The sequence below is a fragment of the Kogia breviceps genome, chromosome X (genome assembly GCF_026419965.1).
Source record: "Kogia breviceps isolate mKogBre1 chromosome X, mKogBre1 haplotype 1, whole genome shotgun sequence".
In the NCBI taxonomy this organism is placed as follows: domain Eukaryota; kingdom Metazoa; phylum Chordata; class Mammalia; order Artiodactyla; family Physeteridae; genus Kogia; species Kogia breviceps.
The window spans coordinates 110,867,004-111,122,697 of NC_081330.1; the positions used below are offsets into that span (position 1 = coordinate 110,867,004).

Genomic DNA, 255,694 nt, shown 5'->3' on the forward strand with positions numbered 1-255,694 from the left:
ACGCTGTATTAATCCCAGCATGGGTTATTGATGTTAACTTCAGGGAATGGGGAAATTTAGGTAGGCATGACCTTAAGACAAAATGACCCCTCTGCTGCAAAGGGAATACCCTAGCAGAGCTCTTGCTTTAGGGATAATTACTGTGTAGAATAAATGATCTTGGTTTGTCCATACCTCATACTCAGCTTTCATGGACTGTACTGCCCTTTATTTAGAAAACCAGAATAACAGTAAATATCACAATTTAGGAAATGGCAATCATATGAACATTTTCAATAAACTCTGTAGAAATGACAATCATCCCTTCATCATATTTATATTGATAAAAATGAGGAGCTTTTAGAAACTTTGCTCCTTTTCATTGTTCCCTTTTTGATGGTCTCAGTGTTTTTCAGATAGTTAACTGTAAAACATTCCAGTGATTTAATACCAATAATAAACGGAATTTTCCTATCACTAACAGATTTTATAACCCCACATCTATGTAATCACACTGATTAATTAATAGTTGAATAAACATTTATTAACTATTTCTAAGTAGTTCTTTTAGAAGTTAAAGGATAGGAGCTCTTTCAGTTTATAGTTGATTTATAAAATAAATTAGTTTTTCGAGATTATTTCTATCTTTATTTTGCTCCTTTACTTCTCCTGAGATTTTGAGCTCAGATACTCCCATCACTATGTGCTTTCATTCGTTCTTATGGAAAGGTATAAAAGTGCAATGAATGGAGGCAGATGATAGATAGGTTTGTAGAATCATTATCAAACACACTGGCATTTTAAGATAGAGCTTTTATTAAAAATTTTTTTAAATTGGGAGTATAACTGATTTACAATGTTGTGTTAATTTCAGGTGTACAGCAAGGTGAATCAGTTATACATGTACATATATCCATTCATTTTTTAGATTCTTTTCCCATAGAGGTTATTACAGAATATTGACTTCCCTGTATTATACAGTAGGTCCTTATTAGTTACATATTTTATATAGAGTAGTGTGTACATGTTAATACCAATCTCCTAATATATCCCTCCCCTCCCTCCTTTCACCTTTGGTAACCATAAGTTTGTTTTCTACATCTGTAACTCTATTTCTGTTTTGTAAATAAGTTCATTTGTACCATTTTTTTAGATTCAACATATAAGCAATATCATATGAAACTTGTCTTGCTCTGACTTACTTCACTTAGTATGATAATCTCACGGTCCATCCATGTTGTTGCAAATAGCATTACTTCATTCTTTTTTTATGACTGAGTAATATTCCATTGTACATATGTACCCCATCTTTTTTCCTCTGTCGATGGATATTTAGGTTGCTTCCATGTCATGTCTATTGTAAATAGTGCTGCAGTGAACAATGGGGTGCGTGTATCTATCAAATTATGGTTTTCTCTGGATATATGCCCATGAGTGGGATTGCTGGATCATAAGGTAGTTCTAGTTTCAGTTTTTTTTTGTGTGTGTGTGTGTGTGTGTTACGCGGGCCTCTCACTGTTGTGGCCTCTCCTGTTGCGGGGCACAAGCTCCGGACGCGCAGGCTCAGCGGCCACGGCTCACGGGCCCAGCCGCTCCGTGGCATGTGGGATCTTCCCGTACCGGGGCACGAACCCATATCCCCTGCATCGGCAGGCGGATTCTCAACCACTGCGCCACCAGGGAAGCCCTAGTTTCAGTTTTTTAAGGAACCTCCATACAGGTCTCCATAGTGGCTGTATCAATTTACATTCCCACCAACAGTGCACAAGGGTTCCCTTTTCTCCATATCCTCGCCAACACTTGTTATTTTTTCACTAATATGTACAGTACTTTTACATAATTGTTATTAATGTACACATTTCGTGTCCAGCTTTTGTTTAATTGAAATATAGTTGATTTATAATATTGTGTTAGTTTTAGGTGTACAGCAAAGTGATTCAGTTATATATATATTTAGATTATTTTCAATTATATATATATATTAACATCTTCATTGGAGTATAATTGCTTTACAATGGTGTATTAGTTTCTGCTTTATAACAAAGTGAATCAGTTATATATAAACATATGTTCCCATATCTCTTTCCTCTTGCGTCTCCCTCCCTCCCACCCTCGCTATCCTACCCCTCTAGGTGGTCAGCAAGCACCGAGCTGATCTCCCTGTGCTATGTGGCTGCTTCCCACTAGCTACCTAGTTTACGTTTGGTAGTGTATATATGTCCATGCCACTCTCTCACTTTGTCACAGCTTACCCTTCCCCCTTCCCATATCCTCAAGTCCATTCTCTAGTAGGTCTGTGTCTTTATTCCTGTCTTACCCCTAGGTTCTTCATGACCTTTTTTTTTCTTAGATTCCATATATATGTTTTAGCATACGGTATTTGTTTTTCTCTTTTTGACTTACTTCACTCTGTATGACAGACTCTAGGTCCATCCACCTCACTACAAGTATCTCAATTTCGTTTCTTTTTATGGCTGAGTAATATTCCATTGTATACATGTACCACATCTTCTTTATCCATTCCTCTGTTGATGGACATTTAGGTTGCTTCCACGTCTTGGCTATTGTAAATAGTGCTGCAGTGAACACTGGGGTGCGTGCATCTTTCAAATCGTGGTTTTCTCTGGATATATGCCCATGAGTGGGATTGCTGGATCATAAGGTAGTTCTAGTTTTAGTTTTTTAAGGAACCTCCATACTGTTCTCCATAGTGGCTGTATCAATTTACATTCCCACCAACAGTGTAAAAGGGTTCCTTTTTCTCTGCACCCTCTCCAGCATTTACTGTTTGTAGATTTTTTGATGATGGCCATTCTGACCGGTGTGAGGTGATATATCATTGTAGTTTTGATTTGCATTTCTCAAATAATTAGTGATGTTGAGCATCTTTTCATGTTTTTTGGCCATCTGTATGTCTTCTTTGGAGAGATATCTGTTTAGATCTTCCACCCATTTTTTGATTTTTGTTTTTGACATTGAGCTGCATGAGCTGTTTGTATATTTTGGAGATTAATCCCTTGTCGGTTGCATCGTTTGCAAATATTTTCTCCCATTCTGTGGGTTGTCTTTTCCTTTTGTTTATGGTTTGCTTTGCTGTGCAAAAGCTTTTAAGTTTAATTAGGTCCCATTTGTTTATTTTTGTTTTTATTTTCATTACCCTAGAAGGTGGATTAAAAAAAACATTGCTGCGATTTATGTCAGAGAGTGTTCTGCCTATGTTTTGCTCTAAGAGTTTTATAGTATCCGCCCTTACATTTGTGTCTTTAATCCATTTTGAGGTTATTTTTGTGTATGGTATAGGGAATGTTCCAGTTTCATTCTTTAAGATAGAGCTTAATTCTGTGAAATTATCTTAGAAATATAACTCTATTTTTTATTGAGGCATAATTGATGTACAACAAAAACTAATGTATAACATAATGATTCAATATTCGTATATTTTGTGTAAATGATCATCACATTAAGTCTAGTTAACATCTATCACCATACATAGTTACACTTGTTTTTCTTGTGATGAGAACATTATAGATTTACTCACTTACACTTAGCAACTTTCAGATATGCAATATAGTACCTTAACTACAGTGGACAGGTGGTGCATTACATCCCCATGAATTCTTTATTTTATAACTGGAAGTTTATACCTTTTGACTCCCTTCACCCATGTTGCCCACCTTACCTCAAAATCCTACCTCTGGGAACCACCAACCTGTCCTCTGTATCTATGAGAGTGGTTTATTTTTTTTTCTTGATTACACATATAAAAGATATCATATGGTATTTGTCTTTCTCTGACTTACTTCATTTTAGCATAATGCCTTTGAGGTCTATCCATGTTGTTGCAAATGGCAAGACTTCCCTTTTGGGTGGCTGAATAATATTCCACAGTATATATAAACTACAGTTTGGTCATCGATTCATCCATCAGTGGACATCTAAGCTGTCTCCATATCTTGGCTATTGTAAATAATGCTGAAGTGAACATGAAGTGCTGGTATTCCTTCCAAATAGTTACTTTATTTCCTTTGGGTATATATCCAGAGTGGAACTGCTGGATCCTATAGTAGTTCTATTTTTAATTCTTTGAGAAACCCCCATACTGTTTGCACAATGGCTATACCAATGTACAGTACCACCAGTAGTGTACAATGGTTCCCTTTTCTCCACATCCTCACTTATGTATGCAATTTGTCTTTTTGATACTAGCCATTCTAGGAGGTGTAAGGTGATATTCCATTGTGGTTTTGATTTGCAGTTACTTGACTAGTGATGTTGAGCATCTTCTCATGTACCTCTTGGCCACCTGTCTCTCTTCTTTGGAAAAAAGTCTATCCAGATTGGTCACCCATTTTTCACATGGATTATTTTTTATCTGTTGAGTTGTATGAATTCTTTATGTATTTTGGATATTAACCCTTATCAAATATATGATTTGCAAATATCTTCTCCCATTTGGTAGGTTTCCTTTTCATTTTGTTGATGGTTTCCTTTGCTGAGCAAAAGCTATTTATTTTGATTTAGTCCCACTTGTTTATTTTTGCTTTTCTTGCCTATGCTTTTAGTATCAATTCCAAAAAATCATCGCCAAGACAGATGCCATGAAACTGACTACTTATGTTTTCTTGTAGGCATTTTATGTTTTCAGGTCTTACGTTCAAGTCGTTAATCCATTTTGAGTTATTTTTTGTGTATGGTAGAAGAGAGTGGTCTAATTTCATTCCTTTGCATGTGGCTGTCCAGTTTTCCTAACACCATCTATTGAGGAGCCTGTCTTTTCCCCACTGTATATTCTTGGTTCCTTTGTCATAAATTAATTGACCATATATGTGTGGCTTTAATTCTGGGCTCTCTATTCTGTTCCACTGACCTATGTATATGTTTTTATTCAAATACCATACTAATTTGATTACTATAGTTTGTAATATAGTTTGAAACCAGGGAGCATGATGCCTCCAGCTTTGTTCTTTGTTCTTAAGATTGCTTTGGCTGTTCAGGGCCTTCTGTGGTTCCATACAAATTTTAGGATTATTCTATTTCTGTGAAAAATGCCATTGGAATTTTGATAGGCATTGTGTTGATCTGTAGACCGCTTTGAGTAGTATGGACATTTTAACAACATTAATTCTTCCAGTCTGTGAGCATGGAATAGCTTTTCACTTATTTGTGTCTTCTTGGATTTGTTTCATCAGTGTCTCACAGTTTTCAGTGTACAGGTCTTTCACATCCTTGGTTTAATTTATTCCTAGGTATTTTATAGTTTTTTATGCAATTGTAAATGGGATTGTTAATATCAATTTCTGATAGTTTGTTTTTAGTGTATAGAAATGCAATAGATTTCTGCATGTTGATTTTGTGTCTTGCAACTTTACTGAATTCATTTATTCTAACAGGATTTTTTTTTTGGTGGAGTCTTTAGGGTTTTCTATATATAATATCATGTCATCTGCAAATAGTGATAGTTCTACTTCTTCCTTTCCAATTTGGATGCCTTTTATTTTTCTCTTGTCTAACTGTTCTGGCTAAGACTTGCAGCACTGTGTTGAATAAAACTGGCAAGAGTAGGAATCCTTATCTTCTTCCCACTCATAAAGGCAAGGCTTTCAGCTTTTCACTGTTGAGTATGATATTACTGTGGGTTTGTAACAATGGCTTTTATTATGTTGAGGTATGTTCCTTCTATACCTGCTTTGTCGGGTACCACACTGATTGATTCGTGAATGTTGAACCATCCTTCCATCCCTGGGATAAATCCCACTGCATCACGGTGTACAATCCTTTTAATGTATTGTTGAATTTGGTTTGCTAATATTTTGTTCAGGATTTCTGCATCTTTGTTCATCAAGGGTATTGGCCTGTAATTTTCTTTCCTTGGGGCATCCTTGTCTGGTTTTAGTATCACGGCAGTGCTGGCCTCCTACAATGAGTTTGGAAATGTTCCCTCCTCTTCCTCTTTTTATTAGAATTTGAGAAGGATTAGTGTTAATTCTCTTTTTTGAGTGTTTGGTAGAATTCACCAGTGAAGCTGTCAGTCCTGGACTTTTGTTTTGGGAAGTTTTTGATTACTAACTCAATATCCTTACTAGTAATTGGCCTGTTCAGATTTTCTATTTCTTTATAATTCAGTCCTGGTCAGTTGTATATTGCCAAAAATATTTATCTATTCCTTCTAGGTTTTCCAATTTGGTGATATTTATTCATAGTAGTTTCTCTGGATCCTTTGTATTTCTGTGCTATCAGTTGTAACTTCTCTTTAATTTCTGATTTTATTTCAGTTTCTTTTGTTGTTGGTGGTGAGTCTACCTGAAGACGTCTCAGTTTTATCTTTACAAAGAACAGCTTTTAGTTTCATCAGTCTTCTCAATTGTCTTTTTAGTGTCTTTATCATTTATTTCTTCTCTAATCTTTATTATTTTCTTCCTTTTACTAACTTGGACATTCATTTGTTCTTCTTTTTCTAGTTCTGTGAGGTGTAAAGTTGAGACTTTTCTTGTTTCATGAGGTAGGCATGTATCACTATGAACTCCCCTCTAACAACTGCTTTTGCTGCACCCCCCCAAATTTTATTATGTTGTATTTCCATTTTCATTTGTCTCAAGGTATTTTTCAAATTTCCCTTTGGATTTCCTCTTTGACCCATGCTTGGTCCACTGGCCTCTGTTCCCTAAGAGGAGCTCCACAGGCCCCTATTGATGTGCCAAAACAGAAGCTTGCCCCTAAGGACAGTACCATGGTACCCAGAAATGCAAGCCCCCAGGCAGCAGAGCTAGGTGATCAAGGGGGTGGGCCCTGGGTGGCATCTGCTAAACCAAGGTAACCAGATGTAAAAACCAGGGCACCAGATGTGTGTTGAAGCTCCTCTCCAAGAGATACTGGCAGAGGGACAGTATGAAGATGGCACTCACTGGCTGCAGCAAAGTACAGGGGAATTGGAAAGATGGCGCTGGTTGAAAAAAGGAAAAGAAAAAAGAAAAGGAAATAAAAGAAGGTGCCTGTAGCTTCAGCAAGGCAGAGAGCAGGAAGATGGTCCCCACCAGCATCCACCCCCAGAGTATCCCAGCAGGCTTTGCCTCTCAGACCAATGCTTTAAAATTAGCAAAGGACCTTTTTTCACATAAAATCTGGGTGCACTTCGAAGAACTGCTTCTGTGCGGTGCCCTGGGGTGGGAGAGTGTGAATTCAGGCGTTTTAAGAGTTTCTCCTCACTTTGCCCCAGCCTGGTGGGCTTACTGGGTGTGAGTCCCATTGGTCTTCAAAGCCAGATGTATTGGGGGATCAACTCTCATGTGCTGATGTTAAAAGTTGGAGTACCTAATGTGGGGTACAAAGCCAGAGCTCTTCAGGGAGAGGCTCTGGGTATTGAGTTCCCTCCCAATTGTGGGTTGCTGTACCAGGGATGAGGTTTATGGCAAGACTGTGGGGCTCAGCATTTTCTACCCACTTCAGTGTGATTTCCCTCTCTCTTGCTCAAAGTGAAGGGGTGGCTCTGCCAGATTTAGGTTTTTCCCAGAGGAAATTTTTCCATATATAGCTATAGATTTGGTGTGTCCATGGAGAATGTGAGTTCAGGATCTTCCTATGTTATCATCTTGAACAGGAACCCTCAAAATGTACTTCTTTTTACAGGTGTATTTTAGATTGTTTTTTAAGTAAAATTTGAATGTAAAGGAAGTTTAATATTTTCTCAAAGAAACTTAAAAAAATCACTTTTGAAGAGGCCAAAGAACCATATAAAGAAGCCAAAATCATGTTTCATTTTTTAATTAAAACTTTTTTCCAGTTTTATACAGAAATAATCGGTATCTATATATGTTTAATTTTAAAGTGTACAGCATGATGGTTTGATTTATATATATTGTGAAATGATTACCACAATAGGTTTCATTAACATCCATCATCTCATATAGATACAAAAAAAGAAAAAATTATTGTGATAAGAACTCTTAGTATCTACCCTCTTTAAGAACTTTAAATATCATACAGCAGTGTTAACTATAGTCATCATGTTGTAAATTACATCCCTAGTACTTATAACTGGAAGTTTGTACCTTTTGACTGCCTTCCCCTAATTCCCCCTACCCCTACCCCAAGCCTCTGGTAACCATAGTACTTTTTCTCTGAGTTTGGTGGGGTGTTTTTGTTCATTTTAGATTCCACACATAAGTGAGATCATACAGTATTTGCCTTTCTCTGATTTATTTCCCTTAGCATAATGCCTTCAAGGTCCATCCATGTTGTCGCAAATGGTAGGATTGCCTCACTTTTTTATGGCTGAATAATATTCCATTGTGTGTATGTGTATAATATATTTTTTATATATAGTAGTGTGTGTCTGTTAATCCCAAACTCCGAATTTATCCCTTCCCCCACCTTTCCCCTTTAAGTAACCATAAGTTTGTTTTCAGTCTGTGAGTCTGTTTCTGTTTTGTAAATAAGTTCATTTGTATCATTTTTTTAGATTCTATATATAAGCCATATCATATGTCTTTCGCTTTCTGACTTACTTCACTTAGTATGATAATCTCTAGGTCCATCCCTGTTCCTGCAAATGACATTATTTCATTCTTTTTTATGGCTAATATTCCACTGTATGTGTATGTATATATATGTATGTGTATATATATATATATATATATACACACACACACACACACACACATATATATATATATATATATATATATATATATATATATATATACCACAACTCCTTTATCCATTCATCTGTCATTGGACACTTAGCTTGTTTCCATGTCTTGGGTATTGTAAATAATGCTGCTATGAGCACGGGGATACAGATATCTTTTCAAGGTAGTGTTTTTGTTTCCTTTGAATATATTCCCAGAAATGGAATTGCTGGATCATGTGGTAGTTGTCTTTTATAATTTTTTGAGGAACCACCATATTGTTTTCCACAGTGACAGTACCAATTTATAATTCCACCAACAGTGCACGAGGGTTCCTTTTTCTCCACAACCCTGCCAGCATTTATCTCTTGCCTTTTTAATAACAGCCATTCAAACAGGTAGTTGGTGACACCTCATTGTAGTTTTAATTTGCATTTCCTTAGGGAGTAGTGATCTCAAGCATCTTTTCATGCATCTTTTGGCCATGTGTATATTTTCTTTGGAAAAGTGTCTATTCAGGTCCTCTGCCCATTTTTTAATTGGATTATTTGGGGTTTTTTGCTATTGAGTTTATGAGTTTTTATGTAGTTTGGATGTTAACCCCTTATCAAGTACATCATTTGCAAATTTTTTTTTCCCATTCCATACGTTGCCTTTTCACTTTCTTGATGGTTTTTCTTGTTGTGTAGCTTTTTAGTTTGATGTAGTCCCAACTTAGTTTTGGTTTTGCTGCTTGTACTTTAGATGCAATTTCCAAAAACATCGTGACCCATCAAGGAGCTTTTTTCCTATGTTTTTCTTCCAAGAGTCTTGTGGTTTTAGGTCTTCCATTTAGAAGACCTACAACTACAAAGCCTTTAATCCACTTTGAGTTATTTTTGGTGCGTGGTGTAAAACAGAGTTCTAATTTCATTGTTTTGCATGTGGACATCCCGTTTTCCCCACACCATTTATTGAAGATGCTATCTTTTCCTCACTGAGTATTGTTGGCTTCCTTGTCAAATTCTCCGGATTTTGTTCTACTGGTGTCTGTGACTGTTTTTATGCAAGTACCACACTGTTTGTTTTGATTACTATAGCTTTGTAGTATAGTATTAAATTAGGTGGTGTGATGCCTCCCACTGTGTTTTTCTTTTTCAAGATTTATTTGGCTATTAGTAGTCTTTTGTGGTTCAACATCGATTTTAGGATGTTTTTTCTATTTCTGTGAAGAATTCCACTGGGATTTTGATAGTGATTACATTAAATCTGTAGATTGATTTGGGCAGCATGAATGTTTTAACAATATTAGTTCTTTCAATCCATGAACACAAGATACCTTTCTATTTATATGTGTCTTCTGTTTCTTTCCTCAATATTTTAGTTTTCAGTGTACAGATCTTAGTTAAACTTATTCCTAAATGTCTTATTCTTTTTGATGCTATTGTAAATGGGATTACAGATTTTGATATGCCTTTTTTTAAATGGCAGGTGGACAAAAAAGCAATAATATATCTGGAAAAGTGCTAACAACAAGCTTGATCTATTGAACAGACACAGAATTCTCCATCCAACAATAAGAGAAAGCACATCCTTTTCTAGAACCCATGCAATATATACTAAACTGGTGATTTATTATGTGAAAAGAAAAGCTAAGCAAATTTCAAAGATCAGGCATCATATTTTCTGTGCATTTTGATCTCTATAATTAAAGTTAATAACAAAATGACAATAAAAGCCCACAACATTGGAAATTTAGCATAATACTAAATCATAAAATTATAATGGAAATTTTAAATAAGGCAGTGAAAAGTGCTGTATTGAGGGAAATTGAAAAACTTGGAAACTCATAAGAGAACACAGGCTCAAAACGAATGAGGTAAGTTCCAAAATCAAGAAGGTAGAAAATGGTATTATGCTAAGTGAAGTCAGTCAGACAGAGAAAGACACATACTGTACGATATCACTTATATGTGGAATCTAAAAAATACAACAAACTAGTGAATGTAAGAAAAAAAGCAGCAGACTCACAGACATAGAGAACAAACTAGTGGTTACCAGTGGGGCAATATAGGGGTTGGGGGGGTGGTGTGAGAGGTACAAACTACTGGGTGTAAGACAGGCTCCAAGGATGTATAATACTGGGTTGGGCAAAAAATTGGTTTGGGGTTTTCCGTGAGAGGTTACGGAAAAACCCCAACGAACTTTTTGGCCAACCCAATACAATACGGGGAATATGGCCAATATTTAATAATAACTGTAAATGGAGTGTAACCTTTAAAAATTGTATTAAACATTTAAAAATAAATAAAAAGGTAGATGATGAACAAGAGAATATCTTCAAAAACAGAAGGAAGCAGTTATTTATAATAAGAGAATTAAATGAAAAACAGAGAAATAAGTTTTTAAAAACCTGAAGTTCTTTAGAAAACAAAAGAACTTCTAAAAGACTGATTAAGAGAAGAGAGGACACACAAAAATATTATGATTAAAAAGAAGACAATTATAGATAGTGTAGAAATTGAAGAGAGTTCTTCTCACTGCAATATGTCAACAATTAAGAAAATGTGGACAAACTGGAAAAATCTGTACAAATTTATCACTTCTATAATAATTAAAAGTATTTCAGGAAAGATTTTACCAAACATTCAAATTTATGTCAATCTTGATAGGTAACCCACAAGGACCTACTGTATAGCACAGGGAATTTGGCTCAGTATTAGGTAATAACCTAAAGGGGAAAAGAATTTGAAAAAGAATGGATACTTGTATGGGTATAACTGAATCACTTTGCTGTACACCTGTAGCTAACACATCCTTGTTAATCAACTATGCTCCAATATAAAATAAACATTTTTAAAAAGGTATAGAGCAAAACAGACCAAAATAAATTCATGTTACTCTTAAGCAAAATCTTCCGAGAGTAAAAGGGTTATCAGTCCTTACCTAATTTTACAAAACCAGGATAATCTTCAGGCCAAAACCAAAGGTATTACAAGTAAACGAAGTTGTTTGTTAGGCCTTTTTTCACTCTTGTAAAATCCTAAAAACTATATTAACAAATCAATTCCAACAGTTCAGAAAAATATATACATACTGTGTGTGTTCCACCTGGCTTTATCTTGGATATATAATTTAATTTTGGACAACCAATTTATTGATGGATTGGAAATGAAAACAATCACTGTTTAAATAGATGCAGAAAAGTATACTTGATGGAAATCAACATAAAAAACTCAGTAAATGAAGAATTGAAAGTAATTTCTTTAACTTGATAAAGAATATCTACTTTTTAAAAAACTAGACAACAGTTACTTTAAGTGGGCTGATTTTAGAAACATGCCTTTAAAAACTCACTATTACCACTTCAATTCAATACTGTGCCAGAAGCTGTAGTCAGCAAAATACAGCAGTCAAGAGACAGTAGTGACAAAAGTCTTAGAGAGGAAGCAATACAACTGCCATTATTTAGAGGTGATATAATTATTTACAGAAAACCTTCAAAAAGTCTTCAGATGACTTAGAAATAATAGGTGAGTTTAGCAGTTAGCTTGATATAAGATTAATTTACAGAAATCGATCACACTGCATATATAAAAGACAAGGAACTCAAAAATGTATTTTTAAAAATATTTTCAAAAATATGTGCTACTTATACTAATATCATACAATATCACATATGCAGGACTAAAAATGCAAAACTTTTACAGAAAATAATTATAAAATTATTGCTAAGTGACATTAAATGAGACCTAAATAGATGGAGAAATATGCTATATTCATGGTTAGGCAGACAGTCTCATTTAAAAAAAAAAAAGTTCTTTAGTTCGATTTCTAGATTCAAGGGAATTTCTACCACATCCCAACAGCAATTTCACATAAATTCCTTCAGATTTTTTCACAGAATTAATTTAATAACCTGATTATAGTATTTATAGAAGAAGACATTTCTGAAAATGAGAAGTCAAAGCTTGCTCTAACATCTCATTAGTCATTACAAACCTATATTAATTAAATATATTCCTGGCATGGGGATAGACGTGTTCACCAGTAGAGTAAAACAGAAAGTGCAGAAACCGAACACACTTGTATGGAATTTTGGTATATCAGAGGTCTTAGAGTAGATCAGATTATAGCAGAGTGACTACTCAGTAGATGGACCTAAAAAACTGTATCCACATATGATAAAAAATAAAATTGCATTCCTACCATACACTGTTTAAAAAAAATGAACTCCACATAGACGAAGGATTTAAATGTCCAAAATAAAACTTAAAGCCCTTAGTAAAATATAGTGGTAACGATTTATTAGACCTTGGAAAAGATAAGGATTTCTCAAGAACAACAAAAGTAAGATTTTTCAGTCAGGATAAGCTAGGCTTTAAACAGCACACTCTATGTCCAGTTTTGCAAAAGAGCTGTGCTCCTTACTCAGGGACCCAGGCTGACCAAAGCTTCATCTTAATTATAAGGGCAGGGAAAAGAAAACAAGTTTAATTTCATGCTGCCTCTTAAATATTCTGCATGGAGTGACAAATGTTACCTCTGCTCCTAGCTGACTGAAATAAATCACACAACCATGAGTAAATTCACCAGGACAGTGATATATAATCCTTTCACCTGAAGGGCATCAAGTATTTGGGAAAATAATGTAGTTTTTTTTTTTTTTTTTTTTTTTTTACAAATACTAACTGTATATTTGACTATATTAAAATGATGATGTTAAAATTATGCAAAAGTAAAACAATTATAAGGGATAGCTGTAACACATTAAAATATGACATAAACCTAAGTTATCAAAGAGCATGGTACCAGTACATGAATACATAGGTTAATGAAAAAAATAGTCCAGAAATGTATGAGCAACACCTCCAAGTAGCAAAGAGCACAATACCAGATCTTGATTTCTAAATTCCATCCTTCATGAAAAGGAACCAGATCTTTTTGGAGACATGGGTTATTACAGGTCTTGGTCATGGAAGTGTAAGGTAAGCCTCAGATTCCTTTTTAGCCAAAACCAAAGAAATGCTCAAAGTCTAATGGTCTCATGTCAACAGACAGATGGTGACTTGGATGAGCTTCTACTAACCTACTTTGGAACAATTTGAAAACTGAACGGTATACTACACTAATAACAGGATCAAACTACAGAAGAATTGATAGAACTGCAAGGAAAAAAGGATGAATCCACTATCAAAGCTGGAGAATTCAACACCCCTCTATTAGAAATAGATCCAGCAGGCAGAAAACCAGTAAGCAAAAAGTTGAACTCAACAATACAATCAATTGGATATGGCTGACATCTATAGACTATTTCATCCAGCAACAGCAGAATTCACATTTTTCTCAAGCTCACTAGGAACATTCACCAAGAGAGACAACATTCTTGGCAATAAAACAACCTGAGTAGATTTAAAAGAACTGAAATTATGCAATGTCTGCTCTTGGACCACAATAGATTAAATTAGAAATCAGTAACAGTGTGACGGCTGGAAAATCCCCACATACATGGAGATTAAACAACACACATCTAAATAACACACGAGTTAAAGAATAAATCTCAAGAAATTTAAAAATATTTGAACTAAACGAAAATAAAAACAAAATGTATGGGATTCAGTGAAAGCAGTGCTTAGAGAGAAATTTATAGCATTGTATGCATTCATTAGAAAAGATCTAAAACCAATAATTAAGTATCCACCTTAGGACACTATAAAAGAAGAGCAAATTCAATTCAAAGTAAGCATAAGAAAAAATAAGAATTAGAGCAGAAATCAATGAAATTGCAAACAGGACATCAATACAGAAAACCAACAAAACCAAAAGCGAGTGTTGTGAAAAGATCAATAAAAACAATAAGACATTAGCCAGGCTACCTAAGAGAAAAAGAGAGTCACAAATGATTAAAATCAGAAATGAAGTTCAGAAATGAAGTAGGGGACGTCACAAAAGACTCCACGGACATTAAAAGGATAATAAAGGAACACTAATAACTCTATGCCCATAAATTTGATAACCTAGATGAAATGGACCAATTTCTTGAAGGACACAATCTGCCAAAATTCATGCAAGAACTAAACAATCTTAATAGGTCTGTATCTATTAAAGATATTGAATAACTAATTAATAACTTTCCAAAACAACATGAACCAGGCTCAGATGGGTTCACTGGTGAATCCTACCAAACATTTAAGAAAGATATTATTCTTATTCTCTACAATCTCTTTCAGAGGATTAAGCAGAGGGAATACTTACTAACCCATTCCAGGAGGCCAGCGTTACCCTAAGGGCAAAACAAGACAAAGACCTTAAAACAACACTACAGACCAATATCTCTCATGAACACAAATGCAAAAATCCCCAACAAAACATTAGCAATCAAATCCAAAAGAGTATGAAAAGAATTATATACAGTACAACCGAGTGGGATTTACTACAGTTATACAAGGCTGGTTCAACATTTGAAAATCAATTAATGAAATCCATCATATCAACAGACTAAAAAAGAAAAATCACATGATCATATCAATAGAAGCAGGAAAAATATCTGAAACAAATCCAACATTCATTCATGATAAAAATTCTCAACTTGATAAAGAATATCTAAAAAACACCTACAGCTAATGTGGTACTTAACAGTGGGACATGTAAAGTTTTCCCGCTACGATCAGGTACAAGGCAAGGATGTACCCTCTCGCCAATCCTTTTCATTGTCATATTGGAAGCACTTGCTAATGAAATAAGGCAAGAAAATAAAAGGTATACAGATGGGTAAGGAAGACATAAAATTATCTTTGCAAATGACATGACCACATGCAGAAACGTGAAAGAATCAACAAAAAACCTCTTGGAAACTAACAAGTGATTATAGCAAGGTTCCATAATACTGGGTTAATACACAAAAGTCAATTGCTTTCCTATATACCAACAGTGAACAAGTGGAATTTGAAATTTAAAACGATACCATTTACATTAGCACCCCAAAAAATGAATACTTAGGTATAATCTATATACAAGATCTGTATGAGAAAACTACAAAACTCTGATGAATAAAGTAGAAGAGCTCAATAAATGGAAAGAAAGACTCAGTATTGTCAAGATGTTAGTTCTTCCCAACTTGAGCTACAGAATCAATGCAATTCCAATAAAAACCCCAGCAAGTTGTTTTATGGATATCAACAAACTGATTCTGAAGTTTACATGGAGAGGCAAAAGACTCAGACTAACCAAATAATACTGAAGGAGAAGAACAAAGAGGAACAAAGTCTTAACTTTGATGTTTTGATTGATGCTTCCTGACTTCAAGACTTACAGTAATAAAGACAGTGTGGTATTGGTGAGAGAACAAACAGATCGATGACACAGAATAAACAGCCCAGAAATAGACCCTTGTAAATATAATTAACTGATATTTGCAAAGGAGCAAAGGCAATACAAGGGAGCAAAGACAGTCTCTTCAACAAATGGTGCTAGAACACTGGACGTCCATGTGCAAAAACATGAACCAAGACACAGCCCTTACACCGTTCACAAAAATTAAGTCAAAATAGATCATAGACCTAAATGCAAAACACAAAATTATAAAACTGCTACTAGAAGGGAGGCACAATAAAAATGGCAGAGTAGTAGGACGTGAAGCTCACCTTCTCCCACAAGTACATCAAAAATACATCTACATGTGGAATGATTCTCACCGAATATCTACTGAATGCTGGCATAAGACCTCAGGCTGAAAATCACCATGTAACCTGGTAGGAAAAAAGAAAAAAAAGAGTGAGAAAGGAATTGGGATGGGACCTGAGCCCCTGAGAGGGAACTGTGAAAGAAGAAATGTTCCTGCACCCTGGGAAGCCCCCTCAGGAGTGGGGAGATTGGCCCAGATAGAAGGGGAGCTTCAGAGCCTTGGAGGAGAACACAGCAGCTGGCATGCGACGGCCAGAGTGGAGGGAGAAATGCACAGACGGTCAGTGCTGCTGCCCTGCACTCTCCAGTCTGAGGTGTGGGTCCACTGGTGCAGGTGGTGGCTGGGGGCTGGAACTCGGGCTTCAGAGATCAGACCTGGGGAAAGGACTGGGGTTGGCTGTGCAGAAACAACCACCACTGCCCTCCTGGATGCCAGGATTGGTTGCCATCCACCATTGCCACCCGCCTGGACTCCAGAAGTGGTTGCGAGCTGCCTCCACTCCCATCATGTGCTCTGGGGATGTGCCTGAATTGCCACCACTGCTGAGAACCCCAGGACCGGGAACTGGCTGCTGCCTCTGTACACCCTCTATTGAAGGGATAACGACCAGCACATGCTGAAGAAACAGGCAACAGTCATCCATACTAAAAACAGGCCCTTCATCAAATATATTAAACCCACACAAGCTACACAGGGATGCCCCCCACATATAAATAGTCCTCCAGGACCACAGTAGATAATTGTTCCTCCTAAACTCACAGAGTAAGAGAAATATAAGTAAAATGAAGAAGCAGATGAACCACTCCCCGTTAAAAGACCAAGAGAAATCCCCTGAAAGAACAAACAATGAAACAGACCTCTTCAGTCTAACAGACACTGATTTCAGACAGGAGCTAATGAAAATACTGAGGGCATTAAGAAAGGCTATGGACAGAAATGGAGAGTACTATAAAAAGAAACTAGAAGTTATAAAGAGGAACCAAGAAAAGTAGAAAACTCATTGCAGAGACAAAAGCTGAGCTAAAGGCAATGAATAGCAGAATGAATAATACAGAAGAAAGAATAAGTGACCTGGAAGATAGAATAAAAGAAATCACCAAATCAGGAGAGCAGACAGAAAGCCAAATGGAAAAAAAAAAATGAAAGCAATATAAAAGACGTATGGGATAATATAAAGCATGCCAATCTATGCATAATAGGGATTCCAGAAGGGGAAGATAGAGAAAAGGGGATTGAAAATGTATTTGAAGAAATTACGGCTGAAAACTTCCCAAACCTAAAGAAGGAAACAGATATCCAGGTACAAGAAACACAGAAAGTCCCAAATAAGATAAACCCAAACAGACCTACACCAAGACATATTATAATAAAAATGGCAAAAGTTAGAGAGAGGATTCTAAAGGCAGCAAGAGAAAAACTAAGAGTTAATTAATTACAAAGGGACCCCCATAAGGCTATCAGCTGATTTCTCTCCAGAAACACTGCAGGCCAGAAGGGAGTGCAAGATATATTCAAAGTCCTGAAAGGGAAAAATCTGTAACCTAGGATACTCTACCCAGCAAGATTATCATTTAGAATAGAAGAAGAGAGAAAGAATTTCTCAGAGAAGCAAAAACTAAAAGAATACAGCAATACTAAACCTATCCTAAAGGAAATATCGAAAGGTTTTCTCAAAACAGAAAAGAAGAATCTACAAGAAAGAGAAAAATCACCATTGAAAAATCACTTAAATAAGCCAGTACACAGATTAAAAAGAAAAATCAAAAAATGTCTGTGAAAGTGATAATAACCACAATGAACAGCAAAAGTATGAACATGAAGCTGTAAAAGAGGACATCAAAATCATAAAATGTGGGGGATGAGACTACAAAAATGTAGGTTTTTTCTCTCGAGAATGTGTTTGAGCCTATATGACTACCAGTCTAAGGCAAGTAGATACAGGAAGGGGTTAACATACTTGAAAAACAGGGTAACCACAAATCAAAAACATACAATAGATTCACAAAAACCAAAAAGAAGAGAACATAAGTATAATACAAAAGAAAATCATCAAACCACAAAAGGAAAAACAAAAAAGGGACAATGAAGAAATATAAAATCAATGGGAGAACAAGGTTTAAAATGGCAATAAATACACATCTATCAATAATTACATTAAATGTCAATGGACTAAATGCTCCAATCGAAAGACACAGAGTGGCAGACTGGATAAAAAAAAACAAGAGCCTACAATATGCTGCCTACAGGAGACCCATTTTAGGGAAAAGGACACACATAGATTGAAAGTGAGGGGATGGAAAAAGATATTTCAAGGAAATGGAAATGACAAGAAAACGGGGGTTGCAATACTCATATCAGACAAAATACGCTTCAAAACAAAGGCCAGAAAGAAAGATAAAGAAGGACATTATATAATGATAAAAGGATCAATATAAGAAGAGGACATTACACTCATCAACATACATGCACCTAATACAGGAGCACCCAAATACATAAAACAAGTACTAACAGACATAAAGGGAGAAACTGACAGGACACCACACTCACATCAAAGGACAGATTTTCTAGACATAGAATCAATAAGGCAACAGAGACCCTAAATGATACAACAGAACAGTGAGACTTAACTGATAATTTCAGGACATTACATCAGAAAAAACTAGAATACACATTCTTTTCAAGTGCACATGGAACATTCTCTAGGACTGGCCACATACTAAGGCACAACACAAGCCTCAACAAATTTAAGAATACAGAAATTATCTCAAGCATCTTTTCTGACCACAATGACACGAAAGTAGAAATTAACCAGAAAAAATGAGAACAAAACAATTACATGGAGACTAAACCACATGCTACTAAAAAACCAATGGGCCAACGATGAAATCAAAGAGGAAATTTAAAAGCACCTTGAGACAATGACAATGAAAACACAACCATACAAAATCTATAGGATGCAGCACAAACAGTTCTTAGAAGTTCATAGTAATACAAGCCTTCATCAAAAAACAAGAAAAATCTCAAACAACCGAACCTACCACTTAAAAGAATTAGAAAAAGAAGAACAAACAAAACCTAAAGTCAGCAGAAGGGAGGAAAGAATAAAGATCAGAGAGGAAATAAATAAAATAGAGATTTTTTTTAAAAACTATAGAAAAAAATCAATAAAACCAAGAGCTGGTTCTTTGAAAGGATGAACAAGATTGACAAACCTCTGGCCAGGCTCACCACTTATATGTGGAATCTAAAATATGACACAAATGAACCTATCTATGAAACAGAAATAGAATCACATACATAGAGAACAGACTGGTGGTTGCCCAGGGGGAGGGGGTTGGGGGCGAGATGGAGCAGGATATTGGCGGTAGCAGATGTAAGCTTTTATATATAGAATGGATAAACAACAAGGTCCTACTGTATTGCACAGAGAACTATATTCAATATCCTATGATAAACCATAATGGAAAAGAATATTTTTGAAAAGTGTATGTGTGTGTGTGTGTGTGTGTATACATATATATATATATATATATATACTTTTTAAAAGTATTATTTTCATGATGGGGTGTGTGTGTGTGTGTGTGTGTATGTATGTGTATATATAAACAGAAACACTTTGCTATACAGCAGAAATTAACACAACATAGTAAACCAACTACACTTCAGTAAAAACAAAAACCCTAAAAAACTCCTAGAAGACAACATAGGAGAAAACCTAGATGACCTTGGGTATGGTGATGCTTTTTCAGATAGAACACCAAACACATGACCCATGAAAAAAATAACTGATCAACTGGACTTTATTTAAAATTTAAAACTTCTGTTTTACCAAAGATGATATGAAGAGAATTAGAAAACAAGGTGCAGACTGGAAGAAAATATTTGCAGGACACATCTGATAAAATACTGTTATCCAAAATATGCAAAGAACTCTTAAAACTCAATAATAAGAAAACAAACAACCCAAGTAAAAAATGGGCCAACTTTAACAGACACCTCACCATAGAAGATAGACAGATGGCTAATAAGCATATGGAAAGATATTCCACCTCATATATCATGAAAACAGTGCAACACAAAACAATGAGATTATCACTATGCACCTATTAGAAGGGCTATAATCTGAAACACAGACAACGCCAAATGCTTGCGAGGCTGTGGAGTATCAGAAACTCATACATTGCTGGTGGGAATGCATAATGGTTCAGCCCCTTAGTAAGAAACTGCCAACCTATCTTCCAAAGTTAAACAGTCTCTTACCATACAATCTAGCAACTGCACTCCTTGGTATTTACCCAAAGGAGTGGAAAACTTAAAGAGACACAAAAACCCACATGTGGATGCCTATATCAGCTTTATTTATAATTGTCAAAACTTGGAAGCAAACAAGATGTCCTTTAGTAGGTGAATGGAAAAACTAAGTGTGGTACATCCAGACGATGGATTATTCTTCATCACTAAAAAGAAATGAGCTATCCAGCCATGAAATGACAGGAAAGAACCTTAAATGCTTACTAAGTAAAAGAAGCCAATCTGAAAAGGCTATATACTGTATGATGACATTCATTTCCAGGACACGACATTCTGAAAAAGGTAAAACTATGGAGACAAGAAAGATCAGTGGTTTCTAGGGAAGGGAGAAGAGAGAACAGGGAAAGCACAAACGATTTTTAGGGCAGTGATATTATAATGATGCATGTATGTCATTACACTTTTGTCCAAACCCATAGAATGTACAACATCAAGGGTTCACCCTGAGGTGAACTATGGACTTCGGATGACTATGACATGTCAATGTAGGTACATCCTTAGTTAAAAACAAATGCTACCACTTTGGTAAGTGATATCGATAATAAATAGGAGAGGCTATGCATGTGCGGGGGCAGAGGGTATATGAGATATCTCTATATCTTCCTCATTTTTGCTGTAACTTAAACTCCTCTAAGAAATTGAGTCTTCAAATGCTAAAGGAACTTCTCTGGGCTGGAAACACAAGAGAAGGAAAAGACCTACAATAATAAACCCAAAACAATTAAGAAAATGGGAATAGGAACATACATATCGGTAATTACCGTAAATGTAAATGGATTAAATGCTCCCACCAAAAGACACAGACTGGCTGAATGGATACAAAAACAAGACCCATATATATGCTGCCTACAAGAGACCCACTTCAGACCTAGGGACACATACAGACTGAAAGTGAGGGGATGGAAAAAGATATTCCATGCCAATGGAAATCACAAGAAAGCTGGAGTAGCAATACTCATATTGGATAAGATGCTCTTTAAAATAAAGACTATTACAAGACAAAAGAAGGGACACTACATAATGTTCAAGGGATCAATCCAAGAAGAAGATATAACGATTGTAAATATTTATGTACCCAACATAGGAGCACCTCAATACATAAGGCAAATACTAACAGCCATAAAAGGGGAAATCGACAGTAACACAAACATAGTAGGGGACTTTAACACCCCACTTTCACCAATGGGCAGATCATCCAAAATGAAAATAAATAGGGAAACACAAGCTTTAAATGATACATTAAACAAGATGGACTTAATTGATATTCATAGGACATTCCATCCAAAAACAACAGAATACACATTTTTCTCAAGTGCCCATGGAACATTCTCCAGGACAGATCATATCTTGGGTCACAAATCTAGCCTTGGTAAATTTAAGAAAATTGAAATCGTATCAAGCATCTTTTCCGACCACAACGCTATGAGACTAGATATCAATTACAGGAAAAGATCTGTAAAAAATACAAACACATGGAGGCTAAACAATACACTACTTAAAAAGGAAGTGATCACTGAAGAAATCAAAGAGAAAATCAAAAAATACTTAGAAACAAAGGACAATGGAGACACGACGACCCAAAACCTATGGGATGCAGCAAAAGCAGTTCAAAGAGGGCAGTTTATAGAAATACAATCCTACCTTAAGAAACAGGAGACTAGATATCAATTACAGGAAGAAACATATGTGCCTCCGCGATTAGGTGGTATGATAAACATTTGCTGTGTGAAGCCCACATGCATTGCTATTAGCAACAGGCAGTAGGAATATGGAGATGGCACACTGGGGGTGAATTAAGTAGTTCTTTGTCTTTACTGTGTACCTCCTTAAATACTTTATTGATACTTGGTTCTTTATTAATTCCATAAGGTTCACTGAGTATCACTTTGCGTCAAACGTCTGCAAAAATCTACTGGCTGTGTGGGTTGATCTATTCCTGGGAGTAGAGTATCAGCACTCTAATAAACCTGGATGTTTTGAGCTGTTTGTAAGAGCAATTGGACATGCTTTGAAAACCCTGGAGGAGGAAAGAGCAACTTAAGTTTAGAAGGTATTAGTACCTTTTTTTTCCAAGTACAACTCCTAGACTAAGGAGGAGTCAGATACTTCATCTTCCTTCCCACTTTTCTGGGTGATGAGGAAAATTTAAAGTGTGTGTCTCCAAACAAAGCTTTTCTTTTAAAAAGTTTAGGTAATTCTCTGGGAGGTAACATACAAAGGCAGATGCATTTCTATAGAATAACAAGCATTCCTAAAACTATTCGTGAAATAAAACTATTTGTGCAATAATTATCATTGTAGATAGCAATTAGACAGGTGATTTTATTCCGGAAAATTTTCACATTTTAAAACTCAGAGAGAGAAATAAAAGACACATGCTTATATTCTTATCATCCCTCCAATCTACTTGTTGGATTATTATTCATCTTTTTGAGCGTAATGCTCACAGGTGCAAGGTCAACTGTGGGCTGGCTAGACGGCTGTGTTGAACTTACCTGTGTTTAGTCACATCTGGAATCAGCTGACTCTTCACTGGGGCGACTACGCTCATCCACGTTTCTCATCCTGCAACAGGCTGGCCAGGGCATGTTCCCATGGTGACAACAGAGGCCTAAGAGGAAAGCAGAAATACGGAAGACTCAGTGGTGGCACACCACCAGCTGGCAAGTCACGTGGCCAAATGCGGCATTAATGGAGAACAGCATTACAATGTGTAGATACAGGAAGAGGAAATAATTGGGGCTAGTTTTACAATCTACCACTGGCACTTATGTCTGTAACCTTAATCAGTGGTTTTTGAATAATAAGGCCAATTTTTGCCACCTCACAGCCCTTCCCACTTCATCATAGTAGTTTAGGTTCTCTCACCTCATCCCCATGAGGGCTGTTTCACCCTCAAGGCCTGAGGGAAAGAATTCTAGCAGTGTGTTGGCTAGTTGGTAAATACTGGCATCTATTTCTAACTTGACAAACATCACTTCATTTTTGTATTATGGGTGGTCATTATTTCAGATAAGTATGTCTTCTTCAGCAATGATATGTCTTGAGGTTAATAACATGTCTTAAACAGCTGAATTTTTCTCATAGAATTTAACCTGCTCATAGTAGGTGCTCAATAATCAGCAGTTGTTTAATGGATATGTCACTTCTGAGGTGAACAAAGAATCTTTTATTTCAAGGATAAAAGTCCAGGCTAAAGACAGAGTATTCAAATATGGACTTTCTAGAGGCAGTACAGAAACATACTGGCTAAGAAAAAAAACTAAAGCATTTAATTAAATATTAATTTCTTCTTTCCCTCGATGGAACACTTTTTTAATTGACCTAGCAGAAGCTTATTATGAAGCCTAGAAAAAGCAACTGCTGTTATTTTAAAACAGTGGTATTCTGTGCTGACTTCAAACTATACTCACCTGGGGAGATTTTTAAACAATACCAATGCCGGGGATTCACCCTAGATCAATTAAATCAGTATTTCTGGAGGTGAAGTCTAGGGATGGATATACTTAAAAGCTCCCTAGATGATTCTAACGTGAAGCCAAGGTTGAGGACAGATGCTTTAAACTCTTCTAAAAATACCAACAAGAAAGTTTGGAAATTGAGCAACACGCCTGGAAGCAACACATGGCTGTGAAGTTGGATACTGCTAAACAACCCTGGCAGATGAAACTGTATCCTAATTAATTGGTCTTCCTAAGTCCATTATGGGCCTTCACCTGGCAGCATTCTCAAAACAGATTTTGGAAATGCTGAATTTCAGTTATTATAACGTAGTTCATAGATGCTGGCCAAGCAGACTTACAATTTGACTTGTACTGTGATATACAATTGATTTGATATCACTGGGCTGTAGATCTCCTGATGAGAGCTGACAAAGACCAGCTGAGGCTTTAGCTAAATGATGTGTGAGACCACTGGAAGACAATTGGAAACTAATGAGATGATTAAAGCTTTCAGGTATGTGAGTTTATCAGCTACCTGCTGAGACCCTCTCACTGTAGAAGAGAACGCCCTGGCTCAAGGCCCTCTTTTCCATCTTAGGTGCAATCAAGGTTAGTGATATTCTGTTAAGTATCGTCTCTGCTTATTTTTGGAGGTGAAGTTGGAGAAAAGTGGGAGCCAGTAGGTATATCTTCCATCCCACGTTTATATATACTCTGGTCTAAGAAGTATTCTTATTCTCACTTGCATATAGTGGCACAGGCATGATTTATTAAGGGATTTTGGGCCATAACTTGAAACCCTGTGGCCACATGGGATTGTACTTACTGCTCCATAAACTGCTGACCCTGACTGAAATTCCCTGACCCCATCTCTGGCCAAAGCTGGCAACATTCTACCTTTTACCCAGAGCAGAGTGGCTGTGGTAGGAGAAACGAGGTATGAGGCTATACTTTAAAGTCAAGGTAAAATCAGGTTTTAAATTCTAAAAAATTCAATTGGATTTGGCAGTTCCAACTTCAGGGAATTCAAAATACCCCATGATGAGATGGTATCAGACTGGAATGGAATATATTGGCAAAATATAAGTGCGTAAATAAAACAATCAAGGGTTATTGAGCTACTGAAAAGTGTGAACAAATTAAAATTTCCACTAAGACCGGACTAGAGGAGTGATTCTCCATATCAGCCTCAAGAAATTCTCCAGAGAACAAGTGTCCCAATGTCATATACATATAGAAAATGCTGCAAACCACACCCCCTTCTTAGAGTGTCACTGTATAGATGATCAGAGTAAAGGCCCAGAGATATAATACAGTAAATAAGAAGGTTTGAGCTTGCTTATTCTGGAGTTTAAAGTGAGAGCACTTTGTCATACGCCGATTACATCTTGGGGAGCACTGAACTGGTGCTGTTCATGTAATTAATCACAGAGAGGTATATAAATTAAATGAACTACAAAGCCACACACTATGAGTAAAATTGGATAATTTACCCTTTTTTGAAATTCAGCAACAAATTTTAGGTGTGGAGATTATTTCTTTCTCTTAGTTTTCACCATCCACAAGAATATAGCTACTAAGCTACACTGCTGGATTTAAATCTATAGTTCTCAGGCAACTTAGGGCAGAAATTCAAGAGTATGATATACAGGTCACTCACCTTTGAATGTAATCCAGGTTTGCAGTGTCACTTGGCAAATATGGCACTTAGAATTTTATAATACTCTTTGTGCAATTAAGCCAGAACAGGTCATCTATAATACAACTACAGTTGTCTGGTATCCACAGGGGATTGGTTTCAGGACCAGCTGTGGATACCAGAATCCACATATGCTCAAGTCCCATAGTCGACCCTCCATCTGTGAGTTCCACATCCACGAATTAGACCAACCACAGATTGTGTATTAAGTTTGTGATCTGTGGCTAGTTGCATACATGGTTGTACAACCGTGGCTATGGAGAGCCGACTGTATATCCAAAAAAAAAAAAAAAATCCACACGTAGGTGGACCCATGCAGTTCAAACCCATGTTGTTCAAGCGTCAACTTTATTTCTTTCTATAAAATAGTTTTCTCTCTCTCTCTATCCCTTCCTTTTTTCTTTCATTCTTGTACCCCTTCTGGTTTCCTTTCTTTCATTATTCTATGTCTTCTTTCTTTCTAAAAATAACCTATTTTACAACATCCTAATTCAAATCCTTTAGGCTCAAATCCTTTAGAAATAGGTTCATTTAGATTCTGTTTTACTCGAAACCCGTTATTTCAAAATACAACTGTTGATACTAAAGTGGATTATTATAGTGTTTCTGTAACACTTAGCTTACTCCACGTGTTACCACTAGAAAGAATTACTTAATATCGATGTAGTTTCATTAACAGCATTTGAATATGAAGGTGTAGTAAATTCTTTTATCTTGCAGATAAAGAATGAGGTTCTAGCTCAAGATGGTGACTAGGAAGATCCTGAACTCACCTCCATCCCTGGACAAACTGGGTCTACAGCTACCTTTAAAACAATTTCCTCCTTCAAAAACCTCAAGGCTGGCTGAGTGATGACAATACACCAGGTAGATGAAGATGAACAACATATCGCAGTAGGTAGGAGAGGCTGGAACCCAATCTCACCATAAACCCCACCCCCTGGCATGGTGACCCACAACCAGGAGGGAACTCAAAACCCAGAGCTTCTCCCCGAGGAGGGAAAGGTTTGAATCTCACATGGGTCACCTCAGCTTTTAAGACCTGCACCTGAGAGACAAGCCCCAGAGTTTTAAAACCAATGGGACTTACGTCCCAAGACATATAAGACTAGTGATCTCAGAAGCTGCTCTTACAGTGTTCGCACGCTCAGACTCACTGACCCCAGGGCCCACCCAGCTCAGAAGCAGCTGATCATGCGCAGACCTAAAATGAAGGAGGCTCGTGTGCTCCTATTAAAGTGTCAGCCTCAGGGGCACACATCTAATTCAATAGACACAGCTAGGAGCCTGCTGGAACACTCTCCAGGACAGAGACTGGCAGGTGCCATCTTTGCACTCTCCCTTTGCTGTATCTCCTGGTAGGGAGCTTTTACACATCTGGTGTAATGATTTTTGTGGCTGCCACCAGGGGACACCTCTAGACCATCTGATCCTGGAGGTCAGGGAGCTTGCATTCCTGGTCTCATGGGATTGTAGTAATCAGTATCACAGAGAAAGGAGTTCATACCCCTGTCTGATGCCCCGATTTTTGCGGTTGCTGCCAGGGGACACCTCTACATTGCCTGGCTCTGGTGGCCAGTGGGGCTTACGCTTGTGGGTCCAGTAGGACTGCAACCAATGGAGAAAAAGTTCTTAAACAGCTACCACCCCCGGGCCACAACAAGAGGAGAGAGACCCAAGAGCTCCATCTTTCTGTGAGAAAGGCCTATTAAGTAATCATGGCTGTTGCTGGAGGGTCAGGCTTCAGTTTTGGCACACATTGGTGAAGCTGCTGTGGAAAACAGTATGGAAGTTCCTCACAGAATTAAAAATAGAACTACCATATGATCCAGAAGTTCCACTTCTGGGTATTTATCCAAAGAAAACAAAAACACTAACTCGAATAGATATCTGTACCCCATGTTCACTGTATCATTATTTATAATAGTCAAGATGTGGAAACAATCTGCGCTACCATTGATGGATAAAGTAATTGTATTACACACACACACACACACACACACGCAGTGGAATAGTATTCAGCCATAAAAATAAGAACGAAACTTGCCATTTGTGGCCACATGGATGGTCAGTGAGGGGGTTATGGCTAAGTGAAGTAGGTCAGGCAGAAATAGACAAATACCATATGATGTTTATGTGTACAATTTAGGGGAAAAAACCCCAACCTCATAGATACAGACTGGTGGTTGCCAACATCAGGGGTGGTGGGTGGGAAAAAAAAAAAGAATACTATAAGTCTCACTTATTTCATTTCTAGCACTCCATCCTAGGGAAAAAATGATGAGAAATGCTTTTACATTAGACTATCTATTATACATATCTACTTATCACCTCAACAGGGCAGTTTTGATAATAAACCACTCTTTGGATGATATTTAGAGGAAGGGGTATTATAAAAGGCCATGCGATGACTTTTTAATGTCAGACAGAGTGCCATCAGTCAACAGGCAGAGCATAAATGAGTCTTTCTAAGTGAATGTTAGGCAAAGGTAAAAATATAAGATGTGTATATAACATCACAGTAGTATACACACATCATTGATAAAAGTGATTTCTGATTTAATATGTTTCTAATAAACAGTATTCCTTTGGTAAAAAGTATATGATAACATCGAGAAGTAATACACTTGTATGAACTACAAGCCTGACACTGTTTCAGGTGCTTTGCATGTATTAGTTTAATATCCAAAATGCTTTTATGAGCTGTAAAGAATATCAGTTCCCTGGCATCGTACCACTAGTCTACGCCAGTAGTGGTAGCAAAGATTTTTGGTGTGACCCCCTAGGTGGGACCTGAATGCAGACATAATAAATCCATAGACCATAAACTCACCCACTACACTATACTAGCTTTTGCTTTCAAAGTATATGAAGGATACAGACCTACCATTAAACACCCCAGCCATTGCTTCCATAACTATACTGGTACTTGTAATCACATCTCAAATTCTGTTTCCAAAATGTCACAATATGCCAAGAAATGTTTCGCTGCCTGCAGCTTTTACTGAAAGCTATATTTATATTGGTGCTTAGTCATGGTGACGCTGCAACCAACAATTTTATGTAAGTACAAAACACTGAAATATATTTCAGCTGAAATCTCAAGAAATATAGCACTTAAATTACTTGAGTGGTAGATATGTTACATTTTATGATCAAACCCAGAAATGTTACATACACAAATTACATTCGTTTTTAGGAAAAGGGAATTTTTGATTTCTATAAATATCTAGAAACTTATAAAACTCTGGGTTGTAAAACTGCAATTTTATGAAACAAATGTGATTTAATTCATAAAGACAAAACAATAGGAAAATTCATTTTAGTTGCTTGTAAATGTGGTAATTGAGAGAAATTTTGGCATGAATGATAAAAATCCCTTGGTAGCAAGGTATTTAAGTCACTGGTACATGAAACTAAAAGATTCTCTTTGGACTTTAAGGCTCTTTAATCAGAAGGCAGGTAATATAATACAATTAATGAAAAAATTTGGTAGAAAAATGTATTTGAATCAAAATTAAAGGAATTGACTGAAACATTTCACATAAAAAAGTAGAATTCACTAGTTTGAAAATGTATATGTTAAAGAATATGTTGCTTATACTTTAAACATTCTATGATTCTAGGAATGGGAACAGTTTAAAAATCTGTGTGGTAATAAAGTTTTTAAAAATCCAAAACATGCTTTCCTACTGATAACGAGAGTTATTTAAAGAAGAATTCATGGAAATACATTTGTCCTAGCATAAAATGAAACTTAGAACTATTAATGCACAGATCATTTATAAACAAATGCCTGTAGATTTTGAAAAATCCTAATTTTCTGATTATAATGATTCTTTATTCTGCAATGACTTGACGAATTCCACTACTGAATTAGTGAAACACAAATAATTTAGGTAAGCAAAGCTTTTTGTCTCGGTATACTTTCTTATCTGTCCCAATTTCCAAATGCCCTATAAATTCAGTGCTGAAAGACTTTCCTCCAGACTCTACTTTCTTAATTTCAATTAAGATACTTTGATTTATATATAAAAACAAACATTTATATAGTGAACCTACTTTTTAAAAAAGTTTCCTAAATAGTACAGTTTTAAAAATTATAAAATGATAAATGCCATCCCTCGTTGTTTCAAAAAATGATATGAGAAAAAGAAAATCAAAGTAGTCAATAAAGTATTGACCATCATTTCTCAAATCTACCAAATTGATGAAATAATTTGAGGAAGACTGAATCATTTTATTAAATGACATATCCTTTCATAATTTAATGAAGGACTACTATAACATGAAAAATGAATACTGATGGAAATCCTGTCAATGCAGCTCCAAGAAACTATGGTTTGTATTTACAAAATACAAAATAATGCAATTATCTTTAAAAACTAGTCATGGAGGGATAAAGAAAGATAGAATTTTCCAGAAAATGGCATGGTCCCCAAACTTTTCTAAGGTCCCTAGCCTGTCAGAAAGTGACCTTTCTTACTACCTGTGAGACTGGGACCTTATAAACCAGATACCAAGTCAGTTTTCTTAGGAGGGCTTTGTAGTCATTTGGTCAACATATGAAGTCAATACTTGTTCTTTAAGAGTGGGCTTAGGGCTTCCCTGGTGGCGAAGTGGTTGAGAGTCCGCCTGCCGATGCAGGGGACACGGGTTCGTGCCCCGGTCTGGGAAGATCCCACGTGCCGCGGAGCGGCTGGGCCCGTGAGCCATGGCCGCTGAGCCTGCCCGTCCGGAGCCTGCGCTCCACAACGGGAGAGGGCACAGCAGTGAGAGGCCCAAGAGTGGGCTTATTATGCCTGATTTGATGAGAGTCACTTGCAAATATGATGTTCTAAGTATGGCCATGATTGTACAAGCAATTTGTTCAATTATATATCTGGGAATAAAGGAGGACAAATTCTTATTGAACCTGTACAAATAAGTAAATAACACTGCTATGAAAGGTAAGGGCACTCAAGTAAAAAGTACTATTTGTTTCTGAACTCTGAGAGGCCAGTGAGAATCAAATAACATTAAAACGTTTCATTTTGCTTTATAGAAGCACAGTCTACTAGATTAAGTGTTAGGAATAGCTTAAGAAAAAAATGCATGAGACTTCCTTCCATAACATTAAAAATGAAACATTAAAATAATTCCAATAATGTTCCCAACAAATAACTATAAAAAGATTGTTTTCCTCAGTCCTAAATGATGAATTTTGTTTCATCGGGACTCAAGTCAGCCATCTGATTTCACAAAGTCTGTTTGCTTCTGGACTAAAAAGGGTCCTAGAAATCCTCACTTACTCCATAGCATAAAGTCAAAGTTGTTAAGCAATGCCAACCGGGCAGCTTGTAGCCCAAAGTCTATTCTTTGACATATCAATAGTTCAGAGTACTTGTTAGAATCCTTTCCAAAAGGCTCTAAGACTGTCCTTCTTTGTTGAAGACACACATTTTAGCTTCTAAATTATACCAGAGACTTGAGGCAAACACCTAGGAGCAGAAAAGCATTTGATGAGACTGAGAGGCCGTGGTTAATTGAACACAATGCTAATAATATCATAGTTTTCTATTGGGGTACAGTAAATAACTATTTCATAAAGATTTAATCAATAGTTCCTCTAAGCCTAAGAATGCATTACGGCAGCACAGGCATCGGCAAATCTCTAAGCCTTCCCATAAAATTTAAAATCTCGGTAATATTTACATTGATAATATTTTAACTATAAAAATTTAACCTTAGGAAAACCAAGTATCTCTTCTGATTTGACAATTTTGTTCACACAATTCTTACAATAATGTTAATTAAGACGGAGTTACCAAACAAACCTATTTATAGCATCTTTTCTTTTATAAGGTAAATAATAAATCCTTGTGATTTTCCAAGGGCCTCCTGGAGAATCTGTAAGATCTCTTTAAATATGAATGTTAGACTTGAAGTTTTATTTTTTTCTCAACTTAGATCCTATCTTGGGCAAGTAAAATCAAAGGAATTGTCAAGATCTGATCAATTGTTTAAGACAGGATGATGGATGCCTGAGAAACAATACGTGGTTACCTATTCAATCAAAGTGACAGTAAAATATTTTTAAATAATTATTTAAGAAGGTAACACAGTTGTAAGGAACTTTATCTTTTTGACATTTTTGAAGAATCTGTGCTGCTTTCATTGTTAATTAAATAATAAAGCAAAACAGAAAACTATTTTGGTGAGACAGGGATTACCTACAGAAAGTAAATAATAACCTTTATCACTTCCTGTTAAGATCTCTAACACACCTTAATCATTTTAACAAAGGTAAAAGTCACAGTATACTCTTGCATTTATATTTTGGGCAGTAAAAGTTTCAATGTTCATTTTTTGTATAAATAACCTCATCTAAAATGAGCCAACTTTGGCAAAATTTTAATATATTTCATTGTTCCTTTTCATGCTGAATTATTATAAACTAAGTTGAGTAAAAACTACCTTTCTTTAAACCTTCTACAATTTTCTATAGCCGTTAAGATTTTGTCACTCACTAAACCATTTGACATTCTGGAACAGCTGGAACCTTTCAAACAAAATGACCCTCTTTTTCTCTTGATAAGCAAAACCACAACCTATTATCGTACATACTAAGTATATTTATCTTGGTACTCTTCCTCCTAATATAGTCTCAACCAACCATAATAATCGTAACTTTTAATAAAGAAAATGAACTTCTATTTCACAGAAAAATAGTGAGAGGTCTATTATTTGAGAACTCTCTATCAAATACTTTAGCAGACTAAGAAAACTCATTCCCTGCCGCCACACATAGCACTTTTACACCTTCATAAAGTACCTTAAATTAACATGTTCATTAACATTACCCAAAGATATAGCCACTGTAAGGCATATAAAAATAATAAGTAAAATAATATAAACTTAAAATTATGTTTAGTAATCAATGTTTGAGTATTCACTTTTACTTAGAAATTATCTAGGCATCTAATCATTATCTATTAATTAACTCAATTTAATGTTAATCCAAATTTGTAAATTATATTTAAACTGAAACACCACAACACATAATCACTGTCGATATCAAAAAGTGTCAGAATAATGATTCAATTTAGCCACACACAAACTAATCTCTTTCATAATTGTAAATGTTTTCTAGGAGTAATATTAACTTATTTGATCCGTAAACCAATATAAGAAGCCTAGAAGTTCAGATCAACTTGTCACTTCAAGAGAAAGCAAACCCAAACAAAAACAAAATGCTTGGATTAGAAAGCATACTGATAGACTGAAGGAAAAGACAAGAGAGTTACTATTTATTATTTTAGCCAAAACTACTAACCCAGTCTACTCTGTCTAAAGATTCATTTAATTATGTAAACTTAGATTAAAAATGTTTTTAAGCCAGCAATTTCTGTATTTTTCTGGTGTGCGTTGCACATTTAGAGTTATTAGGTCAGGTGTTTTTTTTTCCTATGATTTTAAGGAAGAATATTAGATTTATATAAGGGCTCTTTTACCTCTATAAACAAATCAGAATAGAATTGCTTTAAGTTTAAGGGACATAATAATAGAACGTATTAATTCTCTATTGAAGTAGGAAAACATTTCACACTGACTTCATGAAAGATAAAGTCCTTTTATCAAGTACAGGTGCATAGACACAGAGAGTACCTAGAGCATCTGTTTCATAACTTCAGCTACAGGGGAACATTAAGCACCAAAACTCCCCAGTTAAAATCTCAGAGAGATGTTTTTCCTTCTAATTGGCACAAAATTCTTAATTGACGTAAGCTCAAAAACAGACAAACAAAAACCACAAAAGATTAACAAACTATATTCTCCATTATCTCTCTCACATCAGAGAATAGATCTCTATCATCGATCTAACCTATATCACCAAGTGGTGAGACCATAAGAGCAAATTTCCAATCGCTGCTGTCACCAAGAGAAAATAACTTATCAGTTGAGTGCAAAACAGAAACAAATATAAAAACACAAAATCAACAGAAAGGAAAAAAAAAAAGCAACTTAGGAAAAACTGAGGTTCGGCAAAGTGGAAGTACTATTGTTATTTGGAATTCAATCCAGGAGTCAGGAGAAGACAGGCCTGGAACTAACCAGCCCACATGGTTTAGTTTACTTGTCTCCATCAGGTCAGTCCACTGGGGCATCTCAGTGAAACCTCCAACATGGTTCAGGTATAATTTTCAAAAAGATAAAATCATTACTCTAAGGCATATAGCCCAAAGATCATTTGAAAAGTTAGGGACATAGGCAGTTTACCAAAGAAATGGTAGAATTAGATTTTGGGTGAGATAAGAAGCTTGTTAATGTCTAACACAGCCATAAACCATTAGGGATTATCTGTTCCAACAGACAGAAATGACTTTCATCTCTACCAGTTAACCTCTGCTTTACAAAACTATAAAATAGCCCAGACAACAGAAAGGCAAGCCCAGTAATATCTTTTCCCCCTTGTCAAATTTCAGAGAATTTTCCTGACAGATTTCACCTATGTTTACCTCCACTGGTTGAGAAGAGAGTTAATATAATTTCAGGCAAGAAGTCGATGAAGCATGGGGCATGAGAACTTAGGGTAACTGTCTCTATCTAAAGCCAAGTTACCAAGGCTCCACCTGGATGTGAAGGAACAATTTACAGCATGTGAGGAATACCCTCACACAATTCTTAGAGCTAACTATCGGCTGAGCTAATTAAAAGAAGATTAAGACATTTTACAAACTAACTTAGTCTCTTTAAAGAAAGTTAAGGAAAAAAAAATGTCTATAAAAGTCCTAGAATATCAAGTCTACCTTCCTTAGACCTATAACAAAAATAATATACCCCCATATATTATATTTCTTCAGAAATGTTATGCATTGAAATATTAACCTCCTCACAACCCCCAACACCACTACTACTTGCTAAGGTCATCTAGAATATTATGATACACTCAAGACCTATACCAATTCCTGGAAGCTTCTGTCCCTCTTTCTCTGGCCACCACCAGATCTGAAGGGTAACTGGATTAGAAAAAAAATGTGAACATTATACTTAGTATATAGCTCTCATATAGAAACTCTGAGACAAGCAGGTCTCAGATATATTAGGAAAGAATCAAAGATCATTCATACACATTAAACTAGGGCAAACAGATGGTATTCATGGAACTTCCCACTACCTTACTTGTGAATAAGGTGAAATGAAATATATATGCAAAAATTAAAAAAATTGGAAATTCAGGAGCATAATTTGAAAAAGAGGGGAAAAAGAGAAATAAAAATTATGACATAACCAACCAGACAACCCAACAAAATCCCCAGAATAAATGATCTGCACTAAAGAATAATTTTTACCAGCTTTAACCGAGGCATAATTAACAAAAAAGGTATATATTTAAAGTGTATAACAAGATTTGACATACACAGACCTTGTGAAATATTTACTACAATCAAGTAAATTAACACATACATTACCTCACATTTCCCATTTTTGTGTGTGTGATTAGAACACTTAGGAACTACTCTTTTAGCAGGTTTCAATTAAACACTATTATTACTATAGGCACCATGCTGTACATTAGATCCTTAGAACTTATTCATATTCTAGGTTCAGGTTTGTACCATTTGATCAACATTTCCCAAGTTCCCCCAACCCTCAGCCCTTGGAAACCACCATCCACCATTCTACTGTTTCTCATACAAAAAGAGATGAGATTTGTGGTTATCAGAGGTGGGGGGTTGGAGGAGGGGGAATTGGGGGAAGGTAGTCAAAAAGTACAAACTTCCAGTTATAAGATAAAGTACTAAGGATGTACTGCAGAACATGATGACTATAGTTAATACTGCTATATGATATACAGGATAGTTGTTAAGAGAGTAGATCCCAAGAGCTCGCATCAAAAGGAGACTTTTTTTTTCTTTTTATTGTATCTATACAAGATGATGAGTGTTAACTAAACCTACTGTGATAATCATTCCACAATATATGTAACTCAAACCATCATGCTGCATACCTTAAACTTATACAGTGATGTACATCAATTACTTCTCAATATAACTAGAAAGAAAATAAAAATAAATAAAATATTTTAAAAATCAAGATCACAGTACAGAGTTTAACAAATGCTTAGTGAAGACTGAAGATAAATGAGGGATCGGGAGGCTAAGGCCTAAGGAAAATATGAAGAATAGAGAGAGAAATTTATCTCAGAAACACAAAGTACAATTAGAGTTGCATTTGTTTACGTTTTGGGAAAAGAATAAGTCCCAGTTTCTCCTAAATATTTGAGTGACTTATTTAAAACTGTAGAAACATTTTCTATGTGATATCTCAAGTTTCTAACTTAAATACTGTATTGGAAGTCACCCATATTATAATCATGATTCCTTTAATTTTTTATTTGATTTGTCTATCAATTCTCTGATTTCCACTGCTACCAATTATCTTCCATGTGATTGATCTAAAATAGTTACAGCTTAGCAGATTTTATATTGTTACTGAATATGTATATAACTTTTATTGCAATTTATTTTTTTAAAATCTTGTTTCACTGTTTTACAAAGAATTTTAACTTTTAAGCATGTCTCAATGTTTCATTTGTTTTCACTTACAGTAAGATATACTAATGTCAGGTATATCTTTTGTAGATCAAAAGCAAAGCTAGATAATTAATGCATCCATCACCTCATTCAACAATGTCTATCAAGTCATCACATTATACACTTTAAATATATACAATTATATTGGTCAATTATTCCTCAATAAAGAAAAAAGGGGGAAAAACATTCCAGACACAAAGAAGCTAATTAAAAATAACAATTTAAAAAGCATCTCACGGGACTTCCCTGGCAGTCCAGTGGTTAAGACTCCACACTTCCAATGCAGGGGACATGGGTTCGATCCCTGGTTGGGGAACTAAAGATCCCACATGCCACATGTGTGGCCAAAAAAATTTTAAAATTAAAAAAAAAATAAAATAAAAAATAAAAAGCACCTCTGACACTATAGCCTACCAAACACTGTATCTTACCATGCAGTGCTTTTTCCAAATTTGGTACCTTGGGTTTTATCTAAATTATGAGTTGCCTGTATGCATTAATAAGCACAAAAATCATGAATAGTTCCTATCTAACATTAGGCACACTTCAGATGTGTTTCTTTTAATGGTAGTGTCAAATGTATAGCAATACTAATCTTACTTTTTACCTTTATTTCTTAAATAAAGAGCTACAGAAACAAATCCCAAATAATTAATGAAATGGCAATAAGAACACACATATTGATAATTACCATAAACATAAATGTATTATATGCTCCAACCAAAACACACAGACTGGTCAAATGGATATAAAATCAAGACCCATATACATGCTGTCTACAGGAGACCCACTACAGATCTAGGGACACATCCAGACTGAAACTCAGGGGGTGGAAAAAGGTATTCCATGCAAATGGAAATCAAAACAAAGGTGGAGTAGCAACATTCATATAAGACAAAATAGATTTTAAAATAAAGACTGTTACAAGAGACAAAGAAGGACACTACATAATGATCAAGGGATCAATCCAGGAAGAAGATATAACAATTGTTAATATATATGCATCCAACATAGGAGCACCTTAATATATATGGCAACTACTAACAGCCTTAAAAGGAGAAATCGACAGTAACACAATAATAGTGGGGGACTTTAACACCCCACTTCTGTCAATGGACAGATCATCCAGACACAAAATCAACAGGAAACACAGACCTTAAATGACACAATGGACCTGTTGGACTTGATATTTATAGAACATTCCATCCAAAACCAGCAGAATACACATTCTTGTCAAGTGCACATGGAACATTCTCCAGGACTGATCTCACATGCTGGGCCACAAAGCGATCCTCGGTAAATTTAAGAAAACTGAAATCATATCAAGGATCTTTTCTGACCACAACCCTGTGAGATTAGAAATCAACTACAAGAAAAAAACCTAAAAAAACCCACAAAAATGTGGAGGCTAAACAGTATGGTACTAAACAACCGATGGATCAATGAAGAAATCAAAGCAGAAATCAAAAAATACCTAGAGACAAATGAAAATGACAGGATGATGATCCAAAACCTATGAGACAAAGCAAAAGCAGTTCTAAGAGGAAAGTTTATAGCAATACAATCTCACCTCAGGAAACAAAAAAAAAATCTCAAATAAACAACCCAACCTTATACCTAAAGCAACTAGAGAAAGAACAACAATACCCAAAGTTAGTGGAAGAAAAGAAATCACAGAGATGAGAGCACAAATAAATGAAATAGAGACAAAGAAAACAATAGAAAATATCAATGAAACTAAAAGCTGGTTCTCTGAAAAGATAAACAAAATTGATAAACCTTTAGCCAGACTCATCAAGAGGGAGAGGGCTCAAATCAATAAAATTAGAAATGAAAAAGGAGAAAGTTATAATGGACAGAAACACACAGAAATACAAAGGATCATGAGACTACTGCAAGCAACTATATGCCAATAAAATGGACAATCTAGAAGAAATGGACAAATTCTTAGAAAGGTACAATCTCCTAAGACTGAAGAAATAGAAAGTATGAACAAACCAATCACAAAAATATTGAAATTGGGGGGATGCCCTGGTGGCGCAGTGGTTGAGAATCTGCCTGCCAAAGCAGGGGACATGGGTTTGAGCCCTGGTCTGGGAAGATCCCACATGCCGCGGAGCAACGGGGCCCGTGAGCCACAACTACTGAGCCTGCGCGTCTGGAGCCTGTGCTCCACAACAACAGAGGCCGCGATAGTGAGAGGCCCACGCACCGCGATCAAGAGTGGCCCCCACTTGCCGTAACTAGAGAAAGCCCTCGTACAGAAGTGAAGACCCAACACAGCCAAAAATGAATAAATAAGTAAATAAAAATTTAAAAAAACGTATTGAAATGGAAACTGTTATTTAAAAACCTCCAACAAACAAAAGCCCAGGAACAGACAGCTTCACAGTCAAATTCTATCAAACATTTAGAGGAGAATTAACACCTATCCTTCTGAAACTATTCTAAAAAATTGCAGAGGAAGGAATATGTCCAAACACAATTCTATGAGGCCACCATCACCCTGATAGCAAAACCAGACAAAGATATAATAAAAAAAGAAAATTACAGACCAATATGACTGATGAACATAGACGCAAAAATCCTCAACAAAATACTTGCAAACAGAATCCAACAACACATTAAAAGAATCATACACCATGACCAAATGGGTTTTATCCCAGGGATGCGAGGATTTTTCAGTATCCACAAATCAATCAGTGTGATTCACCACATCAACAAATTGAAGAATAAAAACCATATGATCATCTCAATAGATTGAGAAAAAGCTTCTGACAAATTTCAACACCCATGTATGATGAAAACTCTCTAGAAAGTGGGCAAAGAGGGAACATACCTCAACATAATAAAGGCCATATATGACAAACCTACAGCTAACATCATACTGAATGGTGAAAAGCTGAAAGCATTTCCTCTAAAATCAGGAACAAGACAAGGATGTCCACTCTCACCACTCTTATTCAACATAGTTTTAGAAGTCCCAGCACCCACAATCACAGAAGAAGAAAAGGGAATCCAAATTGGAAAAGAAGGAGTAAGACTGTCACTGTTTGCAAATGACATGATACTATACATAGAAAATCCTAAAGATGCTACCAGAAAACTACTAGAACTCATCAATGAATTTGGTAAAGTTGCAGGATACAAAATAAATACAAAGAAATCTGTTGCATTTCTATACACTAACAACAAAAGATCAGAAAGAGAAATTAAAGAAACAACCCCATTTACCACTGCACCAAAAAGAATAAAATACCTAGGAATAAACCTACCTAAGGAGGCAAAAATCTGTATTCTGAAAACTATAAGACCCTGATGGAAGAAATCAAAGATGACACAAACAGATACATGTTCTTGAACTGGAAGAATCAATATTGTCACAGTGACTATACTGCCCAGGGCAATCTACAGATTCAGTGCAACCCCTATCAAATTAACAATCGCATTTTTCACAGAACTAGAACAAAAAAATCTTAAAATTTGTATGAATATACAAAAGACCCCAAATAGTCAAAGCAATCTTGAGAAAGAAAAATGGAGCCAGAGGAATCAGGCTCCCTGTCTTCAGACTATACTACAAAGCTACAGTCATCAAAACAGTATGGCACTGGGACAAAACCAGAAATATAGAGCAATGGAACAGGACAGAAAGCCAGAAGGAAACCCAAGCACCTGTGATCAATTAATCTATGACAAAGGAGGCAAGACTATACAATGGAGAAAAGACAGTCACTTCAATAAATGGTGCTTGGAAAACTGGACAGCTACATGTAAAAATATGAAATGAGAACATTCCTTAACACCATACACAAAAATAAACTCAAAATGGATTAAAGACCTAAATGTAAGGTGGGATACTATATAACACTTAGAGGAAAATACAGGCAGAACATATTTGATATAAATTGAAGCAATATCTTTTTTGATCCACCTCCTACAGTAATGAAAATAAAAACAAAAATAAACAAATGGGACCTAATTAAAGTAAAAGCTTTTGCACAGCAAAGGAATCCATAAACAAAACGAAAAGATAACCCACACAATGGGAGAAAATATTTGCAAATGAAGCAACCAACAAGGGTTTAATCTCCAAAATTTACAAACAGCTCATGCAGCTTGATATCAAAAAAACAAACAATCCAATCCAAAAATGGGCAGAAGACCTAAATAGACATTTCTCCAAAGAAGACATACAGATGCCCAAGAGGCACATGAAAACATGCTCAACATTGCTAATTATTAGAAAAATGCAAATCAAAACTACAACGAGATATCACCTCATATCAGTTAGAATGGCCATTGTCAAAAAGCCTACAAACAATAAATGCTGGAGAAGGTGTGGAAAAAAGGGCAACCTCTTACACTGTTGGTGGGAATGTAAATTGGTACAGCCCCTATGGAGAACAGTATGGAGGTTCCTTAAAAAACTAAAAATAGAGCTACCATAGGATCCAGCAATCCCACTCCTGGGCATATATCCTGAGAAACCCGTGGTTCGAAAGGACACATGCACCTCAATACTCACTGCAGCTCTGTTTACAAGAGTCAACATGGAAACCTAAATATCCATCAACAGATGAATGGATCGAGAAGATGTGGTACATATATACAATGGAATATTACTCAGCCATTAAAAAGAATGAAATAATGCCATCTGCAGCAACATGGATGGACCTGAAGACTACCATACTAAGTGAAGTAAGTTAGATAGAGAAAGACAAATATCATATGATATCACTTATATGTAGAATCTAAAAAGAATGCTACAAATGAACTTATTTACCAAACAGAAACAGACTCACAGACTTAGAGAACAAACTTAGGGTTACTGGGGGGAAGGGTGGTGGGGGGAGGGATACATTGAGAGTTTGGGATTGACATGTACACACTGCTATATTTAAAACAGATAACCAACAAGGACCTACTGTATAGCACAGGGAACTTTGCTCAATACTCCTTAATAACCTAAATGGGAAAAGAATTTGCAAAAGAATAGATACATTGATATGTATAACTGAAACACTGCTATACACCTGAAACTAACACAACATTGTTAATCAACTACTCCAATGTGAAATAAAAATTTAAAAAATAAATTTTTTAAAAAATTCCTAAAACCGACATTTGGGAACCGACATTTGGGAGATCTATTAATAAAAGCTGGACTTGACATCTGGAAGCCCTAGAGTTAAGGCAACCAAAAGACAGGCTTTTGTAGTGTCTCACTCTTAATTTAAAACAACTACCCCAAATTAGTAGGCACTTGATGAGTCTCAATCTTGAAAAAAAAAAAAAAAAAAAAGAGAAAATCAGAGGAAACAGAGACAGCATATACAGTAAAAGAAAACTGAATATATTAATATCCACAGAGCACAAGATATTTCATCCAAAAATTAAAAACAGAATTCTATTAAAATAGGAAAAAACTTAGAGAACTTGATAATTACAAAGAGTTCTTGATAATAATAAGATATTAAAAATTAAACAGAAGGGCTGAAATATAAAGTTGAGAAAAATCTCACAAAAAGTAGAATGAGACAGAGATGGAAAATAAGATACTAAAAATAAAAAAATAGGTAAACAATTGATTCATTCTAACATATGACTAATTGTAGTACCAGAAAGAGAGAATAGAGAAAACAGATGGAGGTAAATTATCAAAGAGTGAAATGTACAAAACTGAATGATAAATCTCCAGATTTAAATGGCTCTCCAAGAGACTAGAACATGAATGAAAGGGACTTGTGTCATGTCAAATCATTAGGAATGTTCAGGATTCCAGGAAAAAGAGAAAACCCTAAAAGTCTGCAGTAGAGGTGACACGTAAATTAATTGTAAATAAGTAAATATATTAAGAATATGAAACAAGAACAACCATCATGAATTCAGTAGAATTATTAGGGCATAACATCTATGATCATTGAAATATGGAACACAATAGGTGTGTTTATGAGGTAGAACAATAAATAGAATTACCTTTCCTGAAAACAGAAAGAATAGAGAGCATGTGTAAAAGAAAAGTTTAAAAATACAGAATACAGAATAGTAGCAACACATACCAGGAGAATCAGAGGAAAATTTTTAGAGAGAGAGAAAAGAGAGGAAGGGACCAGGGTAGGAGGAGGAGGGAAGTGGGAAGAAGTAAGGTAGAAAGGGAGAGAGAGATTTGAAAAAATAATAAAGATAAAATTACCAAATTAAAGGTGAAATAATCCACAGATTATAAATACTACACTTAGATTGTAAAGGTACATAAAAGGCCAAAGAAAAAAAGATAAATTCCAGGAAAAATGAAGATGAACCTCAAAGAACCAGATTGATTCTGGTTGATTCTTAGTAAATGAGTAACTGCCAATACCAGGAGTTGAAATTGGTCCATGATGCGCAAAAATGCAGTATAAGAACTGTATAGCTGTGTATATATATAAGTTCTGTATAAGAACTCTTAATAAGCCTGAATGAGGTCCTCATACATGATGTACAAGAGCCCCCAATGCACAAACTCAGAAGCATCAAAAAACAGCAAATTCCTTAATGTCTCTTGTGTCAACAAAATTGTAACTCTTAGTTAAGACTCAATCTCATCACTGTTGAGAGAAATATTCAGCCTCTGTCATTATAACTCTCTTTCTCTAAGTGAAATGTTCAATAGCCCTGGGGTCTTGTACAGCAACAAGGTATAGTCAGCCTCTTCTTTCCACATAGCTTACCTTTGAGATGCTCATTTCCCGACTCCGTAAGCTGCCTCAGGTCCAAAAGTTCTGCAGCTTTCCTGCCATGTTTGGTACACATCTTTCCCCAAGACTATATGCATAAAATGTAGAAAGCATGGTTCAACTTCTTCAACAAACATGAGAAAACCATATCAATATGATGGGGAAGAATACATTACTGTTATTTTGCATTACTGTTTCCCCTGACTCTTCATAGCAGAATCTAACTAAAATGAGTCACTGCACACTAACTTTTACAACACCATTTTTACCTGAACTCTAACCCCATGAATGCTATTTCCTCATTATCCTGATACTCTGAATATGCTGCTTTTATTTGCTAAAATAGAACACTTGGATACCTCAGGAACCTTAAGAGCCCACAAAAGGCACATCAACTTATGACTCCCGCTATCCATTTTCCATTACTCCATTCTTTCCACAGGCCAACTTTGGTCATTGGTTCACATGGAACAATCATGAGAACCAACTGAAACGTGCTAACATGTGGCAGGGCCTTACACTGGGCAAACCTGAGAAAACACTTAATCTAGCTCAGAGGAGAGGATAAGCCCTTCTAGTCTAGGCTTCTTTGACTGAGACTCCGTGTTGAGATAGGTCTATGGTAGAAGGGACTTTAAATGGATTAATTTTTCATGTCTTCCTCCTCTTCTTCCTTACTCTAACAAACTTTTTTGAACACTTATTCTTTGCCAGATACCACTGAACATGACTTTAGTTGGATTATCTGATCTCAAAATGGTATCAGATGAAGAAGAAAGGCACTGATAGGTCAAGTAGAGTATATAGGAAAAGGTGGGTCTGAGATTCACTTAAACCCCAAAGTCAAGCACAAGTTGATGTTGTCTGTCTGCACAGCTTTTAAAATTATAAATCTAATTTTATATATATATATATATATATATATATATATATACTTATTGTAAAAATCCAAACAATGTACAAAAGAGTAAAGAGACAGGTGAAAATTCCAACTCTGACAGTCCGACAGAAAACTGTTAGCACTAGGATGAATATGAATATAATTCTTGATGTGCTCATGCACACACATATATATATATATACACACACGCATAGAAATAGTTATCTAAAATGTATTTGTATAATTCATATACATATATAGTAGGTATATTGCTATCAACATCATATGATATCAAAATCATATTGTGTCCTATTATCTCCCTTTTCACTCTCTAATATGTGTAGCTGCATAGTAATTCAATGTATGGGTATACTATAATTCTTACCATATTGCATTATAATTTTATGACGTATGTGCCCTCCTCACAAGACTGAGTATTTACTGAGAACAGAGAATTCTAGAGGTATCTGTTTTTAATAGATCTGTTTTTTTAATAGATCCCCCCAAATGAACACAGCACCTAGTAGATGGAAAAATATTTGAATGGATAGATGGACAGAAAGAAAGATGAGCAGTATGGTGGATGTCTAAAGAAACAAAGAACTATTGGGTTATTATTGACACAGTTCATGTGAGAAGAGTAAAGTAATAAGAGCCTAAAGTAGGGTATCAAACATAGTAATGGAAGGAGGTGAAGGGTCAATAAAGCTATTTGAATAGCTATTTTTTGCTTTTAAAAACATTTATCTCAATTTTTTAATAACATGGCTTTCAATAACATGGCTTTAAAGTAACTAAATAGTACACTGGTTTCCTGTGTGTTGACTGTTATATTTTATCTTCAAAATTTGACTTACTGTTGCATTTTGTCAGGGTTTCATTTGTATATTGGATAATTATATTACGTATTCCTTTGACTACCTTTCCCACCATGATTCTAAGTTTGTGTGGTGACTCGCCAACATTGATTCTTGCAGGAGTTTCTGTTCATCATCCAGCACAATGTCCCTCATAGGTTCTAGAAATAATTGCTACAGGAAAATAATTTGTTTGAGCAAAACCTCTACTCCATTTCTTATTCCAAACAAATATTCTATGATTGAAGAATAATAATGATAATAATTTACTGAGTGTCTACAATGTCATACACAGCAATAAGTGATATATACAAGTATTATTTTAAAAATAATTTAATCCTCACAACTATGAGGAAGTTAACAAAGTGACAAAGTGGCCAGGTCATCGTATAAAACCGGTTCAATATGACCTCAAAGCTTATTCCTTCCTTCCCTGGGAGGAAACATTACTCTATAGCCTCTTTTTATGACCATCTTCCTCAAATCTGTAGGTTTTTGACCTTCATTTAAAACTTTAGCTTACTTCTGTTTCCCTGGTCAGGTAACTTGTAGAGTGGCAATGATCAGACAAAACATAAAAGGTCTTTCCTCTAGTTAAGTCTACTTCACTGTGTGGGTTCACTGCTCTCCTGCTTGCCGGTAAGGGGGCCTAATCCTGTCTCATTTCTTGAACAAATAGGCGCTTACTGGCCAGAGTATTGAGTCTCTATACATCCCTCACTTTTTCCTTCAGGCTGTCCTTCGGCTACTTTGGAATTGAGCCCACAGTGTTTGGTAACTGAACTAGCAAGGATGTCCCTAATTCCCTTACTTTAACAAACATCTGGAAAGTAAATCTGATTTTATCTTCCACCATACACATCAGTATTGTGTCCACTTTCTGTGGGGTGACTGAAAGGCCCACTAAAATGTGGTCACTACCAACCTCTCACCTTTTTCTCCACTCGTACAGTCCTCCTGCATAGTAGCTGAATTTCCTAATCAGACAACAGCCTTTCTGAAGTCTGATTTGCACATGTGGCTCCCCCCAACTTGATTTTCTTTTACCTACGAAGTGTCTCCTTGGTGAATGCCAACTCATTTCAAAATATTTCATCTTTGGGAATGTTGTCTGACATGTTTAGGTAGAGTTGAATACCTCAGGGAACAAACCTCTACTTGACGTTAGACTTCAGTTGACATGAGTCACATCTGAAGATTGCTACATCACCCCTTAGAATGAGTTTCCCAGCAGTCCTACCTGCTCCCCACTGTAGAGCAATGATTTTGTGCCAGCTCTATCTCTTTAAGAGAGTGACTGTCAAACCTTGCCCCAAATACTGGAAACCAACAAGGCCAGAAGACAATGGGGTTACATATTCAAAGTGCTAAAAGAAAAAGACTGTCAACTAAGAGTCCTATATTTGGCAAAATTATGCTTCAGAAATGAGAAGAAATTACAACATTCCCAGAGAAACAACAACTAAGAGAATTAGTCACTAGGAGACCTACCCTATAAGAAATACTAAAGAGAGTCCTTCAGGCTGAAATGAAAGAACACCAGAGAGTAACTCAATTCCACATGATTTGTTGATTAAAGGGTACACAGTTTTACTTATGCTCATAAAGAAAAAAAAATGACAGGGAGAAACATTTTAGAAGTGATAGTTCAGTTTATGGTATTGTATATGGTGATAGTTTCACAGGTGTATGCTTATCTTCAGACTCCTCAAGATGTATACATTAAACATGTGCAGGCTTTGTGTATGTCAATCATACCTCAATACAAAAATAAAAAGCACAAGGTAAATCCGTAAATATAAAAGACAGTATAAATGTATTTTTCTTAATAACTCTTTTCTTCTCCTATATGGTTTAAAAGACAACAGCATAAAGCAATAGTTATAAAATTGTATCAATGAGTTTGTAAGGTATCGTAAATATAGTGTATAACATATGCATAGTATATAATGCATAATAAAGGTGTAATTTGTATGACAATAACAGCGTGAAGGAGGAGGTGGGAAAGGAGCTATATTGGAGCAAAGTATACTATTGAAATTAAGTTAGTATTAATCTGAATTAGGTTGTTTTAAATTATGATGCTAATTTTAATCCCCAGGGCAACCAGCAAGAACATAACTCAAAGCAATATTGTACTGCTAAAGGCTAGATTGTACTATCTGGAGAATAAAAAAGATTATTGACTATAGCTGAAAGCAGAAAGAGAACTATTCTTTCTATATATGTAATTTCTCAATTTGTAAAAGATTGTGGTTTTAACTCTGTACATGAATTAGGTAGCATCTACACAGCAGAAAAACATCTAGGTTAATTGTTAATTTAGCCAAATAACACTTAAAAACCACAGTATAGTGCCCCAAAGTAACAGAGTCATTTTATTTCACAGACCTGTTCTGTTGTTTAAGCATATACAGTTGACCCTTGAACGACATGTATTTGAAATGTGCAGGTCCATTACATGCAGATTTTCTGCAGTAAATACAGTCAGCCCTCCATATCTGCAGGTTCTGCACCTGGGCAGATGCGGAATCCATGGATACAGAGGGCTGACTATGGAACTTGAGCATCCAGGGATTTGGTATCTGCAGTGGGTCCTGGAACCAGTAACCTGCAGACTAACAGACAACTGTAGTCACATTCCTGATCAATTATGTCCCTAATGATTTATTTTGTTTAGCATTTCCAATGGCTGCAAATTACCTCTTAGTCTAGAATATATACCTGTATTACAAAAAGACAGTACTTGACTCTGATGATGTAATCTCTTTCTGAAGTGTTTTATAAGATTAATAGAAGAGAATACTGAGCCATATGTGGGCTATATTGATAAGGTTCATGTGCAAATGAAATAATGTTAAGGCAAAAAATTAAAAAGCTGGACACACAGAGTGGCTATCATCAAAAAGTCTACAACTAGTGCTCACTTCAGCAGCACATATACTAAAATTGGAATGATACAGAGAAGATTAGCATGGCCCCTGTGCAAGGATGACACACAAATTCATGAAGCATTCTGTATTTTTAGACCTAAATTTAAGACGGGGCACTATAAACCTCTTAGAGGAAAACAAAGGAAGAACACTCTTTGACATAAATCACAGCAGAATCTTTTTTGACCCACCTTCTAGAGAAATGGAAATAAAAACAAAAATAAACAAATGGGACCTAATGGAACTTAAAAGCTTTTGCACAGCAAAGGAAACCATAAACAAGACGAAAATTCAACCCTCAAAATGGGAGAAAACATTTGCAAACGAATCAGCGGACAAAGGATTAATCTCCAAAATATACGAACAGCTCAAGCAGCACAATATCAAAAAAAACCAAACGACCCAATCAAACAATGGGCGGAAGACCTAAATAGACATTTCTCCAAAGAAGACATACAGATGGCCAAGAAGCACATGAAAAGCTGCTCAGCATCACTAATTATTAGAGAAATGCACATCAAAACTACAATGAGGTATCACCGCATACCTGTCAGAATGTCCATCATCACAAAATCTACAAACAATAAATGCTGGAGAGGGTGTGGAGAAAAGGGAACCCTCTTGTACTGTTGGTGGGAATGTAAATTGATAGAGCCGCTATGGAGAACAGTATGGAGGTTCCTTAAAAAAGTAAAAAATAGAGCTACCATATGACCCATCAATCCCTTTACTGGGCATATACCCAGAGAAAACCATAACTCAAAAAGACACATGCACCCCAATGTTCACTGCAGCACTATTTACAATAGCCAGGCCATGGAAGCAACCTAAATGTCCATCAACAGAGAAATGGATAAAGAAGATGTGGTACATGTATACAATGGAATATTACTCAGCCATAAAAAAGAACAGCAACATGGATGGACTTAGAGATTATCATACTAAGTGATGTTAAGTCAGACAAAGACAATTATTATATGATATCACTTATATATGGACTCTAAAAAATAATGCATATGAATCAATATACAAAACAGAAACAGACTCACACACATAGAAAAAAACCTTATGGTTACCAAAGGGGAAAGGAGGGGGGAGGAGGATAAATTAGAAGTAGGGGTTAACAGGTACACACTACTATATATAAAACAGATAACAAGGATTTACTGCATAATATTTTAAATATATTTTAATAAACTATAATGGAAAATAAACTGACAAAATATATATAATTGAAAATAATCTAAAAAATATATATATAACTGAATCACTTTGCTGTATACCTAAAACTAACACAATATTATATATCAACTATATTTCAATTAAACAAAAGCTGGACACAAAATGAAATGTGTACATTAATAACAATTATGTAAAAGTACTGTACCTATTAGTGAAAAAATAAATGAACTCAGAGGGTAAAAATAAACACTAAGGGAACTCTAGATTCATATGACTATCTAAAAAACTGTGAGTGAGAGTTTGATTATTAAAGAAGAAGGGACAAAGCCATTTTGGACAGAAGGAAAATGATAAGAAAGTGAGGGTAGAAAGAAGAAAACAAAAAAACGTAAAATTTCAAATAAACAACCTAAACTTCCATCTAAAGGAATTAGAAAAAGAACAAAGAAAGCCCTAATTCAGCAGAACGAAGGAAATAATAAAGGTCATAGAGGAAAGAAAGAAAATAGAGACCAAAAAAAAAAAGAAAAAGAAGTCAATGAAACCAAGAGCTGGTTCTTTGAAAAGATAAGCAAAATTGACAAACCTCTAGCCAGACTCATCAGGAAGAAAGTTTATCTTATTATAAACAAAATAAGAAATGAAAGAGGAAAAATAACAACTGATACCACAGAGATACAATTAATCAACTATGAACAGTTATACGAAGTAGATAACCTAGAAGAAAGGGACACATTTCTAGAAAAATACAACCTTCCAAGACTGAATCAGGAAGAAATACACAATCTGAACAGACTGATCACTAGTAGTGAAATTGAATTTGTAATTAAAAAAAAACTCCCAGCAAACAAAAGTCCAGGAATGTATGGCTTCAGAGGGGAATTCTACCAAACATATAAAGAATAGCTAATATGTATCCTTCTCAAACTATTCCAAAAAACTGAAGAGGATGGAATACTCCCATATTCATTCTACAAGGCCACCATTACTCTGATATCAAACCCAGACAGATACTACAAAATAATAAAATTATAAGCCAACATCTTTGATGAATGTGGATGTAAAAATCCTCAACAAAGTATCAGCAAACAGATTCCAAGAATACATAAAAAGGATCACACACCATGATCAAGTGGGATTTATTCCAGGGATACAAGGATGGTTCAATATTCATAAATCAATCAATGTGATACACCACATTAACAGATGGGATAAAAATCACATGATCATCTCAATGGATGCAGAAAAAGCATGTGACAAAATCCAACTTACCTTCATGATAAAAACTCTCATCAAGGTGAGTACAGAAGGAACATATCTCAAGATAAAGACCATTTTTGACAAACCCACAGCTAACATCATACTCAACAGTGAAAAGGTGAAAGCTTTTCCTCTAAAATCAGGAACAAGACAAGGATGCCTACTCTCGCCACTTCTATTTAACATATTACTAGAAGTCCTAGCTAAAGCAATCAAACAAGAAAAAGAAATAAAAGGTATCCAAAATGGAAGGGAAGAAGTAAAACTATCACTATTGGCAGATGACATGATACTACAGAAAGAAAACCTTAAAGTCTCCACCAAAAAACTATTAGAATAAATGAATTCAGAAAAGTTGCAGTATACAAGATTAATATACACAAATCTGCTGCTTTTCCATACACTAATAATGAACTATCAGAAAGAGAAATTAAGGAAATAATTCCATTTACAATCACATCAAAAGGAATAAAATACCTAGGAATAAACTTAAATAAGGAGGTGAAAGACCTATACTCTGAAAACTATAAAACATTAATGAAAGAATTTGAAAATGATACCAAAAAACGGGAAGATATCCCATGTTCTTGGATTGGAAGAATATTGTTAAAATGTCCACACTATCCAAAGCAATCTACAGATTTAATGCAATCCCTATCAAAATACGCATGACATTTTTCACAGAACTAGAACAAATAATCCTAAAATTTATATGCAACTATGAAAGACCCCGAACTGCCAAAACAATCTTAAGAAAAAAGAACAAAGCCAGAGGTATCATGCTTCCTGACTTCAGGTTATACTACAAAGCCACAGTAATCAAAACATCATGATACTGGAACAAAAACAGACACACAGATCAATGGAACAGTATAGAGAGCCCAGAAATAAGCCCACCTGTTTATGATCAATTAATCTTCAAAAAAGGAAGCAAGAATATACAATGGAGAAAAGACAGTCTCTTCAATAAGTGGTGCTGGAAAAACTGGACAGGTACAAGTAAAAGAATGAGATTAGAACATTTCCTCATGCCATAAACAAAAACTCAATATGGATTAAGGACCTAAATGTAAGACCTGAAACCATAAAACTCCTAGAAGAGAACATAGGCAGAACACTCTGACATAAATTGTAGCAATACTTTTTGTTGATCTGTCTTCTAAGGCAAAGGAAATGAAAGCAAAAATAAACCAATAGGATCTAATTAAACTTAAAAACAAATGTTGGTGAGGATGTGGAGAAAAGTGAACTCTAGCACACTATTGGAGGGAATGTAAACTTTTTTTTGACACACCTCCTAGAGTAATGGAAATAAAAACAAAAATAAACAAATGGGACCTAATGAAACTTCAAAGCTTTTGCACAGCAAAGGAAAGTGTAAACAAGATGAAAAGACAACCTTCAGAATGGGAGAATATATTTGCAAATGAATCATCGGACAAAGGATTAATCTCCAACATATACAAGCAGCTCATGCAGCTCAATATCAAAAAAACAAACAACCCAATCCACAAATGGGCAGAAGACCTAAATAGACATTTCTCCAAAGAAGATATACAGATTGCCAACAAACACATGAAAGAATGCTCAACATCATTTATCATTAGAGAAATACAACTCAAAACTACAATGAGATATCATCACACACCGGTCAGAATGGCTATCATCAAAAAATCTAGAAACAATAAATGCTGGAGAGCGTGTGGAGAAAAGGGAGCCCTACTGCACTGTTGGTGGGAATGTAAATTGATACAGCCACTATGGAAAACAGTATGGAGATTCCTCAAAAAACTAAAAATAGAACTACCATATGATCCAGCAATTCCAAGGCTGGGTATACATCCAAATAAAACAAGAACACTATTTCAAAAAGATACATGCACCTCAATGTTCATAGCAACATTATTTACAATAGCCAATTATGGAAGCAATCCAAGTGCCCATCAACAGTCTCCCATTGAGGTGTAGCATGAGGGCTGGGTGGACGTGTATGTTCAGTTTCTCACTGGACCCCACTGACACCACCCTGACAAAAGGGGGGCACTGACTCACACTGCCTCATGAGAGATGGGTGTAGTATAAGTTCAGCTTCACAGACCTACTAGAAAATGGACTTGAGGATATGGGGAGGGGGAAGGGTAAGCTGTGACAAAGTGAGAGAGTGGCATGGACATATATACACTACCAAACGTAAAATAGACAGCTAGTGGGAAGCAGCCGCATAGCACGGGGAGATCAGCTCGGTGCTTTCTGACCACCTAGAGGGGTGGTATAGGGTGGGGTGGGAGGGAGGGAGATGCAAGAGGGAAGAGATATGGGAACATATGTATATGTATAACTGATTCACTTTGTTATAAAGCAGAAACTAACACACCATTGTAAAGCAATTATACTCCAATAAGGATGTTAAAAAAAAAAACAAACTCTAATGACTCCTTCCTGGCTAAAGTTGGGCCACTGAGACTTTGAAGTTGTCGTCTTACCCTAGGCTATTCTGATTCTACTTGCATTACCTTATTAGATGTCAATTTCCTAAGCAAAGAAAACCAAGAGAGATACTATTTCCAATCAGGAAATGAAAAAACTAAACGAAGTAAATTTACTTTCAGCTTTCAAGAAACATTTTACCTAACAAATCTTTATTAATTATCCACTATACACAATGCAGTTTTCATTCACTGGTTTTACTCAATTTATGAGTTTATTTTTCATCGCATACAAGGAAGATGAAATTAATTTCCTAACGTCACATGGGTCCACCTCATGTGTCAGAATAAAAATTGATTAACAGAATAATATAACATGAATAATAAAACATGAGTAAAAAGAGACATTTTATCATTTCAAATGTACTGACTTGCCAAATATATGATATAGATTAGTTATTGCATGTTTCAAGTTTATCACCTACTCTTATTCATTGAACTTACTATATAGATATTTTTGAAATGAATAAACTATGTACTTATAAGAACTGAATTTTTTGATTATATTGTATACCTTTGAGCCTCTTTTTATTTATTTATTTTCTGACTTAGAGGAGAAATAATATACCTCCAATCTTAGAAAAGATTATCTTCCTTTTATATACTTCCCAATCCTAAGCAATTTGCTTTTGAAGCAGAACTGGCTAGTAAAAAAGATATTTGACTGACTCCTCCTATCTTATTCTAGGTTCATAGCTTTTTGGATGGGACTGATGTGAGTGCAGATTTCCGCAGCCCTGACATACGAGACGTTTTCCTATTGCTAAACTTTAGTCAAAAGGTACCAGTGATTTGTGGGGCTAACTGACCTACATATCTAACATTGATTTAATTAAATTCAATCCTGCTAATGACTCTGTTATGTGGATCAACCCTAGAAAAATCATTGCACGGGATCACCACATTTACTTTACTCTTCTCCTGCTTTCTATTCCTTTCCAGCACCCCTTCCTCACCCCAAGGGACCACTGTTCTCTCAATGTTTTATGACAGTATAATGGTAAAAGCACTGGCCCAGAGTGAGAAGTCTTAGGGATGAGTTCTGGACTTGTGCTTAACTAAGGTGTGTGAGTCTTAACTGAGCCTCAATTTTATCATCTGTAAAATGCACTGTTTGGACTAGATGATGTTTCATTTTCCTTCTAATCCTAAATGTCCTTCTAATATTAAGTTTCTAGAACTGTAATTTATTTAAAATGGAAAATAGACAAAACTAAATCATACTAAGTTTTTACTGTTTTAATGTACCCCTCTTTCTAAAATAATCTGCATTAAAATAGGCTTGGAAAAGGCCATGTTTATAATAAAGAAACAAACATTTCATCACAGAATTTTAGGCAGTGCTATTTAGGAAGACATTGTGGGGTTACAGGAGCTCTCATACCTCATGTAGACTGTGTCCATCATCTACATGAAAGGACAAGATTATTCAGGCCAAATGTTAGAGACACATGCGTTAGAAACACATGGGAGCCTTGCCAGTAGAGAGCGGTACTGTACCTGTTTGCCAGTAGAGAGAGGTGCTGTACCTGTTTGCCAGTAGAGAGCGGTGCTGTACCTGTTTGCCAGTAGAGAGCGGTGCTGTACCTGTTTGCCAGTAGAGAGCGGTGCTGTACCTGTTTGTGTTGATTTGAGAAAAATGGGACTCATCCCACCTTTCATCAGCCACATGCCCATTCTCCTCTCTGTCACATCCAGTCTTCCAAGCATGAGCAGGGTCTACACGTGAGCCCTTAACCACTTTATTCCCTATGGAGAAACCAGATAATTCATTTTTTAACACTTTGCCTTAGAATCCTCCACTAAGTCCCAATAATGGAATCGTGGACCCTTCCATCTTTGACAAAAAAATCAATGTGGGAAAAGAGGGCAAACACTGTATTTTCCAATGATATAAAGCTTATTTTCCACAATACTCATCCTGCACTGATAATAAAATAGATTTAAGAACAGGGAAACCCAAATAAATGTGCCTGTGAAGAAATTCTATAAAAAAATTAGGACAGTTGTGACAGACTTTGTAGAGAATTTTATAACTAATGTACATGATTCTAAGTATTATTATTGGAGGAGAAGTGAGTATATCAAAATTCATTTAATTCACATTTTATTATGCATTCTTGGATATAGATAAATTTTAAGTAGAAATTAATTCAAAATCAAGTTGTCTAACATAAATTTATCTGTTATCTAGGACTGACCTTATTTAATCTGGGAGCTATCACAGCGACTGATCTTATTTAAACTGGGATTCGTCACTGCTTAAATTCATACCTTTTAAATGTAAATATAAAATGCTAATCACAACATATAAGCAATTACTACTGTCTACTGCAGTTACTTTTTTTTAAAGTGCACTTCATTTTGCAGATGGTGAGAGTTCTACTAACACATCTATTGTTAGCATGAAAGTCAAGCGATCATCTGTGTAGGTGGTTGTGTGGGAGCAATGCTAAGATTTACAAGGATTCTCTCCCACACTGACAGTCCGCACTGAACAGAGAGCCATATGAAACAATCTTCTGTTCTCTGGCATTGTTAATCATTCACTTCGTTTGTAATAATATAAAAATTCTCAATTAAGGGTTGCCATTTTTCCACTCAGTTTTTAAAAGTATTATTTTCTTTTTGTAATTTTTTTTTTTTTTTTTTTTTTTTTTTTGCGGTACACGGGCCTACTCGCCGTTGCGGCCTCTCCCGTTGCGGAGCACAGGCTCCGGATGTGCAGGCTCAGCGGCCATGGCTCACGGGCCCAGCCGCTCCGCGGCACGTGGGATCTTCCCGGACCGGGACACGAACCCGCGTCCCCTGCATCGGCAGGCGGACTCTCAACCACTGCGCCATCAGGGAAGCCCTCGTTCTGTAATGTTTAAATTGGGTATTTATCTATTGAGAAAAAAAACTTTGAAAGTTTATCAAAGGTAGAAATTCTGGGAAGAAATCAGTAATTATGTTCAGCTTGTCAGTTCTAAGATTAAAAACATTCTTAGGCATTTACATCAATAATTATGTACTTGGACTTAAAACTTGAAGGGGAAGATTTTTAAGAGATATTGCTCATCTGTTTTATAACCCTCCTATATAAATCTGTAGAAGAAATGCACAATAATTCTAACATCTTATTTTTCATTATTAATATATTTGTCCCAATTTAGTTATTAATTATCTCAAGGGAAAGAGTCATATATTAAAGGCCCACATTAAGAAAATTCTAGTACAGGAGTCCTAGAGTATCCAGTTATTAAACCATAGCAGACAAAAATTCCATTGGATAAACTTGCCTTTTTCTTTGTAAGGCTCCTCCCACCACATTTTTTTCTCTTACTGCTTTGGTGTCACCAATATTTGGACATAGGACAAAACCATGGCTGACTTGTCTCTACTAGAACTAGAGTGTCTGTGATACAAAGTTTTAAGAAATCTTTGGGATTTATTGGCTCTAGTGGTGAAGGATGGTGGGATTGCCACATAAACATTATCAAGGTCTTCTAAAGCTACCAGGTTCTGGGACTTCCCTGGTGGCGCAGTAGGTAAGAGTCCATCTGCCAATGCAGGAAACACAAGTTCGATCCCTGATCCGAGAAGATCCCACACGCCGCGGAGCAACTAAGCCCGTGCGCCATAACTACTGAACCTGTGCTCTAGAGCCTGCAAGGCACAACTACTGAAGCCTGTGCACCTAGAGCCCATGCTCTGCCACAAGAGAAGCCACCACACTGAGAAGCCCACACACTGCAACGAAGAGGAACGCCCGTGCACAGCAACGAAGACCCAACGCAGCCAAAACAGTAAATAAATAAATAAAGCAAGCAAGCAAGCTAGCTAGCTAGCCACCAGGTTCCAGTCTGGACCACACCTGGTTCTTCGCCTTTCCCTTCAAGACACTGAATTCTTCCAGTATCCTTCCAATGCATTATACTTAGCTGATCCCACTTTTTAAAACTTCTTTCGGCAAAAAAAATCCATGGCTGGTATAGTATTAAGTAAAGGTAATCTATTTGATCTGGGGGAAGGGTCTTTAGAAATTTATCAAATCCCTTTTATTAGAGTGAAAAATATCCAGGCCTAGAATTAACATGACTTGCCCAATGAAACTAGCAGGGCTTCCCTGGTGGTGCAGTGGTTGAGAGTCCGCCGGCCGATGCAGGGGACACGGGTTCGTGCCCCGGTCGGGGAAGATGCCACATGCCGCGGAGCGGCTGGGCCCGTGAGCCATGGCTGCTGAGCCTGTGCTCCGCAACGGGAGAGGCCACAACAGTGAGAGGTCCGTGTACCACAAAAGAAACTAGCAAACATGGGATTAGAACTGAGCCTCAAAAGTCTGGTCTTTCAACATAAAATTCATTGACAGGCTAATCAGGCTAATTTGATTTATTTCTACGAACTCATGATATCTTTCTTTTGCATTCAGGTCCCTGAAAATTAGGTAAGCTTTTTTTTTTTCCTGATATCTCAATATTTTTAGAATTTTCATTGCTGCATTCCTCACGTAGCTGCACTTAACAACATTCTTGAATTAAAAAAAGAAATCTTCTGCTTAAACTTGACTTTTGTATTTTTCCTTTGTGACTTTTCCATTGTGACCTTTAGCAAATTACTTAACGACTTTTTGACTTTTTTCCCACTGTTGTGAGGATTACATGAGTTAGTGTACGTGAAACACTTAGAACAGTATAGAGCTCATGATAAATGCTACATAAATGCTACCTAATAACACTATTATTGTTGTTGTTGCTATTGTTATTTAATAGTGTAACCATACAAATCACTATTCCTCTTCCCTTTTGGTGTTATTCTCCTCTTACCGTGTTTTTTTTTTTTTTTTTAACTTAGACTATGTATCTGAAAATATTCTCTACTTTCAAAATTGAAAAAAACTATTTGTAGCCGGTAAGATAGATAATTCAGTTTTATACAAATAATTTGGAACGGGGGGGGGGGGGGAGGGAGGGACGACAAACAATCAGCTTAGCAAACAAACAAAAAATTTATCACCAAACAAAAATGATAACAATTGAAGGGTGACAAAAGCAAAATTGAAAGATTTTAAGGATGGTTTATATGCAAACACCATTCATATTATATTTTGTTTTAACTCAGATATACTAACTAGTATGATGGGAAACAGGAATTTAAGATTATAATAAAGAAAACTGAAGTCAATTTAAAAATCAAATTACTATCACCCTTTTTGTTGGACTGACTCTTCCAAGGTTAACACAGACAATAAAGCTGCCAGTTTGGGACTTCATTGAAAGATATATACAGTCTCAGTTGATTTAGAAGTGTTTGATTTTATCACTAAAAATAGTCTATAAAAGAACCTTACCTTAATTTTGTGACTTAAATCCTGAATTCACTTAGCTTTACACCTGCAAAAGTCCAAATAAAATTTCAGTATTTATTAATAAACAATTAAAATGGATTACATTAAAATAACAACAATAATAATAAATATGTAGAACAGATAAATGAATCACATTTCCTTCTTTATTTGGGCATTTAAATTACTGAAGGGGTGGCAACTTTGTGATTCCTGGCCCCCAAATATAAGACTAAATAGCTCTTAAAATAGTCAGGTACTCCGTATCAATGTAATTGAAGCTGCCGTAGCTATGTCTCCTTTCCAGGTCAGTTCGGGAGTGATCCCTCAATTCAACAGCCTGGTTTATATCATCGCTAAAAATAACAGCATAACTTTTTCTCCCAAAGTCGATTTAGGGAACAAATATACTGTAATAATTACAGCCATTATTTGTGGCAATTTTCCTGAGTCCTGAAATGAATGCAAATATTTAGGGACAGGGATCATCGAGTCATCCTGGAGAACTATCTGACACTTTGACTTTGGAATGCAGTATGCTGTTTTTCACTTTAGTTGGTGTTATGTTAGAATGGAGGACAATGTAAATAAGGATTCATCTAAAAGTTACAATTGTAAGAAAAGGATAGGAAAAGCAATCAAATATAGAAAAAACTATCCATTATCTCAGGTGAAATCATATTGCAGTGTTCATCAATGTAAACAAAAATTGGTATTTGTTTGCTAACCGCAGAAGCAGTCAAAATCCCTGGAAAACATTGTTATAAAAATACCATCTGATAATCATTCCAGAAATCCGGGGATGTAATAAAAACCGTGTAAATATTGAAACTATAGGCACAGAAGTTAAAAATATTATCGACGTACTAACTTTAGATGGAAGAATAAAATTGGAACAGATATGAGTTGTTCAGTATTCGCTCTAGCAGAGAAAGGTGCTTAATGTTTTTAAACAAATAAAAATATATATCATGATATATAAATATAAATAACATATACATGACATATAAAGCTTAAGGTAAATAAAAGACTTTTGGACTACCTCTGTGTCTTTGTGTGGAAGTTTCCATGTCTCTCACAATAAATGCCAAGGCTTTATGGTCTCAAAACAGGTACTTTTTTTTCCCCCTGAAAAACTAAGGAGTCTACTTCTAGAGAATTTGTCAGCAAGATTATCTGACATTCTTTATCATTGTGAATTAGTGTGGACCTTTTAATCGCTTCTCTTGAGTTCCTTTTCAGTCCACTACCTCTTCTCCTTTTCATTGTTTTCAGATATCACAGCATATGGAAATCTGGTTTACACCTACAGAAAATTAGTGTTTATCGAATCATTTGCCAAAATCTAGGAAGTGGCTAAGCAGGCACTTACTGAAAGTCACAATCTTTAAGAAGCAAAAAGTCCTGGATCAAAGGCAAGTTTAGAATGGGAAAGGCTTCTAAGAAAGAAATTGGAATTAATTAATGATGTGCTTTTCCTGTAGTAGGGGCTCAACCAATATTTTGGAATGTTGAGGGCATTAGGCTCAAAAATATCTTCTTTATCATTAAGGGAAACATTAGGTATTAAATAAGATAGTGACCCAAATTCTGACCTTGCCCTCACAGCGTCTCAAACAAGTTAAGTTTTTCAGAGAATCAAATGAAATGTAATAGCTGGGAAAGCTATTTTAAAAACAGATATATTAATGCCGCCTGACCAGGGTGTCATGCAATCAAATCGCCCAACTTATAATCAAATGTCTGCCTTTATAACGTTTCCCAAGCCCATCTCGTGAAGGGGCTTGCTGCTCAAACACAAGCAAACTATTAGATTTCCTGTTCCTTGTGGATAAGAATATTTAAATTGTATTAGAAATTTATTTCTCCTTGAGGCACAAAAAAATCTTTCCATGTGCCATTTCACTTTGAAGTATATGTTACTTCCTACATTCTCTCAATATGAGGAGACTTTGTTCAGTTTTAGTACTCTTCCTACTTAAAGAAGTGAGGGAATATATGCATTCTTACACTAAGATAAATATTTTGTGCATAACTGAAACGGTTATTAAACTTATAAACAAAACAGTGAAATACATCGGCCCTTTTGTATAAGTCTTTCCGTATTCTGCCAAAGTTAAAACATTTTGGTTGGAGGTTGTGAATGGAGGAGGATAGCAAAAAGGGAAGGGACTTGTGAAACAAGTTTTGAAACTTATCAAATACTAAAAATCAAGGAGTAATTAAGAAAGTGAGTGGACCACATGTTTTTAAGATTTATGGATCTGTAACATAAAAGTGGTACTAAAACTTTTGAGTCAAGGTGGACGATTGAGCACATGCATGAATTTCTCTCTCCAATTCCAAATACACAAGCAAAGACCGGAATTCTCAGAGTGGTGGAAATAAAGAAAGTTAACACAAAACAAACAGTGGAAGCTATGGTGTTAATGCCTGCTTCATGATAAAAATGGAGGCCACAAGCCCCAGTGCTGCTGGAAGTCAGAACTGAATTCCCTGCTGGAAGCCGAAGCCCAGTCTATGCTTCTTGTTCTTACGAAGTAACCCGCAAATCTCTGCCAATTAACTGAGTGGCTTATTTGCCAATCAAAAGCTACCTGCCCCGTATCACGGGTGAAACAAATTATCTTTGGATGAATGGGAATTTAAAGTTTGTGACAATGCTGTAGGTGTGGCCCAGCAAGTGCTGTCCACTTTGTGTGGCAACGCAGGCCTGAAATATAAAAAATTGTATTTCTGGGTATTTCCAGCTACTCCCATAAAAAGATTCCCACTCAGATCACACAAAGGAGAAGAGTTCTGTAGAATGATAACTTTAGTGGAAGTTGAGCTCACTGACAAGAACAGTAACAGGCGTGGGGCTCAATGCCACTAAAGAAATTCTGCAGACCCAAAAGTTGTATTAGTGTTTGTATCAATTAACAGTGCGTCTACAGCAGCACGTTTTTTAAATGGATATCACTGAAGTCATCTGTGTATTTTACTTTTGTCAGAGAATATTTATGTCATGCATATTAAAGATGCATATATATACTTACTTTGTGACTCTGGAGAAGTTATTTATCTTTTCTGGAGGTCACTTTCCTTATCTGCCAAAGGGCCTTTGTGAAGATTAAATAAATGACTGTATTTGAAGCAGTTTAATAGCTTCTGGAGCATAGTAAGCAATGTGTAATGTACAATAAATGTAAGTAATTAGATAGACAAAACCTGTTAACAATTATCTCAAGAAGACGGGCTGTGGCAGAAGGGGACTTTTAGTGCTTACTTTTTGTCCCTTATATGACTGCTTTAATTCTTTTCTTTTTGTGCAAGTTTTATTACTTTATAATTATAAACAATCTGGTTAAAAATAAAAAGAGAATCACAAAACAAAGAAAGAAAAACTCCTCCCACAGTATACTTCCGTTTCACGGTTAATTAAGGGAGAAGTTAAAGGAAGAAAAGGAAGGTAACTGCGGAGAAACAAAGAGGGTGACTGCTGACAAGTCAGACAGTGAGGCTGACAAAAAAAGAACTCAGTAGGCTCTGCAATGGTGGTAACGCTGTGGTCATGAACAGTTGTTCACTAGAGCTGTTTGTTTCCCTATTCTCACACCTGAACAGAGTACTTTGAACTAGTAGTTAGTCATAGCACATATCAGTTCTAACTCTTCCTTATCTTTAAAGTCTTGAGCTATTTGACAGAAACAGAAAAGGGATTTTTAAGTCCAAAAATATCAGAGGCAGCAGAGAAGGTACATCTCTGCATCAATTAAAAAAAAGAGGAGGTAAGTTTCTAGATGTCTCCAACAATAGCCAAAGGGGCCTGGACATTGGGATAGTTATAAGAAATACTGGAAATGTTGAAAGGGCTCAGCAGGTAAGTGCCAAGGAGGAAAGGGTGTCTGTCCGCTGTTTTGACAGGCAGCTTTGCTAATCTTTGTTGGAGATGTTGAGGACTCCAGCCTTGAAACTCATTTCTAAAACGTAAAAGCTTTCCCTGACACTATTTCCACCTTCACTGGCAGTTTCTTCTCAGTCTTACAATTTCTTCCTTCTCTTCCAGACTTCAACAGAATGGGCCTTCCTTAGGTTTAGCCCTGGATACTGCCTCAACTCTATCTGCCTTGTTTCCCAAGATTTAATGCTTTAGTCCCATGGCTTTGAATGTTGTCACTAATGTGACAACTTCCAAATATACATCAAAATCCCTGACCTCTCTCTTGAGCGCTAGCTCTATAGAGGCAACAACCCACTTCACATCTCCACTTTGTTATCTAATTGGTATGGGCTTGCCAGAAATAGCAATGTTGGGGGCACACTTAAACACTAAAAAAATTATTCATCATTTATTTGAAAGCCCAATTAAACTGGGCATCTTGTGTTTTAATTTGTTGGCAAACTTAAACAGGCATTTCAATCTTAATATACCTAAATCAAATTTCTCACCTGTATTAATAAGAGCTCTGGGTTACATGGAAGAGAAACCCAACTCAAATCATCTCAAGCATACAAAAACTAATTTTTGGAACAGATAACTGAAAGTTCCCGGAGTCAATCTCGCTTCAGGCACGGGGCTTTAGGGGATTAAAAATACCATCAGGACTTGGTTTCTCACTCTACCAGTTGACCTGGTTTGCCTCTGCACTGGCCTCATTCTCTGGCATGCTCTCCCAGTGTGATAACCTCCAGCTGTTCCAAAATGAAATCCTCCTAATTTGCCATTCACTTTGGAGAAAGAGCACCTTATCTCTTTTAGGTCAATCCAAAGTCTCAGGGTTGCATCTGACTGGACCAAATGTGGTCACTAAGTCAATCACTTTGATGGAAGATTTGAAAACAGTGACTAGCCAAACTTGCATCTCATTACCCATATCTGAGCTAGGAAGTAGAGGAATGCCCATACAAATAATATGATTCAGTAGGAGGAGGGAGAATGCCCAGTGAAAAATCAGGGTGCTATATTTAAAAGTAGGAGTGGAAGTTGAACGGGAAAAAAAGTAATGGTTATCCTCTACATTTCCCCAAAGTACATGTGTCAGTAAGAGGCACGGTTCTTTAACTAATTGCTCAAGTAAAAAATTTAGCCATCTTTTTTTATTCTTATGTTTTATTTACCCAGTAAATCAATCCATCTGCAAATGCTATCTATTCTACTTCCAGCATTTATCTCAAATGAGTCCAATTCTCTCCTAGTCTAAGTGAGCATCATCTTATTCCTGAGCTATTGCCACAACCTCTTATTGGGATTCCTGCTTCCATGCCCTACAATCCATTCTTCTTATAGCAGTATGAGAAATTTTTTGATAACATAAATTTAATTGTATCATGTTCTTGCTTAACATCCTCTTATGACTTCCCTTTACACTCTAAGACCCTATGTGATCTGGTTTTGGTCTCACCCTAGACATCCAGTTCATATACTCCTTTCCCTGAAAACCCTGCTTACTACCCCCTAGACACACTGGCCTTCTTAATGTTCCATGAATATGCCTAGGGTATCCCTTCCTTAGAGCCTCTGCATTTGCTAGTTTCCTCTACTTAAAAAAGTTCCTTTTTCTGTAGCTGACTTTTCTCATCCCTCAACTCTCAGATCAAAGACTACCTCTTCAGAAATGCCTTCCCTAAACAACCTATATAAAGAAAATGTTTAGTCACTATCACATTTCCCTGTATATGCTACACAATACATAATTGCAAGACATCTTGTCTATGCAGTTTTCCATTTTTTGTTATTTACCTTTAACTACTGGAATGTAAGTTCCAATGTGGGAAACTTGTTTTGTTTTTCTCAACACTGAATCCCCAGACTAAAACTAGAGCCTGTTCTGTAGCAAGACCTCAAAAAGTATTTGCTGAATAGGCACATTAATAACTGAGTCTAAGAACTACAGTTAAATTGATATTTTGCATTTTGTGTGTTGGCCATATATCAAAATAGGATGGGTTCCTGCAACATTAATTTGGAAGAGTGCTCTAAGAAAAACTTAAACTGACAAATCCAAATGTGTGACTTGATGATACAGGTGGCCTAGCAATGTGTTATAAAATAAAGGAAAAATTTCGCCTAAATTTCACTGTGAAATATCCAGTGTAAACCAGAGGACTGTGATTCTATTAATCTATTTACTCAGCAGAAGATAAAATGGGAGAATAGGAGTTAGGACTATAAATTAGTGAAACTGATTGCTGAAAAATATGTGACATTATATAAGTGATCTTCAGAGAAGATTTATCTCATGGTGTTGCAAAGGAGATAAAGTTATGAAGAGAATAAATTCTGTTGCAAACTACTTTATTATCCAACTAGTAGAGAATTACGTAAAGATGCAATTCATTAACTCAGTAAGGTTGGAATCCTTTTGAATATGCTCTTGTATGAGGGTCAAATGCAAGAGTTAAGTACTGGGTAATTAACCTAAGGGAAGCAACCTTAACAGAGATTAGGGATCAGTTGAGTGTGCCCCCAATTATAAACATCTTCTGATAAAATTGGGGTCAGTACTGAGGCAAGAAATCTTTCCTATTTAGAAGAGCATCCCAGACCTTAGAAAACATAATGTAGATAGTGCATCCTCCATAATTATTTCTAGGAGAGAGGGCTGTATATTTTAGAATATTAATGAGAGCAGGTCTTATGAATTTGGTTAAATTCTTCCTTATTTCAGAAAAGTAAGTAAACAAACAAATAACATGACAAAAAGATTGGGTAGAGAAGTCTAGTACACTTATTATCAATCAAATTGAAAACTATAACTATTAGACTTTAGGAGTTAGAAGCTTTACACAAAATAGAGAAGCAAAATATAAAATTCTATGTATGATAAATAAAACTAAAGCCATTTGACAGTTTCTCTTGATCTCACTGAGTAATTCACTTACTCATCTGTAGAATAAACTTTTATTGATTGCCTAGGATTTGGGGGCACCATGCTAGGGCACAGAGGAAGAAGGCTAGAAGAATGACAAAATTTCTGTACTCAGGATCATTTACACCACTGTGGAAGACATGCATAAGCAAATAATTACAATGAAATAATACATCTAGGCTCAGAATAGAGTTAAGACCTTTTTCTGGGGATTTGGGGGAAATAGTAAAGGAAACTGTGCCATTTGAATAGAACCTGTCTTCAAGGATTTTAGAAAAGAACATTATATACAAACTGAGAAACTTATGTTAAAAATCACAAGGAAAAACATAGTTTTGTGGCATGTATTGGGGAACATACTTTAATTTGATCTTTTGAAAAATTTTGACTCAACACTTACTATGTGTCAGGCACTATTAGAGGTCCCAAGGACAAAGCAGAGACTATTACAGATGTGAGGCATTCAACATTAGTCAGCCATCTCAGTGGGACGTAATGACACAGTGGAAGTGGGACGGGAGGGAAAAGACAAATGAAGGATGAGCTCAGTCACAGCAGCAAGAGTAGTTTTCTGAGAAGAAGTAAAAATGGATCACAGTTCTATTTAGCTTTGTTGCTAACCTCTACATTTGGTATATCAAAAACTCAAATTACTCTTTCTGTAATTAACTCATTCTTACTAAAATTTAAAAATTATAAATAGCACCATACTCTCATTTTTATTTTTTCTAAATATTCAAAACAAACCAAATAATATTCATTCCTTCTTGTCCATTAGCCTCTCCTGCTCCATTCATTAACTGGCTATCTTTGCTTTGGAACTGCCAAGTCCCCGACCAAGAATGTCAATCTTACCTCTTTCAATGTTCTTATTAAGATTGAATCAGTAATCAAAAAATCTCCCAAGGAAGAAAAGCCCAGGACCAGACGGCTTCACTAGTGAACTTTACCAAACATTTAAAGAAGAATTAACACCAATCCTTTTCAAACTCTTCCAAAAAAAGAAGAAGAAGAGGAGGAAGGAACACTCACAAACTCATTTTACGAGGCCAACATTAACCTGATACCAAAACCAGAAAAGGGCACTACTAGGAAAGAAAACTACAGGCCAATATCCCTGATAAATAGAGATGCAAAAATTCTCAATATAATACTAGCAAACCCAATTCAGCAGCACATTAAAGGATCACTCACCATGATCAAGTGGGATTTATCCATGGGAAGCAAGGATTGTTCAACATATGCAAATCAATGCGATACTTCATATTAACAGAATAAAAGAATCATATGATTATTTGAATAGAGCTGAAAAAGCATTTAATAAAATTTAACATCCATTCATGATAAAAACTCTTAATAATTTACACACAGAAGGAAAATATCTCAACATAATAATGGTCATATATGATAAGCCCTCAGCTAACATCATAATGATGGAAAGTTGAAAGCTTTTCCTTTAAGATCAGGAACAAGACAGGGTGCCCACTCTCACCACTCTTACTCATTTTATAATATGTAAATAAAACCATCACGCTGTATGCCTTAAACTTATATAGTGATGTATGTCAATTATTTCTCAATAAAACTGGAAAAAAATCTGAGGTTAAATTTCTTAGTTTCCTTATAGCATAGCTCTAACAAATTATGATGCTATAAACATTAAAAACCCAGTGCTTAAGTATGATATCAGACAGTACCACTGAAACTGTAGTAATCTGTGATTTTTTTTTTTTTTTTTTTTTTTTTTTTTACTAATCTACAATGAAGTAAGCACAGAAATTGAGACTAAATCTCAGGAATTTTTATAGCAATTTGACAGAGTAATTATATACTTGTTGAATCTAATAATAATTTAAGAATAGATTTGCAGTTTTTATGTTTCTTTTCAATTATTTTTATAAATTCAGTATTACTCTATTAAAAATTATCCACCTGTGAAAAATCGGTAATGATATTAAAAAAGTGAACAAACAAATAAATAAATAAAAACTACTGGTCCTCTGCTTGGAACACTTAAAAAAGCACCAGTATAGGACACTTTATTGACACTCAGAATATGGCAATTCTTCCAGAATGCCTATTAAATTCAGATTTTCTTCTGGAATTACAAATTGCAACAAATTATGGGTAAATACACACTTTATATATCTATCTTCTTAATTTATGTTGAGCTTTAGCATGTCCTCTGTGAAAGTTCATTTCTCTAAAATTACCTATAAACATACAAACATAATTAAAGCATGATATTGAAATAATTATTGCTTCAGAAAAATTTATTTTGAGGACCTGGAGCCATATTTTAGAGTACTAGTATTAATAATTATCAATAAATGTCAGATTGTACATTTGATTTTGTCTTTCTGTTGTGCATATTTATACTGTCACAAAAAAACCCCAGAAATTGAGGCATGAGTGTCATGGATACTATTTTGAAGGCACAGACTCCATCCTAAAGGCCCTGCATTCTTCATGTTTTCATGTGGTAACTAGGAAAACACCGTTAGCTTAGCTTAGCTTTTAAAAGGCATGCTCATCAGAGTGAAGTTGTAAGGTGTATGTGGTTTCAGGTGTAAAGCACGTGGGAAAGCTTGCCAACAGGAAGACAATACAGAGAGATGATGGTGAAGTGTGCATTCAGAACCCAAACAGCAACAGTTGTTCAGTGCTGCTGCAGACTGCAGTGCTGATTTCAGGGGATACTCAGTCAACACAAGGACAAATAATGAAAATAAAAGACTAAGATGTGAGAAAATCATTACTAAAGACAGTAATCACAAACATTTAACACGGATAAATATTTGATTTTTTTTGCTTTTTTAAATAAAGGTATTTTGAACCTTTAGTGTATCTAAGAATCACCTGGTCAAATCAATACTCAGATATTCTGATGCAGTGATTGTGGGGTGGATCTGGAATTCTGCATTTTTAACAAGTGCCACAGATGGGACAGGGATGGGAAACACCATGAGTCAAGCATGTGGGAACTAGAATGACCAAGGCCTCCAAGGTATTAGAAGCAGGACTGAGGCTCACTCCTAGGCCATATTGTTCCTTGTTGGGCATAATCTCAAACACCAACATCAGACTAGGTTACTCTGAGGCCAGGAATTAGTGAGATATAAACAAGTTCACTGTGTCATCCAAAGAATACTGAACATCCCCCTGTTTTGGCTAATATGAGTGACTGTTGCTTCTTTGCCTATTACAGCTTTATTCTACTCTGTTCTGCTATACCTACAGACAAGATGTTTGAGATAACCCAATCACAAAATTTCCCTGGCTTACTAACAGCACCCAATCTAGAGTGAGTCTCTACTATCTTAGACTTTGCTCCAAATTTCCTAGCCAAAACCCCAATCCTATAATAAGTCTCTTCTAACAACCTCTTACTGAGACACCACATATTTCCCATGGTGTGTATTCTCCCTCACTACAATGAATAATAAACTCAATTTGTTCCACTATAGTTATGTTCTTGGAGGTCTTTGGCTAAAGGGCATTAATGTTTGTGTCATAAGTACAAATGTGGTATGAAGTATTATTATTACCAATAAATAGGACTTAAATATAAACAAGATTGCTGTACAACCTAAAAACGATTTAAAAAAATCTTCAGAAGTCTAAAGTTCACTTTATTTTACTAATAGACATCTGGCTTCCTTACGACAGGGACAGTGCCTTCAGTATCTGCCTAGTGTCTTCGACTAGGGGCCAGGTGCCTAGTAGGTGATCAGGAAATATATGTGAAAGAAAAAAAAGAAATGAAAAGAAATGAAAAGAAGTTTTCACAGTTGATAAGTGTACTAAGAAATAACCCCACTATGGTAGGCAGAATAATGTCCTACCCCAAAGAAGCCCATGTCCCAATTCCTAGAAGCTGTGGATATGTTAACTTACATGGCAAAAGGGACTTTACAGGTGAGATTAAGTTAAGGACCTTGAGATGAGAAGATTATTTTGGATGATCCAGGTAGGCTTAATATAACCACAAGGGTCCTTATAAGAGGGTGGCAGGAGGGTCAGAGTCAGAGAAGGAGATGTTAGGACAGAAGCAGAGATTGGAGAGGGGGAGAGGGAGAAGGAAAAGGAGGAGGAGGGAGAGATTTGAAGATATTTGAAGATGGAGGAAGGGGCCATAAATCAAGGAATGCCATTGGCTTCTAGAGGCTGGAAAAGGCAAGAAAATGGATTCTTCCCTAGAGGCTCCAGAAGGAGCCCAGCCTTGCTAACATCTTGATTTTAGGACTTCTTACCACCAGAGCTGTGAGATAATAAATTTATGTTATGTTACGCTGGTACATTTGCAGTAACTTATTACAGCAGAAAGAAGAAATCAATATACTCCCAAATAGGAGAAGACACTTTTTAGATAGCATTCTACTGTGTGTATTAAGACATATCTGCCCACCATCCTTCTCATGGTGGGGCTTGGAGTCTTGGTTATAAAGGTGATGAGGTCAATCTGAGATTCTCATGTAAAAGTAATATGAAAAAACTCTCCTAGTCAGGACTTTATACTAATAATAACAAGCTTTAATAATAACAGGAGCTTAATATGATATTAAAAACTACATTTAAGAAATTAAATATCTATAATGACCTAAGTAATTAGCTGAATCGTAAATTCAGATGTACAGTAAAATGTAGATTATATACAGATATAAACGTGGTGTGGCTCTGTTTAATTTTATGTGGGTACAAGTGATGACATATTTCTACCAAAAGTTTACATGATAGTGTTAAAATTAAACACAAAACTGAGGCCAGTCTTAAGAATTCCCTGAGCAGACAAAACCATTGAAGCCATGTAAGTAAAACTAAATCTAGCTTATTTCATGAACATAAGTGAAATTTAACTTAGATTACATCTTATAAATGCCTCTGATAATCATAAAAGAAACTTAAGTCATCTTCCTAAAAATGGTATGAGAAAATCACTTTTAACCAAGCCACGGCCATCTGGAAACCCCTACAGTAATAACCAATCATTGAAAAGGTTAAAAACTTCCTAATTTCTACTTTATAAGCCATGCTGTAATTTAATGTCCATGAGCTTCATATCAGTCTTTGAGTTCAGAAGCTCCCAGTTTGTGAAGTGTTCTTATATGCACAATAAACACTTATTTAAATACTATTCATTGATTTGTTGGTTTACATTTTGCTATTTCTGGATTTTTGACAGTTTCTGGCATCAGAAGTGGGACCCAAAGACCCTCAACAACTCTGAGGTCAGTGAGCAAAAGGTGCTGGTACCCAAAGGACCCACTGAGCTCACTGCTTTATGCCAAACCTGGAGTTTGAGGGTAGAGTCTCTCTTGGATCTGAGCTTTGCTCTCTTTGCCTTTTGAGCTCTCTGATTTTATTGTGCATAGCTGTATTTTGTTTGTTGAAGTTTCTTGGTAAGTCATCCTTCTGTCTATAAAGGGAGAAACGTGTGATTCCCTGGGTTTTAGGGAGCAATAGGATCACCAGGCTCCCCATAGGTTATTTGGGGTTTAGGAGATATAAAGGCAAAGATGGGTTCCACCTGGTCTAAAATTCTCTACTTCTCTCAAAAATTCCCACTTCCTATATCTATACTCACTATGAACCAGGATCTTGTGCCTTTTTGGAAAATGGGTGAACTTTTGGATAATTTGCAATTATAGTGGCCACTTTGGGGAATGGTTAACTTAGGTAATTCCACATTATGGGGCACCCTTCAAAAGAGAGGATCTTAAACATTAAAGAGACAATGAAATGCATTCTTTGATTGGTATGCAGAAGCTCTACAAAGACAAAATGACTCCAAAGATAGTTTTCCTAAAAAATGTTTACGGCAGTCAAATACAAATCTTTAGCAAAAAACTCTGGCCATCTGAGCAGGTAACCTTAACTTAGTCTATCTGCCAGAAACATAATTTGGATCCATTTATTCTTTTTTTTTTTTTTTTTTTTTTTTTTTTGTGGTACGCGGGCCTCTCACTGTTGCGGCCTCTCCCCTTGCGGAGCACAGGCTCCGGACGCGCAGGCTCAGCGGCCATGGCTCATGGGCCCAGCCGCTCTGCAGCATGCGGGATCTTCCCGGACCGGGGCATGAACCCACGTCCCCTGCAATGGCAGGCGGACTCTCAACCACTGCGCCACCAGGGAAGCCCCCATTTATTCTTTTAAAATTTGTATTATTATACCTGAGACATGGATGAAATTTGTAAGTGAAAGCTATAAGATCTTTGTATGGGTCTGTCTATATGTTTATGTATATATACATATATATGTATGCATATTATGTATATGTGACATTTTTAAGAGTTCTACTTAGAGACAAGATGGCAGAGTAGAAGGACGTGAGCTCATCCCCTCTCACAAAAACACCAAAACCACAACAAGCTGCTGAGTAACCATTGACAAAATAACCTGCTAGAACCTACCAAAAAAGATATCCTGGGCTTCCCTGGTGGCGCAGTGGTTGGGAGTCCGCCTGCCGATGCAGGGGACGCGGGTTCATACCCCGGTCCGGGAGGATCCCACATGCCGCGGAGCGGCTGGGCCCGTGAGCCATGGCCGCTGAGCCTGCGCGTCCGGAGCCTGCGCTCCGCAGCGGGAGAGGCCACAACAGTGAGAGGCCCGCGTACCACAAAAAAAAAAAAAAAAAAAAAAAAGATATCCTGAATTCAAAGACAAAGAAGAAGCCCAAACAAGACTGTAGGAAGGGTGCAATTGAAAAAAATCAAATCCCATACACACTGGGTAGGTGACACACAAACTGGAAAATAATTATTCCATAGACAATCTCCCACAGGAGTCAAAGTTCTGAGTCCCACGTCAGGCTCCCCAGCCTAGAGGTCCAGCAATGGGAGGAGGAGTCCCCAGAGAATATGGCTTTGAAGGCAGCGAGGCTTGATTGCAGGAATTCAACAGGACAGGGGAAAAGTGAAACTCCATTCTTGGAGGGCGCACACAAGTTCTCATGTGCACCAGAACACAGGGAAAAAAGTCTGGGCCTAACCTACCTGCTAGTACTGGGGCGTCTCCTGCAGGATAAAGAGCAGCTGTGGCTCACTGTGGGGACAGAGACACTGGTGGTAGAAGTTCCTGGGAGCATGCATTGCTGTGAGCTCTCCTAGAGGCTGCCATTTTCTCACCAAAACCTGGCCCCACCCAACAGCCTGTGGGCTCCAGTGCTGAGATGCCTCAGGCCAAACATCCAACATAGTGGAGACACAGCACCACCCATCAGCAGAAACACTGCTTAAAGCCTTCCTGAGCACACAGCTGCCTGATAAAAACAAAACTTGACACGGCCCTGCTCACCACAGGGACAAGATCCAGCTCCACCCACCAGTGGGGAGGATCTAGTACCTCCCACCAAGAAGCCTACACAAGCCTCTTAGACAGCCTCATCCACCAGGGGGCAGATAGCAGAAGCAAGAAGAACTACAACCCTGCAGCCTATGGAACAGAAACCATAATCACAGAAAGTCAGACAAAATGAGAAGGCAGAGGAATATGTCCCAGATGAAGGAACCAGATAAACCCCCAGAAGAACAACTAAGTGAAGTGGAGATAGGCAATCTACCTGAAAAAGAATTCAGAGTAATAATAGTAAAGATGATCCAAGACCCTGGAAAAAGAATGGAGGCACAGATGGAGAAGATACAAGAAATGTTTGACAAGGACCTAGAAAAACTAAAGAACACATGAAGAGACATGAAAAATACAATAACTGAAATGAAAAATACACTAGAAGGAATCAATAGCAGAATAATTGAGGCAAAATAACAGATAAGTGAGCTGGAAGACAGATGGTGGAAATCACAGACATGGAACAGAATAAAGAAAAAGGAACGAAGAGAAATAAGGACAGCCTAAGAGACCTCTGGGACAGCATTAAACATACAAACATTTGCATGATAGGGGTCCCAGAAGGAGAAGAGAGAGAGAAAGGACCTGAGAAAATATTAGAAGAGATAATGGCTGAAAATTTCCCTAACATGGAAAAGGAAACAGTCACCAAAGTCCAGGAAGTGCAGAGAGTCCCAGGCAGGATAAACCCAAGGAGGAACACACAGATACACAGAGCAATCAAATTGACAAAATTAAAGACAAAGAAAAAAATTACTGAAGGCAACAAGGGAAAAGCAACAAATAACACACAAGGATATTACAATAGGTTATCAGCTGATTTCTCAGCAGAAATTCTGCAGCCCAGAAGGGAGTGGCACGATACATTTAAAGTGATGAAAAGGAAGAACCTACAACCAAGGATACTCTTCCCAGGAAGCCTCTTACTCAGATTCGAAGGAGAAATCAAAACCTAAAAGAATTCAGCACTACCAGACCAACTTTGCAAGAAATCCTACAGGAACTTCTCTAGGAGAAAAAGAAAAGGGCACAACTAGAAACAAGAAAATTACAAATGGGAAAGCTCACCTGTAAATGAAAACATACAGTAAATGTAGGAAATCATCCACACACAAATATCACAACCGGCAATTCTGAGGAAAGTACAAATGGAAGATATTGGAAGTGCATTTGAAATTAAAAGATCAGCAACTTAAAACAATCTTGTTTATATATAGACTGCTATATCAAAATCTCATGGTAACCAAAACCCAAAAATCTACAGCAGATAACACACACAAAAGAAAAAGGAATCCAAACACAGCACTAAAGTTAGTAATCAAAACACATGAGAAGAAAACAGAAGAGTAAGGGAAGAAAAAAGACCTACAAAAACAAATCCAAAACAATGAACAAAATGGCAATAAGAACATACATTATCAATATGTATTGTAAGGAATCAATAGCAGATAATTATGCTAAATGTAAATGGATTAAATGTTCCAACCAAAAGACATGGACTGGTTGAATGGATACAAAAACAAGACCCATGTATATGATATCTATAAGAGACTTACTTCAGATCTAGGGACACATACAGACTGAAACTGAGGGGATGGAAAAAGGTATTCCATGTAAGTGGAAACCAAAAGAAAGCTGGAGTAGCAATACTCATATCACACAAAATAAACTTTAAAATAAAGACTGCTACAAGACACAAAGAAGGACACTACATAATGATTAAGGGATCAATCCAAGAAGAAGATATAAAATTGTACATATATATGCACCCAACATAGGAGCACCTCAATATATAAGGCAAAGACTAACAGCCTTAAAAGGAGAAATCGACAATAACATGGGGGACCTTAACACCCGACTTTCATCAATGGACAGATCATCCAGACACAAAATCAATAGGAAACACAGATCTTAAATGACACATTAGACCAAATGGACTTGATATTTATAGAGCATTCCATCCAAGACCAGGAAAATACACATTCTTCTCAAGTACACATGGAACATTCTCTAAGATTGACCACATACTAGGCCACAAAGCGAGCCTCAGTAAATTTAAGAAAATAGAAATCATATCATGGATCTTTTCCAAACACAACACTATGAGATTAGAAATCAGCTACAAGAAAAAAAGACTGTAAAAAAACAGAAACACATGGAGGCTAAAGGGTATGGTACTAAACAACCAATGGATCACTGAAGAAATCAAAGCGGATATCAGAAAATACTTAGAGACAAATGAAAACAAAAGGAAGATGATCCAAAACCTTTGAGATGCAGCAAAAGCAGTTCAAAGAGTGAAGTTTACAGCAATACAATCTCACCTCAGGAAACAAGAAAAATCTCAAATACTCAATCTAACCTTACACCTAAAGCAACTGGAGAAAGAACAACAAACAAATCCCAAAGTTAGGAGGAAAGAAATCATAGAGATCAGGGCAGAAATAAATGAAATAGAGACAAAGAGAATAATAGAAAAGATCAATGAAACTAAAAGTGGTTCTTTGAAAGGATAAACAAAATTGATAGACCTTTAGCCAGACTCATCAAGAAAAAGAGGGAGAGGGCTCAAATCAATAAAATTCGAAATGAAAAAGGAAAACGTTATAACGGACACCACAGAAATACAAAGGATCATAAGAGACTACTACAAGCAACTATATGCCAATAAAATGGACAACCTAGAAGAAAGAGACATATTCTTAGAAAGGTACAATCTCCTAGGACTGAACCAGGAAGAAAAATAGAAAATATGACCAGACCAGTTGACAGTAATGAAATTGAATCAGTAATTTTAAAACAACAAATTTAAAACAACAAAGTAATTTTAAAACAAACAAAAGTCCAGGACCAGATGGCTTCACAGGCGAATTGTATCAAACATTTAGAGAAGAGTTAACACCTATCCTTCTGAAATTATTCCCAAAAATTGCAGACGAAGGAACACACCTCAGCTAATTTATGAGGCCACCATCACCCTAATATGAAAACCAGACGAAGATACCACAAAAAAAGAAAATTACAGGCCAACATCCCTGGTGAACATAAATGTAAAAATCCTCAACAAAACACTAGCAAATAGAATCCAACAACACATTAAAAGGATTGTACACCATGACCAAGTGAGACTTATCACAGGGATGCAAGGATTTTTCAATATCCAGAAATCAGTCAGTGTGATACATCACATCAACAAGTTGAGGAATAAAAATCATATGATCATCTCAATAGATGTAGAAAAAGCTTTTGACAAAATTCAACATCCATTTATGAAAAAAACTCTCCAGAAAGTGTGCATAAAGGGAACATATTTTAACAAAATAAAAGCCATATATGACCAGACTACAGCTAACATCATACTCAATGGTGAAAAGCTGAAAGCATTTCCTCTAAGATCAGGAACAAGACAAGGAGCTCCCCTCTCACCACTCTTATTCAACATAGTTTTGAAAGTCTTAGCCATCGCAATCAAAGAAGAAAAAGAAATAAAGGGAATCCAAATTAGAAAAGAAGTAAAACTGTCACTGTTTGTAGATGACATCATACTAAACAGAGAAAATCCTAAGGATGCTACCAGAAAACCACTAGAGCTCATCAACAAATTTGCTAAAGTTCTAGGAAATATAATAAATACATAGAAATTTATTGTATTTCTATACACTAACAACAAAATATCAGAAAGAGAAATTAAAGAAACAACCCCATTTACCACTGCATCGAAAAGAATAAAATAGGGCTTCCCTGGTGGCGCAGTGGTTAAGAGTCCGCCTGCCAGTGCAGGGGACACGGGTTTTAGCCCTGTTCTGGGGAGATCCCACATGCCGCAGAGCAACAAAGCCTGTGCGCCACAACTACTGAGCTTGCACTCTACAGCCCTCGAGCCACAACTACTGAGCCTGCATGCCACAACTACTGAAGCCCACATGCCTAGAGTCCATGCTCCACAACAAGAAAAGCCACCAAATAAGAAGCCTGCGCACTGCAATGAAGAGTAGCCCCCCACTTGCCGCAACTAGAGAAAGCCCATGTGCAGCAATGAAGACCCAATGCAGCCAAAAATAAATTAATTAAAAGAAAAACTAAATACCTAGGCAAAAACATACCTAAGGAGACAAAAGTCCTGTACTCGAAAACTATAAGACCCTGATGGAAGAAATCAAAGGTGACACAAACAGATGTAACGATACACCATGTTCTTATATTAGAAGAATCAATATTGCCAAAATGACTATACTACCCAAGGCAGTCTACAGATTCAATGCAATCACTGTTAAATTACCAATGGCATTTTTCACAGAACTAGAATTAAAAAATCTTAAAATTCGTATGGAGACATCAAAGACCCCAAATAGCCAAAGCAATTGTGAGAAAGAAAAATAAGCTGGAGGAATCAAGCTCCCTCACTTCAGACTATACTACAAAGTAATCAAGACAGTATGGTACTGGCACAAAAACAGAAATATAGATCAACTGAACAGGATAGAAAGCCAGGAAATAAACCCACGCACCTATGGTCAATCAACCTACAACAAAGGAGGCAAGAAAACACATTGGAGAAAAGACAGTCTCTTCAATAAATGGTGCTGGGAAAACTGGACAGCTACAGGTAAAAAAAAAAAAAAAATGAAATTAGAACATTCTTTAACACCATATACCAAAATAAAGTCAAAATCGATTAAACACCTAAATCAAAGACCAGATACTATAAAATTCCTAGAGGAAACATAGGCAGAGGGGAGACCTTCAGGACGGCAGAGGAGTAAGATGTGGAGATCACCTCCCTCCCCACAAATATATCAAAAATACATCTACATATGGAACAACTCCTACAGAACACCTAGTAAATGCTGGCAGAAGACATCAGACTTCCCAAAAGGCAAGAAAATCCCCACATACCTGGGTAGGGCAAAAGAAAAAAGAAAAAACAGAGACAAAAGAATAGGGATGGGACCTGCACCTTTGGCAGGGAGCTGTGAAGGAGAAAAAATTTCCACACACTAGGAAACCACTTCACTGGTAGAGACAGGGGTGGGCGGCGGGGGGGAAGCTTCAGAGCCAAGGAGGAGAGTGCAGCAACAGGGGTGCAGAGGGCAAAGCAGAGATTCCTAACCCATAGCATAGGTACTGACCAGCACTCACCAGCCCGAGAGGCTTGTCTGCTCACCTGCTGGGGCGGGTGGGGGCTGGGAGCTGAGGCTCAGCTTTGGGGGTCAGATCCCAGGGAGAGGACTAGGATTGGCTGTGTGAAAACAGCCTGAAGGGGGCTAGTGCTAGCTGGGAGGGATTCTGGGAAAAACTCTGGACCTGCCTAAGAGGCAAGAAACCATTCTTTCAGGGTGTGTGAAGAGAGGATTCCTTCTCTGTCTGCCCACAGAAGGCAAAGCACCACCTAAATGAGCTCCAGACATGGGCACGAGCCGTGGCTATCAGCTCGGACACCAGAGACGGACATGAAATGCTAACGCTACTGCTGCAGGCCCCAAGAATCCTGTGTGCAAGCACAGGTCACTATCTACACGCTCCCCCACCACCAGGAGCCTGTGCAGCCCACCACTGCCAGGGTCCCATTATTCAGGGAAACTTCCCCGGGAGAACACATGGCACGTCTCAGGCTGTTGCAGTGTCACGATGGCCTCTGCTGCAGCAGGCTCACCCCACATTCCAATTATAACTACCATACCCCTCCCTCCCCCTGGCCTGAGGGACCCAGCGCCCCCTAATCAGCCGTTGCTTTAACCCTGTCCTGTCTGGGTGAGAAGAGAAGCCTGAGGGCGACCTACGCACAGAGGTGGGGTCAAAACCAAAGCTGAACCACAGGAGCTATGTGAACAAAGAAGAGAAAGAGAAATTTCTCTGTGAGGCCTCAGGAGCGGCGGATTAATCCCCACAATCAACCTGAGGTACCCTGCATCTGTGGAATACCTGAACAGAAAACAAATCAACCAAAAATTGAGGTGGTGGACTTTAGGAGCAACTGTAGACTTGGGGTTTGCTGTCTGTGACTGACTTGTCTCTGATTTTTATGTCTATCTTAGTACAGTTTTTAGCACTTGTTATTATTGGTGGATTTGTTTATTGGTTTAGTTGCTCTCTTCTTTTTTTCTGTTACTTTATAAACATTTCATTTTAATTGTTTTATTTTATTTTATATTTTTAATTTTTTTTCTTTCTTTTTCTCTCCCTTTTCTTCTGAGGTGAGTGGCTGACAGGGTCTTGGTGCTCTAGCCTGGTGTCAGGCCTGAGCCTCTAAGATGGGAGAGCTGAATTCAGTACACTGGACCACCAGAGACCTCCTGGCCCCACATAATATCAATCAGTAAGATCTCTCCCAGAGATCTCCACCTCAACACTAAGACCATGCTCCACCCCATAGCCAGCAACCTCCACTGCTGGACGCCCCATGCCAAACAACTAGCAAGATAGGAACACAACCCCACCCATTAGCAGAGAGGCAGTCTAAAGTCATACTAAGTTCACAGTCACCCCAGAACACACCACTGGACACGGCCCTGCTCAACAGAAGGACAAGACCAGACTCATCCACCAGAACACAGGCACCAATGCCCTCCACCAGGAACCCTACACAAGCCACTGAACCAACCTTACTCACTAGGGGCAGACACCTAAAACAATGGGAACTACGAACCTGCAGCCTGTGAAAAGGAGACCCCCAAAACAGTAAGTTAAGCAAAATGGGAAGGCAGAGAAATACGCAGCAGATAAAGGAGCAAGGTAAAAACCTTCCCGACCAAACAAATGAAGAGGAAATAGGCAGTCTAACTGAAAAAGAATTCAGAGTAATGACAATAAAGATGATCCAAAATATTGGAAATACAATGGAGAAAAGACAAGAAGTGTTTACAAGGACCTAGAAGAACTAAAGAGCAAACAAACAATGATGAGCAACACAATAATTCAAATTAAAAATTCTCTAGAAGGGAGCAATAGCAGAATAACTGAGGCAGAAGAACGAATAAGTGACCTGGAATATAAAAGAGTGGAGATAACTACCACAGAGCAGAAAAAAGAAGAAAGAATGAAAAGAATTAAGGACAGTCTCAGAGACCTCTGGGACAACATTAAACACACCAACATTCGAATTATAGGGATCCCAGAAGAAGAGAAAAAGAAAGGGTCTGAGAAAATATTTGAAGAGATTATAGTTGAAAACATCCCTAACATGGGAAAGGAAACAGTCAATCAAGTCCAGGAAACTCAGAGAGTCCCATACAGGATAAATCCAAGGAAAAACACGCCAAGACACATATTACTCAAACTATCAAAAATTAAATAAAAAGAAAAAAATATTAAAAGCAGTAAGGGAAAAGCAACAAATAACATACAAGGGAATCCCCATAAGGTTAACAGCTGATCTTTCAGCAGAAACTCTGCAAGCCAGAGGGAGTGGCAGGACATATTTAAAGTGATGAAAGGGAAAAACCTACAACAAAGATTACTCTACCCAGCAGGATCTCATTCAGATTCAATGGTGAAATTAAAACCTTTACAGAGAAGCAAACCTTAAGAGAATTCAGCACTACCAAACCAGTTTTACAGCAAATGCTAAAGGAACTTCTCTAGGCAAGAAACACAAGAGAAGGAAAAGATGTACAAAAGCAAAACCAAAACAATTAAGAAAATAGTACTAGGAACATACATATTGATAATTACCTTAAATGTAAATGGATTACATGCTCCCACCAAAAGACATAGACTGGCTGAATGGATAAAAAAACAAGACCCATATATATGCTGTCTACAAGAGACCCACTGCAGACCTAGGGACACATATAGACTGAAAGTGAGGGGATGGAAAAAGATATTTCATGAAAATGGAAATCAAAAGAAAGCTGGAGTAGCAATTCTCTTATCAGACAAAATAGACTTTAAAATAAAGACTACTACAAGAGACAAAGAAGGACACTACATAATGATCAAGGGATCAATCCAAGAAGAAGATATAACGATTGTAAACATTTATGCACCCAATGTAGGATCACCTCAATACATAAGGCAGAACGCTAACAGCCATAAAAGGGAAAATCGACAGTAACACAATAAGAGTAGGGGACTTAAATACCCCACTTTCACCAATGGACAGATCATCCAAAATGAAAATAAATAAGGAAACACAAGCTTTAAATGACACATTAAACAAGATGGACTTAATTGATATTTATAGCATATTCCATCCAAAAACAACAGAATACACTTTCTTCTCAAGTGCTTATGGAACATTCTCCAGGATACATTATATTTGGGTCACATATCAAGCCTTGGTAAATGTAAGAAAATTTAAATCATATCAAGTATCTTTCCTGACCACAATGCTATGAGACTAGATATCAATTACAGGAAAAAAAAACTGTAAAAAATACAAACACATTGAGGCTAAACAATATGCTACTAAGTAACCAAGAGGTCCCTGAAGAAATCAAAGAGGAAATCAAAAAATACCTAGAAACATATGAAAATGAAAACACAACGACCCAAAACCTATGGGATGCAGCAAAAGCAGGTCTAAGAGGGAAGTTTATAGCAATACAATCCTACCTCAAGAAACAAGAAACAACTCAAATACACAACCTAACCTTACACCTAAAGCAATTAGAGAAAGAAGAACAAAAAACCCCCAAAGTTAGCAGAAGGCAAGAAATCATAAAGATCAAATCTGAAATAAATGAAAAAGAAATGCAGCAAACAACAGCAAAGATCAATAAAACTAAAAGCTGGCTCTTTGAGAAGATAAACAAAATTGATAAACCACTAGCCAGACTCATCAAGAGAAAACTCAAATCAACAGAATTAGAAATGAAAAAGGAGAAGTAACAACCGACACTGCAGAAATACAAAGGATCATGTGAGATTACTACATCAACAATATGTCAATAAAATGGACAACCTGGAAGAAATGGACAAATTCTTAGAAAAGCAAAACCTTCTGAGACGGAACCAGGAAGAAACAGAAAATATAAAGAGATGAATCACAAGCACTGAAGTTGAAACTGTGATTTAAAATCTTCCAACAAACAAAAGGCCAGGACCAGATGGTTTCACAGGCGAATTCTATCAAACATTCAGAGAAGAACTAATAGCTATCCTTCTCAAACTCTTCCAAAATATAGCAGAGGGTGGAACACTCACAAACTCATTCTATGAAGCCACCATCACCCTGATATCAAAACCAGACAAAGATGTCACAAAAAAAGAAAACTACAGATCAGTATCACCGATGAACATAGATGCGAAAGTCCTCAACAAAATACTAGCAAACAGAATCTAGCAGCACATTAAAAGGATCATACACCACGATCAAGTGGGGAATTCCCAGAAATGCAAGGTTTCTTCAATATACGCAAATCAGTCAATGTGATATACCATATTAACAAACTGAAGGATAAAAACCACACAATAATCTCAATAGATGCAGAAAAAGCTTTTGACAAAATTCAACACCCATTTATGACAAAAACTCTCCAGAAAGTAGGCATAGAGGGAACTTACTTCAACATAATAAAGGCCATATATGACAAACCCACAGCCAACATCGTTCTCAATGGTGAAAAACGGAAACCATTTCCAGTAAGGTCAGGAACAAGACAAGGTTGCTCACTCTCACCACTAGTATTCAATATAGTTTTGGAACTTTTAGCAACAGTAATCAGAGAGGAAAAAGAAATAAAAGGAGTCCAAATAGGAAAAGAGGAAATAATGCTGTCACTGTTTGCACATGGCATGATGCTATACATAGAGAATCCAAAAGATGCTACCAGAAAACTACTAGAGCTAATCAATGAATTTGGTAAAGTAGGAGACAAAATTAATGCACAGAAATTTCTTATATTCTTATACACTAAAGATGAAAAATCATTAGTGAAATCATTAGTGAAAAATCACTCCCATTTACCACTGCAATAAAAAGAATAAAATACCTAGGAATAAACCTACCTGAGGGACAAAAGACCTATATGCAGCAAACTATAAGACACTGATGAAAGAAATTAAAGATGATACAAACAAATGGAGAAATATACCATGCTCTTGGATTGGAAGAGTCACATTGTGAAAATGACTCTACTACCCAAAGTAACTACAGATTCAAAGCAATCCCTATCAAACTACCAATGGCATTTTTCACAGATTTAGAACAAAAAATTTCACAATTTGTATGGAAACACAAAAGACCTTGAATAGCCAAATTAATCTTGAGAAAGAAAAATGGAGCTGGAGGAATCAGGCTCCCTGACTTCAGACTATACTAGAAAGCTACAGTAATCAAGACAGTATGGTACTGGCACAACACAGAAACATAGATCAATGGAACAAGATAGAAAGGCCAGAGATAAAACCATGCACATACGGTCACCTTATCTTTGATAAAGGAGGCAAGAATATACAATGGAGAAAAGACAGCCTCTTCAATAAGTGGTTCTGAAAAACTGGACAGCTACATGTAGAAGAATGAAATCAGAACACTTCCTAAAACCATGTACAAAAATAAGCTCAAAATGGATTAAAGACCTAAATGTAAGGCCAGACACTATAAAACTCTTAGAGGAAAACATAGGCAGAACACTCTTTGACATAAATCACAGCAAGAGCCTTTTTTGATCCACCTCCTAGCGAAATGGAAATAAAAACAAAAATAAACAAAAGGGACCTAATGAAACTTAAAAGCTTTTGCACAGCAAAGGAAACCATAAATGAGATTGAAAAGACAACCCTGAGAATGGGAGAAAATATTTGCAAACGAAGCAAGTGACACAGGATTAATCTCCAAAATATACACGCAGCTCGTGCAGCTCAATATCAAAAAAAACCAAACAACTCAATCCAAAATGGGCAGAAGGTATGAATAGACATTTCTTCAAAGAGCATACATAGATTGCCAACAAACACATGAAAGGATGGTCAACATCACTAATCATTAGAGCAATGCAAATCAAAACTTCAGTGAGGTATCACCTCACACCGGTCAGAACTGCCATCATCAAAAAATCTACAAACAATAAATGCTGGAGAGGGTGTGGAGAAAAGGGAACCCTCTTGCACTGTTGGTGGGAATGTAAATTGATACAGCCACTATGGAGAACAGTATGGAGGTTCCTTGAAGAACTAAAAATAGAACTACCATATGACCCAGCCATCCCACTACTCGGTATATATCCAGAGAAACCCATGGTTTGAAAGTATACATGCACTCCAATACTCATTGCTGTGCTGTTTACAATAGCCAGGACATGGAAGCAACGTAAGTGTTCATCCACACATGAACAGATAAAGAAGATGTGGCACATATATATAACAGAATATTACTCAGCCATTAAAAAGAATGAAATAATGCCATTTGCAGCAACATGGATGGACGTGGAGATTATCATACTAAGTAAAGTAAGTCAGACAGAGAAGACAAATATCATATGATATCGCTTTTATGCAGAATCTTAAATAAAATGATACAAGTGAACTTATTTACACAACAGAAACAGACTCATAGACTTAGAGAACGAACTTATGGTTATGTGGGTGAAGGGTGGGGAGGCCAGATAGATTGGGAGGTTGGGATTGACATACACACACTGCTTTATTTAAAACAGATAACAAGGACCTACTGTATAGCAATGGGGAACTCTGCTTAATATTCTGTAATAACCTAAATGGGAAAAAACCTTGAAAAAAACATACACATGTATATGTCTAACTGAATCACTTTGCTGTACATCTGAAACTAACACAACATTGTTAATCAACTATATCCAATATAAAATAAATTTTTTTAAAATGAAGGGCAAATTATAAAGTCACATCAATCTAGCAGAAGAAGGAAAAAAATATTAAATTGAAGAAGTAGAAAGAAAAAAATGTGTTTAATTTCTTTACAGTACCTCTTTCATGTTTCACTGAATGAGATGCTTAATAATACTAAAGTACCAAACAGAATGATCAAAAGTCAGGGCAATTATGAGTTAAGGATTGCAGATGCCACATAGTTAACTTAGTGGTCCTATGGTCAGCATTTATCAAACCTATGTCTGCCACAAAGTTGGCTTTTCAGTCCATGGACACATGTTACCTCACTAAGAGTTTAAGACAAGAAGAAAAACGTGTTCTACTTAATTGGGATAATCACATGATTGGGATAATCTTTGATAAATAAAAGTAGTTTAAGTTTGTTGGGTTAATAAAAACAGCCATGTTTTCAGAATTGTCAATATTAAATGTAATGCAAACATACAACTTTTTCTACCTGGGTTTATTAGTCAAATAAGCTCATGCTATCTCCATGTTACAGAATTTGTCAACAAGAAAAATAACTTAAGATGATGGCTAGCTATTTGATGTCTAAGCATGATTGTTAAAAATGAGTAATTTAAATAAATGTAAATAGACGTTTATACCAAGTTAAACTACATAATGGGTATTCATGGCAAATTTAAATCCTTTCCAAATAATATACTGAGACACTGATTGCTAAGCATAAGTCTAAATTTATCTACTTTTGCCTTTTTAATTTTTACAGAGACAAAATATATTAGTCTATTAATAAATGTCTTTTGCCACATTGAAAAACTGTGCTATGAAAAAGAAGTCTCTAAAAATTTAAAATTTTATAATTATGTACTTATAAATTTGTTAACCTACTACTGATGTTAATATATGATAGACAGTTCATAACTACCTGCTTCCTAATTTTCCCTGGAAAGTAAAGGTTACTGATAATTAAATTTTATAATCAATATGTAAAAATGATAAGAGTAAAGGAAAACAACTTTGTATATACAAAGTATGAGAATAAAATGGGATGTAGTTTTATATGAAGAGTATGTAAGAAATATAGGATGTGTTTTGTTAAGGAAAAAGGCAGTAAAGTTGTCTAAATAAAATGACGGGTTGCTCCAGAATAAGAAAGGAAAAAGAATAAGATAAAACCTCAATGTATGTAGAAAGTTGCAGGTTTGGGGAAAAGAAATTTTATGTTATTATGTCATAGCCGGCTAAACTGAATAAATTTATAAGGGTTTTTTAAGTGAACTCAATAATGCACTAATACAAAAGCAGAGTTTAATTTCCTCTTTGTTAAAATCATAAAACTTCTTAGATTATCGGTCTGGTCTTAATAAAAGATTATAAAAGGTTTTTCTTTACCTTTGCTGTAAATTGCCTGGAAAACAAAGATTCTGTGACTTAGAAAATAATTCCTGTGATCCATGTCATCTTCAACAGATATTTGATTATTTAGGAAAACAGTCTTCTCAATATTAAGAGAGCAAAGGTTTTTAAAATACAACTATGTAATTTTCTGTATTTACCTTTGGAATTCTTTAGTTGTCACTGTGGTTGACTGGATAACTAAGTACTGCTTCCCAGTTACCTGTGATCCTACTTGATCCAGTGTTTTAAAACTTTTGACATTTTGAACAAAATTCCCCAAATCAAATTCTGAATGGTTTTTCTGACCTTGAACTAACTAACTTTGGGATTTTCCAGAGGGTCCCTGGGAGATCTCAAAAGAGACGCTCTTTTTCCTTATAAAAAGAGAAATGTTATTTATTTAGGCTTATTTGATATGTTACTGTGGAGGGGAAACACTGCCAAATAGTAACATTTAATATTCTTAGAGCAAGTTTATATGTGATATGTATCATTAAAATAAGTAATTCAGAAATTATATGAAATTCCTAAAAATCTTGTATGTCCTGGAATAATGTTATCAGTAATTTGATTCATTTAGCTGCTTAAATCTTGGCTCCTGTGAATATCTGCTCTGGGGAATTTTTCAATCCTTGGCTATTATTTTCCTTATAGTCATCGTATGAACCTTTCTGGTGTGTTGTATCCTCTCAAAGGTTTCTAAATGCTTTTGGCAGCCACTCACACATCAAATGACAGCCATCAAGATTAGACAACTTGAGGAACTCAATGATTTGACCGTCCATGTCCCTGGTGAGGATGCAACTGTCAGTAACAGCAATCACATGGCCCTCCATCCTGACTACTCAACTAGTAGAAGCACTGAATGTGTGATTTTTCAGCATAGCTACATCAACAGTGGTAAATGAGAGTAACACTATACTAGTTGGTTACACTCTCAGCTTGCTGAGAGAATGACCAAAAAGGGGGAATTGTTGAAAATTAAATACAAAACAGTGACCCCCAATTTGTGTTTAGCAGGACATCCACCCTCTTAAAAGTTCACCCTCCAACAAGCCTTTTATTCCTCTCCAGTGGATATCACCTAACTGGTAAAATTAAAAATTAAGTCAGGGCCAACTGACACAGCTACTGCTACTCCAGACTTGCTAAGGTTATCTGTTCCCTCCTAAGGTTCTACTCGGTGGTCCATCTCCTTCCTCCCAGGGTTGTCTCCTCTCATAATATTACAAAATCCTCAAGTTATTAAATATGATCATTGGAGTCACGTTATATTCTTTTATAATCTTCCAGAAGTGTGAAGACTGTCCATTTCCCCCCCTTTCTTCCAGAAAATGAAATTCTCATGGACAAAATCTATTACAAATAGGAGTTGGATACAGGGAGAAGGGTTCATGGCCCACTAGTTTTATAGACAGCTTGACTCTGAATCCCAGGGTGGCTCAGCTGTAGTACTCCACAGTAATTCATAACCCTTCTCTCTAGATGACTAGAGAGAAATTCTTGAGATTGTTTTAAATCTTTCTAATCAAGCATCATCCATTTATGTACTTTTGAGTCCCATGCTGATTACTACTGGGCCATGTTGGACCCCTGACTTCAATGTATCAGAAATGATCTACTCTAACTGTCTCCAGTCTCTATGTCTGCAATTTTACAAAGTTATCTTTTAACTGAAGAATGCTGTCAATATTTTCTAGTGATCTAGTTATTTCTATTTCTATTTATAACTGCTGAGATTCATTTAAATGTAGACACCATTCTTCCAGCTCATTATGCCCTCTAGTCTCATCTTTCCCCCCTCAACACACACACAGACAGATACACACACACAATTTCTTCCAATCTATTAGCTTCTTTCTAATTTAATTCTTCTTTCCTATCTATCATCTATCATGTGATCCATCATTGCCATCACTCCCTTTCCCCTTGTTCTTCCATCATATAACTTGCACAATTCCAACCTTGGACAACTTGACATTTCCCCTCTCTATATTTGGACCACTGATGGTTGCTGGAGAAGCACACTCAATTCTTTATGTTGATTATGCCATAATCCCTGTCCTCAAATTCACCTGGGCTCTCCTCTGTTCCCCAATTACAGCTTCCTTTCACTTACAGCAAATTACCTCCCCTGTTTTACAAAAATAACAGAAACCACCAGGCAGAAAAATTCCCCCGCCTCTTAAGATCTTCACCACTGACCTACAAATTCTGTGTAGACATCCACTATTATCTACATCCCCAACTCCACCCCAGTCATTTATTAAATAAACTTTCAGCTTGGTCTGCTTAGAGAAATTACTCCATCAAACATCCTTCCTCTTTCTCTTTCCTAAATCTTTGAGTTTTCCATTTTTATGCATTTGAACACTTTTCGCATCTTCCATCCATGGGCTAGAATAAGGAATCTAACTTCTTTATGCTCCTGTATATACCTGTTCATTTCTATTATAATATTTATTACATAAAATTGAATTTATCTCTTACTAGATAGTCAATAAATTTGGAACATGTGATTACTTTCCTGTTCCTCCTATAGATTGTGAGCACTGAGAAAGAGAATGCCCCAAACTCTGCATTCCCATGTTCCTAATGCCTAGGACATAATACTCTCACGAGAATGTTTACTGATAAAATATTGAATATATTACTTCACATATGAATTTAACTCTTCAAGATATGCCTACCTGCTTCAAAATACCTCCCCTGACCCCTTCTATAGGATGAATTTTACAGACCGACCTGTTGTTCAGAGGGAAAAAAACCTTCAAATTTTAGGAGTCCTTATTTATGTGTTTACTTAGTGCACTCAGTACATGAGGGTGTGTTTTCCTTAAAAATTTGAAAAATAGACAAATATGATTTTCAACATCAATATACAATTGGTCAGGCCAGTCACCTCAAAGAGAGACAACCAGCGTGCAAAACTTGACTTTAACATGATTCAATATATTAATGTGTTTGAAGAGAGTCAATCCAAATGGGATTTAGTTAGACATGAAAGTATAAAATGAGAATGAGAGACAGTGAGAGAAAGATACTGAAGAATTCATCAGTAGTACACATTCAAGCACCATGGAGGGGAAAGAAATACGCACTGAAATTAAGGAATCTAACCCATTGACAAGGTTTTAACAATTTTAAGTTGTATGCATCTGGGTATCTTAGCTTGTGCCATTAAACATCAGATATATATGAAGTTCCTCTGTTTGGTTTCAATCAATCTAGCCAATAATTTGGCTTCCCTTGGCATGTTTGAGCACTTCAATTTCTGTGGTATTTTAAGCTAATATGTTAAAATTCTGATTTTATACATCAGTATTATAACCCCTGGAAACATGAATGTATACTGCAAATTATGGAGCTTCTCCCAGTATGCTTAAAAACTTAGATTTCTTAACCTACAACTGGCCTCTTAATGGTACCAAGGAGATGCAGCCTCTTATAATATTGCCTGGCTTCTTTCACCAGGTGACATGGACCTCTCCGGGTCACCTTGTGCGTCTTCTCATTTTGTAAGCCCTAAAAATTCTTCTCTCAGTGAGAACTCACCTGCAGCTTCATCCCCTTTTTGCTTTGCTGAGTACCAGTATTTAACTCTTCCATGCCCAACTGTTTGTGTTGCTCAAATTCATCAATTTTTAAGATTGTTCTTTTAAGTTGCAGAAATCAGGATCAGAAATCAGGTCTAGAAATATAAAAAAATAGGTGAATGAATAAAATTTAGTAAAACGTAGTTTATACCAATCATTTGATAACCATAATACTAGGGTATTAAACAAAGAAAATCCAGGAATGTGACAGTTGAATTAAAATTGCCTCTTACTAGATGTACTACTTTCATAATAGAACCTTAAAAGTAAATCACTTTTTTCTTAAATATGTTGCATTCAGCCTTCATATATGTTAATGGTCATATATATTCATTTATCTTGGGTACACATTTTCAGCTTTAACACACACTGGAAAACACTTTTCTAAACTGGTTGAACCAATTTACAATCCCATCAACTATGGTCAAAAATTACAATTTCTTCACACGTTTTCTAACATTCTGTATTGCCATTTTTTCCCACACCATGGTAAGTATATAGTGGTATCTCACTGTTTTTAATTTGCATTTCACTCATGATTAATGATGCCTAGTATCTTTCTACATATGCTTATTGGCCATTTGGATATCCTCTGTATTTATCTGCTTGTTCTGCTATAACAAACTACCATAGACTGAAAGGCTTAAACAACAGAAATTTGTTTTCTTAAAGCTCTGAAAGATAGAAGTCTGAGATCAGGGTGCCTTCATGGTCAGTTTCTGATGAGGGCCCTCTTCGTGACTTGCAGATGGCTGCCTTCGTACTGTGTCCTCACGTGGTGGAGAGAGAGAGAGCTCTATGGTTTTTTTCCTCATGAGGACACTAACACTATTGGATTAGGGCCCCACGTGCATGACTTCAATTCACCTTAGTTACCAGTTACCTCCTTATAAAGCCCTACCTCCAAATATAGTCACATTGAGGGTTTGGGTTTCAACATATGAATTTTGAGGGGGACGAAAACATTCAATCCATTATATTCTCTTTTATGAAGTCCTTGTTTATATATTTTATCTAAATTTCAATTTGCAATGTCAATCCTTTCCTTGCTGATTTGTAGAAGTTCTTTATATGTCTGAATATGACTCTTGTATTGGATTGACATATTGTAAATATCTACTCCCATTCTTTAGCTTTGTTTATTTCTGAGCCAATATTATACTTCTAATCACTGAAGCTTTAATAAGAAATCTTCATCTGGTAGTGTAAGATATTTAACATTGCTCTTCTTCAAGCTAGCCATGACTCTTCTTGGGTCTTTATATTTTCATACACATTTAAAAAACCAGCTTGTTAATTTCTACACACAAAATCTAGCTGGTATGGGAACTGCATTAAATTTATTGTGTTTTTTTGGAGTGGGGGGAGAATTGGTATCTTAGCAATAGCGTGTCATCCAATCCAAGAACATTGTATGTAACATCCTTTTCTCTATGTCTTGCCTGGGTATTTGGGCAGCTTGGAATTTGGCAAATGCCTAAAATGCACACATTATGCAGAGCTCAGTTCTCAGCAGTTTCCTCCTTTCCAGCATCTTATACTCTCAGGTTCTGACTTTCTGCCAGTCCTAAGCTCCAATTATTTTCAATGAGACTGCCACAAGGTCTAAGTTCCTACTTGTATTTAGTCTCAAAGTCTACACTGAGAGTCTTTAAATTCTCCAGGGGGAAAGGAGTGGGGAATGCAGGACTCACCTAAACACACTTTCCTTCTTTTCAAGATCACTGTCCTTCAATTATTGGCCACTATTATTGTTCTCTCATGTCATATCATTGTGTGTATGACTATATTTTATCTAACTACCAGTTACTCTGTCATGGCCGGAAAAAAGTTTTGATATTTAGTTTTACATTTTTTTCTATTGTGGTCTCTACAACCTTTATTATTCCCTAATATCATTCTTCAATACAGCTTTGTTAACACCAATACTTGAGTACCAGCCTTGTTTTTGAAATTTCTTGAAAAATGAAGTAAAGAATGAACCATGATTAAGGATTTAAAAAAACTAGGAAGCACTACAGAAGCATGAAAAGTCATTGATGCCAAAACCAAAGTCAATTGGAGGTGTTTTGGAAAAGAGGTGACAAAACCCAGTAGGAAATATAGTCACTTCCTTCCAAACTAAAGTTTTTTTCAGAAATAATTAAATGCTATGCAGTCACACAAGATATGGCAATTAGAGACCTTTGCTTTGAATTAGATCCTCTCTAAAGTAAAGGTCAGTGAATAATTTTCTCTTATATGGATAGCAGGCTGGTTTTAAATTTTCCTTACTCTATTTCTTCTGAATTCCTGATAGGATTATATGATCATTATAATATACAGTGTCACTTCTTATCTCCTGAATGGCCAAAAATTATTATTAAATTTATTTAAATTACTATTTTTACCAGAAACTTTTGACTGATCCACATTCCTGGTGCTCCTTGGTATCTGGTATCCATTTAAATCTGGGTCTCTAAAAGTCAAGGATTATTTCTTATAGGATCTGAGAACTACTTATGGAGGCTTGTAGTAAATAAATAAATGCCACACCACCTTCTCGTGTTGGGTATTTTCTGTGACATACTTTACAATCATTATTTCAGTTAATATTCATAAAATAGAAACCTGATGTAGCATTATCCCCATTTCACTGGTGAAGAAACTGAGTTTCAATGAAGTAGTTATCCTCAAAAAGCTCTGTCTGATGTTAGAATTTTCCAGTACATAAAATCTGATTGACTTCTCTCCAATTATATCTGTAATTTAGGCTAAGGACCCAGTCATCTTCAAGCCCTTACCTAAAGAAGATAATGGAGAATGCATCCCTATTTTATACCAAATTATTTTCTTCTTGAAACTTCCATGTATAGATTATTTTAGGGAGAAATGATTTAAATGCTTTAAAAACTACACGTGCTCTAAAATAGATTCAGGCAATTTGACAGGATGAAACTGTCAGAAACTAATTATTATTAATTTTTATTTGTATTCTGTCTGAATAACAAACATCAGGTTTATTCACGTAAACTACTGAATCATCCATCGTAATAAATTTACTTAAGAGAAAATAAAAGTGGGAGAGATCGCTACTTCACAAAGAGTGGATTATATTAACATAATGGTCTATTATTCTCTATTGAGAATTGGCAGCTATAGTTCCATATAGCTTCAATATTGCCAATAACCTGGTGTGTGACAGTATAAATCATTTGAACTCTATCTGCCTCAGCTTATCAACTGAAAAATTAGAGGTTTGATCAAGATTATCTCTAAGGTCACTTAGAGTTTAAAAAATTATCTAGAGCTTTATGTATTTATATTTGCATATATCAGTGTGATATACAAACAGCAACACCCTGTGTATGTGTGTGTGTATTCAATTTTACCCCCAATGAAGAATTCCACAAGTAATGCAATCTAAGTACAAGATTTAATTCCTCACTGTCTGTAGGAATGCTGCATAAATAAGGAGCTCAACTACAGCACGGGAAGACACATTAAGTCTTCAAAAAGTAGGTATTAGCTAATGTTTTTGGAGTAGCAGAAATGTAGTTTTACATCATAGAACATAGATAAGACTTGGTCTAGAGATTTTATGACCTAAATGCTTAATACAAAACACTCCTAATCCAGCCAGGCAACTTCCGATGTCTTATAATCAAAACTAAGAAACATTAGATATTTTAATAGCCTTATGAATTTAATAGCCTTAGGAATGTCTATAATTACCCATGTTAGCAGCCAAGAGGCCTCTCAGCCAGAGGCACTCAGCCTTTAATAGGCAGCAAGCCACTTTGAATAGGGCTGAAAACACTTTTAAACCTTTTGGGGTTATTAGGGATAATTAAAAGTGGTTGAAAGTATATAATATCATTTATCAAAGCACTAAAAGCTGTGCCATAAGAAATATATCACAACATTAGCAAATGCAATTCATATAACTTCATTCATTGGATAAGATATAATCAAAGAAAATAATCTAAGAAACCTAAGTAAATATATAATTTTTGTATTTTATTACATATATAATTTAGGTTATATTAGATAAAACCTAAATAAAACATAGGTAAAGTATAAATATGTGGTCATATATATTTAAGCAATTATATATATGTTTAAGCAATATATTTGTATGTACAAATATATAAATTATATATTTATATGTAAATTATACAATATGAATATATATATCTAAATATATATTTTTATATATGTATAATATATAAAATTATATATATACATACTCACACACATACATATACATAATACCGAATGCTAATTGCCCAAAGTTACAAAGCTAGTTGACCTCCAGGAACACTGTCTTAACCAGCAATGTCTCACAATATAGTCACTGTCGTGCCATATATATATATATATATATATATACATATATATATATACATACACACACACACACACACACAGATAGTCATTTTACCTGTGTAACTTCCAGCTGAAGAGCTAAAAAAGCTTCTACAAATTTTACCCCCAGTCATGGCAGCATATTCCAGAAAGTAGAGCCACTATTTCACTTTGACCTAGATTGACAAGGAAAGCATGCCTTGCATTGAGTCGCTGTCATTATTTGTGCTTTAGTGCTTCTCATTGTTTTACTCAGGGGAAAATTATTATTTACAAAATAATTTTTTAAAAAACTTGAATATTGGGCTTCCCTGGTGGCGCAGTGGTTGAGAATCCGCCTGCCGATGCAGGAGACACGGGTTCGTGCCCTGGTCCGGGAAGATCCCACGTGCCGCGGAGCAACTAAGCCCGTGAGCTATGGCCGCTGAGCCTGTGCGTCCGGAGCCTGTGCTCCGCAACGGGAGAGGCCACAACAGTGAGAGGCCCGCATACCACAAAAAAAAAAATAAAAAATAAAAAAAAAAAAAAACTTGAATACTACAGGATTAAGTTGCCTGACATAACCTATAGTTTCAAGGTAACCACAATATATATTGTGGTTATATATATATAAATATATATACATACATATATATATAATATATTGAAGTGTGGCTTCAATATATTAAGCATTAACTTACAGTTGGTTCCAATCTGCAAAAAGTTAAAAATGAAAAGGATTCTAAGGTTGTCTGCAACCACATTTTTTAAAAGATTTTCATGATTTTCCTATCATAATTTATTCCAGACTTAAGAGTCCTCTTTTTTTAAATAAATTTATTTTTATTTATTTATTTTTGGCTGTGTTGGATCTTCGTTGCTGTGTACGGGCTTTCTCTTGTTGCGGCAAGCATGGGCTTCTCATTGTGGTGGTTTCTCTTGTTGCAGAGCACGGGCTCTAGGTGTGTGGGCTTCAGTAGTTGTGGCACATGGGCTCAGTAGTGTGGCTCATGAGCTCTAGAGCACAGGCTCAGTAGTTGTGGCACACGGGCTTGGGTGTTCCATGGCATGTGGGATCTTCCCGGACCAGGGCTCGAACCCCTGTCCCCTGCATTGGTAGGCAGATTATTAACCACTGCACCACCGGGGAAGTCCCTGCCACCACATTTAACATATACATTTACATTAAAGGGAATTACTAAATAATAATTACTAAATAACTTAAAACTGATATGAAAAACAGTTGCATGGTGATGAACAGCTCCAGCATTAGTCAACCAAAACAGGGTTGATGTACCTTTTCTTTTCATTATATCATCAACAAAATATTTGTTTGGTCTTCTTCCTCATGGCTTTCTAGAGCTATAAAAACTTCAGAAAGCGAAACATACAACTGAATGGGACTAAATTCCTTATAAAGTACTTGAGTATTTAGATAGCTGTCTCAGCTCTCAGCTCACAAAAGAAGTACACCCCATTATAATTTGATTTACAGTTTAAAACTCAAATTTTACATACTTAACCAAATGATAAGATTGATCAATGGTTAATCCTTAGAGTGCCAGCATCTTTCTAAACCCTCACAGGTTTAAGTAGCAATTTTCCTTTCACTACATTCCCAAAGTCAGTATTTCTACATATCCAGTCCCCATATCACACACTAAGCCTGCTCTTTATCAGAAATTAGCAGGCCAATTGTGTATGAGTAGAAATTACCTAAATAGGGCCTTTTAAGGGGCAGAGGAAATGGCCCGCTCCTCACAACCAAACTTTTAGAGATACTTTTTTCATTGTTGCCTCACAGCCCTGCATTTCACCAAGAGTTTCATGTTTTCATATGCAAATACTTAGAAGGATTAAATAAACTGTTCCCACCTTAAAGTCAACGTGTTTGATCTCATCACTAGAGCTGAGATCTACAGCTCTAAGGAACGGAAAGAGAGCCAAAGGACACAGATAGAACAATGGGGAACGGATTTTGGCGTGCTGGTGGAAGTCATGGGAAAATGAGAGTGAGAGAGTATCACAAAGAGACTGTGTACTACAGAGTCACTCTGGAGACATCCTTGTAAACAAATAACTTTTCATTTATATATTTCTAAGACATTTGCAGGAGGAGATCCAGGCACACTTATCAACAAGTTAAACAGAATGGACTTTGTCTAATACAGTAAATATGCTAGAGATACTTAGTGTTCCTACAACATCTATAGTATCCTGTGCACTGCTTATTATCTGGGCAATAAGTCTTTTGAATTATTAGAAATAATCACCCAAAAAGCTTATTTAGAAGTCTTTCTGTTGGGAGTTTTGTTATTTACATTCAGTGGCCTTAGTGAGATAGCGTTTTCTAATATGTATCTGATCCCAGGGAAATAGCTCTTTTGTAACGAAGAAACCAAGCATGTAGGGAAGCATGTGTGAGTTACAGAGATAATCTTCCAGAAAACACTCATCTCAGAAGATAATATTTTCACTTGCCTGAAGCCAGGATATTTTGTAACCTTTTGGAAACAAATGAAACACACTATACTTAGAGCAGGCAGAGTAAAAGGGCCATGTGCATTAGAAATCTAATAGTAACTGCTGTGTGTGTGTGTGTGTGTGTGTGTATTATAAAAGCAAACAGAGGGACTTCGCTGGTGGCGCGTGACGCAGCAGTTAAGACTCCATGCTCCCAATTCAGGGGGCCTGGTTTCGATCCCTGGCCAGGGAACTATATTCCACATGCATGCCGTAACTGAGAGTTCACATGCCACACCTAAGGAGTCCCCCTGCCACAAATAAGGAGGCAGCAAGCCGCAACTGAGAAGCCTGCCTGCCGCAACTAAGACCCGGCACAACCAAATAAAATAAATAAATAAATAAAACATCTTCCCAGAAGTCAATAAAAAATAAAAAGTTTAAAAAAATTAAGAAAAAAAGCAAATAGAAAAAATAATCTAACCATAACCAAACAAAAAGGGAGTATTTCTGAGACGGTCTAACAACTTCAAAGACTAAATTTTGGTCAGTGGCATAAATAATTGAGATGGTGCTCTAGATGGTGTGAGGTGCCACTCAGCTCCCCGCTTCAGGACTGAAGCACTCATTCTTCCCGCTCTTGGGAGTTACCTGATGGCAGCTTATAGTGGAGACTCTCCCTTTGCTCAAAGGGAAATACTTCACCTAAGGTTATAGCTGGGGCACTCAATGACTGATCTATACACCATTCGAACAACACTAAAGGGCCATCCCAGCTCCAGAGCTCCCCAAGGGAGAGGAGACTTCTCCAGTGACAATGCAGATTATCTTCTCCTTCTGCCCCTTGAGGATATCTGCACTCCCACTTCAGGTAGTGATTCTAAGAGCATTCCACAATCGATGTCTTGCCAGCAAAGCTCCACGTCAGAATCAATTCCAGGAAACATAACCTAAGGCATAAAGCTTGAAACTGGCCTATAGCTACCAACGTTAAGACTTGTCTGATGAACTAGCAGCGATGGATCAACAGACATCTACGTGGATGAGGATCTGAGGTTCTAAGAGAGAACTCAGCATTAGGGAAGAGACGATTGAGAAGCAGCTTGATCCCGTAAAAAACTTTAATGGAGTCAGGGGAGAGGAGCAATTCTCTGTACTCTGTAGTATCATGCACTTTCCCATCCCTTCATCAGAAGTGGGAAACATGGGAGCAGTACCCTCTTGGAGGCTAAGTAGCCTGAGACATAGACATGACTAGTGGATACACCTATGCACAGCCAAAGAAGGGAAAGACAAGAGCAGGGGGAGCAGAAATGCACCATAGGCACTGTATTGTAGAAGACCAAATATTTTTATGGGAATGTGTAAGGCACTCCCTTGGGACTCCAAGAAATTCTGAGGAATAGAGGAAACCCCTTGAGTCAGAGAACAATATCTAGCAGGGGCAATATAAAAACAGAACAGAAAAAGGATCTGGCCAAAAATGATACTTTTATCTTCCTTGATGGAGAGCCTTCTTGATATCCTCTTAAGGATTAACATAGTTTCATAGTTTACCATATAACAACACAGGATCAACCTGCATGTTCTTTATATATGTTAGCAGGGAGATAGGTAGTCAATTTATTCCTACTGTGCATGCATTTCTGTACTGAACAGAGTAGGAAGACAAGATAGTAGAGTGGTTAAAAGCATGAACTTTGAAGCCAAAATGACTGGGTTTGAATCCCAGCTCTTCTACTTACAAGCAGTTGTTAGTTCTTATGGTTGTTTGTGGACCCAAAGTATCAAAACTCTTAAGCACTCAAAATGCTGAACTTACCAATTAAGTATAGGAAGGGCTTGCTGGCAGCTGTGAGAAGTGTGGTCAGCAGGCAGCCTCCAGCTGGCAGCCCATTCAGGGTCAGCCTCAGCTGCTGTGAGCTGCCTTGTCTGAGGCCATTCTCTTCCCAGGGGCAGCATGTGCCTACTAACTGAGTCAGGCAGGGGTGTAAAGGCCCTGTGGGATGTGAAGGCCCTGCCATTTCAGCCCAGAGTGGGATACTCTAATGGGCTGTACTCACTCCAGTCCCCTCACTGGGCTGGCCAAAGCTCTGTCAGCCCCGTATCACAGATAAGCTTCTCCTTCTCTCCAGTCCTGGCTTCTTCCTCTTCCTTTAACAGGTATTGATTCCAAATAAATATTTTGTCTCCCACAAACTCTGTGTCACCATCTGCTTCAGCAGAACCTGTAAGTAAGCCTGCATCATACCAACTCATCAATTTATATTTATATATGAATGTCCTTTATAAAACTAATGTCAATATAAGGAACTGTATTATTATATAAAATATTCATAAACCGTGTTAATAATGACAAACATCTAAAGATATATATATATATATACTTTTATGAGAGCATAATAACAAATCTGAAATAAATTTGAAATACTATTAGAATACTATATATTTCAAATCTGAAAACTGTTATTTGGAAGGTTTTAGAACCGTTACCATGCCACCAAACAAATTACTCATTAATTCAAGTGACCAATATCTACTGAGTACTAATTATGTACTAGCCCTTGTGCTACACACAGTAGATAATAAAGCTGAAATGATCCCTGCCATCATGGAGCTTATGGTCCAGTGGGGAAGAAAGATACTGAAAAAACAATAGATGTACATATAATCTAATAATATCCAGGAAAGGTACTGAGTCCTATAAAAGCATACAGCAGGGTAAGCTTACTTAGTCTAGAGAGCCAAAGTATGTATTTAAGCTGAGCTGTAAAGGATGAGCAGGTATTAACCACACAAAATGGGTAGGAAACAGTGTCCCAGGTACTGAGTTAGAAGCATCTTTGCAAAAAATTCCTTTTCACGGAAGGGAATGGGGCCAGTGCTTTCCCTGTCCACTTGGGCACCAGGGAGCCTCTTGGGATCCAAGGCCTAATCCTCTGCTCTTGGAGCCTCCCTCCTGCCGTGCAGAGCACAAGCTCCGCCCCTACACCCCCACCCAGGGCCCCACCTCTACACTCAGGCACCCCCTCCAACGCACTGGGCCTAAACCCCACCCACAAACCCTCACTCAGGGCCCTACCTCCAAACTCCGGAACTCCACACTCCAGAGGCCCCCTCTAGATGTGCTGCCCCTCCCCTTCTGCACAGGTCCCAAGCAGAGGCCTTGCCCCATACTTGGATGACACCCTGCTGAAGCCCCACCCAAAAAGCCTTTTCCAGCTGCCTGTGTCCTGAGACTAGGCCCCACCCCACGCTTAAATGTCAGCCCCTGCTTAGGCCCCGCCCCACCCTAAACCCCACCCTTGCCTAAGTTCCAGCCCCCACACCTAAGATCAGCTGCCCCATAGCCAAGGCCTTTCTGGACTTTTTTTTTTTTTTTCCTTCTTTTAGGTTGGGGTTCTTTTTTATCTTGCTGTTGTTGATTCATTAATATTTTTATTTTTTCTAATAAATCTTTTATTTTTCTAATTTTATTTTTTTCTTTACACTTTGTTATTGTTCTGTTCCTTTTGGCTTCTTCCCCCGCCCCCTCTTTTTTTCTTTTTTTCTGTTGTGGTTTTACTTTGTTGCCGTTGCTTCAATTATATTTTTATTTTTCCTAATACATTTTTAATCTGATTTTATTTTATTTTTTATTCTTTGTTATTGTACTGCTCCTTTTTCTCTTTTTTTTTTTTTTGCCATGCCACACAGCTTGCAGGATCTTGGTTCCCAGACTGGAGGTCAGGCCTCAGCTCCTGTGGTGGGAGCGCTGAGTCCAAACTGCTGAACTAAAAGAGAAACTCAGACCCCAGGGAATATTAATTGGAGTGAGGCCTCCCAGAGGTCCTCATTTCAGCATCAATACCGGCTCTACCCATCTGCCAGCAAACTCCAGGGCTGGATGCCTCAGGCCAAACAACCAGTAAGACAGGAATACAGCCCCACCCATCAAAAAAAAAAGAAACGACAAAAAATATGTTATAGACAAAGGAGGGAGGTAAAAACCAACAGGACCAAATAAATGAAGATGAAATAGGCAACCTACTTGAAAAAGAATTTGGAGTAATGATAGTAAAGATGATCCAAAATCTCATAAACAGAATGGAGAAAATACAAGAAACGTTTAAAAAGGACCTAGAAGAACTAAAGAGCAAACAAACAGTGATGAACAACACAATAACTGAAATTAAAAATACTCTAAAAGGAATCAATGGCAGAATAACTGAGGCAGAAGAACGGATAAGTGAGCTGGAAGATAAAATGGTGGAAATCACTGCCATGGAGCAGAATTAAGAAAAAAGAATGAAAAGAATTGAGGACAGTCTCAGAGACCTCTGGGACAACGTTAAACGCACCAACATTCGAATTATAGGGGTACCAGAAGAAGAAGAGAAAGAGAAAGGGTCTCAGAAAATATTTGAAGAGAGTATAGTTGAAAAGCTTCTTAACATGGGAAAGGAAATAACCACTCAAGTCCAGGAAGCGCAGAGTCCCATACAGGATAAACCCTAGGAGAAACACTCCAAGAGACATATTACTCAAACTAACAAAAATTAAATTCAAAGAAAAAATATTAAAAGCAGCAAGGGAAAAGGAAAAAAAAACCAAACAAACAAGGAAATACCTATAAGGTTATCAGCTGACTTCACAGCAGAAACTATACAGGCCAGAAGGGAGTGCAGGATATATTTAAAGTGATGAAAGGGAAAAAACTACAACTAAGATTACTCTACCCAGCAAGAATCTCATTCAGATCCAACAGAGAAATCAAAAGTTTTAGTGACAAGCAAAAGCTATGAGAATTCAGCAACACCAAACCAGCTTTACAACAAATGCTAAAGGAATTTCTCTAAGCAGGAAACACAAGAGAAGAAAAAGACCATAAAACAAACCCAAATCGATTAAGAAAATGGTAATAAGAACATACATATCGATAATCACCTTGAATGTAAATGGATTAAATGCTCCAACCAAAAGACACAGACTGGCTGAATGGATGTAAAAACAAGGCCCTTATATATGCTGTCTGCAAGCAACCCACTTCAGACCTAGGGACACATACACACTGAAAGTGACAGGATGGAAAAAGATATTCCATGCAAGTGGAAATCACAAGAAAGCTGGAGTAGCAACACTCATATCAGATAGAATAGACATTAAAATAAAGATTGTTACAAGAGACAAAGAAGGACACTACATAATGATCAAGGGATCAATCCAAGAAGAAGATATAACAATTCTAAACATATATGCACTGAACATAGGAGCACTTCAATATATAAGGCAAATATAGCCTTAAAAGGAGAAATCGACAGTAACACAACAATAGTGGGGGACTTTAACACCACACTTTCGTCAATGGACAGATTGTCCAGACACAAAATCAATGAGGAAACACAGGCCTTAAATGATACATTAGACTGGATAGACTTAACTGATATTTATAGAGCATTCCATCCAAAACCAGCAGAATACACATTCTTGTCAAGTGCACATGGAACATTCTCCAGGAATGAACACATGCTGGGCCACAAGGAGAGCCTCGGTAAATTTAAGAAAACTGAAATCACATCAAGGATCTTTTCTGAACACAACGCTATGAGATTAGAAATCAACTACAAGAAATAAAAAAGACTGTAAACAACACAAACACAGGGAGGCTAAGCAATATGCCACTGAACAATCAATGAGGATATCGCTGAGGATATCAAAGAGGAAATCAAAAAATACCTAGAGACAAATGAAAATGACAGGATGAGTATGCAAAACCTTTGAGATGCAGCAAAAGCAGTTCTAAGAAGGAAGTTTACAGCAATACAATCTTACCTCAGGAAACAAGAAAAATCTCAAACAAACAACCTAACCTTACACCTAAAGCAACTAGAGAAAGAACAAACAAATCCCAAAGTTAGTAGAAGGAAACGAATCATAAAGATCAGAACAGAAATAAATGAAAATAGAGACAAAGAAAACAATAGAGAAGATCAATGAAACTAAAAGTTGGTTCTTTGAAAAGATAAACAAAATTGATATACCTTTAGCCAGACTCATCAAGAAAAAGAGGGAGAGGGCTCAAATCAATAAAATTCGAAATGAAAAAGGAGAAAGTTATAATGGGCACCACAGAAATAAAAAGGATCATAAGAGACTACTACAATCAACTATATGCCAATAAAATGGACAACCTAGAAGAAATGGACATATTCTTAGAAAGGTGCAATCTCCTAGGACTGAACCAGGAAGAAACAGAAAATATGAACAGACCAATCACCAGTACTGAAATTGAAACTGTGATTAAAATACTCCCAACAAACAAAAGTCCAGGACCAGATGGCTTCACAGGAGAATTCTATCAAACATTTAGAGAAGAGTTAACAGCTATCCTTCTGAAACTATTCCAAAAAATTGCAGAGGAAGGAACATTCCTAAATGCATTCTATGAGGCCACCTTCACCATGATACCAAAACCAAAGATACCACAAAAAAAGAAATTACAGGCCAATGCCACTGATGAACATAGACACAAAAATCAACAAAATACTAGCAAGTTGAATCCAACGATACATTAAAGGATTGTACGCCATGATCAAGTGGGATTTATCCCAGGGATGCAAGGATTTTTCAATATCCACATCAACAAATTGAAAAATAAAAACCATATGATCATCTCAATAGATTCAGAAAAAACGTTTGACAAAATTCAACACTCATGTATGATAAAAACTCTCCAGAAAGTGGTCATAGGGGGAACATACCTCAACAAAATAAAGGCTATATACAACAAAACTACAGCTAACATCATACTCAATGGTGAAAAGTTAAAAGCATTTCCTGTAAGAGGAATAAGACAAGGATGTCCACTCTCACCATTTTTATTCAACATAGTTTTGGAAGTCCTAGCCACAGCAATCAGAGAAGGAAAAGAAAAAAGGGAATCCAAATTAGAAAAGAAGAAGTAAAACTGTCACGGTTTGCAGATGAAATGATACTATACATAGAAAATCCTAAAGACACTGCCAGCAAATTACCAGAGCACATCAATGAATTTGGTAAAGTTGAAGGATACAAAATAAATACACAGAAATCTGTTGCATTTCTGTACACTAACAACAAAGATCAGAAATAGAAATTAAAGAAACAACACCATTTACCATCACATCAAAAAGAATAAAATACCTAGGAATAAACCTACATAAGGAGGCAGAAGACCTGTACTCTGAAAACTATATGACCCTGATGGAAGAAACTGAAGATGACACAAACAGATGGAAAGATATACCATATTGTTGGATTGGAAGAATAAATGTTGTCAACAACTATACTACCCAAGGCAATCTACAGATTCAATACAATCCCTATTAAACACCAATGGCACTTCTCACAAAACTAGATCAAAAAAATCTTAAAATCTGTATGGAGACACAAAAGACCCCAAATAGCCAAAGCAATCTTGAGAAAGAAAAATGAAGCTAGAGGAATCAGGCTCCCAGACTTCTGACTATACTACAAAGCTACAGTCATCAAAACAGTATGGTGCTGGGACAAAAACAGAAATATAGATCAATGGAACAGGATAGAAAGCCCAGAAATAAACCCATGCACCTATGGTCAATCAATCTACAACAAAGGAGGCAAGACTATACAATGGAGAAAACACAGATTCTTCAATAAATGGTGCTGGGAAAAGTGGACAGCTATAGTTTAGAAAATAAAAAAGTGAAATTCGAACATTCTTTAACAACAACCACAAAAATAAACTCCAAATGGATTAAAGACAAATGTAAGACCAAATACTATGAAACTCTTAGAGGAAAACATAGGCAGAACACTCTTTGACATGAAGCACAGCAGTATCTTTTCCGATCCGTCTCCTAGAGTAATAGAAATAAAAATAAACAAATGGGACCTAATTAAACTCAAAAGCAAAGGAAACCATCAACAAAACGAAAAGACAACCCACTGAATGTGAGAAAATATTTGCAAACGATGTGACTGACAAGGGATTAATGTCCAAAATTTACAATCAGCTTATGTGGCTCAATATCAAAAAAACAAACAATCCAATCAAAAAATAGGCAGAAGACCTAAATAGACATTTCTCCAAAAAAGACATACAGATGTCCAAGAGGCACATGAAAAGATGCTCAACATCACTAATTATTACAGAAATGAAAATCAGAACTGCAATGAGGTATCACCTCACACCAGTCAGAATCGCCATCATCAAAGAGTCTATAAACAAGAAATGCTGGCAAGGGTTTGGAGAAAATGGAACCCTCCTACATTGTTGATAGAATGTAAATTGGTAGAGCCTATGGAGAACAGTATGGAGGAATAGAGCTACCATGTGATCCAGCAATCCCACTCCTGGGCATATATCTGAAGAAAAATATGGTTCAAAAAGATACATGCACCCCAATATTTATTGCAGCACTGTTTACAATAGGCAAGACATGGAAGCAACCTAAACATCCAACAACAGATGAATGGATAAAGATGTGGTACATATATATAATGGAATATTACTCAGCCATTAAAAAGAATGGAATAATATCATTTGCAGCAACATGGATGGACCTGGAGATTATCATATCATGTAAGTCAGAGAAAGACAAAAATCATATTATATTTCTTATATGCGGAATCTATAAAAAATAAAAATGAACTTATTTACAAAACAGAAATAGACTCACAGACTTAGAGAATGAACTTATGGTTACTGTGGGGGAAGGATGGGGGAGGGATAGATTGGGAAACTGGGAATGACATATACACACTGCTATACTTAAAACAGATAACCAACAAGGACCTACTGTATAGCACAGGGAACTCTGCTCAATACTCTGTAATAACCTAAATGGGGAAAAAATTTGAAAAAGAATAGATATATGTATATGTATAACTGAATCACTTTGCTGTACACCTGAAACTAACACAACATTGTTAATCAAATATACTCCAAAATAAAAATTAATAAAAAACATAATCAGTGATTTTGTTGAAATGAAGAAAATGTTGTGGAATAAATGAATGGTTTATGAATTTTAAAAAAAAGCATCTCTTTTACATTATGGTCACAATTCAATAACAGAAATAGAAGTATATTGTCTGAACGTGTAGATTTTCATCAGAAGAACACAAATATTAAAAACAGCTTAACTTTTTAAGTGAGTGAGACTTAAAAGGTTAAAAGTACGGGGTTCTCATTTGATTAATTTTTTTACCTTGTTTTTATTACTCAGATGAAAAGCATAACAAAACAACCTTCCCCTCATTCTGATTTCCCCTAAATCTGTGGCTCCATCCCATTCCCATGTACTTCACTTTTAAATGTTATTAAAAGGAACATCTATCTCTTTTGTTTACACTTGCTTTCTAATTTCTAAAGAAACTACTCTCACAAAGCCAAAATTTAGGTCTAATCAGTGCACCCAAAAGTCCCCAGACAGCCTTCACATTATTTGGTATTTATCTGTACACTTTCTCATTATTCAAAGTTCTGTTTCTTTGACTTAGGGCACTTACTTTTCTTGAATTTTTTATTGCTATCGTCAGTACAATTTTTTTTCACTGCTTCCTCTTCCCATCTCCACCTCATTATCCTCCCAGGGTCCCATCATTTATCCTTCTTTTCATTGTATACCTTGGCCTCAGCTCTCTCTTTCGTTTATTACTTATACTCCATTCCCAAGTAGATATTTGTATCTGATAGAAAGGTCTGTATCCAATTCACTCAACATACCTAAAAACAAGCTACTTATTCTTTTTAAAAATTCCTGCTCTTCTCCATTTGTTTTAGCCTTATTTAAGGCATTATCATACTCTGAGTAACCAAAGCTAAAATCTTCGTGTCATCTCTCTCACCTTCCTTCACTATACACATCTGACAGTCCCCAAGTCCTTCAATCATAGTTCCGATGGCTATTTTCTCTGATACTTAAAGTTTTCTTGTTTAATGCTCCTGAGAGGAAATCTAAGATGGGGACTGAACATTTCCACTGGATTTACCCAAATGGAGATCTTCACTGACTTCAATTAGGATAATTTCATTGAAATTGTAGGGACAGGAAAATTATTGAAATATGAATGGTAGGTAAGGAAGTAAATTCAGCAAGCACAGAGAAGCAAAACAAAAACCATTTTTACTAGCCAAGAGGAAGGATCCAGTAAAAGTTATAAGACTATATATAGAAGATGATAGTTAAACATAAGGATGCTGAGAAAGCGAGATGTCAGAGCATTAAAGCAGTATTGGTGAATCTAAAATCATGTTCTAGAAATATTTTGCTGACATCTTTTATCATATTCCACTGCCTCTACTGATTAGCTATATCACAATATAGATCTTTGGTTGTAAGATAGGCCTGCAAGAGAGCACAGCTGAGTTAGGTAAATCTGTTACTGCTCTTGGAAAGTTTAACAAGTACATGCTGTATAAGATGGTGAACTACTTACACATGGCACATATCTGGCACTCAAATGCCTAAAGAACAAATTAATGAAGGCAATTTTGATGACGTCATAGAAACTTTGACTTAACCCAATGAGGATTATTGTTTCTTGAGTCTGGTTGTTCCTCACCTACAACACTTAACTGGCTAAAGGTAACAGTCTATTTCTGTTTTCCTTCTGTCCTTTCTTGCATGCCAACGTGATGCACTATTTTGACACATTTACTACCCTAAAATTTCTGTCCAGAATTATAAGCCAGAATCAATGAAAGAAACATGGATAAAAGAAAGAACATTAAATTCATTTAGGATTCTTCATTTGAGTAATGGACCAGCTTCAACCATGGCAGTACAGTATCATGAAACTGTCACACAGATTTATGGAGATTCTGAGGATGGCTTATCACCTCTTAAAGTTTGGCCACCAAGCCAAAAGGACTAAACCTCTCCTCTTAAGGTTGCCATTTAAGAAGGGAATCCTAGTCAAATGGCTTTTTCTTCCAGAGAGCAATCAATTAACATGCTGTGCTTCTTATATTCACTTTTAACTGGGCAAATCTTTGGTTTATATGCTCAAGCTTAACCTGGTTAAGAGTTGGAATAAAGCATTATTTAACATCCTTCAAAGTACACTCCAGTTATCACCACATGTATTAGGCATCTGTTCATACTTGAATTAAAGCCAATACAATAATGTATGGCTTTCATATTTTCAGAGATGTCCAATAGTTTTAACTGTTCAATAGTTTATGTACACTTGGAAACATAACTCTACAGGTAACTGATAATGCTGAAGATCAAGAAGCAGAAGGTTTGAAGGTCCTTTCTGTATTTTGTCCCATTTAGCCACAATTTCTCTTTAAAATTCAGTACCAACGATTCTCTACCTTTTTATGTTCAAAATTCAAAACTCAAAAAAACATAGAACTTGGTCTCATCTCCGAGAAGGAAAGCCATAAATAATATAAAAGCTAGATACAGCTGCTGTTATGCTTCCCCAATATTCTCTTTCCAAATACACTGCAACTGAAAGATTATGTCTCTCTGACTCAAAAGTAAATAATAGGCACAGAATGGTGATTCCCTCTCTGGACTACATGTTTATTTAAAAAATAAACAAGTCACAGGCCAGCAGTTATGTTCTATAGCTTGCTGAGTGAGTTTTCCTTCAGAAGATAAAATACAACCATTGACTCCACCAGTTGGTAGTCGACCATGACAATTGACAGCAGCCCTGATTACAGTAACAGAGAGACTTACATGAAATTTGTTGACCTGCAGAATGTGGCAATGCCTACCACTTTCCTTCCTGCCACAGGCTGGCAGCCACCTAAGTCCTTAAGAGAAATCATTCCTGGTTCTAAACTTAAAATCACAATCAAAATGCTTATACATTATTTGTTTTTTAACCACCAAAGGCACCAAAAAATTTCATATCTATGAATGACATATTGGACATATATTCATAGTTTATTAAACTCAAAAGTTTTTTATGCAATCAAAAAAGTAGCAATTGAATGTGAAACTCAGGGGAAATGGTACATAAATCCCATATGTGTACTGACTCTGTGTGTGTGCGTGTGCGTGTTTTGCTTTAACACCAAATACTGAATTTCACTACCAGTTAGATATTACCCTATATAAAAATATAGTTATTGTACTTTCTTCCTGACCATATTAAAAGTCCTGTGAGAGGATAAAAGTAATTTTGCGTTAACTAAAATAATAGTCAAACTGCGAGATACAAGGTAAAGGGAATCCAAAACTCTTAATGTGCAAATATGTTTCAACTAGTACAATTTACCTCAAAATGAAAAAAAGATACGGCACATAATTTTAAGAATGGGAAGAATGCAGTGATTCTTTTAAAGAAATGAAGATTATACATATAGTGGTGGGAAATACTACTTTTATTTTGTTGCTAATTATAAAGGAGCTATTGAAAATTTTTAAAGTTAAAATCTTATAAGTAATATATTTTCTTCAATCCATATAAAGTGTGCTTTCACCTATGTAGAATATTACTTTAGAAAATGCAGACCTCTTCATAGGAAGTAGAAAATAGAAACCGTGTCTTCCAGGATATAACAGTGTAACAACAAGACATATCAACTCTCTCTTTTCACTTATACAAACAATATAGATGCATTTATACTTATATGTAACTGTATACATTTATAAATAAACATATTCATATACAAACTCAAATTTGTTCACTCATACCCACACCCCCCACATATAGATTCATATAAAACTTACTACTGATGAAGTTTCAAGTTTAGTATACTATTCAGCAATTTCATTTATTGGCTGTTTTTTTTTTTAATAAATGTATTTATTTTTGGCTGTGTTGGGTCTTCGTTGTTTCACATGGGCTTTCTCTAGTGGTGAGCAGAGGTTAATCTTCGTAGCAATGCACAGGCTTCTCACTGCGGTGGCTTCTCTTGTTGCGGAGCACGGGCTCTAGGTGTGCAGGCTTTAGTAGTTGTGGCTTGCAGGCTCAGTAGTTGTGGCGCACGGGCTTAGTTGCTCCGTGGCATGTGGGATCTTCCTGGACCAGGGCTCAAAGCCGTGTCCCCTGCATTGGCAGGCAGATTCTTAACCACTGTGCCACCAGGGAAGTCCCCTATTGGCTCTTTCATTTAATTAAAATATCAACAAGTGTCTGCTATATGCCAGGCAAGTATACCAGTTACTGAAAAATATTCAGATAAGTAAGATATGCCTCCTACCACTACTGAGGTCAGAGTTGGCATAAGGAGTGAAATATGAAGCCAAGCACTTTATCAATTCTTGAAAATACTCATATGATAAAAGAAGCATTTTTGTTCAAGCATTTCAGGTCCTGGGCATCACGACAACTACATTTCCTGATTTGGAATTGCATGCCCATGGAGTAACCCATTGTTTTCCTTAGATTCCACTAATTTTTAATTATAGGAAACTGAATCATATTTCTACCTCACTGGAACCCATTCCCTTACTTTTTCAAGAAAAGATCCAGTCCTCTTTCCTTCCCATTTCTATAGCAATGAGGAAAAGGCTAAACTGGTATATCTGGGGGACTCTCTTACTGCTACATGAAATTGTTGTTTTAAGCACTGTCCTGATCATAGTTTATAAAATTGGAGAATAACATTATATATTTTAAAAAAACTTTATAAAACAAATTATCAGGGCTGGACTTTTCCATTTATTGATGTTCTTGCTTACTCATCATCCCTGACAGTGGGCACAGTTCTGAAATAAACTGAACAAAATATTTTACAATGAGAAGGTGTACTGCTCTGACGCTATTTCCATTCTCCTTCCTCTCTTATCAGAGTTTATTGTGCAGACCTACCTATTATTTACATTCTTTGTCTATTTGAATTGTTACAAATTTCCAGTGATTCATCCTTAATCAATTATCTGGGAGATGAAATTTGGACCTATCAATGAAAGACAAGGACTTAATACCTTTCATTAAAGAAGGAAATAGTGATTCACAGAGGGATGTCTTGCTTATGCTGACTCACACAATAGGACCCCATTATGTAAATAGAATTATGAAAGATTTCTGTTTTGCATATTTTTGAAGAGAGGAAAATGAGTGCTCTTTTAAAAAGCTAGTCAGATAATCGCCACGTTTGACATAATGGAAACTTTCCATCTGAGCTGGAAACAGCAAAATGAGGACACATACATTAGAATACTTTAGTAGTAAAATATATGCTATGAACTTGGATAGAAAAGCCAGAAAAAGGCATCCATGGAAGTTTAAGAGACTTGGCTTGGAAGATGTAGAAATAAATGCATATTAAAGATGTTTAAATACAATATAAATCATTTTATATAAACTCCAAATGTTGTTATAAACTCCAAATGTTGGAGCTCTGTTATACTTCTGCACTCAAAAATATTATACATTCCTTTGCATAGCTCTCAAATTAAATGTTTTAAAGTATGTTAAGGGACCTAAGAATGGACTTCAAGGGCTGTGGGAACCTCCGAAATTAAATGCACCATCTGCCCTTGAGTTTAGCAGAATTATATTGGATGTTGTTAGTGGTGGGAATATACGAAAATTTGAAAATTAGATTCAAGCCAGGGCATGGGGGTTGGGAGATGGTTCTTGAGCATTAGGAAAAAGAATTACAAAATCTTTCCAAATAATATTGGTGGCTAATACAAATGGACTATTTATTATATTACAGGCACTATTATAAATGTTTATTTGAATTAATTCAATTGATCTTCATAACAAACATATGATGTAGGCAGCATTATTATCTATAATTTACAGATGAGGAACAGGCACAGGGATGTTAAGTAACTTCTTCAAGGTCACAGCAGGTAAGTGGTGGCACCTACCAGGTGATGGCAAAAATGGAAGAGGGTATCCTAAAGTAGATTCAGAAAAAACAGGTTTGTTTCTGTTGTTCCATTCATTTTGTCAAAATCAGATCATAGGTTATAATCACCTTGAATTCATTTTTTAAAAAGATTTATAGGGCCTCCCTGGTAGCGCAGTGGTTGAGAATCCGCCTGCCAATGCAGGAGACAGGGGTTCAAGCCCTGGTCCGGGAAGATCCCACATGCCATGGAGCAACTGGGCCCACGCACCACAGCTGCTGAGCCCGTGCTCTAGAGCCCGCAAGCCACAACTACTGAAGACCGTGTGCCTAGAGCCCATGCTCCACAACAAGAGAAGCCACCACGATGAGAAGCCTGCACACTGCAACGAAGAGTTGCCCCCACTCTCTGCAACTAGAGAAAGCCCGTGCGCAGCAACGAAGAACCAGTGCAGCCAAAAAGAAATTAATTTTTTTTAAAGAGAAAAGAATCAAAATAAAATAATAATAATAAAAAAAAAGATTTATAAGAATTTTGTTTTATTTTTTAGTTTAACAGAAATTGCCCCAGAAGACAGGGTCTTTCGGAAAGGCGTAAAGGACTAACATTTATTGATCATCTGTTATGTGCCAAGCGTATATGGTGCCTAGTTGAATCATCAGAATATCACTGCATATTATCGGGTGTTAATCCCTTTTTACAAATGAGAACACTGAAACCAAGAAAAGATCAGTAACTTGTCAAGCGCACAAGCAAATGAAGGGCATAAGTGGAATTCAAACACAGTGTTAACTGACTCTAAAACCTGTCTTTTGGCAAACATGTCATGCTGCTACCCAAAGTACAAAGCAAATTTCCTTAGTCAAAATAATTCACAATGAAGACAAACACCTTCCAGAATTTTGAAATAGAGTTACAAGAAGAAGAAAGAATTAAAACAACACTTTAAAAATTGGCTAATAAAGTGGTCACAATTACTAGCTATTATTAAAAGACATTTTTAAGAGGTTACTCCCATTCAACACAGGCCATGCATTGTGTTAAATTCCAGCTGGTGATATTACTGAATTTTTTCCAGCTGAAGAACAGAAATAATTTTAGTAATTTAAAACATTCCATTCTTGCCTATAACTGAATATACCTCCAGGAAATATATCTACCCACAGTATGAACATGTAAAATATAGTGGGGACTTCCCTGGTGGTCCAGTGGGTAAGTCTCCACACTCCCAGCGCAGGGGGCCCGGATTTGATCTCTGGTCGGGGAACTAGATCCCACATGCGTGCCACAACTAAGAAGTCCACATGCCACAACCTCAAAAAGCCCACACGCCACAACGAAGATCCCACATGCCGCAACTAAGACCCGGCGCAGCCTAAATAAATAAATTATAGTGGATGATGATAATGCTGCTAATATCTACAGTTTTGTACACTGGCTTGAAAAATGGACTCTGCTGTTTTAAGACCTGATTAATTATAGGTCTTAAATTATAGGTCCTAAATATAGGGAATTTAGGGGCACCGGTAAACACTCGTCTCACCTGAACATAAGATGCCAATGATGACTTTTACCTTCTACTTAAAAAAAAATTACATATCAAATTAGTTCTGTTAAAGACTAAGAGTTTATCTAGAATTGTGTACAGCTGCTTCACTAAACAGATTCCTGTAAAACCTCTAAAGCAACTGAAACTTCTGAAAGTTGTTGCCATGGAGTTGGATCTTTTGTCTCCATTGTGAATGAAAAAAGAAGAGCGGCACTCATCATTTAGCAATACAAGGGTTAAACTGCCACCCACTACAGTCGCCCACACCTACCAACAGTGCCAGTGTGCCCTGAAGGAAATTCAAAAAGAAAAAAAAATGAGATGAAGCATTCTGTGCTTTGGATAAACTGGCCCCTAGATAGTTAAGATGCATATCTTAGGATGAATATCAATGACCCCAGATTCTTGCATCTTCCCATACATAGAACGGTGCTAAAATCATTAATACGAGATACCTGTTCTTTATAATTAGCAGTAATCTTTTACCAAGATGTATGCCTGACTACATGTATTTCCTAGCCAAAAATTCATATATATACCAGCTCCCCCCCTACTCCTCAGAGCAGTTCCTCAGGGCTATCTGAGAGGCTATTTCCCGGATTATAGTACTTAGTAAGTTAGTTCCCTGAATAAACCTGAAACTTAAAAAAAAAAAAAAAAAAAAAAAAAAAAGACTAAGAGTTTAGAGTAAGTGCAAAAACATTCAACAAATTCAGTTAAGGCATTAATCTGAATCACCATTATTAAGTCATTTAAATACAGAAAGAATATACACACTTTTATATGTTATAGCATCTCTCCTTTTTACTGTTTTATACAAATCTTTGAATATTAAAACAGGTCCTAGAATTTGAATATAATTTCTACTTTAATTAATTGGATAAAATGAGATGTAGTTACATGAATCTTATATATAATACAGTTTAACATCTTACTACTAATCAAAATTCATGTATATTTTATGGATACCATTATAGGACTTAATAGAATATTTGTGTTCCATCACTGTCTGCTATAAATCAATTTGTAAGTGAATTATGGTTTTCTATGTACTTCCTTTATATAATTAGAGAAAAACTTCTCTTGAAAAGACTTGAAACAGTAGATACAATTGAACTAAATTTAAAAATTCAGGGGAGTATAGAAAAGTCACATATATAACAGAAAAATGATAATGTTCAATACATATTACTACTTATTACTTATTGCTACTGTTACTGTTACTATATTAATTTCATGAGCAATACACTCATACCTGTTATGTTAACTGAGGAGTAACTTTTTTAGATTAACCACAAGCTTTAGTGTGGTGGTTTTAAAACATGATGTAAATTCTCTGACAGTCTTCCCACCAAGGTAGAATCTAATTCCTCTCCCTTTTTTTTTTTTTTTTCCCCCTCTCCCTTTTAATGTGAGATGGTATAAATAATCATGTCTAAAATATAGAATGTAGTGGCAGTGATGGGACCTCCAAGGTTAGGTCATGAAAGGCATAGCTTCTGTGTAGCTCTTTCTCTTGGATGGCTCACTCTGAGAGAAGCCAGCCTCCATGTTTTGAGAACACTCAAGCAGCTCTGTGGAGAGGCCCCTGGGAAGAGGAAATAAGTTCCCCTGCTGATAGCTAGCACCAAATTGGTGGCCATATAGTGAGCCACATTGGAAGCTGATCTTTTAGCCCTGTTAATCCTTCAGGTGACTGAGATATTAAAGATCTGGGTCGAAATATCCAGTTGGAGGAAGAACAAATGTAAGGTCTCCAAAGGGCAACATATCTTGGAATGTAAAGTGTGTTCAAGAGGCCAAAAGATAGTATGACTGGAGCATAATGAAAAGGGAGTGAACTGGATTGTGAGGTAGGCTGACGAGTTGAAATTCAGGTATTATCACTTTGAGGTAACGGTGCGCATCTCAGTTCTAATAACTTGGTGTCTCAAAAAAATACTGCTTAAGTCATGAAAGCTAAAGAAACAGCCATTTCTACTTATTTAGAACATTTCTGGAAGGCACATTCATATTGCACTTGCTTGACATTTAATCAGATTTTTAGATTGACAAAATGATAGGTTGAAGTTGCTCATGGTAAGTCATAACACCTCATTTGATAGCTTGCTGAATAACAGATGAAAGTATTATATCCATTCATTCTTTCAGTTCTTGTCCATGAGTACCAACTAAAACATGATTGCTGTTACATGCAAAAAAATGTATAACCTCTGCAATACTATCAGATCTTTATTGCTATTACTTTTCTAAGATATGAACGGAATAACTCCTTATATGTTTCTTCCTCTTTCTATCACTCATATTTATGGAGAGGAAAAAAATCATTAGTTAAACACCTAAAGATATATTCAGGTTCAAAATGAAAGATACATTAATGGTTTTATAAAAGTAAAAATGCTTTCCATTTGCATTCTCATTTTAAAATCAGGGATGATGGAAAATAAAAAGTGTTGATTCTATCCCACTTTACTACAGAGGCCCTGATTCTCCTTTCTTAAAATAGGGCCGAATGAGGGGAGAAAGCCCTTCACTTCCAGGTATGTAAGTCTTCTACATGACTCAAGTCATGAAGCCTTATATGTCATCATATTCAAGATACATTTTAATTAGGTTGTTTAACAGCTTTTTGGGAAAAGATGAAACTTGAAAATAAAGCATAAAAATGTGGCCCTGAAATTTAATCTATAAATAAGCCCATAATGAAGCTCATAGGGGATATATAAAACGAGCTTAAATATTAGTACAGCTCCTTGTCTTGATTAAAGGTATTTGCTTTTTTTTTTTAAAGGGACCTGACTGGAGGTATTGAGTTACATGAAGAAAAAAATGGGTTAGGTTGAAGTTGACTAGCAACTAAATTAAGAGTAGAGGAGTTGAAGAATGAAGTATGTGCAGAATTCACCCAAGCACTGTCTAGGTTAGAGTGAGTCTTGATCATAAATATTATTATGGTTCCATTATGAGAAAGAGTTCTTAAGCTACCTTATGGTTGAAGGACACTTCCTCAGATTATCTATCTTCTCTTATCAGATTCTGAGCTTCCTTGGCAGTGTTTTGGTTATAGTCTGGCTTCTCACTATAGATTTGCCTAAATGAAGAAAATATATTGGTCATGTCAACACATGTGCTCTGTTGCATATGAACTCTGGAATACAGATATGGATAAATAGATAGATATACAGATATATTTATATTTTAGTTTTATAATTTATTTTTTAACATCCTTATTGGAGTATAATGCTTTACAATGTTGTATTAGTTGCTGCCGTATAACAAAGTGAATCAGCCATATATATACATATATCCCCATATCCCCTCCCTTTTGTGCCTCCCTCCCACCCTCCCTATCCCACACCTCTAGGTGGTCACAAAGCACCGAGCTGATCTCCCTGTGCTGTGTGGCTACTTCCCACTAGCTATCTATTTTACATTTGGTAGTGTTTATATGTCAATTATACTCTCTCACTTTGTCCCAGCTTACTGTTTCCCCTCCCTGTGTAAATTTTTTTTCATACAATTCTAAGCTTGGTGAACATAAACCTGAGTTTGAGCAATGAATCTGTTATTGTTATGCTCTTGAGATCTATTATCTGAACCACAAAGCCCATAGACTTGAGTCTGGACAATGGTAAATTAACCAAATGAATGTCCCCTGTTCGGTATTTTTTGTAACCAAACAAAGCCCAGACCTTTGGGGAGATGGGATTTTATCACTTTTCACACATCTACATTGCTTTGTCTTTCTTTTGAATTTATAAAGAATCCTTTGACAAATAATTCTCAATGGCTCTCCTTTGGGTTTCTTTCTCCTTGGGAGAGGCTTCTCCCCCCCCACCCCAAACACTCCCTTCCCCCTTTTGCAACAGAGCAATTATGGGCAACCTACTAAATGGGAGAAAGATTTGCAAATCATATATGCAAAAAGGGTTAATATCCAAAATATATAAAGAACTCATAGAACTCAATAGCAAACAAAAACAAAAACCCACAAAAACAAGCAATCTGATTAAAAATGGGCAGAGGATCTGAATAGTCATTTTTCCAAAGAAGACATACAGATGGCCAAGAGGCACATGAAAAGATGTTCAACATCACTAATTATCAGGGAAATGCAAACCAAAACCACAATGAGATATCACCTCACACCTGTTTAGAATGGCTATAATCAAAAAGACAAGAAATAACAAGTGTTGGCAAGGATGTGGAGAAAAAGGAATCCTTGTACAGTGTTCGTGGGAATGTAAATTGGTGCAGCCGCTATGGAAACAGTACAGAGGTTCCTCAGAAAATTGAAAATAGAACTACCATATGATCCAGCAATCCCACTTCTGGGTATCTATGCAAAGAAAACGAAAATATTGACTTGAAAAGTTATCTGCATTCCCATGTTTATTGCAGCATTACTTATAATAGCCAAGATATAGAAACAATCTAAGTGTGTCCATAGAGAAATGAATGGATAAAGAAAATGTGATGTGTGTGCTATACACACACACACACACACACACACACACACACACAGAGGAACATTATTTGGCCATAAAAAAGAATGAAATCCTGCCATCTGCGACAACACAGATGGACCTTGAGGGCATTATGCTAAGTGAAATAGGTCAGAGACAGACAAACATTGTATATGATCTCACTCATATGCAGAATCTAAACAAAACAAAACAAAACAAGACAAAACCAACAACCAAAAAACCAAGCTCATAGATACACAGAACAAATTGGTGGTTGCCAGAGGTAGGGGGCCAAGGAGTGGGAGAAATGGATGAAGGGAGTCAAAAGGTACAAACTTCCAGTTACAAAGTAAGTAAGTCTTGGGGATATAACATACAGCATGGTGACTATAGTTAATTATACTGTATTTCATATTTAAAAGTTGCTAAGAGAATAAATCATAAAAGTTCTCCTCACAGGAAAAAAACAGTTCTGTAACTATGGCAACTAGACTTATTGTGGCGATCATTTTGCAGTATATACAAATATTGAATCACTATGCTGTACACCTGAAACTAATATAATTTTATATATCAATTATACCTCAAAAAAATTTTTAAAAATAAAGCAATTATGAAATTAGCAAAAGGTTGGGTGTTTTTTACTTGCTTTGGAAATTTTAGGATGATATACATCTCAATATGTTTTCATATCATTTTGCTGAACCGATTATACTTATGTTATACTTATAATCAAAAAGATGCTTCCAGGGATTTTGGTCGCCATCTTTGGAATATATTTTATCATAGGGTGTATTAAAATTAACATTACTATGTAATAAAATTCCATACCACAAGCCATGGATTATTTAGATAACTGTAACCACCTATTCTTAAACTGTTTACCTATTCAAGATTAAAAAATTAAATGTGGTAGTATAAGGCACTTTTTTCAGTGTAATGGAGGTCAATATTAAATGGCAATAATCCATAGTTTTACACATCCATTTTCCCTTCTCTAAATAATAAGGCATTTTTCCCTTTAAATATAAATATCTCTATGAGCAATTCTTCTTGGTGGTTATAACAAGGGAAAAAAGTCTCATCTTGCCTTAGTACATTTCCTTTAGGCAATAAAAATACTAAGACGCTTCAGGTGAAATTTTGAGCTTGGTTGCTATAGCTTGCATTTTCTGATATAATATTCCCATTGATCTGAATATTCTTTTCTTTGTTGCTCAGTTTTATTGTATGTGTTTAATGTAATCCTCCTCAAAATGCTTTCTGAAAGTAGCAAACAAAATATAATCATTCTCTTCCTTAGGATATAAGAGTGTTCATTTCATGACCTATTTATGATTAAAATGTGCTATAAAATATACTCTTCTACTAACAATTGTTTTAACATCATTTTATGTTGTAGAAAACAGGGTCACTATTATTTTTTGGCTTTTAAAGGCTGTTAGTATAAAGTTCTGTATTCCTTGACTCTAAAACTGCCATAATTGAATTGTGATCTATTGTTTTCTCCTCTCCAAGGGGACTTCGTATTCATTAGTTGTCTCCTTTAAGATATTCTGCAAGATCTGACACATGGATATGCTTATTAAATTAATGAAAAGAAAAGTTCCCAGGCTGAACCCTGAAACGACAGATACCTGCTAAGGGAAAAAAAACCCAAAAAAAGACACCAGCAAATAGATGCCTGAGAAAAACAAAGCTGGATACTGAAAGACATTTGGTGGCCAACATAAGTGTAAAAAAGGAAAGGGCCTGACTACCATGATAATGACCCAATCACAGCCTTAGCAGCGGAAATGGTGTTGCATGATTAAGAAACTAAATCTCCAGCCAAATCTTCATTATCAATAAAATAGTCACACCATAGAGCAAACATTTTATTTATACCTGAAGTAATACCCATCCTTCTGATGACATAGTAACCTGATATTTATTGTAAGTCAAGCTGAGAATGTATGAAATGTGCAAGGATTCCCTAACTTGTGTACAAGGAGAGGGATCATTTCCTTTCCCTGAAACCTTGAGATGAAACAGTCTGTCTGCTGTAAGGAGGGAATGAAATCCATGTGATTCCAAACAGAAAAAGGGAGATTTCGTGATCTTGATTTAAGCTCTAGTACCATCAGATTTTACCAGCCAACCAAAGAGAAGATTAAACGGCAACACAAACTGATTTAGAAATCTACCAGTTAAGGCTTTGGGAATTGGCCCAATACCTAAAGTTTGCTCCTTAAAAATACAGAAAGATTAATCATGACCCCAGAGACTGCATGAGTCCTTGAGTCATATCAGGATGCATGTGCTGGTAAATATGATGGTTCTGAACTATTCTATATGGTAATATATTAAAGAACTTGATTTTGTATCAAAATAGATTGCCCAAATCATAGACAACTGAATCATCTCATCCAAACAGCTCATCTAGGAAGGATAAAAGGAAGAGAGCTGGCATTTATTGAGCATCCACCATATCATGTTAGGCTTATCGCTATTCCTTTTCACATACTCAATTTACTTTAAAACTCACAATATCTCTAAGTGGAGGGTGCTCTTGGTTATAGAAAACAGAGCTAACGGAAGTGCATGGAAATGAAGTAAATTACCCATGCTCTGCTTTGCTGTACCTCCACCCACCTCCAACCTAAACTTCTTCTACATGTTTAAAATCATCAAAAAATTTCCTGTTCCTCTCTGCAGAATAAATGAAAGAACAGGTATGAACTAAATGAGCATGTGTAGGATTTGAACTGACACCAGATTGTATTTATAAAATGGTTTAAAATTTGGAATCTTTAAAATAGTCTTCCAATCCAATAATAAAACACATCTAAGTTTTTTTTTTTTAAAAAAAACTGTTCTTCTGTAGAGTTCAGAAAACTGCAGTAGCAAGGTATTGATTTTAACATTCTAACTTTAATTAGGCAACTTTCTGAATGCTCTAATAATTCTTAAAATTTTTGTTTTTGTCTATTCTGTAGAATTTTTCAGGTATAGAGTCATATGATGTATCAGTTGTTTGTCACCTTTTCAATATTCATAACTTCTATTGTTTCCCTTTTTTTTTTGCTAGCATTTCTAAATGTTCAAAGTAATAGTTTTAAGTAAAATGTTCAAAGCATTTCATTCCTTTTCTGAATTTAATAGAAAAGTTTCTGGTCTTTTATCATTTAGTGTGTTTCTACTGATATGTGTGCATGCATGTGTGTGTGTAAATATTGATATAAACAACACACACAGTTGTTACATTAAGGATTATGGAAGTATCCTTATATTTTCCTTTCAGTAAGGAGTTTTATTATTAGGAATAAATATTAAGGTTTATCAAATGCAATATTAACTTCTATAAAAATGATCTTATGATTATTTTTGGCATATTAAAATTCTCATATCAATGATTTTTAAGCTGTAGTATGAATACCTGTTTGTCTTGAAGTGTTAACCTTTTAATGTGATTCTGATTATATTGGCTAATATTTTATATAGAATTTATATGTGAAAATAAAGAAGCAATAGTTGTGTTGATCTGATATAGTTATTTTCTAGCTTAATATAAATATCTTTATAATGGTTATTTATTCATTATGACTTGAAAAACTAATGGTATACATTCAATCTATTCCCAAAGAGTTGAAAGAAATGATATATATAACACCTGGCCAGGTTTTGAGAGAGTAGTTTGTTTGACTACAATCTCTATTTCTTCCATAGTTAATTGGTTTAGTGTGGTTTTCTAACCGTACTTGAGTCAATTTCAGGATTTTATATAACACTAGAAAATTTATTAACCTTGAGCTGCAGAAAATAGCCTCCTATAATCCTTTCATTTTCACATGCATTTGTTATTTTCCCATCTCACATCTAATTTTGCTTAACTAGATTATTCTATTTATCAAATGACTACCTCTTAAGAGTTTTCTATCAATCACCCTCTTCTCTTTTCCTTTCATACCTTCCTTACCTTTTACAAAATATATTCATCAGTTTCAAAATATTTCATTTAAGATATTTCTAGTCTTCTCATTGTTGTCACAACGAATCAGTCAGTTTAACCAGATAAGCAGAACCAGTAAGATATAAAAATATTTATATAGAGATATATAAAAATATCTACATATCTACCTACCTACCTACTTGAGAGATTACAAGCAATTGGCCTACATAATCATGGTGGCTGGTTAGTACAATATCTATAGGGTAGGGACAATCATGAACAGCTTGGAATGCATGGACACGGGCCAAAGCTCTGTTCAGAGGCCGTTAGGAAGGAACGATTTTGAGCATGGTGAAGGCTGTCCATGGCACGGGTGGACACTACCGTGCACAGCTGGAATATCTTCTCTCAGGAAAGCCTCAGCTCTGTTTTTAGGCCTTCCAACTGAATAAGTCAGAGCAAACCTGACTGAAAGTCAGTTGATTAGAGACTTTCCTTATATCTGAAAAACCCCTTCATGGCAAAACTTAGTGTTTGAATAACTGGGGACTGTAGTCTAGCCAAGTTGACATATCAAAAAAGCCATCCAACATATCCTTTTCTGTATATCCTGTTTTCCTTCTTTTCTCTTTCCTACTGATTTCTAAAATAAAGTCTGTGTTTAGCTTGACTTGAGATCTTTACAAATATAAATATCTTATGCAAACTTATGTTTCTCAGTTAATTTGTGAAAAAAACCCCTGGTAATTAATTTTTTTCCTCTCAATCTGCATTAGAGTAATTCAGTGTTTTACTGATCCTTCAACTAACTGCCTCTGGTATTTGGGGTAAAATAAATTAATTGGCATCTAATTCCTGGTTCGGCCCTTCCTCCACTTGGATGTTCTGTTGTCTCTTGTCCCTCTCACTCTAAGCTCTGCTTTGGGCTTGACAAGTCAAACTCACCATAGATCTGGTTCCTTCACTGTCGTATAAATATAAGGCTGATGCATATAACTGAGATTTCCTAATGGTTTGGAATAATATAATACAGGGGAATAAAAGCCAGCACAGGACAGAAAAGATCTTAACAATGCTGTTCACCAAGTCCCTGAATTCATGTCATCATAAAAATGTTTATCTTCTGGATCTAATTCTTGCCAAAGTGAGCGTTTTGGCATATATAAGGTGTGTGTGTGTATATGTATACACATATATATTCAAATATATAAAATATACATATCATATACAAATATTATATACACACATAATCTACCAAAGGAAATTTTCAATCTGATCATACTTTATTGCACAGATCAATTCAGCTTGATTTATCTAAGCCATAGTCTTATCTTTCTCCATCATGAGGGAAATTAATATTTTTCAATAAAAGAATCATTTCTACTAGCAAAAATTTATGCCTGCATCCATCCCCAAAGCAGAAGCAGCTAAGGCCAGTTTGTGTTTCCCTTTTCTTCTACTATAGGAGTATACTGACTGGTATTTTTGTTTAGTCTACTGGAGTTATAAGTTAATTATGCATACATAGCTTTTGTTTCAGGAGTTACAATTTGTATATTATCTTCTAGAATAATATTAATCAAAACTATTTAAACTTCCCTGTATTTATATGGATACAATTTTCATTGCAACATTTTCTGGATACAACTTCCCCAATTGTCTTTTGTTTATTCAATAAGAGTTCTCCGTAAGAGTGCAAGAATGATAAATTTCCAAATCACTTGCTTTAAAAAAGTTTTCATCTGCATTTGTAAAAGGCAGCTTGGTTGAACTTAGAATTGTAGTGGATATATTTCTCGGTGGAAAAGTACTAGATACGAGTTCTAGCAGCAGAGAGCACCTGAGGAGCAGCCACTGAGAATTCTGGGACTCAGGGGCCCTTCCAGCCATTATTTAACCCTCATATAGTTGTAAAAATCAAGAACAAATGGAGAGCAGCCTTGAAAATTCCCTGAGCAGACAAAACCAGTTTAGTCAAACAAGCAAAGCTTAATTTAGCTTATTTTACAAGACTAAGTTAACCTGGGTTATTTCTTGTTTATGCCTCTGGAAATCATAAACAAAACTTAAACTCTTTCCCAGGATCGAAAGGAAGTAACTACTGACCAATTCCCTGTCATTTGAGAAAATTCCAATATTATAACCAACCACTGTGCAAAATAACGTCACTGTCTTCTCATTATATGAGCTGCTTTAAAACAACATACACCTGAGCTTCATTTCACGTTTTGGTTTGAATGCTCCAGTTTGCAAACTATCTTTTGGTATGTGCAAAATAAACTTTTACTAATTACTACTTTGATGATTCATTGCTTTTAATTTTGCTATTTCTGATCTTTTGATACAATGAACCCAGAAGACGACAGGCTAAAAAAAGACTCCTCATGGGCGCCAGTCTGACCACACACTAGGAGCCAGGGGTACCTTTCAACCACCTTTCAGCTCTCCAGATACAGCCTCAAAGACCCGTACGGCAACCAACCAGCCTGTCCATGAACTGGTGTCCCTTTGAACCTTAGGCTACAAATTATTGGCAAAGGAATCGAAGACCCTATCAGCAACCATCCCACGCGCATGGTAGTGCCTCCGGGACCCTTTCCGAAACCCAGGTGCTGTAAAATCCACAACTCCTACTAGGCCATCAGCAGGGCTAGCGCTTCCCGCCTAAGTCCACCTCACCCTCTCAGACCCCAGAACTCTACTGGAAACCTACCTGCCAACTCGGTGGTGCACGGGAGCACTTCCAGACGCTTTCTGCCCTGGCGATGGTACCCTAAGGGTCCTTTCTGAGACCATAGTGCACATAAACTGTGTTCCAGGGTAACCTTATGGTAGCCAGTTCCCTTGCTGTGGAACACAAGGATCTATTGGCAATCATCCTTCCAGGGCGGTAGAGCTTCGCACGCCCATTAATTACATGACGCTAGTGCAGCTGGAAATCTTCCGGCCACCAAACTTCCTACCAGCTAGGGATCTTGGATGCCTTCAACCCCAGCCTGTGTGAACGCTGAAGAACCCAAGGTTCTTCGGCAATCAGCCTGCCCCTCTGTTAAGGAAAGGAGGGCACTTTCAGTCACAACATTGGCATCCAGCAGAGGTAGCAGGAGTCCTCCAACCTTCAGTCGGCTCACAAGTTCGGGAAGCATGAGCCTTCTCGGCCACTGTCTCTTCCCCGCGCAGGTGCCCTGGAAACTTCCTGCCAGAAACCTGCCCCCTCGCCAGGGTTCCGCGAATCCTACAGGCCCCCAGATGGTCCTTATAAGGCGTAAATCCGAGCAATTCATACTAGGCCGTCAACAGGTCTTTCGGTCCGGAGACATCTTTCCCAATCAGACAGCTGGACTCATCACTTCACCGGGGTCACGGGAGAGAGGCACAGGGCTGTGGGAGGCACTTCCGCAGCTGGAGGCCCTTTTGGAGACTAGACTTAGCACGCACGGTTGTGCCAGGGGCCCGGCCCAAAATCCTTGCTGTGGAATATGGCCCTTTTGCGAACTAAACTTCCAGCTCCCTGGAGCCCTTTTGGCAGCATACTACCATCGTATTGGTGTCAGGAGGGCCCTTCCACCCCTAAGCGTTTCAGGGAGACCTTTCCGTCCACAGTTGATACTGTGCACCTGGAGATTTTGACTATAAGTTTGCCTCACTGCTTCGGACTCCTTTTTGGCTTAGTAACCTGAGCCATTTCGGCCACCATCCCTACCCACTCCACCCCCATCGGCCTTAGTACCCTGGAGAACCTTCCAACCACCAATTTAACCCCTCACTAGAATTCCAGAGCTCCTCTGGCCCAAAGTAATCAAAAAAGTATATACCCTTGAGACCACAGGCTATAGAACAGAGACCTTTGGCATCTAGGACTCCTGGAGTTCTTCCAGACACATGCGGTCCAGGGCACTGGCACCCTGAAGCACTTGCGGACACCTTCTGCCCTGACACTGGTGCCCTGCGGGTCCCTTATCAGACCATGCTACCTGCGTACTGGGTTCCAGGAGAGCCCTTATGGGCACCAGCTTGCTCCACTGCTAAGGAATATGTGGCCTTACTGACAAACACCTATCGAGACCACTGTTGCAATGGGATCCTTTTCGCCACCACACCACCTTCTGGGCAGTGCCCCCGGGAAACCTTCCGGCCACCAGACTTCGCGACAGCAGGAGATCCGAATTCCCTCCGGAATCCCTAGGCTATATATGCACTAGTGAGTCTTGGGTTCTTTACTGACCAGATAGTCTGCCTGTGGTGGAAAGGAAAGCACTTGGTTATGGCACTAGCCACTGGCTGGGGAGGGGTAGGCCTCAACCGCTCCAAGTCAGCAAAGTGATGAAGTAAGATCCCTCGGGACCACCGTCCGCCCATCCAGCTGGTGCCCCAGGGTAACCTTCCTGCCACCAACCTGCCTCCTCCATAGGGTTCTATGGATTCTTCACACCCCTCAGTGGAAGCATAGGTTCCTCCTACCAGCACTTCAGCAGGAGGCAGAATTTACACATTGGGCCCAGCAAGCCATAGCTCCTGCTCACAGCCCAGGACCCTACTGTGTACATGCCTGACACCTCAATGATGCCTTGGTGGGGTACTTCCGGACGCCATTTCCCCTGACATGGTGACCCTTTTGGCAACTAGACTGTCAGTGCACTGAGGTTCTATGAACTGAATTAAGAATCCTTGCTGAGATCAAGGATTTACTATATAGCACAGGGAATTATATACCCAGTACCTTGTAATAACCTATAAGGCAATATAAGCTGCACTGTGCTGTACAGCTGAAACTAACACAGTACTGTCAACTACAATTTAAAAAAAATCCAGTATTAGACTCATTTACCTGTAGAGTTCAGCAACATTTTTGCCCTCCTGTGTCAGAGAGGAATTTTTTTTTTTTTTTTTTTTTTTTGCGGTACGCGGGCCTCTCACTGTTGTGGCCTCTCCCGTTGCGGAGCACAGGCTCCGGACGCGCAGGCCCAGCGGCCATGGCTCACGGGCTTAGTTGCTCCGCGGCATGTGGGATCTTCCCGGACCAGGGCACGAACCCGTGTCTCCTGCATCGGCAGGCGGATTCTCAACCACTGCGCCACCAGGGAAGCCCCAGAGAGGAATTTTGATATAAATATTTGATGCCACAAAAATGCAAATAACTCTAATAAAGATAAGAAATAACCTACAGAAAAAAAAAAAAAAAGAATCCTTGCTGTGGAATATACGACCTTACTGGAAACCATACTAACAGTTTGTTGGTGCCTGGGGTCCCCTTTGGCCCCAGTACTCCCATCCTGTTAGTGTCATAAAGGCCATTCCAGCACTAAAAGTTTTCGCGAGGTCCTTCCTGCCCACAGTCCAATGGGAATCACGGGCTGTCAGGCAAGTGTGACGGCCTACGTACTGCTGAAACCGGAACACATTCGATCGAGGTACAGATCTCTGACCAAGATACCCCGGGCCCTTTCAACTAAGAAATTTGAGCCCTTTCGGCCACCATCCTTCCCCCAGCTCAGGTGCCCTGTAAAATCACGGACCACCAACAGTACACTTGCTCTAAGGTTCCAGCACTATTTCCGGCCTGCTATCATTCACGTGCCCGGGAACCAAAGGTTCTTATGCCACGAACCTGCCCCCGGCTAGCTCGTGTGCCATGGAACTTAGAACCCTTTCAGTCACCTGGCTTGCTCGCTAGTGTCCCTGGAGACTTTCTGATCACCAGCCAACCCAGCACCTAAGGTTCCTAGAGTTCTTATGGCCCCTAGTCTCACTGTTATTTGGGGGCACTGTGTACCCTTGTGACCATCACCCTCACAACAGGCTGCAGAACTTGGAGCACTCTGTGCGTCTCATTCATTTTGATCGGTAGGAACCAAGGGGATTCCTCCGGAATCATGCTGCCCTGGCCACTGGCACTCAGAAAGGACTTCTGGACACATTCTGCTCTGGTGTTGGTGACCTGTGGGTCCTTTCTGAGACCATATTACCTTTGCGTAGGGTTCTAGGAGAGCCCTTATGTACAGTAGCCTGCACCCTTGCTTTGGAATGTTGTTCTCTACTGGCAACCACCCATCCAGAAATCTGAAGCACGGGGCTCCTTTTTGCCACTTCAAATACATCTGGGTGTTGACCCAGGAAACCTTCCGGCCGTCAAACTTGATGCTATCTAGGGTGCTGGTTTTCTACAGGCCCACACTCTGTGCATGCTCTGGGGAACTAAGTGTTCTTTGGTGACCTGCCGGCTTGTCTGAGGTGGAAAGGAGAGTATTTTCAGTCACAGCACTGCCACCCTGCAGGGGAATCGTGAGCCTTTCAGGCCATCACTCAGCCCTCAATCTCAGGAGTCCTAAGCCCTCGCAGCCACCATCTGTCTCTTACACAGGTGACCAAGGAATCTTCCTGCCAAAAACCTGATCACTCACTGGGGTGCCAGTGACTATTCAGACCCCCATATTGTCTTTATACAACGCAATCATGAGTTCCTCTTACCGGGCTTTCAGAAGGACTAGCTCTTTTCGTCTGGGTCATTCTCACTTTCTCAGCACCGCCCCACCCCATGACTCCTCGGGATGCCTACTTAACATTGGACTGATGCCCAAGCGAGCACTTTTAGACACCATCTTCCATGGCTTGGCTGTCCTGGGGGTCCTTTTGTGACCAGACCGCCTGTGGACTAGAATACTATGGGCCGAAGTAAGAATTCGTGTCGAGAATATACGCCCCCTACTGGAAACCATACTTGTACTCTCATGTTAGTGTCATGAGGGCATTTATGTTCCCATAAATTTCTGGGAGTCCTTCCTACCCACAGTACATGGTCATGTCCGGGTCCCAGGGATTTCTAGCCATCAATTTGCCTATCTACTACTGAAACCGAATCATATTCAGTCACAGTTTAGGACACCTTCTGGGATACTGTGGGCCTTTTCGGATCCAGAATCTGAGCCTTTCAGACAGTGTCATCCATCCTCCTCTTTCCCTAACTCCCACTTCCCCCGGCTTCTCACTTGGTTACCCAGGGAAATCTTCCAAACACCAACATGGCCTCTCACTAAGGTTCCAGGGCTCCTTCTGGCCCCAAGTCATCACATGTACCGAGGAACCAAATGGTATTCTGATACCAAAATGCCAGTGTGGTAGAGAACCCAGAACCCTTATGGTCATTGGACAGGCCTTGAGCTGGGTAACTGATGGCCCTTTCAGTCCTCAGCTGCTCTGTTTTCAACAGAACCTATAATCCTTTTGGTTTAGGGCCTCCCACGAGATAGTGTCTCTGGGTACCTTCCCATCACCATCCGGCCCGGCCTCCGGGGTTCCATATGTCCTTATGGCCCCCAGCCAGCCTGCGAGGTGGGGAATCACATACCTTTTGACCACCATCCACCCTGCAGACTATGGAACCCAGAGTCCACTGGGGATCATTACTAACCTGGAGGTGGGTTTCCTGGCATGAGCCGTCCAGGGGCGCTGGCATGCCGAGAGCACTCCCGCACGTATCTGCCCCGGTGCTGGTGTCTTAGGGGTGCTGAGGCCAGGCTGCCCATGCACTAGGTTCCAAGAGATCCCATAAGGACATTAGGCTGCTTAATGCTGTGGAACACAGAACCCTATAAACAACCATCCATCCAGATCCCTGGGGCGAGAGAGCCCTTCTGTGTCACCGCACCTCCATCTAGCTGGTATATCTGGAAAGCTTCCGGCCTCCAGACTTCCTGGCAGCTAGAGTTCCGGGATAGCCACCGGCCCCCAACCTGAATTTGTTCTGGGGAGCCAAAGGTTCTTGGGCAACCAGCCTGCCCATCTGCAGTGAAAGGAGAGGATTTCCCCTCATGACACTAACACCCACCAGGTGGAACTGTGAGCCTTTCAGGCCTTCAATTAGCTAGCAATCTTTGGATTAAATGAGCCCTCTCGGCCACCGTCTGCCCTCTCGCGGGTGCCCCGGAAAATTTTCCTGCCGCCTAATTTCTCTCTCACCAAGGTTCCGGCGATCCTTCAGATCCACAAACCATACTCATGCGGTGGGAACATGGGCTCCTTTCACTCAGCCATCAACCTGATGAGCCCTCAGGCCCCGGGACTCTTCTGGATTCTTGCCTGCTACCACGCTGGTGCCGCAGGGGGCATTTCCGGACACCATCTGCCATGCAACTGCTGCCTGGGGGCCCTGATTTAGCCAGATTGCCAGTGAACTGGCGTCGTGTGGGCCCTCCCCAGATCCTGTGATGTGGAATATATAGCCTAATTGGAAACCACACTTCCAGTACTCTGGTGGCCTCGGTCCCAATTAGGCACCGTACTCCACATCGCATTAGGGAAGTTTCCAGGAGTTCTTACTGCTCAGAGTACACTGACATGCTCAGGAACAGGGGGATTTCTGGCTATTACTTTATGTCGGTTTTTAAAACTAGAGTGCTTTTGGTCACAGTATCAGACTTGGGATTATGTACCGTGAGCCCCACAGCTAAGGAATCTCAGCCTTTTCAGACACCGTACTTCCCACCAGCATGGATGAACCAATGAACTTTCAAGCCAATGACGTGTCTCCTCCCTTAGATTCCGGTATTCCTTAGAGTCTAGAATTGTTCGGCTTCCCTGCAGACCTAAAGTTATTAGGTCACCAGCCTGACACTGTCACCAGCCTGGCCTGGCCTTGGGGATGGTCCTCAGCTATCCCATTTGAAACAGAACCTAGAACCATTTCAAACATGGAACTCCACATGAATTAGTGTCTCTGGGCACCTTCCAAGCAGCATCTGGTCTGGCACCTAGAGTTCCACGTGTCCTTATGGCCCTAGCCTGTCCATAAACTGGAGAAACCAGATATGCTTCACATCATCACCATCTTTGTAGGCTGTGAAACTCAGAGCCTGAATTCTAGGTCCCTTAAGACTCTTCTGGACACGTTTGGTCCAGGGCACTCACAACAAGGGAGAACTTCCAGACATGTTCTGCCCTGGTGCAGGTGCCCTGTGCGTTCTTTCTGAAGCCAAACTACTTGTGCATTGGGTTCCAGGAGAGCCCATATGGGCACTATCCTGCACTGGAGTTGTGGCACACACTGCCCTACTGGCAACCATCCACCCAGAGATCTGGTGCAGGGGGCCTCTTCTCCACTGCATCTTTAAAAAAAAATATTTATTTATTTGGTTGTGCTGGGTCTTAGTTGAGGCTTGCAGCCTCCTTACTTGTAGCATGCGAACTCTTAGTTGCGGTATGCATGTGGGATCTAGTTCCCTGACCAGGGATTGAACCCGGGCCCCCTGCATTGGGAGCATGGAGTCTTAACGACTGTGCCACTAGGGAAGTCCCTCCCCACCGCATCTTGATCTATAAGTGCCCAGGGAACTTCTGGCCATCGGACTTCTTGCTAGTTAGGGTTCTAGGTTTCCTACTGGCCCCCACTTTGTGCACATTCACGAGAACCGAGGATTCTTGGCGACCTGTCTTCCCACCTAAGGTGGAGAGCATCTGGGGTCACAGCACTATCATCCTGCAGGGGAACCGAGAGCTTACTAGTTGGGGAAACATAAGTTCTCTCAGCCACTAGCTGTCCCTCTTGTTGGTGCCCCAGAGAACCTTCCTGCCAACAACCTGACGGCTCAGTAGGGTTCTGATGATAATGAAGGCTTCTACACTATCCTCATGGGATGGAAACCCGGGCTCATTCAGATTTGACAGAGAAAGACTCCAAGCTCCCAATGCAGGGGGCCCGGGTTCAATCCCTGGTCAGGGAACTAGATCCCAAGTGCATGCCACAACTAAGAGTACACACGCCACAACTAAGGAGCACATGTGCCACAGCTAAGGAGTAGGCAAGCTGCAACTTAGGAGCCTGCCTGCTGCAACTAAGACCCGGTGCAACCAAATAAATAAATATAAAATAGAATTAAATAAAACAACTAAGCTTTCAAATAACCTAGAAAATGTAACTTTCTTACTTTCTCCTTAACTATATTTAATTTAGCTATTGAGCCCCCAAGGCAGTCAGCAGTATAAAACTTACTCTTGCCAGGGGGTGGGGGAGGGAAGGATTGGGACTTTGGGATTAGCAGATGCAAACTAATATATATACAGGATGGATAAACAACAAGGTCCTACTGTATAGCACAGGGAACTATATTCAATATCCTGGAACAGACCATAATGGAAAAGAATATATATATATGTATAACTGAATCACTTTGCTATATAGCAGAAATTAACCCAACATTGTAAATCAAGTATACTTCAATAAAAAAAAAACCTACTCTTGCCAATTCACCGTAACAGCCATTTTCAGCTTGAAACTCAGACTCTTTTCAGTAATTTAGTATTCCTCATCCCTTGTTCTCCTCAGAAATAAGCTAGGTTCTTTCTGGTGACTTATTACAAATCAGGCTGTAATATGAAGAGGGTTCTAGATATACAGGTCCTGTCTTTTACCAGAATTAATTGGAATTTAGCTCACTCATGGGATCTTTGTCATTGAGTTCTGGCATTCGTTGCTGAAGTCCCTAATCGCATCGTGGCCTGTGGTCACCAGGACAAAATCTCTCTTGCATTGCTGATGGGAATGTAAATTGATACAGCCGCTATGGAGAACAGTATGGAGGTTCCTTAAAAAACTACAAATAGAACTACCATACGACTCAGCAATCCTACTACTGGGCATATACCCTGAGAAAACCATAATTCAAAAAGAGTCATGTACGAACATGTTCATTGCAGTTCTATTTACAATAGCCAGGAGATGGAAAAAACCTAAGTGTCCATCATCGAATGAATGGATAAAGAAGATTTGGCACATATATACAATGGAATATTACTCAGCCATAAAAAGAAATGAAATTGAGTTATTTCTAGTGAGGTGGATGGACCTAGAGTCTGTCATACAGAGTGAAGTAAGTCAGAAAGAGAAAAACAAATACCGTATGGTAACACATATATATGGAATCTAAAAAAAGAAAAAAAAAAAAGGTCATGAAGAACCTAGGGGTAAGAGAGGAATGGAGACACAGACCTACTAGAGAATGGACTTGAGGATGTGGGGAGGGGGAAGGGTAGGCTGTGACAAAGTGAGAGGGTGGCATGGACATATATACACTACCAAACATAGAACAGATAGCTAGTGGGAAGCAGCCGCATAGCACAGGGAGTTCAGCTTGGTGCTTTGTGACCACCTAGAGGGGTGGAATAGGGAGGGTGGGAGGGAGGGAGAGGCAAAAGGGAAGAGATATGGGAACATGTGTATATGTATAACTGATTCACTTTGTTATAAAGCAGAAACTAACACATGATTGTAAAGCAATTATACTCCAATAAAGATGTTAAAAAAATACTTACAGACAAATGAAAATGAAAACACAATATAGCAAAACACATGGGATGCAGTAAAAGCATTGCTCCCTAAAAAAATTTATACCTGTAAATGCATACATTAGAAAAGATGAAAAAGACTTCTTGTTTCTGGTATGGCATGTAAGGAACTTTGAAATCATCACTCTCATTCTTACAACCAGAAAAAACTGAACAAATTGAAAATCAGCATCTCTTTTTAGATCTATCAGAGATGAGGTAATACAGAAAACTGCTGCTCTCCAAATTTTAGTGACACTGAGAAAGATACAGAAAGCTGGCACAAGTCCAGGAGCACAAACAACCACTGGAGCAACTTTCAGTTCCTTTTATCCAGCACATAATGGTTGGCTTTCAACAGAATAATTATAAGCCATACTAAAACACAAAAAACACAACTTGAGGGGCTTCCCTGGTGGCGCAGTGGTTGAGAGTCCGCCTGCTGATGCAGGGGATATGGGTTCATGCCCCGGTCTGGGAAGATCCCACATGCCGTGGAGTGGCTAGGCCCATGAGCCATGGCCACTGAGCCTGCACATCTGTAACCTGTGCATCCGGAGCCTGTGCTCTGCAACGGGAGAGGCCACAACAGTGAGAGGCCTGTGTACCAAAAAACCCCCCAAAAAAACCCAAAAAACAAACACAACTTGAGGAGACAGAGAAAGTATGAGAATCAGATTTAGAGTGGCAAAGATTGTGGTAGTATCACACCAAGAATTTTAAACAAATATGATTCCAGATGGGTAATGTAAACAAAGAGTTGGAAATTCCAATAAAAAAACAAAAGAAAATGCTAGAAATCAAAAACACTGAAGTCAATGAAGAATGCCTTTGATGGGCTCAGCAACAGACTAGACATGTAGGAGGAATGATTGAGTAAGGTATGTCAAAAGAAACTTCCAGGACTTCCCTGGTGGCACAGTGGTTAAGAATCTTCCTGCCAATGTAGGGGATGCAGCTTTGAACTCTGGTCCGGGAAGATCCCACATGCCGCAGAGCAGCTAAGCCCATGTGCCACAACTACTGAGCCTGCATTCTACAGCCTGAGAGCCACAACTACTGAAGCCCCTGTGCCTAGAGCCTGTGCTCCACAACAAGAGAAGTGACTGCAATGAGAAGCCCGCGCACCACAACATCGAGTAGCCCCTGCTTGCCTCAACTAGAGAAAAGCCCCCACACAGCAACGAAGACCCAATGCAGCCAAAAATAAATAAATAAATTTTAAAAAAAGAAACTTCCAAAACTGAAATGCAAAGAGAAAAAAAAGAATGTGAAGACAAATTAGATTTTCAAGAACTGTAAGACAATTACAAAAGGTGTAACATACACATAATGAGAATAACAGAAGAAGAAAAAAGAAAGGAACAGAAGAGATATTTAAAGTAATAATGACTAAGGATTTTCAAATATTAACAACAGACACCAAACCACAGATGGAGGAAGCTGAGAAAACACCGATCAAGATAAATTTCAAAAAGTCTACTACTAAGCATGGCATATTCAAACTGCAGAAAATCAAAAACAAAGAGAAAATATTGAAAGAATCCAGAGTGGGGGAAAACACTTTACTGAAGAGGAGCAAGGATAAGAATTACACGGATCTTCTCTTTAGAAACCATGGAAACAAGAAGAGAGTGGAGTGAAATATTTACAGTGCTGAAAGAAACAAAAACCCATCAACCTAGAATTCTGTACCCAGAGAAATTATCCTGCAAAAGTGAAGGAGAAATAAAGACTTTCTCAGACAAACAAAAACTGAGGTAATGTGTAATCAGTACATCTGCCTTACAAGAAATGTTACAAGAAGTCCTTCAAAGAGAAGGAAAATTATATAGGTAAGAAACCCAGATCTATATAAAGAAAGGAAGGATGTTAGAGAAGGAATAATCACTTTAGACATCATGTTCTAAATACACCAACAAAAAGAAAGAGACTGGAAGAGTGGATAAAGAAGACCCAACTACATATCCTCTACAAAATCCCATTTTAAATATGAAAACACAGATTGATTAAAAATAAAGAGGTAGATATAGATATTACATGCTAAAACTAATAAAAAGAAAGCTGGAATAGCTATATCAGTTTCTGACAAAGCAGGCATAAGAGCAAGGAAACTTATCAGGGGTAAAGATAGGTGTTAAATAATGATAAAGGAGTCAATTCTCCAAGAAGACATTACAACCCTTAATGTGTAACATTAACTACCAACAGAGCATCAAACTACATAAGCCATAAACTGATAGAACTTCAAGGAGAAATGGTCGAATCTGCTCTTATAGTTGGAGACTTCAACACCCCTCTATCAGTAATTAATAAATTCAACAGGTAGGAAATCTCTAAAGACAGAATTCAACTGAACAGTAACAATCAACTGAATCTAACAGACCTTTATATAATAACTCATCCAACAATAGCAGAATACACATTTTCATTATGTTGACACTGAACATTAACAAAGATAGACCACATTCTGAACTACAAAGCACAATTTAACAAATTTAAAAGAATTAAAATAATATGTATTATGCTCTCAGATCACAATAGAATTAAGCTGGAAACCAATAACAGAAAGTTAGCTGGAAAATCCCCAAATATTTGGAGATTAAAACAACATGCTTCTAGATAAAACACAGGTCAAATAACAAGTCTCAGGAGGAATTAAGAAGTATTTTGAACCTAGAAATATTTGAAATGGAAATGAAAACATAACATCAAAATTGTGAGATACAGCAAAAGCAGTACTTAGAGGGAAAACTATAGCATTGAATGCAGCTATTAGGAAAGAAAATCTAAAATGAATAATATAAGCTTCTACCTTAGAAAACTAGAAAAATAAGAATAAATTAAATCTAACCTCAGCAGAAGAAAATAAGTAATAAAAATTAGCAGAAATCAATGATATTGAAAGCAGGATATCAACAGAGAAAATTAATGAAACCAAAAGATGGTTCTTTGAAAAGGTTAATAAAACTTACAAACCTCTAGACTAAGTAAGAAAAAGAAAGAAGAAGGAAATCACTAACACCAGAAATTTTTATTTCTGGTATTAGTGATTTATTTATTTCTGATATTTCAGGAGTCAATTACTGCTGATTCCATAGCTATTAAGAGGATATTAAAGGATTATGAGGAACAGCTGTATGTCAACAAATTTGATAACCTAAAAGGAATGGACCAATTCCTTCAAAGACATAATCTGCCAAAACTTACACAAGAAGAAATAGATCATCTAAATTAATAACAACAAGAAGAAATTTGGAACTAATAATAAGCAATTATAGCAGATTTGTAGAATACAGTGTTAATACACAAAAGTCAATTGCTTTCTTACATAACACCAATGGACAATTGGAATCTGAAATTAAAAACATAATACTATTTATATTATCACCAAAAATATTAAATACTTAGGTATAAATGTAATAAAATGTGTCTAAGAACTATATGAGGAAAATGATAAAACTCTGATGAAAGAAATAAAAAGAAGAAATAAAAAGAAATTAATGGAGACATATTCCATGTACATGAATAGGAAGACTCAATTTTGTTAAGATGTCAGTTCTGAGACTTCCCTGGTGGTGCAGTGGTTAAGAATCTGCCAGGCAATGCAGGAGACATGGGTTTGATCCCTGGTCCGGGAAGATCCCACATGCCACGGAGCAACTAAGCTCGTGTGCCACGACTACTGAGCCTGCACTCTAGAGCCCACGCACCACAACTACTGAAGCCCATGTTCTGCAGCTACTGAAGTCTGCGTGCCTAAAGCCCATGCACCTCAACAAGAGAAGCCACCGCAAGGAGAAGCCTGCGCACCACAACAAAGAGTAGCCTCCGCTGGCCGCAGCTAGAGAAAGTCCGCACACAGCAACAAAGACCCAATGCAGCCAATAAATAAATAAATAAATAAATAAATAAATCAGTTCTTCCCAACTTGATCTAGAAACTCAATGCAAACTCACCCAATATCCTAACAAGTTATTTTGTGGACACTGTCAAAACTAATTCTTAAGTTTACATAGAGAGGCAAAAGACCCATCATAGCCAACATAATATTGAAGAAGAACACAGAGGAGTGACACTATTCAACTTTAAGACTCACTGTAAAGCTACAGTTATCAAGATAGTGTGGTGTTGGGAAAAGAATAGAGGAGATAAACGTAACAGAAAAGAGAGTTCATAATAGACCCACTCAAAGTCAACTTATCTTTGATAAAGGAGCAAAGGCTATTCGATAGAGAAATAATAGTCTTTTAACAAATGGTGCAGGAAATGAGTCTAGACATAGATATTATATCCTTCACAATATTTAACTCAAAATGGATCAAAGAGCTAAATGCAAAACACAAAAATATAAACTCCTAGAAGATAACATAGGGAAGCATCTAGATAATTTTGGTATTGGTGATGACTTTCTAGATATAACACCAAAAGTATGAGCTATGAAAGAAAAAATTGGTAAGTTGGACTTCATTTAAATTAAAAACTTCTGCTCTGCAAAAGACACTATTAAGAGAATGAAAAGAAGCCACCAACTGGGAGAAAATCTTTGCAAAACACATATCTGATAAAGGATTGTCATCCAAAACATACAAAGTACTCTTAAAACTCAAGATTAAGAAAACAAACAACTCAATTAAACATGAATAAAAGATATAAACAGGCACCTTACCAAAGAAGAGATGCTGATGGCTAATAAGCATATTAAATGTGCTCAACATCATATGTCATTATGGAATTGCAAATTCAAACAACAAGAACAACTACACTCCTATTAGAATGGCTAAAATCCAAATCACTGACATTGCCAAATGCTGGGAAGGATGTAGAACAAGAGGAACCTTCTCTCATGTTGGTGGGAGTGCAAAATAGTACAGCCACATTGGAAGACAGTTTGGCAGTTTCTTACAAGACTAAACATGCTCTTACCATACAATTCAGCAATTGCACTCCTTGGTATTTACTCAAATAAGTCGAAAACTTATGTCCACACAAAAACCTGCAAACAAATATGTAGAGTTTTAGCTTTATTCACAACAAAGCATGTTTAAAACTTGAAAGCATCCAAAATGTCCTTTAATAAGTGAATGAATAAACAAACTATGGTACATCTATAGAATGGAATATTACTCAGCAGCAACAATAAATGTGCTATCAAGTCCTGAAAAGACATGGAGGAACCTTGAAAGCATGTTACTAAGTGAAAAAGCTATGACATTCTGAAAAAGGCAAAAATATGGAGAGTGTAAAAAGATCAGTGGTTTCCAGGGGTTCAGGGGAAGGGAGAGAGGAGTGTATAGGTGGAGGACAGGTGCACCTTACTAGGGCAGTGCAACTATCCTGTATGATACATAGCATTATACATTTGTGAAACTCCATATAATGTACAACACCAAGAGTGAACCCCTAATGTAAATAATGCATTTTTAGTTAATAATAACATACCAATATTGATTCATCTATGACAACAGTTATACAACACTAATGCAAAATGTTAATAATAGGGGAAACTGTGTGCTGGGGTAGGGGGAGAATAGGTATATAAGAACTCTGTATTTTCTGCTCAGTTTATCTGTAAACCTAAACCTGCTCTAAAAATAAAGTAATAATTTAAAAAAGAAGAAATATCAAATCAAAACCTAACTTTACACCTTGAGTAATTAGGGAAAAAAAGCAAACTAAAACTAGATCTAGCAGAAGGAAGGAGTAGAAATAAATGAAACAGAACAGAACAACAATAGAAAGAATCAATGAAACCAAAATTTGGCTCTTCAAAAGGATTAGCAAAATTGACAATCCTTTAGCTAGACTAAAAAATAAAAATAAGAAAAGATGCAAATAACTAAAATTGTAAATGAAAATGGGAGGATTATTAACGACTTTTGAGGGAAAAATGTATTATAAGAGAATAGTATGAACAATTGTATGCCAATAAATTAAATAACCTATTAAAAATGGACAAATTCCTAGAAACATGTAAATTGTCTAAACTAACTAAAGGAAAAAGAGAAATCTGATAGACTTAAAAGATGTAAAGAGATTGAATCAGTAATCAAAGACCTCCAACAAAGTAAAGTCTATAACCAGAAGCCTTCACTGGTGAATTCAACCAAACATTTAAAGAATTTACACTAATCCTTCTCAAACTCCTCCAAAACATACAAGGGGGAACATTTCCTAACTCATTATTTGAGGCCAGCATTGCCTTGATACCAAAGTTGAATGAAGCCATCACAAGAAAGAAAATTAGAGATCAATATCCCTTATGAATATAGATGTAAAAATCTTCAACAAAATACTACTAGCAAACAAAATACAACCAAACAAAATACAACAGGATTGAAAGCATTAAAAAATTATATACCATGATCAAGTGGCATTTAATCCAGGAATGCAAGGTTGAACATAAAATCAATCAACATAATACATCACATTAATATAACCAAGGGAAGAAAATACACAATCATCTCATTCAACACTGAAAAGGCACTTGAGAAAATCTGATACCCTTTCATCATAAGAACTCTCAGAACACTAGAAATAGAAGGGAACTACCTCAACATAATAGAAGGCGTGTATCAAAAACCCATAGCTAACAACAGACTCAATGCTAAAAGACTGAAAGCTTTCCCACTATGATTAAGAACGAGACAGGGATCCCTACTTTCACCACTGCTATTTAACATTGCACTAGAATTTTTAGCCAGAGAAATTAGACGAGAGAAATAAATAAAAGACATTCAAACTGAAAAATGAGGAAGGAAAACTATCTCTATTCACCAATGACAAGATCCTCTATGTAGAAAATCCCAAAGAATACAGAAGAAAATTATTACAGTTAATTTAAAAATTCAGCAAAGTTGCAGGGTACAGAATCAACATACAAATTCAATTATATTTTTACGTCAGAAATGAAAAATCAGAAAAGAAAATTAATATAGCAATTTCATTTATAACAGCATCTAAAAGAACAAAATACCTGGGAATAAATTTAACCAAGGAATTACACAATGAAAAGTATAAAACAATGCTGAAAAAAATTAAAGAAGGCCTATATTTTCCTAATGTAATGTAGAGTGTTCCTCTGAAATGTTTTGTAAATTGAAATGGCGTAAAGCAAAGAAGCAGCTACCTGTGGACACATCTTGCTAATGGATGCACAAAATAAATTGAGGTAAAGCATAGATATTCACAGACACAGTTCATAGCTATGGCAGCTTGATGCTGAGTGTATTTTCCAGGGAAAGAGCTTGGTGGTGCCACTCTCGCTGCTCAGGGTGCTTGCTGCCTCTATAGAAGCTCCCTGCAAAAGAAATGCTGAACACTGTTTTTGCTTTATGCCTTTTCTTGTAAAAGTGAAACTCCTCTTCAGATTTCTTTTGGTTAGTGAAAACAGGTAGTAATGTAGGTATTTCATTAAAATGAAGTGGCATAAAGTGAATTTTTGAAAAGTTGGGGATACCTGTACTACCCAAAGCAATCTACAGATTCAATGCAATCCCTATAAGTATTTGAACAGTCTTTTTTTTTACAGAAGTGCTAAAGCCAAACCTTGAATTCACATGGAAGTGCAAGGGGCCCTGGATAGCCAAAACAGTCTTGAAAAAGATAAACAAAGTTATAGGACTCACACTTCCCAATTTTAAAACAATGCAAAGCTACAGTGATTAAAACAGTGTGGTACTGATATAAGGATAGACATATCAACCCATGGAATAGAATTAAGAGTTCAAAACTAGACCCATATATCTATGGCCAATTGCTTTTTGACAAGAGTGGCAAGTCCATTAAATGGCGAAAGAATACTCTCTTCAATGGATGGTGGCTAGGAGAACTGGATTCCCACATTCAAAAGAATGAAGTTGGACTCCTACTTCACCCCATATACACAGATTAACTCAAAATGAAGCAACAACTTAAATATAAATAGATAAACCATAAAACTCTTAGAAGAAAACAAGGATAAATCTTTATGACCTTGGATTCAGAAATGGTTTCTTAAAAATGACACCAAAAGCATGAGTAAAAAAAGAAAAAATAGATAACGGACTTAATCAAAATTAAAGATCTTAGTGCATCAAAGTACATCATCAAGAACGTGAAAAGACAACCTATGGGATGGGAGAAAATATTTGGAAATCATATACCTGATAAGGGTTTAATATCTAGACTATGTAACATCTACAACTCTACAACAAAAAGACAGACAATTAAACAATGGGTAAGGGACTTGAATAGACATTTCTCCAGAAGATATACAAATGGCCAAAAAGCACATGAAAAGATGTGCAACATAATTGGTCACTAGAGAAATGCAACTCAAAACCATAATTATATACCTCTTTATACCTACTAAGGGGGCTATCATTTTTTTTTTAATGGAATAAGTGTCGGATAATACGTAGAGAAATTGGAACCCTCGTACATTTCTGGGAGGAATGTAAAATGATTTAGCCACCATGGAAAACAGTTTGGCGGTACCTCAAAAAACTACACATATAATTAACGTATGGCCCAGTAAATCTACCCCAAGCTGTATAGCCAATGGAATTTAAAAGCAGATACACCAAAATACACTTGTATATGCCAATATTCTTTGCAGTATTATTCACAATAGCCAAAAGGTGGGAGCAGCCCAAGTGTCCATCAACAGATGAATAGATAAATTAAGTATGGTATACACATACAGTGGAATATTATTCAGCCATAAAAAGAGATAAAGTTCTGATACATGCTACAACATGGACAAACCTTGAAAACATTATGCTAAGTGAAACAAACCAGATACAAAAGGACAGATATTGTATGATTCCACTTATATGGGGTACCTTCAATAGATAAATTCATAGAGACAGAAAGTATAATAGAGGTTACAGGGGCTGGGGCAGGGGGGATGGGAAGTTATTGTTTAATGGGTACAGAGTTTTTGTTTGAGATGGTGAAAAGTTCTGGAAGTGGATAGTAGTTATGGTTGCACAACATTGTGAATGTATTTAATGCAACTGAAATTAAAAATGGTTAAAAGGGAAATTTTATGATACATATATTTTTACCACAATTTTTAAAAATTAATAATGTACTATATCAAAAACCATTGAACTGTACACTTAGGGGTGTGAATTGTATGGTATGGGAATTATATCTCAATATACCTGTATTTTAAAAAGATAGTTTTGAAGATCTTAGGTAACTGAAAACAGATTTATGCTAAATGATGTTAATTAGCAGATATTCAGTAATATCTAGATCATTATAGATATAGATATCTAGTAATACCTAGATCATTATAAATGAGATAAAATACTGAAAATTAATTGTTAGGCATAATTTTAAGGGTGTACATATTTGGATTTATTAATGAACATGTTCACTTTTTTCCAATTTGAGAAATTTTACTACAAGGACATACTACTATATTCTTTGTATGATTATAAAAATTTGTGAAATGTATATCTGCAAGCTTTGCTAGGCTGCTATAAAATGCCAGTGTATGACAGTTCATAATTATCCACTTCCAAGTTTTTTCTACATAACAGGAGTTACCAATTATTAAAATCTTTAATTGATATATTGCATGCAAGGTATAGAAAGTATATTTTTATTAAGGAAGAGAAATAGTTTTGTCCTAAAGTAAAAGAACTGGTTGTTCCAGATGAAAAAGAAAAAAGTGTTAGACAAAACCTGAAAGGATATAAAAAGTTGTAAAAGGTTCATGGATGAGGAATTTTGCTGTGGTCCAAGCTAAAGTTGATAAATTTATTAATAAAATTTTAAAAACAGCTTTAATTCAAATAGTATATTGATGCGAGACTAGAATTTGGTTTTCTCTCTGTTAAATGACACCATTTTCTTAGATTATTGGTCTGCTCTTAAGAGGTTGCAAAAGGTTTTACTTTTTCTTCTGGTAATCTGCTTTAAAGGCAAATAGGCTATGTCTTATTAGAATAATTTCCTGTGCCTTATGTTGACTTCACCATGCCCCTGATTATTTAAGAAAACAAAGTGTTCTCACTTTTAAAAGATGTAAGGTTTTTTACAATCTTGTTAATTCCAATATTTACTTTTAAAATCGGTCTTTGTCACTGGCATAAAATAGGTAGCCAAGCATTGTTTTTCACTGACCTATGACCCCATTTAATTAAATGTCCAAACCTCCTGACAAGTTCTGACATTTTTCCTTCCTAGAAGGAATCCTAAATGTTATCTTTTGCACCTAAAACTGTCTTTGACTTTCCCAAAGGCCCCTGGAAATTCACAAAGGATTTGTTCTTTCACCTTGTAAAAAGAGTTGCTAAGAAATTATCTGATATGTTTTGAGTTACGTGGGAAGTGTTGGCAAATCAGAAGAACAACTTAGCCTTCCCTAGGCTAAATATGTATGGGTAAAATGTTATTAATATAAATATTTAAGAAATTACTTGAATTTCCTAGAGATTTTTCAATGTCCTCGCTGTCAATGATGTTTCCATTTATCAGAGTCCTGGTACTGTTCTTCTTGATATTAGACAACAACAGTATAATGTTATTAGTGATAATTTCAGTTATTTTTTAAAGTGTTAACTTGGTCACAATTTTATTTCTTAAAATTAAATCCAGTATGTTCTAGGCCAATGGTTTTCAACAGAGAATTCCCATCACTTGCCTACGGAGTCTTATTAAGATGTTCAGGACCTACTCCAGATTTGACATTCTTTACTTAATATTTTTGATATATTCTTGGTATGCTCTAAATAAATGCTTGATGTATTCTTGGTGTATTATGTCTCAGGATTATTACATGTTACATTTGAAGGTCTTTTTCTCTGCAAGCATTATGTTCACCCATTTTCATAAATTAGATACCCATTCTTTGAAAATAGGGCTAACTGCTATGTTTATAGATATTTTGTCTAAAACAGTTTGAATTGACTTTATTTTGTTTTGCATGCCACAAAACCAAATTTCCTGGTTAAATGCATTATTTTTATAATGAACTCTCATCAGATCATTCATTTTGAAAATTATCAGTAATAAATTAACCACAGCCGTTTTGTCTTCTGTCAACCACAGATAGTTTTCTTTTTTTTTTTAACTCTGATGCTTCCCTGAAAGCATTTGCCATCAGCTACAGGCCAGAATGCTTGTCTTAAACAAAGGATTGGGCTTCCCTGGTGGCGCAGTGGTTGAGAGTCCGCCTGCCGATGCAGGGGACACGGGTTCGTGCCCCGGTCTGGGAAGATCCCACGTGCCGCGGGGTGGCTAGGCCCGTGAGCCATGGCCGCTGAGCCTGCGCGTCCGGAGCCTGTGCTCCGCAACGGGAGAGGCCACAACAGTGAGAGGCCCGCGTAATGCAAAAAATAAAAAATAAAATAAGACCTTTGAATAGCTGTGAAAATATTGATGGGAAATATTTTCTTTGGAAATTTAATTGCTAAAGCACTTCTGTGAGCAGTATACTATCAGCTTTTGAGCATTGGGTTGAAGGACATTGGAAGAGAGAATCGCAAAGGCAAGATATTAATACTCACTATTGTGTGTATAGTTGACTATGTTATGCCCTTCTATGAAATATCTAGTCTTTCTACATGTTCTGAGATGCACAAAGTATGTTAAAAGTAGAAATAGTAAAGTGACACACTTCATTAATATGTGGGGGGTTTTTTTGGTTAAAATTTGCATGAAATCTGTTAAGGGAAGGGAATGGCTAAACCTTCTCTTTGAGCAGTACCTGCTGTACTTAGGTACTGGGTCAGGCAAAGAGGGAGGAGAAGACTGATGTATGTGTGCATACTCTATGAATACATTGTAACACAACTCAATAGAAACACCTTCTACATATTATTTTAATAATATAGACCTGATAATTAATTCTCTTATAAGCATTAAACTTATTGTACTCCTTTGCTTTGTGTTTCATTTAAACTTGAACATTAAGGGAATGCACTATTTTAATTGTATCTCTGCCAATATTTGTTTATCCAGAGGCTTGTCATTTTTGTCATTTAAGCAATATTTGACCATCAGAAAGACAAGATTGCATGTCTATCCTGATTGAATTGGTGTATTATATTCTTGGTTATCCAAATAGTCATGGCCTTTGGGCTTTCAATTGGTAAATATCTTTATATGTGAAAAAGAATGATGCATGCTATATGATCCCAAGCACAAAACCGTGTGTCACTGTGTAAATGTACAGACACACACACACAGACACACACACACACAGGACTAGAAGTTCAAGTCAAACTGTAAACTCCTTGTGATTATGGATGTTTGTTTATGTCCTTTGCTTGTTGGGTTCTATAATGCACATATTAACTTTTAAAAGTTGGCGGGGGCAATGTTACTCTTTAAAAAAATCCAGTAGATACTGCTGTTTTTACTTCTTAAGTCTAATGTTCTTGAATAGAACTAGTAGTCCATCTTAACATTTTTCACCAACTTAATGGCCTTATTTCTCTGACTAAAGGCTTATGGGACTCTATCTTTGTGGCTTAGTCATTTCACTAGGATACGTATTAGCACTAATACTTCTTATGAATTGTCTTGGTACACAATGAACACTTTCAGATTGAAGATCTAGTCTTTTTTTATTATAGAAAAATTCCCTTATGTCATATTCTTAAAACATTTATTTTCTATTCCATGTATTCATTTTGTCAGGCCACCCGCTACCCTCTCTTTACTCTCTCTGTGACTTTTACCAGTTCTTACTTTTAGGTCACTGATTCACTTCTTGGCAGCTTTGTTTTTGCTCTTCACTGCTTTGACATGCATTTTAAATTTCTATCTTTTCTCCTCTGTTTAATCCCTTAATTTTGGAAGTGCTCTTTTTATCTTATTCTGTTTTTACATTATCTTATACCTCATAGTCTCATTTTCTTAGTGGTAGTTTTCTTTTTAATTTCCTTGAAACTATGAAGGGTTGTTTAAACTTTTCCCTTTTATATTCTTTTCCTTTCATTTTTTTTTTCTTTTTTAAAAGAATACTTCTAGGGTGAGCTCCATTCCTCTGTCTCTCTTTTTCCTGATTTCTTCTTCCTTCCTGCTTTCCTCCCTTCTCCCTTCATCCTCTCTCTGGAGAATCCTCTACTTCTTCCTCCTCCTCCTGCTGCTTCTTCATCTTCTCTTCTCCTTTTATAATTCTACATAGTTCCCAATTTTATTTCCCCTACTTATCCATGAATCAGCATATGGATATTTCTTTGAGGAATACATGCATACAGTTATTTTTAAATGCTAGTTTGGGGAATTCTCTCTGGGCCCACTCCTGGCACCAAAATGGTGTAATAGGTTTCACTTTGGCTTTCTTCACCATCTACATGGATACTGGATGAATTTTCACCTTAGACCATGAGCTGAGGAGCTGAAAACAAATGGATAGAAAAAATGTTATGGCTTGGTTAAACTTCTGGTGCAGGCTTAGAATTTCTCTTCAATCATTCCACACATTTTATCTTTCTCATTGCACTAGGTTTGGTGGAAAGACTTTCTGCCTAAGTTCTATGAGGAGGCATTGTCATGCCCCAAATATGCTTTTTATATTTGGATATATTAGTAATTTTTTTCTTTTTTGTCTACTCATTTACTTACTCCTCTATGCCTTCCTTTCTAAAAGTGGAGCTTTAGAATTTCATTGCCAATATAAACCAAATTGTTAAATTACATTCTCTAAGCTTGGAACCTAAGTTTTAAACTCCTTCCATGGTTTTAGAGCTGATTACATACTCTCTTATTTTAGCTTCTTTTCATTCTCTTCAGTTGTTTTTCAAGAAAAAGTTGCTTTGTGCTTTCATGTACACCATTTCCCCCAGTTATGTATTTGTCAGCAAATGTTACTATATGCAGTGTAATAAGAGCTACATTTAGAGAATGCCTACAATATGTCAGGCACAGATCTTTGCATAATTCTGTTTTAGGAGACAGATAACTTTTCACATTTTTCAGAGGAAGAAAAGGCTCAGAGAGATTTTTAAATTATCCTACTTGTAGACCTACTGCCCTAGATTTTATCTCAGTTTGCTTGTTTAAAGCTGGTGGGGTTTTTTTAACTATATGTTTTGTTTGGCTTGTGTAATTGTTATGATACACTACCTGCAGCCAGAAACAAAGATCAAAAGTGTAATGTTTGCTTGACTTCAGAGTTATGGTCCAAAGGCCATGTATAACATCATCAATAATATCGGTTCTCTGTTTTGTTCTCAAAAGCTTGCTAATACATTTGGATTATACGTGTTCACTATGTATGCTCTCTACCTCAAATGATCATTAGATTTTTGAAGGCAGACCTATCTTTCTATACAACCTAAAACAGTGCCCCACATCTGAGTCCTTCAAAGAGTAATGTTGCCTAATTGACATGAAAACTCCAGAATGAATCCTTGATGATGCACTGAAGGCAGCCTAAAAGGGCTTTTATCCAATGTGAATGTTTAAGCCTATCTCTCAGGAGGTAGGGAGCAAATATATACTGTAGCCCTCTGTAATTCACTCTGTAGCTGTATCAGATAGAGATAGTCACAAAAATATGGGAAAATTGTTACCTCCAAGACTTAATTTCATTTCTATAATTAACTTCATAGTTTTAATTAATTAAAATGTTAAAGGTGAAGTGATTATGAAATGCATAATACAAAATATGCAGTTTAGTCTAGAGCATACTAATTAAGCATTTCTCCTCTTTCCAGTAGAAAGCCCTGGAATAAACAATTTATATATTAGCAAAGACCTGCCTTCATTTTTGGCCTGAATCATGGAATGGCAGTATGAGCACAGATTCTCTATCATTTTGGCATTAGTAACATATTTCTCATTCTAAATGAAGGCATTTAAGGGATATCCTATTGTAACAAAAATATTTCGGTGGCTCTAATATCAAGAATTTATGTTTCTATAGGTAATATCATTTTGAATATTTGCTAAACGTATTTTTTGCTACTTTTAATTAGTACCAGTTAATTTTGTAAAATTAATATTTTTAAGTTAAATTAAGCTGGATACCTTTAGATTTATTATGAAGAAACTGTTGCCTTGCCCTGTTACAAGTCTGAAATGCTGGCCACCATTTATGAGTAAAATCAATAAAATCTTAACAAATCTCATTAGTTTACCTAGTAAGATAGCTCTGGTTTGATGGGTAAGAACAATAATACATCTAAAAGGCATTCTTGCAGTGGGTGTCGATCTGAAAGGAAACTACATTGTGATCAACATGAATAGTTCTCTGTGATGTGCAGTTCAACAAAATCATCCTTGGTATGAATGTTGTAGGTTTGAGAATTAATGATGTAAAAATGTGTTCCAAAAACCAATGATTGACACATTAAAAATTAAGTGCCAGCTAATCTTTTTTCTTTGTAACTTTCCCCATTACACTCTCCTGTTCTTATCACAGTACTTTCCACATATTCAATAGCTGTGGCATTTTAAATTACTGTATGTGATAATTTAATTATAATTTTTCCAGTGTATGCTTACTTAACTGCTTTGTCTTTTCTATGAATAACCCATTCATAATATGAAGCATGTGAAAGCTGGATGTTAAATGGAACTATTTTAATCTCATTTGTGTCTGATGTCACAGGATATGAAGTAGCAATAACCTCCTATTCCCAAATTAGGAGAAGACCATCTCTGCAGGGCTTGTAAAGGAGGTATGTAAATAGCAATTTGCTCACCAGCTTCAGTGTATAAAGACAAGTAGAGGTTGCAGAAGCAGGGGTATTATAGAGAGAATTTCGTGGGGAATTTGTAAGGCATTTTTTTCTTTCCCCTAATGGTAGGACCGAAGCTCTGAAGGTCACATTTTCAGCGGCGTGTTAGGTAGTGGTGGAGAAGCAGGGAAAGTTCTTCTTCTCTTCTCCCTCTCAAGAAAACCTCATAGATTTCTGCCCATGGCTGTTTCCCACTATTCATGGAACTGGAATTTGAGCCATTTTATACTATCTTAAAGAAAAGAATAACATCTAAAAACAGGGTATTCCATAGCAGGAGATACATATGTTAAATTTAAGGAACTGGAGATTAAACACCGAATCCCTTAATTGGCAGCCAGAAGTGACAAAGTGTTCAAAATAAAAGATTCACCACTATCTTTCTCACCAAGACACTGGAAGATCCTCAGAACCCAAAACTTCCCAGTTGTGCTTGATCAAATATTCACTATTGGCCATTTCTTACCCTCCAATTTATCTTGACCAAACTTTAGTTAGGCTTCTCTCCTTCCTACAGTCCGCTGAGCGCAGCTTGCTCCAAAGCCTTAGGAAGCACTAAAAAAATGGAACCTGTTCCCCTACCCCACGCTTATCAGCTTCTCCTGAGAATCAGATGACCACAAGGAGACCCTTTTCCTATGAAACCCCACTGGTCATTTCCCCTTGCTTGTCCAGAGCCCCCTTAAAAGATTATGCTTATTTCTGCTTACCCCTCCTTTACACTGTGGAAGAAAAACTTGCTCTGTTTGATTTTGAAACCCAGACTTCTGAGATTGGAGAGCTCTCACAACTGCATTTGTAATTCCTTCTAATTAAAATCTCTCCCTATCTAAGTTCAGATTTGTTTATATTTGACATACTTTATGTACTTGAAATGTTCATGTTGGAGGTAACAGAATCCCAAGCAAAAAAATACTTGAAATAAAAGGTAATTTATGAGTACTAAGAATTTCAGAGGTGCTTTTGACTTCAAATAGGAGGAAATACTCACAAGGTCAAATGACATCGTGATACACTCTTTCTCCATATTTTGGCTCTACATTCCTCTTTGTTTACTTCTTAAGAAAGCTCTTCTAATAGAGAGACAAAAATGGTCACCAGCACCTTCTCAAAAGGATCCTGAAATAAAGACCCCCAAGGTGAAGCAGCAACAAGAAAGCTTTTAATTATTAAAAATTAAAAATAATTTTTCCTCTACCCTTCTAGGTTCTTGGTTGAGCCCACCCCCCATAATAAAAAAAGACAAATTAACAGGAGAAATCCAAACAGAAATTTAATAACTTGTATACCTCCTTCATATCGATACGTGGAGATAGCCAGGAAAACTGAGTAACTTCCCAAAATGGCCCAAGCTACCACTTAAAATAACATCTTCAGCTAAAGACAAAAGAAAATGTTGGCTTGAGGGGGAGGCCAGTTATGGGAGCACGATAAACAGGCAAAGCACAATAAATAAGGGAAAGGTTGTTATGCAGATTTAAGTCTGCCTTCTCCATTGATAAGTTTCTAGAGATTCAGAGTCATCTTTTTTTTCCTGGTACAGAGGGAGACACCCTTACAAGTGGAGATTTCCCTTATAAATGTAAATACAAAAGGATAATGTCTGTGTGGTTTTCAGGGCTTCTCTAATGCCTGTTGTTTTTTTTTAAAAAAAAAATCAGCCTAAAATAATCCTTATGCCAAAGAGGTGTATTTTGAGGTGACAAACTTTGCTCCCCATCAGCCACTAGGAGGAGGGTTGGTCTGTCTTTTGGGTTCCTGGACCCAATTTCCAATGTGTAGGGCTGTAGGGCAGTTCCCCACACCAAAACCAAGCAATTCGTCGGACACCAGCTGGGTGTCCTATAATTCAACTCAGTTCTGAGAGTAGCTACCTAGAGATAGCATCAGATGCCACAGGTTAAGGGTTCAGTCTACAACACTGCCACCGCCCCCCCATCTCCACCCCCCCCCCATGCACTTCAGAGGCCAACTGCGGGCACAGATTATCACCTGTGCTTCTGAATGATTGTAAATCAGAGGTTCCCAACGACCCCCTCCTTGGGTTCAATTAATTTGCTAGGATGGTTTACAGAACTCAGAGAAACATTTTACTCAGTAGATTTCCAGTTTATTATAAAAGAATATAACTCAGGAACAGCCAAATGGAAGAGATGCATAGGACGGTGCATGGGGAAAGGGTGTGGAGCTCCCATGCTCCCTCTAGGGGAGCCACTCTCCCGAAAACTGTGTTCACCAACCTGGAAGCTCTCCAAACCCCCATTCTTTTGGATTTTTATGGAGACTTCATTACATGGGCACAATTGATTAAATCATTGGCCGTTGGCAATTGAACTCAATCTCCAGCCCGAGTTCCCACCTTCTAATCACAGGGTTCGTTCCCCTGGCAACCAGCCCTCATTCTTAGGGTACCTAAGGACTTTCCAAATGTCACCTCATTAACAAAACACAAGACACCTGCATTGTTCTTATCACAGGAAATATCAAGGATTTTAGGAGCTCTGAGCCAGGAACTGTGGAGGAAGACCAAATATATATGCGCAACATGAATGAATGACCAAATATATATTTCTTATAACTTACAGTATCACAGTCTGAAATGAGACTGTTGTGCCTTCTGGCAGTTAGCTGAGATTTTACGTGTTACAGGCAGTCAAGTGGTTAAGGAGAAAGAAATAGGAAAACAAAAATGTGATATACGAGGCAAAGCAAGTTGATAGTTGTCAGTTTTTCGAAGTAGATGTTCTGTGGATAAGCAGTTCTGGGAAAGTACATACTCCAGTTTAAATTTAGCAAGGAAAATGGACAGTTTAAGAAAGCGCAGTTTCTTGTTAAGCAGGAAGACCAGTTGCTTCAGGCTAGGGGCTTGCAACTCTTGATGTAGAGGTAGCAAAAACATCTTAACCCTTTATAACCGCTAGGCCTAAATGGTCTCATTAAAACAGTACACCTCTGGGCTTCCCTGGTGGCGCAGTGGTTGAGAATCCGCCTGCCGATGCAGGGGACGCGGGTTCGTGCCCCGGTCCGGGAAGATCCCACATGCTGCGGAGTGGCTGGGCCCGTGAGCCATGGCTGCTGAGCCTGCGCGTCCGGAGCCTGTGCCCCGCAATGGGAGAGGCCACAACAGTGAGAGGCCGGGGAACCGAAAACAACAACAACAACAACAACAAAACAGTACACCTCTTTCCAGGTAGCGTCAGCAAAATTCTGTGGATGTTGGCTGTTATTGGCCCACTTTGAGTCAAGTGCTCATGTCTGAAACAATTGCTCTGGACTGAGAGATACAGAAGTTTCGCTTGACGAGACCTAGGTCTTGTGCCCATTTTCAGGGAGAGGGACTCAGTTAGCCTCACCTGAACCACATAGCCTGAGAATAAAGGAGGCATGGTTCTCTATTAATAACCTGAATGTCGACTGAGACGGAATAATGCATCCGTCACAGCTGTAATCTGGTAGGGATCTCTTGCTGAACGTGAACAAAAATTCACATAATACCAACATCACATGAAGTCAGCCTGTATCCATGATGGAGTGTGGCAAAAACATGGTCACTCCATAATAATTTCTGTGCTCAGACAAAAACAAGAACACTGTGAAAACCACAAAACCGTCCACACTTGTTCCTCTCCCGGCTTACAAGATGGATGCTGCATCTTTACCAGTTACGGCCCTACTTTACTTCTCACACATCCTGGGTAAAAATTATTAAGATATTCAGTCACCAATTTGCCTCTGCTTTCTGACAGCACCCAATCCAGACCAAATCTCTACTGACTTGAAAACTCGCCAAAAGCACCACAAGCCGAAATCCTAAAATAAGCTCCTCTTAATAGCCTCTTGTTGACATTTTACCATGATATGCAGGTTTCTTTGCTGCGGCAAGTAATAAAACCAGATACCTTTCCCGGTGGTCTTTGGCTGGTAAGCATCAACACCACTAAACTCCTGCTTGGGGAATCTTGGCTCCTTTTCAATGATCACTGCTTTTGTGCATGGAAAAAAACTAGAGAAGCATATAACATATATTTATGCTGAACAGGAATGAGAAGCCCTTGGGTGACAAAACACAGATGGCTTCATATTCATGACAGTGTGAAGATGCTACTGATATTCAGCTTTAGTTGGTATTTTCCTCAACATCTAACGGAGTAGTTTCTAAAGCAGAGACAGGGACTTTAATGTTGAGCTATTGCTGAGGTTACATCGGAATAAGATAGAGAAAGTGTTAGTAAGCAAAATTATTCCTCAAAGGTTTTAGAATTCATGTTTTAGAAAGACAATTATTGATTTGCATTTTGAAAGGCTGTGCTAGAAAAATAAATAGGTCGTTTTCCTTTAAAGCCTTAACATTTCGTTTACCAACTCATCTTCCCTTCGTCAGAAGGCAACTCTACCTAGAAGCATCCACGGCGATCCAGCTGTTTCTCAGATATTCAAGGCGTTCCACAGGCTGGACAGCACTCCATACCCATTACATTATAATTCCTTTCATCTCCCCCCCCAACCCCCCGCCCTTCAGGGTTCTTTGCTAAGGAGAGATGCAAATTTGAAAAAAAGGTTAATGGCTGTTAATAGCTAAATGTGTTTCCTTTTCAGGGGTAAAATGCTATTATAGAAAACAACTCTTGGCCTCTGTTGCAGATGGTATGAGTTTTAATTCTTGCACTTCTGTGTACAGGCTGTGCTGGGCAAATCATTTGTTCTCTCTGAACTATAATTTCTTTATCTGAAAAAGTAATCTTCATTCAGTTTAGCACTTCCTGAGGGCCTTGGATGTTTCCTGGCCCAAGGATAACCACTGGGTTCACAACTATGCCCCTGAACAATTCTTTTGTTCCTACCACACAAAATTGTTATGAAACTCAAATTAGACCATTTATATGAAAGCATTTGGACAATTACGTGTTATCATTAGGATGGTAGCATGTGAACACTCCCTTTGTTGCATTCAACCATAGAAAAAGGTAAGAGTGGGCATTTCAGGGAAAGAAATTGGTTAAGGATGGAAAAATCTTTTGTCAGAGATAACTTTTTAAGTTAATTCCAAAGAAATTACTGCCCAAACTGAAGGACTGCTATCTCCATAGTTCTATTCATTAAAATGTAAACCAAAAAGCTATTCTTTCCTTTATGTTCAAATTAAAGTATCTTATTCTTTCCTTCTAGCCTGCAACACCAATGTGCTGTAGAGAGGGACAAATGAAATAAAACATAACCCCATATTAGTTTTCTATGCTGTGTAACAAATTATCACCAATTTAGCAGCTTAAAACAACATATGCTTATTATCTCACAATTTCAGTGGGTTAGGAGTCCAGATCTGGTTTAGCTGGGTACTCTGCTCAGGGTCTCACAACACTTCAATCATGGGCTGTGTCTAATTTGGAGGCCTGATTGGGGAAGAATCTGCTTCCAAGCTCATTCAAATTGTTGCCAGAATTAATTAATTTCCTTGCACCTGTGTGATTGAGGACGCTGGCTTTTTTGCTGGCTGTCAACTATGGGAGCCACCCTTAGGTCCCAGAGGCTAATAACTACATTTCCATGACTCATGGGTTTCTCCAACATGGCCACTTACTTCATCAAGCCACTCTGGGTCTAGTCCATGTTTTAAAAGTATTCACCTGATTAAATCAGGCCCACCTCAGCTAATCTCCCTTTTGATTCGTTCTCTATGGACTGATTTGGGATCTTAACTATATCTGCAAAGTCCCTTTATCTTTGCCATATTCTATGGCTAGAAGCAAGTCACAGGTCTTGTCCACACTCAAGGGGAGGGTATTTTACAGGGCATGAAATACAAGGGAGTGGGAATCATGCAGGCTACCACAGTGCTTAAAAAGAATTAAAGAGAAATAAAAAAAATTTCTCTATTTAAAAAATAGATTTTTTAAAAAAAGATCTAAATTTGATTTTTTAAAATCAAATGCACTGTACCATTTCCTTAACTCCTCTATCACAGTTGTTTCTGTTTTGTAAGCTGCTTTAGGAAATAGACCGGTATCCCTCCAGGGGAGATAAGAAGTGCATACACGTAGTGGATGGAGAGAGTATGAGGGCTATATTGGTGATATTATCAATAATACTGCTTAACAATTAACTATGGGCCATGAATTATTCAAAGTATTCTGCATGAATTACTTAATTTAATTCTCATAACAACCTTGTGAAGTAGGTACTATTATTATATAAAGTAAAAACGTGATTATTTGGAAGATCTGCATAGGAATGCCTAGTAATATTGGCGCCCTTCGTGCTTATTGTGGTGTTTATGTAGTTGCTCAATCCAGATTTGTTGAACTAATAGCCTAAAATATTTATGGTTAACATTTAGAGTCTACAATACTTAACGCAGACATTAAACCAAAGGCTCTTGGCAAGTTGTAAACAACAAACAGCATGCTGGTTGTTAGGTGCTCTGGGTTTCTAAACTTGACCCTGCTTTTTCACTTACTGAGAACTTGAAGTAATCACTTTAACTCCCTAGATCCCCCAAATCTTTCCTATGAAATAAGGATTTGAAACTAGATCACCTGTAAGAGTCTCTCTGTACTTAAGTAAAACACATTCAAAATGCATGGGGAATTTTTCACACAGGGTCCACCTAATAACCAAAACACATTTCTAAGTACTTTAACCACATATACTTATAGTAGGAATAATGCTAGGTGAGTGAAGTTCATATTTGGGCAAGGGTTTTGTGACAGGACAGACTTAGGTTTGTGTTCTAGCCCTAAAACGTATTAGCTACAAGTGAGCCTCTTTGAGCATCAGTGTCTTCCCCTGTGAAACTTCAAAAAGAGAACTTCCTTGTCAACCTGTTTTGGGAATCAATTAAGATAACTTACATAAAGCAATTACTATAATGTCTGGTGCCATGATGCTGCTCACTTTCTCTTTTTCTTTGGAAAAAAAGAAATATAAAAGAACAATCTGCAAACAAGACCAAATGAATTTTATCTTCATATAGCAATTCAAACTTTGAAAATATAAACTTCTTAAATTTTCCTTTGGATATTTATAAACATATAACACCCCACAGTAAGGGTGTGTGTGTGTGTGTGTGTGTGTGTGTGTGTGTGCGCGCACGTGCGTACGCGCGTGCGTGTGTGTATGTATGATGCTATTGTGTGAATAAAGTTCCCTTGTTAGCTGAATGAATCTTATAAGTTGGGAGACTTGAATATAAAATGTCTCCCTTGGTGGTTATAAAGGAAAGTCATGTGTACATTTCTGAATGTTCCATTACACACACTTTAATTGCAGTGGTATTTTAATTGCACAGTGATTGCAGTTTTATAAGTGAGACTTATAAAAATAGTCTATGCTATACTATATTGAATGAAGCATTTCAGCGTTTAAGAAGATGATATAAAAAGAGTTGTAAACGACATTAAGCTCTTTTTTTTTAAGGTGATTGCTCTTTAATTCCACCTTCACTGCCCATAGGCTGAAAACAGTTGGAAAATGAACATTGTAATTGACTAGCATGGGAGATTTTAACACTTACTTGCAGTGTTGAGGGAAATCAGTTTCTGTACATCTTCTGAACTAAGCTAAAATCTCTATCTAGAGCATTCCTATTAAGTGGCCATCTTATCAACCTTTCCTTTATATGTTTCATTCTAATTTCTTTGTGGGATACCCTTGCTCATATAATAAAATATAAGCATGGATATGTTATGCTCTTAGGATCAAGTATGGCTTCTTTGATCATTCCTTTGTGGATATTCCAGGTATTAAGAAAACACATGGTTCAAAAATTACATTTTTAGAAGTCCTATGCCCTCAATATCTGCTTCTGTACTTTCATACATTTCTATTATTACTTCAATTTCCATTTTTTATTCCACTATATTCAAAGAAACTAATATCACCATGAATAACATGCTGATTCAGACAGATTTTTTTTTTTTTTTTTTTTTTTTTTTGCGGTACACGGGTCTCTCACTGCTGTGGCCTCTCCCATTGCGGAGCACAGGCTCTGGACACGCAGGCTCAGCGGCCATGGCTCACGGGCCCAGCCGCTCCGCGGCACGTGGGATCTTCCCGGACCGGGGCACGAACCCGCGTCCCCTGCACCGGCAGGCGGATTCCCAACCACTGTGCCACCAGAGAAGCCCCAGACAGATTTTTAAAAGAAATTAAAAAGCCCAAAGATCACAGCAGCTGTTTTTCATCTAAGTTCCTTCTATCCAGGACCACTTTTCGAATGAGTGACTAATATTTATGAGGCTCTAGGCATCAGAATCTGCTGGGATTGAACCAGCTTTACTGAAAGATAATACAATAAATAGTTGTTTGAACCATTTTGCTTCTGAATGAACAAACTCAACTAATTCTGTCTCACATGTCCTTCTTGGCATATGTGCAGTTGACCCTTGAACGATGTGGGTTTGAACTGCACAGGTCCACTTATAGGCGGATTATTTTCTATAGTAAATATTACAGTACCACGTAATCTGTGATTGGTACATCCACTGATGCGGAACCACCTATGCGGAACTGCAGTTATTCAAAGGTCAACTGTATTAGAAATAGTTTTCCTCCTAATTTAAAAGTACTATTTTTACATGTTTGTAATTTTCTCCTGTCCAGAACTGAAAATTGGCAAAATCTAGAACAAACAAATGTGATTCTGTCAGCTTCCTAACCTATGAAATAAGGAGGTTGGGAACAAATTGGCTTTTAAGGCTTTTATTCTGAGTCATGTTCTATGGTTTTAGTTTTCTAGGCTCCCATATTTCTTGATCAGATAATTGAAAAAAAATTTGGTATCCTATATTTCTTTTTGACTTTCTTCATATTCCAAGGGCTTGCTTGATTATTTAATGAGATTAGGAATACATGCATAAAATGGGGTCACCTTCTTCCCTGAAAACAATTAAGGACAAACAGCATGGAAAAATAAAAACTCAAACAAACTTGGTGCAAAAAACCCACAAAAAAAACCCAATCCCCAAATCCCCAGTGAATTAGAGTAAAATTGGAACAAATCAAAATCTCAGCCCCAAAGAAATTACATGCCTTTCAGTTCTAGGGCATGTCTCTCACAGAGCTGTTCATAAGGTGGTAGCCTACTAAGTTGGCCATCCCTCCATTGAACCAAAAGGCCATTTACCACAGAGAGGCTAGAGACGTGTAGCAAAACTCACGTGATACCAAGAAGTTCAGGGGAAGGTGATGATCAAAGAATCTGATAGACATATTATTGAAGGAAGCAGATTTTAGTTATGGCTGAGTTACTCACTAAGCAGGTTGAAGCTAAAACTCTATAGTTGCTGATCTGGTTAACTGAAGAGTAGTGGGAGCTAAACCACCACATAAAGAATTATCAAAGGGTTGGATTCACTGAGAGTCAGGCCTTCTACCAACTGGTAGGTGGAAAATGCTGTCAGCATTGAATGTCAGGAAGAAAGAGTTTTAATTCTATTGATCTAAATCTAAGATACTTACTCCTTAATTCATCCCCTGGGTCCTTCTACCTTACAGCATTTAATGAAAGCTTGGCTGTAGAAGATACGTTCAATTGGCACTCACTATCATTTCAACCAAATTGTAGTTTGTTCTTCTGTGCTTCACAGTCTGGAAAGCTAAAAACTCTATTTTCTAGCTCCCTTGTAGCTAGGGACCTGAAACCTCTGTAGATTCTGTAAGTTAGATACATTCCTACGAATTTTGGACTGAAGAAGTATTGTTTCTCTTCTTCTCTTCTGTCAAGCAGGGTCATGTTCCTCTCACTCCCACAGCACTCAGTGTTAGTTGCTAGCATCCAGGGTGTCAGTAGGCAGGATGTGGGGTGCCTATTTTGTGCTGATGTGGAGTTATAAAGAATGGCATGACTTTAGAGCCAAGAACTGGAGCCACTTAATGACCACTGGATTGAAGCTATGATGGTGTGTTTTTGAAGTCAATAGTTTCAATGACATCTTTCTGATTGGCTCAGTCTTGATATTAGAAGAGGTAGCAACTCCACTGGTGGGTCTGTTCTGTGTTGCTTATCATAGCATAATGCCTGTCATCCCAGTCCCTAAAATGTTCCAATTCGTTTTAAATTTATTCTTAAAATAACTAGAGACACTTATGTTCTGTATAACTGGAATCTACTTGAAACTTTGACCCAGAAGGCATTTACATATTCAAAGATGAATTATAAGTATGACATAATCAGTATAGGACATATGCAAAAGTAATGCAAATAAACAAGAGTCAAAACATTAAAAATAAAAGACAAAAACAATTTTAGAGAATAGTTACATATAACGCATTTCAGAAACTTTCTACATTAAATCAAGGATATTAAAGAAAATATGCTGTCTCTGAAATAAGACTTCAGAAATGTGATATAAGATTTCAAAGAAAGGAAATGAGAATAAAAGAAAAACATAAACTGGCAGAATGCAAAAAATAAAAGGTGGAAAAGTCATTAAAAGAAAGTCAAATTGGAATAAGCACAAATAGAAAGAAATGAAAGAATGAAATATCACTGAACGTCTTTAACTGACATCTATCAATTCATGTCCATTCAATTTAATGCAAACTTGAACAGCCTTAATAGATATATATCAAAATCTATACCCTAAAAGTAGAGAATGTATCTTCATTTGAAATGCCCATGTAACAATTTTACAAAATCAACTGCATATTTGGTCACATACCTCAATAAGAATTGCTAGTTGTCTAAATATTAAAAAATGAGCATACCTTAGTCTCTTTTCATAATGTAATGAAAACACAAATTAATAATAATAAGAAAAAAACACTATGAATTAGGAACTAAACACACACATGCATAACTTTTAAAACACTTGTAATTGTGTAAATAAGGAAATAAAAATTAGGAGTCATAAATATTTATCAAATAATCATAAGGAATTCTATACATCAGTACCAATAGGTTATGGCTAAAGCAATGTTCAGCGTTCTAATAACTTAAAATATTTTAAATCTTAAAACGTGTGGCAGATATTGTTAGTTTCCTAATCAACAGCTTCCTACCCCCTAATTACTTGCTGGCAGAAATTGCTTTCCACACTTTAGGCTTAAAATAGCAAATGTTTTGTTGGATATAGTTGAATTTGCATGTGGAGCTGGGAACTGTTCTAGCTACCTATAAAACATGATTGGTGATAACTCTGATATGGTGAGAATAGTAGACTAGAAAGATAGAAAATACAGAGCGGCCCTTAGAGATATCATTGAGCTGCTAAACCAGCTGTGGAATCACCCTGCCTGCAGACTTCTTGCTATGTAAGATAATAAATGTCCTTATTGTTTAAACCACATTTATGAAGATATTCTCTTTTGACAGAAAGTGATAATAGAAGAATGAAAATAAACGAATTAAGACTCAATTTAAAAGTTAGAAATAGAGTAATAAAATAAATAGAAGGAAATGAAGGAAACATAAAAAGAGCAACATAAACTACTCCCTAGTATTTAGTAAGCCTTAAAATAAATAGATATTTAAAAAAAACTGAAAATTGATTATTTGAGGGAGAATGGGGTGAACTAATTTAATTTAAAAAAGCACATAGGATAAGACACTTTTATACAATAGCAATATAGGGATATTTTAATGTGAATATAAAAAGCCAAATTTATGATTACTTGTGAAATACTACATGTAATTTTATTTAATTTAGGAATATAAAAAGTATTTTTATTATCATCATTATTTTGTACTGTTATTGTAGTATTAGCCAATGGAATTAAGCAAGCAAAAGAAATAAGACATATATAAACTAACAAGAAGTAGGAAATTTTTCATTATTTGGTAATATGTTCATATGCCTGAAGATAAAAGAAAATCAGCCTAATGATTATTAGAGTAATAATAATATTAAATGGTTATAAAATGAATGAAGGCAGGGGTCAGTAGATTTTTTCTCTAAAGGACCAGATAGTAAATATTTTTGACTTTCTGGGCCATACAGTCCATTTCAACAGTCAACTTTGCTTTGCATGAAAGCAGCGATAGACAATATGTAAACAAATGGGCATGGGTATTTTCCAATAAAACTAGCTACAAAAACAGGCAGAAGTCTGGATATGGCCTGAGGGCCTTATTTTGCTGACCTCTGAATTAATGTATAACAATTAAAGTCACTTAGATTTGCATAGCATTCAGTTACAATATGTAGTGAAATAAGCAATCTTATTTATAATAAAAAATAGGTAAATTATAGTTAAGAAATGTGAAAGACTTACATGAAAAAATTTTAAAACTCAGTTGAAGACTATTAGAAGCCTGAGATTGCTCTTAGCTTTGAAGACTAACTCATATAAATATATCATTTCCTCCAAGTTAATCTAGAAATTTAATATGACCCATACAAATAATCAACATAATTATTTGCACTCTATTTAACTTCATGTAAAGAAGTAAACAAGAATGCTGAATAAATTGTATGTATTAAACTATATTTGTATTAAAGAATAAAAGGGCAGGCAGATTCAAAGAAACAAAACAGTGAATCCAGAAAGAGATTTCCCAAGTATTAAAATTTACCATTAGTATTAATTAGTATTATTTAGTATTAAATTGTAGCATTTCAGATCAAGTAAATAATCCAAAAATTGTTTGAGGACAACTAGATCAAAAACAAAATGTATTTTTAAAATACCTGTTTTATAATTTTACACTGAATAAGAACTTTCTAAGGAGGCTGAAATCCTAGAAGCTCTGAAACAATGGACAAATCTGATTAAACTACCAAAGGAGCCATGATGATGATGATCATGATCATGATAGTTAATTGTTCCAAAGTACTTAATAGGTGCTAGGCATTTTTCTTTTTCTTATTTTTCTTTTATTTATTTTTTGACTGCGTTGGGTCTTCGTTGCTGCATGCAGGCTTTCTCTAGTTGCAGCGAGTGGGGGCTACTCTTCGTTGTGGTGGGTGGGCTTCTCATTGCAGTGGCTTCTCTTGTTGCAGAGCACAGGCTCTAGGCACGCAGGCTTCAGTAGTTGCAGCCTGTGGGCTCAGTATTTGCAGCACATGGGCCCTAGAGCGCACGAGCTTCAGTAGTTGCTGCACATGGGCTCCAGGGCACATGGGCTTCAGTAGTTGTGGCATGTGCGCTCAGTAGTTGTGGCTTGCGGGCTCTAGAGCTCAGGCTCAGTAGTTGTGGTGCACGGGCTTAACTGTTCCATGGCATGTGGAATTTTCCTGGACCAGGGATCAAACCCATGTCCCCTGCATTGGCAGGTGGATTCTAAACAACTGCGCTACCAGGGAAGTCCCTAAGCATTTTTCTAAACATTAAAATGATTTAGCTCCTGAATCCTTCTGAAGACTCTATATCAGGCCTACCCCCATTTTACAGATAGGAATATGGCACAAAGAGGTCAGCTAGTAAATAGTAAAGGGATTAAAGTTTCTTTAAGGCAAAACAGAACATACAGAGTATCAAAATAGAAATAAAACTTGCAAAAAGCATCAGTTAGATATATGTCAAAGAGCTTATTTCATTGATATATGATGAATTCTTTCATGTTAATAATAAAAAGAACAAAATAAAAAAATGGGCAAAAGTAATAACAGTCAATTTATAGGAAATATAATATGCAATATATTAACAGATACTTCAGAAGATTAAAATTGTAAATAAAAGAATGTAGAATAAAAATTTGAGGCAAAGTTTTTTGCTTATATTGACATTGATCTGAAAGTTTATAATTTATTGTAGTAGTTCTGTTGGAAAAAAAAGAAAGCGACAGTAAGAAACAATCGTTTGGAGTGCAATTTGCCAATAGCATTTTTAAAAAATGCACACATTTTTGATGTAGTCATCTCATTTATGTATACTACACATACATTTATAAACATGATTGAAACATATGTAAAATATGTAAAATGTTTGTCATTTCAAGTTATTAATTAGTAACAAATCCTGGATTGAACCTAAAGATTTTAAAGGCATAGTCTGGTTTAAAAAATCATGATAGCTACAATTGTAATATTAGAAAATAAAACAAATGAGATTCCTGTCCTTGTATGCCGATATTGAAACATGTAAAAGCTATTCTAAGAAAATATAAAACAAACTATACACATATGCACATATGAAGAGTGTGTATAATGCGCGTTTAAACAAAATATTTTAAAAGTATGCGTATATGCTTGGGATATTTCTGGATGGTTCACAAGAAACTTAAGAGTAGCTCCCTGTGAGGAAAGGGACTATAGGTTCATATATGCAGCTTCATGTATTTAGGGTTTTTTATCATTGGTTTTTCCAAATAATAATAACTTTAAAATACACTAAAATAAATGTTGCTTGTCTGAATTTATACAGTGGAAAAATACTTTTTGAAACAAAGGCATGGTTCTAAAATGTAGGTAGATATACTTTAATATGTTTCACGATTTGTTTCCTAAAGAGATAAATTCATGGAAAATTGAAATTTTCTTGGTAGATCGTAATTCTGAATACACTTTACAGATTCTTTTTCTGAAGTTTTAGACTCCAGTACACATATATAATTTTTCATTCATAGAAAATTTGATGAACATAGTAGTATTTTCTGCTTATGACAACATCATAAAGCACTGAGCTTTTAATGAATCTGAGGACAATTACTGGCCTGCAAAGGACTTTGTTACCATTTTAAAAATAAATTTAACCCATAAGATTGCCACGGTCCACTCTTCCTTCTTCTCGCACTATGTTCCTTTTCTTGCCACCGGTTAAAAATGAAACACCGTATGCATGTTTAACAAACACAAGATAAACACTGAAGATTTTTGTTTAAATGCAGGGTTGAATAATACTGCTTTGTGTTGAACTTGGATTTAATTCTTGCTGTTTACTGTTTTATAACATTTCTAGCAATTACCACAGTTGGGGTAGATCTAGACTTTGCCTGAAGTAATGTGTAAAATAATTTAATAGCAAGAACTTTAGTCTGATTATGTATGGAAGCTTATGGGAGTATTTTTTTCTGTTCTTTTTGGTTTGAGTGATGGCTTAATTTAAAAATGATAAATTTTAGACAAAAAGTTAACAATGAATAGAGAAAACGATGCATTATGATCTCTAAAATAAATGCAAGGAACATATTTCCATCCCCTATTAGCGTGGGTATTGAAGCAAGTCACCTCTGTAAAAACCAAAAGTAAGGGAGGGATCCTTTTAAACTGGCAGTCAGTATAGAGATTAGGGGAAATTTAATAAATATTAGTATATGCATTTCCTTGGGATGACAGTGTTCATTTAATATACTCATCCTTTTATATCAAATAGTTCTGCAGAGGTGCAGCAGTTAATTTTTCAAAGAAAAAGGAAATGGCCCCTACAGGGAAGAAATTTACAGATGATATAAGATCATATGTTTATAAGCTAACACTTCAGCTGGTACATATTATGCAGTTTCAACTCACTGCTATAATAAAATTACTTTATGGAAGATGAAGTGTTAGGCCCTTGGTTAAAAATATTAATTATGTACCAAAACATAAACTAAATCTTTATCAATGAAGACAAAGAAAAGTTACTGAGAACATCAATTATAATATGAAACAGGCAGATCTGACTAAGCTTTACCATTAAGAACTTATGAACAAATGACATGAGGGAACAACATTTGTAGAAAAAGAAGGAAATGATATCTTACCTTCTCTATTTGTCCTTTTCCCCTGCCACTGAATATTAGATTTAATTTAAGAAAGAATGAATATATGAAGAAGCATATGTTCTTCCTACGTATGTTTTGTAAAAGAGAATAATGCTATCATAATAGGACACCCCATGGAAAAAAATCACCAGATTTGACAAGGTGAATATGGTAATTGGCCTCTTATCCTTAGTCTGTCATAAACATAAATTCTTTATAATCTGAAAAATCCCTAACTTTTCTTGGTCTTAGTTTCTTCATTTCATATATTAATTAGAGGAGTCCTCTTCAAATTCAATTTTAAGCCTTTTCCAGGTCTAAAATTGTATGATGCTTCTTGTAATCCTTGTTTATGCCTACAAAGTCTACAAAGGTATAACAGAAGAAAAAAATCTGTTAGAGGATCTGTTACAAAACACAGAGAGTCATGAATATGTCATCCAAAGGACGGTATAAACTTCATTTCTTCCTTCCTTCTTTCAGTGCATACAGTATCCACCTCAGCCAGACCTTCCCCTCCCTTTTCTCTCTACGGTTCCCTCAGTCCTGTCTTTCCTCACCCATCAGGATCAAGGTCCTTCAGAAGTGTCACAAGGCTCCCTAGGTACTAGGTTTACACTCCTGGTTCTTTCTAGGAAGGGAAAAATAGATTCTAACTCTATATTACTCAAGGAGTTTTAGATCCTTTAAATTTTTCAGAGCAGACAAACCCACTTTTCTTTTGCTAATATTAACAGCTATTCATAACATAACTGCAAAACATTATTTTATCTTATCTCTACCTCTTTGTGCTTTATTTTTCTTAAGGATACCAGCCCCCTCCAGAGATTAAGGAAAAGAGGAAGGATAAAGGATGTGAACTAGAAAGAAAATTTCATGCTGCAACAGAGAATTTCTTGGAGGGCTTATCGTATTTCTTTACTATTCACCATAGTTTGAAAAGACCTCTGATAGGACCAACCACATAACTCATGAAAACAAATACCTTACAATATGTGCTTTAAAGAAGTTTGCACTCTAATAAGAAGGCTATGGCATGATGTAGGTACAAATAATAAGATAACAAAGTGTGTACCAAAAATGAAGGACAAAGCACCTTGAGACTTCAAGGTCAGTAAGATCGCAGTGGTTTCCATAGACATTCTTTGACTTATAAGGGAGCAGTATGCCAGTTTCCCAGCTTCTCAACTGGATTTCTGAAGTTTATCAAGGGCAAGAAATTATCCCCTTTCCATTAGCTCACTTCTCAGCACCTAGCGTTGTCTCCTATTTAAAAAAGATAAGGTGAATCCTTGTTGATTTACTGAAACATGCAGCTACAGTACTATGCTTATTCCACTGTGAAGGGAGGAAAGTCAGTGGTATTGTTACTCCTCATTTATTTTGTATTGAAAGGATACTCGTGGTTCACTTAGGCTCTTATTGCAAGCCACGACCACACAAACCATGCTAAAATTAAAACCCCAAGGGATGGACTTCCCTGGTGGCACAGTGGTTAAGAATTCGCCTGCCACTGCAGGGGACACAGGTTCGATTCCTGATCTGGGAAGATCCCACATACTGTGGAAGAACTAAACCCGTGCACCACAACTACTGAGCCTGCACTCTAGAGCCTGTGAGCCACAACTACTGAGCCCTCATACTACAACTACTGAGCCCATGTGCTGCAACTACTGAAGCCCGCACACCTAGAGCCCATGCTCTGCAATGAGAAGCCACTGCAATGATGCAATGAGAAGCCCGCCCACTGCAATGAAGAGTAGCTCCTGCTCGCCACAGCTAGAGAAAGCCTGCGCACAGCAACGAAGACCCAACACAGCCAAAAAAAAAGAACCTCAAGGGAATTCCCTGGTGGTCTAGTGGGGTTAGGACTCTGCGCTTCCACTGCAGGGGGCACTGGTTCGAGATCCCTGGCTGGGGAACTAAGATCCCACATGCTGCGTGGAGTGGCCAGAAAAAAAAAAAGTTAAAATTAAAACCTCAAAATCCTCACAGGAAACAGCTCCTCTTGGAATATATTTTAATAAAAATGTTTCATATTGAGAGAAATTCTGCCAGGGTCTGAATTAGATGTATAAAATACTAAGAACACTGGATACATCAGCATTTGATGTGCAGCTAGACAGTGAGTGAAGACACATTACTTAATTTTTGAGGATTCTTCTTGTACAGAGTTAGAAAGTGCTTGTGTTTAATCTTTGATAAATTCTAAGCACTTCCTTAAGAGATTCTTTTCTGCCTAGGGAAATATATTCATTAAAAGAATATTTTAAGATGTAACTTAATGAATAAGAGCAAATATTCATGAGAGTAAGTTTCTATGTGTTTACTAAAATTTTAAATAAAAATTCACTTAAATCAGTTCAGCAAATGTTTATTTCACTTCTACGATATAGAATGTACTAAGCTAGATGCTGTGCCTAAGTAGATAAAATGTCAAAGCAATACTGTACATACTAGTGGGAAAAACTTATTAACATTTAAAATGTAACCTTATTCTATTAACGTTGCTTTGCTATAGAATATTCTACGGGTTTCCTCATACCTTATTTATTTGTGTGTTGCTGGGTTTTTTTAAGGAGTAGAATAACATATTTATATGCTCTTAGTTTTCTTTGCTATTTTTCTTACTATTTTTAAAGTAATATCTTCATAGCATTTTTCAGAAGAAATTTAGATTATAAAAAGAGAAGACACACATATGTGGTAATATTTTTTATGCACACCACACAAATTTCACAGCTTATTGAATTTCTTCTTTGGTTGTTGTTAAAATGCACCTCTTAGCAAACCAAAGAAATTTACTTTATGACTCAAATTCTCTGTTCTTTGCAGAAGCCTAGCATGGGTACCATTTCAAATTTTTGGCTCCATAGTTTTAAATATTTGATGTTCAAGAATGTTTCCTGCTGACCGAATAACTCTTTCACTCACAAACATAGGAAGGAAAAAAGTGGAAAAGAGAAGCTGAGGGAAACAAATTGTTCTTAAAATACAACAGCTGGCTGAATTAAATTGAGTCAATTACAGATTGCATCTTACATTGAAATACAGTTTTCAGCAAAGAGACAACAATATTGTGATGATTTAGTTTTTGCATGAGATTCTCACTTATTGAACATGTAAAATTGACAAATATGACATTTATCAGGAAATACATGTTAAAATTTTAGCCCTCTGGGTTGACAGACTGCGTCATAGTGAAACTTTGCAGTGACAGTAGGGCTAGAAGAAAATTTGAAGATTATCTTTTTATTGCAGCAGTAATTAAGTGGGCAGATGTCTCAATTGTGGTGCAATTGGCCTACTTTTTCACAAGCTAAACTTCTTTGCCCATCTGGACATGGCCAATGACCTACTTTTCTCAATTCTACCAGTATTGTATACTAACTCACAAAAGCGAAAAGTAATCTACATATTATGAAAGGAAATAATGTGGTTGAATTGATGTATGATGTTTAGCAATTACTCTTGTTTTCCTAATATATTTGTTATGGGGTAAATACACTTTCTTATAGGCTATTTTATGTAGATTCCAAAATTTAACCTCAATATATAGCAGAAAGGTAAGCCTAGGTAAGCCTAGCTTGTGAACACACACACATACACACACATACATTTTGATTTTGATTTCACATTTTATTTTCACCTTTAAAATACCCTTTTGAACCTGTCTTCCCTTAGCTGGACTTGCTATGAAGATGGCATAAATTTACTGTTTCTTATACAAATTTCAGGGAGTAACCTTGAGCCTGAGTCTTGGGCACTGTTGCCTGTGTCTTCCTTATGTGAAATTGTTCAGTATTAGATTTTACACTGATTTTAACTGGATATCTTTCTTGGACTTTTCACTACTATTCATTCTCCATGAGACTTTGAACACACTTTTTTCTTTTTGTTTCATTCCTATATATATTCATGAATACATATATGGCTTTAATACATAAATTCATTAAGATTATTATTATTATTTTAATATTTAAAAAATAATTTATTTTATTTATTTATTTTTGGCTGCATTGGGCTTTCATTGCTGTGCACGGGCTTCCTCTAGTTGCAGCGAGTGGGACACGGGCTTCTCATTGCAGTGGCTTCTCTTGTTGCGGAGCATGGGCTCTAGGTGTGTGGGCTTCAGTAGCTGTGGCATGCGGGCTCAATAGTCGTGGCTCGCGGGCTCTAGAGCGCAGGCTCAGTAGTTGTGGTGCATGGGCTTAGTTGCTCCGCGGCATGTGGGATCTTCCCGGACCAGGGCTTGAACCAGTGTCCCCTGCATTGGCAGGTGGATTCTTAACCACTGCACCACCAGGGAAGCTCACCAAAAATTATTTATTAAGTCCCTATCCTGTGCTGAGTACTTTGCTGTTGTGGACAAATATGACTACCTCATAATGGATACTCAGAAACTTAGAATATTTTAAATCTTGAATGTTATGTCTACCTCTAAGTATAAAACATAAGTTAATATTCTGAACTAAGTTCTAAAGATTTAAATAAAAGGAACATGTTATGGTAATTTGAGACATAGTTTGTCTCAGTCAGATAGACTAAGCTGTTTTGTAGTAACAAAAAATCCCCAATTCTCCAAAGATGATGATAATGGTAAAGTTGATATCTTGTTTATTCTACGTGTCTGTTCTGGGTCACTGGGAATGGATGGGGAAGTACTTTTTGTTCATGGTAGTTGCACATGGAGTCAAGCTGACAGAACCACTACCATCTGGAATATTGCTAGTCATGAGGAAAGTGGAGAAAGGGATCTATGTATGGCAGCACATCTGCAATTTAATGAGCCAGCTCAGTAGTGATGAACGTTGCTTATACTCACAGCTGAGCAGCTAAAATCTAATCACACAGTCCGATCCAACTGCACAGAGAACAGGAAGTACAGTCCTATCATGTATACAAATGGGAAAATAACCAGAAATATTTGTCAAACAGCACTAATAACTGTAGAAACAGTAGCGTTTGACAAACATTCCCCACCTACTGATCATTGAATACTATTTGGCTCACCCTCTTTCTCTCATATAAAATACATCTATGTCTCCTCCCCAAGGAGATAAACCAAAAGCCTCTTTTAGGCAAAACATCAATTTCAGTGTCCAGGATCACAGCATTACCTCTATCAGGGAGACTGACATGTGGCAAAATCTATGAACAAAAAGAAACACAAGGTATTTCCCTACCTCATCCCACCATATGCAATGAGTATAACTCATTGGATAACTCAAGGATAGGGGACTTGTAGAGTTGGGTAGCAATTCGGACATGTCACTGGGCAGACATTTGAATGTGGGGACTATTCCTTGATTAGACTCCAGATTTTCTCCCTAGAAGGAACTCCCCAGCCATTGATTTTTAAAACCCTTTTCTGTGTCCGGTGGTAGGTTCTTACATTTTTATTACCATCTTTGTCCACATTTGAAATGAGATTTCAGACTAAGCTGTTCTTGAGGGCTGTTCAGCTTTCTCATCCTGCTTTGTCTATTCAGAAGTTTGAAAGCCCAAGTATTGCTTTGTGTCTCAAAGAACTGTAAAAAATTTTACTACAAATTTGTGTTTTCTTTCTCTTCTTTTCCAGCTTGTTCCGTGTATAAACACATACACACACACCTATTAGTTTTTTTGTGTGACAAAGTATTCTTTACTCACTTTTACATGACATTTTTGACAAAGCTACTCAGCCCTCCTCCTACTACATCCTTTTCTTTAACTTTTTATTTTGAAATAATTAAAATTTACATAAAAATTGCAAAATAGTACAGAGAGCTCCCATATACCTTTCATCCAACTCCCACCAATATTAACATCTTATATAACAATAGTATAATTATAAAAACCAGGAAATTAACAATATTAACTAGATTACAGACTTAATTCAAATTTTATCAGTGTTCCCACTAATGTTTTTCTTCTCTTCCAGGATCTAAGCCAAGACCCCGTATTGTATTGCTTGTCATGTCTGCTCAGTCTCCTCTAATTTGTGACAATTTTTAACTTTTAATTTTTCTTTCATGACCTTGACACTTGTGAAGAGTACTGATCAGGTGTTTTGTACATGTTTCTTAACTTGGGTTTGTCTGATGTTTTCTCATGATTAGATTGAAGGTGTTCATTTGGGGCAAGAATATCACAGAAGTATTATCCATAGTTAGTTTTTGAGATCTCTTTCTCTCCCTTTCTTAATTGTGGGCACATTGTTGGAACAGTTTGTTTCCATGTCTGCTACCCAGTCCTAAAGCTAATGCCTCATATTTGAGGCCTTTGTTATAGCAGGTAACCCCTTTCTGGGAATCAACTTTGTGTCAGTCATAAAAGACAGGTTATGTTAAAGAAAGTACAACTTGCATATCTCAATGCTTAAAGAAACACACGCTTATTTCTCGCTCACACTACATGGCAATCACTGGTTGCTAGAGAGGCTTTCTTTGCTCATGGTCGTGTCTCAGGTGTTCAGGCTCATGAAGCAGCCACTGCTTTCAATGTTTCTGGTCATAGCAGGCAATATGTTACCTCAACAATTAAATGCCCCAGCTTCTGCTCTCAATTCAATGTTTTGATCTAGTCAGAGGTCACCAGGAAGTATATTCCTACCATGTGCTTAGGAGGGGGAGGCCAGAAATATTTGACAAACAGCATCAATGATGATCACATTCCTACTATAATACTTTATGAAATTTTAAATGATTTTATAAAATTAATTTCTGATTTTGCATATTATGTGTAATGGAAAAATCTGAAAAGAGCAAAAAAGCATGAAGAGTAAACATCACACCTAATTCAGCCCTCAAGAAATTATGCATGAGTGTTTATGCTTGTTTCCTTGCATTTGCTTTTCTGTGTGTGTGTGTGTGTGTGTGTGTATGTAACCAGGATCACATTTCAGAAACAGATTTATATACTGTTAAATTTGACTTACTGTAAAAATTTTACTATTTCAGCACAAATTTTTTGAAATTATTGTTTTATTAAATAACTATACTATTTTTTCACATATATACAATGACATTTGCATTTATATTTTTCTTTGTTAGATATATTGCTGTTTTTAATATTCTACTATTCTAAAACTGCTATGATATAATCTATTTAAAATACATTCTTTCTGTTTTTCTACTTATTAGCATGGCAGATGAAAGCTGGACAGATTGTCATGAGATTTTGGAGGCTTATATATGGTGCTTGGTTTATTATTATTATTCCTGGATATTAGCTATCATGAATAAATAAAGTTCTTGCTGCACCATACCTTAAAGCACAGCACATGGAGTGTTCTCACTTACCTGCAAAGCAATTTTATCCTAATTCCAGAACATCACCAGTCCTGCATATGAATTTTAAACTGTCTTTTAAATAAGAAATGTTTTGCTGTTAATCTTCTTGGGGTTTCCAAGCATATCTACAAATTCTCGTGGTTTTCTCTTATTTAAAAACTACACTGTGACGGGCTTCCCTGGTGGTGCAGTGGTTGGGAGTCCGCTTGCCGATGCAGGGGACACAGGTTCGTGCCCCGGTCCGGGAAGATCCCACATGCCGTGGAGCGGCTGGGCCCGTGAGCCATGGCCGCTGAGCCTGCGCGTCCGGAGCCTGTGCTCCGCAATAGGAGAGGCCACGGCAGTGAGAGGCCTGCGTACCTCAAAAAAACAAATAACAAAAAAAACTACACTGTGGCAGCCATGAGAATGAGCCTCTTAGATCTATGATTGCAGGGAGCATAGCTGACAGAGGTCCCCAGTTATTGCCCTCTGAAATCCGTCATGGTATTGGCACCCAGGTCACACGTCCCATGAGCTGCTCTCAGCCAGTGACTGAGCATGGTAGGGATACTAAGACAGACACACCCGTCCTGGGAAACAGAACTCCTCTGACTCTTGATCTTAGCTCAAGGACTCCCCGTCAGCTTTGCTGAAACTTTTTTAGAACTGCACTGCATTTTTTTCTTTTCTCTCTCTCCCACCTTTCCACTAAGAGGCATGCCAGGGACACTGGCCTGCTTTTGCTTTTCCTTGTTAGGGGGCAACTATGAGAAGAAACTCATCAGTGTTCGAACAGTGTGGGAACCAGATCATCAAGGTTGTCTGAGAAAGCTAGCTGCCCTGCCTCTGGAGACACTGAGGTTCATAATAGGTGTGTTGCCCCTCCTTTCAGTAAAAGGAGCTCATCCATCCTTGGAGAACTCATCCATCCATCTCCTGCTGCTGAGAGAAGATTGTACTCAGGTCTCAGGCAGCTCATTGTCTAACAAGCTGAAGTAAGTTCCTAGGGTCACATTTGGACACTTTTGCTCAATGCCCGTACCACACATTAAAATGTTTGCTGGTGGTTCAAGATACTATTTTTCATAATACAAAAGTGTCCTTCTTTTATATTCATAGAATTATTAATATTAAGCTATCTTTTCAATCCTGAGATAGCCCTATTTTTTTCTCAACAGTTAAATCACTTAATGAACAATTGAATTTGTTTTCATGAAATCAGGTATTCTCATTTGAATTTACTGGAGATTGGACTATTGTGGAACCATGGTTTTATGTAGATGTGTGCGTGTGTGTGTCCACAATGAGCTTATGTGTGTCCATTACATTTGCCAATTATTGACAGCCTAGGTGTGTTCCATTCAAATACAAATTGCTTGGGTTTCCATTATTTTCTGTAAGACTAAATGGTTTACTTAGCATGGAAATTATCATAACAGAAAACAACACATAATCTTTACTTAGAACCTATTTGAAAACTTTGGTATATTTTTCCATTTCTTCCATGTTAATTTGTTGGTTCAGGTTTTGTCTACTTATATCAATTTAGATAATTTATGTTTCCATAAATATTTATTTTCTCAGATTGACAGAATGTATGTATTCTGTCTCTATATTTTTAAACACCTCTGTAGGTTTTTCTTTCTTTTTGCTTCAAATTTTATTTATCAGTGTTTTCTATATTTAATTTGCCAATATTTATTTATGAAACACTTACTTTAAGAAAACAAGTATTCTATTTGTTGTATTATAATTGATTGTCCGTATTCTTATTGATCAATTTATGTTTTAAGTGTTCTGATTTATTTTTTCTTGCTTTTCTTTGGTTAATTTTTTCTTTCTAAAATTGATAAAATTATTTTTTCTCTAAGGAACATATTTAAACCTATGAATCTTTTTCCAATGAGTAGGGCTTCCAGCAAACTTCCTGCTTTGATAAGTAATATTCTCACTATTTTATGGATTATTTGCAATGACATTTTCTTATGCTTTTGTAATTTACATATTTTAAATGTAAAGGATAATGCATGCTTGCTGTAACAAACTGAGCAATACAAAGATTTATAAAGAAATTCGATACCTTCTCTATTCTGGACGACCAATGTTATAATTTTCTCTAATATCTCTTTGCACCTTTCTTCGTGCTTCCTTCTATAGATACTTTCAAATATCCATAAATGCATAGTTCCTGCCCCTCATCTATATGTTTACAAAGATGGGATCATTCTCTATATATTACTTAGCTATTTAAAATTTTTGTTTGTTTTTTCTTAGTGATATACCATACTTAGCCTTCCATGAAAACACATGTAGAGCTAGCTCATTATTTTTCAATAATCGCTTAATATTCTGTGTTGAAGGATTTAGGCTCAGGCTACGGATTATTTCTCTATTGAGCTTCATTACCCTTTGTAACTAGTGAGATTCATTACAGGTTCTACCAGTTAGTTTTAGTTAATTTAATTTGGGGTATGTTGGAGTTTTTTGTGTTTTTTTTCCTTTGTCCTTTGTCTTTGGCTCAGAAAACATTATTTGGAAAAATATGAGAGAAGGTATGTTAGCAATTTCAAGCCAGATCCAGCTTTAAGTTAATAAACTCTCTAACTTTCGTGTTATTCTTTTCAACAAGCCTTGCCCCTCCATCCTCTTCATTTATGACTGTTCGTTCTTTCTCAAATGGAAGTTAAAGTTAGAAATTAAATTTCTCATCAAGATATACAAAGACCTCCATGACATCTCTTCTCCTCTTTCCAGCCTCATCATCAGCCATTCCCCATCTCCAAACAGACACTACACAATTATTTTCAATCCTAGATTATTCTTTGCTTTTCTGGACCTCCTTATCTAAATTCATGTTTTTCCTTCTGCCTTGAATATCCTTTCTCCTTTTCCATTTATGACTAATTCTTATACATCCTCAACAGTCAGTTTAGAAAGCACCACTTCTGTAAACCTCACCCCATCTCCACCCCATCCAATTTTAGGCCCATTTCTTTCTTCTGCACTGTCTATAGTAGCACCTATCATCCTGTTGCTGCTGTATCTGACAGCCCTAAAAGTGTTTCCTGAGCTTCTCTGACTCCTCAAGTTCTCATTATGCATCTCCTCTTTGTTACCTGGAATAGCAAAACAGTAGCACCTACCACAAAATTTAACAGTTAAACATAAATAATAAAGTACATGAAACACATATACATATGTATTTACTTATAAATTAGATAGAATACATAGAGATAACATATCAATATGGACTTAATTCCCCAGATGTCTAAACACAGAATACACTGCTAATCAATTAATATACGTTAAATGACAGATGTACCTTTTTTACTTCATAGGGAAGAAATAACCTTACATGGTTTTATTCTCTTTTTAGATGATGTTCAATGAAGTTTTTAATGGTTAAATTGTAAGAAAGGGCCATGGATGCTTTATACGAGCATGAATAGGATAGACTTTTCTGCCTCTGAATGAAGACTATCCATTAATAAAAACAATTACAATTTACAGTCACTTCTTTTTTCAATCTCTCTTCATCATCTCAACCCCCCCCCCCCAAAGATTTATATTTATAAGAAATATGTTTGTTACAAGCTTCACACTATTTTTTATAATCTGGGCACTCAGTAATGTTGGGAATATAGTCCCAAACCACCTGTGTTTTGTCCTGTGAATTACAGGAGCAGCAGTGCCAGCAATGTTCCGTTGTCACCTTCTGCCCCAGTGGCCTGCTGGCCTCTCTGCTCAGCTCCTTATACAGAATGATCAATGCTAGAATTAGGATGGACCTTAGCACCAGCAGTGTGAGCTCCCTTATGTTAGTGATGAGGAAATTGAGGCCCAGAGGTTCAGTAGCTTGCTCATTAGTTTGCAGTGAGTCAGTGATAATGCACTCTTATCTCCTTGGCCAATGCTTCTTTCTTTCATTTTTCCCCCAATTTTATTGGGATATAATTGAATACAGCACTGTACAAGTTTAAGGTGTACATCATAATGATCTGACTTAACATACATCATGAAATGATTATCACAATAGGTTTAGTGAACATACATCCTTTCATATAGATACATTAAAGAGATAGAAAAAATATTTTCCCTTGTTATGAGAACTCTTAGGATTTACTCTCTTAACTTTCATATATAATCTACAACAGTGTTAATTATCTTTATCATATTGTATATTACATGCCTAGTATTTATGTATCTTCTAACTGGAAGTTTGTACCTTTTGACTACTTTCATCTAATTCCCTCTCCACCCACCCCCTGACTCTGGCAGTTACAAATTTGATCTCTTGTTCTGTGAGTTTGTCTGGTTGTTTCTGAAGTATAACTGACCTACAACTCTAGGTTAGTTCCTGGTACACAACATGGTGATTCACTATTTCTATACATTTCAAAATGATTATCATGATTAGTCTAGCTGTCCTCTGTCACCAAAGAAAGATTTTACATAATTATTGGCTGTATTCCCCACATTGTACATTTCATACCCATGACGTATTTATTTTGTAACTGAAAGTCTGTACCTCAATCTCCCTCACCTATTCATTTCTTCTCCCAACTCTCTCCCCACTGGCAACCACCTGTTTGTTCTCTGTATCTATAACTCTGTTTCTGTTTTGTTATGCCTGTTCACTTCCTTTGTTATTTAGAGTTCACGTAAGCGAAATCATACAGCATTTGTCTTTCTCTGTCTGACTTATTTCACTTAGCATAATAACCTCTAGGTCCATCCATCTTGTTGGAAACGGCAAGATTTCCTTCTTTTTATGGCTGAGCAATATCCCATTGTATGTATATGTATACATATATACACCACATCTTCTTCGTTCATTCAGCTGTTAATAGACACTTAGGTCACTTCCATATCTTGGCTATTGTAAATAATGCTGCAGTGAACACTGGGGTGCATATATCTTTTTGAATTAGTAATTTCATTTTCTTTAGATCAATACTCAGAAGTGGAATTACTGGATCGTATGGTAGTTCTATTTTTAATTTGTTGAGGACTCTCCTTACTGTAAGGAGAGTCCTCAAAAACTGGCTGCACCAATTTACATTTCCACCAACAGTGCACGTGGGTTCCCTTTTCTCTCCATCCTCACCAACACTTGTTATTTCTTATCTTGTTCATAATAGCCATTCTGACAGGTGTGAGGAGATCTCACTGTGGTTTTGATTTGCATTTCCCTGATGATTAGTGATGATGAAGATCTTTTCATGTGCCTGTTGGCCATCTGTATATCTTCTTTGGAAAAATGTCTATTCTGGTCCTCTGCCCATTTTTAATTGGGTTGTTTGGTTTTTTGATGTTGAGTTATATGAGTTCTTTACATATTTTGGAATATTAACCCCTTGTTGGATATTTCATTTGCAATTATCTTCTCCTATTCAGTAGGTGGCATTTTTGTTTTATTGATAGTTTCCTTTGCTGTGCAAAAGCTTAGTTTGATGTACTCCCATTTGTTTATTTTTGCTTTTGTTTCCCTTGCCTGAGGAGACATATCAAAAATAAATATTGCTAAGACCAATGTCGAAGAGTGTATTGCCTGTTTTCTTGTATAAGTTTTATGGTTTCAGGTCTGACATTTAAGTTTTTAATACATTTTGAGTTTATTTTTGCATATGGTGTGAGAAAGTTGCCTAGTTTGATTCTTTGCACATAGCTGTCTCTTCTTCCCAACACCATTTACTGTAGAGACTGTGTTTTCCCCATTGTACATTCTTGCCTTCTTTGTTGTATATTAATTGCCCATATAAGTGTGGGTTCATTCCTGGGCTCTCTATTCGGTTCCTTTGACTTATGTGTCTGTTTTTGTGCCAGTACCACACAGTTTGATTACTTTAGCATTGTAGTATAGTCTGAAGTTAGGGAACGTGCAGTCAGTTTTATCTTAGGAAGAAGGTAATGTTCAGGATGATTTAAAAAACTGAATTTTCATTTTGGAAAAATATATATGTATGTAAAGAAGAAAAAATTTTATATGGATATATATTTCTTTTTAAATTGTTTCTGTAGGCATAAAAAGAATGAGCATCAAGGAAAGAGAAGAATTAGAAAAGTAGATAACTTTATGTATTATGTATGTATGTATTCATTTATTGCCTTATAAATTATAATATAGAATTGAGGAAGATAATACAGGGTTTATGACAGTCAGCAAAGCTGATAAAATGGATGTGAAGACTCAGGCAAAGCTAAAAAGCTCCTTAATATGTCAGAAAAAAATTAAGTTAGTACTTTTTGAGGTTGGGGAAATATTGGTGGAGACTAATTTGAATGAAAATATTGCTTACCTCTAGAAATATAATATGGAATCAGAGAACTATCACTTCCCAAATTAGGCAAATTATCTGATTTCTCTGAGACTTAGTTTCCTTCACTATAAAATGGCACCAAATGTCATGCCTATCTCTCAGGTTTGTTTGAGGAAGTGAGATAAATACATTAAAAGCCTTACAATAACACAGATTAGTATATAATCTGATTCTAAAGGGAGAAGGGGAGGGATTAACGTCCACAGCACCAAAATCACCCATTGCCAGCCTTGTTTAAGCTGTACTTGCAAGTGATTTTTCTTGTATTTGCAAGTAATTGATGACTTGTAAATCCCTATAGAAATGATAATTATAATCCCATAGAATTTCTAATAGTGTCACTATTAGTTCTTTTAGGATAAATTTTTGGTTAATAAAATCAGTCTACTGAGAAAATCAAAGCAGAGGCTTAAAAGGTTTACTTTGTCTACAAAGGTCAAATTAATTAAGTTTCAGTTTTTTTTAAATAAACATAGTATTGATGTACCTGTTAACGACAATGATCCCTTACATTTTTTAGTGAGAATCTTGAGCCTAACAAAGGAAATTTAAAATTTTCAGGAGGTGAAATTGGAAAAGATCACGAATAATTTTCCAAAAACTGGAAATTGATAATTCAAACTATATCCATTTACATACCTAAGTGTAATGAACATCATGAATCTTGTTCATCTCTGTTAGCCTGGTACATAGTAGGTGCTTAATAAATATTGGATGAATGAACTTTGTATTGCATTCTAACGGAGAAGGAAATCACAAGGAGTGAAATGATTTAAGTTAAGCTCTGAGCAAGTACGTTGCTGTGTGTTTACCTTGAAAGGTTTGGATAGGATTAATACATTATGAAATGTGCATATTCTTTTATAGAAGACACACCATAGCTTCACTTGGGTAAGCATGTTTCTGATTTGCATGTAAATGTAAAATACCATTAGATTCTGGGACAATTCATTTAATCAGTCTAAGCCTCAGTTTCCTCATTAATAAGGTCAGGAATTTGGGTTGGGTATTCATTCCAACTCTGGCATTCTAAATTTCTGTAATTCTGGGTTTTACTTAAATAAAACAGGTTCATTAGATACCTGGGTTTTATGGTATAAATGGGAAAACCTATACTTAGTTCACAGTATCAACAGTATATAATAAAAATAATTTATTTGGCTGTGTCTTTCGTAGTTTGTGTTTTTCCTCCATCTTACTTTCCAGAACACATGCATATTTTCTTGGTATATATTTTACTTTTCTTGCAACTATACAGACAAAAAAAGTGCCAATTACTTTTTTAAAGGGTGTAAAAATGACTCCTTGCAGGAGACTTGGAAGTTATAACAATAAGGGGAATTTCTGTTTCTAAATTCAGTGTCTGTTATGGTTCCCGAAGGATTGAGAAGTGTTTTTAAAACACTGTGCAAGTTCATGCTCATGACTAATTGCTATGAAGAATATTGTGCTCATATAGTATCAGTATGTATAATTCAGAAAATCTAAATTGAAGTTTGACAGTACTTATCTCTCTTTTTTTTAATTGCCACAAAAACTATTAAATTTGCTGAAGCACAGTTTCTATGGAACCACTTCTCTGAGTTTTATCTCAGTTGTTGCACAGCACCAGGGAAGAGTATTATCTACTCCTCACACAGTCAACAAATCTAGTTTTGTGCTAGTTTCAAAAAGTTACATACACTATGTAAGGAGAAATTCACAGAAACTTAAAAAGAAACTTCATTTTAATGAAAATAGTGTCTAATAACTTGAGATTTTCTTTTTGCTCACCTATGAGTCACAAAAGAAATTGGGGGGAAATTGTTCTTTTTATTTAAAATGACCTTTGGCAGGCATGTAAACCTTATCTGGATGTATTTTAGTTAAATTCCTTGAAGTAATTCACTTCTGGACTAAGAGCAAGTAAGAAATTTCAGCCTCCAAAAGTAATTTTTCACGACAAATAACTGAAGCAAAGATTTGGAAGGAAGGTGCCATCTGAACTCAAGTTATAGCACTGATAATTTCAAGCCTGAGGAAAACTGATTATTGTGTTTGCTCATCTTAGAAGACAGGGAAATCCTAGGTAATGGGGGAGAAAAAAATGTAGTCTGAAAATCTAATTGACTGTCCATGCTTATAATAAATAATGCAAATAACAAAAACACAAAATAGGCTTCTTTAATTATCATAAAGTTATATAGTTTAAAATCTGAATCTGGACCCCTTGAAGTAACAGAATTTACTTGAGGAAGTTCTAAGTACCTCTCTTACTATAGAAAGTCATAGCAGAGTCAAAAGTCCTAGCATGAAACTGCTGAAAGTGGCTAATTAAAGTGTTGCATGACTTGACAGAGATGATAAAATATGGAGCTGCCTACCTTTAAGGAAAGAGTGGTTCATTTTCATGTCTATTTTTAACCAAGCATGAGAAAATAATGTATTTTTTAACAGAAATTCTGAAAGCTTTCAAAAATATAGAAAATAGAACTTTAATGCGTCAATTTTAAGAAAATTGAATGACATTTGACTACCTCCCACCTTTTCCTTCTCCATTTTATAGATCTGGAAACTGAGGATAAACGACCAGACCAAAGATTTCTGTTAGCTCATCTCAGGACTGGAATTTAATTTTATGACACTCTGCCATTGGTTTTCTCTCCTCACTGCATTGATTCCAATATTCAACGTTCCCTTTTTTTTCTGATATAATTTATATGATTTTTCTCTTTACTACTTACTAGGAAGCCAGATTAATTAACCAAGCATTTATGTTTGGTTTCCCAGATAATTCCCAGATGCTATGACTCTGTCCAGGATGTCAAGGTTTTACACAGTTCTGTGGGTCCTGAGAGAGGCATGGCCAAAGCCTAGATGGCAGGACCTTCTCTTTTGTCCTCCAGCCTGATATCGTCACTTGTTCTCGGATTCCCATGGCTTGGGGTTCATACCTGCCTAGTGAGCAAGATGCTGAGAAAACTCAGGTTGGGTTTTTCTGCCTGGGGATTACCTTCTGATGTTTTAATTGTTGATGCCTTGGGCTGACTTTTCATATCTGTTAACTTCCTGCAAGTTTCTGCCAATGAACATAATAAATAAAATATTCGCAAACGAAGTGGCAGTGTGGCCCAACAGTGTAGTCTGGGGGTCAAGAGATGGGATTTTGGTCTTTCACTCGATTTCTGTTCCACCATTGTACATAGTTCTGGGATAACACATGGTTTGGAAGATAGTTTTTTATGAGTTCAAATACTGGGTTCAAAGCTAGCAATACGTTCTTGAGGGAATAACTTGGGAGTGCTGTGCCTGTTTCCCCATCAACCAAAGGAGATAATAATAAAATATAAATAATAGAATTGTTGGGAAAAATGGCAATTTATTTGAAGAGTTTAGAATTATTCCTGACAAAGAGTGTCACTTGATAAAATGTAGCTATGATTATTAATATTACTGTGGTGACTTTCCACTATCCAGTAAGTAGGACTGGCATCTACTTCCATCTTAGAGAGAGTTTATTGAAATCTGCTGTGTGGAGAAAGGATGGGTTTTTGAGTTAGATCTTAACTTGCATTTGAAATAGCAATTATACAAGCTGAAATATCAGTTATACAAGCTACTAGGTATATCAACTCTGGATAAGTTATTCACTCTTTCACAGCCCTCGTAGTCCTCATCTGTGAAACGGGGATTTTATCAGAGAATTGTTTTAAAAAAATAAAATGAAAACTGATAGTGAGAGCAAGAGAGAGATTGATTGTGTTTTTGTCAAGTGGTGATGTGGAGGTAAGCCTTATGGAAAATGTGTGTGTGGGATGCGCTGGGGTTGGGGGGGGGGACTAACGCAATTGAGAATACTGTAAAGTTTTTAAGGAAATAATTTATTTCTGAGCATATTTGTGTATTTAGTAGTACTTCAGGAAGTTTTGTAGGTGTGACATAGAAAATAAATTGCCCAAATAAAAATTAAATAAGACATTATCTCTGTTACTCCGTTTAATGTAAAACAGTATCCTTGGCAGTTTGCAGTTGCTTGTGAGTATAGTATGTGTGTTAAAAAGCCCAGAGGTCTTTGGAAATTTGAATCCTCATAGCTAATAAGGAACACAAATGGAAATGATAATGTTGCAGTTTCAGTACACTGGGGTTTGGATTATTTTATAATTATGATGTTATGGTTTTCTCTTACTAAAATACTAACAATTCACTAGGCCAGAAAAGCCTAATAAGTTGGTGGCATGCCAACTATGGTGAGCACATCGTTTGATTTGCTCCTATGGTTGCAGAGAATTTGAGTATTTCTGAAGCAGAAACAGAGAAAAGAAGGCTTATTTAAATAATAAGATCCAGAAGTGAAATAGCGAGAAAAAAAAAGAAAACTCTCCTGGTGTTCGGGGCCCGTGTGTCTCTGGTCCAAAATGCTCTCACCTATGAAGGCCCTCTCCAGAAGTATAGCTCCCATGAGATATTCAGAATGACACCATCAGTGATTACACTTGTCCAATGTTTCTTTTTTCAACATAAAAATATTTCTCCAAAAGATAGTACATCAAGTCTCTTATATTGTTATTTAGTTTCTTACTAATTGATTTCCCCCCCAGAGCTAAAGAAAGGGGCTGAGAGAAGGGGAGTGGAGAAGAACCAGGGAGTATTGTAGATTATATAACTGCTCAGAAATATTTACTTATTCCTGCCTCTCCTTATTCAGGGGTGGAGTATATTTCCCTATCATTTGATTTTTGGGTTTATGTGACTTGTGTTGACCAGTAGAATGCAGCAAAATTGACAACATAACCGGCCTGAGCCTTGGTCTTAGAGGGCTTCATGGTTTTTTGCTTTCAGTCTCGTGGTTCTGCCATTGCCATGGGGATATTTCTGAGCTTGCCTGTCAGTTCAACAAGGAAAAAAAAAGATACATGAACAGAGCTCCTCCAGTCAAGTCCAGTCTAAATCAGGTGATCCCTAGCTTAGCCATTTATGCATAAGAAATAAATGCATAGTATTGTATGTAACTAGGATTGAGTGTTATCCAGTGTGTCATAGCAATTGATAACTGATGCAGTAGGGTGTGCTAAAAACCAGTATAGCCTTCGCCACAATTTCTCAAGTTCCTTTCCCCTCACATGAGGCCTGAAGAAAGTCGTTGAAGGGAATATAGTATAGACATAACTCTACTAGAGTCTTTATTCATTTTCCAGGCCTAAGTAAAGCATCCATGATTAAGTTTTCTCTTGAAGTAGATCAAATTGCCTCCTTAAAGCTTGCTGTTTTTAGTTGCATCTGTTGTTTTTAATGCACATCTTTCATGAAGAATCTTTAAAAAAAACCAAATGATCAGTGAAGGGTGTTCTACTTGTCTCTTTTGTTCTAGTTTTCTTGAATCTTCTCATGGTAATTTATACAAACTGATTCTTTGTCTAGGATTGTCTATTCAAATCCCAGGTCCTTAGTCTTAATATTTAGTCTTCTTTAGCTCATTGTTATTTACTATTTTGAACTGTGTGCAGGAAAAAAATCATCATTATTGGAGATTTTAAAAAGTGGATGAGATGGAAAGAGAGTAAAGTATATTCATCTTTATTTTGATCCTTTCAGACGTGCTCTTTCACTATTTGTAAAACTTAGAAGATTGAGCACATCTTATGAGGGCATCTCCAAACTCTCTTTAATCTCTATAAACGTACGTCAGTTACAAAAGAAACAAATTCAGTCAAAACTGTAGGTAAAAACATTAGCTTACTCTTCCTCTGTTTAGTCAGGTGAATTTTGCCCTTGTTTTGTAAAGGGAGACACTAGAATTTAGTCACTTGATAAGTTATGAAAAAGTTTCAATATGTTAAGTGGGGTATCTTAGTGGAAAAAGCAGAACTTATGTAAGATTTTTCCTACATATCTCTGGTATTTACATGGTTTATTCTAAAATTGACCCACACTGTTATTTTTCAAAACATAGTTTTCTCTTATTCAGGGCTCTTCCCTTTATGGTGTTATTGTAACTTGACAATTATGAGTATTATCATAGTGATCCTTTTTTACTACCCAATATCAATTCCATTGGAGAACTTTTACATGCTCCCAAAAACTCTTTCCTACTCCCACTTTTAAATTTGATCCAACTTTCATCAATCCATTCTCCACTTAATAATCAGTGATATTTTAAAATTTAAATCAGATTATCTCATTTTTCTTTTTGCTTAAATTCTTCAGTCACTTCCAATTTCACATGGAATAAAATTTAATGTCTTAAATGAGGTCCTAAATTCTCTATCTTTCCTGCTTTTCTTTTATGTCAGCCTCACTATATTCTTTTATATCTTCTGAAAACCCCTTTTCTGGAAAACTCTTTTCTCATCTCAAGCCTTAGCAAGTAGTATTTGCAAAAACATGGAAGTACAGGAATGTATGGAAAATTCAGGGGCTTCCCTGGTGGCGCAGTGGTTGAGAGTCCACCTGCCAATGCAGGGGACACGGGTTCGTGCCCCCGGTCCGGGAAGATCCCACATGCCGCGGATCGGCTGGGCCCGTGAGCCATGGCCGCTGAGCCTGCGCACCCGGAGCCTGTGCTCTGCAACGGGAGAGGCCCGCATACCGCAAAAAAAAAAAAAAAAAAAAAAAAGAAAGAAAATTCAGGAAAGGAAAAATTGTTCATTATGAATGTGGCATAGGGACATATCAGGAGTGGTCGCAAAGATTAGCTTGTGTTTGCTCACATGCTACAGAAAATGCTTGTGTTTATGTCAGCACATGTGATAATATATGCATTACACAAGTGCATATATATCATGTTTTTCTTGGTAAATCAAGATAAAGTGTAATAAATTCAAGTTGGCAGGTGTGATCAAATTTTTTACCATACAGGTGATATAAATTATTTAACCTCTTTGAGCCTCAGGTTTCTCATGCAAAAAAGAAGAAGAATACCTACTCACAGGGTTGTTGTATTTCAGAGATTTCTTTTTGTAAGGCGCACCAAACACTTGGCACATTGGAGCTATTCTATGCACATCAGGGAGTTAAATGTAGAGAGGAATGTTAAACAAAAAACACAGATTTTACTCCCAGTGAGATTTAAAACTCTCAGAACAGAAATCTTTACAAGGCAAAAGGGGTAAGTACTCATTAACCTACTCATCTTTTAATATGACTAAAAATAGTAAAACTTTCTGGACTGAGAATTCCATATCCCAAATGCAGAGTCCTGCCATGAGGTCACTGAGAAAAGCTTTGATGGTGAGCATTGACCTCAAATATTTAAAGAACTAAATTCACCATGTTTGTGTGGCCAGGACCCGTGCCCCTTTAGATTCAAGACACTGTATATTTCTCTGTGATTAAGCACATGTTACAATATCAACTAACTTTTTTTTTTTTTTTTTTTTTTTTTTTTTTTTTTTTTTGCGGTACGCGGGCCTCTCACTGTTGTGACCTCTTCCGTTGCAGAGCACAGGCTCCGGACGCGCAGGCTCAGCGGCCATGGCTCAGGGGCCCAGCCGCCCCGCGACATGTGGGATCTTCCCGGACCGGGGCACGAACCCGTGTCCCCTGCATCGGCAGGCGGACTCCCAACCACTGCGCCACCAGGGAAGCCCTCTACTAACATTTTTAACTTGATTGTCTTTTGGTAACAAAGCTTCCAGGAGCGCCTGAGCCAGCTATGCCATTCAGAAAAACAGCTTAAAATTATGACACTAGTTTAGTTTTAAAAATATTATGAGCCACTCAGGTAATGGAGACTATTGTAATGCCTAAAGGAAATGAATATAGAAAGCATCTAAGAAAACAAGTTAAGAAATTTGTAGTCTATGTATCACTTTGCAAAGAGCTCAAAAGTTTAGACTTTAAAAAATAAACCGAATCCTATCCTTTACAAATTTGTCACAAAACTTACGAGTACAGACTTTTTACCCAATTGTTAATGCCTCTTGTAACTACTGTAAATGCAACTTGTATTGTAATATTCTAACATTCAAGGATTTTATTTTGGCCAGAAACCATAATTGGAGAAGAAGGATATTAAAAACAAATTCAACCTCAAAAAGTTGAAGATTTACTTTGATACTAACTGGGAAAGGCCTAATATAGTAGAATGCAAATATTAATCATGAGTTTATAAACTACATAACACATTCAATAATAATTTCATTTTACAGAAACGTTGTATTTTGATTTAGTTTATGCCAGACCACAGACTCAGTCCAAGGAATTTTCTATGGCGCAACTACTCACTTGGAAATACAAGGTTTCTCTAGAATAGAAGCTTAACTACTGTATTCTCACTGATATTTGATTGCTCTAAATGAGAGAGAAGTAGAGATAGAATGAATATAGCACTGGCTTAGTTCACTACATTTGGTGTGAAATGTAGGTTTAAATCCAGGGTAGTAGTTTCATGACACTGGACAAATTACTTAACTTCTCCATGTCTTAGTTTACTTCTGGGGATGATATTAATGGTCCTCACAATTATTTGATGAGATAATAGCTAGAAGTTGTGTGTGTTGTAGTAGCAGATTGAATTCCCCCGAAAGCTAACTCTGACTTGAAGATTAAGTTCATTATGGAGTATTCTTGGGATAAACACTGTGGAGGGAATATGCAGAAATGGGATTAGGCAGAGGTAGAAGCTAAGTGGCAATGTGGTATCAGTGGAAGCCTCAGCCAGCCCGTGGGGAGTTCTGTAGATAGGATGAATCTTCAGAGGAGTCCTGAGTTTGGATGAGAGAAATGAGTCGTTTTACCCCCTCATAGATCAGTCATAAGATGTGGGCCATCTGGAATGGTGGAACGACCTTGGATGAGGCTGTTCACTTCAGCTGAGGCAATCATGGAAGAGGGTTTGGCAGCTTGAGGGCTGTCAGTCATTAGCAGTACTTCCAGCACCTGGGGTAATTGACCCTTCCTTTCTGAAGGGGATCTGGGCAGCACTTCAGTTTCCACTACAGTTAGTCACAAAGTCAACTGTAAGTGTTTAACAGTATATGTTATTATGAGAAGGGTCATCTTTCATATTTCAAAGAGACTTTAGAAGTTCCATCCTGCCTCTTTTTATTCAGCTGCACTATTTTTGTATTTGAATTTGCTCTTCTATATTGGGTCAGGCACCCTATGAGGTATCTTGCATGTCTTATATCATTTAATTTTCATAATAACCTGGTAAATTGGTATCATTTTCAACAAGTTACTAGAGGAAACTGTTGTCAAAATGGAGGGTATAAGCGTTTAAATTTACGAATCTAATATACAGTGAAACATGAATTCAACCCCAATATTTTTTTAAATCTAAAGCCTATATTTTATTGAGGACTTTGGTGTGGTTGGACTTTGCTATAATTTATAACTTAAGCTATTTTGACAAAATATTTCAATGCCTATAGGGATTTTAATTTAGCATATGCTGTCGGGAACAATTATCATATTAAGATTAAATGTTAAGATCTTTTAATTTTTTATATAATTTTATAAGTAGGTTAATTACATGAATTTAGTTTAATTATTAAAACTTGTGTTTAATTTGGATAGACAGGTAAACCTAGAATTTTCCTGAATATCTGACAAATATTCTCATATCTTATATAAAATATTTTGGCGCCATAATTTCTTACTATGCTATTCACTCATTTTGACCTAGAAACACAAGTGAACTGATTAAAATAAGGATTTACCTAACTGTTAAATACCAGTGTCCAAAATAGAATGAATCAGAAATATCACAAGATATAATGTGACACACACATTAGGTGGTCTTTAAACAAATACACTTTGTTCTTTGAGATACACTAGATAGAGGAGCATAAGCAGTACACCATGAGAAGATAGAAGAGAACAGCTGGGTTTTTCAAGTAGCTCACTCATGAAAGGCAGGTGAGTGGGTGGTGTATTCAGTTAAGGGATTGAGGAGTTAAGGACATTTCTCCATAACCGAGGGCTCAGAGAAAAGCCTTGGAGGTACAGAGAAAGTGAAAAGGAGATCCAAGTGAGAAAAAGCACAATGTATTGTGGGCATACAAGTCTAGAAGCAGACAGATAACAGGGATCGCTTTTGACTTGGCCTGTGACCAAGGATTGCAATCATATGAAACATGTTGGGGTTGGCTATTTTATTTTATTTAAAAAATTATTTATTTATTTTTTTGGCTGCACCACACACCATGTGGGATCTTAGTTCCCTGACCAGGGATTGAGCCCATGCCCCCTGTAGTGGAAGCACAGAGTCTTAACCACTGGACCGCCAGGGATGTCCCTGGGGTTGGCTATTTTAGAAGGCTTCCAAAAGCGTTATTCTCAGCAGTTTAGTGATAGAAAGAAACAGCATCGGCCTCCAGGTTATGGGATCAGAGATCAGCTTCATCACATGAGAGTTACTAGAAGTTTCCCCCAGGTTGTGGCACCAGGTTTTTAGACAGTTTTAGCCCCTGAGAGTGGTATGACCTTTTCTTAAAAATCTTTCGTGAGTGTATCTTCAAGGTATTTTAGAAGTAGATTGGAATTTATTGCATTGGGGCCTGGATGTAATAGTTAAGATGAATTTTAAACAAGAAATTCTTGGAGCGACAGGTCATTCCCAACTTGGCTCCCCTTCCCAACAAGAACAACTAAGAACTATTCATGGACAAGACGCCACTGAGAAAATCCTAGAACACAGTGGTGAAGTTAAAGCACCCCCTGTATCACAGAGGCCAAGACAGAACCGATCAGAGGATAAGACGAGCAGTTACATGCTGACCTCAATGTCCCTCCGGCAGGCTGGCCCAGTGACCAAGCCCCACAGATTCCCCCACAATCCCCATGAGGTGAGAGCAGAGTGGGGGCTGCCAAGAAGCGACCAAAAGTGCTAAGGAAGCTGGATGTCGCAAGAACTGTAGGCTCAGAGGTCTCCCCTACAGTTCTTAGCCTACAGTTCTTAGCACTGTGGGTCACTTCTTGTCAGTCCCCACTCTGGTCTCGCTTCATGGAGATTGTGGGGGAATCTGCGGGGCTTGGTCACTGGGAATCTGATTGCAACTGAGAAGTGGGGAGGAGCTCACAACAACCAGCACTTAGATCTGAGCAGACCAACTTCCTACCTACAGTACCCAAGTTGTAGTCCCAACCAGCAGCTATGCTCATTTACAGAGCCAAGTGGGACAGTTTGACCAAGGAATGGGGAGGGGTGCAGATATGCCTGATTTGGGTCCTCAAAGGAAGAGCCTTGGCGGCCCCGGAGCCTGGTCTGCCTCGCCCCCTGCCCACCCAGGCAGAGGAGGTGTCTAGCCACACCCCTGCTGAGTGTAGCTCCCAGCCCTGCCCGACCAGAAATCCTGTCTGGAACATGTGGAAGCTGTGTAGCCCAGCAACACTCAAGTGGAGAGTCTGGAAGACAGAACTGATCTTCTGCAGAGCAAAGCCAGTGGCCCCATTCAGCTAAGGAACTTGGGGGTACTGGTTGGGTTGAGTCAAGACTGCAAAGAACCTCGCTAACTTTGGAGTCAGTTCTGCCAAGACAGGGAAACTAATTTGTAGCCCCACCTATGGTTGAATACAGCCTTCAGCCCATCTGACTAGGGAACCTAACCAGAGCACACTGGAAGCTGCAGAGCCTATTCAACAGCCCTGCTTACAGTGTCACTTGAACAGAGAGCACTACCAGTGGCTTTCCCTATCTGCAGAACAAAACTGGTGTCCCCATCTGGCTGGGGAATTCAGTGCATATTCTTGCTTGATTCAGGTCAGTGAACAGAGAGCACTGCAGGTCTTAGGGCTGTTCTGCTGCCCGCCAAGTGCAGGGAAACTAATTCATGGTCCCACCTACAAGAGTATAGTACCCAGCCCTATTATCTAGGAAGCCCAACCAAAGAACCCAGACAACCATGGAGCCCATCCTACAGCTTCGCTTGGGCAGGGAACAAAGCCAGCAGTTCTATCCAACTGTCTTCAGCGAGCGGCACCACCCCAACCCCACCTCAGAGCTTGGGCAATGGCCTTGCCCCCAGATAGAGCCCATTGGTAAGCTCCACCTGCCCAAGGACATTACCAGCTGACACATCCAGAAACCCAAAGTGAGCTGCATGGTAGAAAACTGTCTCTGCCAAACACATTAGGGTGGTCCAATGTATGCAAATAAATAAATGTGATACATCACATTAATAGAATGAAACATAAAAATCATATGATCACCTCAATAGATGCAGATAAAGTATTGGACAAACTTCAACATCCTTTCATAATAAAAACTCTCAACAAATCAGGTATAGAAGGAACATGACAAAATAAAGGCCGTATATGACAAGCCCACAGCTAACATCATACTCAGTGGTGAAAGGTTGAAAGCTTTCTTGCTATGATCAGGAAAAAGACATGGGTGCCCACTGTTACCACTTACTGGAAGTCCTGGCTGGAGTATTAGGCAAGAAAAAGAAATAAAAGGCATCCAGATCAGAAAGGAAGAAGTAAAATTGTCTCTGCTTGCATATGATATGATCTTATATATAGAAAATCATAAAGATTCTACAAAAAGTGTTATGTCAACAAATTCAGTAATGTACAACCTGGTAACTATAGTTAATAATACGATATTAGTTAAGTACTTGGAAATTGCTAAGAGAGTAGATCTTTAATGTTATCACCAAAAAATGAAATGGTAATTATGTGAAGTGATGGAGGTGTTAACTAACCCTACTGTGGTAATAATCATTTCTCAATATATAAGTATCAAATCATCACATTGTACATCTTAAACTTATACCAAATTATATGTCAATTATATCTCAATAAAGCTGGAAAATAAATAAAATTCAGTTCCTCCCAAGAGGCCAATCCTCAATTAGATAAGGAGCTCAGCCAGAATGAAACTCAATGCACTGCTTCCTTCTTTGAGAAAGTCATACCATGAAAAATAGAAAGCTGGCTGAACGAAATAGTGTGCTTAGTGATATAGCTGAATTACATTTTGGCATAAGCTCCTTATCTCATTGTAGTCTAGTCATGGACAGGCAGCCATTAACTTGGTGTAGCAAAGTTTTACCTGTATCATTTAATTTAATCCTCAAATCCATGCTATGAGAAATAATTATTAATCTCCTTTTACAGGGAATTCAGATCCAGAGAGTTAGTGTAATTCACTCTCGTGTCTGCAATTAGCAAGTGCTGGTCAAGGATTTTCAATGCAGACTGACTGCATTGTCCTCCTGTTTAATTATTGTGCTTTACTGACATTTCAAATATAAATGGGCTTTAGAAGCTTTTACACGATAATTTTTAAAATGAAATCTCATGTGTGTTCCAACACATAAAATAGATAAAAGTGGATGTATCTGGTTTGACTTGGGAAAGCAGGGAATTTGATATCTTACTTACTCAGACTCTATCAGCCCCATCTGTCTTGTTTTGTGTCTCTAGACACAGCTTGGACCCCTCTAGACTAGATTATACTGGAGACTGGCATAGTTATTAGAGCACAGACAAGTTTTATTTTGTTCACTTGATAACATAACCAAGGTATGCATGTAGTACACAAAATACAATTTCATTTTGTGTATCAGACCTATAGAGAACGAAAGGAAATCATTATTCAAAAGTCTGGGGCAACGCTGATAGAATCAACCCAAGATCATCAATCTGGGAATATCTTATTCTTGTTTCAATGGCTCCTTTAAGTCTCTCTTTACCATGCTTTTGTTGATGCAAACAATCATTTGGGAAACCCAAATGTGATAAAAGAAGCACAATTCCTCAGTCTATGCAGGTACATGTTAATTCCATTGAAAAAATTTTTTCAGAGGATGTTGAAAGCATATCAATACCTCTACCATTTTATGATGAACTCCTTGTTAGGGTCAGTTGCCTCAGGTTAATAAAAGTGTAAATATGTTGTTTCTTTCAGTGAAATTAGCTCCTTTTAAGGCCTGGAGGGATAACGTTTGAATTGCATCTATGATTCGTGATGTTTATGTACTGAAGTTTGCATACAGCTGAGGTTCTACATTGTATTAAGGGAATGATCAACAAATCTGTTAAGATTACATTTCTTCCAGGCAAATCTTAGGATAAAAATGTAGAGTTAACAAAGAGACTTTGCAATGTGAAAATGTAGTATACGAAAATAACCATATTAACATAAAATATTTATATGTCCCAACCTTATTTTCAGTAAAATAATTTTATACCATATAACTATTCTTAATAAGTGACCAAGTAAAATACCAGCCCATTGATACTAATTATTTGACTTATCTCCCTCAAAATATTTCTTAAAGTATGCTTCCATTACTAAAACCATACTGAAAAAGCCACAAGCATCATTCAAATAAAAATGTCTGATTATGCAGTTCACCACCAAGAGGAAATGCATTATTAATTATCAGAGCATTTGCTAGTTGCACTCACATTCTGCTTGGTAGTAGTTACTGCCATTTGCCATTCCATAATTTACACTCCACTCAGACCTAATTGCTTGCAGCTTCTAAAACAAACAAAACTGTTTTTAATCTTGGGTGCCTGCTGACACAGTTCTTTTTATCTTTTACTCTACTCTTAATAGAGTAATTAATGCTCTCTGCTATAATAAAATTCCCACTATCTCATTGCCTTAACCTACAAAGATTTAGTGCATTTTATCAAATCTAAGCTGCCATCTATTGTAACGTGCATTGTTTTGTATAGTGCCAAGGAAGAAAATGAATTCTCCCAGTTAAGTTATGGTACCTTGCTTCCTTATCACTTTAATTTTAAGAAGCATCCTTATAATAGAGAAATTAAAATGTAAGGAGGAAAAGTACCTGAGAATCAATGATACTGCATTCTCCTTGTGCATAGTCTACTGAAGATCATCTAACTGGAAAGGGTCTCCGTCAGGCTGTGACTAAGGTATCCTGGCTCTTTCCATCTTGAGGCTCCACTGTCTCCTGGCGACTTCTGAGTTCTCCATAGGATCCTGTCCATTGAGAGAGATTAGCAAGAAGTCATGAGAGAGAGAGAGAGAGGATGGCAATCGTTGTTTCAAATGTCAGGTCTAGGACTGTCTTACATCACTATCACTCACATCCCTTTGGCAGCACTGATCGCATGACACATCTAGATTTACGAGGAGGAGAAACGTATTTTTCCTGTGGTCCAGGAGGAAAATGAAATGCTGTGAATACCACATGGTATCACTACTCCAGTTCAGCCCCTATCACTTCCACTCATCCATTGTTCACAACTTAGCACAAGAATCACCTTCTCTGTTCAAGTTTTTCTTACTCATTACTCTCCCAAGTTAAAATGTCTACTCTTCCTTTTGTGCTGTACTGATTTTCTTTTTTTAAAATTTAATTTTATTTTTTTATACAGCAGGTTCTTATTAGTTACCTATTTTATACATATTAGTGCATATATGTCAATCCCAATCTCCCAATTCATCCCACCACCACCACCCCACCCCACTTTTCCCCCTTTTTGTCCACACGTTTTGTTCTGATTTTCTGACATAAAATTAATAACCCTGTATGTTTGCATCAGACAGTGTCATCGTCTGCTAGGGCTGCCATAACAAAATACCACAGACTGAGTGGCTTAAACAACAGAAGTTCATTTTCCCAAAGATCTGGAGCCTAGAAGTCCAAGATCAAGGAGCCAGTAGGGTTCCTTTCTGGTGAGACCTCTCTTCCTTGCTTGCAGACATCTGCCTTCTCACAGTTTACTCATGAGTCCTTTTCTCTGTGCGTGTGCACCCACCAAGAGAGAAATCTCTCTGGTGTCTGTTCCTCTTCTATAAGGACCCCAGTCCTATTGGATTAGGGCCCCATCTTTATGACCTCATTTAACCTTAATTACCTCCTTAAAGGCCCTATCTCCAAATACAATGACATTGGGAGGTTAGGGCTTCAACACAGGAATTTTGGAAAGACGCAATTCAGTCCATAACAGATACCAAGTCCTTTTAAATGAGTGGATCCCTCTGCCTGGAAGAATTTAGAAAATTAAAACATTTGTTTTAGTTTAATTGGAATTAAATTGGAAGATGATGAAGAAGGGAAACTGTTGGGTTCTAGTTCTAGAATTTACGCCATTTATCTGTGTGATTTTTAACCCTTCAGACACAAGTTTCTTCATCAAAAATTTTAGGGATTACAACAGATGGGTCTTTAAGTTTTCTTGAATGCTAAAGTTTTTTAATCTATTTGACACCCACAATAAAAATCAATGAAAGATCTTAATTCTCAATCAGGGCTCACAATTTTGATGTACATACATCTTTTAAAGCAACAGATCATACTCCTGTATTGGGTCACAATTTACATTTATGCAAATTCATGATTGAATTCATGATTCCTGGCTTTGTAACTATATCCTACCACCTGCTGAAGACACATAATGCTATTCCAATTTCCCTTGCTATTGACTGGGTTGAAGTATAATATATTCTAATAATTATTTGCCATCAGGGAATTCTTTAGCAAGTCTTTCCTCAGTTATTCCATTTCTGCAATACAGATGTGGAGATTTTTCATTTTTCAAAACACTAATGAATAAAATTCACATAAAGCTATCTTTCAAAATATAAGGAATTCATCTCATTTGAATTCTACCAAGGTCACCAGTGACTCTAAATGTTACTTGAAAAAACGCATTTAAGTTAGAATGTGTTGTTAGAAAAGCAAAAATCAGCTAGAGCATTGTGAATAAGGGATAATGATAAACAATATTTCACCATATAGTTAGAAGTCATCAGCAGTAGTAAGTTAATACTATTAGTTTTGAGGCTAGTTATAGTTAGTATCTTTATAAAAATACATTAAGAAAACAAAAGAATGCTAATTTACTTTTCTAAGTAGGAAGAAGTTAGAATAAAATACAAATACTCAAAAGAAAAATGTATCACTTCAGATTTGAAAATGTTTCCAAATGTATTCATTTCTCTGTAATTTAATTACATATTGTGGGACTTTCAAATGATACTTCTCTGTTGAAAGCAGGAAATAAAGAATATTTTAAAAAATCAACATATATACATGGTAAGATTTGGGTATATATAGATATATATCTTATTAATGGCACCAATGATCAGTTTTTATTGAGCCTCACTATATACCAGTCACCATATTCAGTGATTTAAATATAAATCCTCACACTAAATGAATGAGGTAGGTGCTATTAACATCCTGTTTTCGGGCTTCCCTGGTGGCGCAGTGGTTGAGAGTCCACCTGCCGATGCAGGGGACGCGGGTTCATGCCCCGGTCTGGGAAGATCCCACGTGCCGCGGAGCGGCTGGGCCCGTGAGCCGTGGCTGCTGAGCCTGCACGTCCGGAGCGTGTGCTCCGCAACGGGAGAGGCCACAACAGTGAGGGGCCCGCGTACCACAAAAAACAAAACATCCTGTCTTGTAAATGTGGAACCCAACCAAGGTACAGAGATTTAATGTCAAGACTATACAATTAGAAAGCTGTGGAGCCCAGACAATTTAACTCCAGAATTTGTGTTCTTTCCACCATATTAAACTATTTCTGATAACACTGGGGCATCAGTCATGTGATTCGTACCTAGAGTAAATAAAGTCTTAATAAATTTTGTACCTTTTTGTGTATGGTTGTAAAGTAACTTTTTATAGTACATAATTAAGAATGAATTAGAAGTATTTTTTTATTCTTGCCCAAAATGAACAGAGTCTAAAAGTACTGTACAAAACACTTGTATTCTTCAAAACCGTCAAGGTCAAGAAATACAAAGAAAGGCTGAGGAAATTCTCCAGAATAAAAAAAGATTAAGGAAATATGACAAGTAAACACAGACGATGATTTTGGATTGGATCCTGGACTGGTGATAAAAGGGAATATATATAAAGGGGATTATTGGAAAAATTGACTAGATCTGAATATGAGCTGAAGTTTAAGTAATAATGTATCAATGTTAAATTTCCTGTGTTGTGGATATATAAGAGAATATACTTGTTCTTAGGAAATACACACTGAAGTACTGAGATGTGTGTGTGTTTGTGTGTGTATGCATTGGTGGGGGGTGCACATGAAAGGAGAGAATGATAAACAAATGGGACAAATTGCAAATATAAATGAATTAATGAATCTGGTGAAGGCCATAAGGCGATTTTCTTGCAACTTTTCTTTAGGTTTGAAATCATGGAGAACATTATGCTAAGTGAAATAAACCAGACACAGAAAAACAAATGTTGTATGATGTCACTTATATGTGCAATCTAACATATTAAGAGTCAGAATCAGAGATAGTATAGTGGTTGCCAGGAGCAGGAGGGAGGGGGAAATAGAGAGATGTTGGTTAAAGGGTACAAAGTTTCAGTTATGCAAGATAGATATGTTCTGGAGATCAAATATACAGTATACAACACAGTGACTATAGTTAACAATACTGTATTGAACACTCAAAATTTGCCAAGAGGGTAGATCTTAAGTGTTCTCACCACAAACAAAAAGAAAAAAAAGAAAAAACATGGTGACTATGTGAGGTTATGGATATATTAATTAATTTGATTGTGGTGATCATTTCACAATGTATTCAAAACATCAAGTTGTACACCATAAATATATACAGTTCCTATTTATCAATTATACCATAATAAAACTGAAAAAATAGGAAAAAACACACTAAAAGGATAGAATAGAAAGAAGTATGTTATCAATTGTTTAATTTATAAGCTTATAAAAATATAGATTAATAAGCCATCAAGCACTAAAGCAGGCACTAAGGATCAAATGAAATTGAAACTAAGTATCTTCATCAGGAATGTAATTATCGGTGAAGAAATGTTTGAAAGTAATAAAAACCTTCAGTTAAATAGAGAATTGGGATATGTTAGTTTAATTGTTTTTTATTAAGAAAACTATCAAGAGACTAAAAAAATATATTCCAGATAATAATATTAAAATAGGTTGGCTTCTTTCACAGGAAATATCCATTTTAATCATAACAATGTTTCCTTTCTTGTGGATCTGCTTTGGTAACTTTTTTAAACTAATATAAGTTAGGCACTTTCACATTTATTATTAGTTTAATTCACAGAGTCATTCTCTAAGTTGTGCTATTATTTCCATTTTTGTAGATGAGGAAACTGAGGCTCAGAGCAATTAAATAACTTGTTCAAGGGCACACAGGAGTTATGCTTCTTGGATTTCATATTCCCATCAGCCTGATTTTAATCCCATATTTTTTTTCTACCTTACCCCTCTGGCATTTAGTGAAAGGTGATTCGTTAAAATATAAAGTAAATTGAAATAGCCAAGACCACTTTCAATGAAAAATGAGATGGGATACTTCTTAGTGGCAAAATGGATTTTGAAACTTTGCTTTGTAATGAAATGCTAGCCCTTTACAAATTAGAAGTTGTTGATCTTATTTATTTATTTATTTATTTTTGCAGTACGCGGGCCTCTCACTGTTGTGGCCTCTCCCGTTGCGGAGCGCAGGCTCTGGACGCGCAGGCTCAGCGGCCATGGCTCACGGGCCCAGCCGCTCCGCGGCATGTGGGATCTTCCAGGACCGGGGCACGAACCCGCATCCCCTGCGTCGGCAGGCGGACTCTTAACCATTGTGCCACCAAGGAAGCCCAGAAGTTGTGGATCTTTAAACCATGGCTCATTTCAGTTTACTGAAGGGGAAAAAGAAAAGACTAAAATAGAAATAAAGAATAAAAGAAATATTGCTTTTATCAATGTGTTAGACATAAAAATGACTGATTAATTGAAAAATTTTCACGTAGCTTCTCTGATATTGAATAATTTCAGACACATTTGGCTTAAAACTGAATGACTCCTTAGAGACCTTTTTTCTAACCCCATAGCTGCAATGCACCTTAAAAAACCCTCATTGGCAGGAGTCTCAAAGCTGCTGCAGCATTTTGTATGACAAAATATCTGACAGGAACTCTTCTCACTGGGACAGCCATTAGAAGCCCAGGAAATAATGCCCATAGAATAAGTCATCCATCAGCTTAAGAAGATGTGCCTTCTTGGCTTTTTCATTTTATTTTAAGGAGAATCATAAAATAAATATGTGCCATTGTCATTGATATCCAAAAGAATTTTTTGAAGTGTTACATAATTATTTACTGAACTATTAAATAATAAAGAAAATAACTTATTGTGTTAATTAATTAATCAGTTATTTAGTATACTGTTGTTGCTCCACAACAGAGATATTCAAAAGTGCATTAGAATCACCTGGAGGTCTTATTAAATGCAGATTGCTAGACCCCAAGCTTTGAATATCTGATGTAAGATTGGGGCGGGGCTTGATAATTTATATTTCTAACAAGTTCCTAGGTGATGCTGATGCTGCTGATCTGGGGACCATACTTCAAGAACATTTGGTCTGGAATATATGTAAGATTCTTAGATTTCCAAACTAAGGTTCTTCATTGATCATCTGGAATCACACTCATGAACACAATTTTCTCATTCAATATCTAATATCTACAAGCTAACCTTCAAGTCTGGGAACCAGTTTAAAGACATACACACTGGGAAAGATTGTCCCTTACATGTTTTAATCATTTAAAATTCTGTAGGTTTTAAGAGCTTCCTGAAGTTCTAATTTGAGGGCACAGATAATAGAGAAAATTAAAAGTAAAATTAAAATAGTAAAACATATTTTGATCCTGGGATGTTGGAACAGAGGAATGTACCATTCAGGAAGCATGTAAAATATTCAATTTTACCTCATTTTCTTCTAAATTGTCCTGGGTATTATATTGAATCTTCTCCATAGTGCCAATTTGGCTACGAAGAATAGAGAACAGGGGGCTGTGGCTTTCTATATGGAATGCTGTATGTCTACGTCCCCGTTCTACTTACTTTTCTGCGACATTGTATTACATCACTGGATCTCAGTGCCTTGTTTATAAGTGGAACCAACATGATTGTTGTAAAGAGGACATGAAGAAAGTAAGTTTGAATGTACTTAGTATACTGTCAAAGCTTATGCAAATTCTGTCTACGGCATTTCTCTCATGCTAAAAGTTGATATTCTGGTTGTGAAAGAAAGCTGATAAACAGCCTCACGAGACAGTATGGCACTATAATCCCAGAAATTCTCATCTTCGTCTCTGTGAAACAGGGCTGCCAACTCAGTGCACTTTGCAGCACTGTGCAAATATAAACAACAAAATATTTCAGCCTTTTAAAGCTTCACACATTCAACTTAGAAGTATAAGATGGATGTGATAAGTTGGATGCTAAGGTGTCTCTCAATGTTCTTTGCCCACTCCTAGGAGATCCTCTGCCCTTGAGTGTTTGTGGGACCTGTGAATATAATGAGATATTACTACCATGATTATGTTAAATTTCATGGCAAAAGGAATTTTGCAGATGTCATTAAGATCTTAAATTAGTTGATGTTAAAATAGGGAAATCGTCCTGGATGGTTCAGACCTAATCAGATGAGCCCTTAAAAGGTCCTGAACTCTTCTTAATGCAAGAGATTGGAAGTGTGAAGGATTCAATGAGAGGGAAGGTCTCTGTTACTGACATTGAAGATGAAGGGGGCTACATAGCAAAGAATGTGGGAGGCCTCTAGCAGCTGAGAGTAGCCACAGATGATAGCCAATGAGGAAATGGGGACTTCAGTCCTATAACCACAAGGAAGTAAATTCTGCTAACAACCTGAATGAACTTGGAAGAGAATGCCAAGCTCCAGATGAGAGTGCTGACATCTTGATCGCAGCCTTGTGAGATTATGAGCAGAGAATCCACTCATGCTAGCTCAACTTCTGACCTATAGAAACTGTGAAATAATAAATTGGTGTTTTTTTTTTTTTTTTTTTTTTTTTTTTTTTTTTTTTTTTTTTTTTTTTTTTGCGGTATGCGGGCCTCTCACTGTTGTGGCCTCTCCCGTTGCGGAGCACAGGCTCCGGACGCGCAGGCCTAGCGGCCATGGCTCACGGGCTTAGTTGCTCCGCAGCATGTGGGATCTTCCCGGACCAGGGCACGAACCCGTGTCCCCTGCATCGGCAGGCGGATTCTCAACCACTGCGCCACCAGGGAAGCCCCTAAATTGGTGTTTTAAGCTGCTAAATTTATGGTATTTTTGATACAGAACAATAGAAAACTAACACAGTGCACTGGCACTTAGGAGGTTGCTTTTTAGTATCTATTATTTGAGAGAAAGAGACACTTTGACTGCAGCATTTCTGTACATAAAGTATTTAAAATCATAGCATGTTATTCATATTTAGGTGGAGAAATATACCATGTTCTTGGATTGGAAGAATCAACATTGTGAAAATGACCCTATTACCCAAAGCAATCTACAGATTCAATGCAAACCCTATCAAATTACCACTGGCCTTTTTTCCAGAACTAGAACAAAAAACTTCACAATTTGTATGGAAACACAGAAGACCCTGAATAGCCAAAGCAATCGTGAGAACGAAAAATGGAGCTGGAGGAATCAGGCTCCCTGACTTCAGACTCTACTACAAGGCTACAGTAATCAAGACAGTATGGTACTGGCACAAAAACAGAAATACAGATCAATGGAACAGGATAGAAAGCCCAGAGATAAACCCACTCACATATGGTCACCTTATCTTTGATAAAGGAGGGAAGGATATACAGTGGAGAAAAGACAGCCTCTTCAATAAGTGGTGCTGGGAAAATTGGAGAGGTACATGTAAAAGTATGAAATTAGAACACTCCCTAACACCATATACAAAAATAAAATGGGTTAAAGACCTAAATGTAAGGCCAGACACTATCAAACTCTTAGAGGAAAACAGAGACAGAACACTCTATGACATAAATCACAGCAAGATCCTTTTTGAACCATCTCCTAGAGAAATGGAAATAAAAACAAAAATAAGCAAATGGGACCTAATGAAACTTAAAAGCTTTTGCACAGCAAAGGATACCATAAACAAAACCAAAAGAAAACCCTCAGAATGGGAGAAAATAGTTGCAAATGAAGCAACTGACAAAGGATTAATCTCCGTAATTTATAAGCAACCCATGCAGCTCAATAACAAAAAAACAAACAACCCAATCCAAAAATAGGCAGAAGAACTAAATAGACATTTCTCCAAAGAAGCTATACAGATTGCCAACAAACACATGAAAAAATGCTCAACATCATTAATCATTAGAGAAATGCAAATCAAAACTACAATGAGATATCATCTCACACCGGTCAGATTGGCCATCATCAAAAAATCTAGAAACAATAAATGCTGGAGAGGTTGTGGAGAAAAGGGAACACTCTTGTACTGCTGGTGGGAATGTATATTGATACAGCCACTATGGAGAACAGTATGGAGGTTCCTTAAAAAACTACAAATAGGACTACCATATGACCCAGCAATCCCACTACTGGGCATATACCCTGAGAAAACCATAATTCAAAAAGAGTCATGTAACAAAATGTTCATTGCAGCTCTATTTACAATAGCCAGGAGATGGAAGCAACCTAAGTGTCCATCAACAGATGAATGGATAAAGAAGATGTGGCACATATATACAATGGAATATATTACTCAGCCATAAAATGAAATGAAACTGAGTTATTTGTGGTGCGGTGGATGGACCTGGAGTCTGTCATACAGTCAAGTAAGTCAGAAGGAGAAAAACAAATACCGTATGCTAACACATATATATGGAATCTAAGGGAAAAAAATGTCATGAACAGACTAGGGGTAGGATGGGAATAAAACACAGACCTACTAGAGCATGGACTTGAGGATATGGGGAGGGGGAAGGGTAGGCTGTGACGAAGTGAGAGAGTGGCATGGACATATATACACTACCAAACGTAGGGTGGATAGCTAGTGGGAAGCAGCCGCATGGCACAGGGAGATCAGCTAGGTGGTATGTGACCACCTAGAGGGGTGGGGTAGGGAGGGTGTGAGGGAGGGAGACGCAAGAGGGAGGAGATATGGGAACATATGTATATGTATATGTATAACTGATTCCGTTTGTTGTAAAGCAGAAGCTAACACACCATTGTAAAGCAATTATACTCCAATAAAGATGTTTAAAAAAAAAGACACTATTGAGTGGAGTTCAAGTTAAATCTGGGAGCAAAACATTTAGCCTAAATTATTGTCTTCCTTATTGTCTGTCACATGTCTGTAATTTCTCAGCACATTCAATCATTCAACATATGTTTATTGAACATCCACTACATTTGGGGATTATTTGAGACTTCAAGGTTAAGAATGCAAATAAATTACAGTCTGGCATTAGAAGAAGTTAACTATTTAAAGTGCAGGGTCCGGGAGGTATTAGAAGCACCATGTATAATATGTGCTGGGGAACAGAAATAAATAAGGTTTTGGATTCTGCCTGGGCCCTTAGGAAAAGCTTCCTTCAGATTTTCTCTCTAAAATTATATGGTTTTTAGATCAGCATTAACTTAAGATCTTGATTTCTAACATCACGGATCTACAGCAATCATACTCTGCCTTTATACCAAGACGTCAATAATGAGCTAAATAAAACGTTCTGTATTATAAAATATTATCTATTTATATAATTTTGGAACTTGCCCTACCAGTTCTCATGCATAGATCCTACTAAGCAAACACATAACCATATATCCATGCTACTTAGTAGCGGCCATAATCTTCATCCAGGGTATGACTTCATCTTGATATCCCTCAGTGTTCTGCCTATATTATATCAACTTGACTCTGTATCTTAAAAAATGTAGCTGTGATCATTTGCTAATTTTCAGGGAAAGTGGGCCTTTTAACACTGACTAAGGGAAAGAGAAAATCAAATTCCCCTTTCTGTTCTTTTTATCCCTATACACTTTTTGGTGGTTAAGTTATGGATGGAGTATTATAGCATAGAATAAACACATTATATGTACAGACTAGTGAACATACCTCCCCTTCCATTCGTAACATGTGCCTGTACGCACGTGAATACACACACATACAGGAAAATACAGACTCAGCAAATGGCCATTTATCTCACATTTAATATACAGCAGAGAAATACTCATATTTGGTTTTTTTCCTTTCTAGTTTGCTTTTCTAAACAATTCAAGATATATAACAATGATATGACACAGATATATTATTCTGTGGAGATATGCGCATTCACGACATTGGCAAGTGGTTTGAGATTGATGACATAGAACTGCTCTAGCAGTTGATCTGGCATTGTATGCTCTTCTCCTCTAATGAAAGAAGGAGCTACACATGGATCATAATTATCAAGAACTATCTGTTACTGTCAGTGACAAAAGGAAATCACATTGTTTCACTGTGTGTGTATTAGACATTACTGCTGAATATTAAATAAAGGTAATGTATTGTAGATACAGAAGGAATACATTAAAAATTAGCTGAGATATTTATAAGATGCCACAATAGGAAGCAAGGGTTCATGGCATTATCCAAGGTAATGATGATTTTGGCATTGAACACGACTTACACATTTATGCAATGTTAAATGTTTTCCTGTTTCAGAAGTTACTTTTTAGAAAAAGGCAACAAGCATGTAATCACTGGTATTAAGTGCATTAGGGGAAATAAATAAGCAGATGAAATCCTTCTGAACATTCTCCAGCATTGTAAAAATACACTTAATCATATGGCCATATCGCTGGTTACATGACCTCTTTTTAAAAAAAGTCTGAATAGGAAGCACAAATATTTTAAAATATTTTTAGCATTAAGAAAATCAAAACCCAATACTGTGTTTTTGGCAGGGAATATTATCTAAGTTGTATAGATTAGGATGACTTTGTTCTGTTTTAAAATCTAAGTTCAAAATTATTTAACTGTGAAATGGAAATGATATACAGAAATACTATTTACATTACCAGATATAAATTTTCAAATATTTGTAGTAATGGACAGGAACCTGGAAAATACCGGTTGCAATTAAATTTGGATTTGGAATTGTAATCACCTAATCACACCCTCAGCATTCAGCTAACTAGTTTTTCTATTAATTATCTTAGCTATACCTACACAAATGTTAGAGTACTTGAGTTTATAACTTAGAAATTTACTAACTGAGGAGAAAGTAAGTGATCTTCTTTCACATTAATCATTTGCTACAATTGATGACACTGAGCAGAAAGAACAACCAGAAATCAAGAGCTCTGGAATTCTCAATGCCTACTGCTTGGTTTCATTGCAGCAGCTGTTCCACTTTGGCTGTGTCAATTCAGCAGCAGGGTTTGGTCTCCCTAACCACTCCTGTGGTTGTGTATTCATGCTATACTCTGAAGTCCACTTTCAGAGAATCTCCCCTTGCTGTTTTTTGGTTTGTTTATTTACTTACTTACTAGTGTGGCAATTAAAAATATATTTCTTGTAGGTCTAGACAATAAATTCATGCATACTTAGTAGTTAACTATAAAAAAGAGATGAGCCATCAATACATGTTCTGTAGACACATTCCAAAACAGGAGCGTCTGGTATATTTAACACAGGGCTTAAAGTATTATAATAATTGAAAGACATGCTATGTTTGGTATTTTACTATTAGGATTTTACTTTGTGGTATTTTTGTTTATTTTCCCTTTTTGTTATTTTTCTGGACTAAGTTGTTCTACATGCTTTATTTTTCTCTGTCACTTAGAAGGCAAGACTCTTTAAATTTTTTCTGTTGGTGATAGGATGACTGAAATGTTTGACCTTATCAAGTATTACCAAGGATGTGGAATTTTAGAACACTTACATTGCTAGTGATGATGTAAATTTGCACAGCTGTTTGGGGGGAAATACCTAAAATTACTTACTTAAGCTATGCAGCAACTTAAGAAGCTTATTTTATTCCTGGATATATACCCAACAGAAATAATTGTTCATGCATGTACAAGGCATGCATGACAGTGGTCACAGAAGTTTTATTCATAATAGTTGAAAGCTGTAAACAACCTAAATGTACATTAAATTTGAACCGGTAAACAAATTGTGATATATTTATGCACTAGAACACTTTACAGCAATGAAAAAGAGCAAACTACCAATGGTGCAACTAGATGGATTAATTTCAAAGACATAATATTGAGAGAAAGAAATCAGGCACAAAAGAGCACGCACTGTATGATTCCATTCATGTGAAGTTAAAATGACAATCTGTTGTGATAGAGATTAGAATAGTATTTATCATTGTAGGGGGACACTACTGAGTAGTCAGGTGGACAGGAGAAACTTCTTGGGATGCTGAAGATGTTCTCTAACTTGATGTGGGTGGTGGTTACATACGTGAGTATATGTGAAAATCCACAGAAATTAAGATTTATTTTTTCAATTTAAGTAATTCTTCAGTTAAGAAAAATATACTGTACCAGTATATTATATACCAGTTGTATATAAATGTCAACTACTTTTTTTTTTTTTTTTTTTTTTTTTTTTTTTTTTTTTTGTGGTACGCGGGCCTCTCACTGTTGTGGCCTCTCCCGTTGCGGGGCACAGGCTCCGGACGCGCAGGCTCAGCGGCCATGGCTCACGGGCCCAGCCGCTCCGCGGCATGTGGGATCTTCCCGTACCGGGGCACGAACCCGTATCCCCTGCATCGGCAGGCGGATTCTCAACCACTGCGCCACCAGGGAAGCCCTGTCAACTACTTTTGAGTTAATATTTCTTTCTTTTCTTTTAACATCTTTGTTGTACTATAATTGCTTTACAACGTTGTGTTAGTTACTGCTGCATAACAAAGTGCATCAGCTATACGTATACATATATCCCCATATCATCGCCCTCTTGCATCTCCCTCCCACTCTCCCTATCCCACCCCTCTAGATGGTCACAAAGAACCTAGCTGATCTCCCTGTGCTTTGCAGCTGCTTCTCACTAGCTATCTATTTTACATTTGGTACTGTATATATATCAATGCCACTCTCTCACTTCGTCCCAGCTTACCCTTCCCCCTCCCCAAGTCCTAAAGTCCATTCCTTATGTCTGCGTCTTTATTCATGTCCTGCCCCTAGGTTCTTCAGAATGATTTTTGTTGTTGTTGTTAGATTCCATATACATATATGTTAGCATACGTATTTGTTTTCTCTTTCTGACTTACTTCACTCTGTATGACAGACTCTAGGTCCATCCACCTCACTACAAATAACTCAATTTCATTTCTTTTTATGGCTGACTAATATTACATTGTATCTATGTGCCACATCTTCTTTATCCATTCATCTGTTGATGGACACTTAGGTTGCTTCCATCTCCTGGCTATTGTAAATAGAGCTGCAATGAACATTGTGGTACATGACTCTTTTTGAATTACGGTTTTCTCAGGGTATATGCCAAGTAGTGGGATTGCTGGGTCATATGGTAGTTCTATTTGTAGTTTTTTAAGGAATCTCCATACTGTTCTCCATAGTGGCTGTATCAATTTACATTCCCACCAACAATGCAAGAGGGTTCCCTTTACTCCACACCCTCTCCAGCATTTATTGTTACTAGATTTTTTGATGGTGGCCATTCTGACCAGTGTGAGGTGATGACTCATTGTAGTTCTGATTTGCATTTCTCTAATGATTAGTGATGTTGAGCATTCTTTCATGTGTTTGTTGGCTGTCTGTATATCTTCTTTCGAGAAAGGTCTATTTAGGTCTTCTGCCCATTTTTGGATTGGGTTCTTTGTTTTTTTTGATATTGAGCTGCATGAGCTGCTTGTATATTTTGGAGATTAACCCTTTGTCAGTTGCTTCATTTGCAACTATTTTCTCCCATTCTGAGGGTTGTCTTTTCATCTTGTTTATGGTGTCCTTTGCTGTGCAAAAGCTTTTAAGTTTCATTAGGTCCCGTTTGTTTATTTTTGTTTTTATTTCCATTTCTCTAGGAGGAGGGTCAAAAAGGATCTTACTGTGATTTGTGTCATAGAGCGTTCTGCCTATGTTTTCCTCTAGAGTTTTGTACTGTCTGGCCTTACATTTAGCTCTTTAATCCATTTTGAGTTTATTTTTGTGTATGGTATTAGGGAGTGTTGTAATTTCATTCTTTTACATGTAGCTGTCCAGTTTTCCCAGCACCACTTAGTGAAGAGGCTGTCTTTTCTCCACTGTATATTCTTGCCTCCTTTATCAAAGATAAGGTGACCATATGTGTGGGGGTTTATCTCTGGGCTTTCTATCCTGTTCCATTGATCTATATTTCTGTTTTTGTGCCAGTACCATGCTGGCTCGATTACTGTACCACAGTAATATAGTCTGAAGTCAGGGAGCTTGATTCCTTCAGCTCCGTTTTTCTTTCTTGAGATTGCTTTGGCTCTTCGGGGTCTTTTGTGTTTCCAAACAAATTGTGAAAAATTTTTTTCTAGTTATGTGAAAAATGCCATTGGTAGTTTGACAGGGATTGCATTGAATCTGTAGATTGCTTTGTGTAGTATACTCATTTTCACAATGTTCATTCTTTCAATCCAAGAACATGGTATATCTCTCCATCTGTTGGTATCATCTTTAATTTCTTTCATCAGTGTCTTATAGTTTTCTGCATACAGGTCTTTTGTCTCCCTAGGTAGGTTTATTCCTAGGTATTTTATTCTTTTTGTTGCAATGGTAAATGGGAGTGTTTCATTAATTTCTCTCTCAGATTTTTCATCATTAGTGTATAGGAATGCAAGAGATTTCTGTGCATTAATTTTGTATCCTGCTACTTTACCGGATTCACTGATTAGCTCTAGTAGTTTTCTGGTAGCATCTTTGGGATTGTCTATGTATAGTATTATGTCATCTGCAAACAGTGACAGCTTTACTTCTTCTTTTCCTATTTGGATTCCTTTTATTTCTTTTCCTTCTCTGATTGCTGTGGCTAAAACTTTGAAAACTATGTAGTATAACAGTGGTGAGAGTGAGCAACCTTGTCTTGTTCCTGATCTTAGTGGAAAAGGTTTCAGTGTTTCACCATTGAGAACAATGCTGGCTGTGGGTTTGTCATATACAGCCTTTATTATGTTGAGGTAAGTTCCCTCTATGCCTACTTTCTGCAGGGTTTTTATCATAAATGGATGTTGAATTTTATAGAAAGCTTTTTCTGCATCTATTGAGATGATCCTATGGTTTTCCTCCTTCAATTTGTTAATATGCTGTATCACATTGACTGATTTGTGTATATTGAAGAATCCTTGCATTCCTGGGATAAACGTCGCTTGATCATGGTGTATGATCCTTTTAACGTGCTGTTGGATTCTTTTTGCTAGTATTTTGTTGAGGATTTTTGCATCCATGTTCATCAGTGATATTGGCCTATAGTTTTCTTTTTTTGTGAGATCTTTGTCTGATTTTGGTATCAGGGTGATGGTGGCCTTGTAGAATGAGTTTGGGAGTGTTCCTCCCTCTGCTATATTTTGGAAAAGTTTGAGAAGGATAGGTGTTAGCTCTTCCTTAAATGTTTGATAGAATTCGCCTATGAAGCCATCTGGTCCTGGGCTTTTGTTTGTTGGAAGATTTTTAATCACAGTTTCAATTTTAGTGCTTGTGATTGGTCTGTTCATATTTCCTATTTCTTCCTGGTTCAGTCTTGGAAGGTTGTGCTCTTCTAAGAATTTGTCCATTTCTTCCAAGTTGTCCATTTTATTGGCCTATAGCTGCTTGTAGTAATCTCTAATAATCTTTTGTATTTCTGCAGTGTCAGTTGTTACATCTCCTTTTTCATTTCTAATTCTATTGATTTGAGTCTTCTCCCTTTTTTTCTCGATGAGTCTGGCTAATGGTTTATCAATTTTGTTTATCTTTTCAAAGAACCAGCTTTTAGTTTTATTGATCTTTGCTATTGTTTCCTTCATTTCTTTTTCATTTATTTCTGATCTGATTCTTATGATTTCTTTCCTTCTGTTAAATTTGGGTTTTTAAAATTCTTCTTTCTCTAATTGCTTTAGGTGTAAGGTTAGGTTGTTTATTTGAGACCTTTCTTTTTTCTTGAGGTAGGATTGCATTGCTATAAACTTCCCTCTTAGAACTGCTTTTGCTACATCCCATAGGTTTTGGGTGATCGTTTTTTCATTGTCATTTGTTTCTAGATATTTTTTGATTTCCTCTTTGATTTCCTCAGTGATCTCTTGGTTATTTAGTGGTATATTGTTTAGCCTCCATGTGTTTGTATTTTTTACAGATTTTTTCCTGTAATGATATTAGTCTCATAGATATCTAGTCTCATAGTGTTGTGGTAGGAAAAGATATGTGATATGATTTCAATTTTCTTAAATTTACCAAGGCTTGATTTGTGTCCCAAGATATGATCTATCTTGGAGAATGTTCCATGAGCACTTGAGAAGAAAGTGTATTCTGGTTATGGATGGAATTTCCTATAAATATCAATAAAATCCATCTTGTTTAATGTGTCCTTTAAATGTCCGTTGGTGGAAGTGGGATGTTAAAGCCCCCTACTATGATTGTGTTACTGTCGATTTCCCTTTTTATGGCTGTTAGCATTCGCCTTATGTATTGAGGCGCTCCTATGTTGGGTGCATAAATATTTACAATTGTTTTATCTTCTTCTTGGATTGATCCTTTGATCATTAATGTAGTGTCCTTGTTTGTCTTTTGTTACAGTCTTTATTTTAAAATCTATTTTGTCAGATATGAGAATTGCTACTCCAGCTTTCTTTGATATCGTTTGAATGGAGTATTTTTTTGTATCTCCTCATTTTCAGTCTGTATGTGTCCCTAGGCCTGAAGTGTGTCTCTTGTAGACAGCAAATACACGGATCTTGTTTTTGTATCGATGCAGCCACTTGATGTCTTTTGGTTGGAGCATTTAATCCATTTACATTTAAGGTTATTATCTATATGCATATTCCTATTACCATTTTCTTAATTGTTTTGGGTTTGTTATTGTAGGTCTTTTCCTTCTCTTGTGTTTCCTGCCTAGAGAAGTTCCTTTAGCATTTGTTGTAAAGCTGGTTTGGTGGTGCTGAATCCTCTTAGCTTTTGCTTGTCTGTAAACGTTTTAATTTCTTCGTGGAATCTGAGTGAGATCCTTGCTGGGTAGAGTGATCTTGGTTGTAGTTTTTTCCCTTTTATCACTTTAAATACGTCCTGCCACTCCCTTCTGGCTTGCAGAGTTTCTGCTGAAAGATCAGCTGTTAACCTTATGGGGATTCCCTTGTATGTTATTTGTTGCTTTTCCCTTGTTGTTTTAAATTTTTTTTTGTATTTAATTTTTGATAGTTTGATTAATATGTGTCTTGGCACGTTTCTCCTTGGATTTATCCTGTGTGGGACTCTCTGTGCTTCCTGGACTTGATTGACTATTTCCTTTCTCATGTTAGGGAAGTTTTCAACTATAATCTATTCAAATATTTTCTCAGACTCTTTCTTTTTCCCTTCTTCTTTTTCCCTTCTTTAATTTGGATGTTGGTGCCTTGAATGTTGTTCCAGAGGTCTCTAGACTGTCCTCAATTCTTTTCATTTTTTTCTTTATTCTGCTCTGCTGCAGTTATTTCCACTATTTTATCTGTTCTTCTGCCTCAGTTATTCTGCTATTGATTCGTTCTAGGGAATTTAAAATTTCACTTATTGTGTTGTTCATCTTGGTTTGTTTGCTCTTTAGTTCTTCTAGGTCTTTGTTAAACATTTCTTGTATTTTCTCCATTCTATTTCCAAGATTTTGGATCATCTTTATTATCATCACTCTGAATTTTTTTTCAGGTAGACGGCCTATTTCCTCTTCATTTGTTTGGTCTGGTGGCTTTTTTTCTTTGCTCCTTCACCTGCTGTGTATTTCTCTGCCTTCTCATTTTGCTTAACTTACTGTGTTTTGGGTCTCCTTTTCACAGGCTGTAGGTTCGTAGTTCCCATTGTTTTTGTGTCTGCCCCCAGTGGGTAAGGTTTGTTCAGTGGGTTGTGTAGGTTTTCTGGTGGAGGGGACTGGTGCCTGTGTTCTGGTGGATGAGGCTGGATCTTGTGTTTCTGGTGGGCAGGACCATGTCCAGTGGTGTGTTTGGGGGTGTCTGTGAACTTAGTATGATTTTATGCAGGCTCTCTGCTAATGGGTGGGGTTGTGTTCCTGTGTTGCTGGTTGTTTGGCATGGAGTTTCCAGCACTGGAGCTTGCTGGCTGTTGAGTGGAGCTGGGTCTTAGCATTGAGATGGCGATCTCTGGGAGAGCTTTTGCTGTTTGATATCATGTGGAACCAGGAGGTCTCTGGTGGACCAATAACCTGAACTCAGCTCTCCCACCTCAGAGTCTCAGGCCTTACACCCAGCCAGAGCACAAGACCCTGTCAACCACATGGCTCAGAAGAAAAGGAGAAAAAAAAGAAAGATAGAAAAAATAAAATAAAATAAAGTTATTAAAAAATATTATTAAAATAAAAACATTGAAAAAGTAATAAAAAATGAAGAGAGCAACCAAACCAATAAACAAATCCACCAGTGGTAACAAACGATAAAAACTATACTAAGATAAACATAAAAACGTGAAACTAGTCAGTTGCAGACAGCAAACCCCAAGTCTACTGTTGCTCCTAAAGTCCACCTCCTCAGTTTGGGGATGATTCGTTGTCTAGTCAGGTATTCCACAGATGCAGGGTACATCAAGTTGATTGTGGAGATTTAATCCGCTGCTCCTGAGGCTGCTGGGAGAGATTTCCCTTTCTCGTCTTTGTTCGCACAGCTCCTGGGGTTCAGCTTTGGATTTGGCCCCACCTCTGCATATTGGTCTCCCTCTGGCATCTGTTTTTCACCCAGACAGGAGAGGGTTAAAGAAGCGGCTGATTAGGGGCTCTGCCTCACTCAGGCTGGGGGGAGGGCAGGGTACAGAATGTGGGACGAGCCTGCAGTAGCAGAGGCCAGCATGACGTTGCAACAAGCTGAGGCATGCTGTGTGTTCTCCCGGGGAAGTTGTCTCTGGATCAGAGGACCCTGGCAGTGGCAGGCTGCACAGGCTCCCAGGAGGGGAGGTGTGGATAGTGACCTGTGCTTGCACACAGGCTTCTTGGTGGCTGTAGTAGCAGCCTTAGCATTTCATGCCTGTCTCTCATGTCCGTGCTGATAGCTGCAGCTCACGCTTGTCTCTGAAGCTCATTTAGGCGGTGTTCTGAATCCCCTCTCCTGACACACCCTGAAACAATGGTCTCTTGACTCTTATGCAGTTCCAGACTCCCTCCTGGCTAACTGTGGTGCACTAGCCCCCTGCAGTCTGTGTTCACGCAGCCAACCCCAGTCCTCTCCTGGGATCTGACGTCCAAAGCCCAAGCCTCAGCTCCCAGCCCCCATCCGCCCCAGTGGGTGAGCAGAAAATCCTCTCAGGCTGGTGAGTGCTGGTCAGCACCAATCCTCTGTGTGGGAATCTCTCTGCTTTGCCCTCTGCACCCCTGTTACTGTGCTCTCCTCCATGGTTCCGAAGCTTCCCCCCTGCCCACCCCCTACTTCCACCAGTGAAGGGGCGTCCTAGAGTGTGGAAACTTTTCCTCCTTCACAGCTCCCTCTCAGACTTGCAGGTCCCATCCCTATTATTTGTCTCTGTTTTTCCTTTTTTCTTTTGCCCTACCCAGGTACATAGGGAGTTTCTTGCCTTTTGGGAAGTCTGAGGTCTTCTGCCAACGTTCAGTAGGTGTTCTGTAGGAGTTGTTCCACATGTAGATGTATTTTTGATGTATTTGTGGGGAGGTAGGTGATCTTCACATCTTACTCCTCCGCCATCTTGAAGGTCCTGCAAGTTAATATTTCTTTATTTGACAATGCTAAGTGTTAAACTGGACGTTCCTATATTTTCCATGTCCATATATGAGAAGAACTCTAGATGTTGTTTGTACAATCTGGAATTTCAGACTCAACATTTTATCTTAATTTTTAAACATTATTTTGGTTTCTGTTTTTCTTACTAATTTAAGACTTAAAATGCTTCTGATTTCTCTTTGTGATAACATTTATAACAATTATTTAAAATTAAATTTTTACTAAATGGTTTTAATCATTCCTTCCAGCCCATGTCTCCCTTGTTCTTGAGTTTCTTTGATTCATCTCCAGATACTCCTTTAGGTTTGAGTGATCTCTTTTCTACATCCCTGCACATTTGACACTTCATATATAAACAAAATCTCTTGCAGGGATAGGATTCTTTTTCATCTCAAACTGTACATACTGTTTCTTTGATTTCTTTCCTTTAATTTAAAATAGGAGAAGACAGATCAGTAAAGTTTTTCCTTGCTAAGGTTATTTAAAAATTTATTCAGTTTTATTGAGGAATAATTGACAAGTAGAAATTGTATACTTAAGGTGTAAAACATGATGGTTTATTTTGCATTTTGTAATGTTTTATTTATTTATTTAATTTATTTATGTATTTTATCTCTTGTGTGAACCTTAAAGAGATCTTTTATGCAACAATATTTCTCATGACAAAGATACATTTATTTGAAGTGAAGTAATTCCTCTAGTTTTGTTTTAGTTTTTTTCTTCTATGAAATTCAAGTAATATGAAAATGATCAATTTTGGTTAAAATAGCATTTGTATGATCCCATTTTGATAAAACAACATTATTTTTCTACACATCTATTCTTATAGTTGTAAAGAAAGATGCCTGAAATAATGTTTATCTATTTTTTTACATTCTTTTTAAAAATATTCTTTTCCATGATGGCTTATCCCAGGAGATTGGATATAGTTCCCTGTGCTATACAACAGGACCTTGTTGTTTATCCATTGTAAGTGTAATAGTTTGCATCTACCAACCCCAATTCCCAGTCCAATTCTCTCCCTCCTTCCCCCTTTTGCAACCATAAGGCTGATTTCTATGTCTGTGAGTCTGTGAAACATGAGGTTTTGAAACATATATACATTCTTAAATCAGCTAATTAACATATTCATCACCTCATATAGTTAACATTTTCTTTCTCTATTTTTGTGTGAGTGGGTGGTTAGAACACTTAAGATCTACCCTCTTAGTAAATCTGAAGTATACAATACAGTACTGTTCACTTCAGTCACCAGGTGGTATATTAGATCTCCAGAACTTATTCATCTTGCATAACTGACACTTTGTATCCTTTGACCAATATTTCCCCATTTCCTCCTCCACCCTGCTCCTGGCAACCACCATTCTACTCTTGGCTTCAATGAGTCTACTTTAGATTCCACACATAAAAGTTTATGCAGTATTTGTCCTTTTGTGTCTGGCTTATTTCACTTAGCGTATTGTCATCCAGGTTCATCCATGTTGCAAATGACAAGATTTCCTTCTTTTTTACAGTTGAATGATATTCCATTGTGTGTATATACCACATTTTCTTTATCCATTCATATGTTGACAGGCATTTAGGTTGCTTCCATGTTTTGACTATTGTAAATAATGCTGCAGTGAACATTGGAGATATCTCTTTGAGATCCAGATTTCATTTCTGTGGGATATATACCCAGAAGTGGTATTGCCAGATCAAATGGTAGTTCTATTTTTAATTTTCTGAGGAACCTCCATACTGTTTTCTGTAGTGGCTATACCAATTTACATTCCCACCAACAGTGCACAATGGTTTATTGCTGTTCTCCAAAAATCCTTGCCAGTATTTGTCATCTCTTGTCTTTTTTATGACAGCCATCCTATTAGGTGTCAAATGATTGTTTTTTCTCTCCTTCTGCCTGGATGGTTGTAGATATTTTCATTATGTTGGTAAAAAACTATACATTACAAGCCTATATCTAGAGATATTTCCCTTTCAATAACATTGTCTGGGACCCCTGATACCTGGATTTAGACCTGTAGTTTTGTATCATTATTCACATTCAGAATTGGATTTACTATCATATATTTGTAGTATTTGTCTTCATTCTTCTGACTGCTTTACTCAATGAAACATTTTATGCATATTGGATTTTCAGTTTTTTTCATGTACATTTATCATTTTTTCTTTATTTATATCTTCTCATTCTTTCCATGTTAATTTTTGGAGAGAATCTCAGATTTGTCCTCCACATTGTTATTTCCATTATTTTGGGATTAGGATTTTGCCCCTTCCTGATTCTTACACATGATTTATCTTTTATCATTAGAGTTATATTTTCATCATTTTCCTTATGAACTAGCTACCTAATCCTTGCATCTGCAACTTATTCAGTCTCCTTTCTGGGTAACTCTATTGTCTCACCATTTCATTGTCTAATCTTATTAAAAAATCCATGTTTTTACAAAATTAGTTGAGATAACATAACATATATTGATTACTTTTTATTTTTGTATTTTTCAAATGTTTGTTTCCTTTGCTTTTCTTTTCTTTTTGTCATATAGAACTTACTTCACAAGCTCCACATGTCTTTAGATTTGTGTTTATTTGAACAATGCATATCATAAACAGGTGTGGTATTTGTTTGTCCAATGTGGTAAATGGGGTCCTTTTGCTTTCTACTTTATTACTGTTACTAGGTTCTTATAATTTACTAAGCTCTGAAGTGGCTTGGTAACTCATTTATCCAGCAGCTACAGATAAGAGAATGGCAGTGAGGTCTGTCTATAGGATATCTAATCAAGGAACATTTGTTGTTGTTTTTGTGTTTTTTTAGTAAGAAGAAAAAGTTATTAGGAATGTTCACAAGAATTAAAACATAGCAAACCTCTTCAACTCAAACACCAGTGCACAAACAATAAAAAAGATTAAAGAATATCATCATACATCATTTTGGCAAAACAAGATGGTCCAAGTTCTTGTCACAAAATATTGCATGATGACATGCTTCCTGTCAAATGACTAACTGGATGAAAATACCACATTGCTTTTGTGTCCTTAGGGATATATAGGTCACTTAGTAATTCTTGAGTTTGAGAAAAATTCATCTATGATAACTTCATCTGAAAACTCATAACCTGAGAATTCATTTATAAGACCAATTCCACCATCATTAATAGAGTGTAGAGTGCTGATATTTGTTTCCTTGCATTTTTAATTTTTTTTTGAATTTTACTTTTTTATACAGCAGGTTCTTATTAGTCATGAATTTTATACACATCAGTCTATACATGACAATCCCATTTGTCCAATTCAGCACACCATCATCCCCACCCCCCCATGGCTTTCCCCCCTTGGTGTCCATACGTTTGTTCTCTACATCTGTGTCTCAACTTCTGCCCTGCAAACAGGTTCATCTGTACCATTTTTCTAGTTTCCACATATATGCATTAATATATGATATTTGTTTTTCTCTGACTTACTTCACTCTGTATGACAGGCTCTAGGTCCATCCACGTCTCAACAAATGACTCAATTTTGTTCCTTTTTATGGCTAAGTAATATTCCATTGTATATATGTACCACATCTTCTTTATCCGTTCCTCTGTTGATGGGCATTTAGGTTGCTTCCATGACCTGGCTATTGTAAATAGTGTGGCAATGACATTGAGGTGCATGTGTCTTTTTGAATTATGGTTTTCTCTGAGTCTATGCCCAGTAGTGGGATTGCTGGATCATATGGTAGTTCTATTTTTAGTTTTTTAAGGAACCTCCATACTGTTCTCCATAGTAGCTGTATCAATTTCCATTCCCACCAACAGTGCAAGAGTGTTCCCTTTTCTCCACACCCTCTCCAGCATTTATTGTTTCTAGATTTTTTGATGGTGGCCATTCTGACGGGTGTGAGACGACATCTCATTGTAGCTTTGATTTGCATTTCTCTAATAATTAGTGATGTTGACCAGCTTTTCATGTGCCTCTTGGCCATCTGTATATCTTCTTTGGAGAAATGTCTATTTAGGTCTTTTGCCCATTCTTGGATTGGGTTGTTTGTTTCTTTAATATTGAGTTGCATGTGCTATTTATATATTTTGGAGATTAATCCTTTGTCGGTTGATTCGTTTGCAAATATTTTCTCCCATTCTGAGGGTTCTCTTTTCATCTTGTTTATGGTTTCCTTTGCTGTGCAAATGCTTTTAAGTTTCATTAGGTTCCATTTGCTTATTTTTGTTTTTATTTCTATTACTCTAGGAGGTGGATCAAAAAAGATCTTGCTGTGATTTATGTCAAAGAGTGTTCTTCCTATGTTTTCCTCTAAGAGTTTTATACTGTCTGGTCTTATATTTAGGTCTCTAATCCATTTTGAGTTTATTTTTGTGTATGGTGTTAGGGAGTGTTCTAATTTCATTCTTTTACATGTAGCTGTCCAGTTTTCCCAGCACCACTTATTGAAGAGACTGTCTTCTCCATTGTATATCCTTGCCTCCTTTGTCATACATTAGTTGACCATAGGTGTGTGGGTTTATCTCTGGGCTTTCTATCTTGTTCCATTGATCTATGTTTTTGTTTTTGTGCCAGTACCATAGTGTCTTGATCACTGTAGCTTTGTAGGATAGTCTGAAGTCAGGGAGTCTGATTCCTCCAGCTCCGTGTTTTTCCCTCAAGACTGCATTGGCTATTCAGGGTCTTTTGTGTCTCCATACAAATTTTAAGACTTTTTGTTCTAGTTCTGTAAAAAATGCCCTTGGTAATTTGATAGGGATCGCATTGAATCTGTAGATTGCTTTGGGTAGTAGAGTCATTTTCACAATATTGATTCTTTCAATCCAAGAACATGGTATATCTCTCCATCTGTTGGTATCATCTTTAATTTCTTTCATCAGTGTCTTATAGTTTTCTGCTTACAGGTCTTTTGTCTCCCTAGGTAGGTTTATTCCTAGGTATTTTATTCTTTTTGTTGCAATGGTAAATGGGAGTGTTTCATTAATTTCTCTTTCAGATTTTTCATCATTAGTGTATAGGAATGCAAGAGATTTCTGTGCATTAATTTTGTATCCTGCAACTTTACCAGATTCATTGATTAGCTCTAGTAGTTTTCTGGTGGCATTTTTATGATTCTCTATGTATAGTATCATGTCATCTGCAAACAGTGACAGTTTTACTTCTTCTTTTCTGATTTGTATTCCTTTTATTTCTTTTTCTTCTCTGATTGCTGTAGCTAAGACTTCCAAAACTATGTTGAGTAATAGTGGTGAGAGTGGACATTCTTGTCTTGTTCCTGATCTTAGAGGAAATGCTTTCAGTATTTCACCATTGAGAATGAGGTTTGCTGTGGGTTTGTCATATATGGCCTTTATTATGTTGAGGCAGGTTCCCTCTATGCCCACTTTCTGGAGAGTTTTTATCATAAATGGGTGTTGAATTTTGTCAAAAGCTTTTTCTACATCTATTGAGATGATCATATGGTTTTTATTCTTCAATTTGTTAATATGGTGTATCACACTGATTCATTTGTGTATATTGAAGATTCCTTGCATCCCTGGGATAAATCCCACTCGGTCATGGTGTATGATCCTTTTAATGTTTTGGTGGATTCTGTTTGCTAGTATTTTGTTGAGGATTTTTGCATCTATATTCATCAGTGACATTGCTCTGTAATTTTCTTTTTTTGTAGTATCCTTGTCTGGTTTTGGTATCAGGGTGATGGTGGCCTTATAGAATGAGTTTGGGAGTGTTCCTTCCTCTGCAATTTTTTGGAAGAGTTTGAGAAGGATGGGTGTTAGCTCTTCTCTAAATGTTTGATAGAATTCACCTATGAGGCCATCTGGTCCTAGACTTTTGCTTATTGGAAGATTTTTAATCACAGTTTCAATTTATTACTTGTGATTGGTCTGTTCATATTTTCTATTTCTTCCTGGTTCAGTCTTGGAAGGCTATATCTTTCTAAGAACTTGTCCATTTCTTCCAGGTTGTCTATTTTTTTGGCATAGAGTTGCTTGTAGTATTCTCTTGGGATGCTTTGTATTTCTGTGGTGTCTGTTGTAACTTCTCCTTTTTCATTTCTAATTTTATTGATCTGAGTCCTCTCCCTCTTTTTCTTGATGAGTCTGGCTAACGGTTTATCAATTTTGTTTATCTTTTCAAAGAACCAGCTTTTAGTTTTATTGATCTTTGCTATTGTTTTCTTTGTTTCCATTTCAGTTATTTCTGCTCTGATCTTTATGATTTCTTTCCTTCTGCTAACTTTGGGTTTTGTTTGTTCTTCTTTCTCTAGTTCCTTTAGGTGTAAGGTTAGATTGTTTAGTTGAGATGTTTCTTGTTTCTTGAGGTAGGCTTGTATAGCTATTAACTTCCCTCTTAGAACTGCTTTCGCTGCATCCCATAGGTTTTGGAACGTCGTGTTTTCATTGTCATTTGTCTCTAGGTATTTTTCGATTTCCTCTTTGATTTCTTCAATGACCTCTTGATTATTTAGTAATGTATTGTTTAGCCTCCATGTGTTTGTGTTTTTTAGTTTTTTTTCTCTGTAATTCATTTCTAATCTCATAGCGTTGTGGTCAGAAAAGATGCTTGATATGATTTCAATTTTCTTAAATTTACTGAAGCTTGATTTGTGACTCAAGATGTGATCTATCCTGGAGAATGTTCCGTGCAAACTTGAGAAGAAAGTGTAATCTGCTGTTTTTGGATGGAATGTCCTATAAATATGAATTAAATCTATCTGGTCTACTGTGTCATTTAAAGCTTGTGTTTCCTTATTAATTTTCATTTTGGATGATCTGTCCATTGGTGTAAGTGAGGTGTTAAAAGTCCCCCACTATTACTGTGTTACTGTCGATTTCCTCTTTTAGAGCTGTTAGCAGTTGCCTTATGTATTGAGGTGCTCCTATGTTGGGTGCATATATATTTATAATTGTTATAGCTTCTTCTTGGATTGATCCCTTGATCATTATGTAGTGTCCTTCCTTGTCTCTTGTAACATTCTTTATTTTAAAGTCTATTTTATCTGATATGAGTATTGATACTCCAGGTTTCTTTTGATTTCCATTGGCATGGAATATCTTTTTCCATCCCCTCACTTTCAGTCTGTATGTGTCCCTAGGTCTGAAGTGACTCTCTTGTAGGCAGCATATATATGGGTCTTGTTTTTGTACCATTCAGCAAGCCTGTGTCTTTTGGTTGGAGCATTTAATCCATTCATGTTTAAGGTAATTATGGATATGTATGTTCCTATGACCATTTTCTTAATTGTTTTGGGTTTGTTTTTGTATGTCCTTTTGCTCTATTGTGTTTCCCACTTAGAGAAGTTCCTTTAGCATTTGTTTTAGAGCTGGTTTGGTGGTGCTGAATTTTCTTAGCTTTTGCTTATCTGTAAAGCTTTTGATTTCTCCATCAAATCTGAATGAGAACCTTGCTGGGTAGAGTAATCTTGCTTGTAGGTTCTTCCCTTTCATCACTTTAAGTATTCATGTCACTCCCTTCTGGCTTGTAGACTTTCTGCTGAGAAATCAGCTGTTAACCTTATGGGAGTTCCCTTGTATGTTATTTGTCATTTTTCCCTTGCTGTTTTCAATAATTTTTGTTTGCCTTTAATTTTTGCCAATTTGATTACTTTGTGTCTTGGTGTGTTTCGTTTATCCTGTATGGGACTCGCTGCGCTTCCTGGACTTGGGTGGCTATTTCCTTTCCCATGTTAAGGAAGTTTTCGACTATAATCTCTTCAAATATTTTCTCGGGTCCTTCTCTCTCTTCTCCTTCTGGGACCCCTATATTGCGAATGTTGTTGTGTTTAATGTTGTCCCAGAGGTCTTTTAGGCTGTCTTCATTTCTTTTCATTCTTTTTTCTTTAGTCTGTTCTGCAGCAGTGAATTCCACCATTCTGTCTTCCAGGTCACTTACCCATTCTTCTGCCTCAGTTATTCTGCTATTGATTCCTTCTAGTGTAGTTTTCATTTCAATTATTGTATTTTTCATCTCTGTTTGTTTGTTCTTTAATTCTTCTAGGTCTTTTTTAAACCTTTCTTGCATTCTCAATCTTTGCCTCCATTCTTTTTCGGAGGTCCTGGATCATCTTCACTATCATTATTCTGATTTCTTTTTCTGGAAGGTTGCCTATCTCCACTTCATTTAGTTGTTTTTCTGGGGTTTTATCTTGTTCCTTCATCTGGTACATAGCCCTCTGCCTTTTCATCTTGTCTATCTTTCTGTGAATGTGGTTTTTGTTCCACAGGCTGCAGGATTGTAGTTCTTCTTGCTTCTGCTGTCTGCTCTCTGGTGAATGAGGTTATCCAAGAGGCTTGTGTAAGTTTCCTGATGGGAGGGACTGGTGGTGGTAGAGCTGACTGTTGCTCTGGTGGGCAGAGCTCAGTAAAACTTTAATCTGCTTGACTGTTGATGCGTGGGGCTGAGTTCCCTCCCTGTTGGTTGTTTGGCCTGAGGCAACCCAGCACTGGAGCCTACCTGGGCTCTTTGGTGGGGCTAATGACAGACTCTGGGAGGGCTCATGCCAAGGAGTACTTCCCTGAACTTCTGCTGCCAGTGTCCTTGACCCCACCATGAACCACAGCCACCCCTGCCTCTGCAGGAGACCCTCCAACACTAGCAGGTTGGTCTGATTCAGTCTCCCCTGTGGTCATTGCTCCTTCCCCTGGGTCCCGATGTGCACACTACTTTGTGTGTGCCCTTCAAGAGTGGAGTCTCTGTTTCCCTCAGTCCTGCAATCAAATCCCATTAGGCTTCAAAGTCTTATTCTCTAGGAATTCCTCCTCCTGTTGCCAGACCTCCAGGTTGGGAAGCCTGACATGGGGCTCAGAAACTTCATTCCAGTGGGTGGATTTCTGTGGTATAAGTGTTCTCCAGTCTGTGAGTCACCCACCCAGAAGTTATGGGATTTGATTTTACTGTGATTGTGCCACTCCTACCATCTCATTGTGGCTTCTCCTTTGTCTTTGGATGTGGGGTATCTTTTTTGGTGAGTTCCATTGTCTTCCTGTCAATAATTGTCCAGCATCTAGTTGTGATTCTGGTGTTCTCACAAGAGGGAGTGAGAGCACGTCCTTCTACTCCTCAGGGAGCATTTGTATCTGTCCCTTCTCTGTGCTTGATGTGGACACTGCACCGTGATATGACTTGCTTGGGTTCTTGTCAAGTGCTGCCATCTTAATCAGGTAAGAAACATTATTTGAGGTCAATTTTCCTCACTATACCTTTGGATGATTTTCTGTTTTCTATTGCAGCCTATATCCTGGGCCTAACATTTATCTACTCCAAGTGTTGCCTGATGGTCTAATAAAGTAAAAAAGGATACCAAATGGCACCTTCTCTATCTGCCTAATAGGCTGTTTTTTCCTTCTGTTTTCCCTTTTTAGTTTCCATACATCCATACTTTATAAGATGAGATGCAAGTTGTTTCTTGGTCTGTTTCTAAGACTTATTATCATCTGCGCCACATTTAGCAGAAATAACTTTCGTGTTTCTGGCATGTGTATAACCCTCTCCAGTAACTCACACAATTCTTGCTGTCAATAAAACAAAAACAAATGAGCTATTCAGATATAGCAAAGTTCTTCTGATCGTGAAAATGATAGTGACTTCCCTCAAGGGCTCTCATAAGGAACACATTGTATTTTGTTCTTTAGTGTGTAACACATTTGATAACTTAATCATCAATAAACAAGTGAACTAATTTTTAAATTTTGATTTGGATCATTCTATCTTCTGACCATCATTTTTTATCCATCTAGATCACTTACACCAGTACTCTTAATTCAGCAATTATTTGTCTTTATGGAAGCCTCTCATCTGGAGATTATCCACTGTCCATTGCCTGTGGATGTCTATATTCCCCTCTTACCCAGGTAACATTCCTTGATCCATCATTAAAGTCACTCCTTCGCAATTTCTTGCAATATTCTTGCTCCACTCTTTCTCCCTTATACATGGCTGACTAAAAGCATCTATCCAAATACTTTGTGCCTTCAGCCAGGAAGCTGAAATCAGCATAAAAATTGCACACAAATATATTGGATATATTCTACATTCATGATCATGCATTTAAAACATACACAATATTGCAAGACAAACTTTTTTCACTTTCTTAATTTGACTGATTTCCCATCCTTCAAATTATTTTCCTTAAGTTTTCCTCTCTTGTCAAACAACCAATATTTTTCCATCTACTCCCTCTCTCTCAGCTGATATTCTAATCTCACTCATCTCTTATGAAATAGAAACAATAAATGAGAAAACTCCCTCAGTTTCCTTTGACCAAGTTTATCCTTGTGACTTCTTTTGTACTCACATTGCCTGCCTTTCTTCCTTTGCAGTGCCCCTACTTCTAAGGCCAACCTTAACAACTGCTACTCTTGATCTCAACCTCCCTTATCTTATCAAGCAAAATATTCTTGCAATCATATACTCTCTCTCTCTCTTGCTCTGTTTACTAGTCTGTCTCTCTACTAATGCATTTTCCAAAATACACAAAATGATACTTTACCAATCACCTTAAAATCACTGCTGGGATATTAGCCAGGACAGGCTTAGCTCTGCTGAGGTAACAATTGAAACTATTTATTTCTGGCCGAACACAAGAAAGGTTTATCTTTTCCTGATGTCAGAGTCCAAGATGGGTAGCTTGGCTCTTCTTGGAAGCTCTCCTTAATACTGGCCCAGCAACCCAGGTTGCTTGCATATTGTGGTTACTGTTTCTGGGACACATGACTTTCAAGTTTGCCACTAAGGGCAAAAAAGAAGTGGAAGGCTGCATGAGATGTTTTCAAAGCTCAGTGCCGAGAAATGGCATGCATCACTTCTATCAACACCCCATTTTCCAGATGCAGTTCCGTAGTAGGAACCTAACTACGAGGAAGACTGGGAAATATACTCTTCCTATGCTTAGGAAGAGGAAATGTTGTGAACAATAACATTTTCTCTGGCATAATCACACTAATCCCACATGTCCCATCCAGCTATTGCTTTTATGTCTCTGTTCTTCTTAAGAATAAAATTTTTAAAAAGATCTCTCTCTATTACCTATTTAAACATCCTTAAATTCTTTTTTCTCTTCAACATACAGCAATCCATTTTCCATGCCCACTTAATCATACTGCTCTTATCAGTGATCTGAAAGGTGACGTATCAAATGGTTGAATTTCTATTCTCTTAATACTACTCTCAACAACATTCCACACAGTTGGCCACTTCCCCCTTCCTGGTATTTCTTGATGTATATCATGTTTGGTGTCCATGAAACCATAATACTTGTCTTCTGCCTACTCTACTAACTTCCCCATCTCATTCTGCTTTGAGGTTGCTTCAACTCTTCCTCAAGTTTTTGTCGTAGGCTTTCTACTTTCTTCTCCAGAGGAGCACATCTGGTTTTGTGCTTTTAAATTGTTAGATGCCACTCTGTCCTAAATTTATATCTCCTGTCCCATCCGCATTTCTTTTTTTTTTTAAATTGAAATACAGTTGAGTTACAGTGTTGTGTTAGTTTCTGTGTACAGCAAAGTAATTCAATTATATATATATTCTTTTTCATATTCTTCTCCATTATGGTTTATTACAGGATATTGAATATAGCTCTGTGAGCTATACAATAGGACCTTGTTGTTTATCCGTTCTACATATAATAGTTTGCATCTGACCATCCTCATTTCAATGTGGCTTTTCATATTTAACGGCATTTAGTTTCTTTCTTTTCTTTTTACTGCCTTTCCATGTAATCTATCAGTGAGTCTTACTGGTTTCTCCTCAAAGATGTATCTTAGGTGTGAACTTCCTTTCCATCTCCACTTTTCCTCATTTAGAGAAGCTTATATTTTTCTCTCATCTAGCCTAGTATAGTAGTCTTATAACTGGTCTTCTTGACTCCTTTCTGTTACTTTGTAACTCTTGTCTTCATAAAATCTGTTCTCCAAAAAATAGCCAGAGATTTATTTTTTAAAAAATTATATCACTCCCTTGCTTAAAACCTTACAAAGGCTGATTATAAATATAATATAGGGCTGAACTCCTTACTCTCACCTACACAGTCCTATAAAATATGTCTCTTACTTGCCACTTTGACATCATTGCCTACCACTTATTCACTCTACTCTAGCCACTCTGGTCTTCTTGGCACTCACTAAACACTGCTCACCTCAGGGACTTTGCAGTTGTTCTTGTTTTCACTAGGAACTGTCTTCCCCAGATCTTCCCATGGGTAGTGACTTCTTGTCATTTAGTTCTCATTTCTAACACTACCTTAGTGAGATCTTTCTTAATTACCCAATTAAAACTTTTGATTTCCCTCTCCTACTATGTTAGTTTTAGTTTTCCCCCAAAGCAAATCTTGAGATAAGGCCTTGAATGCAGGTAGTTTATTTAGAAGTTGATTCCAGGAATCACAAATGAAGGAATGGGGAAAGTGAGGCAGGGGAGTAAAGAAAAATGAGTAGGTTGCTATAGCGAGAAAATGGAGCTAAATCCTTCTAGGATACTCTAAGAAACTGTGGAATTGTCCCATCAGAGAAGGACACTGTGGTATTTATATACTAACTCTCATCCCCCATTGGTTGAGATTGAGGCAAACCCTGCCCCTTGCACTGCTGGGTTGTACCTAGTCAGGCATACTACTGTGGTGCCAGAGAAAGTCCTCAGGCAGAGAAGCGGAAATATGCATGTGCTTGAGGTTCCAGATGGTGTTCTACCATAGTTGCAGATGAATTCAATGTAGACCATGGAAATACATGGCAGGGCATTAATAGCACCTGTCACACACCTCTGTCCCTCAAACACACATACACACTACCTATGCCTATGCTGCTTGTCAACTATTAGTACATTTCTATATCTTCTCATTTATCATTGTCAAATTTATCTTACATATTTGCCTTCTTATTTACGTTTGCTTTCCCCACAAAGAATGTGAATTTCATAAAAACAAGGTTCTTATGTTTCTTATTCACTGTGACTTTCTGAGTGCCTTGAACAGTGATTGGAATGCACAGAACAAATATATTTTAAATGAAGGAGAAAACAATACTCTCTGCAAATTTTTCCTATAAGTACTGGGATCATTTTCTAGCACACTTTAAGTTAAGGTCTACCTTATCATTTTCTTATAAGTGTATGATTTTCCTTTTTTTGTAAAAGCGGGAACTGTGCCTTCTAAATCGTGACTGTACTGCATTATTTACTACTGGAGATGTCAGCAAATTTTGTGCAGTTGATGACATTTCTTCTAAAAAAAATGCCATCTGCCAGCCATATCAATCAGTAAGTGACAAGGCATATATAGAAAAATGTCTTTAAGCTCAAGTGACAAGAACATATAAGCATACACATCACCAAATGCATGCAGCTGTCCCAAGAAAGGACTAAGTGCTGTACATAAGAGGAAGTGGAAAGGAAACCGAAAGAAGAGAGAGAGAGAATGAATCATCAAAGTGATAGGAGTGATACATCCTAAGTATGTTCTAAAGATGCCACCAGAAAACTACCAGAGCTAATCAATGAATTTGGTAAAGTTGCAGGATACAAAATAAATGCACAGAAAACTCTTGCATTCCTATACACTAACAACGATAGATCAGAAAGAGACATTAAGGAAACAATCCCATTCACCATTGCAGCAAAAAGAATAAAGTACCTAGGAATAAACCTACGTATGGAGACAAAAGACCTGTATGCAGAAAACTATAAGACACTGATGAAAGAAATTAAAGATGATACCAACAGATGGAGAGATATACCATGTTCTTGGATTGGAAGAATCAATATTGTGAAAATGACTCTACTACCCAAAGCAATCTACAGATTCAACGCGATCCCTATCAAATTACTAATGGCAATTTTTACGGAACTAGAACAAAAAATCTTAAAATTTGTATGGAGACACAAAAGACCCCGAATAGCCAAAGCAGTCTTGAGGGAAAAACACGGAGCTGGAGGAATCAGTCTCCCTGACTTCAGACTATACTATAACGGTACAGTAATCAAGGCAATATGGTACTGGCACAAAAACAGAAACATAGATCAATGGAACAAGATAGAAAGCCCAGAGATAAACCCATGCACCTATGGTCAACTAATGTATGACAAAGGAGGCAAGGATATACACTGGAGAAAAGACAGTCTCTTCAATAAGTGATGCTGGGAAAACTGGACAGCTACATGTAAAAGAATGAAATTAGAACACTCCCTAACACCATACACAAAAATAAACTCAAAATGGATTAGAGACCTAAATATAAGACCAGACAGTATAAAACTCTTAGAGGAAAACATAGGAAGAACACTCTTTGACATAAATCACAGCAAGATCTTTTTTGATCCACCTCCTACAGTAATGGAAATAAAAATAAACAAATGGGACCTCATGAAACTTCAAAGCTTTTGCACAGCAAAGAAAACCATAAACAAGACAAAAGGATAACCCTCAGAATGGGAGAAAATATTTGCAAATGAATCAATGGACAAAGGATTAATCTCCAAAATATATAAACAGCTCATGCAGCTCAATATTAAAAAAACAAACAACCCAATCTAAAAATGGGCAGAAGACCTAAATAGACATTTCTCCAAAGAAGACATATAGATGGCCAAGAGGCACATGAAAAGCTGCTCAACATCACTAATTATTAGAGAAATGCAAATCAAAACTACAGTGAGGTATCACCTCACACCGGTTAGAATGGGGATCATCAGAAAATCTACAAACAACAAATGCTGGAGAGGATGAGGAGAAAAGGGAACACTCTTGCACTGTTTGTGGGAAAGTAAATTGATACAGCCACTATGGAGAACAGTATTGAGGTTCCTTAAAAACTAAAAATAGAATTACCATATGACCCAGCAATCCCACTACTGGGCATAGACCCAGAGAAAACCATAATTCAAAAGGACACATGCATTCCAATGTTCATTGCAGCACTATTTATAATAGCCAGGTTATGGAAACTACCTAAATGCCCATCGACAGAAGAATGGATAAAGATGTGGTACATATATACAATGGAATATTACTCAGCCATAAAAAGGAATGAAATTGGGTCATTTGTAGAGGTGTGGAAGGACCCAGAGACTGTCATACAGAGTGAAGTAAGTCAGAAAGAGAAAAACAAATATCATATATAAACGCATATATGTGGAATCTAGAAAAATGGTACAGATGAACCAGTTTGCAGGGCAGAAATTGAGACACAGATGTAGAGAACAAACGTATGGACACCAAGGGGGGAAAGCAAGGGTGCGTGGTGCTGGGATGAATTGGGAGATTGGGATTGACATATATACACCAATATCTATAAGATATATAACTAATAAGAACTTGCTGTATAAAAAATAAAATTAAATTTTAAAAAAAAAGAGAGAAGCCATAAAAAGGAAACACATTTTTCAATGAACTTTAGAAGGAACATTAAGGACATGGGTTTATAGAAAAAAATTCATCAGGAAAAGGTGAGTGACGGCGCATTGAAGGTGAAGCAGAGGTTTTAATATTAATTGTGGAAAGAAGAAAGTGGGCTTTGGAGTGGAGATCAGTGCTGTGAATCACAATCAGCTAAGCTCTTTAGACACTAATATGGATGTTTATAAATGTTTACACCTGTGAAATGGCTCAGCTTTTTAGAGAACCTCAGTGGTGTTGGTGGATAATAGCTGTGAGTTCAGCACCTATAGCTTTTTCACCCCTAAAATCACTACTATGGTATTTTTAAATTTAAGATGAGTTGCTTTGGTGATTCATGTCTTGAGCAGTCCTAGAGAGAACTAGGATAATGCATGATTATCTGGATTGGTACAGTGGACTAAAGAGAGGCTATTTCTGACACGAACTAGTATCTTATTGATGAAGTGCAGGTTCCTGTTTTTGTAGATCACTCCTTGGCTTTGTGCCTCACCTTTGTTTCCAGATCAATCTTTAAATCTTCTGCCTTTAATGCATGAAACTGTATGATGTGGGGCTTCCCTGGTGGCGCAGTGGTTGGGAGTCTGCCTGCCAGTGTGGGGGAGGCGAGTTTCATCCCTGGTCTGGGAAGATCCCACATGCTGCGGAGCAACCAGAGCCCATGCACCAAAATTACTGAGCCTGCACTCTAGAGCCCACAAGCCACAACTACTGAAGCCCACGTGCCTAGAGCTCATGCTCCGCAACAAGAGAAGTCACCACAACAAGAAGCCCACGCACTGCAACGAAGAGTATACCCCGCTCGCAGCAACTAGAGAAAGCCCGAGCGCAGCAACGAAGATCCAACACAGCCAAAAATAAATAAATAAATAAATAAATAAATAATTTTATTTTTTAAAAAAGAAACTATTTGATGTAACACTTCTTTAGAAAGAAGAAAAACGGGGGATAAATTCCTTGAAATATTTTCTTGTAATATTTTATAAATCTTTCAAAGTGGAGATTATTGGTAAAACGTCCAAAATGAAGATTCGAACTATCTTAAAAGAAACTAACAAGACAATATTTTTACACATTTCTATCCACATACATGAAGGTTCATTTAGAGCATGAAAATATAAGCACTTCAAGGAAGATTAATAACTATATATCCTTTTTAATTTCACTGAAGTCAGTATCTGAGTGTATATATACAATCTCTTTACACACATGTGAAGAATCAATGTGCAGGGCGTGTAAACCATGACATAATGAAGCAGAAATGGCACTCAAATCGATTTTAGTATCTACCATATTACAGCCTCGCATGGTGTGTCATGATTGCAGATGGACAGGGAAACCACTGTAACCCGCCCTCTTGCTTGATGGACTCTTTTAATCCAAGGGATTCTCTGTTTGAGAAAAGAAGAGAATACAACGGGGATGTTAAGAGAAGAGTTAAGTCGTTTGCCACTTGTCCAGAGAATAGCTACAGATATGAATAGAGAGAGAAATTCCAGGGCACTCCGGGTGGAAAGTCATTGGTCCTGAATTGCTCAGGTCAGAATTGCTCAGGCCACACATAGATTCGAATCGCTGAGAATAGCAACAGCTTTAATAATGGAGGCTAATAATAAATATATGAAATGGGACGGGCTGTTGATGTTCAAACCCACAATGAAAAGGCTCTTCCAAGTGTTGGTACTGCTGCATTGGGATTGGCTTTTTGCAGTCATCCTCAAAGGTAAAAAATCACAACAGAATAATCTAATTTTTTAGAGGGGAGGGGATAGGCATAGTGGAGATTATACACAGCAAGAGAATTAAACAAGTGAAAATTAAGAAAGAAAAGAAAGGGCAATAGTGGATTATAGGAAAGAAGAAAGGGAGGGAAGGAAGGAGGGGGGAAGAAAAGAATGAATTAATATTCTTGGGATGATTATTGAATTTTGGACTCTTGGCTCTATACAAAACAATTTAAAATTCTACTTGACACTTTACACATAGCTCCTAAAATATCTAATTTTATTTATGCCTTTTTTGTCTATAATTGGACTCTTCCACTAGTTAAGAAAGCTCTGTGAGGAAAAGACTTTGTCTTATTCAACCCTGTAATCGCCTGTGTCTAAAACAGAGTCTGACTCATTGAAGACCTCGAGGGAACATTTGCTAAATAAACAGTCTAACAAAAGAGGAATTCTTTTCCAGAAAAGGTAATAACTGAAGGCTGAGCTGCTGCTGGCAGGATGGACAAGGGAAGAATTTTTCCACCAAAAAACTAAAAATCTGTGTAATTTTCTTCTATATCTCCTTATTAAAGACTCTTTTCATACACCTGATGTCCACTGTCAAGTTCAAGGTTCTATTATCCTTGAAAGAAAAAGGTACATTCTTGTCTAGGCTCTAGATATATTTAATTCTGTTATAAACTTCTAAGGTATCATTTCATATTTTTAAAATATATCTGATTCCCCCATAATTGAGAAGGTATTTGAGGGCAGAATATATTTCTTTCTTGCTTGCTTTCTTTCTTTTTTTTTGAAAAACACATGGTAGCCTCTTGGTTGTTGTACCAATTAAAATTTCATCAATAATGTGAGAGTTCCTTTTTAATAAGTAACTTATACATACTGTCAGAAAAGAGGGCATATGGAGTTATATTGAGAGAGCTGCAACAGTTAGATTAAGGAGACAAATAAAATTTGTGTAAACATTTGATAAATGGGAAAATCATAATGGCCTTTACAGAATAGCCATTTGATTTTTTTGTGGGTATTATTTGAGTGAAATTAATGAATTTTCATTTGAGCATGTTGGCTTTTTACTCATAAAGAAAAAGCAATTCAACAGAATAGTCAAAAGCAAAAACCTTTAAAAAATTTTACGTTCCAAGGAATAATTCAGCCCTCTTCTTTACTTCGTCACTTTGAACTAGGCTGCTTACATTTATCAAATTAACTAGATGCTTTACAAACCTTTGTATGTGCTGGATAAAACTGGCTCATGTCTGACGAACTATAGTCTACAATCTCCACATCAGTTGTTTGTAACATGCTTTGAGCTGAATTCTAATTTTCACTTCCCTATTTCTAATTTTTGATAATTGCACACTGCCTATCAATAATGTTCTCATTTAAACCCTTGCTGTAATAGATACATATATATCTAGTTCTTTTGCTCTTATATAAGACATTGTGGCAGTTAATTCTATAGTCTAAGGACCATTTTGTAAAGAAATTTTGCTTGAATTGCTTATAAAATAATCCCCTTCTCAAACTTGATCGATAAACCTCTTGTTTTTCTAATTAGTTATTACATTGGCTCAAACAGCTTCCTAGAATCAATCCGTTCCTTTCTATTTCAAATCTCTGTACCATCATTTCCTTAACTCTATCAGTCACCTCTGACTAATCTATCTTTATAATTCACACCCACAACCCTGAACTATTTCTCTGCCTTCTGTCCTAACCTTTTCAATCTCTACTATCCTTTCCCTAGTTTAGGGAATCTGGAGGTAAGCCTGATATTTCAAAAATGATACTACCTCCCTTTGGTGGGACAGATTTAATAATTTTGTTATAAAATACTTTATGTTCTTTTTCCATTTTGTCCTCAGTTTGAAAATAATATGGCTTTTTGTTTGATCCGTTTGTTGATACACTAAAGCCAAATTAAGTTATGCTTGATAAACCTGAAACTTTTATACGATTCAACGTGCCACAGTTGAGATTTATTAGTAACTGAGGAAAAATTATCACATTAGTATATTTTATTCTTTCTAAATACAATTTTTATGTTATATGTAGTAAAATTCACTTTGTTGCGTACAATTTTATTAATTCTGGCACATTTGCAGAGTCATGTATCTACAGCCAAAGTCATGATACAGAACAGTTTTATCAAATCAAAAACTTTATGCCTGGGCTTCCCTGGTGGCGCAGTGGTTGAGAATCTGCCTGCCGATGCAGGGGATACGGGTTCGTGCCCCGGTCCGGGAAGATCCCACATGCCGCGGAGCGGCTGGGCCCGTGAGCCATGGCCGCTGAGCCTGCGCGTCCGGAGCCTGTGCTCCGCAACGGGAGAGGCCACAACAGTGAGAGGCCCGCGTACCACTAAAAAAAAAAAAAAACAAAAAACTTTATGCCTCTCCTTGATAGTCAACCCTTTCCCCTACCCTGAACCCCTAGCAACCACTGATCTATTCTCCATCCCGATAGCTTTGTAGAACATCATCTAAATAGAATCGTTTAGTTTGTAGTCTTTTGATCTGGCTTTTTTCAGTTAGCAAAAAGCATTTGAGATTTATGAATGTTGTTGCACGTATCAGTAGTTTAGGGTTTGTTATTTTTTTAAGTTTCATTGCTGAATACTATTCCAGTGTATGGATGTACTACAGTTTGTTTATCTGTTCACTGGCTAAAGAACATTTGGGTTCTTTCCAGTGTTTTGTAATTATGAGCAAAGCTGCTAAAAACTTCCACATACAGGACAGGTTTTTGTGTGACCATAGTGAACATAATTTTTCTCTCTTTTGGGGAGAAGTGGAATTTCTGGGTCACGTGGTGTAGGTGTGTTTACCTTTATAAGAAACTGTTTCTGCTTTCTAAAGTGATCATTTTGCAGTTTATGAATGTTCGAGTTCTGGATCCTCACCAGCAACTGATTTTGTTTTTTAGGCATTCTAATAAACATTTGGTAGTATTTCATAGTGGCTTTAAAATGAATTTTCTTAATGACCAGGGATGATGAACATCATTTCATCTGCTTATTTGCCATCCGTATACCTTCTTTGATTTAGTGTATATTCAAACCTTTTGCCCATATTTTTATTGTGTTGTTTACTTTCTCTTTGATGAGTTTTGAAAATTCTTTATATATTCTGTAAACAAGTCCTTTGCCATATAGGTGATTTACAGATATTTTTGCCCTGTCTGTGGTTTGCGTTTTCATTCTCTTAACAGTGTGTTTTGCTGTCTCAGGTCTTCTACCAATCTTCTGGGGGGAGGGTATGGGAGCGAGGCCCATGGAGAAAGCTAGGTGTTAAGAGTGGGTCTGAACTCCCCCCCTATCTATGATCCCCAAGGGATCAACGTACTCTTGTCAGTCTCTACTTGTCCTTTACCAATTTGTTAATAATTCCAGCTGAACTCTTTTTACATTTTGGTCTAGTTGGTTACCCTGTGACTGAGGTCTCTTACGGATCTGAGAAAAGTTGTAAACTTGCAGTTTGTCCAGCTTTGGTTCTTGTTATAAGGATGGATTAATGTTTTGTTCAGGTCTCTACTTCCCATGTAGAAACCAGAATTCTCCTCCTTCTGTTTTTCATGTGACTTTTCATTTACCTAAGTTCGGGAAATGTTATTAGAAACAAAAATCATTTGCTAACCTAGGAAACCTCTCCACAAAGGTAGAAAAAGAAAACAGTTTTATTACTGAATGAGCATTAAACTGGAGTGTGATACATATCACAGGCAATCTAAAAAGAACGCAAAGACAGAAAGAAATCTTACCCTTTTATACAACCAAGCAGATACAACCTATTATATACTTGTTCCCAAGTAAACAATAAACAATAACAAGCCTCAAGTAAGAGGACTTGACAGCATCCTTTCTCACACAAAGTGCATCCAAAATTCACCTGGTAATTGGAGTGACCATTTGTGTTCGGTAATGGTCTTTATCCAAAAGAAAAAAAATTTCCTGGATCTTTATGACACGAGCTAGGTTTGCAACTTTAGAGCCAGATACCAGCTAAACTTAGGCTCCCGTCCTCCGTGGAAACTGGGATAGGGGCACTATTTTCCTTGATGATTGCATTTCAAATCATGGCTCCCTGGTCCTTGAAGAAACATTACTGGGTTGTAGAACTAAAAAAGAGGCTTACTTAGCTTTTAAAAAGATTTACATACATTTCAAAGAGGCAGAGAAAGATTTTATAATTACTGAAATTCTACAGTAAATGCTTTAAGAAGAGGAAGGGGGAGGAGCCTGTTTCCCTGTTTGCACCAGGGAGAATTGATTTTTTTTCTTATTTTTAATTTGTATTTTTTCTTACACCTGTAAACATCAGGAATGCAGCCCGCAGAAAGGTTTACACAATATATTTAAATGCTTTGGTTTACTTGAGATTTACAACAATCCTGTGAGGTAAGCCAGAAAATAATGATTTCTATTGGTCCAGTTTAGTAGATGAGGAAATTAAGATGCAGAGAAGCCAGCTGAATTGTGCAATTACACACTTCTAAGAAGAAATAAAACCAAGGCCTCTCAAATCCAGCTTCTCTGGAGCTGTCTCCAGTCCTGCCACTCTATACTACCTTCTCAAAAGCTTATATATTAATAATCCCGAGTTTATGTTTAGGATCAAAGAGTAAACACATGCACACTTCGCAGGTCTCGACAAAAGTTTAGGATATATAATTTAGCCATATTAAATGTACCCTTGATTGGTTCAGTTGACAAGTAATTTGGCTGAGAGCAAAAGAGCCAACAGTGTTAATATTTTTTGATACATTTATTATCAATACACACATCTCACCTCATTTATGCCTTCAAAAAATATTTATTGAATGTCTATTATGTACCACATATCATTTTAGGGGCTGGGGAAGCAGTAATGAATCAAAATGATCAATTCCCTGCCCACATGAAGCTTATATTCTAGTGGGTGGAATAATACTTAAAAATACATAAAATATGTATATATATACACACAGTGATTGCAATATATACAGTGTAGAAAGCCAAAGACCAAAACAAGAAACAGGGGACAATATGTGTTAGGAGGATATAAGAGCTTTTTTTTTTTTTTTTTTTGGCAAAGGCCTGAAGAAAGCTAAGAATAAGCCATGATGATACCTAGGGAAAAAGCAAATAAGTAGGGAAAAAATAGGTAAAATGTTCTTGAAGCAATACTATGTTTGTGTATTCAAGTAAAAGCAAAGAAGATATGTGACTGGCGCTGAGTCCAGGAGGAAAGAGAGGTAGAAGAGGCCAGGTTATTAAGAGCCTTATAAGTGAGATCAGAAGCCTTTGTGTTTTGAGAAAATGACATTGATCAAACATTTAAGAAAGTTCACTCTGGCTGAGAAGACACTACAGTGGGTCTAGGGCACCAGCATTGAGACCAGATAGGAAACTATTGCAGTTCAGCTGAATTCATGGTACCATATAGGGGGAAATGTCCCTGCTTTACCTTATTGTTATAGTTTTAAAATTCACTTTTTGTCAAAATGTTTTTTAAAATTTATTACAGTGGTAATAGTTAGATTTATGATACCATGTAAATAGAAAATATGGACTTTAATACATCAGAAGGGCATTTGCTTAGGAAACATTTCATGTAGAAAAATAACTTCACATTTGCCTAGGATAGGCTGAGACCATGATAGAATGAGTAGTAAGAGCACTCTGAGCTGTGTTTTTCAAATAAGAATTTACTTGATAGTTTATCAAGTAGACAACAAGTGGAGAGAAAGATAGAGTTTGCACATCCAAATTCATCTTGTAGTAACATTTGCGATTGTGATTAAGAAGAGATGTACTGAAGTAAATTCCTATCTGCTTAAGAACTGACAAAACTTGATTTAGATTTGTCAGTTTCTCAGTATTACTGAAATATGTATTGGTCCACTCATAAATAATTGCAGAATATCTTCCACAAATTCAGTAACATTTTTTCTGCATGGTGCCTCTATTTCTATCTTAAATGTGACAAATTATAGAATATATGATTCCTCAACTTTCGGATAGTCTTCAAATTCCTTTGGATGTTAAGTAAATTTATTCAAAGGACTTTTAAGTCGCTTTATAATTTTACTAAGATCTGAAATACAATTTCTAGGCTCTTTCTACTTTATTAGTTTGAAATAACTAACTGAAGGCTTTGGAAGACAAATCAGTATCTAAAAATGTTTCCCCTTTTTCTTTTGTTAGAGTAAAACAAAGTAAATGTTGAGATCTCTTTGTCACCTATAGATTTCTCATTACCCTCATAGCATTCCATTGTTTGCTACATCCTTAATTGAAGGACTATTATAAACACTCATGACCATCGATCTTAGTAAGCTCATGTAATTTAATAGACTTCTTGTGGGGTAGTTGTTCCTCAAGAAAAAGTTGCTCTTTATTGTTCAGTTTATTTTCACATTAATGGTTGTTGGAGAAGCTGCATCTATTTTTTTCTTTTCTTTTCTGACAGCTTTTAACTTCTCCTCCTTTTTGTATTTATTTTATTATTATTATTTAAAGAATCTAGATCCTACCTTCATCTTTTACATAGATTTAACAATAAGAATGGCTAAGGTAAAGATGTCACTGACATCCCCATGACCACAACATAAATTCAGTCCAAATTAAAAGCCATCATCTTCCAGGCTTCCATTTCTTTGACCTACACCTAGGTATTTTTCTTTCTCATTTGAGTATACAAAGCCAAACTTCTTCACTTCCATACTCTTTTTCTAAGATCATAAAAACTTAAGTCCCTATTCCATAAATACACTCATTCAACACAATTTATATGTAGAATATATGAATCAGTTGTATCATCAGAAAAGGCAAAGGAATATGCATTGAATCTTGGGATCAGATACCACTGAGAGCTATAATGAACCTTTCGGATTATTTATACCAGCAATTTTATTTTATTGGTAAGGAAGTTCAAAGGTCTGAGAAGTTAAGCAGCATACTTCAGGATACACAACAAAGTGCAAGTACTGAATTGGAACACTGGTATCTTGACTGCCATTTCATGTTTCTGCTACTACACCACAATGATTTCACCTACATAAGTAGTCATAGTAACAGTATAATGAAACAATACTTCAAAAAGGAGAATTAAGATTATGTTGATGATAATTATATTACTAAGCATCTGCTTGGATATGCCATTCTTTCTTTCATCCAAATTACTAAAATAGAATACAAAGCACTTAAAAAGATACAACTGCTAGATTATAGTAACTTATAAAGAAGAAATGACCATGGTTATAATATAAATAATTTCCAGAAATGTACCTAATTATGGAACATTTTCAGAAAGTAAGCATTTGCTTTATAAAAAATTAAGTGGCAAGGTTTTCTCTGATTTGAAAGAGAAGAAATCAAAGGAGGTCAGGAAAAATTGAATATATACTTTTATTTTTGTTTTAAGGAGAGTAAAAATTTTAAGTGGATACTTCTATGTGAACTTTTTAATGTAGAAAGTTATAGAGGCATAAGGAGTTCTAAGAGAGAATCAAATAAAAAGGTAATTCAACAATGAATCCTGTTTATTACATTCTTACTATGTAACAGATGTTTCCTGGCTCTGGGTGGTAAAAGAAAATAAGACCTAGTTTTGGATCTTAGGAATCTCAAGACTAATATTGAAACGAAGTTATACTATTTAGTAAACTACAATATAGGTAGAAATATAGGTAGAAAACGTGATACAGAGGAAGTACAAAAAAGGAATTTGTTTGCTCGACCCGTCAATGTCAAGAAAGGCCCTGCCAAGAAATGATGATTAATATTGTTGTCAAAAGTTAAGAGTTCACCATAGAGACATGAGGAATATTATATCTCAGCAGGGGAAGCAGTCTGTTTAATGGTTTGGGGACATCAAACAACATGACATGTTTGAGCAAGGGCCAAAATTTTTCCTTTTGGATTATGCTTAGAATGTTTCAGGAGATGAGGATATGGAATTAGATGGAGAGTAGGACTTGGGAAGCCTTGTTCTACATAACACATCAAACAGCTTTTTCATGAGAAATGAGACATACACATGGATGGAGAAAAAGAAAAACAAAAGAAATGAACAAATCTGGGTTTATTTTGGTGAAATCTGTTGAAGCAAACCTCAGGATCATGATCTTATATATATTGTAGTGAAAAGTAATGCTTTAGGAAAGACAGAAAGTCATCCACAATCGCATCATCATTTACCTTGACTTCTTGAAAGGTAGTAGCATCACACTCCCCTCTACATGCCCCTGCTCACTTTCGTTTCCATGAAGAACCCCTCACTCCAACTTTTCTTCCTAGATATCTAAGCTCTTTGCTGCCATCATGCCCATAACTCTGTGACTTGAGGATGCAGTGGGATTGTAAAAAATTCCTCAGCAAATAGTAGTGCAGCCAGGGAAAGAGGAATGGTTAAATCCGTTAAGTCAGGGGAGAAAATAGTATGGTTAAAGGCAATGCAAATTGAATAGGAGACTCATGTTTAAGTTGAGGAAAAATGAGGAGAAAGAAGACATAGTGATTTGTGTGAAAGAGACTAGAGGACTAGGGCCGAAATTAAAACCCTTAGAGCTGTATTTTAAACTAAATGCACAAAGTAATTTGAAGCAAAGCTAGTGGAGCAATATATAATAAAGAGTCCAAATTGCGCCTTTTCATAAGCAAAGGTCATGAACCAGTGGCATTTTCTTTGTAATAGGAACCCTATAGGAAATCTAAGATCAATGCTGGATGTAGATTTACTTGCATTAAACATGCTGATTCTACACTATTTTTGAAAGGTTAAGAAAACATGTGAGGAGCCCAATACAAAGAAAAGTGTTTGCATGATTTCTTTTTTGAACCTGAATAGGTTGAAGAAACCCTAGACTGAATCTGTAAAATGACAGTTGGAGCAGACACAGATGGCACCCCACCCATATCCTCTCATCTTTACCATCTTGATTCATACTTGTGAATTTCAAACTGCCAGCTCTTAAATTTATGTGTGTCTTTTTTTTGGGGGGGGGGGGGCTGGGGCTTGTTTTGCAGCTAGGCAGCAGACCAGAAATTATAGGCAATTAATAGCTCCCAGGACAGCTACATGTAAAAGAATGAAATTACAACACTCCATAACACCATACACAAAAATAAACTCAAAATGGATTAAAGACCTAAATGTAAGGCCAGACACTATCAAACTCTTACAGAAAAACATAGGCAGAACACTCTATGACATAAATCACAGCAAGATCCTTTTTGACCCACCTCCTAGAATAATGGAAATAAAAACAAAAATAAACAAATGGGACTTAATGAAACTTAAAAGCTTTTGCACAACAAAGGAAACCATAAACAAGACGAAAAGACAACCCTCAGAATGGGAGAAAATAGTTGCAAATGAAGCAACTGACAAAGGAGTAATCTCCACAATTTACAAGCAGCTCATGCAGCTCAATAACAAAGAAACAAACAACCCAATCCAAAAATAGGCAGAAGAACTAAATAGACATTTCTCCAAAGAAGACATACAGATGGCCAAGAGGCAAATGCTCAACATCATTAATCATTAGAGAAATGCAAATCAAAACTACAATGAGATATCATCTCACACTGGTCAGAATGGCCATCATCAAAAAATCTAGAAACAATAAACGCTGGAGAGGGTGTGGAGAAAATGCAACACTCTTGCACTGTTGGTGGGAATGTAAATTGATACAGCCACTATGGAGAACAGCATAGACGTTCCTTAAAAAACTACAAATAGAACTACCATACGACCCAGCAATCCCACTACTGGGCATATACCCTGAGAAAACCATAATTCAAAAAGAGGCATGTACCACAATGTTCATTGCAGCTCTATTTACAATAGCCAGGACATGGAAGCAACCTAAGTGTCCATCAACAGAGGAATGGATAAAGAAGATGTGGCACATATATATAATGGAATATTACTCAGCCATAAAAAGAAACGAAATTGAGTTATTTGTAGTGAGGTGGATGGACCTAGAGTCTGTCATACAGAGTGAAGTAAGTCAGAAAGTGAAAAACAAATACTGTGTGCTAACGCATATATATGGAATCTAAAAAAAAAAAATCCTCCTGAAGAACCTAGGGGCAGGACAGGAATAAAGAAGCAGATGTAGAGAATGGGCTTGAGGACATGGGGAGTGGGAGGGTAAGCTGGGACGAAGTGAGAGAGTGGCATGGACATGTGTACACTACCAGATGTAAAATAGATAGTTAGTGGGAAACAGCCACATAGCACAGGGAGATCAGCTCGGTGCTTTGTGACCACCTAGAGGGGTGGGATAGGGAGGGTGGGAGGGAGACGCATGAGGGAGGAGATATGGGGATATATGTATATGTAGAGCTGATTCACTTTGTTATAAAGCAGAAACTAACACACGATTGTCAAGCAATTATACTCCAATAAAGATGTTAAAAAAAAGAATGCAAAGTGGTAAATTTTGAAATCTAATTTTATATTTAATATTTAAAAAATCTCCCTGTAACCAAAGGCTACCCCCATTAGAACAGTGGTAAGGATTCAGGTGTTATTATATCTCACTGATTCCTTATTTACAGGATATTAGAGAATATAAAATATGCTTCATCAGAGAAGGAAATGAATGCTTATTATTGTGCCATTGACAAGCTGAGAACCTTGGGGTCAGAGCAATCAAGAACATCTACCTGTCACATACTAACGGTAAGTGTGTGTAAAATGTAAGAGGAAGGAAGATTTTTCCTAACCCTACAGCTTTCATTATATTCACCTATCTGTCCTTTATATCTTTGATTAATTCCATTTAGGGGCACATAGATGTTTTCACAGACAGTTTATTTTGATACACAAAATGGAAAAACAAAGAACCTTTTTTTTTTTTGCTTAAGCTTTAACTTCCAATCGAAGAAACTCACCTGGAATAAGTTTTACAATAGTGAGTACATTTTGTGAGTCAATTGTCACTTAAAACATATAATTCCTGAAACAAATTGGTTTACTTGGATTTTAATTTTTGTCCTACTGTTTACTTTCTCCCAATAAAATATGCACCAGATGGATGTTAAGAAAATGGATTGAGTGAGACAATACAATTTTGCAAAGGTGATTTCTCCTCAAGTAAATCCATTCATATTACTTCACCAAAAGTTTATGTCTAAGGAGGAGAAAATCAACTATACAAATGACTAACTATTAAACAGAACATATAATGTTTAGGGACAATTCTCTATAGGTCACTCTCATTTCTGCGTATCTTGTGAGGCACTGGCTGCCCTTTGTTTGATCTTTTCAACAAAGTCTGTGTATCAAACAGCCTTGGAAGTTATAAATAACGTCTCCAGAGCAGGGGGGAGGCATACTTTCTGCCCATTATACAAAATTCAGGTTTCCTAAGCACAGGGCTCCTTTCCTGCAATGCAACTCACTGTATGTTCTGGTGTCACCTGGACCTCTCCATGTCACTCTCTGGTTACTGGGACTTGGGTAACCAGTGTAAGAAAATGCATATACTCTGGCTACTACTATTGCTTTGAGTAATAACGTTCTTTATCTCTTACCCAAGCGTCTTGTGTTTTCTGCCAGCATCCATGAAACTGTGACGGGCTAACTTGTTAGCTTGCAAGAAGAATAAAAATATTAGCTTCTTCACAGCTCTTGATAGCAACCAAATACCTCTGTTTTCCTATTTGCAAACAAAAAACAAACAAAATTAACCTTTAAAATAGCATTTAAAATTTTCCTTTTGCTCCTAGTTTTGTTTTAATATGTATCATAATTCTGAATTTCTTCAAATCATTTATCTAGCTTCAAATATATCATTAAAATGTGAGATATGTAACACGATGAAGAGTGATACTAAATCAAGGAATATAGTTTTGATATCAGTTATTTATCAAAGTGTCTCTACAACCATTTTAACTTGTCTCCTTGTAGCACTGTGTTCTTTTTTTAACAGACATCAAATTCTCTGAGGTTAAGTAATGATGATAAAATTGAACTCTCTATTGTTACATATACATTATTTTTACTTGTTTATATCCATATTTTTTACTTTAAATGTTGTCAAAACTGTAAGAATAACATATATGTGTATACCTTACACATGTATACATTATTTAGATCTAAATTTATATATATTTCAGTATTATTTATATACTTACGTTATATATAAATTTATATATTTTTATTAACATAATTTGAGGAATATGTGTGAATATTTAAGCCACATCACTATAAGCTCCTTTGCTAATTACTTATCTAAATCTGAATTTCTTCTGTATTTAAGCAGAATAAACAATTTAAAATTGTAGGCAACAAATTAATTCTACTCATAATTTGCATTAATTATCTTATATAATTATCTAAAATAGTTGTACACAATGTTCGTATGGTGTTTTATGCAAGAACATGGGGGAAACAAAGGTATTTAACTACTGAAAAATTTCATGACTTTCTGTCATAGGCTTTTGTCCTTTCCCCTTCCCCATGTATTTTCTCTTTTTAATTTTAAGTACTGCACAATTTCAAACATGTGCTCCTATGGAGGAGAAGGGACATGCAGTTTTATATCCAGGTGTGATGCGACAGATATCATCACTGAGTTCTATATACACAGAACAGTATTACCAATTCCATTTCATAGTTATCTATACTACTATAGTGCTTGCTAGAGCAGGGAATATCTTCTCCCTGGATTTCATCAGCATCAGGATTAATTTGCTGGCCTCAGTGTTGACCAGGATACTGGTGCTGGGGTTAGAGATCTGGACATCATCACAAAGCTATTTCTATCACCAAACAACAAGGACTACTCTAAAGAATAGGCACAGTTTTAGTAAATCATTTTTATGCAGTTGCACTTGATGTCATTACGGGAAACTTGGAAGCTAGAATTAGAGGACATTTTTGATCCTTTAAGAAACTTTCCTAGCTCAGCAGACTATGAATACTGTTAAATCTCTTTCAGAGACAGTATCAGCATGATGGCATGCTTAGGATTAGACCCTAAAATCTCATTTAAGTCAACGTGAAAAAAGAGATTTTGGACATTCACTACAGTGCTATCAGTTTGAGAATGTTTGAAGTCTGTGCTTCCTCTTCTATTATTCCTGTTTTTAGATTAGAGACTCGAGAAAGGCAATGCTAACATTTGTCCCTAATTGCTAGGCAGTATGCTAAAAAATAAAGATAAGCAGAAAATAAAACAAAAATGTTGATGGTTGTTATATCTAAGTTATATGATGATAGAAGTATATTTTTTGTTCTTTAAAGCTAATTCTATATTGCCAAAAACCACAACTCATTCTCAAGCCTAATCCCTGGAGACAGATGTAGAAACAGAATTCATAATTGGTTAAGTCTTAAAGAATGGGGCAGAGATTAAGAATATGGTAAATATTAGCACATGAGATACTGTCCTAAGACGTTGGGTTGTTGCTGATGGGTAGAGAGAGGTTCACTGATGAGATATGGAGTTTAGGGATAACAGAAGTAGTAGAGATGGGGTAGGATGCCTGTTACATGAATTACTTGCTAAAATAAGTTAGATCTTAATAGCTGGTTTGTGGTTAAAAATGTGAATATCAAAATATGATCTACATGAGAATGACCATATCAAATGCCTGGGTAAAGCCCAGTGATCAATATGGTGAGCAGTCTCAAAGAGGAGTAGTCTATTTTTTTTTTTTTTTTTTTTGCGGTATGCGGGCCTCTCACTGTCGTGGCCTCTCCCGCCGCGGAGCACAGGCTCCGGACGCACAGGCTCAGCGGCCATGGCTCACGGGCCCAGTCGCTCCACGGCATGTGGGATCCTCCCGGACCAGGGCACGAACCCGCGTCCCCCGCATCGGCAGGCGGACTCTCAACCACTGCGCCACCAGGGAAGCCCAGGAGTAGTCTATTTTGAGCAGAATACCACCTACCTGTGAAATGAACAGTCAAAAAGCTTATCTTTCTGTAACAAGGTATAGATAATATACAAATATCTCACGCACTACATCTGACTCTCTTCTTTGGGGCTTATGCCTTGAGGCCACATAAACGTGTTTGCCGTAAGTTAGTTTATTATTCTCTTTCATTTTAAGTAACTTATTGAATATTTCCTGTACTTTTATGGTAATTTTACAGTAACTTGCTTCCATTATGGTAATAATGAACGTTTATCAGCAACACTGTACATAGTTAAACTACCTACTTTTTTTTAACAGTCTGGCTTCAAAAATTGTTCATCTAGAACTTATCTAGCCTTAATTACAAAGCAATGTTACCTTGTTCTTTTTGTTATTGTGATATTTGGGATTGGGTTAATTATGACCAACAAATATTAGGAATCGATTCTAGATGAAGGAGTAAGATGAGCTCTGAAACGTCTAAGAGATAGAAAGATCAGTTGAAGAATGTATATACAATACCATCACATCCATGTAAAAAGGGAAAATGCATGGAAAATTACTCAAATACTTGGTGTATACAAAGCTAAGAAGGATTAAGTAATAGTTAACTTCTGCTTCATCAATGCATTAAATAAAGTGGATAATTCAACATTATCAGTAAAAATTGGGTATTCCTGTTTTCTTAAAGTTCATGTTGTTCTATTCTGAATCATATCTTATTCTTATAATTCTTATACAATATTCATAGAGACTATTCACAAAACCTAAATGTACAAATGCATACACATCCCCGTCAAGATATAGTATTATTCCACCACCTCACAAAGATCAGTCATGCCTTTCCCAGCCAATTCCAATAGACCACCTCCACGTTATTCCTCTTCCACAGTTCTGATTTCAACTATAGATTTGATTGGCTCATTCTAGAATTTTTAACAGCTTTATTAACATGTAACTGACATATAATAAACTGAATATATTGAAAGCACAAAATTTGATCAATTTTGGCATATGAATACATTCACATAACAACCAGCACAATCAACATAATGAATATATCCGCCACCCCCAAAAGGTTCCTCATGCTCCTTCGTAACCTCTTTCACATCCCTCCCAGTCCACAGGCAACCACGGAATGATATTCTTTACGTCACTATACATTCGTCTTCATTTCCAAGAATTGCATATAAATGAAATAATACAGTATGAGTTAAGTTGTTATGTTCTTTCACTCAAAATAATTATTTAGAGAGTCATGTATGTTATAGCATGTATCAATAGTTTGTTCCATTGTATGTATACACCACAGTTTGTTTATCTATTCCTCTGTTGATGGACATTTGAGTTCTTTCCAGTTTTTCACTATTACAAATAAAGATGCTATGAACTTTCATATAAACATCTTCGCACGGATATAAGCTTTCATTTCTCTCAGGTAAATACCTGGTGGTATAATAGCTAGGTCATGTTGCAGGTGTATGGTTAACTTTTTAAGAAACCGCCAAACTGTTCTCCAAAGTGGATGTACCAACTTACATCCTCACTAGCAATCTCTGAGAGCTCCTTCACATCCTTGGCAATACTTGGTATGAGCAGTCTTTTTACGTGCATATTCTGACATGTGTGTAGTGGTATCTCATTGGGATTTTAATTTTTATTTCCCTAATGATTAATGATGTTGAGCATCTTTTCATGTGCTTCTTTGTCATTCTTAACTGTCTTTCGGTGAACTGTTTAAACCTTTTGACCATTTATATTGGGTTAAATGTTTTCTTATTATTGAGCTTTAAAAGTTCTTTATAAATGCTGGGTAGCTTTTTACCATATATATGTTTTGAAAATATTTTCTCCCACTCTATTACTTGTCTTTTCATTCTCTTAGCACTGTCTTTTTGAAGAACAGATGTTGTTAATTCTAGTGGCATCCAATTTATCAATTTGTTCTTTTATGAATTGTCCTTTTGAAGTAGTATCCAAAAAATCTTTGCCTAGCCCAAGAAACCAAAGGCTTCCTTCTATGTTTCCTTCTAGCAGTTTTATAGTTATGGATTTTACGTTTAGATCTGTGATCCATTTTTGGTTATTTTTCTTGTACAGTGAAAGTAATGGATCAAAGTGTGTGTGTATATTTCCAATTGTTCCAGTATCATTTTTTGAAAAGACTATCTTTTCTTCACTGAATTGCCTTTGTACCACTGTTGATAATCAGTTGCTCATATATGTGAGAGTCTATTGCCAGTCTTTCTGTTCTGTTCCACTGAGCTATTTGTCTATCTTTACAAAAGTACCACATTGTCTTGATTATCATACTTTATAACGTCTTGACATGAGGTAGTGTTAGTCCTCCAAATTTCCTTTTCTTTTTCGAAGTCATTTTGGCTATTCTTGTCCATTGTATTCCCATATAAATTTTAGAGTATATCAATTTCTTTTTTAAAAAAAAGGGCTTCTGGGATTTTGATGGAGATTTTGTTGAACCTAGAGATATTTGGCGGAGAACTGACAACTAAATGGTCTCATTTTCCAAACTCTAACTCCTTTATTTCATTTATTTCCTTTTACTGGGCTGGCAGGTGCCTCTTTTACAGTGTGGAATAAAAAATAGTGATAGTAGCTATTCTTATCTAAATCCCAATTTCCAGTGGTTTTCCACTAAGTATGATATTTGCTATGGAGGGTATTTTTTTGGTAGATATCTATTATCTAGTTTGATATCATCTCTTTTTATCATGAATCAATATTGATTTGTATAAAACTATTTCCTTTATCAACTTGTATATTTGTCTCATTTAATATGTCATTGTGGTATGCCAGCCCTATACTTCTTTGCCCTCAGAGCCACTCCTTACTCTTTCTTTGCTCTGCTCTCTAGTGTTTTGGAGATAACTCCTGCAGGCTTCAGCTCCTAGGTTCTCCAATATTTGGCTACTATCAAGGATCGGGCAACAAGGACACCAGCAGATTATAGTCCAGGAGGACAGAAACAGTCAGACATTTTCTCCTTCTCCCTTTCTCTCTCTGCATCAAGTGGCTTCTCCTTCAATGGTTACATCTTCTCTATGACTCTAGCCCCCAATATATTGGTTAACCACGGTTCTAGATCCTGCTGACCCCAACTCCCAGTCTCCAGTAACACTACCTCTTCTCTTTGTCTCTCTATCCTAGAGATGGGAGTGATTTCCTCAAGTTGTGAAGTATTGGTTTTCCTGACTCTATCCTGTTTGGCTTCTCCATTACTTGAGTAACCAATTTCTTACATTAAATTCTACCTGAGTTATCGACTGAAAGTAACTTCTGTTTTCCTGAATAATCTCTGATAGTTGCATTTTAAATTATTTTGTTTGATTTTCTAATGTGAAATTCTCCTTTCACTCCTAGGAAAAACTCAATTCAGTCATAAGCAGTTAAATGTGTTCAAGTCTCTTATATCATATATAATCAAAACAGAACAAAGCAAAACACACACTGGGACCCTGAAACCTCTCTAAACAATTCTCTACTTCTATCCTCCTCTTCACATCCTTCTCCAAAATAATTTTCTCAACTTACTAGTATCTGTGTGTGTGCATGTATATGTGTGTGTATGTATATATATGTATTAGATATTCAAAACATTCTAAGAACATAGGAATACAGAGACATTCAGCTTGTAAAAATTTCCAGCACTACACATAAAGCTCTATTAGCATTACTTGTGGGAAACACCCCAAGTGGTACTCAGAGGGGTATTTATAGCCTTAAATAAATTTATTTTAAAAATAATGCAACTGCTATGGAAAACAGTATGGAGGTTCCTCAAAAAACTAAAAATATAACTACCATATGATCCAGCAATTCCACTTCTGGGTATTTCTTGGAAGAAAATGAAAATGCTAACTTGAAAAGATATATGCACCCCCATGTTCACAGCAGCATTATTTACAATAGCCAAGGGCAGACTAGGAGAAGATGGCGGAAGAGTAAGATGCGGGGATCACCTTCCTCCCCACAGATACATCAGAAATACATCTACACGTGGAACTGCTCCTATAGAACACCCACCGAACGCTGGCAGAAGACCTCAGACCTCCCAAAAGGCAAGAAACTCCCCATGTACCTGGGCAGGGCAAAAGAAAAAAGAATAAACAGAGACAAAAGAATAGGGACGGGACCTGCACCAGTGGGAGGGAGCCGTGAAGGAGGAAAGGTTCCCACACACTAGAAGCCCCTTCAAGGGCGGAGACTGCGGGTGGCGGAGGGGGAAGCTTCGGAGCCGCGGAGGAGAGCGCAGCCACAGGGTGCGGAGGACGAAGTGGAGAGATTCCTGCACAGAGGTCGGTGCCGACCAGCACTCACCAGCCCCAGAGGCTTGTCTGCTCACCCGCCGGGTCGGGCGGGGCTGGGAGCTGAGGCTCGGGCTTCAGTCGGATCCCAGGAACGGTCTGGAGTTGGCAGAGTGAAAACAGCCTGAAGGGGTTAGTGCACCACGGCTGGCCAGGAGGGAGTCTGGTTGAAGTCTGGAGCTGCCGAAGAGGCAAGAGACCTTTTCTTCCCTCTTGGCCTCCTGGTGCGCGAGCAGAGGGGTTTAAGCGCGCCGCTTAAAGGAGCTCCAGAAACGGGCGCGGAGCTGCTGAAGAGACAAGAGACTTTTTCTTGCCTCTTCGCTTCCTGGGGCGCGAGGAGAGGGGATTAAGGGCACCGCGTAAAGGAGCTCCAGAAACGGGCACGAGCCGCGGCTATCGGCATGGACAACAGAGACGGGTGTGGGACGCTAGGGTTGCTACTGCAGCCACCAAGAGGCCTGTGTGCGAGCACAGGTCACTCTCCACACCGCCCCTCCCGGGAGCCTGTGCAGCCCGCCACTACCGGTGTCCCGGGATCCAGGGACAGCTTCCCCGGGGAAAATGCACAGTGCGCCTCGGGCAGGTGCAGCGTCACGCCGGCCTCTGATGTCGCAGGCTCGCCCCGCATCCGTGCCCCTCCCACCCCCACGGCCTGTGCTAGAGCCCCTGAATCAGCTGCTCCTTTAAGCCCGTCCTGTCTGAGCGAACGGCAGATGCCCTCGGAAGACCTACACGCAGAGGCGGGGCCAAGTCCAAAGCTGAACCCCAGGAGCTGTGCGAACAAAGAGGAGAGAGGGAGGTCTTTGCCAGCAGCCTCAGAAGCAGTGGATTAAAGTTCCACAGTCAAGTTGAAGTGCCCTGCATCTGTGGAAAACCTGAATAGACAGCGAAATATCCCAAGTTGAGGAGGTGGACTTTGGGAGCAAGATATACTATTATTTTCCCCTTTTTTCTTTTTGTGAGTGTGTATGTGTGTGCTGCTGTGTGAGATTTTGTCTGTTTAGCTTTGTTTTCAACATTTGTCCTAGGGTTACACCGACCCTCTTTTTTTTGGTTTTTTTTTTTAATAGAAATTTTTCTTCTTAATAATTGTTTTTAATTTTAATAACTATATTTTATACTACTTTACTTTGTCTTCTCCCTTTCTTTCTTCCTTTCTTCCTTCCTTTCTTCCCTCCTTCCTTCCTTCCTTCCTCCCTTCCTCCCTTCCTTCCTTTCTTCCTTCCTTTCTTCCTTCATCCCTTCCTTTCTTCCTCCCTCCCTTCTGTTCTTCCTTCCTTCCTTCCCTCCCTTCCTCCTTCCTTCCTTTCTTTCCTTTCTATTTTTTTCTCCCTTTTATTTTGAGCCGTGTGGATTAAAGGCTCTTGGCACTCCAGCCAGGTGTCAAGGCTTTGTCTCTGAGGTGGGAGAACCAACCTCAGGACACTGGTCCACAAGAGACCTCCCAGCTCCACATAATATCAAATGGTGAAAATCTCCCAGAGATCTCCATCTCAACACCAAGACCCAGCTTCACTCAAGGACCAGCAACGAACAGTGCTGGACACCCTATGCTCAACAAAGAGCAAGACAGGTCTACAGCCCCATCCATTAGCAGAGAGGCTGCCTAAAATCATAATAAGGCTACCAACATCCCCATACACACCACCAGACGTGGACCTGCCCACCAGAAAGACAAGATCCAGCCTCATCCACCAGAACAGAGGCACTAGTCCCCCGAACCAGGAAACCTGCTCAACCCACTGAACCAACCTCAGCCACTGGAGACAGCCACCAAAAACAGAGGGAACTAAGAACCTGCAGCCTGCAAAAAGGAGACCCCAAACACAGTAAGATAAGCAAAATGAGAAGACAGAAAAACACACAGCAGATGAAGGAGCAAGATAAAAACACACCAGACCTAACAAATGAAGAGGTAATAGGCAGTCTACCTGAAAAAGAATTCAGAATAATGATAGTAAAGATGATCCAAAATCTTGGAAATAGAATAGACAAATTGCAAGAAACAGTTAACAAGGACCTAGAAGAAATAAAGAGGAAGCAAGCAATGATGAGCAACACAATAAATGAAATGAAAAATACTCTAGATGGGATCAATAGCAGAATAACTGAGGCAGGAGGACGGATAAGTGACCTGGAAGATAAAATAGTGGAAATAACTACTGCAGAGCAGAAGAAAGAAAAAAGAATGAAAAGAACTGAGGACAGTCTCAGAGACCTCTGGGACAACATTAAACGCACCAACATTCGAATTATAGGGATCCCAGAAGAAGAAGAGAAAAAGAAAGGAACTGAGAAAATATTTGAAGAGATCATAGTTGAAAACTTCCCTAATATAGGAAAGGAAATAGTCAATCAAGTCCAGGAAGCACAGAGAGTCCCATACAGGATAAACCCAAGGATAAACACGCCAAGACACATAATAATCAAACTGTCAAAAATTAAATACAAAGAAAACAGATTAAAAGCAGCAAGGGAAAAACAACAAATAGGGCTTCCCTGGTGGCGCAGTGGTTGGGAGTCTGCCTGCCGATGCAGGGGACGCGGGTTCATGCCCCGGTCCGGGCGGATCCCACGTGCCGTGGAGCGGCTGGGCCCATGAGCCATGGCTGCTGAGCCTGCGCATCCGGAGCCTGCGCTCCACAACGGGAGAGGCCACGGCAGTGAGCGGCCCACGTGCCGAAAAACAAACAAACAAACAAACAAACAAAACCAACAAATAACACACAAGGGAATCCCCATAAGGTGAACATCTGATCTTTCAGCAGAAACTCTACAAGCCAGAAGGGAGTGGCAGGACATATTTAAAGTGATGAAGGAAAAAAACCTACAACCAAGATTACTCTACCCAGCAAGGATCTCATTCAGATTTGATGGAGAAATTAAAACCTTTACAGACAAGCAAAAGCTGAGACAGTTCAGCACCACCAAACCAGCTTTACAACAAATGCTAAAGGAACTTCTCTAAGCAAGAAACATAAGAGAAGGAAAAGACCTACTAGAACAACCCGAAACAATTAAGTAAATGGTAATAGGAACGCACATATCAATAATTACCTTAAATGTAAATGGATTAAATGCTCCCACCAAAAGACACAGACTGGCTGAATGGATACAAAAACAGGACCCATATATATGCTGTCTACAAGAGACCCACTTCAGACCTAGGGACACTTACAGGCTGAAAGTGAGGGGATGGAAAAAGATATTCCATGCAAATGGAAATCAAAAGAAAGCTGGAGTAGCAAGTCTCATATCAGACAAAATAGACTTTAAAATAAAAACTATTACAAGAGACAAAGAAGGACACTACATAATGATCAAGGGATCGATCCATGAAGAAGATATAACAATTGTAAATATTTATGCACCCAACATAGGCGCACCTCAATACATAAGGCAAATACTAACAGCCATAAAAGGGGAAATCGACAGTAACACAATCATAGTAGGGGACTTCAACACCCCACTGTCACCAATGGACAGATCATCCAAAATGAAAATAAATAAGGAAACACAAGCTTTAAATGATACATTATACAAGATGGATTTACTTGATATTTATAGGACATTCCATCCAAAAACAACAGAATACACATTTTTCTCAAGTGCCCATGGAACATTCTCCAGGATAGATCATATCTTGGGTCACAAATCTAGCCTTGGCAAATTTAAGAAAATTGAAATCGTATCAAGTATCTTTTCTGACCACAACGCTATGAGGCTATATATCAATTACAGGAAAAGATCTGTAAAAAATACAAACACATGGAGGCTAAACAATACATTACTTAATAACGAAGTGATCACTGAAGAAATCAAAGAGGACATCAAAAAGTACTTAGGAACAAATGACAATGGAGACACGACGACCCAAAACCTATGGGATACAGCAAAAGCAGTTCTAAGAGGGAAGTTTATAGCAATACAATCATACCTTAAGAAACAGGAAGCATCTCAAATAAACAACTTAACTTTGCACCTAAAGCAATTAGAGAAGGAAGAACAAAAAAACCCCAAAGTTAGCAGAAGGAAAGAAATCATAAAGATCAGATCAGAAATAAATGAAAAAGAAATGAAGGAAACAATAGCCAAGATCAATAAAAGTAAAAGCTGGTTCTTTGAGAAGATAAATAAAATTGATAAATCATTAGCCAGACTCATCAAGAAAAAAAGGGAGAAGACTCAAATCAATAGAATTAGAAATGAAAAAGGAGATGTAACAACTGACTCTGCAGAAATACAAAAGATTATTAGAGATTACTACAAGCAACTCTATGCCAATAAAATGGACAACCTGGAAGAAATGGACAAATTCTTCGAAATGCACAAGCTGCCGAGACTGAACCAGGAAGAAATGGAAAATATGAACCGACCAATCACAAGCACTGAAATTGAAACTGTGATTAAAAATCTTCCAAGAAACAAAAGCCCAGGACCAGATGGCTTCACAGGTGAATTCTATCAAACATTTAGAGAAGAGCTAACACCTATCCTTCTCAAACTCTTCCAAAAGATAGCAGAGGGAGGAACACTCACAAACTCATTCTTTGAGGCCACCATCACCCTGATACCAAAACCAGACAAAGACGTCACAAAGAAAGAAAACTATAGGCCAATATCACTGAGGAACATAGATGCAAAAATCCTCAACAAAATACTAGCAAACAGAATCCAACAGCACATTAAAAGGATCATACACCATGATCCAGTGGGGTTTATTCCAGGAATGCAAGGATTCTTCAATATACGCAAATCAATCAACGTGATACACCATATCAACAAACTGAAGGAGAAAAACCATATGATCATCTCAATAGATGTGGAAAAAGCTTTTGACAAAGTTCAACACCCATTTATGATAAAAACCCTCCAGAAAGTAGGCATAGAGGGAACTTTCCTCAATATAATAAAGGCAATATATGACAAACCCACAGCCAGCATTGTTCACAATGGTGAAAAACTGAAACCATTTCCACTAAGATCAGGAACAAGACAAGGTTGCCCACTCTCACCACTCTTATTCAACCTAGTTTTGGAAGTTCTAGCTGCAGCAATTAGAGAAAATAAAGAAATAAAAGGAATCCAAACAGGAAAAGAAGAAGTAAAGCTGTCACTGTTTGCAGATGACATGATACTATACATAGAGAATACTAAGGATGCTACCAGAAAACTAGTAGAGCTAATCAATGAATTTGGTAAAGTAGCTGGCTACAAAATTAATGCACAGAAGTCTCTGGCATTCTTATACACTAATGATGAAAAATCTGAGAGGGAAATTAAGAAAACACTCCCATTTACCATTGCAACAAAAAGAATAAAATATCTAGGAATAAACCTACCTAAGGAGACAAAAGACTTGTATGCAGAAAACTATAAGACACTGATGAAAGAAATTAAAGATGACCCAAATAGGTGGTGAAATATACCATGTGCTTGGATTGGAAGAATCAACATAGTGAAAATGATTCTATTACCCAAAGCAATCTACAGATTCAATGCAATCCCTATCAAATTATCACTGGCATTTTTTACAGAACTAGAACAAAAAATTTCACAATTTGTATGGAAACACAAAAGACCCCGAATAGCCAAAGCAATCTTGAGAATGGAAAATGGAGCTGGAGGAATCAGGGTCCCTGACTTCAGACTATACTACAAGGCCACAGTAATCAAGACAGTATGGTACTGGCACAAAAACAGAAATATAGATCAATGGAACAGGACAGAAAGCCCAGAGATAAACCCACACACATATGGTCACCTTATCTTTGATAAAGGAGGGAAGGATATACAGTGGAGAAAAGACAGCCTCTTCAATAAGTGGCACTGGGAAAACTGGACAGCTACCTGTAAAAGTATGGAATTAGAACACTCCCTGACACCACACACAAAAATAAACTCAAAATGGGTTAACGACCTAAATCTAAGGCCAGACACTATCAAACTCTTAGAGGAAAACAGAGGCAGAACACTCTATGACATAAATCACAGCAAGATCCTTTTTGACTCATCTCCTAGAGAAATGGAAATAAAAACAAAAATAAACAAATGGGACGTAATGAAATTTAAAAGCTTTTGCACAGCAAAGGATACCATAAACAAGACCAAAAGACAACCCTCAGAATGGGAGAAAATATTTGCAAATGAAGCAACTGACAAAGGATTAATATCCAAAATTTATAAGCAACTCAGGCAGCTCAATAACCAAAAAACAAACAACCCAATCCAAAAATGGGCAGAAGAACTAAATAGATATTTCTCCAAAGAACATATACAGATTGCCAACAAACACATTAAAGAATGCTCAACATCATTAATCATTAGAGAAATGCAAATCAAAACTGCAATGAGATATCATCTCACACCGGTCAGATTGGCCATCATCAAAAACTCTAGAAACAATAAATGCTGGAGAGGGTGTGGAGAAAAGGGAACACTCTTGCACTGCTGGTGGGAATGTAAAATGATACAGCCACTATGGAGAACAGTATGGAGGTTCCTTAAAAAACTACAAATAGAACGACCATATGACCCAGCAATCCCACTACTAGGCATATACCCTGACAAAACCATAATTCAAAAAGAGTCATGTACCAAAATGTTCACTGCAGCTCTATTTACGATAGCCAGGACATGGAAGCAACCTAACTGTCCATCAACAGATGAATGGATAAGGAAGATGTGGCACATATATACAATGGAATATTACTCAGCCATAAAAAGAAATTAAACTGAGTTATTTGTAATGAGGTGGATAGACCTGGAGTCTGTCATACAGAGTGAAGTAAGTCAGAAGGAGAAAAACAAATACCGTATGCTAACACATATATATGGAATCTAAAAAAAAAAAAAGTCATGAAGAGATTAGTGGTAGGATGGGAATAAAACACAGACCTACTAGAGCATGGACTTGAGGATACGGGGAGGGGGAAGGGTAAGCGGTGACGATGTGAGAGAGTGGCAGGGACATATACACACTACCAAATGTAAATTAGATAGCTAGTGGGAAGCTGCAGCATAGCACAGGGAGTTCACCTCTGTGCTTTGTGACCACCTAGAGGGGTGGGATAGGGAGGGTGGGAGGGAGGGTGACGCAAGAGGGAAGAGATATGGGAACATATGTATATGTATAACTGATTCACTTTGTTGTAAAGGAGAAACTAACACACTATTGTAAAACAGTTATACTCAAATAAAGATGTTAAAAAAAAAAAAGCTTGAAGGCAAAAATTTTGCCTTGTTCACCTTTCTATTCTCAGTGCCTAGTATACGGTCTGGCATATATTAAGGACAGCATAGATATTTGGTAATGAATAAATGAATAATGATTTTACCTTTAAAAAAAACAATAGCCAAGATATGGAACAACCTAGATGTCCACCAACAGATGAATGGATAAAGAAAATATCATATATATATATATATATATACATATATATAATGTAATATTATTCAGCTATAAAAAGAAGAAAATCTTGCCATTTGCAACAACATGGATAGACCCTGAGGGAATTATGTTAAGTGAAATAAGTCAGAGAAAGGCACTTATATGTGGAAAGTGGAATCAAAAAAAAAAAAAAAATGAACTCAATGATACAGAGAACCTACTGGTTGGTGGTTGCCAAAACCAGGGGGTGGAGAGTGGGCAAAATGGGTAAAGGTAGTCAAAAGGTACAAACTTCCAGCTATAAAATAAATAAGTCCCGGGTATATAATGTACAGTGTGGCAACATGGTTAATAATACTGTGTGTGTATATCTGAAAGATGCTAAGAGGGTAGATCTTAAAAGTTCTCATCACAAGAAAAATTGTAACCATGTGTGGTGATGGGTGTTAACTAGACTTACTGTGGTGATCATTTCACAATATATACAAAAAATGAATCATTATGTTGTATACCTGAAACTATTATGATGTTATATGTCAGTTATAACTCAATATAAAAATAAAATCCATTAAAGAGAATAGAAAGCATAGAGACCACAGGAATAAGAAATTAGGGAAAAGAACAGGCTAATTTGAAAAAGAAGTAAATCAATATCTGGAAATAAAAATATAGTTATTGAAATTAAAATCCCAATGTACAAAAAAATTAGAAATAATATTTAAAACATGCAAAAAAATTCAGGAAACTAGAGAAGGAGCACTGTATTAAACCCCCCAAAATAGAATGTATGAAATAGTGTAGAAATGATTAATTAAAAGACAATGAAGCCAACTAACAAAAGCCTACTCTTTGAAAACGCTGATATAACTGACAGTTTTATAGTTATCATCAATTACAAAAGAAAGAAACAGAAGTAAGTGATATTAGTTGAATAATATTGTACAAAATATAGGTGCAGAAGGAATTTAAATATTCTAAGAGAACAGTATAAATACCATTACCAAATGGAGGACAAAGATAGGTTTCTACATAATATATATATTTCATCTAATAAATTCAGAAGGAATGATAGAAAGAGAAAATTAACACTGTGTAACTCTCAATTAAGTAATGGATAAATATGCTAATCTTCAAAGACTGCAAACATCAACACAAATGGAGACAGACATTAGGTTCCTAGTAATAAAAGTATACAGTATCACCTATGGAGCAGTCTTTCCAGAAGAAGAAAAAAAACAAAGATAAGAAAGTTAAACCTTAATCTGATCCAATTTCAACCGATTTAAAGAAATACAGGGGGAGAAGGACACCAGTGTTGGCATCAGCAAAATCCAGGCCATATGAAACTGAACTGAACATAAGATGAGGGTTCCCCCCCCCCCGAACAACAACAGCAACAAAATGATAAGCAAAAAGAAGTAATGTATCTATTGGAGAGGGAGAGGATAAGATCTATAAATTAATGGACATAAAAAACAATGACAATGAACAGACTTTGACTCTAATTCAAGGATAAAACATTTAAAAAATATGCCAGGTAATTGTGAAAAATAATTGGACATTTGATGACATAACAGAGTTAGTTTTTTTTAAGGTAGGATATGTATAATCCTACCATATAATGTTTATGTTTCATAAAGAGTACTTATCTTTTGGAAACAGGCACTGACATATTTAAACATGAAATGGTATTATATCTAGGATTTGTTTCTCATTATTTCAGTGGCAGAGATTGGAGTACCTATGGGTATAAATGGAACCAGACTGACTATGTATTGATAATTGTTGATTCTGATGTCAGGTGTATTGGTTTTACTACAGTAGTCTCTCTATGTTGTGTATGTTTGAGAATTTCTCCAATGAAAAGAATATACATGTTGCCATTAAATTTGAAACC

At 36.9% G+C, this 255,694-nt stretch overlaps 1 long non-coding RNA gene and 1 other non-coding gene across 2 annotated transcripts; one reads left to right on the forward strand and one right to left on the reverse strand.

The window, feature by feature from the left end:
- The first annotated feature begins 47,671 nt into the window (after positions 1–47,671).
- LOC131749106 (U6 spliceosomal RNA) lies at positions 47,672–47,778 on the forward strand. The gene has a single exon (XR_009333214.1). It is a non-coding gene; the product is annotated as a U6 spliceosomal RNA (small nuclear RNA).
- A 5,021-nt stretch (positions 47,779–52,799) lies between these two features.
- LOC136793350 (uncharacterized) lies at positions 52,800–191,472 on the reverse strand. The gene is made up of 4 exons (XR_010838540.1): positions 191,318–191,472; positions 88,839–88,974; positions 57,943–57,985; positions 52,800–54,362 (listed from the first exon to the last, which is right to left on the reverse strand). It is a non-coding gene; the product is annotated as an uncharacterized lncRNA (long non-coding RNA).
- Positions 191,473–255,694: the final 64,222 nt, after the last annotated feature.